The 283,704-nt window shown below is 46.6% G+C and overlaps 7 protein-coding genes, 1 long non-coding RNA gene and 1 other non-coding gene across 30 annotated transcripts; 5 read left to right on the top strand and 4 right to left on the bottom strand.

Moving 5' to 3' along the window:
- Positions 1-109,117: 109,117 nt before the first annotated feature.
- DUSP26 (dual specificity phosphatase 26) lies at positions 109,118-150,586 on the top strand. Of its 15 annotated transcripts, none has more exons than XM_055696208.1 (11): positions 109,118-109,274; positions 113,810-114,045; positions 121,657-121,730; positions 140,729-140,928; positions 143,654-143,756; positions 144,223-144,291; positions 144,976-145,162; positions 146,282-146,440; positions 148,528-148,800; positions 149,185-149,393; positions 149,805-150,586. In XM_055696208.1, exons 9-11 carry the CDS (start codon positions 148,622-148,624, stop codon positions 150,002-150,004), a joined length of 588 nt encoding a protein of 195 aa, XP_055552183.1. In that variant the 5' UTR covers positions 109,118-109,274; positions 113,810-114,045; positions 121,657-121,730; positions 140,729-140,928; positions 143,654-143,756; positions 144,223-144,291; positions 144,976-145,162; positions 146,282-146,440; positions 148,528-148,621; the 3' UTR covers positions 150,005-150,586. The 15 variants fall into 15 exon arrangements, with proteins under 15 accessions (XP_055552183.1, XP_027659548.1, XP_027659540.1 ...); XM_027803747.2 differs by lacking the exon at positions 113,810-114,045 and adding an exon at positions 148,312-148,431; XM_027803739.2 differs by lacking the exon at positions 113,810-114,045 and having other exon boundaries at positions 140,726-140,928.
- A 2,280-nt stretch (positions 150,587-152,866) lies between these two features.
- Positions 152,867-160,799, top strand: RNF122 (ring finger protein 122). 5 transcript variants are annotated; one of them, XM_055696212.1, is made up of 6 exons: positions 152,867-152,999; positions 158,294-158,450; positions 159,413-159,458; positions 159,702-159,743; positions 160,112-160,194; positions 160,284-160,799. In XM_055696212.1, the coding sequence occupies exons 1-6, from the start codon at positions 152,975-152,977 to the stop codon at positions 160,396-160,398; spliced, it is 468 nt and encodes a 155-aa protein (XP_055552187.1). In that variant the 5' UTR covers positions 152,867-152,974; the 3' UTR covers positions 160,399-160,799. The 5 variants fall into 5 exon arrangements, with proteins under 5 accessions (XP_055552187.1, XP_055552188.1, XP_055552190.1 ...); XM_055696213.1 differs by having other exon boundaries at positions 160,115-160,194; XM_027803736.2 differs by lacking the exon at positions 152,867-152,999 and adding an exon at positions 153,606-154,148.
- Positions 160,800-161,487: 688 nt separating this feature from the next.
- Positions 161,488-161,582, bottom strand: LOC114015566 (small nucleolar RNA U13). Its single transcript, XR_003559572.1, has one exon. It is a non-coding gene; the product is annotated as a small nucleolar RNA U13 (small nucleolar RNA).
- A 262-nt stretch (positions 161,583-161,844) lies between these two features.
- TTI2 (TELO2 interacting protein 2) lies at positions 161,845-165,632 on the top strand. The gene is made up of 7 exons (XM_055696109.1): positions 161,845-162,679; positions 162,940-163,126; positions 163,607-163,699; positions 164,084-164,268; positions 164,357-164,500; positions 165,060-165,222; positions 165,493-165,632. Exons 1-7 carry the CDS (start codon positions 162,027-162,029, stop codon positions 165,571-165,573), a joined length of 1,506 nt encoding a protein of 501 aa, XP_055552084.1. The 5' UTR covers positions 161,845-162,026; the 3' UTR covers positions 165,574-165,632.
- On the bottom strand, positions 165,582-169,388 carry MAK16 (MAK16 homolog). The gene is made up of 10 exons (XM_055696110.1): positions 169,284-169,388; positions 168,594-168,643; positions 168,271-168,380; positions 168,058-168,122; positions 167,773-167,924; positions 167,425-167,479; positions 167,259-167,333; positions 166,784-166,894; positions 166,490-166,546; positions 165,582-166,220 (listed from the first exon to the last, which is right to left on the bottom strand). Exons 1-10 carry the CDS (start codon positions 169,296-169,298, stop codon positions 166,044-166,046), a joined length of 867 nt encoding a protein of 288 aa, XP_055552085.1. The 5' UTR covers positions 169,299-169,388; the 3' UTR covers positions 165,582-166,043.
- Positions 169,389-171,643: 2,255 nt separating this feature from the next.
- On the bottom strand, positions 171,644-180,379 carry SLC18A1 (solute carrier family 18 member A1). 3 transcript variants are annotated; one of them, XM_055696107.1, is made up of 16 exons: positions 180,244-180,375; positions 179,044-179,237; positions 178,449-178,806; positions 177,736-177,794; positions 177,387-177,470; positions 177,025-177,117; positions 176,621-176,710; positions 175,592-175,635; positions 175,370-175,430; positions 175,135-175,230; positions 173,228-173,306; positions 173,052-173,103; positions 172,774-172,837; positions 172,551-172,670; positions 172,216-172,349; positions 171,644-171,899 (listed from the first exon to the last, which is right to left on the bottom strand). In XM_055696107.1, exons 2-16 carry the CDS (start codon positions 179,165-179,167, stop codon positions 171,786-171,788), a joined length of 1,572 nt encoding a protein of 523 aa, XP_055552082.1. In that variant the 5' UTR covers positions 179,168-179,237; positions 180,244-180,375; the 3' UTR covers positions 171,644-171,785. The 3 variants fall into 3 exon arrangements, 2 of the variants coding, with proteins under 2 accessions (XP_055552082.1, XP_027659491.1); XM_027803690.1 differs by lacking the exon at positions 171,644-171,899 and having other exon boundaries at positions 172,238-172,349; positions 172,520-172,670; positions 180,244-180,379; XR_003559562.2 differs by lacking the exon at positions 171,644-171,899 and having other exon boundaries at positions 172,238-172,349; positions 172,520-172,837; positions 180,244-180,376.
- A 4,270-nt stretch (positions 180,380-184,649) lies between these two features.
- On the top strand, positions 184,650-193,550 carry ATP6V1B2 (ATPase H+ transporting V1 subunit B2). The gene is made up of 14 exons (XM_055696108.1): positions 184,650-184,782; positions 187,300-187,355; positions 188,058-188,156; positions 188,806-188,899; positions 189,000-189,077; positions 189,592-189,731; positions 189,867-189,968; positions 190,339-190,436; positions 190,687-190,810; positions 191,233-191,383; positions 191,756-191,838; positions 191,930-192,034; positions 192,254-192,383; positions 192,486-193,550. Exons 1-14 carry the CDS (start codon positions 184,674-184,676, stop codon positions 192,626-192,628), a joined length of 1,512 nt encoding a protein of 503 aa, XP_055552083.1. The 5' UTR covers positions 184,650-184,673; the 3' UTR covers positions 192,629-193,550.
- A 1,946-nt stretch (positions 193,551-195,496) lies between these two features.
- On the top strand, positions 195,497-214,836 carry LOC114015559 (uncharacterized). Its single transcript, XR_008729839.1, has 2 exons — positions 195,497-195,687; positions 211,901-214,836. It is a non-coding gene; the product is annotated as an uncharacterized LOC114015559 (long non-coding RNA).
- LZTS1 (leucine zipper tumor suppressor 1) lies at positions 199,483-219,465 on the bottom strand. 2 transcript variants are annotated; one of them, XM_055696350.1, is made up of 4 exons: positions 219,326-219,465; positions 204,939-205,426; positions 203,697-204,518; positions 199,483-202,415 (listed from the first exon to the last, which is right to left on the bottom strand). In XM_055696350.1, the coding sequence occupies exons 2-4, from the start codon at positions 205,287-205,289 to the stop codon at positions 201,750-201,752; spliced, it is 1,839 nt and encodes a 612-aa protein (XP_055552325.1). In that variant the 5' UTR covers positions 205,290-205,426; positions 219,326-219,465; the 3' UTR covers positions 199,483-201,749. The 2 variants fall into 2 exon arrangements, with proteins under 2 accessions (XP_055552325.1, XP_055552324.1); XM_055696349.1 differs by lacking the exon at positions 219,326-219,465 and adding an exon at positions 219,010-219,304.
- Between the last annotated feature and the right edge of the window lie 64,239 nt (positions 219,466-283,704).

Consider the following 283,704-nt stretch of genomic DNA (forward strand, 5'->3'; position numbering starts at 1 on the left):
CACAAGTTTAACAAAGAACTGCACTGTCCAAATTGCTTTCAGCTTGTGGTCTGTGGACTATTTATAAGAAGTCTGGGAAAGCTGGCTTGGGAACATGAGCCTAATTTGATAGGTTTATATTCACTATACACTGCAGAATGTTTTAATTGTCTGCCAATCAATGCAACTTGCTAAAGACCCTGACAGCAGAAAAGGTATGCAAAAAAACCCAAGCTGAAGTCATTACAATTAAAATAAAAAACAAATTCAACTTTTTAACACAGAATAAGTGATCAATGGAACAGATTATAAGAAGTGGTAAACTGCATGATTTTGAGATTTTTTTTTAGATCAAGAACATACGTCCTCCTAAAACACACATTCAAATCCTACCAGAAGCTGCTGAATAAGAGACAGGGATCTGAGATGATACTTTCTGGTTTGCGCTTCACACAAAGTCAGAATAAATGATAACATAACCTTATGGGCTTATGATCTTTAAATTTATTCAGAACAAGAAATCTGCAGGACTGTCTAGACAAAAGATAACTGGTGTTTGTTTTACCTCCAATACCTGTGATTACATGGTTCCCTCATGTAAAATAATGGCGGGGGGGGGGGGGGAAGGCGGGGCTGGCAGAGGGAAGTCAGAAGTGATCCTCTATTCTAAAACAAAAACAAGAATATTTTATAACAGATGTCAAAGATATCAAATCAAAGTGTCCTTCGAAATGCCTGAGCAGAGAACTATACCCGATTCCAGTTCAAAAGTGAAAATATTGCAGTGCATGCCAAACTATCTGATGTGACTGAATTTCAGCCCGAAATCCAGAGTCAAAGTGTAACACACCAAACCTCTGGAACTGTCCCAGGAGCAACTGGTGAGCAGATTTCATGGAGAAAGGAAAATGAGTCAGGTGATATATTGGAAAACATGCTTCTGTACCTGGCTTGTGAGGTACCTTACCTCATGTTTGCATCCCAGAAACGTATTCTTTCTGTTTAGAGGCTGAACTCTAATAGCTCACATCCCGATATTACACGGGGCAGGCTGGCTCAGTGTGAACACTGGAGCAAAATATCCCTTGTGTAAAGTAAGCATTGAACTTCCATGGAACCACAGTTGCTTCCAGCAGCCCTGGCTACAAGGTTATTGGAAAAGAGACCTCTGAAGACCAGACTTGTATGTGTGAATCCAACACTATCACAAAACTCCATACTGAAATGCCACAGTTTATGAGTAATATTTTTCCCCTAATAGTCAAGCTTAAATTAGCTTAATTGTATGAGATACAGCCTTAGCAATTTCCTTTTGTGATTTATAGGATTAAAACCTGTTTTCCTGCTGGCAGGCAACGCTGTTTACCAGCCTCTCATCTCCTGTTCCCATTTCATTTAGGCAGAGTGATCTGGCATTATTAAAATTGGATTGTTTCCTTATCCCCATTAAACAAAAGGTGATTTGATACCAAGTGTTAAAATATTATTGCTTTATGTTTCTCTCTGTCCATCAAAACTCCAGCCTGCACTCTGTGGCACAGCAGGAGCTAATCATACATTGAGATTCAGCAGTAGTGTAAACAAAAAAAAGTCATCCAGCCTTGTGCTGATTTGTCGTTAAATGTTAAGACTTTTTTTTTTTTTTTTCCTGCTATCTGGTGCTCTTCCTTAACAATACAGGACAGCAGAGGGGTAGACTGTATGTCCTGTCCCAAGACTCCTACCTGCAAGGGAAGTGTGACAACTGAACAATCCTTTCCACCACTGAACAAATAGGTCAGACAACACTTGGGACATGACAAAGCCTTGTTTGTGTGATATTAAAAGGAGACAAGTCATAATCAAAAGACATACATGCAAGGCATGGTGAGACACAAGGAAACAAACTCTGCAACAGCCTTGCGGCCAGCACAGAGAGAAGGGGCATGGCAGTGCAGGAGGAAAGGAAAATCAATCTTCTGGTGTGACATGATATTCCTTTGATCAAACTAATCTTTTCATACTCCTCTTCCCTTTTGTTGTTGCTGTGAACATCTTTTGCCTTTGGGGGGAAAAAACGAAGAGACACAAATAGATAATATACTGGCATTTGAAATCAACCAACAAAGCACGAACTTGCTTAGGTGGCAATGGAAATAAGCAAGCATGAGTCTAACTCTGTATTGATTTGCCACTCCGTTCTGAAGCCTGCACTCATGAAACCACTTTGTGGAGACACCAGAAGAAAAATAGAAAGCTGTTTTAGGAGAGAGGAACGAAGCGGTGCAGAGTAGACTCTGTGCACTGATTCTCATTTCTTCCCTCCCACCGTGTGAATAGCCTCCAAGGAGGCCAATTCAGAGTCAGAAACTGCTGGTGAATACTGACAATTGCTTCATTTTTTTCCAGAAAGATCCAGAGGTCAGATTTAGGTGAAGCAAATTACATTTCTAAGGTCCTGAAAAGACGTGTCAGCATGCTTACCCTTTTGAGGAACTGGCACCTGATTTAACAAACCCCTTACAAAACATGCATTACAACTTCCAAAACTCCTAAACTCCATCTTCAAAGACTCAATTAGGAACTGTACCCATGCTTTGTTTATATCGAATGCTTAAATCCTACTGAATATATTTGTAAATAAGGAGCAATTAGTAAGATTTCTGTGAACATAACATACAAATTACAACAGAGGGGAAACATCATACTAAGTATTTAAAATGCGAAGTTCTCTAGATTTCATTAAGTTCATGGAATACTTTCCCATGGGGAGTTGCTGAGGTTCTTTCACTAGATGCACTCAAGAGAAAATTCAATTTAAAGGTGAATTGCAAAGGTTTGCTGAAAAAATAGAAATTCACTCATAAGATCCCAGGAAGGGAAAACAGACTATAGTTGCTCTTTAAATAGGTCACTAGGGGTGAATTCTATTGTCTAAGACAGGTATCCATTTCAGGTTTAAGAACAGAGTCCAGTTCTCATTTCCACCACTGAAGTGACACTACAAATTAACGTGAGAGATCTTACTTGGTTTTAGCCTCTTGGAAGCCCTTGAATAAAACATGTTAAGAATGATTTTACCATTTCTCATCCTTGACTAATTGGTTAGCTAAACCATGACAAACATCAGTACAGGTGCTATTTCTTCCTTTTTGTCAAAGTGTCCTATCACAAAAAAATGCACTATTGACTACTTCAGGTGTTGTATCCTCCACAAGCTATAGCACAATGATGGGGCCACCCTGACCTTTTCAATATTCTGTATTGTGACTTGCTACAGTCATTTTACTCATTTCACTTTTTTACAGCTCCAGTGAGAGACAGAGCAGGGTGGAATGGCCATCCCAATCAAAATATGAAATGATGAAAGGTCAGGATAGTAAAGCACCCTACAATATTTCAGGGAATACATCTAGCCATTAAAATTTAGATGCAGTCTCTGTGCCAAAGCCTGTAATGAGAAAAGAAAATGGTAGCCTATGGATTCACCTCTTGTGGGAGCCAGAAATTATTTTTTGTGCAGACAGCTAAGCACATAATTAAGGCAAATGCATAGACATGACACAAACTTTAATAGATGCCTGCAAAAAACATGCAAGTATGTCTACTCATGCAAATCATGAAACAATGGAGTTTATGAAATAAACTACAAAATAACTGAATGTGATAGGTAGGATGGCTGAATTTTGGGTTTGTTTTTTTGTTGTTTTTTTTTTTGTGGTGGTGTTGGTTTTGTGGTTTGTTTGGTTGGGCTTTTTAATGTTTTTAATGCGATGAAGACAATAGCCCTTGTCACCCAGTTGGTCACCATCAGCATGACTAGCCCAAATTTAGTGAAGATACACTGATTTGTACTGACTGAGTAGCTGGCTCCCAGTAACCACAGAAATTTACTTCAGCCTTTTTTTTGCCATAAGCCTCAAAGTTGTCCTAAACCCTTGAAATTCCTGCAGACCTCTTTGGCTACCCACAGCAGCCCACACTGTCTGCAGAGGAATCAGGAAAAGAAGTTACACTAGTATAACGCCATTGATTTAAACACCAATACTCCCGATTTACATCAACATAATTGAGATTAAAGTTCACAGGCTCTAGATTTGACTCAGTGTAACTTACAGAAAAAACACTCAGACTGATTAGTAGTACAATAACGAAAAACAGCCATGAAAAATTGTTGGAAAACAAAAAATGAGTGAGGATGGAGACTTACCTCATGTTTAGGGCATGGTCAGATCAAGTTTTAATTCTGCCACAGATTGTTTCATTCCCCACATAAAATGGGAGTAAAAATAACTATACTTTTTCCCTGCCACCTTTTGTTTATCATTGCTATTTAAACTGTTTGTTCTTCAGACTAGGAGAGCTGCATATCACCTTTATGTACATGCCTCCATTTAGGCTTCCAGGTACTGTTGTTCTGCAAATTAATAACAAGGGAACTGATATTTATGTACCTAAAGTGTTCTTCAATAACTTAAGCAAGGTAATACCAGAGCTCAAGATGAGCTTGTGAACTGATGCATAAAAGAATCTAATCTTGGCAAATTAGATAATAAAGAGCAGTATTAACTATGTTTCAGATATCCTGTTTGATAATCTGCATTAAAACCAACTTTTTTAGCCTGATACATCTGCACCAAGTTTGCCTTATTACAAATTTTCCTGCTGAAACAATCACAAGTGAGAGTAAATAACTAGTAAGGCAACTTTGATAAGAATTTTACTGATTTACTTTTCACTTATGTGAAGCTGGTGTTGATGCAAATATTTATATGTAAGGTTAATTTTAAAAATCTTTTTGCCAAGCAGGTTCAAGTTTCTTACAATTCCTGCAAATTTAGTTTCAGAATTAGGAATGTTGTTGATACCAGAATATCTTATTAGCAATAAAAGTATATTACCTATAATTGAATAGTTTCTCAATTAGCAAGTTGGAGAGCCAGCAAAAACAACCAATTCCATCTGATGCATCCCCAGCAGGAGGCATCTGAATTACCAGTGAGTCAATTAGCATACTTCTACCCAAATAATAAATAAGTACATAAAATGCGCAAGACTGAAATAAGCAAATATTAGCTCCATGTAAAATGAATGCAGGAGAAGTTTAACACTATGGAAAAAAGTACTTTTCAATATATAGTTTATATCTGAAATACAACCAAAATAGATTGTAGATTCAAAAGGAGAAGACACAGGCATTACTCTGTAATACTTCTAAGTCTAATCGTGTTCGGACCGTACAAAGGATGCAGTGTGCAGCAGTGACAGAGAGGAACTGATGATCTTCCCTAGCTCAATCCCTGGTCAGCAGCAAGGGGTCGGATCATCTCAATCCATTTGAGCTAACCGACCACCTTGTCTTTGTTTTCCAGCATACCTTCATCAAATGAAATTCTGTCATAGGGAATTTGCACTGGAATTAATAACAACAGTGTCGTTTAAGCACAGGGAGTGAGATCCTGAGATACTTGTGTTTTCTTTATACAGACTCCTTTCATGATATTAACTCCTAAACATTTATTATTTGAAGAAATAGATCTCTGGCATTTAAAAAGTCAGCTTTCATCTGTTGGAGCTAAATATGCATGGTGTTTTCATGAGTGGTGTGTAATTGGGTAATTCTAATTGCAAATAAAAATCTTTTCCTTCTTGAAAAACAGGTTTAAGTTTGTGCAAGGTAATGAAGCAGGGGTCTGAAGATCAGTCATGGAACAAATTGCATTAAGTGAAATCAGGCAGTTGTCTATTCTGATTTCTTCCCTTGAAAAAGCTTTATGCCACCCAGTCCCCATTGCTGATGGACTGTTATTACCCATCTTGTTCTATGAAGAGACAAAAATTAAGCGATTAAGGAAAAATATTACAATCAACTTCCATTCATTCATCTCTCAAAAACCGATGGTACTTCATCCCAATTTTTAAGTCCCTTTCGATAAATAACATGGAAACAGAAATGGGAAGGTTGTTGCTATGTAACTTACAGTATTGAAATGTATGAGGCACGGTGACCTTTGCCTCTGGAGATGATATGCAAACTATTTATATGCACAGCTGTACAAATTGCCAGAGTTTAATGTTGAATTCCATGGAAAATCATCTGTGCTGTTCTGCTTTTGAGGAAAGGACAGGGTTTAAATATTTAATAGGCTTTCTCACTGTGCAAGCGTATTCGTTATTGCGTAAGTGAGCAGCACAGAGATCTCTTTCAAGGCTCTGGCTTCAAGCATCTGGCAAGCTCTCCTATGAGAATGAACATGATAGAGGTTCATCAAATCATAAGCAGCAAGAGGCAACAAAGAACATTTAGAAGGTGCAGAAAAATTCCTTTCTATCACATGCTTTTTGTAGGACAACTTCCAGCAGTGTGCCCTCCTCCTGCTACCTGCTCCAAGTGGCTGCTGGATCCTCAGTGGTGTTTACATCCCCCCCCCCCCCCCCCCCATAATATGCAGGTAGCTGATAATTACATTTTCAGTTTTGCAGAAAAGCCTTCTGAACTTCCACGTCACGTTCCCAGTATGCTGATAAGCTGACAGTCTCTTCTCACCATGCAGGCCTGCTCAGCACCAAGCAGTGCCCACGCGTGGCTAATCCCCTGCTCACCGCCACCAGCTAAAACTGACAGGAAGTTTTTACTTTGGACTGCGACTGAGAGTTAACAATCTTTCCAGATAAGGGCCACATAAGTGAAATAAGAATTTATAGTCCTATAGAGCTCCATGTGTTTCACCGAGGAGTTGAAGGCTTTTTTTTTTAAAAAAAAAAACCAACCTATTTTATAGACAGAACAGCAGAGGCATGGAGAGGTAAAGCAAGCTGAACAACAAACCAGCAGCAGAGTGTGGAATTAGGCCCAGAATGTACGAGGTTTTATTCCATGACTTTCCCATTGCAAAACTCTCTCCTAGGATGCAAAATACAAAGGCAGGATCCAGCAGCAGTCAGTCTTTACTCTGGGCAAAGGCATTCTGACTGAAAGACCAAAGATGTACAAGAATATTCTCTCTGGCCCAGCAGCCCAGTCCTGTGTGTTTTAACAAAATTAAACGCCCTGACACTTCAACTTCTGGTTTCTCAACTCTGCGGGAACCACATCAACAACTATTAAAGGACTATCACAGCCTATAAGCATTCCATGCAGCAAGTGTACTGGAGTTATGCATAAACACTCACACATTTAATTTCTTTTCTTTGGGGCCTTTTGATGTATATCACAAAATACATTGAATGTACTACTTCATTATGGTCCGCAAAGTCAACAGAACACAAGCTGAGGCAATATTCAGTAAACTAAGATAATGGCTTTTGCTCGAGACTTAAGACAAGAACATGGGGAAAAATGAGAAAATTAGCTACAGGGTTAACAAGCATGCTTCCTGCAGGCTGTGTAGCTCTAGCATTTCAGTAGGAAGCACTGTATGTAAGTGCAATAATAAAAAATACTAAAAAGATAAAAATAATAAAACTCTGTAATAAGATCTGTGTCTTCCTTTTGTTGTTTTGTCTTCAACTGAGACAGTGCTGTGGAGTTTGGAAGATGTGAAAATTGCCTATGCATTGGGTGTGGAAATATGCATTGCATCTCAGTCCCTGAGCCAAAGTCAAGTAATAGGGTTTAGGAAAGAGAAGGGGGTTGGTTTTAGGTGTTTTTTGGGGTTTTTGGTTTTTTGTTGGTTTGTTGGTTTTTTTTAAGGTTTAAAAGGTTTTCTTACTTTTTAGAAATTAGAAAAAGAGATATGTTTAAATCTGGTTTTAAAATGTTACCAGTTTTTACAGACTGAGAATTCTATTCCCCTTCATTCCAGGATGAAAGAAATAACTTATTGCAATACTGCGCGTGAGCAGTGGTCAGACTGAATTATTGTGATTTGGCTGCTGATTCAGAGTCCCCAGGAGCCCTGACAGTCTTTGAGGTGCAGCTTTTCCTTTCCCTGCGAAGCAAAACAGTAAATTCTTTGTGGTACCTTCTGGACTAGAGACAAAAAAACCCCCAAACAATTTGCCTTTTTTTGCCCTCACATCTTACAATCCAAGAGAAATTGTATTAGATCAGCACTACTCCCAAGAAAGCCTGAGGCTGCAGGAAGCAGTATGGGTGAACCTGTTGGAGACAATTCTACTTTTGAGTCAGCACTATATCAATTATCAAACATGATTTTATGGTTTGATGGACCATAAGGCTTCAGGCAACAAATGCGGGGTATGATCTTGATCATATGAGGTCATTAAAGATCCCATAGCACTACTTGTTTGCATCAGGCTATTCATCTTGTTGTCTTGGATCAATTTTAGTTCAGCTCTCTCAAGGTAAAATTCCCCTATGCAATTTCTGACACTGTATTCTCCACCTCCTGTATTCAGCTCTTGTGTGGGAGCGTTATGTTGTTTAAAACACCGCAATGTCACCCCAAAGGTAGCTTTCCTCCACTGGCTTGCAAAGTACTGTAAATTCTTATTAATCTCCATAATAAAGGAATATTTAACCTAGAAAACTGATTATTTGGGGTTTATGATGTAAGAAATAAAAATAAATATTCACGTTAATTTCTTTTAATTTTTAAAAGGCCCTTTTCTGCACGAGTTTCCAAAAGCCACTTCCTGCTGACAAAGTTTTGAACAAAAATCTCAGGCAGCTAGAATTAAAACTACAACACCCTCAGTATATTACAGAACTTTGTATGCTATTGAAGCCTTCTAGCAGACTGGAAAACAGACCCTAAATTATACATAATTCTTTGTGTAGGTCCTTGAAATTGGACGTTGATTTATACCAGCTGAAAATTTGACCTGAGACAGCATTCTTGAAAAACAGAGGGAGGTTTAATGCTTGAATAAACAAGGATACCACAAAAACTACATTATTTGATTATTGTGAAGCTGGTCTAAATAAGAAGTAGTTAGACAACCATGCACACCAGAAAGAGGGAAAGACAACACAAAAACTTGCTTTTAATTTGCATATCCAGAGATACTCCATATATGAAACAAATAATTCAATGCTACAGGCACTGAACAGAGTACTTCATAGAAGAAAGGTTATTTATTACTAGTGCTGAAGGATATAAAGTTATTTGAAAGGTATAGACTTCATTTTTTTTTCAGACAATAAGGATTTATATTGCTTTTATATCTCATACTCTGGACAGATGAATCATTCTTGGGAAAAAAATTTTAAATGATTCAGCATCATTGGTTCTAATGGTATAGTGAAAAGGAGTTGTGGGATTTCACCCAACACTGTTAGAAACATATGGGAATATAATGAGTAGCAAAGTGCTTCAGATTTTTTTTTTGTAATCACATACATTTTCTGGCTGTTATACCTCAGGATTGGATAAACAATACATTTTTTGAAGAGTAGTGGCTGCATTATGAGCAGTAAGTTCAATTTTCAAAAGCCGATGGGCATTTAAGAATATACGTCCTGCTGATTTTTAGCAAGATTTAAACTATCAAATCACATAAACACTTTTGAAATTCCCACACTTAAGCCCCTGAGTGCGTATCTTACAACTTAGGCTTTCATGAGCCAGATATTTTTATTGCATTTAGACAATTAGAGACACAGACAGTCACTAATGGAATTTTCAAAAGTTTTTAAGTACACTAATTTGTCTTGAAGCAATAAGCATTAAATTCTAGAATGCAGAGAAAACCCTGTAGCTGCCCATATGTGTTTTTTTTAGCGGATGTGGTTTTTAATCTTACCTTATTTAAGCAAAGCTGTGGCTACCTCAAATATAAGCATATACCTTCACTTCTGCATGTTCAGAGAGCAAGTCATTCGCCTCCCGAAAGCTGTATGAGACACTCATATCTTACACGTGCCAGGGAGATGCCAAGTTCTGCCTGTTGTCTGTAGAGGGAACCTGCTAATCCACTTGTATAGAATAATCTAACTTTCCTATGGCTGACATCAGCTGGGAAGGATCCCACCTTAGATAAGATATTTCTGCAACTAATTCTACCAATCCTGCAAATAATTAGACACACCAAACCCCTCGGTGCTTTTGAAAACATGACTTGAAAACCTAATGCTATTATTCCTCCTGCTGTTTAACTGTGGCAGCAGAGAAAGGATGCTGATCAAGGAGCCCCCCATTGAACTAGGACTTGCTCATACAGAAAAACAAAGTCCATCCTCCAAAGACAGTACAATCTGATAGCACGATAAGAGAAAAATCAAAGCCTAGTTCTCTCAAAGGCAAAACCCATCTGGGCAGAGATCACTCCTGTGTCAAAACAAAAAAGGCTTTTTACATGTTAGATCTTTGCAAATAGCGTTCTCAGTCTTCTGTGGAAGTCGCTTGTGCGTCTGAACACTGCAGAGGAATGCGGAAGGAGGGATGCTCCTAACAGACACACAGCGTTAGTCTGGCACTTGTGCCCAGCCTTCCCCTGCTTTAAGCGCTTCACAAGTATCTCTGTTTTCCACTCCAGTCCCCCAACTCGTGTCAGCAGTAAAGAGCTCCCTGTTCTTTTATTTTTTAATACTGCTTTCAATTTACCAAGGGCCTTAATTTCCCTGTCAGTGATGGTGTTTTAAGCACATCGAACTAGACTCCTCACTTCTATCTGACATAGGTCAGCATTAAACAGCTCAAGAAAAACGCTAACATGATTCCCAAAAGCAAAACAAAACAAACAACAAAACAAACAAAAAAAAGGAAGAAAAAAAAAGAAAAAATATGAAAACCCAAACCCACCAGGAGAAATGGGAAACAATGTGATAACAAGAGCTAGAGAGATGAAAGCAAATTCTTCCCTGTGAGGATGGCGAGGCGCTGGCCCGGGCTGCCCAGAGCAGCTGTGGGTGCCCCATCCCTGGCAGTGCCCAGGACCAGGCTGGTCGGGGCTGGGAGCACCCTGGGTTGCTGGGAGGGGTCCCTGCCTGTGGTGGGGAGTGGAATTGGGTGGTCTCTAAGGTCCCTTCCAGCCCAAACCATTTTATGATTCTATGAAATGACAGCAGTAAAACCAAAATCACTTTCCAACCATGCTACACATGCATCTGTCCTTCCTGTTTCTTTGTAATTTGAGTGCAAACTGAATACCTACACCTTCACAAAACAAGTGCAAACAAATGAAACCCCAGTCTGTTACAGCAAATACACACTAAGGGGCTGCAGAAGGGGAATCCTAGTTCTGTGCATCTCAAACACACTGTAATATAGTAAGTCAAAAAAAGAGTTAGTTTGACAAATACAGAGCTTCAACTTTCATATCCATTATATCACATAGGAAAAAAAAGTTTTGTCAAAATTGATCCCCTTTTACACAGGGGGAAAGTGGGAACCAAAAGAAAATAAAGTAAAAAGCATTTCATGGAATCAACAATTTCCTGACTGGTTTCAACAAAAAAGATCTGACTGAATCTACTTAGAGCTGCTCATGTCTTCTTCCACAGAGTTTCATTTATTTCAAACGGAAAAGCACTACTGATTCTCAGCACAGCTACCACTGCTGTCACCCTCAAATCAGTAAGATTCCTCATACACAGCATGGCAGAATTTGGCTGGCAAAACTCTTCATGCTAGGAAGACTTTACAAGGATTTGAGCGATTCACTATCACTGATGCACATCATCCAAGACACCCATAATCAGCATTCCTGATCATATGGATTTTCAGGACCATTATACCTCAATCTGATCAAGTAGTTATGATTATACTCCATTGTTATCATTCTGGATCTGATGGCTGATACTAGAACTACATCCTTAGCTATAAACAAAATCAGAAAGGTTTACTGAACTGCAGAGTAGCTTCCTCAGTGACATGACATCTGCAGCAATTTTTCATAGTAATATCTCAACTGGAGAAAGCTGCACATTTTGTGCATCGGAATGCTTGTGGAAATGGACAAAGTTTAGTCCATTAGTTGTGATTATGCCTTTTATGAAACTTGTAGTCTCAGGTGAGGTATCAGCAGACTTCAATCAACCTGATGAACCAGATGGTGGTGTGGGAAAATGAACCATTACTAAATTAGGACAACGTATAGCCCAACATAGATCCACTTTTGTCTCAGATATTCCAAACCAAATGACATTTCCAGTGTGGGGAATTTGATGCTGGGCTCTCCACCACTTAATCACATATCTTTTCACAACCTACTTACAATGACGACTCACCTTATATTGAACATAACTTAATGCTATTATATTCCAAGGACCAAGTGCAGCTGAAACACTAACTTCATTAGTTCTGTGACGTTGCCCATCAGGTATACTGGCTGCCACCCAACGTGAGGTGGCCATGTGTGAAGGAACAAGGTTAAAAATCAACCACAGCATGGAAGGAAGTTGCAGAAGCCAGAAGTGATTCTGTACACACAAGATAAAAGCAGGCATTGCTAGTTTGCATGTGTCAGGGTTTATACAAGCTTTTCTACTCCAGGCAAACAGATAGAAAAAAAAAAGCATACCTTGCGAGTGCTTCGTGGAAACTGCATTCTAGCACAAAAGCAAGAGCAGAAGGGAGCAGACCTTCCTGACCCTGACAACAAAGATCCACAGCTAATAACATTTTTGCAACACTTTGACAAGTTGATCAGAAATGTTGTGTTTGTGAAAGGTTATAAAAAGGCCTGCTGGGCCCAAAGCTATCACACAATGCCAAGGTCTAATCAGATTAATCTTCTTGCTATAAGGCATCAACCTTGTAGGCCTGATTCCTCTCATGTTTTGCACTGATTCTCACAGTGCAGTTATTCCTGGTTTTATGGAACAGACTCAAACCCGACCTATTCAAACAACTCTGTCCAGATGAAATCTCTTCATAACTACTAGATTCTTCACAGATCACAGCCCCTCATAAAAATTTTGAATACAGCAGAACTGTTTTTGTGCAGGTTGAAAGGGATGAATAGGCGTGAGATTGCAAAGTGGTTCTGTTCAAATTATTGAAGATACTGCCCAGCTGCAATTCCTGCATGCCACAAGGAAATTTTTATTTTCCCTTGCACAATTTCAAGAGCAGTCATGGCCAGAGGGTTGAATGAAAGTAATACAACTTCTGAGGAAGTACTATACCTAATAAAATCTAACCATAGAGAAAGGAATTACAAGGAAATACGCTGATAATCAGTTAGGTTAATACATACTTTTCTTGCAGTGTCTTCAGAACAAAATGTTTTTCACCAATCTTTAATGGTTTCAATAACATTATTGCTTAGGAAAAGTCAGATGAGAGCTACTAACAGACTTGCCCACTTCATACTGAGATGTTCCATTTTCAGTCCCTCTCCCTTTTGCTTCCCATTAGTCAACAAGTCCTTAGTCTACATTGATTATTACTAGCCTTACCAAAAAAAAAAAAAAAAAAAAAAAAAAAAAAAAAAAAAAAAAAAGGAGAAGCAAAGAATCAGTCTAGTTCTAAGAGTCAATTCATGGTCATATTTTATCTCAGCAATATTCCTGGAACATAACAGTCCCATCTGTGAAAAATACAGGCAGTGCAAATAAACGCAAGCTGTGATCCTACAGTACTTTGGGTCCTGTCTCTACAAAGCTATTGCAGCACAGGGAAAAAGATCTACAATAAATTTGTATATGCAAATCAGGATTTTAAAACTGACATCAAGGCCCTAGTTCAGAAAAATTTCTTTATTCAAGAAAGTACATGAGTGTTCTTAATTTAAACCACACATGTATGTTATATAAGCAAACGACAAGATTACAGTCTCTTTTTAAAGAAAGCATCTTTTATGGTTTGTTTTTCTTTGTACCTTCCAAGTATTGGGCAAAGTTAGCCTTATTATACAAACGCTCTTACTTTTTCCATCAGAACTTCTTGTTTGATCCTTTCTGGCTCCTATTCAGCAAACATGCCAGATGTTGTAATTTGCACCTGTTTGGTTAGTGTTTGAAAAGCCTAGTTATTTTTAGGTTAACATAAGGAAACACATCTTTAGGTGCCTTTGATGTATTTCATGAACTTTTCCCACCTATTAACTCTTCCAAGCTGGTTGTTACCAAGACGCAGAAATCCATCAATGACATGGAGTAGGTCAAATCAAAAGCAGTAAATGTTGTAGCAAAATGGTGTTTAGCCAGTTTATACTGGCTGAGTATTTGGTACACTCTGAATTTGCCATCTTAATGCTCGTACAATCCTTATACCTGCTGTCACCTCACAGACCAGGACTAGAAAATAGAAAATGACACATGGCTTTCATTAAACATTTTCACTTTCTCTCTCTCAACGCGCAAATGAAGTCCTTTCCTCAAGCAACAGCCATAGCTGAGAAAACAGGTCTTTTTCTTTTGACTACAGCAGCAGAGAGACTAAAATAAACCTTTTTCCTGAGGGAGGAGCTCCTTACAATTGCTTCACTGTTCTGGAAGGTGGGGTGGTACAGATGAACTGGTATAATTACTCCCCTTCCTCAAAGCAGAGAAGACGCTTTGAGCAGATGAGTTAGAAGATTTATCATACCTCTACCCAGGTTAGCAGCTCACAATCTAACCTCCTTTGCTCCGTTGCTTTGCTGAGCCAATGAAAAAAAATTCCTTTGAGATATGGCTAAAAGTCACGAAGTAGAAATACAAGACGTACGTAAGGAGCTGGATAATTTATTGGAAACAAATAGCTAAATGACCTTGGGCTGGAACCGTCATGGGTATAACAGCCCACGGCATTACTACTTTCCTCCCTGGGCATTTAAACTCTGCCACATACATCTGTTTTCAAGTTGTCTTTTCCTCTTTTTCACACCAGCAAAAATGAACTGGAACAAGTTATCACATGGGTGTGGTGAAATCAATCAAACACTAACAACTGCCACTATATTACTTAAATAGAAGACAAGAATTCAGAAGCTATCTCACAAGGAGAAAGCAAAGTAAGAGGCTGTCTTAGGCTTATAGAAATGCTCATAGCCAAAGCCTTTCTTCAAAGCTGCCCAGTTTTCTAATGATCTTTACTTTTGATTCATCCTACAGCACTCACATTTGTAGTTGGCTGGCTGTGTGTTCTCAGGGATGGGACCTTGCCTTTTCTGGGATTCAGAAGTGGTTAGTTTGTTTGGTTTTTTTAATGTGCAGAGATGGTAACTTCAAGGTGGTGGGAGTGTTGGTCCTATGGCATTTGCCTGGCTAGTAAAGAGATTAAGAGGAGAAAGAGAGAGAGAAAATGAATCTGCTGCTGCCGTCTGAATAGGAAATGATCTGTGAGTAAATTGAACAAGCTGAGATGCAGTAAATAGGCAATTAACACTCCTTTTGGTGAATCTGCACCTGTAAGAGCTGAAATGCTAAAAAAAAAAAAAAAGGAAACAAGGGAAACATCAAACACCTCTTAAACGAGGTCAGAGACAAAGAGGACCCATTGTAATCGTATGCTCCTCTTACTGACTTTATCAGTCTTCTGACTGCAAACAAGAATTATTATTTATGGAGGCTTGCAAACGTACCCATTATGTAAAATCTGTGGGAGATGTTAAAATAGAAAACAAGCCTGGTCTCCATATACTGCTTCTGAACTTGACTCTGGTGAGTTTTCCCTAAGATTACATTGAATTACGTTACCAAAATAGCACCAAATTCAAAGTCTGGCAGTCCTGTTTTTCATGAGTTATTTCAAGGGATGATTGACAGAACATCTGAACTTCTGCAAATTCTGCTGACCTCTCTCACAGCTTAGATGAACATGAAAGCTTTCCTCACAGCCTGTACACATTAGAAATGCAAAGCCTAATTATGACTGAAAGACTGCTGCCATCAGTTCCTATACACTTTGCATCAGGTCTGCAACTGTAAACAAGGAAACTATTAACATAATAAATGCCTTGTAGTGAGAGCTACTCTCAAAAACAGGAATTCTAAGCTGTTCATCAGCAAAAGACTTTTTTTTCCTGATTTCCTTAATAATAAATATATCTCAAAATAAAGCCAGGGGGAGGGAAGCGGGGGACGAGCAGAAACACTGTGAATGGTTTAAGGTAATTTTCACATGCCAAAAGACTTCAGAAGAGAACCTGCTCTGTTTCAAGTTCTTGCATTCCCATAAATAGTGTACAGTTTTAGTGACATACAGAAAGCCTGGCCAAGTTGGGCTTTTACCTTTCTTCTGCACAATTTGAGCACAAGAGGAAAATTTTGCAGCCACTTGAAATGCACAGCTTCTTGGATCCAAACAGTGGCGTAGATTAACGGCAATGATCTTGTGTCTGTATAGCAAAAAATTATAAGTTAGGAAGGAAAATGGATTGGATTGGTCTTGAAATATCTGGAAAAAAGAAGAGTATTTACTTGTTTGTTTGTGTTACTCCGAAGCACAGAACTGCCAGTATAGCATGGGGATATAATCAGACCCTGCATCACTTACAAATCTGTCTTATTTCTAAAGGTAACCAACTCTGTCAAAGACAAGAATGTTCAGTTTACCTCCTTTGACCGGGATGAGAGAAGTTGAGCAATAAGAAATTAAAGCGGCAAGAAAACTTAAGTGGAACAGGAAAGCTCAAAGGAGTCTAGTGGGGAGGGAGGGAAAGCAAAACACAGAATGTCGTGATCATGACCTGTGTTCATTCAGTGTTTTCCAATTAAAGTGATTTCCTTAGAAGAAAGCCTTCTCTGTGGAACACATTCATTTCTTCTCAGTATTCCGTGAAAAGTTGAAAGCCTGCACAGTAAAATTTTACTTCATGGTAAAATTACAATCAATTTTTCCCCCACAAAAATAACAAAACAGTCACCACCAGTTTACAAATCAATTTTCCTTTCACTTTTACTGAGATAAGTAGCAAAGTTTTCATGATTTGAAATGGGGGGTGGGGGGTTGTTCCCACCAAAGATTTCTACTTAACCCTGACCAGCTCCTCTCTGAATGATCATATAATTTCTGTTTCTCAGTAGTAGGAATGAAATCCTTTATGAATCCTTTATTATCCACTATTTGTCAGATACAATGGATAAACTCAGGGCTTCCTAAAGGCTTACTTAGAACAAAATCCTGCTTTAAGACCATACTCCGTGCATTTCACACAGGTTCTCCTGCAGGAAGGTGAATTTTCTCCTTACCTTGTATCTACCAGTCTCATGATCATTCACGTCGCAAACACAAAGAAATGAGTTAAAGCAAAGAGAAAACTGGTGCATTTACAAGACTGTCTTGCCTTTTCACAGCTAGTTACCTCTCCTCTTCCCCTGCGCTTGGGTATTAAGTCTGTTAACTGTGAAAGGAAATTTTCTTGAATTAGTGTGAATCATTCTGTCACAGAATAGTGTAACTACCAGTAATTTTCAGATCAATTTACATGACATTCTACTTATTTTGTGCAGTGCCATGTTGCTGTTCCACTTGACTGCATTCATTACATATGTCCTTAAAACTGAAAGTTTTCATCTCTGTGAAGCTCCTATTTCCTGTGGTTACATACTGCAATATCTCCTTCTCATCAGCTGCTTTAACCGTTCATTTGCATCAGATTCTTAGCTACCACAAAGACTTTCCTAAAATAAAACATCTGATGGATCCTGGAAGCCAGCCTCTTTTGGCAGTAGTAGCTTATAGATGTCTTTCCAGGTGTTATCAGGACTTTTAAAACCATAACATCTGTGTATTTCCCAGTTACAATTGTCATGATCACAGCTGCACAGAATAAAGAGAAGCTAGAAAAATTAAATCCATGTTTCTTGCATTCTGGCCCACTTTCTTAGCCATTAGCCCACCTTTTCCATCCCTTCCACTGCACCATACTCCCACTCCCTGCAGATGAATTAATGTTTCCAAGGCTACAGAGCAAATCAAAGACTGAAACTGAATTAGAGCCTGCGATTACTAGTTTGCACTTGAAAGTCTTAGTTCCTGGATCATGCAAATGGCTTTCAAATGGAAGCTTGACCAATACCACGTAGAAACTTAATTAACTGACAGGATCCATCTATTGGCTAGACATCCGAGTGCCAGCATTTCTGCTGCTAAGTCATTGGAGGTGTAAAATTCCAGCTGGTAAACTTCAAAAGGAGTGTAAAGCTGCAAAAAGCCTTTGCCATGAGTGTTTCTCAACTTACATTTTCACTGACTGAATTCAGGGACATGTCAATCTAGTCTATTTACATGCTCAAATAGCCCTTTCACTGCAGAATCTGGGAACTTTCTACCCAGCACAATTCATGGGTGCCAGCAAGCCTAACTGCCTTGGGAACTCCAGTTTAGCATAAGCATCTTGCTGCTTTTCCTAACCTGTTACTAGCACTGACGCATACTGCTCACCCACTGCATTGTTCTTACCAAAAGACAGTTGGCCTGAAAAGGTGCAGAGTTGAATACGACACAGTTTGCAAGCCTATGTTTACCTATAACTCATTAGCATTAATCAGAAACTAGCAGGAAATAAAAACCTCTTCTCGGGGTCATGCTTGAGGCTCGCTCTTGCATTGCAAGTCAAAAATAGGCCCACGCTAGCTGCCAGCCTGCGTGTGCCCAGCCCACCCTAACTGTGAAGAAAGTACACTTGCTTGAAACTACTTTCAATTCTGAACTAACTTCCATTATGTTATGACAGAGGAAGGCCCAGAGCATGGCTGTGGACCAACTAGTCCATAAACCAGGGTGCTTTGATCATGCCGGACACTATTTCAGCTGACATCAGCAGACTCAAGACGAAGCATTTAGTTGTTTGGGCAGCAATCTGTGTGAGCATATGCCTTCTTTCTCCCTTAAGGAAAGAGTGGGAGGCCAGATGCCTATATGCAATGGGCCATGCTGTCTTGAGCCAACGCGATATGTGAGCTTTTTCTAATGACTTTTGCATTTAGAATGCATTTCTGCATTTCTACAGACCCCTACAGCCAGAAGGCATATGCTTTATCTGTCTTTACTGAAAATATCCCCCAACTCCAGCAAAAGCCCACATATATATGTTCAAAAATACAGATTTTAATCTAGCCCGGAGACCTTTACACAAATTGAGTTTCCTAGCAGGATAAGAAACAGGTCAGCATTATAATTCAGATTGAGATACAGAAGCAAAGAAGCTAAGGGACTTGTTTGCATTTACAAACCCCCAGACATCATCAATGGCAATTCTGAGAATACCAACTAAGTCTCCAGGTCCGCTATCACAAGGTATAGGTAAAAGAATGGAAAGAACTGTTGCAGCAGTCTCCAAACTATCAAGCTGCAACTAGGTCTTTTACCATCTTATACCAGCATACTCTCCATGCCAGGCCCTCTGCTACCTTCTTCTCATCCCGCCTCATCCAGGGCATGTGTTCTCTCTCTGCTTCTTCCTCGGCTGCTCTCTCTTCATTGGCTCTCAACCACTTAACTTAACCAGCCACACCTGCACCTTATCTACACCGGCCAACCCACCACCCCTGAAGCCAACCCACAGCTGTATATTATCCATGCTAATTAACCCAGCTTCATTCCACTACAAGAACATGTGCTCTTTTCCATGCACACTTTACAGTGGTATAAACTTCAATGAGTGAAATGGAGTTACTCTCAGATGCTATAACTGAGAAAAGATTAGAGCTTGATTCATACACATTGAAGCAGAAATTAATTAGTTTTCCCATGTCAGGTACTATTAAAAATTGAAATAAACTACTAAAGTCACAGGGGAATTCTCCATCTCTTGATGCTGTTAGTCTAGATCAGATACCTTCCCTGGGAGACATTAAGTCAAACACGGGCTACTGGAACTTAATAGAAGCATTAAGTACCTGAAAAATACTGACAATGGTATACTAAAGAAGACAGACGACAAATATCCTCTACACCTTCCAGATCTATAAAGGTAAAAAAACCCATGAAACCGACCTAAATAACAGTGACTGTATATACACTCTTCCCACAGTGGTATTAAGAAGGAGCAGAAGAAAGGTATTTTGCTCATTCATTGTTTGCAAGTGAACTGTTCATCCAGAAAAATCAAAATTCTGCCAAATCCAAATGGTTTTCCTGGTAGAAAGCACCATGCACAACAGTCACCTGGCATCACAGACTTCTCAAGTCTGCAGACAGGGGACAAGACATAGTAAGGATGTCAGGAAGAGAGAATAAAATTAGCACAGGAAAAACAAACAGGAGTTACTCATTACAAATTGTTAACAGCCTGTTTATTGCCAGACCTGTCTCAGAAAACAGGAGTGTGCCTGCTAAGTCAGTAATTTATTTCAGGCCATAGAATTTGAAAGACAGTTAAGTTATAATGGGAAAATGAAAATATGGTTGAATTTGTGATGCTAGTGGCAATTTATATGGGAGGGTTCTGCAATAATGAACAAGAAAAAAAATATCTACACAACCCTAGAAGAGCCAGCAGGCAAAGACTATGGGCAAACCGTCCTTTAATAAGGGGTGAGAGAATTCAGAGTAATCCGAACATGCTGCCAAGAGTCCTGGCTAGAGCTATGTCATTGAAGCAATTCAAACAAATAATATTTTAAGTATCACTTAGGTCCCAAGTTACAGACTTCATAACTCAATTTATTTTTGGTAACGTATTTGTAGAGGTACAAATAAACCCCTAGTGTTTGGAGAGCTGAAGAGGGAATTTATCTTACAAACTACTGTCAGAATCTTTCTCTTCGCCTCTACCTGAACTTAGAAAGCAAATATTTACTTGGAAGCAATCAGCTTCAAGAGACACAGGAGTTGCTTTCTGTCACTGAATTTTGAAGGGAGAAAGGTATAGGGACAAATGTTTACAGAAAGCCAGCTCAGTAAGCAGCAGGGTGGAGGGCCGGGGGGGTGCTGTGAAAGGTGCTGCAAGACTCCAGTGGGAGTCGGAAACCTCAGTTCTGCCTGTAATTGGATCCTCAACTGTCAAATTTAAACTTTACATTGATTTAGTTTAGGGATTTAGTAAGTGTGAAATATGCACCTGAGGTTCATTCTCCATATGAAGCCTGAACCGTCTGCGCCTCGTACTTTTGAAAATTCAGCAAGGGCAGGACTGTGTTCTCCACGGGGAGTCTGCTCCCAGCTGGCCCGCACACCATCCCAGGGGAAGGAGGCAAATCACGTTTCTAAAGGCAAATCTCAGCAGTGCGAGTGGTTTGAGCTTGGACCCTGGATATAAAACTACCTTCACAGCAGCAGTGCTTCAGCACACATTTCAAGTGACATCAGAAAATATTTTTTGCTTGATCTTACAGTGTAATTCCTTTAGTGACATCATACGCAAAACCACAAATGAGCCAGGAGTGGGACTGAGACACAGCTAGTTGCAATATTGCATTCACTTAAAAAAGGTGGAAACATCTACGTAACGCTACTTCCTTTTTTTAACCTTTAAAATTCTTAAAGCATTGCCAGTGTAGGTATTCATGCAAAGCATTCAGTATACCACTTCATTTACGTGTCACTCATGTGACATGTGCATGCATTTATATAACATACTTTGAGCAAATTGCGTGTATAAAGTGTGCATATTATAGACTTGATCTATAGATTAACTTGTACATATACTTAGTGTATAGTGGTTCCATGTCAGATACCCTTTTACACGAAGCTTTCAGCTGTCTGCAACATGTGGCATTCAAAACTTCAGCAATATTATGAATGTCAGAACTGTCAGGATGATTAACAATAGGTATTTGAAAAGAAAACAGCAGGTAGTTAAGACCTGTTCTTGGAACGTGATTTATGGAGGATTTTCATGACAGAACCATGACTTTGAGGGAAAACCAGCATACATTCAGAAATCTGAAACAAGTGGGCGTTCAGCCAATCAGATTGATTTTTACTACAAGAATCTGTGCCTTTCTTTTGCAATGTTGATTAAAGTCAATAAGGAACAATAAAGAGTACTGTACTCTTAAACACAAGCAACAAGGGGAATACAGTTTTCAGAGAGAGTCCTAGCAAGGAGTCAGCTGCTGCCAGGAATGCAATATAAATATATCCTTACATATGTTCTGTTTTAAGAGAACTTTGAAAGACAGAAGTGGATACACTTTTACATGTCAGTTTGTGAGGTTGTTCTTTTTTGCTACTTAAAGTAGCAAACCTTTGGCTCTTATTCTCAGCCAAACAAAGACTAGTTCATGTTAACAGCTTGACTTCATTTATTCTGCTGAAATTAAACAGATATGAGAGTCTCTGACAAAGAATCTTTTAGTTTCATTCCTTCTGGCAATTAACTTTTAACAGAGATGTAACTACAGGTACCAAACCAAACAATTCTTACAGTAATTTGATTAGGAAGATTTCATTTCAACAAGTTTTTCCCCTGTTTTATCACAGAAACAGCAAGTAGATCAGACCAGTCATTAGATACAGAAGTATTTTCACAGGACATTTCTATGGGTTATTGAAGTTAACATTACTTTCTTAGATTCAACAGAATATCATGCTCCGTGAGATCGCTGGAAATGCCTAGGTTGCACCAGTCTGGTTGAGAACGAGCAAACATGGCAAGCAAGTACCAGGGATCAAACAAGTGAGTTCAGAACAGCAGTCCTGCAGTGCCTTTTTTGGCTATTACTGAACTATGGTGCAATTGCCAAATCAGGGAGGAAGGGTGTACTTCTTAAGAGAAATTCAGATATTTTACTTTGGGCATCGCTCAGACTCTTCAAAACTTCTGTGCCACCCATCATTTCTCACACAAACAGCTACATAACAATAATATTTGATAATGGTGTAGAGCTACGCTTTTCTTAAGGGGACTCGAAGGACAGCCGTACGATCAGCAACTCAATGACTTGCCAAAGTTCTCAACAAACTTATAGCCCAGGTAAGGTTTACACCTATGGGAATAATTTCCTTCTTAATTGCCCAGATACAAATAAGTGGATTCTTAAAAAAAAACAAACAACAACAACAAAAACAAACAAAAATCACACAACAAAAGCTACTTTAGGTGTAAAAGTAGTTAGTGAGATCAGAATCAGCTCCTAACATCTGTTCTATTGATCTAAACCATGAACAACACTTCTCTTCCTGTACAAGCAAAACCACATTTTTCCTCTTTAGAAGTGTCACATCAGGTCACAGCCAAACTAAGTTTTTTACTTCATCCACATTCATTCAGGAATTTTCTCAAACCAAACTGTTTTGTGATATCAGAGAGACTGCAGAAAAGTTAGTTCTGACTCATTGCTAAAGTTAAAATTTTTACATTGTACAGACTTTTACATGTCTGTGTACAGCCTTCCTGGACATAACTCCTTAATTTAAGGAACATCATTGCACAAGAATTGATTCAAAGTGGCTTTGTTGCCTTCATGCAACACCTTGAGACTCCAGCAAAACAGGCCGCTTACCTCAGTCCTTTCTAAGGTGTAATTTCTATTGATTGCCAAAGAATGGCTGAAGACATCCCCTTGAACAAGTACGCACTGCAAGATGTTTCTGGATCTAGCGTTAACTCTTAACTATTATTTTCTTTATTATACACTTCCACCACTGTTTCTACTTGCCAAAATCACTGGGATATCCAGGATGTCATTTACACCCTAATGTGAGGCACAAAAAAAGGAAAGCAATAATAAAGAGGATTGTGTTGCTCGCAAATGCTGTTCCCCAACTGAGACATAACTACCCCATGGTAGTCAAAGGGCCACATATGTTGAACAGAACCAGACGACAGTTGTTTGGGAGATTTTCCTGATTTTTGTTTTGTTAAACATTAAAAAAGGATGAATGAAAGGAAGAAGCCTCTGTGCTTAAAACCCCAGGGGAGTTAAGGAAATTGTCTGATGCAATTGTCTAAAACAGCTGTGAAAACATTTACCCTTATTCACATTTACATTCCCTTATTCCTTGCTCTTTGTAGCTTCCACCCCAAAGCATTATTTTACAGGTTTTTTGCAGACATTTGTGTTCCAGGAAGTAAGCCCAATTTACTGAGCTTAAATTGCTCTTAAATGCAACATTTGTGAGTAGATTTCTAAGCAATTCGAGCATCTCTTCATTCTGAAAAAGCAATCAGTTACATTTGGCAAGTAAATATTCTCATTTCAGATCAACAGATAGCAAGTCACTGGATCTGGGTGCAAAGCAACTTGCTCAGGTCACAAAGAGCTCAAGGGGGAACAGCAACTGCCATTCCGATTGCCTCAGCATTAGCATGCTGACCACAAGTTAAGAAGACCAAACACCAAAGAACTTCGGTGCATCTACATGGGGTGAAGCAAGGCAGAGGGACACAGAACAGCATTCAACAAGCGGCATTCTAGAAGTGCCATCATAGCACTGTGCCTAACCTAATTGTTCCTGTTTACAGCATCCTAGCGGTACGACTGAACAACACCCTCACTGAGAGTGGGGGTCTTTTGCGGTACATTTGGTTGAACTGCATAGATGTTACTTTGGCCTCATTTGAAAGAGGCTCAGTTTGCTAGAGATTTTTGCTTTTGTTGACAGAGACCAAAAGCACATCCCATTTCAGTGATTTTCCCCCAGTTAACACAAGGAATCACTCAAGCTTCCTTCCTCATGCCATTCTCCTGCATATTTTTGCTTCATACACTAGCTGCAGTCACCAGCCTTTAGCCCCAGATGTTCTGACCCAAGTTCTCTGCTCTTCTCCATTTCCTGCATCTCTCCATCCTTTATTACTTAGTGCTGAAACATAATGCACATTGTACAGTCTTTCTCAGTCTCCCTCTCCTGCTTTCCATTCTTCTGCCCCCTTCCACACCATCCTTCTCTTCTTCCTGAACTTGTCATGTCTGCATCAGGAGTGAAATTGGAAAGGAGATCTCAGAGGAGCTACCTGTCAGATATGTCTACTTGGAGATCAGCTCTGCTGCTTAAATGTGGAAAGGAATGATTCCTGGGAGGAAATACTGCTATATTGCTGTTAAGCATAGTAACTTTATCCAGCTGGTGAATATGACAGAGATCTATCAAAATAAATAAGAAATAAATATTAAGCCATCAAACCTTACTAGACCACTTGGGTAGCAAGAGAGAATAAGGCTCAGAATATAAAGGAGATTTATTTTTTAACAGAGAGCATCTATGTGCAAAAAGCTCAAAGAAATTTTCACATATTGGTCTTGAAATACCATGTTCTTAAGGCACCTCCAGGTAAAAGGCATATAGAAATTAATATGCATTTTAACTATAGCTGAAATATAATTACAGTTTTAGGTCATTAAGTGATAGAGATGGATATCACAATATTACACCCTGGAGTATCCAGAATAAAAAAAAAAAAAAAAAAAAAAGTCATCTGCACTTGCTATCATTTAAATGTACAGTCTTGACAAATGACAGTTTACTGCCTTGTTTATATACAGTAGCCTAGCCAGATCTCAGCAATTACTATACATTTTAACTCCCAGTAGAGAGATCAGCTTTCCTGTGAGCTCATTTGACCTACACTCTTTGGACAAATACCTACTGGTAGCTCCAGAGAATCAGAAAATCCATTAGGTAGTGCAGCATTTAACAAAGGAAACTTAAAAGGTGAACTTGCAAATGAACACTAGACAATTTTTCAGCAAGTTTCCTATAGTATAGTACTATTTGAAAAGTAATGGCTGATATCTCTACTCTTCTTCTGTACTACAAAGCATGGTCCAGCCCACATGCCCTTGTCTTTTGGAGCTCTGTGCAAGAGATTTTTGCAGAGAGGTACAGAGATGCTGTGGATGTTCATCTGCAGCGTATCTGACTTTAGAAGCTAACCAACCAGCCAGCCAGATACCCGTAAGAGAAAGATGAAAAAGAAACAAGTGTTTGATCCTTCAAGTGGATAAAATGTCACTTCCTGCACCAAGAATGTGAGAAAAAAAAGCAACAACCCATAAGACAAAAACAAGCTGAAGAATAGGGAGAATGGAAAAATCTTTCATTGGTCAGTAAACAAACCTAGAGAGAATAGGTTTTCACTGTGTTGACAATGTTCTGGCAGTTCATTAATCCCAGCAAAATCTCTCCAAAGTTACTGATGCATGGATTCCATTTTCAAATTTCTCATTAGTTCCTCTTTATGGATTAAATGCTGATGTTCACGAATGAATGCACACAGCTTCAGCTGATGGATGTAATTGGGTTGTAATGGATTTTAGCTGCTGTTCCTTCTGATCTAGCCAATTTGAAATGCAGTATCAATGTATTCTCCCCATCCCTCTGTAGGGAATGAGAAATTGAAACCTACAAGATGAAATTTATCAACTTCCATAAAGTTCGCTCCAACCATCATAAAACTGTTAAACTTCTCATTATCATTCTACCACAGCTATTTCCCGAACTCTGGTCAGGCAGTCAAAATATTAAAGTGCATTTGAAATAAGTAGTGTTGATCCTTCAATATTCTGTGTGTCCTCAACATTGATTTAGGTGCTGTAAATACTACCAACCCAGGATGACATTAACATAGAAAAAGCTCAACAGCAGGAACATAAAGTGATATGATAGGATTTAAAGGTTGCAAAACCGCCTTCCAATTTTTAATATATCTGTATCTCAATAAATAGATAATGTACTATCACTATGGGACCAGTGTGCAAAACACAGTTTTACACTTCCTCTGCCCTCCATAAACAGCATCTGCCTCTCTCTCAGCTTCCACTGATTTAACCCAGCCTTGGCTAACTAAAGGCGTATGGAATGGCAAAAGTACATGTGTGTTCCATAAGGGAATGTGGAACACCAAGTGCATAGAAAGGATCTGTAAGGAAGTTTTACAAAAAAAAAAAGTAAATGGACATCTGAAGGTGAGGGGAGAAATTGGCTAGTGATGCTTCAAGAAATCTCAGTCCAACTGGTATAGATGGAATGTAAATTTTGAGTCAGATTCCTATAGTCACGTAGCAGCTATAGGCCAGCAAACTGGCAATAGACTTTGTTCCTAGAAGACAGTAATTCAGATTCTTCTATTGGTTTTTAGCCACCAACAGTTTAACAAAAGGCTGAAGAGAAAGAAAGCCACAGGGAAAAAATTCTTTCCAACCACCTAAAGGTGGTCCCTGCAATATTGCAGACAGACTGGAAGGAAATTCACCCTGACATACTGAGGATTTTCAAAGACACTGAACTCACTGGCATGAATTTTCAGGAATCTTGAAAGCCACAGTAACCCTAGGCATGAAGGGGCTCCAAGAAGTTGGACACTGGGATGTCAGTCCTCATCAGTGCAACAAATCATTTAGTGAAACACATAGCTTCATAATTACGTGCTTGGGGGAAGGGAACAAGGAGAAAGAAGAATTTAAGTTGGGTCAGCACTAGTCAATGAAAGCAACTGTCAGTCATCTAATTCAAGGCTTTTTTGAAATCTCACTTCTCAAAGTGTTTTTACTTGCTAGATCTCTTGCATCTTCATCTACCCAGAGAGACACATCTTGAACAGTGTCAGCCACTGCCTTTTACCATGTCTAGCCTGATAGTCAACTGCAAGGAAGCCAAAGGCCAAGGCCAACCAAACCTGGTAAGAGGATTCAGGCAAGCTGTCCTGCTGAAAGTTTTCCCTAATAAGCCTCATGCATGACTGAAGAATCTCTCATTGTAGTGTAATTTCTCTAAAAGCTGAAGGTGTATGTTTCTCAAAAACAGACTCAGATTTTAGCTTCCAGAAACCCCGCAACTATAGGCATCCAGTTTTGAAAGCACCACACTCTTTGCACATAGAACTACATCGCTCTGCTCTGTATGGGAGCACTTTTGCAGAATAGCTTAGGAATGGTTTTTCAAAGTTTGGCCAGCAGCATGATCTGAGCTGCCTTGAAAATCTCATTACTGTACAAAATCATAAGCCTCTGCATATACAACCAGGTCCGCACAACATTTGCATGCTCCTAAATTTGATATTAGTAGCAAAACCTGTGAGCAAGATCAAGCATGACAGAACCCCCAGCCCCTGAATCAAAGCTGTTTCATTTTTATTGACTTCAATTGCCTTTGCATCAGGCCCGATCAGCTGAACTCATTACAGCTTTTCAACTTGCCAACTATCTTCCCTATCAGCTGCTGCTCTGACTGAATCCATCCTATTTGCATCATTCTCTTTCCCTTTCAGATTCCAGGCCAAATTCAATAATGGTTGTAAGTGAAAACTTAATTATTTACTTCAGTGGAGTTGCTCATGCTTAGAACAGGGTTGAATTTGACCTGCTCTGCCTATTACTAGCCACATAATCCCAAACTAATTATAAAAGCCCAGTAAAACAGATTTTAAATTTCTTAGTTTTACTACTATTGTTATTGGACCGTTCAATTCCATTCTACAAGGTATTTAAAGACTGGCATCTCAAACTAAATTATACATCTAGGGCATGTTAGAATAAACTCCCCTTACTCTGCCAGCTAATATTCATCTGTCACTTTCTTGCATAGAGGTAGTGTACCTGCCTGCTGTGCTAAGTTAAAACAAACTTCCTAACTGATTAAAATTTTAGTGTGACCATCTACAAAAATGCTTTTTCAGGCACCAAATCATTCTTGCATTTGTTTATTCTGGCCAGAAATTAAAATAAAGGGGTTTATGCCCTGGACAAGATGAAAAGTGGGATCAAACAGGTTGTCCTGTCAGAACTTCATTTTATTATTTTAATCACTTTTCGATGTCTCCATCTGTACAAGCATTAATCATTAGCACTGCAATTAATGTACACCATACAGATGCATTTATAGAGCAGGCTAAACAGCCCTAACACTAACAGGGACTTACACCCAGCCTCTCCTGACAGGAATGAGCTTCAAGCTCTGTCAGTGGCACAACAGTTTGTATCTAAATCAGTATCACTTTATTTTCATATGCACAACTTAAACCTATAAGCTCTCCACCACAATGAATATTATGAAAGGGAAAGTAACAGAATGCTGAATATAATCCCTAAATACTATGCCAATAAAGATGGGAAATGGATCAGTAATATTTCCTCTATCCTCAGAGAAAAACAGAGATGAAACAGAGAGCTTGTGCATTTGAGAAACCTGAGATACATGGCTTTGGTTTATCCATTTCTGTTCCTACAAAATATTTCAGAGTTTCTCTGTGTATTTGCACCTGCAACTGGGCACATGCGACCATCAACTTGACACAGACTTTGTGTTTTCTGGCTCCATTTCCCTCTGAAGTGGGCACGTTCCTATCAGATAGATGTTTTCCACTGCGTATGACTCAGTCTCGCCCATCACCTTGGAGGCAGCAGCCACCTGTCCCTCTTCAGATGAGTAGAGTGTCAGAGCAGGGTGGGGAGGAGAAAGGAGAGAGCTATCTAAGATTAGTAGTAGAAGCTCTATACTATAGACACTCAGGAAGTAAGAATTGCTCAAGTGGCTGTGGCCAGTCTCCAGACACCACTCCTCAGAAGAGGGGATGTGATTTTCCTGCACAGGAGCTACTTTGTTAACACCTGACTGGATTGAAAACTACTGTGATAGACTCAGCAAAAGGCTCGCCTTGCTGAACCACAAAGCCAGACTCCTCACTGTCCCTAGCAGCAGGCAATATCATACGTCTGAGGCAGCTTGACGGGCTCTGAGCCTTCGTCTAACTGATGTGGAGTGCACAGGCTGTCACATTCAACTGGAGGTCAGGCTCCCAGCACCCTCCTTCCCTCAGCATTCCTTAAAGAGAGGATTGCGGCAAAAGTGTGATAATGGCAAAATAATCAATGCAGTTCACCTATTCAAATAAACAGCTTATACACCTGCCTCTTCAGAAGATCATGGCACAAATTAACTCTGTTCCTAAACATATGCTATCGGAGCGGCAGTGTCACGTTTGAACTTTCTCTGAAGTGGTAAAACCTCACTAGTGATGGTGGTTTGGGCAGGACTAAAGCGAAGCTCTGCAAGAAACCATCCACTTCCTTGACTGGGTATTTGAATACAACGGCCTTCTCATTTATTATCACTAATACTTGCTTTCTTCCAAAAACTCCTATATACTCTTAATTGAATTATTGCAGTCCTTTTGTAGATTATGTATAAATCTTCATTTGTTTTCTTTATTAGCATTTGATCTGGTTTTGTTAATTGCATAAATGTTCCCCTCAGGCAGGAAAGCAATATAGTTCAAATGAAGCAGGGTTTTTTGTTAAGGATAGTCAATTTGATTAACATCACTGTCAATATGATGAATGAAAATTCTCTCAAATGAGTCGCCCAATACCTTAAAATCGTTGCTGGAATATTCATGCCATTAGGACATAGATGATAAATTCAATTTGGAATCATGTTGGCCTGCCCAAAGTTTCCCTTAATCCTGGGAAATATAGATGCTTTGTCTTCAATACTTCTTAATCAAGATTTCAAACCCTTTTATTTCCCTGTCTGATACACAAATCTTAATATTCCTGTCTCAGATTTGCCAAAATAATTTGCCTCAGTTTCCATCAAATTGCTGTCATGAATAAAGAGAGCTTTTAAGGCTTCTGTGCTTGTCCTTCCACTCAATTCAGGAACGAATACTTGCATTATGAGTAGGAACAAAACAATTATTTTTTTTTTTTATTCCACATGAAGCATATTCCAAATTAGGTCTTCAGGCACTTTAGTGAATAAGTATCAAAAAGGAGGTAGAACAACAGGTCAAGTTTAGAACAGAAAATGGCTTCCAGAAGCTTTAGATATTCATTTAAATGTTCAACTACTGCCACTTTGTAAGAGCAAAAACAAAAAGACTGAGAAAAGACAAAGTAGGTGTGTCGTGAAAGGCGATTCCTGCACTTTCTGAGAGCAACGTTGCATTGCTTTCAATAAGACACTGCATATAATTAATAACTAAATAAAGAGATCTTCCTCCCTTTTTCTTTTCCTTTTGTCTTTTTAATTAAATTATCTCCCAGTCTTAGTGATACTGCCATTATTTTACACAATGTGTGCTCATTAGAAATGCATTTACACTTATCATATCTTGATTTATCAGCTCTTCCCCTCATTTCCATACCCTAGATTAATATGCCTTGTGACAGAACATATTGGACAAGTTCAGAAAATCCTGTGAAAGAAGACAACATTAATTATCCCAAATAGAATCTATCAAAGAGAGTATGTGTGCATTTGTATAATACATACGTATATAAACATACACAGCAAAGCTGAATGAAATCCTAGGCAGTGGATTGGACTCAAATTACATATTAACCAGTCTTGCAAACAATAAAACCTTCTCTAAACAAGTAGTCAGTACAGTACTAATTATTCACCTATAGTTTTTCTGCCCCTCACAGCACGCAGTCTATTATTAATACAAAACATGCCTTCCCCTTATCGGTATCAAGCCTACAGAGCCAGAGGCTGGTTCTGTTTCTTTCCTATAGGCTCCACATCACCCAGCCCACTACTCTGTCCTTACTGGAGTCATTTTATACCAGCTTCACAGTTAAGAGAACCAAGCCACTTCAGGGAACCAGTAACCAGTCAGAATAGCATACCAGGTAGATACAAGACATTAGTAGAAAAGTAATTACTTTTAAGCCTTAGAGGTTGCACCTGTTATCAGAATCCAAGTTGTTGCCTTTTGTCTGTATCCAACCCTTTGCTGGGTTTTTCTAGAAGTTATCATGCACTCCCAGTACAGGTTTCCATGGGCAGTTAATCAGATATTTCAATTTTATCATTTTCTGATGTTGAGATTAGCAGATGATCTGCACTATCCCATGTTTTCTGAGAACACACCGAAGTGAACTACCAAACAGAATGCAACCTGCGAGCTCTTACTGAAAAAAACTGGCAGTTTACCTTTTTCAGGTATCTGAAGTCTAAACAGCATTTTCTGTAGAGTAATTTAATTCTATAGTGTAATTTAAGAGGGTTTTTGCTGTTACTAAGCTGTAGTCTGACATCAAATTGCAGATGATACAACCCAAGAACTAACATAACTAACTCTTCAGTGGGAAACAGAAGTTAAAATTCCATCAGGTCACTGACACGTAGACAAATCAGAACTTCTAAATCCAGAGCAAGCAAAGAGGCTCCTATACCAAAATAGATGTTTTTGTTTCCCAAATTAAATGCAAATTTACAGTTCAGAAGTAGAATTTTATTAGACCAGGATAGGATGGCATTTTCCTTTTCATAGGATAATCTGCAAGACGTTTTTCCATTTTAAGGTGAAACATCTGGAGTAACATAATCACAATGGAACCTCCTAACACCACAAAAATTTTGAACCCTCCAGAGGTCTCACTCCACATCTGGAGATGTTTAACATCTCTATCTAAAGCTCTTTCTGGCTATTAACTTGGTTTTGCTGAGGGCAAATGACTGCTGGACCTCATATATAGGTCTACAGCAGAAATCTCACCATGTACAAAGACATTTGCATGGTGAATATTTGGCAGATAGAGCTTTACATAGGCTTTACATACTCTCCAAACATAGTAAGGTTTCAGTGGAGAATGGACAGAGGATTTCAATAGTCTTTTAGCCTGCCTAGAAGCAGAGCTGTAAGAAATTAGTATTAGGCAGGGGCGTGGGGAAGACCATGAACATCTGGTTTGGAAATGAGTGTGATGTGGAACTGCCAGGTCCTCTACAAAACCTTATCACAGGCAGGCTCCCTGCACCCTTGCACTGTGCATTCAGTTGACAAGGGTATGCAGCCTTGAAATCAATTGACAGAGCAGGGATGAACATTATTAGGCATCTGCAACCTCCAGACACTCTGCAGCGACAAGATTTGTTGGAGGGCAGAAATGACAGCTATGTAACAACAGTATCTTATTGATATGGGCTTCCTGAGCAGTGATGGAAGAAAGGGTGAATGCTTCTGACAGCAAGTGACTACAGCATATGTTAGAGGCTTGATGGAGCAAGCAAGGCTACAAATGAAGTGGTACAGGAAGAGACGTGGACATGGCACATCGCAGATAAAGACGTAAGTAGGTCAAGCATCACTATCTCAGGATGGTAGTGACATTTTGGCCTGTACAAAGCAAGAGTCATTTGTTATTATTTTGTTTAAGCTCATTAAGCACACTGGCTGCCTACTAGCAAAGTCATTTGTATTAAAATCATAGTGATGATTCCATTGATGAATGCTGCATTTGCTCTACAAGGTTATTAATTATGCAACCAAATTGACAAAGATAATAACATTCACCTGGCTGCAAGAGTATTAGAAGACTGTAGAGTTACTAAGCCACAGCTGCTTATGTTAGAAAGATCACACACACTGGGGCAATTTGTTTTAAATAGGTGAACAACAAGCACATAAAAACATACACAAGAGTGAACAGCACAGGAAGAAACCAGATAGTGCACTTCTAGGTACCTTTCCACAAAATACAACAGAGGATGTTAAAAAGCAAATTAAGAAATGCAATTAGCATGTGAAATCATAGCTACAGTGTGTTAAAATACAGACACTAAGTAAAGGTGATTGTGTTCACACAGCCAGTGAAAACTTGCTGCAATGATTGCAATATGTTAGATAAACCCATAACGTTTAGCAAGTTTTTCAAAAATATCTACCACATAACAAGATCACTTCTGGTTTCAGCCTTTGCAGGGGGTCAGAACATCAGCAGTGAATGGAAACCTGTCTCACTGCGATCACTGATAAAGGATGCCTATGTTTCTTTAAAAAAAAATATCTACTAGCAAACAGATAAGATTAGGAATGGTACATGGCTATGTAGCACCCTTTTGAAGTCTACAGAACTTTGACACGCTTTAAAGGACACATGACTATGACAGACTAGAATAAATACTGTTTGCTTTTGAAAGTAGGTCCAATATTTCAACACTTACATTGTTATTAGCATCACTAAAGCTATTGATAAACCAAGCCAAATTCAAAACAAATGACCAAAGGTTATTACATTATTACTTCTAAACCAAAAGCCTCTTTTTAGACGTGCTTTATTTATTTGGAGTCCAAAGTTCGTATAACTTGGGTATTGATTTCATTCTAAAGAGATGTAATACTTTTCTACACAGAAATGCTGATATGACTTGAATAAATCAATCAAGAATATTTTTTCCGCATGTCATAAAACAGTTTTGCATTCCATACAGTCCCAGAGTGTTTCTGTCCAAATGGATTACTCTTTTCATTAGTCTTCCACCAAAACTGGACAAACGAGCTGATTGTTTTTCCCAAGAAAGTAAAATGCTTAAAATAGCCATTGGTAGAAATGTTAATTCAAACCCTATTGTCTTCACTAAGTAGCATAATAAAGAAAATCAGCTAGAAGAAAATATCAATTTATTATGAAAAAAGAACCTTACATCTTCCTTAGTGTTATGTATTTCAGGGTTAAAGTATCTAGATGCCTGAATGCCCTGAAGACACTGACTTCAAGGCAAATGGACTATGTAAACAACAACAGAGATCTAGCATCATAATGCTAAATGGGCTGTTTCAGTAAGCGTGCAGTTTATTTATTAAGTTTTGGCATGATACCCACACATCAATATACCCTAAATAAAACAGCTATTTAAACTAACACTGAAAACTTCCAAGGATTAAGCAGTTTCCTTCTCGATGGGTCAAATCCAGTATCTAAGAAATTGTAAACTTACATTTCCAGTTGTCTTCCGCTGTCTTCTGTCCCATCACTGTCCTTTCCATAAACGTACACGAGTTGCTTTCCATCTGTAGGTTTATTTAGCAAAAGCCATTTACTTTTGCCTGTAGTTCTTTGAACCAATCTGCTGCTGACAGTACAGATCTGCAATGAATAAAGCGAGATGCTCTGAATTCCCAGAATCACATAAGGATATTCATGTCGGGCATTAAGTTGAATGCTTTTGAGTAGCCAGTGAAATGCACAACGATAAGCAAAGTCTGTTTGGAAAGTGCAAAGAATGTACATCTTTTCTATATTTGTTTGGAATTTTGTATCCAGAAAGTAAAAGCCACATGGATGTCTATTTTTATATATTTAAGTGTTCTACTAACATCGAATGGAAATTTTAAGCAGCTCCCTGCAGCTGAATAAAGTTAGACCACAGGGCTGTATCCTCAGCTACTATAAATCTGCAGGCTTCCATGAAATCAGTGAAGCTTTATTTGCATCAATTGATGTGGCCTTGCATTTCTACTCAACATTAAATACATGACTGAAAGTCATTTATACTGATTTGCAGAGTTCCATATGACAAATGCAATGATGAATCAGAGTGCATTAATAGAAGACCCCAAGTGCTTTGAAAGCGAGGTTAAGCTTTGCTCTTTAGCAAGGTTATTTTGATATTACCACATTCAGGTTCCACAAACCATTGCAAAGGACCATTGCATTAGTGATGGCATCAACAGCATTAACAAATTCTATTTGCCAGCCATATTCCTCCTCAGACCTTTATTACTCGCTCGGGGCAATGGAGCTGGGGATCTAAAGCACTGTTGATTTAATCCAGCCACTATGATTTAAACCATATCCATTTAATCAACAGTTATTTTTTCCAAACAATGTGCTGTTTTATAATGAATACATACAGCATACACGCAACTAAGCCCCCTCCTTACCAAAGCCACAATCATCAGATTCTGGAAATCAAATTTATATAAAACCTCTCCCTTCATAACATTCCTTTTCCCTCTGCCGCATATGCCTAAAAAATAGGTGGTCCTTTTGCTAATAAAAATAATGTTGAAAGGAACTGGCACTATGACAACAAAGCTTTTATCAATGGAAGTTTAAATAGTGACTGAAATCATTCCAAAAGCAGATTGTTCAGAATTGAAAGGACAGGGACAACATTCGCCCATCAAAAATGTGGGCCCTGTTACCAGTAAGTAGTAATAACAACGTGCACAAGAAGAAATAATATGTCTGGAAAGAGACATCTTTTTGCTGTTATCTAAGGGTGTCATTACAACCACCACACAGTTCAGTAAGTTAATGAAAGCAAGCATTTTACCTTTCTATTAGAAACTTGAGAGTTAGAGTTCATGAAGAAACCATTCTCTATTTTTAAACAGTCACCAGTTTGAAGCAGTGTTATTTAAAAGTTGATTATTCAATTGAAGTTGATTTCAGAGTGACCTCATTGTAATCTGAAAAGATTTACAGTGCAGCTCTGCACAATCACTGGGGAACTGATGACTTCATAGAACTGCACATATCAATTTTCTTATGTTCAAAAAAACCTCTCCAAAATCCCTCTGCCCCCTCTATGTGAAACAGGACCCCATCTATTAAAACCAAACATGCATGATTGCTGTAACTACAGGAAAAGATTACTATGGGGTACCATTTGTTTCAGAGAAAAAGCAGGAATTAATGGTTTTACTCCAACATGAGCAAACCCAAGATCTGGCTCCATGACATTTCATCAGCATTTCTTTTCTAGCATGACAGAGACAGATGGGCTTTTTTGGAAAAGGATTTTTAGAGAAAGAAGAGAAAAATACACTTGACCCAAGTTTTACAACAAAATGTCAAAAAAGATGGGGGAGGAGAAAGATAAACATGTATAAAAAGGAATCTTTTCTTAGCCGAGGCTACTTGTCAGATTGAGAGCTTCAACTTACAGATCTCAGTAGTAGGTGAAAGTCCACCCTGAGCTATGGTGAGTGTTCAGGGGAAGATGCCTGTGCTTTGGCTAGAAGTTCTACTGTGTCTATGCATAAAGATGTGTTTTATATCCGAAGACAGAATGCTGCCAGTATCTGTTACCTGTCAAAAATACAGCTCATCTGCAACAGGATTTTTGTTCAGCTTTGGAGTGGCTATAGCTGCCTCGAAACCGCAGCCTTCCCTGCCGTACCGACACAGTGACAGGGTGACATTTCGGACCACAGATAGGTCACTGACCACTGGACTATGATTTGCCAGCTCTGTGTTGTTCAGTCTGTGCTGTAATCGTCCCCTCGGCTAAATCCCTTGCCTCTCAATTCCCCTCAGGAACATCAATATGATCATTACCAATTATGTAACATCAAAGAAAAACAAATTAATAATTTAGACTTAAGATATCATCAAGATTTATCACCTTGTATGTATTGTCTCCAGACAGCATTGGGAAGCTGTCACTGTGAGACACCAAGAGGTGAAAACTAGAGCTTTGTACTGATTACAGAACAGTTGTTCTTTATCAACAAGTGAGAACAACTTATGCTTGGAAATACATCCAGATGTATGTCATTAACAAAGCAGCCTCCAAATGCACAGACATGAGCCATTTATTAAATTACTTCTTGGGCCTTTCAAAAGCCGCTTGCTGACCCCAGAAGGGTCAAAAATACCATATACCTGCAACAACATTCCCAAGGAAGATCTCTCCTCAAGGCTAGAGCAGATGCTCAGCTAGCCAGAAACTAAAGACCAAGATCGAACATCTAAGCAGCACAGAAAAGGAAACCTGCATTGCCTATCCCAGCAACTGGCGAAGGATTGCAGTGCGTAGGGCTTTTGATCTAAAACCTTAACTCTTCACCTCATTTTGGGAGAGAATGATAAACGTGAGATTAGACAAAAGAATTAGGGTAAATTAATATTTTAATGGCTCACAGCAGAACTAAACAACAGCACATTCAGCTCAAAGATTCATATACCGAAACAGCTTTAATAAGCTATTATGCCACTGGAAGTGAAGGGTAAAGAGAAAAGCTATCAAGAAAATGCCACGAGGTTTTTTCACAGCATACCACTTCCATGTGCAAGGGATATCTGGAAAGAGGCAGAATGATCCCAATACACAGGATAAAGGGGTTTGATACATCTTTGCTATTCATATCTGAGCTTGGTCCTTCCTGACCCTCACTATGGCTGTTGCTGCTGCCAACAGCATAACCAATGATGGGTGCTGTAATATGCATTTCACAGGAGAGAATATTCCCTTCACAGTATAATTTGGGGAGGGAAGATGCATCATTACTTTTTCATACATGTACACATCATGCCCTAAGGCAGGGAGAGAACCCAGATGTCCTGCCTTAGTACAATCAGGCTGTATTTGGACCAGAACTACACTACGCTCTCATTAGACCTGGTCCCCATTCCACAAGTGCTAACACACTTGACCAAAACTGTTTTCGCCCAAGGAATGGGGTTTTACCATAAATTCACATAATTCCAATTTGGGATAATTTTTAAGGGCCCTTAAACCCAAGGGCAGTTACTGGTTTCATCCCTATGGGCAACAATTCTAAAAAGGAACATATTTTTTGGTACATCTTAGGTAACCTCCACCAGACAAACTGACAACAATCAAACACCCTGAATTGCAACTGCACTTTTTATACACTAGCATCCTCCTTACACTCAGCCACCAATAAGCTCTGTATATATTACCCATGGAAAAAACCAGCACATTTCTGTATATTTTCCTTGCAACGCTGATAAGCTTATTTAACACACAATCCAAAGATTCTATAACCTTGCTGAAAACGGCTCCTTCTATAGCTGTAAAAGAAAACCCTTTCCAGCTGTACTACAAACTTCTATTTTAAACATATTTAGCATTAGAAGTCATATGTTATTCAAGGCTTATTTATAGAGAGTGGCTTCAAGGAAACAGCTTTGATTAGTTGGCAAGACACTTGCTTGGAAGGAAAATTCAAAATTTGTACTTTAAATTCCACTCTGTGCATGATGCTTTGAAGGAAATGAACTCACACACTGCATCTCTGATTCAGGCAGTAAGTGGGATTAGGAATCTTCATTCTTGAAGATGAATGGGATTCTGTTTACCAGCTAAGGACTTTGGATCAAGCTCCTTATTGCCTAGGGTGTCCATGATGGGGGATTCTTTCTGCAGTCTCACTTGTTCAAATAACCTTGCCTTATGCAGTGAAACTTCCAGTTCTCTAACCAGCCTGCCAGGCCCTATTAGAAGCCTCATTTCCTAGTCTCTGCATCCCCAGCCTTCAGTTCAGTTTCTCATTTTGTTGCACAATTTTCTGATAGGAGAGAGTAAAGATGACTGAGCCAGATTTCTCAGCAGTGGACAGTGACAGCGCAAGAGGCAGCTGGCACAACCTGAAATTCTGAAATACAAGGAATTCCACTTAAACATAAGAAAAAAAAAATATTTTTTTTTTAAACGTGAGGGTGATCATGCACTGGACAGATTACCCTGAGAGGTTACAGAGTCTCCATTGTTGGAGATATTCAAGGCTTGACTGGCCATAGCTGAGCACAAGCTGCTCTCGCTGGTCCTATTTTGAGCATGGGGTTAGATTAGATGGTCTCCAGAGACCCCTCCAAATTCAGCTCCTCTGTGATTGTATGTTGCGATTGACAGGAGTTGTCTAATCAAGTACACCACTATTGTGTCTGTGGAGGGAGAGAAAGACCTCAATTATACCATCCAGATACAGTAAAAAATTAAACCAGTTTTGCTTTGAATGTATTTGTGTACTACTCTTTAAACAAAAGATTTTGGCCTAAATAAACTAACTTCCACTACTGCTCTCAAATGTTAAGATATGAATCTTGAAGAACTCTAGTTTCTCAGTGGTTTGACTTCTTGGGAATATATATTGATCCAAAATAACATTAAGGGATGAATTAATTTGACAATGACTTTCTTTAAAGTCTAATTAAAGGCTGGATGAACTACTGAAGGATGAATTCATGTCGAGGGTAGCATTCGTTGAATATTTCATTAATCTTACCTAGAATAAATATAGACCATAATGAAAAAGACAGCTTGCTTCAAAAATAATTATTTTTATCTACATAAAATGCCTTTCTGCCCTTTATTCCCATTTGTGGCTTTAACATGTTAAGAACAAAATTGCAGAGAGAATTATTGTGACCATTTTAAGGCCATTTCAGCTCGCTGACACACCAGGGTCCATTCAATAGCATTGTGCTGCCAAACCACTTAACACATGTAGCTACTTCAGACTCCCACAGCATTGTTAAATGGAAGGGGGCAGATCCTGGATGAGATTGAGGCAGTGTTCCCGTGCTGATTTATGCTATTTAAAATTGTGAATTTCATGCACTGCAAAAACTTACGTGAAAATTAAGCATTTGGAAGGCAGGTTTAACTCATAGGTGTAGTCCAGCCTTGTCAATAAAAGTCACTGTTTTTCACTAAAATAAGGAATTATTATTAATAACCTTGTTAATAAGGTTAACAAGAAGTCATGATCTCTTTATACACTAACTTATCTTCAATTGCTCTGGCCTTCCTCACAGCAGTTTAAACAGAGTAGCATCCTGAATATATGAAAACTGCTCTATTTCCAGTAATTAGAGAAACTAATGAATCCAAACACCACAAAAGGTCCAAATTTATCAGTCTGTCTGCTTCCAATTTGTACCGCACACTATGTTCACAAAGACACTAAAGACTAAATTGCGTAATTAGGAGAAGGTTAGAGCTTTCTGAAACAAGTTTATAGAAAGCAATGACTAACACCTGACAGCAGGCTCCCCCCTCTTATGTCACCTTTTTTTTCCAACTTGACACAGAGCAGTTTAGTCAAAAGGCTCTGAGTCACCATCTCACAACTGCAGCTCCTTTTTGCCCATCTGCACTCTCTGCTTCGGGTTACTGAAATCTAACAGGAAAGGCTACGAGGAACATACATCCTCTCCCTTTGCTACTGCAGTTTATAGCCCGGAGTATAAATGCAAAACACCTCTGACTGAAGTTAACACCATTACACCAGGCTGTGATCTGCAGAAGAATCATGCTGCTATGAAATACCTCATCTGAAAGAGAAGGTACCTCAGGAAGCCCTCCAAGCCTTGTGTCCTACATAAACTGTACATCACCTCTTCACCTAATGCAGCATACCAGTACTTCAACCACGTAATGCCATGAAATACGTGCTGGATAAAGATGACATTTGGGGACCAAATTCATAATGGACCAGTCTAAGACACCTACACCAGTTCAGTCCACAAAACGGATTAAGTTCTACAAAATGGTGATCTTTTGAGCCTTTTTTAAGGAAAGCATCAAGAAACACGCTGTGAGGTTGAACAGATTATGTACCTGCTTGGAGTTAACCCTAGCATTCAACATGTGGCCAAGTAAGTGCCAAGCACTGTATCTGCGAGGGTATCAAAGAGGAAAAAAACGGGGTATGAGTGTTTATCTCCTTGCAACAATCCACACAGAACCGAAAAAGACTGAGGGAGGCACAAGGTAGCACCTCAATAAAAATTACTTTGGTTTGGGTTTTATGTTATGCTATTGGCCAGAGTGTATCAGGAAAGCATAACAAACCCCTTCAGCCAGGGACAAATCCTGCCTAGGAAGGGTTACATGATTTTTCTGATGATGATGTGCTCTCAGAACAAACTCCTACTGTACCATCTCAGCCCAGCTAACTCTGTATCTCTACCAGCAACCACTAACAGATGCTTAGGAAGGATGCAAGAACCATAACAAGTGTAGCACACGCCACCTCCTAATTCACCCTACTGCTCCTGGCAGCAAGAATGTTTCACATTCACTCTGGTAAACATCTACTAAATAATTTCTAAGATCCTTTTCTAAAAGTTTATCAAGCTCAAGTAGTAAAAAAGCCGACAGGGTGCTGAGGCAATATTCTAGTTGCAAGGCAAACTTTTTTCCCAGATTTGAAGCCTCGTGTTGGAAAGGGAAAGGACATAGTTCCATTCCTCTGACATAACTAACTTTTCCAGCATTTTATGTCAAAGGGATGTTTAATTTACAATTTGGTTTAATTATTCATTGCATCTAATACACTTAACATTTCAATAATTAACTTCTACAGCAACAGGGGGAAAAATCTGATTTATCTGTTTACTGCCATCTTTAGCTCTTTAATTAGCCGTACATTATACTCTGCTCCATAATCTCTTTGTGTGGACAAAAAAATTGAGACCATTACAGGAACAAATGCTGTTCTTCGAAGAGCACATAGGCCTGAGAGAAAAAGCCTGCTGCCAGGGCAGAGACAAGGTGATTTTCCAGAGTACAGTTTCACCTGTTTTCCAGAGAACCATCCTATACTGCCAGTTGCTGGGAACACCATGGCCTTCTGTGCACGCCCAAGGAAAGACCTGAACAGAGTTCTAAAAATTTGAGCTGCTCCTTCTGAAAAAAATCTAGTTCATTGACTGACATGATCTAGAATTACTGTACAGCTCTTCCTATCATCGAAACCTGATCTTTAATTTCTCTAGAGGTGCCATTTGTTTTATGATTTTCAGAATCAGAGCTAGTTCATACCATTTTTTAATAGCCAAAGTCCATGTTCTGTGTAAACAAGCTGAAGAGTTTTATCCATTTAGCTTTTATAAAAGACATGGGTGTGCACCCATCATGAATTCACGCAAATGTCACACTTGCGACAACTCGCTTGCAGCAACTGAATCTTGTTCTTGCTCACCACATGCAAAGTCATCTCCCGCTCCCTGTGCATCCCACTGTATACAGGGCAGTAAGTAGAATAGCTGCGTGTTATTAAAATCCTATATTGGGGAAATAATCTATTCATAGTTCATTCTTCCCCTCCTCCCTTACCATTCCCTTAGAAACAGCTCTTATCCACAGTAAATAAAGTTAGAAAGCCTTATCATTAATTCTATTTAGGCCTAATATGTCATAAAGCAAGGAAAGCAGGCCATTTTCCTCTCTGCTGGGGCACAAAAACACGTATTAACTATTCCAACCAGAGCTGTGAATGATTTATTAATTCAATTTTGGAGTGTGTGACTGTCAGATCATATAAGTTCGTTATAAAAGGAGTCTCTCTGAGGACTCTTTTACTCTTTTTAAACCAACTGACTGACATTTCACATGCTTCACAACTGTAGCCATCTATCTCCTCGCTGCTTGCTCTCAGTATCACACAGAGGTTACGCAATTTCTCCTGTCCGCATTATTCCTATTTATAAATAAAATCTTGTTCCTATGCATGTGAAAAAATAAGCAATGTGTGTAACCAGCATTTCTCCTGGTTACTAACAAGGCCAAGTTTTAACACGGATCCTTTTAATGTTTACTTCAGATTTTCATTTGTTAATGTATAAGCTATTAGGGTATTTGCTATATATCAATAAAAATAGAAGACAGTTTAAACAAACAAACAAACAAAAAACCCACCTTCTACAAGGAGTTTCTTAGTTAAGAAAATTTCAGATCTAGCATACCAGCGTATCCAGCTAAGAACTGACAACTTATAATCAGAAAAACAAGACAGACATCCTTAAAGATCATATTACCAGGGAGAAACGCAATTAATTTAGTTTGATCTCTTGCATTTAACACAGACCGTTACATTTTATTCATCTACTTTTGGAACAAACATAATTTTGACTACACCATGCTTCCAAAAAGGAGTCCTATATTAGTTTGAAGACATCACTTCCCCTTGGTAGTGTGTTCCACTGGCAACCAACCATACCATTACATCTGATTTGCATCGATCTTGCTTGAGCTTATTCCACTAATTCTTGCTATACCTTTATTTACTAGATTAAGGAACCCTTTAATCCCCACTGTGAAGCAAGAATAGGAGCATACTCTCAATTACCCCTGAAACCATATGTTGTTTCATTTTTAGATCTAAGAATTCAATCTCATTTCAAAATAAAAATAAATAAAAACCATTCTAAAGGATAGAAACATGAATAGTAAAGTAAATGCTCATTCTCATTTGCAGTAATAGCTGTGAAATGGTACTTTGGGACTGGAAAGTATCTCAATTCTGTAATTACACGTTCATCATCTCTGTTCCATTTTCAGTCCCTTAGGCAGTATTTTACAGCTACAGCCCTCCAAGGCAGCCATACTTTTCTGTAATCGGTCATATATTTTCAATGCAGACGACAGGGTCAGTTCTTTTATAGGGCTCTGGCTCCAGCCAGCCTGACACTTCACTGGATTACAGTTGTATAAAGGTCCAGGAATAAAAGCATTGAGGATATGAATCACTTCAACTCATTTGTACAGGCTAGGTAGAAAGGAGTCTGCACGATGTCTGTGCCACTGATTTACCATTCACAACCTCCTGGGCAACTGAAAAATGAGGTCTGGAGGGCACGGGTGCAACGGGAAGAGATTCTTCTATAATCTTGCCTAGGCTTTCAAGATACTGAAAGCCGCCGCTGCCTCCTCTTCAGAGATCAGTGGTTGTGGGGTTTGTGGGGTTAGTGATAGAGGCGTCATGGGACGTTAGGTTATCTAGTAAGAATTTTTTGTGGTGTGGCCCTTCTCCTCCTGAAATACCCAGCCAAAAAAGAGATAGCAGAAAGAACTCTGTAATGTAAACCACAAAAATAAAGATTAGATTTTCCTTCACTAGTGGTTTATGTAACAGCGCTCTACAGCAGCTGAGGCAAAAGCACAGGTTCCCTGCTATAGACTCTGCCACTACCAAAACTGGGGGGAGAGGGATATGGGGGGGAAATGACTTAAACTCCTGCAACAACATTTGCTAGAGCTCTTCTTTCAAAGCATTTATTCTGCCGCAAAAGGTAAGTCTTGCCACGCTTGTTTTATGCTTTACAGTTTCCTACAAATCAGGGTGGTCCTAGTAACCAAAAGAGGACGTGCTCCCTTCCATCCTGCAGATGAGAGCTAGATAATTAAATTAATGTTTCTAATACAATGCCCTATTTATAGTAGTTTGTATATGGTGAATTACTGCTGTATCTCCACAGATTCCCTTCTGAACAAAGGAACAGCAAAAAGAAATTGATTTGTATCTGGTTATATTGTACACGGATCTAAGTTACAGTGTTTACCTCTGAATTATACAATATCACATTAGGAATGGAATGCTACGTAGCTTCAAAAAAAAAATGCAGCAGTTTATTCCTACTACGCAAAGGCAAAAAATGAATGCAGGTGGTTTTTAAAACGGATTTTGCAGAGTAAAGGGAACTTAGAAGCGTGAGCAAGCAGTTGCCATATTGCGAGAATATAAAAGTGATTTACCAATGATAAAAACACTCCTAGCTTTGACTACACAGCACACTTCACACCAACTGAGCTATTCCAACAGCCTCTCGTTACTGCTGGTCCACAGCACATACAAGGGTTGCAGCTTAACTGAACACACTGTCCTAGGGAATTATTTTACATCTGTCACAGGCTAAAAGCGGACACTATTATTGCAGGCCAACTGATGTGTGCTTTAATACTACATGCATCTTCTTGTGTCATTGCAGCTTCCTCACATTTGAGTTTTACATGTCTAATCAAAGTAGAAAAGTACTGCCCCTCTTGTCTTTCACACTGTATAATCGTTCGAGTTATTTTGAACTACAGCCTCAAGTACAGAAAAGGAGAGGGAATGGTATTTGCAGTGGGATTATATTTTGGGTTCTTGCTTGCCACCAAGTCCTAAGGGTTCTGACCTGCCCTCTCAAAAGTCCTTCTCCCAACCCCATCTATACAGAGGCCGGCAGAGACCAGCTTTCCGGCCTTAAACACCCCAAGATAGGCAGGCTTGAGACATTTTCTGTCTATTTTTACCATACTTGCGCAGGTAGGGATAAGACTGCTTAAGACAGTGGAAAATCTGGGACTTTCATTTAAACTGCTTTTCCCTTGGATAAAGCTCTAGCAAGACTGCAGGCAGTCCTGGTTTACAGTTGAGTAAAGGTGATTTTGCCTTTTGTTCAGAGCTTCTTGTCATTTACAAATTTCACCATAGCATAATTGTTTCAAATGTTATTTCCCCCAGCAAAATAACAAATGTGTAATTAGTATAATTGGTTCCTTGCATAGGCACTACAGAAATAAGCAGATAAGCAGGTACAGTGCATGTCTTACCACTGTCCTTACAAGGAAGCACTGCCAGATGGCTGAAGGCCAGTACCATGATATGCTCCGATATGTGGATCACCATTAACATTTGCAAAACAAGGAACTGCAAAATCATAGCAACTGATTTCTAAAGTTAAGAACAAAAATTGTCATCTGTCAAACTATGTCATGAAATCAACTCTGTCCTCCCAAGCTGAGCATTTCTCCCCTTGCAGGTCAGCCTTTCTCCTAGATCTTCAATTTAAAGCTTTTCCCATTGTCTTGAATCTAATGCCCTCATTTAGGTGAGGTAGAAACTCAGAGTTCAGACAGTACAAGCAGAAGTTCTCTTATCTACCTCATACACACTCTTGCGTTCTCAGAAACTTTGTCTTCAATGGTTGTAAGAACCACCAGAGGCAGGCAAAGTCATCAGAGACTGACTACTAAGGACTCAGAAGTAGATTTGTCAATGTAAGTCACCAATTATCTGTCAAAAGACCTCTCAGCAGCAGATGAACAAGAGAGAGTTATTTGTCACGTTCCTTTCCTTGCAAGAAAAATTGAACTTAATAAACATAATGGTCACAGCATCTAGGGGAAAATGATACTCTTACTGCACACTCAAATAATTTACTTTACTGTTATGCACCTTGCAATAAAGTAACCTCTCCAGAAAGTGTTTATTGCATTTGGCCATGCAGCACACAGCTGCTGGTTGCCTTAGGCTGGTATCATGGAAATAAGAACTTCACTTATACGCAGGCCTTCCCTCCCCTTCCTTATCCCTTCATTTCAGGTTTTCTAGCAGAAAGCTATTTTTTATTTTGTAGGCTACATTCCTGTTGATGATCCACGTGAAGCATGGCACACCAAGGTCCCACTGAGAGCTTGGGTTTTGCCCTTAACTGGTGTGCTAGGCTCACACTGCTGGGCTCCACTTGTTCTTGAAAGTGCAAAACCAAATAGTTCATCATTCCATACTTGCTTCTGTGCTAAAAAAAAAAAAAAAATAAAATACTATAGAGACTTTACAGTTGAGATGATACACCCTCCCTAATGTTACTTCCAGAGACTATTTGCATATGCAACTGATCATGAGGTAACCATGGCAAACAATAGGTCTTAGGCAAGAGATTTTGACCTTAACTATTCATTTGCCATTCAAGGTCATATAATGGCAACTTCACAGCAGTGGGTGCTACGGCCGTGTGAGGTTCAACGGTAAATACAGGAGAACCAGAGGAAAAGAAGGGATCAGAAGACAGACAGATAAAGAAATTACAGTGGCATATAATTTGTTTTGTTCTCACATTTATTCCCTCAGATTCAAAATACAGTAAGTTAAGTATCAAGAGTGCCAAAATACAAAAAGTTGTGAAAGACAGGCTAATTATAGCCACCATTTAACAGATGGAAGAACTGAGACCATGACAGACCAGCAAGTATAAAACAGGGCTCTATAAAGACCAGGGGAGAGTTGTATCAGTGCATCTTGTCAGTCTTCTTTCTCATTTAGCTTTAAAGCACAACCAATTCATGCTTTCAAAGTTTTGCCTACAAGTAAAAACAATTTAGTCTGCTAAAAATAATGGAAAGATAGGAAGTGATAGAAGTCTAAAATATCTCATATTCATACTGAGAACCCCAGCTGCCTTAGCAAATCCCCCAGATATGCTACATTGTTCCAGAAGGCTTGGATACCAGCCTGTTTTCAGACTGAAAAAAAAACACAAACCCACCAATTACCTTAAAAAATATTAACAATGAAAAACTGGATCTTTAGTAAAACGAGTTGTTTTCCAAAAACTTTCCAAAGCTGTTTTCTGTAAAAGTCTTCATACGAATCTTAAGAGTTGACTGAAAATTCCCAAACACTATTCTGCTTTGGTTTTTAATTTGGAAGGACTGATCTCAAAAGACAAGTCTCCAGCAACTGGACTTTGCTCGTGTCTGTGAGAATAGGCCTCAAGCCTTCTTTTGCTAAAAACCACTTTGGGATGAGCACCCCAGAGACCTCACTCTCGGTTTTTAAGCAGAATGAACCAGGCACATTGACAGAGTCAGTCCATCTCCCCCTTCTGCCACAGCTTGAGGATTCCGTTTATGAGGTGCTTACACTGTCTTGTAGTGCTAGAGATAATCACGTTACAAATCCAGCTCCCTGATGATCAGGTTCTCTAGTGCTACTGATGTCAGAAGCCAAATTATTCTACACCAGGAAAGGGGCAGAGTCCTAATATTCTTTAGATCAGTAACATATATAAAACCAAACAGAACAGTCCATTTATACTGATTTTGTTTCTGCTTCATAGTAGTAACTAACTAGGTAACAAACAGACAAGACCCCATCAGATCCTCAGATTTTCTGTGTTACTTAAGGGAAACGGGTCAGAAACAGTATTTTGAGTTATTTGGAAGGTTACTTTAAGGGGAAAGATGAGAAAATTTGACCAAATGCTTGGTATTCTTGATTAAGTATGCTGAAGACAAACCCACATGCATCTTAGGAAACAGACAGGCTTGTTTTGGCTTGATTGTCACCAAAAAGCTTTTTTATTTATTTTTAAACCCCGAACAGTAGGTATTTCTCCCAAGTACCTAATTCTCAGCATGAAGAGAAGGGAAAAGTGTAAAGCAGAGGAAGGCACCTCCTGAGTCTAGGAAGTGAGACACACACAAGAGGAAAAATAGATGGAGGCAGGTTGCCTATGAGCATTCCTTTATCTATTTATATCCATATGGCTCCAGAAAAGAAACCTGAGGAGCAAAAAGGTATTGCGACCCACGTGTGCTGCCAGTGGTGCCAGGGAATACACTAACCCACTGGCTGGGCATGGGTCCATAGGGTGACATCAGCTCGGGGGGGGGGGGGGGGAGGTGAAAAAGATAAAAAAAAAGAAGTGGGTTCATTGAGTCTGCTTAGGAAACAAGTCAGATTTGTGTTTACCTCAGTTTACTTTCCTGGGCTTTACTTGCTCATGATAATAATGAGAGTTCCCATTGTTATTGAATGAGACTACTGAATCACTACTCAGCTCAGCAGCAAAAAGAATTAAAAATTTCTCCTTTCCCTATTGTTCCCTAATTTATTAGCTTCCCTACTTAGCTTACTGAACGGCAGACTATACTGAAAAGCAGCAGCAAATAAATCCCCCTCATTAGGAAGTTAACTGTTAGACTAACCCAAGCTTGACTTTGTCAAGTGAAAGTGACTTCTCTTCCTGTTTTTAAAAAGGCAGAAAATATACACTGTACCACCAAGATGTCAAACTGGATTTCAGCAGTAGGACATGGTAAGCTGGGGGGGAAAAACCAAACCAACAAACAGCCACAGCTCAGGATTAGATTTGGTTTGCTCTCTGCTCCTCAACCTTTGACACAAACACTTATGTCATCTAAACATCAGCTAAATCTCAGGCATTTATTGAAATCCAAAGGGAGGCTGGAATTTCTCTTAGTCCCTGGCTGCCTGCAGCTTGTCAGCTCTCCGTGTCCCCTGTGACAAGTGCAGTACACCCTTGAGGGGGAGCACGGGAGAGGATCCAGCAGCAAAACAAGCAGGTGTGCACAATGTGGGAGGCAGAAACACGCAAGGGCAGCAGCAGGATTTAGATGTTCAAGTTGTCCTTACGATGCAGCAAAGGGACAAGTTTACAACGTGGCCAAGCAATGCCCCCCGCCCCCTTCCACTGCAGAATATGGAGGGGTTGAAAAGGCAAGAGTCGAGTTTTGCTAAACCTGTTTGCGGGAGGGCAGCTCCTGTGAGGGGACTGAAGCAAACAGCGTTGCAGATCCACCAGCTAGCAGGAGAACTTTTACTGCTGCTCCCCACCATGCTTTTAAGCACAGTTGTACTGATGAGACATGTAGAAGAAAAAGCATCACATGGTTACTTTGTGCTATCAGAATGGTATGAAGTGTGCCCTAAATGCAAACCAGAACCTTGATCAAACCTTCAGCTGCAAGCATTGAGCCAGGCTACATCTTAAGAGCAAGAGCATCCTGTCCCTGTGGTTGATGTTTTTAGAATGAAACCTTAGTGTGCCTCAATTTTCTTTTTGTAAGGCAAGCATAGTATCTCTCTCCTCTTGCAGGCATATTGTGAAGGGGTGCATGAAATACAGAAAGCAGTTCTGGCTGCTGTGTAACTGCATTATGAAAATGACTAATGACCCCAGCCGAGACCAGGGAAATCCACAGGAAGAATGTGGGTTGGAAGGGAAACAGGAATGGCAGTTAAATTGGTCCTGCAGATAACAAGCGCTGCTAGGCACTGCACGAATCCATAGCAACAGTCCCAGCCACCTATTTGGTCTGTAAGCTCTTCCAGCTGACAAAAGCAGTGTCAGGGAGCAGAGGTAGGCAGGGCTCCTAAAAGCAGCAGAAGAGGAGAACACAAGAGGGATCATTCTGGTCTTGCAGGTAAGTTCCTCCCATGCACATTGCAGTAGCTGACAAGATGTGGAATCATCTTTGTCCACCAAGTTTGGTCCATTTACCCTTTGCACTGCCAATGGAAAACCAATATTCTGTATCCTGCAGCATATTTGGGGGATTTCTAAGTAGCTATATGTGTGCAGGAGACTAGCTTTCTGGAACTTGAAAAAGACCATTTCATCCTTGTTAAATACATTGTCCATTTCATTTGAAGACAGATACAAGTGACATTTTTACACTTTTTTCATTATAATGCAGATTGACATTTAAGTCTTTCATAGAAATCAAAAATTGCAAAGTGTCAAGAGTGATTTCAAATACCTTGTTTCATTTCACTAACATTAGATTATGTATATTTACATATACTATATTAAATATCTTCTGTGATGTTTCAAAACTGTAAAAAAATAGTCTTTGATGGCTCATAACACATTTTGTATCAACATATAATCTGGCAAAAGAATTTAAATTCCATTTTGTATTCTATTTCAAGAAATTGCATTTCTGACAGATCAAGATTTCTCACATGTTGAAAATACTATTTTTCTACCCTGACCTATTTTAAATTGACTTAGAGACAGGTACTCTAGCTATTAAACAAACTTAGCCAAAGTCAGCTGTGAGTATTTCTGCATATCTTATTTGCATTGCGCTTGTGCCAGCTTGCTAAACAAAAATCTCTTCCCGACAGAGAACATTCAAGGAGAGGTTTTCTTTAAGCAAAGAGACAGTTTGTACATAAAGTAACTTAGGTGAAAGTCTCTAAGTGAACTATTCCAGTAGAGAAGATACTACCAGGAGGTTGAAAGGAAAACATTTGAAAAAGCAGCTTAGTCTAAGTTATAATGTACATTATTTTAACACTGAATACAGAAGTGACAAGTTTTGAGATACCAACGTGTCCAGTGAAGTCAGCACAATGTGTTCTGTTATCTTCACAACCTTTCCAGTCTGTCTGGTGACAACCCTTAAGGTGTCTGACCCTCAGAGTTGACATTGAGGGTAGAATTCAGTAACTGCTTTCCAAGGACACCATCAACATAAAGAAGTCCTTTTTGTTCTTTACACATTTATTAGATGCTGAAGACCAGTCTGGAACACAGCACTTTAGCAGCTATGCTGGATCCCAGTTCAGAAAAGCATTTAAGGAAGTACCTAAATCCCTCTCAGAAGACCGGGTCATTAAATATGTACTTGCTGTGCTGAACTGAGGACAGCAAAAGTATGCAAGAGGTTAGGTACAAAGAATGACCAGACCATGTAATGGTTATTTTTTAAAGATTAATTTCAGCATTGTAATCAGTTCCTTGTTTTATCAGGGTGTCTCCTTTTCCTTGAAAACTTTCTTATTCTCATTATGCAGTAGTGCACTGCATTTAACCACAAGCTGAGAAAACCCCTTCCTCTCTCCCCTTTCTTAGTCCTTGAATCTCAGGCTTTTAAAATCTAATTTGAGATGCCAGGGATTCATGTTTAGCTGCCATCCCTGAAGATGGAGTACAGGCAATAGAAGACACCCAGCCCATTAGACAACGTTGTACTTAGCTCCCTGAAGACTGTGCTCAAAAAAAAGAAAGAATAGATTTTTAAGGCTAATTGCTTCCAAAATATAGTCCCCATTCTCTCTCATTATAGTCCCTCTAGGGATAAATTCAGTGAAATAACTAGTGATATTTAGGTAGCTTACGTTTAGCAGACTATGCAGTGAGAATGTGGAAAATAGTCCCCAGGCATTTTTATCACCCAGCTGTTAGAATGTTTAAGTTCCATAAAAATACAGCTCCCTGGCAGCCTCTCAGTCAGTCTTTGTCCTCTCAAGTTTCAGGTTGACCCATTTCTGGACCTGTATTCACTTACCTCTACCACAGAAAACTCACTCACAAGCCGTTTCCTCTAACATTTATTAATCTACCAGATAACACATTCAGAAATCCAGATCTTGGCATTTTTTGAACTCTAGTTCAAGGATTCCCATTACCCGCTGCACAGGCTCCAGCTCCATAACTGATGCAGAGCTGAAAAATCAGTACTATTTTAGGGAAAAAGCTTTGATAAATAAACAAGGTATTTTAAACCAAAGATGAGATTCTAGGCTGGAGAGACAGACAACTTACCCAATAACTGGCAATAGCCAGCACTGCCCTGGAAAATGGTTCCTAATATAGCACTGTCAAATCTACTGGCTATGTGGGATCTATGATAATTAAAGTTCTACTTATAGTCCAAACTCACAGCTTGTGACAGAAAATTTTGTACAAGGCTAAGTTCACAAAAGCTGGGTGTTTCAGTTAAAAGACAGCTAAAACAAAAATCAAGGTTTCCTAATAGTGGAGAACAGCTTGCCAGTAGACAACTACATGAAAGAAACAACAATTTTTCTACCCCCTCAAAATTTATTTACAAAAATCTGCATTTCTTCCTGCAGTACCATGACTGTTTTGAGACGACTGATTTTAAATGTCTTTGGCCAGGCAAGATGTTTTCTGTACCACTGCTGTTAATTTGACAGCCTTGCTTCCCTTGTCTGAAGAAACGTGCCTGACCACTCTCGCTTTTGCTGCTTTTAGTCTGTTAAACTCTGAGATAGCGGTAATAGCATGCTGATCTGAGTATTCTGGCTGTGTTTTAGTACAGCAGAGAGGGAGGGAGAGAGGGGCATTTTAAGTAGAGACATGGTGTTTTAAGACTTTGTTTGCACACATTAATTGGGATTAGCTTAACATTTATTCTACTTATGGCTCAAAGCCTATTGTTAAGGAACACATGTCAAGTTCTTCTGGAAAAACAACTAGGCTAGGAGTTTAATTACTTGCACTTCTTGCCTGGAAAAACTTATATTTGGAAGCCAAACCCCTCACGTTTACGACATGATTGTCCTACAAGAAAATAGAGCTAAGAAGTTTGTTATGGGGACCAGACGTTTTAAAGGACAGGCTGATCAAAGGACAACGTGCTGTTGTAATAGTATGACAGTGCAGAGAAGCAGGGGGAGGTCTGTGTAGTCCCTCAAAATAAAAGCAGTGTGGTGTAGTACATCAGTACACATTTAAGTAAGTTCAAGAGCAGACATTATTCTTTTATTTCAGTGATGAATATTCTGGTGGTGTTTGCTGAATTTTTAAAGTAAAAAAGTGTCAAGACATTTTATTGGGCTTTGCCTACTGTATGCCTTGTGAGTACAGTCCATTGGCACTGCACTATCCAGTATCTTCATATTTTTTATTCCATACCTTACAAGGCACCTGACATTCCCAGGAGCTTTGCTTTCTAGGGAAGGGAGCTTTCAGTTCTCTAACTGGCTATACCATATCTATTAGCCTGAAAACTGCCTCACCTGTCTTCAGTGCGACTAACATGGCTTTAAATACAGTTTTCCCAGACCTGCTACCTTTGACAGGGCTAATTACTTCTCTTACTGTTTGTCATGTTTCAGATGGCACTGAGAGCATTTTATTTAAAAATAAATGGCCACAACACCAAAGAAGTCAACCTAAATGGGAAGGCAGTAACTTGTAAGTTCACTGGCATATCCTAATAAAGCTTTGGGGCCCTTATACAATGAATCTAATGAGATTTTCTTATTTTCTATCAGAAGTATCACCCTCCTTCCCTTAGCTGACGCTTTCAAAGCATGAAAGGATGCTGCAGAAATCTGAGCAATGCAGTTCCTCAAAAGGACAGGTGCTGGCCTAAGGCTGTTTCTACTGTACCAAACACTGTTGCCTCCAAGGCTGGAGCCTACAAAAACATTGGAGTTGCAGAGGAAAAAGGAGTGTTTGGGAATGTGAGCAAACACACGCCTACGCTAGTCACTTCTCCCGACCACTTCAGAAAGAGAAGATTAAGGCAGACATGCAGAGGTACCAATCCAAAGGTCAGCATTACTAATCTGCAAACAAAAAGCCCAGACAAGTTCTCAAACAGCTGTTGTAATTGTCTGCACAACCCTGTGTAGGTTTTTCTTGTCTGCATCCTGCTCCCCCTTACCTCCTGCCCTACAGAGGGTACATCTGCACTTCCATACATAGGTGGGCTTTCTAAAGGGTGTGACAATCTACAATGCAGACACTAGTGATAGTTTTCCCAACTCTTTCTGGGGGCCATTCTGCACAATATAGTACTAAGGATGGCAAAATCCACCAGTAGCATGCCTTTTGCAATCCCCTGTTCTTTTTAAGCTACACTGAAAATGCCATTTGCAATTTTTCACAACTCACAATGAATCATGTACTTCTCAAAGAAAGATCATGAAGATCCCGTGTCAAGATATTGCATAACTAGTATTTCGCACAATGATACCCCTGCAGTGCTGACCTATTTGCTTGGTGGAGACTGAGGATGCTACCCCTGACAACTGGGTCTTGCCATTTAAGTGTAATCAATAATGACATTATTAGGAGCATGAAGCCTAAGTGTCATTAATTGTTAATGAGGGAAGTTTAGCTATCGGGTGCTGTAGCTAGCAAGCAAAAATATCTTGGAGCAGCTATTTGCTGTATGTGTCAAATTATATGTTATTGGAAAAAGCACCAACAAGGCTTTGAAGCCCCCAAAACATGTCCTAATTTACTTTTTTATAAAATAGTAAAGGGAAAAAAAAAACCCAAACAAAAAACCCTCCAGCTTTTAAAAAATAGCGTAGGAATATACTGCCAGAGAAAAATCAAAGGATAAACTCAAGGTAGCCTGAAAATCCTGCAAAAGCAGTTCTGCACTCCCTCAGCTGGCTGACTTGCAGTACTTAACCAGCAAACACCAGGTATATTTCTTACCTGACTGCTTAAACTCTTCAGTGAGGTTGAATGTAGCAAGCACAGCTCACCTGGTAATTCCCTTTAGAAATCACTATGTTATCATCATCCTTATTTTGAAAATGCATTAACATCTACTCGTAGCATGTCAACACTAATGCATCAGCAAGCAGAGTACTTGTGAGAGACCGACCCTTCCCCAAACAACTTATATAAGCAAATAATACGTGAAGTCAAAGACAAACCATGAAGTCCACAGTTACACAGCTTGCAGCAAAACTAAGAGTCAGTTCAGCTGAAGTTTCCATGAAGTGCCTAAATAAGAAATCTTCATTTCTAATGCCCAAGAAAAATGGAAGGATGAATGGCAAAACTTAGAAGGAACATTTTTGTTTCTGCACTTTGGAGTTCGTGTCCAAGACTCAGCAAGTAAAGACTGGGCTTGACGACACAGCTTCTAGTCTCCTCTTTGTTGGTGGTTTCCAGGAACAATAAAGTTAATTTAGTACTCAGACCCTCCCTGAGGGTCCTTGCAGATTAACAGAAGAAACAGCAACTATTTTTATTAAATTCTCCTGTGAGGCTTGATAAGAAGAATGCAGTTTGATACCACGATGGTAAAACGCTCACCTTTCTGCCTGATACGCTGCTGTAGCAAATCCTGCTACATGGACAAGTGCATCCAGAGGGGACAGGCTAAACTGTTTCTCATCCTTCGTATCAACCAGTTTAGCAACATTTTGGTTATACGTTGGTGTCAACCATACTGTAACATTTTTGTCTCCCAGCTTTGTGAGGAAATAAGAACATCTTCCCCATCTACCACTCTCCATCATGGGGAATAAACCTTGTGAAGGACAAAAGAACAGAACCAGAACACCAAAGATGACACCAGTGCAAGTGCTGTGCAATAGAAGAGCAAGATTTCCAGTGTCCAAATTTTAATCTAGATGTTTATCTAAACATCTAGTATGTAGGGAATTTCTACTGAGTCTAAATAACTTGGGGTGGTTCTAGCATAGTTTGATACTTTAATGGGGCCCATATAAGCTATAAAAAAAGGATTTAATTTCTTTCTTCAGCCTTACAAACTCTCCACAAGGTTTTTATTTTTCAGGCTCCAGCCTGAGTCCTCAGACAACTACTGCCAGTAAAGATGAAGAAACACGTTTTTGCTTTTTGTTTGTCTCAAAGCAGCAGATGATTATGAATCACAGTCACATTTTGCAAAGCTAATGAGTGTAACTGATACATGTCGGTCCTCTTTCAGATGGCAGAAATTGTGGGAGGAGAAAGAGCATTCAATATGAGGTACAAAGCAAATTGTCATGCCAGCTGAATCCAGACAGACTGAATGCAGGACTTAAATAACTTGCATATATGTCAGATGCTCCTGTTCAGCTGGTTAATGCTTTGGAGCAGGCATGCTATTTTTAAACCACAAAGACATCATGTGTGACATGTACCATGTCTGCCACACAGTCCAACTTATTAGCTCAAACATCAGTTTGAGATCATTTAACCTGGCAGGTGAAAAGATGAACTGCACAGGCATAACTAATTCTGACAGGAAAAGGGCACGTCCTCAGTTCCAGGTGAGTTTTACCAAACTAGCAATTAAATATATGTAAAAACATATCATACAGCATTTCCTTAAGCTGTCCCTTAGACCATGGAAGACCTGAAATGTATCTGAACTGAGAACTTAAATTTAACCAGGTTATTTGCTTTGATTCTACCATTCCTGTAGCTCCTCATCATATGTCTCCCTATACTGAAAGAAATCTCTGCAAAGTTACAGCATGACTACATGCCAAATTATTTTGCAAGAATGTTTTTTTGTCTATAGACCTTTGTAATTCCTTTTCTGCTTGGGTCATCTGATAAGGACAGACAGTTTTCTAATATCTGTCCTTCCAGACACTGAAAGGATGCAACATCTACACAATCCATCTTTTCTGCTTTAATCTGAATGTTCTCACATCAATATTAAGTGGCCAAACCCAAGCTCCAATCAAGCTCATGTCTCCAGATTGTTTGTATCTCAGTTCAGCATTATATTAAGTTGCTATCCTGAGGCTCTGTGGCATAATCCTTGTTATTTACTTTCTGATTTCCTTCTCAGATCCAGACTTATTTTCCTCTTACAAGTTACTGGCTTTTTTTTTAATTTTGCAATTCATTCTCAACAGCTGCAAAAGATTGCCCTGAATATAAAGTAACTGACTCTAAAATTATCCACAAATCCATAAACATCTTAGCTAGGATGCAAATAACTAGGCTTCCTAGCTGCATCTTGTTTAGAGAGAAATGTCAGGTTGAGGTCGCAGCCATTTTTCCTCCAGCAACAAGAAGTGTGTGTTTCTGTGTGCCAGGGCAGGGGAAAGACTACATGGGACAAAGTCCAGCTGTAGGGCAGTATTTACCATGCAGACTTTGCACATTTTTCATTCTGTACCAGACACTTGACCCAGCGTCCTCTAGAACCACCTTTGCTGACTTCAGCAGGTTCTGGCTTGGGTCCCAGGAGCACCAGTGCCAGGAACCTAAAGAGAATAAACTCCATTCTTGCAAATTTGAAGGCTGATTTGCAAGCTCAGGAGGTGTGGCTATTTTAGATTGGCTTTGGAAGAGGAATTGAACATTATCTGAACTAAACCCGAGATAACAAAAGCATTAAGCAGGATTAGAAGCAAAGCATGGGCCTTAGGAATTGCAACAGTTTAAAGACAAGTGCAAACCATCCAAATACAGATTGGCCTGAGGCAGAAGTCTATATCTGAAAACAGCTGCAGGGAAGCCCGGTACCAATACAGACTTCACATTATACCAAGTGAAACAAAATAACCCTTCCCACCACCCCACCCCCAACTGTCTCTGAATGTTCATATTGAAAAATATGTGCCTGATGCTCTTTTCCTAAATGCTATCTGATCTGCCCCCTTAAGATGGGCTTGTCTCTCTTAGCACTTGATGGATACTAAAGATTTAACATTGTGATACTTAAAGAAAAGAGGGAAAAAAAAAAACCCAAAAAAACAGGGAGGGCTAGACTCTCCAGATTTCCAAAATGGTTGCTAGGTATGAGCAGACTGCAGAAGTCTGTCATAAAAAGGCCAAAAGTCCAAAGACATTGGTCATGAAAGGCATCCAAATTATATGACCTAAATATTAAAGAACTTCGTAACCTTAAAAACTTGAGCTATTGGTTGATGGTCTCTTTTACGAGCCTGCCCCCAAATTCTGCTTTGGACACCTGCTAGAGAACCTCACTGATGGGCATCACATCACAGTTCCAGCAGGATCTGTGTGCATGTATGAGCACACAGTGATATATGAGACTGAGGCACATAATCGGAGCAACAGTTTAGTCTGTTGATATATTAGCGTAATACTCTGGATGATGCAGGAGTATCAGAACAGGCCCATCTGATAACATGTACAAGTAATTCATCACCAGAATGAGTTGCTTCACTGATGTATTACTCAGGAAAAAAGAACACACCATCTAAAGGGGGAAACAGGTTCAGCAAAAGAGGAAGCTGTTTATTTCTAGGGTGAAATATTCACAGAACCTAAAGGACTTCCTTGTCATCAAAACATTTGGCACTGTGCAAAAATAGATGATGTACATCCCCTCTCTTCATTCCCACCCCCAGGTACAAATCTAGTTAGTTGACCACTGGGAACAAAAGAAACTTCATTTCGTATGCACTAGAACCACAAACCTGAGTGCTGCATTCGAAATTCATATTGAGAATCCCCTCGGATTTCTTCAGAGTGTGGGATCTGCAGTTTAAGCACTTTACAACTTTGCAGATTAAAATAAATTCAATGAAGTGATTTTTAATTTCTTATTCTGTATTGATTTGCTTCTTTCTTTTGGCTTTTTGAGCCTATTTAATATAGTCCAAACTAATCCAGTTGGCTAGTGGGAGGAACGGAAGGGAGGGGAGAAGAGCCTCTTTCCTAATAAATCCGGAGTGGCTTACATTCTCTAATATCTGCTGTATATAAGTTCTTTGTATCCGCAGCAATGACAGTACAGTGTAATGAGAAATGATTTTGAAGTAGTAATTTAAAGCCTATACAATAATGACACCAAGAGATAAATAATTAATGTTTTGCATTTTTTCAGTACTTTTCATCTCAAGGAGTCTCCAAACTCCTTGCAGTCTTTATAATTGACAAGAATCAATTCACTCAGTGTTCACACTTATCCATCTAAACAGAACACAGACCCTGCTAAAGAACATGCTAAGCACAGCAGAAAAAGCTTGGACTGTAAGTAAAGAATGTTTCACAGCAGAGGAGGCTTCAGGGACAAACACACAGGAGACTGTTGGCCAAACTGGAATTTGGCTAGAATTCTGGTTTTCTCTTTTTCACATTTGCAAAAGGTACCACTGAGTGGTTTAAAACCCCTCAGGTTTGTCTTACTGCTCACCTGATGTAGGTAGGCTGATACATCGAGATGCATCTCTAAACTGTTAGTCAGAAGGCCAAACGGGGTGAATCTAACATCACTTGCTGGTATTCAAAGCAATGAAAAAAGATACTACTCTCAAACTCTAGGAGCTGAGCAGTTGCTGCTCTTAAACTACAGGCTAGAACCAACAGTCACCACTGTGGCAATTCATAATTTAATACTACTTGTCGTCTTTAAGCTATCCTTCTAGTTCAGAAATGCAAGACCCTCTTCTGAAATAAGGCCACCTTACAGTGTATTCACCACCAACTACTAATCAAAAGTAAGCCTGCTGATTTTGTAAGCCTGACATGGTATATACAGCTACAGAAAAGCTCAGCTACTGCAGTAGCATTAGCAATCATTCCCTTTATGAACCAGTGCACAAGAAAGGAACGTACCAAGTTACACATACTACAAAGAAGTAAAAAGAGACTTGTTTTTGAAGTGATTGCCATAAAATTTATGCTTCTCCCCACCACCACCACCTTTTTTTCATGCTTGGAGAAGCAATAATTTCATTAAGTGATTAAGTGCTTTTATTCCTCTGACTCATAGTTCATAAGACATACGAGCATGAATTTCAATTAGTGTTTCTCACAGAGAAAATGGGATAAGGAAAACATTCCTGAGCAATGTAGAAAGAGTGAGCTAAACTGTCCTTAGTACCCCTGGTGTAAATCAGCAGCAACTCTACTGAACCAGCTGGAATATGTGGATGTCAAACTAGTACGATACCAGAACACAACTCAGCATGTCCAACCTCCTATTGCTCAAGTGGCTTTACTAAAAGCCAAAGTTCTGTATCTGTCAGAACAACAACCTTCACTTTAAGTGAGTTTTAGTGCATAAGTGTAACTACGTGCTTAATTCTGAAGGAAGCAGTCCAGATGATCTAAGCAGGACCCTAACCTCTGTAGCTGGACTCTTTGCTCCTATGGCCTTTGCACTGACACTACCTCAGGGTGCTTTTTAGAAACATCCCCTTTCCATTAAGGGCAAAAAAAACCCAGCTCTTAAGAGCAATAATCATGCAGCTATGAGAACAGTGAGAAGCCCAGCTTCTCCAAAAATACCCTTCTTTCCACTGAGTACTCTCCTATCTTACCCCACCACTGGCTGCTCAGAGTGTGCTTGCATAAAATAGTTAATCTTACCTTCTCTTCATACCCTTTTACCATCAGCGCAGTTTTTTTGTTCTCTGCTTCAAAAGTTACACTAGCATCCTCAAAGTTAAATATGTACCTCATATCTACTATATTTCTCTAAAAACACTCAGTCTGAGCTTAAAATTTTGGTACCACTCTCCTCTTTTGGGTGAAGGTGGCAATGTGACAATGGAGACCAAGGCTACCATGAACTAGAAGATTATTGCCGTAATGTAGTGCCGGAGATAAACTTTCACAATAATAGTTCATCGGTTTACCTCTACTTCCATGAAATAAAATGGAACCAACCAGTTATCTCTCTGTAAAATATACAACTTTTAGGAAATATACAACAGCCAGTCTCTGAATTGAGGGGAAAAAAAAAAATTAAAGAAAAAGCATGTCCTTGTTTTGTATAATTCAGAACAGGGAGCTGAACGAAAGGCTAAAAGTCTAGTACCACAGCCAGGAGGCTGCCACTGAAGTTTTGGTTGACTTGGATGTGTTTACCAGGCAAACTTTTAGACAGAATAAGTTGGAGTCCCCAAAGGCTACTTTCTGTTTTCACCTTTCTTATTAGCCAGATGTTCAGCCAGTGCTAACCAAATATTCATAGCTTCACATGGAGGGTTAAGACAAAGCTGACCACTCCATTAGTTAAGATAATAGGAAAGGGAAGGAAGGGATAGTACAAGAGCTGTGCAACTCCTGAAGTTTGAGCTAGCTGGCTAAGCACAGTTGATATGTTTCTGTTTAACGCTTCTTTGGATAACAGCATTGCAAACAGATAGACACACAATCCTGTCTTTCTCCTTCAATACTAAACTATGGGAGGTTCAAGTTTGTTCTCCTTGGCTAGAAAGTATAACTCTCCATACATCCTAACAGCTGTAACAGCAGTAAAATCTTTTATCAACAATAGAGCGCTCTGCCTGGGTTTACATAGGTTTGTAACCTAAACATTTGCTTTGCCTTTAATTGCCAGGTTATTGATGCAAAAGATTCCTCATTCTGAAGTGTAAAATGGAAACCTTACAACTTCCTGATTCTAACTGAAATGTTACATTCATTCTTGGCTGCAATCATTTTAATCAGCTTTATACCAAGCCAGGATAGTACAACTAAAGTTTTGTAGGAGTTTTAAGTTGTTAGAAAAAATTTAAGCTTAGCTAGCGTTTGGGGTTTTTTAGTGTGAAAAACCCTGATTTAAAATTAAGTCATGTGTAATAGTTTGGAAATTCAATGTCTCAGTTGCTTTTGCTTCAAGAAAACAAATAGCAAAAGGGAGCAGCTGAACAGATAGGAGTTTGATTTTTCTGTTATAGAGATGTTGCAAGGGAAGAACTAAAATAGGTCCTTAGGAAAAGCAGGTTTTCTGTCTGAGTCCCACAAGTATTGCCTTGGTCTGTACCAAACCCTCCCTGCTTTCTCTCCCTAGGAGATAATAATTTCAATTTCAAAGGCTGCCATTCAATTACAAAGTAGAAAGTTTTAATTACCACCTCATTTTGTGTTTTCCTTGATTAATTTATGTGCCATCACCAGTTACTGGACATGGATGTGCACAGTGGGCTTTTCTCTTGGGCTTAATATCTATCATCTAGATCAAACAGTTCAAGAAGGTTAAAGGAGGAGGGGTTAAGTGCTCAGAGACATCAGCTAAACACCATATACCCTATTTGTGCTGTCTTGCTTGCCTCCAAGTCAAGGCCTTTGGGGATGTAGCTGTAATAAATAAGCAACATCTATTTCATTCTCTAAAATGCCTGTCCAATTTCTGGAAGAAACCCTCCCTCAGTGGAACTAAAGCTCTTCTACTAGGCACAAAGAAATAAGCCCTCAGCTTTGGCTGCCAGAGCCCCACAGGTGTCAGAGGAAATATTCCAGTTATGTTCCTGAAGATCTGGCTCCAAATGACAAAGCAGCATGGGAGTTGCAGTTTCATTTAAGTCCATAGTTAAATGAGAATCAGCTCATAGGTACTGACAGAAGCAAGACCTGACCGTAGATTTTCCTGTCACCATACCAGACTATGGTCTTAACTATTAGACCATCCTCTGGTGAAAGGTCCTATAATAAGTGAGGAGAAAAACAGTTTGAGAGAACACATGCTGTAGGAAAAAAGATTCAGAAAAGGACACTTCTGTCAGAGGAGAGCCAGAAAAGAGACTACACTCCCGCAGCACTGATAAGCTCCTGAAGATGCCTGTTTCTTTTGTGTCTACAAGCAGAAAGAGATGCAAAGAGGAAAAATAAACCCACACAGACCCATTGACCCATTGCTCTAGTAGTTTTTCAAGTACAGTATGGATGGAGTCAGACAAGCTTCCTGAGTGACAAGCAGAGAAAGTTTGGCTTAAAATATTTGTCAGATGATTTGAAGTAGCTCCATTAACTGCTGAACACAGGGGACCTTCAACAAGATACATCCAATGAAACAAACATTTTTGCCTCCTTGCTGTTGTCCCAGCACTAACTCAGGTCTATTTTCAAAGGTCAGACTGGTAGAAAACGTAAGCCTGGCCAAGAGTTCCCTCAAATCAAATTAACTTTTTTCCATATTTCAGTAAGCTTTGAGCTAGGAACTGCAAAACACACTGGAGAAGGTTTAATGCTCTCTAACAGAGTGCTGCTGGCAACAGACACTGACCTGCTTTCCTACTTGCAGTATAGTAGTATACAGTCAATTACAGCATCTCAGTTAAGAATCAGCGATTCCTGACCATTGACAGAAAACTCCAAGTACACCCTTTGACAATAGGTTTTACATAATGTAGATAAAAGATGAGCTTTACTAAATCCTACAGAGGAGCAGATTATACCCTCTCAACACTAAGACTAGCCTTGTGGTAGATCTACACGATTATACCTTCCAGTAAGGCTCACCTTCAAGTTCTTTTGGGACAGAGAAATGAGTCAGACGATAATTGTATATCCAGCAGGAGATACCCATTCCTCAGTTTGATCTGTTGTCTGTTCACTTTTCCTTTTATCACTTGTGAATGAGAACAGCATGGGTGATGGCCACTGCTATCAAGTGCCACTGGTTCATTTTCATCCCTGTGTTGATTTCATATTGATCAGTGAGCCGAAACGGAGTTATTCAATTCTGTTCCAGCAGAACTATCCCTAACGCTTCTGTTCTGATGTTTTAAAAGAATGCAGATCTCTTATTTTCTCTTTTGATTTCTTTGCACTGCCCAAAAAAGTTATTATGTCATAAGACTGATCCAGACCCTTTTCCAAGAGCCCTGTTGTGCCACTGTACAAAAACAGTAGCAGCAATGGAGTTCAGAATGAAAGCCATGGTCTAACAAAATAAATATTAACTCGGAAGTCAGATTTAGGAAGTTATCCCTATCTTGCATATACAGGATTTCAGGATGGGCAGATTAAGGTTCTTAGCCTTTTTGCATTGGTAAGGAGATGTCAAATTCCAGAATTAAACCCTAATACCTAGTCCAGTGTCTTGAATGAAAGAAACTTCTATTTACACAGGTGCGCAGCGTACACAATCTCTTGAAGACTCTGCCCAGAAAGATTGTTATGGTGGCTTGATGCCAGCAGTTTGGTTAAAAAAAAAAAAACAACCAAAAACACTTCCCTGCCCTTCCTTTCCTAGGCAGAACCAATGTGAGCTACTGTTTGGACCTTCATCTGCCAGGAGTGACAATTCTTCTCTGCCAGGGCACTGGCAGTGGGAGTTAGCTGTTTTCTGACTAAGTCATGAGTTGAATGTGCCCTAATAAATATTCCTCTGTTTTCCAGAGTAACTATTTGTGATAAAGGCCAAATATATGATTCTGATCAGGATGTCCTTACAAGTCAGGGTAAATGCCCTTCTACATTTTCATACTTCAAGCTGACCTAAAAAGTCAAGTAATTATCAGAGGAATTAGCTTGGATAACTATTGATAATGACCCTGATCACTGGACCGACCTTTCTCTATCCACAGCACCGCTTAACAGTTCTTTTTGGGGTTTCTCCAATGAAAGTGAAGGTAGGGTTAACTCCAGAGACTGCGGTAAATACACAAGCTGAGGTCAGCTCAGCACAAGACATGTGCTGAGGCCTACCTGCGGCTCCAGTAAAAGGAGCATTAGAAAAATAAAGTATAGGAACTTTTGAATACAGCTCTCATGAAAGCACCAGAATGCCAGTCCAGAGACAGATGGCCTTGGTTTATTCTCAGAATTGCAACAGCACAAGCTCTGGCAATGAATCCCTCTACCCCTACCACCTCTCCTTCTCAAAACACACCCCTCCAGCACAATCCAACCCTGCATGTCCTAGCCACAGCTGAAAGGAAACAAATAACGCAGCAGGCTTTTTGGTATACTGATACATTTCTGCTATGCTGGTGGTTTTAATGATGTGGACAACCTTCAAATCAAAGAAGGTCTTGATAACTACCAAAATGATTCACATCAATCAGAAAACAATTGTCATAAGGAAACCACACTTAGTCTTTACTGACCTGGGCTAAACTGACAACAGCACAAAGTCCATTTTGCAGTAGCACAGCATGAGCCAAGAACAGCAGGAGGGAAAAATAGTATTTCCTTCTCTTTCTAGAAAAGAGTTTAATGTAATATTACCCATGCCTGTTTATTACCCGCAGTCTGTTATACCAGCAATAATTCAAAGTAATATAGCTAGGACCTTTTATTATGCAGTCTGTTGAGCAGCCAACAGTTCAGAGTTAACAGGTTATGTACCTGTATCTGTTTATTATGCAGTCTGTTGTACTACAGATTAAATTGCTTTTTCTTTCTATGTACAAAAGGACTGGGATTTTACATCATCAGGCCCCATACCACATGTTGCATCTCCTCCTGGGCCACCCCATTTTTCCAACACTGTCATTCTTTACACCAGACATGCCTGTCTAACTGCTTCTTCTCAAGAGAAAGCTCCATGTAGCTGTGGTCTCCTTCCTGACAGTTCTATGGTTTTGCTGGCTTAAAGCAACATCATGTCTTCTTGTATCACACTATCACAATCAAAATGCAGACATGGAATGAATATTTGATGCTATGAGGCAGCAAAGGATCAGCACCACAAAGCTCCTTGTTTCAAAGAAAGCATCTTTGTGCAAAGCGTGTTTCAGCTACAGCTCCTTTCCTCCTGCTCCGTGTTGTTGTGGGTTTCTCTCTCAACTTTCTGTCTGGAAGTCCAGTGCAATAGTGGAATGAACTAAACATATGAGAATAATACACTGGAAAGAAATCTGAGGACCTGGCATATCCCAGCAAGAAACAGAAATAAATCTTCAGCAAACCTGTCTTCATATTCACCTGCTGGATTTGACACATTCAGAGACCTATCCGAAACATTAAGTCTCAAATCACAACTGCTCTGCACAGTTACCTACCAGAAAGGGACAAGCTCACACATAACACCCAGTAACAAAAATATCAAATACAAGCATGGGAGCCTTGTACTGTGCCCCTGTTGCAACCTAGGGACTACAACTCTTGCTTTTCTATAGATTTAGACATACAGAATTGAAAGGGAATATAAAGTCAGTAAGTCCACTGTGTTAATAACCCCTACACAAAAAAATAAAGTTGCCTCAAGCCGTTTTGAAGGTTTAGATAGGACTTCAAAGGTATTTATTTATTTATCTATTTATTCAAAAAGGTAAGGTTTGCTTCTCAGGGTGAGAGATGGGAACATCACTACTCACCAATACGTACCCTTAAATTTCAGCTGAATCCACCCTTAGACTCTAGGGGTATCTCTCTAATAGTAACTTCCATTCAAAGCCAGCTCATTCCAGCAACATCAAATATGTGCAAAACTACTACAAGAAGGAAAGGAGAAAAATCAATTTGAAGTAATTCTACTTTTACATGATTGTACTTAATATTTTTCTACCTGTTATTGCATATTCAATTCAAAGTTTTCACAGCCATAAAGAAACTGGTGCTGGAAGGGATTAGCTTCTCCTTGTTCTGCTAATAAAACAATTTTCCACTTGCCACTAAAAATCTCAAGGTAGGAGGTATTTGTAGCAAGGGTTACATATGAGGAAATGGGATTTGGTGCAGGCTGCCGGACGTAGTATTTATCTCCATATGCTATAATGTCACAAAAGAGCTTTCACCTTTGTTTTACAGACAAAAGACCCTGTAGTAAAGCAATTCACTTAGAGGTCTCCCACTATGCAAGAGATGGAACAAAACTTGGAAAGTCCCAGTTATCATGCCAACTGGAAACCACAACTTTCAGTGAGATGAGAGGAGTAGCTCCACTGGGTAGGGTGGGCTAACCCAGAAGTTTTTCACTTTCACTCCCAGAAAGAGGTGCTACTCCTCTCCCTTCTGTTCTTGCTGCTTACACCCACCAGCCCCAAACTCAGCTGACTTCTCTGTAAGTCAATTTCACTGGTCTCAGAAGACTGAGCCCAGAGAAGGAAAAGGAACAAGCAGCCAGATAGGCTTTTGCCTGAGCCTCAGCAAGAGAGAATGAATGAATGAAACCCCATGCCTAGAAGCAGAGGAAAAAAAAGCAAGGCCTCTCACTGTCCCCTAGCTGTTACAAAAGGGTCAACATGCTCCAAAATTACAGTTCTGTATGTTAATATGCCATACAGCAGGCCCAGTATTTGCACTACTGTCAACCACACATTAGAAAAGCCCACAATTTTTTTCAGACTATATAGTATTGAACAGTTTTGGAAGGTAGCATTTTTTTAAATTATTTTTTTTTTAAGGTGGAAGATCAATTTCTCTCCCTTGGCAGCACCTGCTTGTCTGTTATGCAAGGATAAACATTCTTGGCTTGCTCAAAGCATATTATGGAATCCTCTTAGGGCTTTATGAGGCTGAAAAACTACAGCTCTGCCTCAGTCTCCTCTGAAACAGGATAGCAGCATCCTTTCTTTCACATGTCCCTTCACTCATCAAAAGGTAGGGCCTAGTAAAATGGTGGTTTTATTTCAGACGATGACTACAGTCATTAGTCTAATACAAACAAAACTCTGTACAATTACAGACCAACATCTGGTAGACTCATTCTAGATACCCTGGCCTGTGTTGCAGCTAGTCCTTTAAAAACAGTCAGCCCTGGTGAACTCCTTTGCCTCCTCAGGAACGCAGGAGGGTTATAAGAGAGCAGTTCTATCTATATGGAAATGCAGATTTCAAATATATCCATCCTAGTAATCAAATCCAGAGGAAACAATCCCCTAATATGGAGCTAATAAAAGTTGATTTTAAGTCAGCCTGAAGCTGTAAGCAATAAGAAGCAGATTTATAATGGCAGCTTTCATTATGGCTGGTTTTGTTCTTTACAGTCTACATCAGCATAAAGCTATTGGTCAGCTTGCTACTGAATTTACCTGTATTCCCTTACCTCACTTAGTTCAAACTGTCTTTCTTTTTCCATTCATATGACTCTAAATCTGTCTGCCTACACACAGGCTGGGTAAATCACAGTAGCTTAACTTACTTCCATAATTAGACCGATAAGAAGGAAGGGATCAAGCCTTTTTCTACCCACATCTTCTTGCCCTCACATGCTTGCAAACACACACACACACAATACTGTTAGAAGAGGACAGTGATGCCCCTAGAATTATTGATCAGTCATTGAAATACTGTTTCAGGTAGTGATGAGCCTGTTAACTTCAGGGTGAAAAACAGCCTATGTAATTAAAAGAAACAAAACCATGAAAAGTCCTGTGACTTAACATGGTCAAGGGAGATTCCCCCGCCCCCCGCCCTTCTTCACATGGACCTTGATCTATAAAAAGTAGTGAAAAGGATCTAGATTTCATTAGAAATTAAGCAAATCAATGTCCTCGGTGGTGCAAGGAGATGCTTCCACAAAAACAGAAGACAACACTCAGTGAAACAGGCTTGATGGCTGGCAAAGCCAAGCAGCTTACCAATCACAAGCAGAAGCCAGCTGAGGAACACAGTACATATTTTTAAAAAAATATATGGAGAAATCAATCCAAATCACCCCCAGTGGAATCAGTCTGGCAGAGTATGCAAGAAACAAGCATCCTTCCACCTCAGTAATCTCCAGAGGATTAAGTCATCTTTATTAAATCCTTTTTGGGCCAGTTTTATCAATGGTAAACACACCATTTAAAATAAAAGTCACCACAAATTATTTTGACCTTTTATGAAAACGACATCACTACCACAATATGACTGCTGTATGACTACACTTTAATATCTGCACCTACCATTTATTCAGATAAGCATTATACATAAAATTCACTACATGACTGAAAACAATTAGTGTCAATCATTAGTACGCTTGGATTCCAACAGAATCTTTTTCAAGACCAGAAAGCACAAGTCAGTATGTCAGTTAAGCTTCTAGCTATATAAATTAACAATATTCTCCTGTAGCTAAAACAAAACTATGGACACAACTATAAGCTTATTTTAATCAAGACAAATCACCTCCTGAGACCCTAAATATCAAACCAGTCCATCCAACCAGGACCTTCCTCATTTCAATCAGCTAGTGGCAGTGAAGAGCAGTGAAGCATTTCTGCAGAGCTTAAACGAATTTACCATTGGAGAGACATTCATGAGAGTCTCAAAAATCTCTAGGGCTTGTTCATCATGTCTTTGGGCGGCCAAAGTTAAAAACAGATCCTTCCATTTTAACCCTCCATCACACAGTTACCTGGGATTGCAGAGGACCAGATCTTTTATATCCAAGCCTATCTGGATCATTCATTTCTGCTAGAGCACCGGCAGTTACCTGACAGGCGGGAGCTTGAACGTATATACCATAGGTGTATCCCCAGAGAAGCTTAGGACCAGTTCAGAAATATTAGGGTTGCACTTATTGCAGCAGCAGCAAAATTAGACCCTCTGTCTCCCAAGACTGTCAGTCAATTTTCTTTCATTGCCATTAAATGAACTTAAAGGGAACTCCCTGGAAGAGGTTAGACTATCTAAAGTTTCAGCCTGCTTTAACATAAAAGCAGGCTGCAATGAGTAACACATCAGACATGGCTTTCCACAAGTTATCTTCCCTTTTACCAACAGCATAACCAGAACAAAACACCACTTTGGCACAAAGCTGAAGTGCAGAACTCCCAAAACTTAGAGCAAGTCGTTCACAATTACCAAGTAGTCCAGCAGCTGGCAATCAATACATTATGTTGTCTGAACATAAAGATATAAAACTAAAAACCTTAGTGAAATTTCATTTTTTTTTTTCCTGCTAAATGAAAATCCGTTCCTCTGTTTGTCAGCTGTGGCTGTAGCAATCTTTCACTGATATTATGAAGTACAAAAATAGGAGAGGCCATATCCTGCATTGTAATTGGCAATTTAAGAAAAATAAAGTTGTGATTTCAAGGCTTACATTGTAATACTAGTGATTAGAGGAGATTGGATAGGAACCCAAGACTATCAGCAGCAAGCGAGAGAACTCCTCCCTTGATTTCCAAGAACAACTCAAAATGCAAATTAGACATGTAAGAGGATGGGAGTCAGGCCTAGCCTGTCCAGTTAATTAGGACAGCTTCAAGCAAGTTTTCCTTTTTCTCATTTGGATCTGATCACGAGTTAGGAATAAATCAGGGCTACAATGAAGGGTAATAATTTGGTGGCATTCTAAAAGACTGTCTTTTAGGAGCTGTTTAGAGGCAGAATAAAGAGGTCTTCATTGGTTCCTAGCTGTATCAAAGGGCTGAATGTCTGATCTCCCACATGGACCTGTTGGGATACTCTGTTCAAAACACTGGGCTTTTTCAGTGGCTACTTCTATTAGAAAGGTTCACTGACATGGTTTTAAAAAGGTCTTTTTAGGGAAAAAAGGAAAGCAAAACTTTAAGTGTTATTATTCCGTTTTAACACACAAAAAGCTTTTATTTAAAAAAGAAATTACCATTACAAAGTTCACTTCAGAATTGAAGTCAAAGCATTTCAAATTCACCTAAAATTTTAGGACTGATTGAGATCTGAAGCAGCTTTAGGTCTGTGCAGTTTTGCCTTTTTCATCCCCAAAGCTGTTTTGCAAAATAAACCAAGATTGTCATCCCAGTTTCAGGAGGCTAGGACAGAACATAGCCCTACTCTCAAGAGGTTTTGCTGTCCAGTGCACAGATCTTTCATCTGTCCAAAGCATGTTCCTTTAGACCTTATTTTGTGCAGGTCTGAGCAACGCCATCACACACAAAGCAGCAGGGAACAGCCCCAAATAACCTGTCCAAGTTGGAGTGCACAGATATGCCTATGATGAGGCCCTTACCTGACAGCATTCAGGGCTACTGCACCCAACAAAAGTCCTCTGTATTCAGTAGAGCCACACACCTTAACTTCCCACTCAGCTGTAGATTCCTACAGATAGAAGTCTAGCCTGACACCATTTAACTTCTTACCAACTCAGCATTTGACTTAAAAGTCTGTTAAATTTCCCCTAATTATGTTTCAAAACACTATATATACACAAAATTATGCCAGGCATATAAAGGACAGGTGTATTTTTAATCTCTGGATAGACAGGAAGTTATTCCTATTTAGCCTAAAGTTATTTTATACCACTCTAGATGTATTAAGAGCCTTGAATTGACTGTAAGACATTTTTTCCTCAGACTAATATAGTGAATGTAACTAATCAAAGTGAGAACCAGGATCTATAATTCAGTTTGGGCTTTTCACATCCTGATAAAGCTCAGTGCTGTGCTGGAGCCAAGCTTTATAGGTAACAATACCAAACTGATTGCAGGCAGACTCAAGTCTAGTCTATATAACAATTAGTACAAGTCTTCTGTGGAACATTTTATAACAGATTTTCATATGACAAAAGTGTAATGTGTTATTAATTATAAGACTGGGTTGCGAATAACCCAGACTCTTGACATTATTTCCAGCACTGGGCTCTTAAGGTAGGTCTAGCTGCCCTTGCAAATGCTTTTACCATAGTAGCAAAATGCTCCTGTACCAAGTGGCTCAAACACCTTCGGTATGTGAATTGTGAGAAAATTGTGCATCTCTGACACTTCTTGTAAAAGTATTTATAGGAGGATCGTTGGTTCACTTAAGCTTTTCAGTGTTGCATGTACATCCTGAACATGGCTTCCAGACACCAGGCACAGCCCTTCCCTGACGACCTACAGTTATAATATAGGCCTTGGGATTCTTCTCCCTTGCAGCTCTTTCCCTAACAGAGGAAGCAACAGGTTTACAGTGATGTTGTTCTGTACATCCTGTATGTATCATTCCTGGATTGTACAGAGCTAGTGGTAGATTCTCTGAAGCTTGTGTTGAGTAGAAACGTACTGTATCTACTTCTAATATTTCTGGATGCTGCACAACTCTGCAGGATTTCCCTTTGGGAACAGAACAGCTAGATACATTTCAGAAACATCAGGGTCCCCAGGGGAAAAGCATCTCTCTGGCAAATATTAAACAGTATTTTCTTTTGGCAGCAGTGCAAACATCCACAGTATTAACAGGTGAGCTTTTCTGCGTGACTCCTATGTGATGCTCTAAAACAGACACAGGACAAGAAGTTCCTGTGATTACCGATGCTAACAACAGCTATGATTTTTCAGAGGGATAAGGCAAACAAGATTAAACCAGCCATTTATTTTTAAATAGAGAGCAGTTGTCCAAAGCCCTAGGTACTGTTATTTCAGAGTAAGAGTCTACCATGCAGAAAAGGGAACAGCAGAATTCAGATTAAGCTTTCAGCCAACACCTCTTATCAAGTATTCACTCTAGACACCTGCTGGGAATGTTTTTAATCTTACCTTCTCCCTATAAGGACTACTTACTCCCCAGACACATACACACATTGTTAGAGAGCGGTAGAAACCAACCCGTAAATTTTTGTTTACCGGGCTTTGGTCTCCAGTGCTTGAAAGGATAAAATTGCCTGTAATAATAACTATCAAGAAAGCTCTCTGGGTAATTAACAAAGCTGACATGACAAACAAACCCAAAGAGGTAATTCCCCCAGCTCCAACATGAAATTAATGTATTATTTCTGCCTTTTCAACATTGCAGTCAGAAAAATCCTGTAAGTCAGGGCAGTAAGGTCACCTCCATGACTTCATTGCGGGCAGATCATCAATAAACTATTTGCTGCACAAGGTATGCTTATTTTTTCAATGTGCTGGTTCCTGTTTTGCCAAGAAGTTTCCAGTCAATACCAAACCATTGAGACTTCCAAGCTGCTTTAACCTCATGATTATTTCTGTCTTGTAGCAAAAAAATGTCAGTGGAATTAAACTGCTAGACCATCCTCTCTCGTCTGAACCGGATAAATATAAAGGAGGTGGAGGAAGTCTCTTTAAAGCTAAGATCTGGCACATCCAAGAGCACTATCTTTGGTATCTTTACCACTCAACACAAACTCCTTCTGTAGCTGTCATCTTCAGTGTCCAACATTCTTAAAGCTGCTCACAACTCAAGAAGCCTTGGGAACTTTGCATGCCAGTTGCAAGACATATTCTAGTATTGAGGGCTACCCCAGAAGTAAATGCAGGCTAGATAAACAGGATATAGTTACTTAAACCACAATTCAGCTTTAACTTCTGCCAAATCTCGGAGTAAGGACGAGGCCCTCCTATCAATACAGGTACCTACATTTCTGATAGCACAATTAAGTGCATTGAGTTCTCCCAGTGTACAGAAGAGCCACTTGTTCCTCTGAGTCTGGGAGTCTTGAGTGCTAAATTCTGTTGGAACAAGTGTCCTTTTCTGTCCTCTTCAACATTTAAATCACCAGTTTTTCAGGGTGGCAGCTATAGTTAGGCTGCTTTCTTTTCTAGGCTCCTATTTTTTAGAACAGGACTTTTGTTCCACTTACAAGGACTAAGGTCCCCTTATAGTCCCTTACCATGCATCTTTAAAGCACTTGACAACAGGCAAAACCTGACTTTGGGTATAAACACTGCAAACAGATTCATATTCTCTAACTGCTTTTTTAAGACAGGGTAATAAAAGCTTGTTGACTTCAAGCAAGGCAAGCCATACTTCACTGGAAGGGGAAGAAAAAAATAAAAGTCACACTTCCTTTATTATTCTTCATTAGAGATACAAGTTGTTTTAAAAACCCCAAAGCTTTCAGTCAAAGAGGTTGGCAGGATTAGTAAATAAGGTTTACATTTTAGTAGGGGAGTTGTCAGCGTGACCCCTTCTTTTACAAACTAGATGTGACAAAAGACTGCATTCTCCCCACCCCTGATTGTGTTTCTAGTACATTTCAGAAGAGGAGTGATTGCTTCCCAAACCCTAAACTGACATGGCTTCATATAAATCAATCTCCTATCACAGCCAGGAGAGAAGGAATTAGAAAGAAAATCTCCTCAGCATCTCTAATATCAACACCTAGCCTGATTGCTTGTATACTCATTTAAGATAAGGTTTCCTAGCAACCTCAGGGATTTGTAATTAACATTGGGCTTTGAGAAAGACTGCTTTTTACATCCCCTGGTTCTACCTCTAAGGTGTAAGTGTGAACTAACACGTAGTTATAAAACTGGCTTTAGTTAAAGTCAAACATCTTGGAAGAAGTTAGACATTTTAATATTACAGACACTCCTTCAAGTGGCAAACCTGACTCATAAAAATGAGATTCTAAAATTCTTCAGCTCTTTTTGCTCTCGCATCACGGTAAAACCTTGATGGGCTGTTTCATATACAGCAGTTTGATTTAGATAGGTCAGGAAGATCTGAACAGTATAAATCTCATATACCAATGCAGTTTCAGCACTATAATAGTCAAAATTAGATCCTTTTTTCTGTGATAGCTAGAACATCTAAGACAGACAAGATATTCCTCTTTCCATAGACTCAAGTATTACATATTTTGTTGTTCACTGTTTTTCACTACTAATAACAATGAAGTAAAATATTCATGTGCTGTCATTATTCTAATACCTACAAGAATAGGAGACACAGTTACTAGCCATCATACTGCTTGAAGGAGCCAAAAGTTATCAGCATCGTTACCCAGCTTAGTTTTACGATTATTGACATTGGTAGCATTAAATCCTAACTAGTCAGCTACAAAACCTATGGTGAAAAGCATGAAACACCCATAAGCGTCATCCCAGAGGTAAATCTATGTTACATGTACAGAACTAAAACCTTACTAAATAAGACAAACGGCCCCAGCAGCATCTGAACAGCTAACTGCATTAAGGAAATATAAAACTGTCTCTAACCATGACAAATTCCTCACACAGCTTCAGTTGCACAGCTGGAGCCCCCGCCTTCCTCGCTCCCTTTCCTGGCCAACAGTGAAAGGAATGAGCCAGTTGCAATACCAGGACAAGTCAAAAGCTGATCACAGACGGAAAGAAGGAAAGTGATATATTGGCTAAGAGAAAACACAGAAGAAAATCTCAGCTTAACAGAGCATGCTTCTCAAAAGAAATTGAAGACAATGCTTCTATTTACAAGCCTGCAGGAGACCCTCTGTGCAACAGCTTTGTTCCTCTTGGACAGACAGTCACAACCTTAGATTAGAGGAGATGCAGCATAAGTTCACAACAGATTGGAGACAACTGTCCAAATGTGAGGCACCCATTGCTGGCAGGCACAGAACAGGGAGGCCTGTGACAACCGAAAAGTATGTTATCTGCATCATGTCTTGCAACAGGAAAGTATTTCTAACTGCAGTCATACGATTGGACGAAAGTATATGGTAAAGGTAGCAGCATTAGATAAGCTTTAATCTATTATTACCACTAAAGTTGCAGCAATGGTTTATGGTTGTTTGGTTGGGTTTTTTTTAATTAATAAATTAGACACAAAGAAAGCCTCTACAGTCTGACCCTTTGCTCCTGTATGCCAAGCACATCCCCTCCCCTCCGCATGTGTTTCTACTGACACCATACCCTCTACCGCATGCTTTATGCTTTGGTCGCAGGTCCATCCCTTCAAACAAGATAATTACTTGCCATCTTCACCCAAGTCATTCACAACTAATCCATACTCCCTTGCATCCAAGCTTCCGCTAGCTCATTGGAAACTCATGTGCCATGAACAAGACATGCACCTATTCAGTGCAAATAAGAAGAAACAAAAAAACATATTCTGCATTAATGTCAAGTTACGCATTAATGTCAAGTTAAGGAGTTACTTCGAGCCACAGCTCTATTCTTTCCATCCTCTACACTGGCAGTGCTGTGGTGATATGAGTGTTGACTGGAAACAGGTGAAAAGTGTTTCACATCAGACCATTTCACCTGCTCAGGCAGAACTAAATGCTAAAGGAATGAGTTACCGTGCCTTAAAACATTTACGGTTTGATACTAAGTTCTGAAAATCCTGTGAACAGTTTTGGAACATTACACTGATATTGACATTCAAGCCAAGCCTGTATCCAAAGTGCTCTTATTGAAATAAAAATATTGTGATTTAACCAGAAAAAAAAAACACATTAAGTGGTTTTCCTCGTAAGAACTTTGAGGTGAACTTTCACTTTCAAGTGAACTAAAAACCAGCATAAAGGAAACTGCAGATAAAAAACATATAAATAGTAGTTACATTCAGGTCTTCTTTCACTTTAAGTATTTTGGGGTTCTTACTTCAGAGTTCCCCTCCCATTAAACCAGCAGATTCCCACAACGACAAAAGTCTTTCCCCAGCCAACTCTGCTGCAGATTTTGCTGCTTGAAATCACTTCTCCATAGGCTGAAATGGCAAAACCCAGCAATAATCAAACATTTCTTTTCTCCTTTCAAGAACTGCTATAGACAGTGGGTCAATTAGGACTAGAAAAACAAAAGAGACAGGTAAAAATCAAAGTAACAAAGTCAAGCTTGGAGCTATATTAAAGCATAAAATAAAACTCAGATGTGACATACTTTTTTGACTAAATAACCTGCTCATCTGAGAACTCTTCCACATCTTTAGCTTGATCTTTCCTGTTCATATAGAGTAGGCTGCAAAGGTCAGGAAATATCAGATAGAGAAATGAGCTCTTACAATCTTTATATTCCCAGGACACAGGGAAAAGTAAGCATCTTTCCGCAGTCTTTGGCACAACAAGCTTTTCAATAGTCAGCTTAGACATTTGAGTAACTCTAAATCCCTGTTGCCTAGCCTTTGAGTTGCATAACCTTTGTATTGACAGTAGATTTTCAAGGTTGTTCTGAGGAGTTTTATTCCCTCTCCCCTCCACGCAAGCCTCCTGCATCGCTTTATTGCTAAAAGGTTGCCAATAGTACTCAGTTTTAGAAATTGAGACAGCAAAGCCTACTGCTTTTTTTCAGAATAAGAGCAGGGAGGAATTATTCTTTTCCTCAGAAGGAAGAAAATAAGAATTTTGAACAAGCCTCATCACTCAAACAGAGCCCCCTTGGCCTCATTTAGTACCCTGAGAACTCCAGGATTAAACATGCCCTGGAGCCACACTACACAGTACCTCAGCCATAACACAGAACATTCATAATCTCTATTTTAACAGTATCTAGATGCTGTATTTTTTAAGCAGGAACCAATTTTTAAGCCAGCAGAGATCCCTCAGTTCCCAAAGCCATTATTTTTGTCACTACTAGAACCATCCAGAAGTTTGAGCAGGAACAGAGCCAAGTGTTTCCAAACCACACCAACGCCCTTCTCCACCCAGAAGCTGCTTCTTGACCCTCTGTTGACCAGGCAAACCTCCAGCAACTGGCACCTTTTAAGTTGCACTAGAAGTAGCAGCTTTTCTGCTTTAACACTTCCTTCCCAACGCTTGAATTACTCCCCCTTTTTCAGGGTGCAGCTCTGAAACAGCACTGGAGATACCTATGGAGTTATTTGTCAGGGGCTGCAGGCCCAGAGCAGACCCCAGGCTCGTTGCTCGCCAAAATGCCATTTCTGTACTGGACAAAAGCTGTTCCTGCACAGTCCCAACACTATAGTAGCACCGTGTACCAGATATATCACCTAATTAAAAAAAAAAAAACAAAACTCACTTTGGCAGGCACAAATCTCCTCACAGAAGCTGCCCTCGGCAGCCAGCTCGCCTCACAGAATCAGCCCGCCACAGCTCCCCTCACCCCCACGATGCTGTTACTTACCTGAGAGGCAGCACCTCCTCAGGCAGCTAGAACCAACACCAGAGCAGCATACCATACCCCACTACTCTCACACAAAACGGTATTTTTTATTAGGTTTTTTTTTGTCCTTTCCTGTTCAAAATACCCGCCTTCCTCCACAGATGGGGCTGGGGAGAGCAGCCCCTCCTGGCACTGCCCTCAGCTGAGCACCAGCAGCTGCAGCCCAACACAGCCCACCTGGGCCAACAGAGCCCACGCAGCACCGCTACAAAAACCCTCCCAGAAAGGCCTTGCTTCTTTTTGAGGTAACTGCTGTTTCCTTCTCCTCAAAATGGTTGCTGTTTCCTTCTTACCTTGGCTGTACACAGTACTGTCACGGTGTTCACTGTTCCTCCTCGGCTATAGGTACCTGTAGCCTTGCTCACCTGAACAGTGGGTTCACTGCACCCCTTTGTTTCCTTCTTATCTGATGTGTTTGGCTTTAAGCAATGTTTATTTTTGTTGGGGGTCTGTAGCTAGGTCGTGCTTTGCGTGAGGGTTTGGTTAAGCTGTGTGGGCAGAGGATATGCCTGGGCCGGTTCCCCTGAGGGGGGTAAGCACAGACCTTGGGCCCTGGGGTAATGCACAGGAGCTTGAAGGAGACTCTGAATTTTTGCCCTTTGTCATACTTAAGCCTGGCAATATATAGTCTAGATCTGGTTTTTAGTCCTTAGCTGACCCTAGCTGCTCCCATGTAGCAGGAGGAATCTGGGTGAGGAACAAAACTTGACAGTTTAGGCTCATTTCAGGCTGTGCTCTCTGGCTTCCCTCAGGTGCCGAGAGGCCACAGAGAAGGGAGGGGGAAATCCCTCTGGCTTTGAAAAGTGTTGTTTTCTTGCCCTTTGAGCCCTTGTAATGTATCATTTTATCTGATTTGCTGTTTTTATCATGCTGTAACCTGGCATGCTTCTCAGCATCGAAGAACATTGCTTTATTGTGACATTTTCAAATGAAAACTACATGGCAGTAATAGTTTTCCAAAGAGCGTTCATTTAGCTTGGCAACGTTTACGTCTGGCAGGGAGAAGAAGAAGGGAGGGGGGGGAAAAACCCCAACTCTACATAAAACTGGTGCTTTGAGCAAAACTCTATGATGATTATTTAGCAAACAAGCTCCTCTATTAGAATGGCAGAGAGGAAGATTGCATATCCAGACTAAATTACACTTTACAGGGAGATGGCACAGAATGGCTTTCTGCTGAGGTTATGCTTAAATTATAGCTGTTGCTAAAGCAAACAGCTCACAGTTTATATGTGAATTTGAATTATGCATCCAGCAGGCAGTATGTTTATGAAAAAAAAATGAAGTCAAGTCAATAGATTGCTAAATTGCAAGCACATTTGTAAAGGACAAAAATAACCATGGTAGTAGGGCATCAAAAATGAACCACAAACATGCATTATTCACTGTTGTCCAGCACTCTTAAGAGGAACAGTTTAGCTCTTGAACACCGCAGGCATCATTGCCAGTGATAAAAATGTAAGGTAACTAGGTAAGTTTCTGACTTTTGTGAGTGTTTAATGTTTCATTTGGGACCTCCAAGGCCTTAAGTTGCCCAGTGCTTTGGAGAAATATGTTCAAAAATGTATAAATTTTTGTGGTGGTTGGTTTAGGATATCTTCTGGAGGTGTTACTGTAGTAAAAAGACTTGATCGTTTGAATCAAGTCGTGTAAGTAACCAGTGTTTGGAGGTAGATGTGAACTTGTTACCTGTATTGCGTACTCTGGAGACGGTGTTTTTCAGAATGGGTTGGCCAATTTGAAAACATGGGTCCATGGAGTGCTGTGGGGCACCTCAGGCTCCTAATGCACATCTTGCTCTGTTACTAAAATGCTCTTTAGATTTCCAGCACTGAGAGCACATGCTCATCAATGCTTCATTAGGTTTGTGATGCTTAAGTGTTACAGTGGACATAAATGTAAACCTCAACAGTGTTATCTCTTTTATTTGAAACTGTTTGATTGTTTGCCAGTACTGTTTTTCTTGCTGTCTTTTAAAAAGCTGAGCTATTTTTTTCCTGTTCCTGGAAAACTTATTTTTTTCCCCATTGTTTTTAATGCAAGTAGAGCATATGAAGTCTCTAACAGAGAGCAAAGTAGTATTGTTCTAGTTGTTTTATCATTACAAAGGGAGAGGTGTAAAAGGTAAGACAGGCTTTCTCTGCCTGGAGTGAAATTGTGCTGAATGGAGTCCTAGAAGAGACCATGGGTGTTCGTGTACTGCATATTTACTATGCGCTGTCTGATTGCTTTTAAGTGGAAGTACAATCCTTAAATTTGTGATCCAATAACTGTAATGGTAGGATTGCCAGGGCATTCTTCTTCTCAGCCTTGTTATTGGAACTGAAGTAAAAAGATAATGCAAGATTTGGTCAAGCATTTTCTCTGTCACATTTCAAACTGTTACTTAAAATGTACAAACATTCCTGATCAAAGGAGACTTTTTTCCTACTCCAACCATTTTATTCTTTTGTGATAACTCCCCTAATAGTACCTTTGACAGCTGATCATGTTTTCTGACTTGTGATCAAAACTGCCAGAGAACTCAGTCAGTTCCTCCCCTTGTCTTGCCCTTCCCCTTTCTTGTGCAATGCTGGCCCTGTGAAAGTCAAATCTAATGCTCCCACTAGAAGACACTGGCTATCACATAATTACTTATTTATGCTTTCATTTAATTAATGCTTTATTACTGCAGGAATAACCTGGGGGGAAGAGTGATTGAAATGTATAGGAAAACTGTAACCTGCAAACCAAAATGTGAAGCAATGGGAATATAACCGGTGTAGAAAGGAAGCAGTGACACATACTGCAAGGCTGCAGAGCTTCTCAATAGTTAAAAATGTGAGAAGGTGCATCTTGATGCTTTAAAATGCTCACTTTAAAGCCAGACTGTTTTTAAAGGACTTTAGAATGGGACATTAAGAATGGTTAAATAGATCTTCAGTCTTGCACATGAAGCTTTCAGTGTTAAAGCCTTGCAAGTAAAGGGAAGAAATGGAAAGCGGAGGCTGTCATATATTTTCTTCTTCTGAACTGTAACAAGGTAACTTGGAAGTCTCAGGGAGGCGTGTTAATATGATGCACTAGGTATTTTTTCTTTTCTGTAAGGACCAGCTTCATATAAAGTGTATAAGAGAGTGGAATTGCAGCTGTTCAGCAAATACATATGGAAAATTGAGGCAAATGCTCACAAATGGAGAACCAAGAACCAGAGGCAGGAGAAAGAAAATGGAAAATTGAAAGTATATGTAAAATGTAAATGGTATAATGGTAGCAACTGAAATGCATTAGGTATCTCAAGCATGTAGATGTGTAAGATACTTCCAAAAATACTAGAGTACTCATCATTAAAAAGTGATGAAGAGAAGCTAAATAAAAAAAGAAAAAGGGGGATGAGGGGGTGTGGATGAGTAATAGCTAATGCTGCTGTACCTGAAGGAAGCCTTTTTCCCTCCAGCTTAGACAGACATTATTTACATCCTTATGAAGCCAGAAGGTCTTCCTGATTTGTTGCAGTATGAATCCAAATGATATAAATTAAAATCCATGTAGCATCTCCTGGTAGCTGTGACATCTTGTGTGCTGAGAGGATCTGTTACCTGCCTTTCTAAAGAAAGAGGTAGGAATAAGAGGAGCTTGTATTCAGCTTCACTAAGGCTCCTCCAAAGAACTGGAGTGTGAGAACATTTGCCCACAAGCTGTACCAGAGTGATGTTTCGTGAGCTCTTACATCTTAATTGGCTTAGGATATAACAACAGAGAATAGGTCAGAGGGACAGAGCTATTTGTCAGACTTATTACTAACACTGGGCAGGTTTAGTGTGTAGTCCTCTTGGGGAGGAAACATGTTCTGTATTGAGTGTGGGAGAGAGCAAATAGATGGAGTTGGGCAGTAAATCTAGAGATAAATGACTCATGAAGATGGAAGCAGCCCATAACTTGTCCATGCATAACGGAGAAAGGTTGAGATAAATAAGGGGATATTTTTTCCAGGAAAAGAAGTAGAAACTGAGAGAAATAGGTGGAGGTGTAGGATAGCATCTCAGCAGGCTGTGACAAAAGGGTAGTTAGTGCAACTAAGCATTAACAATGACTAGAAGTAAAAATTAAACCTCTGGCATTTGCTGGTGTGCTGAGCTATAGACAGCTAAATGAGATACAAGAGTCTGTGTTTGGAGGTAAGCTTACATTCATGGAATACTTAGTTTGTGGAAATGGATCTTGGGCTGATATTCAGGAGGACTGGGTGTAGTTCTTGGTTTTCCCACAGATCTGGGTCAGCTGGGGAGAAACACAGAAGCACTGTATCCATGGTTTCCCTACCTGCAAACAGATTTCTGTCCTTAGGCAGGTTTCCTGAAAGAACAAAAATTCAGCAGTCACGCTGCATGTATGTCTGTCACGATGCCTTCAAGATTGGGACTGTTCCTTACCACGTTACAACAGAGCGTCTAGAGCAATGGGGTCTGACTTCTTGGGGAGATACTAGTTCTTCATGAAACACAAGAAAATATAGGTGGATTGGTCTCAGTGGGGAATAGGGTATAAACAGTATCTTACAATGAAAAGCACTTGGGATTGTGGCAGTAGTGTTTGTGAAGAATTAAATTCTCAGCTCCTTAATTTTTTTTGTTTTAGTTAAGAACTTGCCTGTCATTGCATTACCAGTGAAGAATTAACTCTAAGGTGCTTATTGTATAAGCAAATATGATGTTTCAAGGTGCAGTTGTGTTATGATTCATAATCTCTTGGTCCCAGATGTTGTGGAATAACTGATAGACTGTCATGAAACAAATATGCAGATGTGTATCGTACTGAACAAGCCATAAGCAAATATAGTCATCTTTTTATGTATACATGAATTGAAGTGCTATTGGAAACTGCCAAAAAAGGTTGCATTAAGATACAAATTTTAAATATTTTTTCCAGAAAGGTCTCCTAGAGAACTTCCTTCAAAATGTTAAAAAATTAGTTTAGAGTAGTAATCAATCAGTTTTGAGGTACAGCACCAAACACATGAAGGCAAAAAACCTCTTTGGCCTTTGTAGATTCTACTAGAGTACAAACAATAAAAACCAGTAATCTAATTAATTTCTTTCCTTTCCTTTTTGAGATATAAATATATCAACATGAAGGGGGGGATGGGGGTTAGGAAAGACCTGTAATTGTTTTACAGAAGCTATTAAAATGTGCTATTAAAATAAGCTTAATGAATATATATTAATAACTGGTTAGGGCTGCTCTGACCTCCTGTCTTACAGGTCCCATTTATGTCTTGTTTGATGAAAGTTCTCCAAGACTGCAAAGCAAAAGGGCAAACTGATTTATGAACAAGACTTATTGTTGCACTGGCAGATTTGTATAATGAGAAATATATTAAATCTAATGAAGGGAAAGCGTGCCTTTCCAAGGCAGTAACTTTCCACCATGATGAAGTGATTCAATATCCCTCAGTGGATTAATTTAGACAATGCAGTAAGCATGCAGCCACTGTTGCAGCCTCTTGCACTAATGACAAACATTAAGCAATGTTGAGTATTTGTTTTCTGTGTTAAGTTGTGGCGATAGCTAGAAGAGGTTCACTAAGTGATGAGTTAACAAGTCCCCCAGTGGCAGTGTCCCTGATGATTGTGTTGGAAGAAGATGCATCAGAGCCTCTGTCACTTTATAGAGGAGAATGTCACGGCTTATTCCATTTGACAAGAATTGACTGTAGGCTGTATTTTTTCAGCCACCAGCCTCTGCAGATTAAAACAGTGCCTTCAGCCTGTTAGTCATGTGTTCATAGTCCTTAATGTTTAGGTTTAGGGTGGGAGGGCAGGGTGAGAGCTGTGGCTGGCAGTACATTATGGTAAGAAATGTGCAAGAAGCAACATTGTGAACAGAATTCAGAGCCAGTGTTCTCAGAGTGGATGTTTCCTTATGCTGGAACAACTCCCCTAAGGCTGGAGACGCGTCACTTTCTAAACAGGAGTGTGTACAACCTTATCTCTGCATGCTCTATAAATCAGTGTAGCTCCATTACCCTCAGTTTAAATCTAGTGGTACATTGGCTTGAGGTCTGTACTGCCTAAGCTTGCCTGACTTAATCCAGAAGTCTGTGCCTGAAAACATAGCGCATGTAAAGGACCTGCTGCTCTAAATTGAGAAGATAGGTGGAAAGGATGAAGGTGCCTTAATGTATATGGCCAGCATCAAAAGCGCCTGTCTTCATTAAAGGCTTGGACTTCTCAGTATTGATGTTCTGGGTTGGTCAAGTACCTGGGACTGTGCCTAAACTAATGTTAGCTGCCTTTGTGCTGTAAGAAACGGCTATGCTCATTGGAGGTATGCCCTTAGTATTAAAAGCTTGAACTTGAAACCTTGATTGCCACTTCACGATGAGAGGACGAGCACCATTTAGGCAGCAGAGGTTGCAAGTATATCCCTGACTTCCTCTGCTTTGAAATACTGAAGAACAGATTTGTCAAGAGAAAAAAATGACAAGCAGGATACAGGGGAAAAAATTTCCCCTCTCACTCCACTAAAAATACTGATTAAACAAAGAAAAGCCTGGGAAAGATGGTGGAAGACAAGGCCAAAGAAGCCAAACATTGATAAACTTAATTAAATTTCTAATGAAAACAGAGGCAGCCTGTGGTGATTACTCTGTGTAACTGAGACTAATACGCCAATTAGGCTAATTCATCCCCTGGTGTTCTAAACACAGTTATATACTTAATCCATACTACTTCTCGCATGTCAACAATTGATTTCTTTCGTTTTGGAAGCTCCTGGTTTGGACATGGAAAGCAACAGATACTTGTTCACTAGGGAGATGCTCTACAAGAGCAGATAATGTCCCACTGGCTGTATGTTGTCCTCTAGGGATTCTCTTTTCTTTCTTAATCTTTCACAGAACCCTAATCTGCACTGAACACTTAATGAGAGTAATTCAAGATATTATTAATTAGTGAATTCAGCAGTTGAAAAACATTATCTATGCTGGAACAAATGCACAGTGGATGGAGAAATTCCTTATGTCTTTGGCATGAGTGAAACCTCCTGCACGAGGCAAAGCTCAAAACATTTCTGTTGGTCTTACATTTTTGGTCTTGATGTTGCAAACCTGACCAAAGCATCGGGATCATACAAAGTGATTTCCGCCAGAACTGGATTAGTTTCTTCCTAATGTATGATAGAAAACAATGGAGGACTGAAATGATCTGACTCCTGCTTTATTTATATAATGGCTTTGCATAGCAGTTACTGAACCCCAACTGCTTAAAAAGACGCAGAGGTTCAGAACCACAAAGAACATGTTTGTGTGTTTTTGGCTATGTCAGGGTGCAGGCCTGTGTACTGGATTAATCCCTTTTTGTGATCTTGCAGAAGTTGTGTCTAAGCTTTTGACATCTCTGTACCCAGATAAATTCTGTTGCATATGGGAATTAGACAGTAGAAAGGTTGGAGACTGCCTGATGCCTGTTCTGTGTATCCTGGAAACAAATCCTGAGCAAAATGGAAGGAAGAACAAACATTTAGCAACTTCAGCTCAGTTGCCTGTCAATAATCTAAACTTAGATTAGCTAGTTAGATACAGTGGCTGTGCCAAATAAATACTATCTCTGGCAATTAGCAATACTTAAATTTGAAAATGAGCTAATATAATCAATTATGTTTTTTAATTTGCCAGACAGTATTTTACAGGGTTTAATTTTCTGCTACTACACCTTTCAAATTATCTTCAGGTGCTGTTTTGAATGTCATCATTGATGCATATTCTAATATTGTTAGCCCTGAATGTGCCCCCACACACACACACACATACAGCCTCCTCCAACCACCCACAAAATATGTTGGTGATCCATGGGATAGAAGATGTATTGGCCCATAATAGGATCCAACCTTTTTGTCATCAAAACTTTTTGGTTTCTAGATCAATGGGTGTGAATCTGTTCTGCTGCTCTACGAAGCACGTGTCTGGCATGTTTTATTTTATCTCAACCTGCTGAAGGATAACACTATTTCAGGAGGTTTTACATGAGTAGATTAGAATTATTACCAGCAGGAGGATATGCAGTATGCAGATTGTGAATGGCATAAAGAGTGTGTGTATGCATGTGTGTGTTTCCTTCCCTCTCTCTGAATCAGATAAGCTGTGTGGAGCTGCCTTGGGTTTGCACAGAATTTGGAATCAAAAGTTTAAAGAGAAAGCTCAAATTAAGAAGCTGCTTTTCAGATAGGAATTGCGTACTCGGATAAACTATTGACCTGCTAGTCTAATATTTTATTCATAGCTGTGGCTAGTAATAGATGGTAAATGCTAGTCATAGCTTTCTCTGTGTTCCCCCAAGCAAATGCAGCATTCTGGTAATTCAGCAGAAGGGAGGGATGGAGAATGGCTGAGTTTTAATGGTGATCCAGCTGGGGAGAGGTGTTGTGCATCCAGGCTCTGCATTTTTGGTTGCAGCTGATGAATCTTAATGGAGTAGGGAAATTCCAAGCTTGTATAGTACTGCTGATGTGCTCAGGGTTTAAGTGATCACTTGCTAGCGGGTATGAATTCTCTGCTAAGTAAGATCCAGGGGGGTGAAGGGGGCAGTTGTTCTCCAGCATAGAGTACAGGCTGTTTCTTAGGATGATCCCTATTTTGTCATCTGATGAAATTCCCTGCTCTTGCAGAGACAAAGGGCTTCTGCGCTTGATTTCTTACTCTTTCTTGTCTCCAGTGCAGCCTTCCTGGCACATTGTCATGCTGTCTGGTGTTCTGCAGTAGGTGTGTTTAGAGACAGGCAGGACTTGGGGTATGCCACCTACTCTGCAAACATCTCTTGAGAATAGATTATCTTTGAATTTATTGGAAAAAGTTGTTAAAGTTATGTTTCTCAGTTAGTGGAAAGGTGGTAAAGAAGCTGCCTCCCTGTCTAGAGGGACAGACCATGGCTCAGTGGTCTTATATCTATCATACACAGTATCCAGTTCCTCTTCTGTGTATTTCCTTACTAAGTTGCTAGTTGTCATGTTTGACATGACAAAACCATGTCACTGTCATGAAACAGGACAGTCTTTTATTCATTCTTATCCAGTTTGGGCTTGAGAAATACATAGCACTGTCTTTGGTGGTTCTTCTCTCACCAGAAGGCTTTGTTCGTGCCAGGCTTAGGCAGAAAAAATGCATTTAAATCAAAGCAGTCATAGAATGGGTTGGGTTGGAAGGGACCTTAAACATTAACTAGTTCCAGCCCCACTGCCACAGGCAGGGACACCTTTCACCAGCCCAGGTTGCTCCCAGCCCTGTCCAGCCTGGCCCTGGGCACTGCCAGGGATGGGGCAGCCTGTGCCAGCGCTTGACCACCCTCACAGTGCAGTAGTGCGAATATACCACAAATATACAGAATGTGTTTCATTTGTTATTTGCATTGAGTGCTATGCTTGCAAAAAAGCCATGGTTCAATAAAAGGCCAGTAGGCATTGCCAGCATTTGATTTGCTCCTCTTGAAAGGAAAACATGCTTTAAAGCAATGTGGTCAAGTTATGGCCATATATGTGAAGTCATATCATTGAGGAGCTTCTCCATTTCCTCTTTCAATCGGCTGTGCTCAGCAGGAGACCCAAGCGTCAATCCAGAGTCAACAGCAAACTTGCTCTGTGTTTGTGAGCTGCTTGTATTGCGAAGTGGTAGCAGCCGTGCCGAGCAATCTGTAGTTACTCAGGTCTGTCTAGTAGCATGCAAACCTTTCTTCAGAAACTTTTAAAACATACATAAATCCACAGCTATTCAGGTAGTCCCATCCCAACTTTGAGCTACTTCACAAGCAACTGCCGAATTCAGAAGCCCAGATTTGAATGTAAGAATAATTTTTGTCAATTTACAGAAATAATGTGATTTCCTAAAATATAGGAACTGGCAAGCCAAGCACAGAGAATTAAAATTGCCCAGAGGCTCAGATGCTCTGAAAGAATTCAGTAAAACTCCATCTAAAGTTAGAAAAAACCAGAACATAGCATCTATTTTTATTATGACATCCTTAAGGTCAAACCAGCAATGGGGAGGGGAAGAAATTAAAAGGTAGTTTCTCTGAAGACACTATTTTACAACACTTTTTGCTTGTAGCTTGTTAATTTTCACAGCAGAGTTGCCTTGCGATGTGAATTAAAGAAACAGATGAAAAAAAGTCTTGTGCCTCTAACTGTACCAAAGGCCCTGTGCATACTCCTGTGCCTTTGATGAGAAACATTAAACATTTTTAATTTAGCACATCAATTTGAAAATCTAATTTTTTTAATGCTTTGTAGCAGCAGACGCTTTTCACGGTGCTGTCACTACCATAGAAGAATTATGAGAAACTTGAACCGCGAAAAGTAAATTAGAAAAATCTCATTTCAGTTACTCTAAAAAGAGGGGAAATTAGATTTTGATTAAAATCACTCACACATACAATTTTAGGTAAACTAATTTAGCAAGACTGACTATGTAGGTTTTTTTGCTTGCCTCTGCGTGCTTTTAATAGCAGCTGCAATGGCCTTGTACTGGCATCTTCTCTAATGGCCACTAGGACAGGAAGAGCAGTTAAGTGTGGTCTTTTCCTTGACCAGTTGTAAGGCTACAGGGAAGAGCTACTTGCTTAATTTGTCAATGAAAAGTCAATGATTAAAGTACTTAGAATTTGTCATTGAAATGTGCTATATTGGATATTTTATTTTTCGTATCAATTTGCTTAATTAACTATAAGAACAATCACAGTTAATTTGAGCTGCTCGAAATTCTGGTAGCATTGGAAGTTTAACATTTTGACTTTATGGGCAAGGAAGTGATTTCCAGAAGGCATTCGTTCTATCAGCTTTTTTTCTAGTTCATGTTGATTCACAAATTCTTGGTGAATAGAGTATGATTCTTCTGAAATATTTGTCAGGTTAAGCTATTGACTGTATAATGACAGCATCTAATTTTTGACCTAACATTTTTATGAAAGGTGCTTATTGAGAGCTGTATTTGATTTTAAGTGCATTCTGCGTTTTTAGTTTTGATATAGGATATCAATTGTATAGCCTCATTTTACCTTCCCTTGTGCTGATAGTCATTAAAAGACAGGTTTACAGTGCAACTATTCACAATGTTTGTAAAAAGCTTTTATATTGTTGTTTTATAGTTTTTGTTCTATTTGTACTGTTCCCACACTACTTGGTGGTTAATCTTCATAAGTACTTTATAAAATAGATAATTGACTTATAAAAGGATGTGAGAGTAGAGAAAGGTATTAAAGCTCTGAATCTGTACCACAGATCTCTGCAACAGAGGATGAGAACACTGGAATCCCAAACCCTGTGCCTTTTGTAACTCTTCTATCATGTGTTTAAGGAACTGCCTGTCTGCTATTGCGGTTTCACATGCAAGAAAAGTTGAGACATGAATCCATCATTGGCCTTAGGTGTACAGTGTTTATGGAACATCTTTTAGTAATTTCAGCTCCATTTTTTGAGGTTGCAGACAGCCTGATGTGATAGTGTGACTATGCACTTCTGCATTTCAGGCTGGTAGAAGCAATAAATGTTCAACTGAAAAAACAAGATTCAGTATTTTACACTTGGCAGTAGTTTGCATTTGACAACAATTTTGTGTGCTGTCAGTAGTTTCCTAAGGTATTATCTTTATCACCTGAACAGGTCTTAGTGGGAGCAAAGTGATATGTTACACTGGACTATTGCACAGGGATTAATTGCACCCATGTAGTCATGTAGAGCATTCTACTTTCAGTGTTCTGTTTCCCTTAATCAGTAACCCAGATGGAATGATACAATATGTACTTTTTCCCTGGATGAGTGGATCAGCTAAGGTCAGCTGACTTTATCTCTTTTGCTTTGATTTAATTTGAATACCTTTATAGCAGAAAGGCCATGATCAAAGATGAAATGCATAAAGTGCTAAATGAATTGTTTGGTCCTATATGTATGAGCTGTTTGTATGTTAACTTCAGACCTGAACTTTGCAAGAATATACAAATGACATTTTTTTTAAATTTATTTTAAGGTCCTGAGGAGAGACATGTCCCTGAGGGGAATTTGAGATGAAATATCATGCCTCAGTGTGTGGGGAGCTGAACTACATACACCACTGCAAAGAGAGTGAAGTTGGAACAACTCACAGCGGTAAGATTGCATGCCCTCTGCATTGGCATGCACAATTACACCAAATAAAGCAGTGTCAGGACCAAGCAATACCATAAGGCATCACAGGAGGGAGAAGTGATTGATATGCTGAACAAAAAAATCATAAAGATGATGCAGGACAAGCTTTTCTACAAAAACATAACCTTAAAGATGACAAGGCCAATTGACTCTGTATCCCAAGATAGTTTCTGTCATCATCCTAAGCTTCTGATCTGTGCAGAAATATGAGAAATGTTAGTCTGTCTTTTTTAATCACTTGTATTAAATTGTGCTTTGTTCACTTATGTCTGAGGGAGCAGCACATTCTCCCTGCGGGTAAATTTTCAGCTGGTTCAGCTCTGCTTAGCACCAGGAGCTTCAACAGAAGTACGTAATTTGTACCCATGGTGAACCTGCCCCATAAGTGTGATGCCCAAGACTTTTTATTGCTCTAGCTTTTGAACTCTAGATTGCCGGTGTTGTTTTTCCCCTCCTTCACAATATGCTTCTTTTTTATTAGCTTGTTCTAGCCTTTTTAGTATATGATTAAACTATTTGGTAGTTTTATTGCCAGATCCATAAAATAAGTAATTTACTAAGAACCTTAAAATCAGTTTTATTTCAATAATAACTATTTCCAGTGTAATGGTTCTGGTATAATTGTGAGTCAAGTGAGAAAACTGACCTCTCTGTATCAAGAATACCCTTGATACTTGAGCCAATTTTTGCTATGGCTAAGTGAATGACCTGAGCACATTGACAATGGCTGAAATGTTGATAGTTAAATAATTTCTTCAAGTTGGCTACACGGATCTGATCTCTCATTCTATTTTTCTGTGAAGGAAGATATGAACACCTTCTCAGACATTTGTGTGGCAAAAATCAAGTGCTTAGCTTTAAGCTGGTGTTCTAGTTGACCACATACATCCAGAGTTTGAATCTGTAATTACTGGCAAGTACCTGTTAATATATATTGTTAAATTAGGGCCAAAAGTAGGAAGAGGCTTACATATCTCTTAAGTACTGTCTAGGTCCTCAAGACAGAGAAGGATGAAATTTCAACTAGCATGTAAGGCTTTGTACAGGTCTTCTGTGCTAGGAAAAAGATCACCTATCTGTATTGCGCTCTCAGATTTAACTGATGTTGTGTTCCCAATTTCCAGCCGTAACTGGGCATGAGATTCACTTGGTTGCCGAAGGGACCAGGTGATAACTGCAGAGTGGGCTGTACTGATCAAAAGAAAAGACAGCAAAGGTAGCTGGTGTTTTGTCTCTAATGAAAGCTAACTGGTGGACTGCTGAGCTGAACACTGGAGTTTCTTCCTGCTGTTAGGAGTGGGCTGGTAGCCAGTGCACACCTGCCCTTGTGACACCAAGGGTCACTTTCATTACAGCAGGAGGTCCCTGGTACAGCCATAGGGGAAGAACACATGTCAAAAAGTTTGCAGGAGGAAATAAAAGTTGGAAGGTGCCTGTGCGTAAGCCAACAAAAGAGGTACCATCTAGACTGATGGGTAAATGATTGCTCTGTGTGGCCTTAAAGCTGCAATAGCTACTTGCTGATGCTGGAAAGAGAAAGCTGTGATTTAGTGTTAAGGCCGAAGTCTGGAGATCTGGCATCCTTAGTTCAGTATATTGCTGTTGCTTTTCTATATGTTCCCAGGGAGAAATCACCAAGTTCTAGCAAATACTGTGCACTGGAGAAGGTCAGAAGAATTATAGTTGTAATGTGGGAAATAACTTAAAGGGAATAACTAGTTTTCTATTTTTCCTATGGGAATTTTCTCTGGAAGAAAAATATTATTTCTCTTTTATACCTTTCATTTGTTTTTCATCTTTTATTTTTATAAATGAAAAAAGGGAAAGGACAGTTGACTCAGTGGAAAATATGAAGCTTTCTTTTTCTATAGACACTCTTCTGTAGAGGAAAAAGTGGGTGTCAACAAGTTAAAATGGGAGGGGATATTATTAAAAAATGCTTTGTTTTCCCAGAAAAAGTACTCCTAGTAGGTTTGCCAGGGTTTTTTTCAGTGTTTTGGTGACTTTGCTGTCTAAGTATAAAGTATCTTAAGCAAGTCATGTTTTCATATGGAAAAAATCCTGTGGTCTCTTGCCTGATGCATTGTCTCCTCTAGGCATTGGAAAACACTGGACGAAATGTTGCTTTAATTTTTGTTTACATTAAAATGATTTCTTAAGCTTCCTACATCTATAAGAGTATTTTTTCCAGAGCATGACTCTTACACCAGTGGTAAAGTCATGCATTGTGCTGCAGGGTGGGTTTGGGGCACAGCCCCGCTGCATGCCTGGCTCTGGAACTGTTCCAGTGCTTAGTTTGAAGCAAAGGTTGTGACTGTTCCCTCACTGCAGTGGAGCAGGCGCTGGTTGGGCAGTACCTTCTGATTGTGTGATGCAGGACACTGATGAAAGATTCTCCATCAGTTTTTTACACTGTCTCAGTAGTTTTCTTTCACTGGCATGTCCTGAGGATATAAATGATAAATTAATCTGAATACCATACACAGTGAGTCTTTCTCCCTAAGCAAATGTTGGCAGTTGGAGACCATCAGTGTCCCATTATTACATGAGGATGATCTGAGCTATCCATGGGTTTGCCAGGGCTGATATTTATTTCCTTCCGTGTGTGTGTGCTTGGCTAGCAGTGCATAGAAGCCAGTGCCCTTTTCTTTCTGCCCTGCAACCATTTTCCAGAGCAGTGAATCACACTCACATGGGGGTGCAGCCAAGCACATGTCTAGAAGTCATGTGTTTGGCAGCTCCTTTTTATGGAGACAGGAGCTTATTAATGCCAGTTGAATCCATGGTGATAGGAAGTGAATGTGGCAATGCTACCCATGGAAGCAGCAGAGCTGCTTACTGTTGCTGCATCCTGCTCACAGGTGCTTGAGAGTTCACTGGAAATCTAAGGAGAGACTCTACCTGCCTCCCAGCATCGCATTTAAATGTAGGTCCTAAACATGGAATAAGAAATTTAAGTAATTAGTGAAAAGAAAATTAAACTGCCAGATGTCTTTATTATATAGCTGACTGATAGGAGGTAATAGGCTTTAATAGTAGTCATTTATCTTAGCTTTGCTCCCACGTACACCTTCCTAAATCTGGAGTAAGTCTGCTTCATTCAATGAGATCCAGAAAGCATTAAAAGGAATTGGAGCCAGCGGTCTGTTGCCCTCTCAAGGAATGACCAGCACACCACATCTTTTTGCTGCACAGGAACATAAATGCAGCTTCTTGACATTGTAACTGCAAGCAGACTGTCTGCTCTCAGGGGACCTGAGGAAGGTATCGGTTCTGCTGTGTCCCTGCAGAGGAACAGAGGAATATTTCAATGATATAGTTGGGGAGCAAGGCACCAACACGGTGAATAAATCTGTGCAGCCAGATTCTAGTCACCCCACAGGGATGGGTTAGGTGTTGAACACAGCAAGGATGCCTTATGTACATGCATTGCCCAGTCTAAGTGAAAAGGTGGATTATAGTTTGTGCTTCACTATTGGGCAGAGAGTAGAAGAGCAAAGGTTTATAAAGCTAGGTAATACTGTGTCCCTCTCACTTCTTCCTTTCCTACTTGCCCATTCTCTGTTTCTAGTTGGACAGACTCCAAGGTAAGGAGGAATGTGTGTGTCGCTTAACATCTTTTCATGAGGATGTCATCTAGGCCACCTTCTTTTTCGGGTGGGGTTGCTGAAATATAGGTACAAAATGCCTGTTTGGCCAATCACTATCCTGCAGAAGATCATTCTCCTCAGATCAGATTGTTTTGTTTGATTCAAAATCAGAGTGTTTAAATGCCCTATACATGATTTTATATATATCCACATAATAGACAGATATATGTGTACTTTAATATCTGAGCCAAACCAGTCCAAGCTGAAATTTTGGTCCTAATTTAAATCAATATCAAAAGTGCTAATCGGTGAGTCAGATTTTTATCTGTCATCTTTTCAGTCTTTGAATTAAAATCTCTCCGGACTCTGATCGTTCTCTCCACTGGTCTCTTAACACCTATTTCTCTATTGCATAGTGAGGTTCCATCTCTGATCTCAGCTTGAGATGCTCCAAACCTGCCACAGGTTCACTGGCACACAGGACTGGAAATGTTCTCTACAAATTCATTTCCTCCATAGTCTTGGGTTTGAAACATAATCAGCAAAAATTAATTTGCAACAATTTATAGCAATAGGTCAGTGGCAACTTTTTACCAGGAATAGACTAGCAGGAATCTGGAAATGATTGTACAGGAATATCCAGACAGGCTGTTTGATACCAAAACAAATATTTGAAAATGTATTGGATTACTATTAGCTGAATAGCAATTAGTCATTTTAGATTTAAGGTTTTTCATGACAGCTACCCATACGGCTATCAGCACTGCTAATCTAGCTATGAAATCCTTCAATTGTTATCTGGAGTTATAAACCATTGGTCTGTTATGGTCAACACTGATTGGGGCAGGCTGTGACTGAATCTGTTTCTGGACTCTTGTGCTCTTCCTCAGAGATAATGTTTGAAGTGTAACACAAGGAGTGGCAGCTGGATTCAGACACAGATGTGGGGGGCAGTGAGTCGGTGAAACTGCTGTGATTAGTGTGATAAGCAGCAATCACAGCACACCAGCTGCCTTGTCACTTCCAAGGTTTTTGCAAGATGGTGTAGCTTCTGCAAAGTCTCAGGCTAGGAAGGTCCCCAACATCTGTGTGCAGAGCTCAGACTTCTCCAGCAGGACCACTTCACCTGTGTGGAGCATTAGTTGTTCTACAGTGAGCCCTACAGTTACTGCCTGCCAACCAGAGATACTTACAGCTTCCCTTCTGTGAAGTGAATGCAGTCCAGAGCTTTATTAGCACTGATGGCATCCTGAGACCCCTTCTCAGTCCCAGGTGATCCATTTCTCCGCTGCTCTTGAACTCTAGGCTGACCTGTATGCTGACGCATCATTTCAGTGTAGAGGCAGATGCCATTTTCCCCTCACTGCCAGATTCTTATAATGTTCTAATGTGACCTGATGAAAGCGTCAGCAGAATGTGTTAAATGTCCATGTAATTGCAGGCCAGGGAAGGATGGTGGTTGAGAGCCTCAAGTCTTTCAGCACACTTAAAGATCTCTTTCCTACTGCAGCAGCTGGGGCAAGCAAAAATGGTGTTTGCATATATTTGATGTTTAACCTGAGACCCCTCATGGCTGCCACTTAGCGGGTGTGTGTTCACTGAGGGTCAGAAGGCTGCAGAGCAAATCAACTTACAACTTCTCTCCTTAGAGCAGTTCCTTGCACTGGGGCTCCTCAATCTGCTGTGAATGCCAGCTGGATAGATATAAACACAGGAGGTTTTTTGTGTACGGGAAAATGTATCAGGAGAGGAAGGGGGATGTGCAATCTTCCCTACAGGGACTGGCATAAATTATCTGTTGAAGAGCTAGACTGTGGCCATCACCATTACCTGAATTATAGGTCTTTAGTCTGAATGGCTTCAAAGCAAGCTATGTTTTTGTATAATATCCCTTCATCCTTTTATATTTGGAAGATGAAAGGGATGATTTCAAGCACTGGCGAGGAACTTAAGCAGGAACAGAACATTCTGTTACTGTATAGACGGAGGATATATCTTAATTACAGTAGAAACTATGAGCACAACTACATAGAAATACTCATTTCTAATGGCTTCTGGGATATGCTTGAGAATACAATTTACTTGTGTGTTCTGACCAATTCAGGCCAAAAGCAGGACACATTGAGAAGGCCTGGGGTCCTAAATTTTTCAGCTCAGTTCTTGATCTGTTGGGCAAGTCTCAAGTCAAAGCTACTGAAAGCCAGCTAAAAACAATGGGTGAATTTGGGTTTTAATTTGTAATTATTAATGAAATTATTACTCTTGATTTTGCAGAAGAAAATACTAGTAACAATAGCAACAGATCTCCATTTGGGGAGCTTTCTGGTAGACCAGAAAGCAGCTTTTGTGAGGCATAACAACTGTGTATGATGCCAAGGAGAAATGAGAGCTAATAAAATGCAGAATATACATCACCCATTTACATTTATTGCACATTAAACCTCGGCACACACACAGAAGATAATGACAGATGCAAATTGAGAGCACTCAAACAGTGTGTATGTCGATGGGGAATGGGCACAGAGCCAAAGACCCACATTTTCAACAACCACGTTTTGAGGGAGGGTCAGGGAGGAACCAAGCTGCAATACAGGGTCTATTAGACTGTGGATTAACCTCACCAGGGAGGTATGCTAGCACCTTTCCTTCTGTTTTGCATCCAGATTCACCGTAATCTGTTATTTATTTGCAGAGGTGGGACTGAAGCCAAAGCCAAAATACCACCTTCACAAGCTTAGAGTTCTGATCCAGACAGCCTATGTTGGGCTTGTCTGGCTGCTGGTTTGCATTAGGGCAGCAGCTAGGGACCCCATCTGAGGTCGTTGTCCTCTTGTCCAAATGTATAAAAGGCAGTCCCTAGCTGGAAGAATTTGATATAAATAGACAGTTCAGACAAAAGTTAGCACCCCTTTCGCTCAGGTGGGGTGATACTGAACTTTGACAGACACGCACAGGATTCCAGATGGAGTATATGGTAGAGCTGGAACAGCCTTCTGATGTGCTGTCCTTATGCCAGTGTATTAATTACAAGACAGACTTTTTAATCTGCTCTAGGAAGGAGCTGGCTAGTTTGTTCTTTTTTTATTATTCTTTGTATTAAAGCTGTTTACTCTTTTTATAGATTGCTTTTCTTTAGTCAATCACCACAAGAGTCTGCACCTCTAATGCAGACACTCCCCTTTTAGATGAGAACAGCAGAGCAAGATGCAAGTTTCTGCACAGCTGGAGCATAGCTATAGTACTAGAGAAACATCTGGCTAGAACACGAAGCACTTAATATTACAAGCAAGTTGACAAGTCTCTATCAAAAGTCACCTGGACAATTACCTAGAGATCTGATCTTTGTTCAAGTATTTTCAAGGAACAATGCTGGCACTGAAGACTGAATATGTTTGTCTTCAGCCTTTGTCTCTCCCCCTCCTCCTGTGAGTGAATTGCTACAAGAACATTTTGCTGCTTCCTTTGCTTCTGCTGTGCCAAAGATAAACAGCCCGTCAGCGCAATGCTGAAAAGGAACAGAGAAAGGGGGCTGGAAGTAGTTTAATTACCAAGAGTACTTGTTTTGTGTACGGTGTGATTGCTTCCTATGATACAGTAACTTCTCTTTCCCTATGCAAGCGTGGTGTTTCTATTTATCAGGATGAAAATGAAGCAGCAAATTACAGAGGGAGAAGGAGCAACTGTATTGCTCTATTTGTAAGCAAAACTGGCAGTGTGTGTGAAAAGCATCAGTTCCTGTTGGAAGCCTATTACGGATTTTTTCGTTGCAGAATTCCAGCTGCTTTGGCCCTTCCTTGCATTTCCTGTTCTTAATTCGATTTTAAGATTGCCCAAGTTCTTCCACATTTGAAAGAGTTGGATATTATTCCCATTTTACGGAGGGGAAAACTAAGACACAGAGCAACTTTTATCTCTGAACATCGGTAGCTACTATTTTTAATACGGAAAATGTGTGGAAGCTGAAAAATCAGATATAGTGGATAGCAAAGCTGGCTCTGCTGTGGCCTGACTCCTTGCTTGCAGGGAGCTGCCTCAGTTGGGCCCAGAGCTGTTCAGGCCTTGATGTCAAGGGCTGTGTACCAGGACACCTGACTCAGTGCAGCAATTGTAACAGACTGGAAAGATGCAGTCTAGCCAGTGGGTTCATCTGCAGATTCATGTGCGGCATCAGGGTCTCTGATGGCAGTGGAGGGAAGGGTTCTGTTTACATTAGGTAACATTTCTTTAATCACCTTTTCTGTTTAATTTTCTGTGCTTTGTGCTGCCTGCTAGGGATCGTTAAGCAATACTCTAGTTATCGCTGCATATCACTTAGTGTGCTTTGCTCTAATAAGCTTTTGTAAATAAAACCCGGAGAGATGAAAAGGCCAATGCCTGATTACGAGCTACCAATTTTGTCTCATTAAGTTCTTATAAGGGGAAAAAAGTAAATAGAATCTTTATCAGTTTCATACACTTAAAGCGTTGAAGAGAGCTTTCCACATTCATTAAAGAGGATGCTGAGACTAGAGATGTGTTTCCAGGCGGTTTTGGCTTATGAAGCTGTTAAGGGATGTTTTACTGATGATCAGCTTTTACTTCAATCAAAAGATGAGAAGGTAAAGACGGAACCAAAGGAATCATAAAATATTTATATGCAGAGATTAGAAGGGGCCAGTACACAATGGTATGCCATTTTCACTCTTCAAATGCATACATTGGCAGTGTTATGGATACTAAAAGAGAATAGCTCTCCTGCTGGAGCTTTCTGCATTTCCATGTTGGTACCAGTTTACATAGGATTATCAACAAATGTGGAAAAATATTATACAGGAATCATACATAATTAGGTTAGCCTCTCTGCTGATCAAAAGGAACTTACCTGCCATTTTGTATTTCTCTTCTGCATCTACAATTTAAAAAAAAAACAACAAACACAAACTTTAATGTCATTTATCTGTTTCTGTCTTTCATCATCCATACTTTGAGTCTGTTAGCCATAAGTTTAAAGACAAATTACTATTGTGGTCATTTGTGACTATTTCAGTAAAAACACCCACAAAATTCATTAAGCAAAACTTAAACCCTACTTCAGCTCTTACTAGATAGATACCTTTACATGGAAAGCCTTTGTGTTGCAGGTATTTCCCTAAAATTTAGGGTGTTAGCCCAAGGTCTGCAATTGGAAAATGTTAGCAAACTACAAGCAGGCCCTGGAATTTTTTTTGGCAATTTGAAATTTGGATTCTTTTCAAGAGCAAGGCTAGTAGCCTGCATGTGTATGTTTGCTTTGTTAGTTTTGCATTGTTATAGTCTTTTAATACACTGAATACATAAAAGCCCTCATTCTTCTCCATTTTCCATTATATAGTCCCCTTTTATCTTCTTGCATTTTCATACTTCATTTCCACTGTCCTTGTTTTCTTCCTTCATGACGACAAGCAATTCATTCATCAGACAAATTCATGAAATAGATGAGTAGACAGCTTAGTCAGCTAATGTCTTGTGGGTGTCAAGCACAAGTAGATGATCTAAAAATTATAATAGCATTTTCTTTTGGAGGAGATAGTTTGGAATGTTTTTTTTCACTTGTCATGTTTCTCAGGTTCTGTTTAGTCTTTTTACCTAGTCTTCACAGCTTTGACCTCTTATAATTTCTGATGATTCCTCCTTTCATCCTGTTCAGGAACAAGAGCAATCTTCCCTGTGGGGTACAATGGCAAGGAGCTTAACCTTTGCACCTTCCTTTAAATACTGAACAGGAATCATTTATTAACATTAGTGGAATGAAACCTGCACTCCCTAAAACTGCTTGGCATTATTATATTGACATTCCTGACCTCTGTTGATATTTGAAGCCTGGCCATTTTTCTGGGGTGCTGTTCTCTGAAAAACACTCTGACGCACTGCATATGAAGTGATCTTTAGTCCTAGGCTGCTCAGGAGATGCAGAAGTCAGAGAGGCATTAAGTAACCATCTGGTTTGAAAATTGGGCAATTTGCTTAGTTGTGGTGGTGGTTGGGTTGTGTTTCCTGCATTTGGCGATTATGGAATCACAGCCCAACTGTCTGCCTGCTTCTTGCAGTACATGCTTTCGTTTTAACTGCAGCCTCTTCTCACTGTACCCACTTTTCTCCTCTTTGGGCTGTGGGGTACTATTTTTGTTCTTTTCATAGGCTTGGATGGTGCCAAGATGCGGTCTCAGCCACTGCGGACCATGTCAAGCCGTAGTCTCCAATGCACGAAGCTGCTGCTGCAGGAGCCTGGAAAAGGGGTTTTGCGAACAAATGCAGCTGTAGGTGGTTCTGTGACAGGTGGCTACTCGGGGTCTGAGAGCGGGCCTGGAGGGCCTGTCCTTCCAGTATGATTTCTGTTAAAACATCCCCAAGACTGCTGAACCAGGGACGCCACACACCAAATACCTCTGGCTAAAAGCGAGCTCAGCAGCAGCAGGAATACAGATGCACCAGACGTGTTAATGGCGAAGTCATACATGCAGGTGTCAGACTTAAATATGGCTTGTGAAGTTAAACAATACACAGTTTTAATCTACAGGCGGCTTGATTTAACGTTTTCTTTAATGAAAAAAGTGTATTTGCCGAAGTATACTGCCCTTAACAGTAAATGCAACAGCACCACCTTTGGGTCCTGGAAGAAAACGCGCATAGAGCCGCAGCTACTTTCCCCGTTTTCTGTGTAGCTGACTTATCTGCTGCATTGATGAAGATTTAATATGAATAGTAAAACTGGGGAGGGGGGGAGGGACTGCTGCAGTACTGAAGTAGCCTATCACAGGGTAGAAGCAATGGCAGGTCCTTAGCTATCGTATACATGATGTCTTGATGCTGATAGTCAGATGGTAAGAACAGAATTCAGGGACAAACTCAAGACTTTGTACGCAATACTAGGACCCAGAGTCAAGCTAGAGTGGATTTTCCCACCTCTAGTTCTTATTTTTCATCTGGCAATAATTCATGCTAACATTATGCATTTGACCAGAAGCATTTTAATTAGAACGCTTAGCTCTGAATAGCAAGCCAGGTATTTTTTTCCTCTGGAATGAAGGTTTTGAACCTTTCACTCTTGCTTATAGAATGTGAATGTCTGCCTGAGACTGCATCAGATGGGTGCACGTGGCTGTGCAAATGGGCAAGCATGCTTACATGGTGGTTGTGCTGATAAGCACGGCTGAGCGCATGCACTGAGTTTCTGTATATGCCTGTGTGTCCATGGGCAGTCAAATATCTGCGTAAGCAAGTGGTTGTATGAACATACATTCATGTTGCTTTCATACTGGTGTCGTGTGTGTTTGTATGTTCCCATTGATAAGACATGTCTTCTTGTGTTCATACGAATATATCTATGGATGGTGCCTGTGTGTGCACAGAGTTATTACGCTTACTTAAGAGTCTAATCCCTACTTAACTTTTGAGTTTGTGTGCATGTGGGATTGTTTGAACAAATACCAGTGAAGTTAAATTCCAGTAGAAGTAATTGGATACATTTTTTATTGTCAGTGCATTCAGAAAGTGAGGTTCCTGACCAGAAAAACTTTTCCCTGCTAAGAAACAAAAAAGCCTCAAACAACCAAGTAAATGAAGTAAAAATGCTGTCACTTTTATATGTGGAAACCGAAGTCTAAACCTTGTTAGCCCTTGCTCTTTCACATGGTCTAAGAGACTGGAAACTTGCTAATCACAAGGAGATAAACCAGAGAAGTGTTGCTAACAAGCCTTCAAACTGACAGCAGGATTTGGCAGGGTTGCTGTACTGTTGTGTTGAAGGTCTTTAAACTTTAGGGGTTTTTATCCTCTGACCCTGGAAAAAACTCCACCAGATATCCACACACACTGGCTGCACAGTTCTCACTCCTAATTAGACATACAAGTGTGCTGAGGAGCATCTGACATGGCTTGATGGACGATCCGCATAGTTTTCACATGTCTCTACTTTGCGCCTTTACAGAGCAGGAGAACAGCTTGCACTGTCTGTCCGAGATGGTCATCAGCCTCGCACCAAACTGTGGATGCCAGTCAAAAAGCTCCCCTGGGCTCCAGGAGGCTTTCCGCCAGACCTGGCCAAATCCTCTGCTTGTGTAGGTATTTGTGTGAGTGTAAATATGACCCCAACCTTGATCCTCTGTACTTAATGTTCGTAGGACCTGCAGAGATTAGCAAACCCACAAAAACCTCTTTGCATTTCATGCTCACATCCAGTCCTATGAATTGGTCCCTTTACGTTCAGGCTTGACAATCCTGGGAGTGCAGTCCTTCAGCACTATTATCCTTCAGTCTACTTAGCTTTCAGCAAGGTCATTTCCTCAGCTTTCTTATGTCCTTTGTCATTCCTTCTTCCTATACTTGCTTTGATGCAATTGATTTCATTGCTGTTTCTCAACTCCCGAAAGGGTTTTTCTCAGATCCTGCCAAACACGCTGCAGTCATGCACCTCTTAGCCATTTCTAGCTAGGCTCTTGTTAAGAACCCTTAATTGAAAAGGCTCCTAAGATGTTGCGCTGTATGCACGTCATTTGAAGTATCTGTATTTTTCCTCATAGTTCACTTGCATATAATGTTCAAAGGAATGAAATTAGTGAAATGGGATTTGGCCTGTTCTACCTCCTGCTTCTCATTCCCCCTCCCATCTCTGAAGCCCTGGTAAGAAAAGTGAGAATCTGCCCATCCACAGCCACAAAAGATCCGCTCCCAGGGGTGGAAAGCATAAACCTCAGATTTGTATTGGTTCATCTTGTGCCACTGCTGCTCCGTTCGCTTCCCATGGGTCCCGACACTGGACGACTGAGCACAGCGCTGATTCCAAAAGAACTTGTCTGATCTGCACTGTGGTCTCATCCACATGTCGTCAGTCCCCTCTGAGTGTCTTTCTGAGGCCTACAGAGTGCTTTTAACCACATGCAGCTCTTCTTGGAACAAGCTGCAAATGCAGAGCAGTGTTTGAGATCAGCCCCCTGAGATCACTCACTGCGTGTATCTTGTTCTCCTCATGAAGGTCTCTGGGGCCACAGGCTCTTAGGGGTTGGGGTAAGCGATGTGTTTTTACAGATGAGCGCAAAGCACCATGCAGATTTATAGCACTGCACAGATGTTTTTAAGTCCCTGTGAAAAATAATTGATAGCAGCATTGACACACAACCTGATCCTGTCAGGTGCCATGGCTTCCCTGGGGAATGCGATGCTGCCAACTTTCTCTGACCTTGGTGCTTGAGGTAGTGTTGTGCCCTTGGGGAGCCATCCAGGTGAGCAGGCCCTTCATTAGCAGTACTTTCAGATCATATCCATTAGAACCAATTATTGGCTGAATTATCAATAAAGGGCAGCTTGGTGACAGCAATGGGTGACCACATGAACTTACAAGCAGGCGTATCTTGAGAGTTCCCTCATAGGAAGGGGAAGGAGGAAGGAGCAAGCAATGTTGCTGCTTCCACAACATTTCCTTAGGGGAGAAAAGAAAGCAAATGAAGTGGAATAAAAGCTGCAAAATAGAACACCCCTGACGGTTTGCTACTGAATGTAGTTTTTCATTTAGAACCAAGAGGGTGGTTCATAACAGGAGCAGAGTGAGGGGTACACAAGAGTAGTGCCATCCCAGGGAGATTTCAAAGAATATCTTGAATTGAAGAATTTGTGTGATTAACTGGAATTACACAAAGATGCACAAACAACCTTGGCAAAATGGCATGAGCAAAAAGAAAAAAAAAATAATCCAGTGCTTCACACTGTCTGATGCTATTCTGTCTTTTGATGTTTGTTTTCTGCACAGTGCCAGCAATTTCTGTCATTTCTGGTGCATGTTGCCAAGTCTATTATTCGGGATGATGCCTGCTTTAAATATTTTTAGCAGCAGCGGATCTTTAATCATGGGGAAATTGTTCTCAGGAATGATTATTTCATGTGCATCCCAAAGCAAATCTGAAGGTCTAGTCCAGAAGCATTTGTGATCATCTTGTAGCCGAGGGACGAAGTAGGAAGGATGGGGCAAACTCAAAGGCCATTAAGGAGAAAGATGTTTCATTTGGATGAAACAACTGATCTCTGCCCTCTGCTGAATCTGTAGGGTGCTTTTGACTGGTAATGATAAATTCAATCTCTGACCAGAGACAGCAGTACACCTTCTGATATCTATAATGATGGAAATTAAGTATTTATCTGCAGCATGTTTGTGATGAGCTAAGTAAATCATAACTGTATAGAAAAGACTTTTTAGTGCTCCAGTATATCCATTGTTCTTTTTAAAAGAAGCAATGATTTTTGATGCTTGAGAGTTAGATACCCAGCTGGTGTATCTCTATATAATTCCATTTACTTCACCAAGGAAACAGCAAACTGGAAAGCAGAAATGTAAAGTCAAGCTTGTTTTTTTATTATTTCATTCCTAAGATCCTGGAATGAAACAGTCAGATTTTGAAAAGTCCTGTTAAGAATTTAAGAAATGTGGCTTTGGAGCTAAGTGAGACATTGACCTTGAATTTGTTCCCCCTGTGAGGTAAATCTCACTCAGGATACACTGGTATTTGAGTACAAAGCTTCCATGAATTTTACTGCCGCATTTCTGTGCGTGTGTGCTAAATACCTTTAACAATGTTACCTCAGTATCAGAGGCTTGAATGTTCAGATAAGCACATAAAATCTCAGATGATTATCTGAATCAATTTTGGAATGTAAAATTAATATGAAAACATCACAAGAGCACAGCCTTTCTAACAGCCTATCTACATGACTCCTATTGATTATTATTTGTATTAAGGAAGCACCTGTAGTTGTCTACTGAAATTAATGGCAGGCATTTTTCATACTTGTGCTTAACATAGCCAGGGCTTGCAAACTCAACAGTGTGCACACAGTATGCATTCATAGGGATTTCTGTGCTACTGCTGAACCAACAAAGACATTAGGAGCTTGTTTGTACAGGTAGACATAGAAAAACTAATGCAAACTAGTTTTCAGAATAATTAATTGCATGACCTTAAATTGTGGCGTAGGCAACCTCAGTCAAAACTAAAGGAAATGTAGTTCAGGTAGTGAGGATGTAGGACTGGGAAAGGCTGAGCTTCACAGCTTTCCGAGCTACCACCTGTCAGCTGCATTGCAGTAACTGACTGTGCACAAACTCTTACCCTGGCCCGATTGTAAAGCAAAATCCCAGGGAAGCTGGTGTTTTACTCTGCTGCCAGGATGGGCTAAGAGCGCACACAGGCAGTTCCTGTCTGATATGAAGTAAGTTATTAAGTCATGGTAACTTGATTGCTTTTGACAATACCCATTCTCTCTAGATGGAATTAAAGTTGCTTCAGTTATGAATGTGTGTGTCCCCATGAGGCCAAATGTGTTTTAACTAAATCATTCTAAATTCACATCAGTAGTTAATTAGGATCAACTTCCCTCAGTATCTCAGTATTGTAAAGGAAAAGTAGGACAGAACAAGGGGACACATTAACCAGCTCATTTATTAGCCAAGACTGTCTTCTCTGTCATTGCAACTAGGTGTTTTTCCACAGTATATTTTAGTATTTTGCTGTTGGTCCTTCTCTGAGCCTACTGATAGGAACAGAATATGAAATTAGGAAATAAAGAGAAAAAAACCCGTAGAGTAATTGGGCCCTTCCACACAAAGCTGTGGTTCAAGGTCTGGTCTGAGCCTCGGATAGACACAATAGCTGGTTCTTATTTTAGCCTGGTATCTATGGTCCACCTCTGGATTCTGATGCTTGCTGTCTAGGCTGTATCATTGAGCACAGCTGTATTTATGACTTTCCCAGAGCTGTCACCTCTGCAGAGCACTGCCTCTCAGCCCCAAGCTATTTGGCACTGGGATGCTGCCAGTCCCCTTATGCCTGGTGCGTGTGGAGCTCTCTCAGTAATGGTAATTTAGGCAACGTGTGATCCACTGCTATGACAATCCAGGGAGTAATCTCAGAGCTGCCCCTCTCTAACAGGAGCTAATCTTTCCCAGCTAGAACACCGTCTGCTCAGAGCTGGTGGTTTTACCTCAATAGAAAATTACAACAACTGACAGGACCACATTAGTTACAGTAAATTAGCTTTGGTAACACTCGTAGAGAAACAAGCATGCAAACAGTCTCTAAAGGAGTTTAGCTGCTGCTTGCTGACTAAATCAAGATGGGATGGTGTGTGGATTCCCATCCTTTAGTAGGGTAAGAAAGAGCCTTGCTTTAACTTGGGGCAGCAGCCTGCACTGCAGTGCTCAGGCTGAGCCAGTAAGAGGCGTTACTTGGAATGGAAATTTACAGTGCAATCAGTCTGGTAATTTTTGAAGAAAAGAAATTGAAAACCAGAAGAGTAATTCCTTGTCTCTTTTGCAGAAATATGTAGGAGTCGGTTCATTCTGAGTTATTACAGTGTGTGCCAGTCAAAAGCAGCGTGTGGAACAGGCTAAAATGAGGCATATTACATTTCTGTTACTGGTATTGTTGCGGTCTAGCATTCATTAACCAGTGCCTCAATGGCATAGACATACCTACCTCGGGAAATTAATAAGAGTGTGATTGAGACCATCTTCTGGGTAATGTGGGTTCCAATCAATTCTAAGTCAAAATTACATGTACCAGGGAGAGTTTAAACTTAAATCTTATAACCTGGGTGGTTCCAAACACATGCTTAGAAATAACATTTACAAAAGCGGATTCAGTTCATATAAGCATCTGGGGGCAAGGTCTGTCATTTTCCTTTGTCTTCATAGGATAGTTTTCTCATTAGACCTGTAGGCACTGCCGTAATAAATGCAATGGCGTAAGTACATGCAGAGCTGGAGTGTAGGGGCTGCCTAGGGTCAGCACTGAGGTGCAACAGAAGAGCTAGGAAGGAGAAGAAGAACTGGTGCATATTTGTTACTTAGCTCTGCAGAGAATCAGTATGTGAAATATTTGTACTATTGGGCCAAAACAAATATATTTCAAGCTGATGCTAAATGCAAAACAATCTCATACTGAAAATCTAAGGTGTTGTCTACACGTGTCAAAAGACATGACTAATGAAGTTGGCCCCAGGAGCATAATTCAGTACTCGTTAGCCTCCTTGCTTTCATGATTATACTAATCCAAAGAAGGAGATGAGGAGGAGATGGCTGAGGTAATCCTACAAGTGATCTTTAAAAAGAAAGTTTCTTTTAACCTCTTTCATAATTTTGGGCTGCAAAGCAGAAACCCAGGCATTAAATACAATGAACAATCCCAAAGCAAACCAGAAACAAATCAAAATGTTTCTTTTTTTAGTTCTTGCATCCTTTTTCCTTTCCTTAATGTAGCAGTTTCTCTGTGGCAGTGTAAATGCAAACAAATGAGAAGGGCCCCAAAAAGGGACTACATTGTTTACATATGAGTTTATACAATGCAGTCCGTGACTTGGCTGATCCCTTGGCACTCCAGTAACAGAGCCAGTTAAGTATGGTAATTATACAGTCCAATCAAGGGGTCAAGGACTGATCTGGCTGCTTTACCAGATGGGGCTGTGATATGTACGAAAGATTTTGTGGCCATCAGCTGATCATGGAAACTCAGATAACTCGCATCAGTTTTGCAGCAGGAAGAATTCGTGGGCCAGACAGTTCATGCTGCAGTTTGTGATGTGGCAAGGGGCCCTACTGCAGGAGAAACCTGGAGCTGGCAGATGTCCTGCAACCCTGTTGCAGAATCCAGCTTCCTTTGTTATGCTGCTGTTGCAAATCGGTGCTTTCACAGAAACCTGAGGTAGTCTGCTTCTGTGGGAGTGCCACATACCATTTGCTTTTTATTCTTTGTTTAAATCATTTTAGACTTCTAGTTAGGAAACAGGCCTATAAGACTTACAGCAACCAATCTCCCACCACCAAGAGCAGATAGCTATGTAAAATTTACTGAGCGAATACTTCTTGGATTGCAAGCTTTTAAGGATAGGCAGCAGATACTCAAAGTCTCCGAAGGGATTTATAATGTTGCTAGTTTTGGTGATTCTATCAGTACAAGTCTCTCAATATTTACTGTTTGTTCTTAAGGCTGCATTTGTTGCAGAGATGTGATTACATGTGAATCTCAGCATTATACGCTTGTTTCTTTATGAAAAGTAATGTTTCTAACTTTTGTAGATTTAAAGGAAAAATGGGAGATGTGCTTTGCCTATACCCTGGGGCAAATAGAAAGAAATCTAAGCTGAAACTTTAAAGATATTCCATAAATTTAATCAGACTTTTACTGTATTTTGAGCTCTGCCTTTGACACACAATAGCCTTAGATGAGCTGTATGCTGCCTCTGTATCTCAGTTTCCCTGTCTTGATCGTGCCTGAGGCAGATTGCTGTCTTGATAGTACTGTGACCACTGCAGCGGAAAAGTTTTCTGTTTGTTATTAAAAGTCACTCAGATGTAAATTCCAAATTCCTAATGCTTTATGTATGTTTTAAAATCTGTACTGGGGGAATATGATTCCGAATCTCCCAGACTTGCTGTTTACCTCTGAGCTGTGATGGGACAGGGATGCAGCAGTGCCGTTTCAGCCATTTCCTCTCCTGCCAGAGCCAGAACTGCGTGTGTGTGCAGAAGCCGTTTCAGATATGTGCTCCCTTCGTTCATATTTCTGCTGCCTTACAGCCAAAGCAGGTCCACCTCCCGGCTGCTACTACCCAGCCTAGTAGTGCACTAAGCCACAGATCTTCTTTTACCCTCTGGCAGTCTAACTATCTTCTCTAATGTAATTAAAATGATAATTATTCCCTGTCCAGAACATTTCTCTTACTTATAGTCTGTGGAAGTATTAAAGTTGATTAAACACATATGCTGCTGGTAGATAGCTCCTCCAATCACATATGGAGTGATAAAGGGTTAGGTAAGGGAGGGCAAAATATAATGCAATACTCTGCTAATGCAAAAGAAAGGGCAACCGAAAAAAGCAGAGTCTGTAACAGTGGGAAAGCCTGCATTGAACAAAAAGACCTCTTTGCATAAGGTAGGGCTAGGGCAGTAGGGAGAACAAGCTATAGAAGTTTTGAGAGAGCTGGGAGAGCATTTCTTACCTCTTTACCTGGTACAGGTCAAATCTCTGCACCGCCAAAACTGATCGTTCAGCCAGGAGACAACCCTAATACTCTGCTCTCACCAGGTATTTGTGCAATTACTTTGCTTGTCTTCAGTTTGTGTGAGGTGCTCGTGCTTAGTTTTGAGTGAAGTGCAAATGCAGAGAGGTGGCATACATAGGCGTATGCCAGATAGATCTGATCTGTCCATCTGTCCATATTTGTCTATGTATCCATATGCCTAGCCATGTATTTATTCCTATAATTATTTGCTTTTCCTTTACATATGTCTTCTCTCAATCTTAATAGAACAAATGGAATCAGAGAAGCAATATTATTAACAATTATTTCCTGGTGTGTTTTCCTGCACACTGAAATCAATTAAGCAAGGTCTGAGGTGTGTGGAGATATATGTATATAAAAATAAAAATACCACCTGAACCAATAGGTGGCTTAGGGCTGAGAGCAGTTGGTGTTGGCACCAAGGGGCCCTGATGCTATGATATTTTTCCCCTTAGGAGTACCTGCGTGGGCACTGGTACGGGAGCAATGCACCCATCTCAGGCGCTGCACTGTCCCAAGCACCCATATGCTATGAGTAAGCGACCGTGGAAACCCATGGCAGTTTGGGGCCTGAAAAACACTATGGAGGAAAGCTTGCAGGCTTTTATGGATAAAAAGAAATTCGGTTTCCAAGGCTTTCAAAGAATTTTAACTACTGTGAAAACTAATACAAAGCAAAGCTCATTCCCTGATTTCAGACTAGACACAAACTGCTGAAGGTGGCCATCTTCCTCACCACAAACAAGTGTATCTTTACCTTAAAAGTATTAGTAAGACTGCGAGGAGAAAGGGACAGAAATAGCACTTGCTTTCACAGTGTAATTGCCTATATTCCATCTGGGGAAGATGTGTACGTTTTCTAATTTGCAGAAGTCACAAGCTAAAAAGCTTTAAAATGTACTTCCCCCACCCTCCCCATTTTCCTCCCATGGAAAAAATGCTGAGGTAGACTTTTCTTTCTCTGTAAACAGGATGCATTTTATCATTGTGGTAGGTACACTGCAAACCATTACAAAGAAAAGAGAGTGGAAGTCAGAGGGGGAGAGAGAGAGAATGACAAAAGCTTCACAGATTGAATTTGCTCCCCTGTATACTGGAGAGAAAGAATAGGACCATGTTGGTATGGAATGAGGTCTTTGATCACATGAAAAAGTGGAGGAAGCTGCAGAGGTAGGGGCAATTTTTGAATAACTAAAAATTTTTTCTGGTGCATACTCTTTGCTGATTTTATTCCTTTCTAATCACTGTCTCTGACTATTCACTTTGCTGCTGCTGTCAGCAAAGTTTTGTGGAAGGAACCCAGGATCCTTTTCTTGCTTCTTCAGTGACAAAGGTGCGTTATTTGGGCTGCGTTATTTTGTAAGACTTTTTGTAATTTTGTAATTTCATAAGACTTATTTTTATAAGACTTCAGCTGCTGAAGGCAAAGGTTTACATTCACCCACTTTCTTGACACACACATTTTCTGCCTGCATAGCCTTCTGTTAACCTGGCTGTACCTCAGGTCTGTTCACTTTTTAATATACACCTGCGTGATACCCTAGTACAAGGGTTAGGTTCAGAGTCTATAGCTGCAGCTGTAAATAACAGAAATATCTGGCTCTTACTGCCAGAAAATATTCTACCATGAGGATTCCCTTTTGCAGGGCTTCTTTTCCCTTTATTTAGGTTATGCCTTGACCACACATCCATGCCACAGAAAAAGCCATAGAGGATTTTTCCCCTAAGGGAGGCCATGGCTATCCATGAGAAACTCAAATCTAAGGATCCAGCCTATAACTTATTTGTACATCCAAGATGTCCAAGCCTGGGATGTAGTTCATGTGATCCTACCTTTGAACCAGTTCTGTGTGCTCCTGCCCGCTCCAGTACTTTGCCCACTGGTGGTAGTGTCCCTCAATGCCTAAGACAGAGCCTTGCAGGGCATGTAGTATGGCTTTCTGACTCAGCCTTTGGATAAATTGAAAGCTCTTCATGACCATTTATCTTGCTCTGGTGCACGAATGGATGATGAGTAGACCCTGTTCTAGTTTGTCCTCTGCCCATCCATCATCCGCCCTGCCACCTGCTATCCTCTTAATGAAGGGAACAGAGACAGATGAGAGCTAGACAGACAAATGGACGAAGACTGACAAAGGGATGTGCTCCTGCGTTTCACTGCTCTCAGCACCATGTGAATAAGGGATACACGGAGCTAACTGAACTACTTCCCCGTGATGGAAACTGTTCCAATTGGATTTTTTCTGTATTTTATTCTCTTGGGGATTTGCAGATAACACAGTTAAGTTGGGAACAGCATCTGTGCAGACAGACACAGCTGTAGGTAAAGCAGAAATCATTAACTAAGAGAATATTGGTGGGAACAACTGCTTCCATAGAACACTACCGTACTTTTGTGATATAACCTGCTACAACATGGCGCACACAAAGGGAAAAGGTGATGTCTCTGCACAAGTAGGAGAACCCTTTGGCTTCCTGCCACACTAATGTTTTATGAGGAACCCAACACAAAGGTGATCGATATCTGGGCAAGACTGCAGTGGCCTTTGGGTGAGGCTTATATTCACAGAGTAAGATATCTACAGCATTAATTGTACTTGGGACTTTTATGGCAAGTAGAACTTAAAGCAGTTTGCAAAAGCAGGCACTCTCTAGTATGCTATCCCTTGTGCTGCGTTGGTATGTCACCCTGTGCCTGCCAGTCATGCAATGGAGATAATAAAAAATTTATCTCTGGCAACTTTCTCATTTATGATCTTAGATTAACACTGCCTACAAGGAGGAACTCTACCCTTATATTTGACTGTTGTCAGAGAAACAGTGACGGAGTACTGGTTTCCTGACAGCCGCCTCTCTCCCAGAGAAACCACTACAGAGTTTCTTCTAAACCCAGAGAAGATTTGCTCCTATGCCAAGAGAACATATAAAAGGATGTGTAAGGGCACCATCTAGAGCCCCTGCTACAGTGGCATTAGCAAAGACATCCAACTGAAATGAATTGTAATGGAATTGCCATTTGTTTTAAGGAGGGAAAATGGAAATTCATTATCCTGCAGGAGGGTGAGGGGATACAAGCATATTCTTGCCCCAGATGCCAGTTTCAGCAAGCAGTGACACAAGCTGGGAGTAGAAGTTCCCAAACATTTACACGGATCCAGAAAGTTGCCTGGTTTGTCTCCATCCTGTAGTGACTGGCTTTCTTTTCTCCTAAGCTCATGCTCAGAGTTCCCTGCTAAAAACTACTGCTGCCCTCACCATTGCTAATGCATATTGACATCCTAGAGACTCTCCACCCTCGTTTAACTTGTCAGAAAATATTACTGTTGTAAGTACTGTTGATGCCATAAGTTATGTCTTATGTCACCTTTCGAGGGGTGAGAAAGGATGGAGGTGCAGTCTCTGAAGTTTCTTTGTTCAATGAGTTTTTGAACAAGGCAGAAGAAAATTGTTGGTGTCGTGTGTGTCCGTCCCCCCCCCCCCCCCCCCGCCTTTTTAAGCAAGTGTTTTGGTTACAGGAAACAAAATAATAGGTGCATAGCTTTTTGGTGTATACCCATTTCCTGGAAATACGTTGGATTTAAAAACCCTTGTTGCAACGTCACCAGGAGTTTTCATGCCCCTCCACATAACCTGAGGAGATACTGTGCCAGCTGCATGCAGGACTACCTTGTGTTTATCTTCCTGAGGTTAGTACCAAAAGGATATAGTAACTAGCATGGATGCTCAGGGATTTGAGAGAATGACCTGGTAAGAAGGCAGACGGCGTTACTGTGGTGCACATACAACTCAGCTGCAGAATACCAGTGCGCTGCTTCCCAGCAAACAGCCCATTGCCACTGGCAGTTTGCTCTGTGGCATGGATGTGTGGTCAAGGCATAACCTAAAAGCAGTAAAAATTTGTTGCAACCTGCTGAGCCACCTGCAGATTGCAAAGCGTGCCTGCTTACATAAAAACCCAGACCTGATGAGAAGCTACTGCATCCAAGTTGTACTGGGTCTATTACAGACAGGTAGCTGACTCCCCCGGTAGAAGCAAAACACCCGATTACCTCTGGCACGGTGTTTGGCATATTCGCAGAGCCCCAGGAAACAAAAGAAAGACAGAGGGATGCACGATCAATAATTAATTGCCATACTCAGTGTTTTACTGAGACATGATTACACTGTCCTAAAACTGCCTTTTCTTTTTCTCTTCTTGTTCAAGCTTTTTCAAGCTTTCTGTCCACCAAATCCTTTTTGGAGTGAGCATCATGGCCATGACTGTTTTCAGTCCTGACTGGGTACCAACGCTGTAATAAACACAAATATCTTCCAGGCCTCTGAGCACATCCAGTACAAAAGCCACATGAACACTAATTGTGTCCCTGTGTACTACTTCTGGATGCTGTACACAGGCAGCGATGAACTTACCAGCTTGTTTGGCACCATCCAGATGAAGCCAGTGTAGCGCCAGTTATGCCTCTGTACCTCCTTTGCCAGCAGATAATTAGACCAAGGTGTTCCTGGTAAACAATGTGATACTCACCTGATTTAGCAGGAGATACGAGTTATGTTCTTTGCAAGATTTGTGAACTTTTCAACCCACACAGATTCTCCCTCCACTTACATGAGGATAATGTCTGAACATCTCACCAGCATGAATGCTTTATGCTACTGATGCTGCCACCAGCTAAACAAGAATTATTCCCATTTTGTAGGAAGAACTGAATCACAGATGGATCAAATGACTGATCACAGGGAGTAGATGGTAGCACCAGGAAATGAATGTCATTCAGATGCCTATCAACTATTTTGATTAATCTCTCTGAATCTGGCTCTACACGTGGTTATTGGTGAGCTTTTAGGGGCTTTGCCTCAAAATCAAGAGAAGCTGGCAATTTTTCAGTGTTTCAGGGTAAAATCAGATGCCATTTGTCATTGGGTCCCTTTGTTTAATCACACAATAGGACTTTTTCAGCATTTAAGGACAGTAAATTCCTTTCACATTGTGTCCCACAAGCACAGAGGATAGAAAGAGGCAAATCTGCTATTGCCTTGAAGTGAATCTCTAGCCTACCCATCTTGCAGCACCAGAATATTTGAAGAGAACTGAAAGCTTGTTAAGATCAATGAAAACCAAGCACAGACAGGGGTAGGGAAGGCTGCAGTGATTTTAATATCATGTTATGAAGGAAAGAGAAAGGTGCCTTTCTGCTTCAGCTGGAGGCAGAATGGGAAAAGACAGCTCTCTCTCCTTCCCTAAACAAACCCATCTGCAACACTTCCAATTTGAATCCAAATAATATCTGAGGTTTGGGATTCAGCAGCAAACTAGCTTTGAGTCCTTAATCCCAGCGCCTGATGTTTGGGGGTGCTGGGATTTGGAGCTAATTAATTCAGCCACCTGTAATTTTTGTTCAGATGTGCTGTCTGCCTTTTCCTTAGATATATCATATGGTTTGGAAGGCAAACAACAGGCAATGCTGGCCTGAATCCTAATCCCCCTGTACTGCCCCCACCCCCACCCCCTTTTTTTAATCTTTCCCTTATTCTTTTTTTTTTTTTACACTTTTTCCTGTTTCTTCTTCTTTTCTTCCATCTTTCTCCTGCTGCTCTCTCCGTCTTCTGGGTCCTTACTCAAAAGAAGCCCAGCCGAAAAAAAAAAATATCTGACATTCAGTAAGTGATTCGGCTCCGCATGAACGGAACGGTCTTGTTCCCTACAGGGCTGTCTGCAGAATGTTGCTCCCAGTGCCCATCCCAGTCTCCCTGGCTGGTTACATCTAAGCACAGAAGATTCAGTGCTGAGTGTTCCTGTTGGGAGCAAGGCTTCAGGTGATAAATATTGCAAGATCTAGAAAACCCAGAAGTCCTGTCCTGGTTTCTTCCCCTTGGCAGCAAAAGGATGGAAGAAGAACAAAAAGATAATTAGTTTGGAGTTTTCAGAAATGAAATGGAAAAGGTTAGTTCATTCCCTTCTAATGCCAAGTGAAAGCTTGGGCTTAAACTATCCAAGCTGCAAGGTTCTGCCGCCAGTGAATGTGTCTGCTTGCTTGTTCACAAAACACCCTCTGCTTTTTTGTTCCTGTAAAAATAATGCCTTGCAATAACTAAAGCTGGAGTCAGTTTTCCCACATCTGTAGAGCCTGGAGCTGTGATTTTTTATGACTGCTTTTCATATTACATTAGCGCCAAGTGAGCCTGGGAGCCTCATTCTACTGGGTGCTGCACACACAGGCAGCAGGGAGGCAGCTGCAGCCCGAGCAGCTTGCAGCCCGAGGCCTCCGGCCAGAAACGAGCTCTCTGCAGCAGTTCTGGGCATTCATGCAGAGGCTTAATGGCTTCAGTGGGAGCGCCATACTGAGGAAAGGTGTCTCTTCAGATCTTATGCAGGCCCGGAGGCTAACGGGTACATGAAAAAATGAAGAGGGATGGAAGATGGCAGAGCAACAGGAAGAAGGTAGTGTTGTTGTATTGCTTACCTTTACATCCAGCTTTTAGGTGCCTAATAGAGATGCACTAAACCAATCAACAGTTTTAAGGCTCACCTCATCCTCTGCCTGGCCAGTATGAGCAGGATTGTGAGTTTCTGAGCTAGTCTGTTTGTATTTCCAAATCCCCACCAGATTTACCTTGATTTTAGAAGGGAAAATGATCAGTCTTTGCAGGATTTCCTAGTTCAATCCTTGTTTTCCCAGGCTTTTAAGGATGGCTGGTAATAAAACTTCCCCTAAACCATGTTTGTCATTTCACTTTACATAAATCGGTAGCAAACTAGAGAAAATCCTACAACTGCAAGCCCTTTCACATGGTTTGGAGGTCTCTCTTGCAAATATGTCCTATTGCTCCTGCCTGATCTTAGGTGTGCCTGGTAGACTCAGGTGTATGAAAACCCTTCTTTGTCTCCTGCTACCTTAGCAAGCATCCGCTTATATTCTTGTCTCATGCAATTAGGCAGCAGAGCTGTAGTTTCTGGTGCTGGCAGCTGTTCATTAACATTGTCATCCATGCTTGGGTCTGTCTTGAGGACTCGGGTTGAAGCACTTTGATACTGGTATAGTCAGACTGCTAATGCATGCTACCACTGTTTCTCTTGCAGAAATCCTTCTTTTGAAGGTACAGAGAGGCCACCCAGGTTGTTTCGATTGAAGGTCAGGGGACATCTGCAAGTGGTAGCAACAAATAGGCCAAAAGGACCCTGGAGCTCACAGGCCATTGCTGTTTGAATGAGATAAAGTTATAACTATTTAACATTCCTGGGTGTGAAATTAGAATGATCACATAATCTCCTTAGTCTCTGACTACAGGTCCAGCATGGGAATATGAAACTTAATTGGTATTTTCTTATCAATACACTCAAGTTGAGGGATTAAGGATAAGACTTTTAATACAACCTGAATTTTTGGAAGATGCTTCTGATTTTAGTGTGATCAAAGACGCATCACTGGTGCAGAGGGAGCCTGAAGAGAACATGTGCAGGAACATGAACATCAGTTCTCAGGGTGCACATACTCCGTACACATGATCCTACCCGTGCTGTTCTTCACCCACACACCTAAGGTACAGGCTGTGCAAAATGTCTCAATCAGTAACACAGACAGGTAGGAAATGCAAATGCGTTGTTGGTTGGTCTCTAGGTAGTTTTTTAGGTATTTTTATTGGTATAACAGTGCTTTAAATGATGTTCCATAAAAAAGAGCTGTGACCATGTGAATATATACACAAAGGACTCCTGTTGATTGCTCTGGTTTTATTTGCTGTATAAAGTTAAGGGCATGGTTAAAAACTTTGCTGAACAGTGATGATAAGATGAATCCCCTTAATGCATGCCAAAAGATGCATTACAACCACACAGCGCATCTCCTCTGTTGTCTCCTAAATACAGCGTCGTGAGTTACCGTGTTAATGCAAAACTCTTGCTGCCCTAACAAATAAAGAGTGGCAGGTATAATATACCATCAACCCAGTCCCAGAGCACCAGCTGCTGGCTTTGTCAGGGTGACCTGGAGCAACAACAGGATGTGTGAATTGGTGTATTTTCCTCCGATTAAGTGCAAGCTCAGGGCTCCTTGGAGTACATTAGTGTGCAGGAATGCCCTCTGTGTGAGACTGCCTGCCAGCACACATCCATGTCCGTCTTCATTTACAGTGAAAGGCAGAGGTTTGTACCTTCTGTGGTAGTAAATGGGCAAATAGGACTGCAATAACCAAATCTGCAGTTCTTTTCTGTTATGGGAGCTCTTCCTATTTGTTCCCTCCCTGTCAGCTCCAAGCTGCATTTCTCTCTTCATTATGTCAGCTATAACTATATATCTCAACCCTCCTTCCTGGCTCCCCCTTGTTCCCTAGAGCTTTTCTTGTGAAGTTCTTGTATTTCATTCTTTCTTAACTGCAGTGATGTCCTCTGCCTGACCATCAACCTTAGAAGTTGAATGGATATAAGGAAATACTGCTATATAGGGGGATATTTCCATCACCTTGCTCTCTAAAATGTCTGGGTTCAAAGCACGTCTCCATAGACTCATAGTTGCAAGACAAATTCCTCTCGTGAGCAATTCAGAGCCAGACCTAGCTTAGGAGCAGAAGCAGCTTGGAGTGAGGAGGAGCCGACCATATCAGTTTAATAATTATCCCTGTGTGAATGAGAACTTCTGTGCAGGCACCCCTGAGTGCAGAGATGATAAGACAATTGTATCGTAGCATATATACTCACTGGGCTGTGTCTTCTCTTTAAAACATTCAGTGTTGAAGGCAGTTTGAGACTGACAGAGCCATAGTCCAGATGGTGACCTAATCCAGCCTGTGAATTTCAGTGGGTCCTGCATTAGCATGAATTGGGCCTGATTTTCCTCTCACAGCACTGTATATCAGAAGTATTTACAGTTTTGTATTCCCACATTGTAACCAGCAGAAGAGCTGTACTTTATATTCTCGGCTTCAGTGGCTGAAAGGGTAGAAAGCGAAGAGGGTGTTTTATTCCTAGAACTCAAAGCATTTACCATTTTCTTCATTTTACAGATGGAGGTGGGGACACACGGAGGGGCATGACTGCATATTTTAAGGGTGTCATATATGAAGTCAGTAGTAATCTGGGAAGATTCTCATAAATCCCAAGACCAAGCAGTATTAGAGAGACCAGAGGAAACGCCTTGCAGAGAACTGCAAACACCTCCTTTCCATGGAGCCAGAATCCCATCAAACTCAGACAGCCACCAGTACTGTTCTTGGCACCATGGTGCCAAGTCTCCTGAAATTGCCATGCTGCTTAATCCTTCGTGCCTAGCATAACAAGATGCTTAATTAAATGTACCGTTTCCTCTTCCAAGTAACGTTTCAGGAGTAAATGGAACCCTTGGCCTCGATGAACAGGCCATTTTGTGTGTAGTTATTAGAGTCAGTTTGTGAAATGAGCTTGCTGTGCTGCAGAGATGGTTACGGCAATGCAGCTGTCAAAGACAGCGCTGGGATCGCAGAGGGCAGAGGTGAGGCCGCCCAGGGCAGCCTCCCTGCTCCGACAAGGTGCAGCCTGGAAAACCTCCAGTCCCGGGATGCAATAGTGTCCCAGTCCAGCCCCGGTCACTCCGGTTGGTGCCTGACAAAGCAGGACTTTGTTACTCATGAGACCAGTAACAGGACATGTCACATCACTGTGCAGGGCTGCATGAGCCCACCCAGGCTGTGCTGTCATCAGCCTCCTTTAAATTAACTTTCCTTCTCTGTGTGGGATAGCATCAAACTCCTGAAATTAGGAGCCTGGTGATACCTGGCTCCTTGGGGGGTGATACCTGTTTTTAGAGGTGAAGTGTACAACTGGTGAAAACTAAACCTGTGTGGGAAAACAACACCACGTCTCTGCACGGTGCAGAGCTGTCAGGTTATGCCTACAGCTGTAAGCGTGCTTTGCCCACGCTCGGGGCCAGCTGGATGTGAGCCAGGCCTCAAGTGGAAACCGTACAGAGGTACTGGTGCAGTGCCAGCACCGGGCTAGTAAACTCTTCTGAGAGGCTGGGAATTTTACGCTGGGCTCAGCATCGCTCTAAAACTGGTCCACCTCGTTTGGACTGGAGCTGGCTCACACCTGCCTGTAGCTGACCCTGTAGATACTCCTTTAAATCCATCATTTGCATGCTAGTTCTCTGCATAACGATGCATCTCACCCAGCATAATTACTGTCCAACTCGGTCCTTAAGGTCAGAAGCTGGTTCCGAGGAGTTAAAAGTATATCCGGGAAACTCTGGGTGAGCTGGTACGCACAGGCTCAGGCGCTGTCTGGAATAGTTCAGTTCAGGAGGCTGCACTTAATTAAAACTGCAAAATGGAACAATTAGCTGAGACTTGAAGATTTCCTACAGCCTCAGCTGAGTGTAACGGGTGTTTTCTAATCTCTCTATTTATCTTATTGTTAATCTGTAGCTATCAATTAAAATAATTCTCCAAACTTTGATGGGTACATTTGGAAACTACTCAGATAACAACAGAATCATTTAACTTTTTGTTTGTGAAGCTTAATTTGCCTTTACTTTTTCCAGTGCTTGCCATTTTTAAAGGGAGTTTGTGCTTTGATCTCAGACCTGGTATGTTACGGAGGATGCAGCTGGGGTACCAATGCTGGCTAGGCTGGCAGAAAAGGCAGAAGTATAATTTATGGCAGTTTTCAGAAGCTGTAGTAACTGCCAGTCATGCTGATAGTTTTAGTCAGTTGTGGAAAACCATGCAGCAGAGTCTTGGGCCAGGAAAAAGCAGTTGAGGTATGGAGCCTTTGAAGTCTGAAAATTGATTTTCTTCAAAAGGAAAGAAGCTTCCTATCAGCTCACAGCTACAGTCATGGGCAGTGGTGGCTTTTTCCTGTAGTCACAGTTCAAATCCAGACTAAGAGTTAAAGAATAAATAGTGTGTAATGCTTAGTCAGTTACAAGGCATTACTTTAGGTCCATTTTCTGCTTGTCAGGCAGGGGGCATCTAATTGAATTGGCACTGGTGGGAAACTATATTGCCAGTTCAGGGTGTCACAAACTTCTGCTGATGCAAGGAAGCACAGCTCAGTAATTTTGCTAACATGTCACCCTGTCAGCGCATCCCAGGCCACCTTGCAGGGAGGCTCTCTGGGCCCGGGGAAGATTTAAGTCATGCCGTTCTGTCCTGGATCGCCCTGTTTGCCTTGTAACAGGGCTGGCAGTTCTGGTGCATGTGCATTTTGTTTTAATTCAATGTAGACACTGTTCTTTCAGGCCATTTCATGCAAATTGCTGGGCAGGCAGAAATAATCTGTATTGTCTGCTGGCCTCAGGCAGTGCTCAGAGCTGTAGCGCAGGGACAACAGCTCTCCCTCCCTGCCCCCTCTCAGTGGAGCCCTCCAGTTCCACCGTAGCATTTGATTCAATAATCATGAATATACTGTGGGAAGAGTTGACCTTTGCAGCGACCCTTCACGCACAAAGCTTGTGTTCTAGCTGAGAGCTGCATTTTTGTTTTTAGCATGAGTTTTAAGCACTCTAATTAAATCAGGGACCTGGTTTAATAATCCTAGTTGGCTCAGGCAGCTGAGACAATTCGTTCACAGTTGCTTTATTAATGCAGCAGTAATCTCCAGGTTGGGAGTTCACCTCTTTATTCATTCATCCAATTCTTTGGGAATGGGGAATGATTTTCAAAGCACCACATGCTCTGGCTGGGAAGGCCCAGCCTGCAGCCCAGTGCACAGAATTAAAGCACTTGCCCAAAGAGGGCAGAGAAGGATGGAGCAAGGAAACTGCACTGACAATTTTCCATCAGGCTTTCACATTTTGTATTTCCACATCACCCAGCATAGTTCAGGTCCATTAAGTCCTGAATCTAAGCTCCTGGGCACCCACTACAATTAATAAATCTATTGCCACCTGTCACCATGGTTTAGAGGCAAGCCTAGCAAAACACTGACCAGTTTTTGAGCTGAAAATCATATTGTTCTCTAAGTCGTAAGTATGTAGCTTGGACTACTGAGCTTCCTGTATGTGGCTTGGGTTAGAATTTATTCTAGTATCCTCCCTGTAAAACTGTATATTCATCCGATGTCTGACGCAGTTTGCACACACTAGGGTGTAAACCAGGAGCTGCTCAATTCAGATTGACAGCTACGCCACATAAAAATTGACATGAGCAAAAGGAGAATCAGTCCCCTGTGTATTTTCAAGGTGTAGAATGAAAAGCCTTTCAAAATGCTGCATAATATACAACATAGCAAGTATACAGGATGGTTTGATTTTTCTTGGTTCTCCAAAATATATAAGAGGATAGAGGTATAAAAAGAAAAAATATGCATTGCTCAATACATGGAAACTATATCATAGAGTGGTTCTAAGGCAGATATATTTTCCTAGATGACACTATTTTCTTAGTAAAATATCTGACATCTCAAGTGCTATAAATCATCATTGCTGTGTTGACACAAGTGAAGCTGCATTGATTTACACCAGCCAACGATCTGGCCTTTATTCATTATTGTGGCCTCAAATTAATCCCTCTGGAGAAAAACAGAGAAGTTTGGGAAGTTGGGCTAGTTTGTTGTGTATGTGTTTTCAGTCAAGACAACTTCCAGAAACTCAGATAAAGAAAAACATTCAAATGAGGCAAAGATGAGTAATTGACGATCACAACTGTGATTATAAGGTATAATTACAATTAGCTGCACAAGAGTGTTAATCATGAAAATAATTACATGTCAGCTGTTTCCAAAAGAAAAGAGAATGTAATTAAGTGGCTCAAATGGGTGACAAAAACATAGCACAGGAGTGACAGAGATGGTGTTGGCAGAAGGGGAACAGGAGTGTGCTTTGAGGCAAAGTCCACTGGATATTTGCTATTGCCTCTCAAGCCTTTCCAAAGAAAGAAAAGCAGGGAGTCAAGCTCATAGCTCTAATAATGGGCTGTTTAGGTTGATTGAGCCAATTTTAATGCCACTAGAAAGGGGGAGAAAAGGAATCTCAGCATTACAGCTACTGGATTTCTCATCTCTGTTAGGTTAGGGCTGTCTTTTATTTCTTCTGCAGTGGAATTAAGATCAGGCCAGTCCTCAAGCCACCTCTCCTCTACTAGATGCTACTACCAAATGAAGCTTCTTGTTTTGTCCCACAAAATCAGGCTTGAGGCAGCCATGCAATTGCCATACAGCAAGTCTTTTTTACTTTTCATGGGGTTGTTTTAGCTGGCTGTACTGGGAGCTTGCTTTTGGTCCTTTCCCTCTTTTTTGCTTAGACAGGCTACTTCTTGTTCTAACTGGTGTTGGGTGAATCAAATATTACAGCCTCCAGAGCAGGTCATTGTGCCACAGGATATCTGTCAGAAAACCCAACCGTCCATTCCCTTACACACACATCGTGAATTATAGAAAGCTCTCTTCAGGGAGTGAGGGTGGCAGGGTCCTGTAATTTATCTTGCATGAAATGAGCTTGTTTGAATGGACTGGAAAAGCCAAGCCATTAATTTAGAATAGCTTCTGGACTCTGCAGTGCAATTCCATTCTACATATCCACTACCATAAAAGTTATGAGATTTTAATACCCTTTCCTTTTTTTTTTTTTATTTTGTCCTCCTGCAGAGCCAGTGCTAGCTGCTTCAGTTGCATGCTTCTGAACGCTTCCTTCACCTCACCAGTCGCGTGTGAACAATTGAGTAAGTTTACTTAGTGTAAATCCTCTTCTTTAAACTCATTAAAGTGTGCCAAGCCTCTCCAAGAGTCATTTGACGAACTCCCCTGAGTAGCAAAGTAGTGTTTCTTATGATTATTATTGCTATTATTATTTTTCTCTCAGCTCCATCTGTAATGTAAACACTATTATGTTTTAATTATCTGTTTGAAAAGGAGATTTAAAAGTGAATCCCGCAGGAACCTGGCCAGCATACACAATAGAAACCCTCTCGAGAGTCACTCGGTAGGTGAAATCTCACATGGGAGGCACCAAAGATGCACTGGAAGGAACAGAGCTGAATGTCACGGCCATCCCATACCCACAGTCTTTTGTCCCATAGAAGTGCGACTGAAAGCTGATGGATCGCTCCCCCCAAGAGGGTGTTTTTCCAGGTCTGTTCTCAGGTGTGTGTTAGGGGAAGGAAGGTGCTGACAAAAGGATGTTTCTCGACATTTGGTAAAGGGATTGTCACCCATTCAGCAGAGAAGGGACTCGGGAACTAAAGGAACATCATCGTAAAGACGAGGGAATGAAAATGTGTTGGTTGCCATGGTGCCTTGTCTCAGACAAGATGATAATAGCAAGTATGAGATCATGCAGACAGTGTACCTCTGCAGACCCCATACAGATCACCAGCTGGAGATCTGGTGTTCATGGCCAGCTTTTCAGATCCCTTTTTCCTCCCTTGCTCTTAAGCCAGCTCTGTCCTCTCCCCTGTTGTGCCCTACCTACAAAGGGAACTGGGAGTTGCTGCTCTTTGCTGGTTTTCCTCCCCTTTCTCATGCTTAGGACTGTGGTTTAGTGTGCAGGATCTGGCAGGAGGCACTTGGACTTACCCAAGTAAAGGAAATAGGAAGGATAAGTCATTAGGACAGGTGACCAAAGGGCGTGCAAATGTATTCATGAATTAAAAATGCTGCCAAAAGGAAAGGCACACCGAGGGAGTGAAGTCAGATCAAACCCAAGACAGGAATGAATTGTTGCAAAACCTGAAAAACATCTCTCACTTTTTAAGCTTGAAGTAAACTCAGCTTTGTGACCCCTTTTCACACCCCTTCATTGGTACGAATCTTTCTGCCAGTCCTCCTCCGCAATGTAATCACTCCACTGTTTAATGTTCTGCATTTTCCATTATCGCTAATCTCCTCAAATGAAAGGCAGGAACCCAGGCTGCTCCTCTGCCCGTGCCAGAGCCAATGTGCTAATTGCAGCCCTCCTGCCTGCCAGGACTGGGGGAGGTGGGTTCCCTCCCACACAGCAGTCTCCTCCTGACCACCCCCTGTGCTGACCACAGTGAAAGCACCTGTAGGGAGGACGGATAGCAATGCATAACAGTCTTCTGGACTGCAAAGCTCTTCTTCCCCTTCCCGTGCTCCAGAGAGGTCAGCAGCCCCCGAGAAGGTCCTGTAACATTATGACTTACGTGTGACCAGAACACCTTAAAACTAAAGGGTTCCCAGAAACTCGGAAGAGGCCCTCCTGCATCTGGCAAATCCACAAAGCTTTGAATTCCTCTGGGAGGAATGACACTGTGAAGATGTGAGATGAGAATATTAACACCCCCAAGGTTACCAAATAAAAAAAATTGATTTTTAATAACTCTAACCATCTCTTCAGCTTTCATTAGTCTCCTCTTTGGCTTTATAGTGCTGGGCATGAAGAATATGAGGATTTGAAGAATTAACTGAATTAATGAGGGCTGATTATTAATGTTCAGAGCTCAATAAAAAAGGGAGAGAGAGAAATAAAGCACAAAAAAATGAGCTGAAAATAAGGATAATCTTTCATTTCCCCCAAAATGAGGTACATTGAATTATTGCTATACTTAAAACTGAAGCACCAAAGGAATGGAAATAAATACCTCCCATTAGCTATTGGAGGACCTGTGAAATTTCCTGCAAGCAAATGTCCAAGTCAGGGGAAGAGGATGATAATGAGGAAACGGTATTGAAGACTGCCAGTGAGGCTTTGGGCAACTCCTTCTGGACCAGACTTTGAAAACCACTCGGCACTGTGGCCAGATCACCAGAGAACCCAGTGCCACTTCTGCCCCGCCCGCCGATTGTAGGGGATCCTGGAGTTGCGAGAACCTGGTCCATAATCACAATCTGTTTGGATGTTCAACTCCTCCAAAGGTTTTAGCATTCCATGTTGTAGAAGGCCTGCTCCTTTGCCACCTGTGAGTATCTGACCAGTAATTCATCTGCAATGAGAGTTGTACGGACAGAACTGTTAGTGCTCCGATGTGTTTAGGTTGCAAAATCTTCAAGAGGGGGATTGTTTCTGGAAGTCTGAACTCAGTCCAGGCCTACAGTCACAACTGTAGCACAGATATTGCTAACAGTAATCCCTGCCTTCCCTCTATCCCAAAGTCCTAACCAGCTTTGCCTTTACAAGCAAAGCAAAGCACTTAATTATCTGCATAGAAAGAAAGACAGAATTGACTGCCATTGCTCCTTCTCCATGGGTGGGATCGTCCAGGATTGTCAGGGCTAATGGTAATTGATGTTTCCTTTCACACCTGCTCTCTTTCCTGCTTTATTAAGCCTCTGCAAACACTGTGGTCTCTGGGGAAACAGTGGGAGTGGAGGAGGAAGCCTGTGGAAGAGAACAATTCCGGTTGTTCAGCACAGCGCTTTGCTAAATTGCATTCAGCCTCTTTTGCAGAGTAATAAAGTGTTGTCTGAAAGGCAGCATGGAGTTTTAATTTTCTCATTGTCAATGGATGCTGTAATCACGTAATTAACAAAGTGCGGGAGATAGTCATTTAAAGCAAGCCGAGAAAGCCAGGACATGAAGCAGATGCTTGGGGGAGTAGAACAACTTTTATTTGAGCTCTTCTAGACCTGGAGACCTTTTTAGTACTTGAAAGATGGAGGAATCGCATTTGGAAAACAGCAGTAGTTAAAAGGAGTGTGTGCTTCAGTCTGCTATTTTATCCCTGTACTAACTTAAAAATACAAGGGTTAAGCTTTCCCTGCATTGCCCCGATCTGAGAGTCTGGGGTACGCAGTGAGGGGTAGATCCTAACATCCAGCACTGGCTGCAGGGGACGCTGATCGCTATGGTCCTACAGCCTTAAATCTCGTGCTGTTTTTACTCCTGCAACTTCAAGGTTTCTCCCTACCCCAGCAGTCTTCACCATCTCTATTTTTCACAGCCACTGCACTTCTACCAACGTTTATGACGGGTTGGACAGAGCCCTGACTGCTTTATATTACAATGACACCAGTGTTTCTTCTGCTGTGGTTTTGTGTTTTTTCTCAGAAGCAAGCAAAGGGCTTTTTGGACCAAATAGCAGCAGTGCCTCCCGCTCCTGACAGAGCTGTGAGGGTGTCGGGTTTGTCATGGCACCGGCACAGCCACAGCCACTACGTGTCATATCAGAGTAATCAACAATCTTTGGAGAGACAGCAGGCAGTGATGCGTAACCAGTAACTTCTCATACTCTCCGATTAGCAGTAGGCAGCTGATGACTTTTTCAAAGTAACTCTAATAACCCAGTGCCCAGACCGTAGGCACAAACGTGGCAGCTGCAGGCAGGCAGGTCCCGCTCGCGGCCCTGGAGCCGTCTGACAGAGGGCAATGGCTCCTGTGCCTCAGCCTTGGCCTGGGGGCAGAATTTCTAGAGCTGAAGTGAGTGCAGTGGTCTCTCCTCCGTCCCGCACCGACTCACCTCATGGCTTCGGCAAGTGCCAAGACCACTCGAATGTTTCACCGCAGAGCTGCCTGCCTGCCTGCCTGCTGCCTAAACACCCTTGGGCTGCCGCAGCGCCCGGTGCCTGCTCGGCTGTGTGGATGCCGAGCGTGGACCAGGTCTTGCAGCTGCTGAAGACGAGACCAATTCTGTCACTGCGTCTCTGCTCTGCAGTGCCCTTCCTCGGGTGGGCTGAGGGCTGGAGAGGATCAGCGCATGCTGTGCCCGGCAGCCTCCATAAAGCACCCTCTTCCTATCCTCCCTCTTTCTATTAATTTGTAGATATTTTAGGGTGAGGAAATGTAATCTGTCTGCACGGAAAACTTTCTTCCTCAGTGGCTGCTGACCAAAGAAAGAGACTGTCTGGAGGAAGCAGGGAGGTACTATTTTTTATGCAGGAAATGCCTCCCTAAGTCTGGGAACCCAGTAAACAATCACAGCAATGGAAGGATCCTGGAGATTTAGAGATGCAAGAGTGCTGACAGAGGCTAAGCTTGACCCATTTATCTCTCAGCCCCTCTCAGCATATTTAGCAGCAGCTAAGAAGCACCTCGCAAAATTGAAACCAGTGAATTTAAATGATAGCCTCTTCTGTTCTGGCTTTTTAATTTCACATCCCTTGGATACTCCCCTCCCCACTTTGAAATGCGGAGTCCTCTTTGTCTCCAGTGATATACTAGGTGTCCATCCCCACCTCCACACCGCTGAACTGGAAATTGTTTACAAAGTGGACATTACAGGTCTGCTGACTTTAATTAGGAGGAGATACCAGGTTACAGGTCGCAGGCAGGGAGTGCAGACTTTGGGAGGAAGTGTGGCTTGAGGGCTTGGTTTATGGACCAAAGTGAGCTCAAGGAAACATTGCAGATAATCAAAGGGCACAGTGTTCCTCCAGATGTTTGCTGCTGTGAAGCTCCTTTAACTATCAGACCCCTTTTAAAGTACTTGTTTGCTTTATACCTCATTAACTGCTAGAGAAATCACCCAACAGAGCTCATAATTTTGTGCTCCTGACCTGTGGATGCTCTGTACTTATATGGCTTTGAAGAAACTGTCAGGATTGTGGTAGTATTTATAGTATGACTGTGTTTACAGACCCCAGCTGAGAACAAGACCTCAGTATGAGGCCTCATACTGTGGAAAATGTGTGAGGTATGAGCTTACGGGCTTAAAAGCTGAAGGGGCAAACAGGATTGCATAGGAGGTCGGTTCTGGAGAGTGATCCGGGTTTGACACCTTGGTAACAGGGCAACACATTGGTGACTGTCCATAAGCATCAGAATAGAATTGAATGGAGCTGTGCAGAATTCCAGTATCTTATCAAGGCTTCAAGGTGTACCAGGATTTAATCATAGAATGGGTTGGGCTGGAAGGGACCTTAAACATCATCTAGTTCTAACCCCACTGCCACAGGCAGGGACCCCTCCCACCAGCCCAGGGTGCCCCCAGCCCCATCCAGCCGAGCCCTGGGCACTGCCAGGGATGGGGCACACACAGCTGCTCCGGACAGCCTGTGCCAGCGCCTCACCACTCTCATAGTGAAGAATTTCTTCGTTATACCTAATCTAAATCTACCTCTTTCAGTTTAAAGCCATTACCCCTTGTTCTAGCACTACATCCCTTGTAAAATTCCCTTTCCACCTTTTTGTAGGCCCCTGTAGGTACTGGGAGGCTGGTCTAAGGTCCCCCCAGAGCCTCCTCCAGGCTGAACAACCCCAGCTCTTGCAGCCTGTCCTCATAGCAGAGGTGCTCCAGCCCTCCCATCGTCTTCACGGCCCTCCTCTGGACTTGCTCCAACAGGTCCATGTCCTCCTTATGTTGGGGGCCCAGAGCTGAACACAGAACTGCAGGTGGGGTCTCACCAGAGCAGAGGGGGAGAATCCCCTCCCTCAACTGCTGGCCGCGCTTCTTTTGATGCAGCCCAGGATACAATTGGCTTTCTGGGCTGCAAGTGCACATTGCTGGATCATGTTGGGTTTCTCATCAGCCAGAGCCCCCAAGTCCTCCTCAGGGCTGCTGTCAGTGCATTCTCTGCCCAGCCTGTGTTTGTGCCTGGGACTGCATCCAGATTATATACAGGTTTGAGACAGAGACCGCTAATGGAACTGCCCCTACAGTTAGCGGAGGGAAGTAGTTGCAATTCTTGCATAAATCACCTCTAGCAGACGACGTTACTACCTACTTGATATTACACCCCTAAATAGTATGTGATGTGCATGCCTCACTGCTGTCTTGAACTTGGCCATCATAGTTGGTGGTTCACCTCTCAGTGCCGCATTTAGCGTTTTGGGTGTAGGGCCAGGATCCAGACAAAGACCTCCAACACCTCATTTTTACCCATAACATCACCACATCTCTGCAAAATTGATGCTAGATTTGTACACAAGCACAAATGCACTGGCTTGGTGGAGTGACTCCCAGTTTGCGGGGAGTAAATAAAAGGAACATTATGTCTGTGCATGCTGCATGCAGTCCCTGTTAAGATTTTTTTAAGGACTGTCACTGTCTGCAGTCGTCCTTCCAGATGGGGGAATAGGAGACCTTGCTGGTAGCTACAGTGCTAGCAGCAGTGCAGAGCTTGTCTCATCTGCAAGTCACTGCCTGCACAGCCCGCAGCCACCCACAACAGTAATTATTCACAGCTCTTTAAATTCCTTTTGTACTGCTCCACTGCAATTTTAAATCACTCCATCAGTTGTGACAGTTTATGAGAGCTGATGTGGCTCATCCTCTGGAACAGACAAGCGTGCATAGAAGCAATTATTCCATAAACTCCATTTTATTTTTCACCCAGTGTCTTCCCTGATCCTTAAGCCATTAAATATCAGCTGCTTTTCCTTTTTTTCTTTTGCGTTTCCCTTGAGCAACTCCTGTCAGGAGGGCTGGAGCCCAAGTTATTTTTTTCATAACACCCCAGTGTGTTCACAGCTCCACCACTTCCTGACAAATGACAGGCTCCATATTGTGCCAGGGAAAGGTAAATTGTTAAGTGCATTTACTTCTGTTAACGCACTAGTCGACACAGTGCAGTCTCCTGTTTGAGCTGCCAGGCATCTGTATGATTTTTAAGCAGCTGTCACTTGGGTACCTTGGAAGGAAGAACGGCACTCTGAAAATTCAGAGATGCGGGGAAAGGTGTTTGCTTATGTAGCTCCTGTAAAATGATGAGCCCTATTAATTAATCACTCCTTTTTCGGAATAGGTGTCGGAATCAGACAAGAGCCAATCAGTAAACATGGGAGCAGGAGTATGGTTCAGGAGCAGTGCTGGAGGCAGCAGCAGGAAAACAGGACGAGGTGGAGAAGGAGCTGTGCTGGGATGATGGGATCACCCCCGCTGGGTGCGTTAGATTGCAGGATAAGCTGTCCCAGAGCTGAGCAAGGCCTTACAGGGGAGCTGTACCGACTCTCCTTAGCTTACCCGCAGCAATGTGTAACAGGAATAGCCCTACTGCAAGTTAACAGGCTATCCCAATGTAAAAATCACTGAAGCCTAGAATTGTAAAATTAATTTAGGTGCCTAACAGGCATTGAAATCAACGGCAGTTAGATGCTGAAAATCCTTTAAAAATAACAGATCTTACTGAAAGCCAGTGAAGTCAGCGGAAGGATTCCTGCTGATTGCAACAGATACTCATCTAAGATGGAAATGTAAGACAGAATCAGAGAACGGTTTGATGTGGCCCTGTTGGTTTCTCTAATGTTACCCTACAGGTGGTCCCAGTCTCATGGCACGTCTGCACGAGCCAGGGCTCTTCTTCAAACAAAGGGGCATGTTCAGATGTAAAACTTGAGCAATAAATTGTTTCCAAATGCACAGCTAGGTCAAGGGAAAGAGTCAGCAATCCCTAGGCAGTTTTACGATCTAATTTAATTTCTCAAGTGTATCAGTCTGTGGTTCGTATAGCTCCTGACATATGTACTTGGCTAAAACCTAGGAATAGGAATATGTGCTTGGCAGAATAACTCTGGACGCGACAGGAATATAGACTTTTATCAGCAGAATGAAATCATCAACCCTTTATTGGTTTGAATTGCTCACCTTCTCTCCTACGGAGTCAGATCTCCAGCTGATATCTATCAGCTAAGGACCTTCCTCATGGCACCATTATCAGCAGAGAGTAAAAAATCTCTGTGCATTAATTGTCTAGGAGGAAGCATTTGCATCTGTGTGCACACTTGAATTTTGCCTGTAGGTGTGTCAGTTTTGTCTCCATTTAAAAAAGTCGCTGTATCAGCACAGCCAAAAGCAGAATTTGTGCCAGCAGCGTGGTTTGGAGCAGCAAACCAGACCAAGGTGTAAACATGGCCAGGGCTTTCTGTTCTCACATTCGTTTACAAAACTGTCCAAGGCGAGCCTGCATTTTGTTTGATATCCTCACTGCATTCAGAAACAGAGAGAATTATTTCAGGCTTTGTGTTGAGGGCTATTGTCCTCTTCTACTCCAGAAAACAGCTGTAATAGGCCACCCAAGTATCTGAGGAGAGGAATTAAGCTGCAAGGTGGCTGTTGAGGTCATGTAACACCATGAAAGCTGTAATTTCCCTGGGATTTATTTCCTACAGACAACTTGTGGTCTATGTGCAGTGAAAGCTAATTTAAACAAGAAGGATGAGTCTTACCAACACACCTTGATTGGCAATTGTGATAAATTCCTGCAATTACTATTAACTTCACATAAGGTTTTTGTTTGTTAAAGACGTTGCTGAAATGACAGCCCAGCAATGGAATAAAACAGGTGAAAGGGGAAGTTGCATGAAATGTTTGTCTTTGCAGAGTTCCCTGAGTAGATCTACAATGAACAGGAGTCTTCCTTCTCTCTCCTACCAGCATCTCACTTCTCATAGTCAGATAATGCACAGTGAAGTTGTTTTGTTCTGTTTTCTGGTGAGGTAGTTTCCAACACGGTCATTTATTATTCAGTCCTTGTACTAGAACATGGAGCAATGTGTGCTTGAATCACATGGGTTTTAGTCATAGGAATAAAATATTTACAAATGTGAACTATTTCACAAGTCTCTATGGTCTCTACCAAGCATTGAGAAATTATGAGTGTCTTCCAGAAATATTTTGATCTCTTTTTAAAAAGTTACAAGTTTAACGATGCTATAATACATGTGGCAGCTTCATCTTCTAATTTCTGATTCTGCAAGTTGCTCTTGCTTCACGTTTTCAAGCTTTTGTCATTCTCTGTCTCCTTTTTTAAGAAAAATGGAAATTGTGATGTTCTTGCCATGATTCAACTGCTAAAATTGTAAGAAAAAATCAGAGCTGAGACCCACAATAAAATAACAAAACCAGACAATGTTACTTTACGCACACACACACGCAGAAATTTATCAGGAGGTTTGCAGAGCCCTCATCTCTAAGGAATCTTTCCAGATCTGTTTGAAAGTTGCTCCTGCCTCAAAGCTTCCAGGACAAGAAGAACAAGGGGAAATGAAAACTGCAGATGGACTCTGTGTTAAATCAGCAGTGGCTAAAAGGAGTCCTGGGCTCTGATGCATTGTCTTCAGTGGGATTAAGGAGGAGCCCCAAAAGGAGAGAGCTCCAGAGCTGGTTTGCTTCCATTAAGGAACAGAAGTATGAGACCAGGTCACTCAAGAGCTCGTGTTGGATACCGAGCTCTTTTAACAAGTAGATCACACATCCGCTAAATTCATTATTCCCTTCCCTGCTCTTTGGAGACAGCCCCAGAGCCCACGCTGTTTTGTAACCTCACAGATTAGGAAACAGGCCTGAAGAGCTGCAAAGAATGCCAGTCTGCATGACCAAACCCAAAGAGGTCAGATATTTTTCCTCTGAAAAAAAAATGACACGTTTACATCTGCTGTTTGTTTCCTAAAGAAAAACAGTTCATAAACGACAGACAAGACAGAGGCCTCACCTTCTATGTGAAACGCTCAAAAGCAAGCAGGAATCGTGCTGGCCACACATAAACCTGCCTGTCTGCATTGTAAATGTTCATACCTTAAATTTGGCCAATTGTGTGGGTGTGGAAAGCTCAGCCAGAAGTCGTGTTTCTTGCAGCGAGGAAGTGAGTGAACACAAAGCAACAGAAAGGGAAAAGAACAGCAGGTGAAATGAGTGCCTTGTAGGAGTTCGCCACTCATTACTGCAATGATGATTTGACTCATGCACTTTTGGTTTTGGGCTTTTTTCCTCCTTGGAGACAGAACACTTAATGATAAAATACCACCTTTGTTAAAGCAGAACTAATATTTAACAGCCGCAAAGCAACCAGTTCACACTGGAATCAGCTTCTTCAGCAGAGAAGGAAGGAAGAAATGTCAAGGGCACAGCAGGTGCTGCCGTCTCCTCCCACCCTGCTTGCATCTGTGTTTAAAGTGGGTTTATAGATTGCTCATGTGCAGGTCCATAGGCAAACTGCAGATCCAGCACTACACACGTGGCTGGATCTGTGATGTGCAACTCTGTGAACACGCTTGGCTGCCTGTAAGATATGGTGTTACCTCTGTCTTCACCTAGCAGAGCTGGAGCTGGAGCAGATGTGCCCCCATCACCCTCCGTATACGTAAGTGCCACCAGATACATGTAGTAACACAGACACACGCTACTACACACAGCAGCATGCCACTACACAAACTCACACATGACTGCAGCCACCTCGGGAGCGGCTCACAGCCACAGAGAGGTCTGACCTTTCCTTCCCATCCCGAAGAAGCTGAGAGCTGTGAACAGCTAAAACCGCACCAGCTGCAGTCTGTCCGGCCTCTCCAAGGCCTTGTGAAAGAAGCTGACAGAGACCACTCACAGGTGAACTTCTTCGTGGGGAGCGAACCCCGAGATCCCGGCTTAGCCCTGTGTACCAGCTGCAGCCCCTGGGATATTTGCACTGCAGGAGGACAGAACAAGCTGCGTGCACACACAGCAGATTGCTGAGCCAACAGCGGAAAGGAAAATGCAAGCGCTTCCTGCAGAAATATGTGACAAGACACTTGAAAGATTTCAAGCGGAAAAGTCACTGTAGTTTTGTGTTCTGTAAGAACTTTGTGGGCAGAGAAAGAGTGAACTTCTGGACATTTCTGAATCAGCTCTTCCAGCGACTGCTGAGACTGTGCTGGAGAGCTTAGCACACGAATTTCACAGACTGAGCCTTCCTCGTGACTGGGTTACTATTCTCAGTGTGGTTCTGCATTCAACTTTAAGACCTTTCTGCTGAAAAGGAGAGGGAAACTCCCTTTATCTCCTGAAATCTATGTTTGAAGGCCCAGTTGTCTCCATTAGATTCTCACTGGGTTTAGTGGGAATCTGGCACACACAAGGGAAGCACCGACAAAGGAAGAGACAGGCTGTGTTCCTTACCCCACCTTTCAGAAAGTCATCTTGACTATGTCTTGCCAAGATGAGACTCTATTTTCAGTAGGGAAGCTGCCGAGCCCACCAGAACGCCTCAGAACTAACCCCACAGAAAGCTCAGATACACACATCTGTTGCGGTGCAAGAGTAAGTGGGAAACTGAGTCCTGCATCTGCGATGGGGAAAGACAGATCTCAAAAGATTAGTTTCTTCACCTATAGTTTGCCATTATTTCTTGTTAACTGCACCGCGTGAGCTCAGCCCCTTTCCACTTCTTTCTTAACCACCTCCTCGCAAACACAGCCCTACGATTCCCAGCAGAGTGACTTTATAGATATGCTGTTTAGTGAATGGCAGAATTTGGCCTGTCTTGTTGCTGACATGATAATTTCCTATCATTCCCACCATTCCTAGGTAATTACAATAGCTCTGTATTATTGTAAGACATACATTATTGGCTTAATTCTCCTCCTCCTCTGGAATTCCAGGAGTATGTAGACATATTTCAGATATATTCTGCATTCTAGCCAAAGCTTGGCAAGTGCAATATGTGTATCACACCAGTTACAACTATAGCATGAGTAATTTGGGGGAGGAGGGAGGTGAGCGAGCAGAAAAAGAGCTTCTCCAAATCCTTCAGCTCTTCACTTGGACACTGTGAATGAGATATTTAAATACGTTGCTGTGGAAACAATCAAAGAGGGGGTCTTTGTGTGTGTGTGAGTGTGTGTGTTTTAGTAATCCCAAAGGGGGTATTTAATTGGAATCAACCACAGCTTTTTAACTGTGTTTTAAATTGGAGAGAAATAAAAAGAAGAAGCTGCCAGAAAAGGAACATTAAATAAAAGGGGGAGAAAAAAAAAAAAGCCCACATGAAACAAGATGGGGGGAGAAAGGGAAATCAAAAGAATAAATTTACTGTAACCGGCAAAGGATTCATTAGGGTTACAACAAAGCTCAGTTCAATTTCCCTCCTATTGACATTAACGAGTTTGAGGTAGGTCCAGCCTGAAAGGCAGCGAGAACGTATTTCTCCCCCTTTTCCGCCTGGTCCCAGGGAACCGAGCAGCTGTCTGTAAATTGCTCCACACAGGGGAATGAGGTTTCTTTCCTTTCCTCCTTGCATTTTTCTTTGTCCAACTGCACCCGCATTGAGCAGTGCCCTAGGAGCTTGCCTCGCCGCTTTCCGCTCATTGCAGCATCTCTGCTCCCTCCTGGACTCTCTGACTGGGACAAGCCATTTTATTCCTGATAAACCTGAGATGTTATTTATTACTGTCCTGCAGCTTGAATACATTGAGCTTACCAGGGTTATTTTTGGTCCCAGCAACAGCCCCTCTAGGCTCGTAATTAACTGTTATTGTTGTTAATGTTAGCATGGAAGTTGCTATTTAAGCTAGAGGACACTGTTAGTATAAGAGCAACTTCACTGTGGGTAAACTTACAATGGAAATTAGAGAGACTCCTACACATTGGAAGGACTGATCCTGGACTAAGGGCAGTGGGAGAGGAAGTCTGACAGTTTTGAGAGAAAATTTGGTAGGGTATGAATGAGATTGTATCTCAAAGAGCTGAACTTCACGGTCCAGAAAGTCTTTTCCAATGTCTTGCTCCTATGTTTTACACTTTTTGTATTAAAATGAGACGTCAAAGGGTCTGAATTACAATGCAGTGTGTATTCAGTCACATACACACAGAGTAGGAGCCAGTTCCCGGCGCTCGTGTAAAAAGACAAGATTACATTTGAGATTAATTCTGCATGGACAGAGGCGCCAGTGTGTGCACATTAAGGAAGGGGCATTGATCCCAGATGCCAGGATCAGGCTCTGACGTTCTGCTGCAGAGAGAGCCAGCACAAAATTAGCACACAAGATAGACAGTAGCTGGGAAGAGTCCAGAGACACAGCAAAAGGAAGGGACGTATTCAAGGTCCAGTTTTAGTGTTATTTTTAGATACAGCACATTTTCACCATTCTCTGGAGAGGAAATGGGAGAACGCTGCTTGGTCCTGCTGCCTTTCTAAAGGACTTGGAGCTCAGGTGACAGAAGTAGGCTTTTTTTCATTATTAATAATCACCTATTGGACTCATAAATGCGGTTTTTAGAAACTGGGACTGTCCAGGGAGGTGAAGAAATCAAAGCCTGAGCAGGACAAAGCTAATTCAGCCTCAGCCTTGTGTAACCTTGCAGACTGGCTTTGTTGTCCTGAGAGATCGTGTGGAGAGGCCGTGAGCGTGAAGGAAGCGCTCTGCGCTTGGTGCTGTCCCAAGGCACACAGAAAAGAAGAGCAGTCTGTCAGGGATCAGCCTCAGAGACCCTGGCGCACCGTCAGAAGCAGCATGAGGTAAACCTCATGGACCAGAAATTAGGACACACTGAGCTCTCATCAGCTGGAATCATTATGTTTTGGCAATATTGTCCCTTCCCACTTGGCCATGCCTTGACTGGCTCTTCCAGTTTTCAACCGTGACAGCTCCAAGCCCTAGCTCAAGCGCAGAAACCTCTGCTTGCTTCTTCCTCCTTTTCACCATAAACCAAACTCCTCCTGCCAGCCTTTCCCCCTCACCCCCCGCCCCCACTTTGCAACTGGCACCTTCCTTGAAGAAGAACAGCAAGAAAGAAGATGTATAGCTGTAATAGATTTTTCCCCACTGGAGTGTACATTAAATTTAAGGCTTTGCTCTGGACACTGAATGGTTGGTCATTAACGCACCTCGAACCAGCAGCATAAAACAATCCTCATAAGTGCTACCATGAAAAATGGTGGCAGAGATCAGAAGTGATCAGAATGCAGACGGGAGCTGCAGCTCTTGGCGTAAAAATGATTAATGAAAAATCCCCAGCATCCTTTCTTCTCTTTGCAAGGGAGGAAGCAAGCAAGCTTGACAAGAACAACGGCTCCTCATGTGAGGAGGATAATAGCAGGAATGATATGTCTCCAGGAGATTCCCAAGGCCTTGTGCGCACATAATAAATTGCCCTTGTCACTTTTGGGAAACTTATGAAGAAAGATCGCCAAAGCCAGCAGAAGCAGTGAGGGAAAAGAACAAAAGATTCAACCCAAAAGAGCCCAGCCTTGCCTGGGAGACGCACCAGCTCTGCTCACCCCTTGCCTCTGTTTGCTCAACAAAGTGATTTTGAAGTGAACAGAAGGAGTTGGGTCCCCAGGCTCGTAAAGTATCTGTCAGCATATGATGGCAGTAAAGCCAAAAAAGGGACTGCATGATGCAGAGCTGCAGCTCTTAAACCCTGTGTTAGAGAAGAGGATGCCACTGGCACGCTGGCCTGTGCTGCCACAGCAGGTGCTTGCAGTCAGGTGTCCAGGTGACTGACAAGGATGTCATGGTAGGTAAGGGCTTTGGCTTAGGAGAGCTTACTTTTTTTCCTGAATTGAGTCAATTTTCTTACACAAATGGTGCAAGTCGGCTAATCTCTTCCTGCCTCAGCTCTCTACCTGTAAAACAGACATGTTTCCTTTCTATTCTCCTTTGGCTACTTATGTGCAAATTCTTTGAAGCAGGCACTGTCTGCCCCCGTGCATGTGTATCTCATAGCTCGGAGATGTGATCCTGCAAATACCAGAGCTGGTTGTCATACAAATACAGCCCAGCCTTTTGATACTGCTCCGGTTCTCCTTCAGCCATGCAGTGCCACACCGGCCGAGATTTGCCCCGGTGAGTTTGTGTAAGCCCGCTGGTGAGGCGAGGTGAGGAGGGATTCGGAGAAAGGGATCACACTGGGAAATCTGCTTTAATTTCCTGCTCTGCCTCAAGCTTCCATGTGACATTGTATATCAGTGAAAGCAAGAAACGTGAAGATAGATGGACTTTGCAATGCTTGGCTGGTACTGCCCAAAGCGCACAGGGGCCATCTAACAGAGTGCAATCAACACCGCTATTTGTGCATATGCAGGAAAGGCAATTAACAGAGATGGGGTCCTTCAGGCAGTGACTCAAGAGTGAGATAGTTTCCCTTTGTGAGTCGCCTGGTAAGACTTAGGACCTTGCAAAAGATCTTTGTGGGTTTTTCCTTTAGTGTCTCTGTGTCCCACTTTCTGCATTTTAATGATGGGTATGGCAGCACTTGCTGTTACGCTTCTCTCCCATGGGCATTCATTTGAACACCGGCTGCAGGTGGCTCATCCTCCCTTGCTAAAGCGCTGTCAACCTCAGCTGTGAGAATATTTCCATGAATGCCTGCCAGGTGCATGCAGAAGATAAAGGTAGGTCCTGCGCTGATGGCCGCTCTTTGGATTTCTGCCATAGCTCCAGGACTGGCTGTGAAAGGAGGACTGGATGGTGGAAAACGTACCCCTTGGCAGAACAGGGATGACCGTGATCAAACAGATGCCACTAATTCTGCATTTGCTATTGCGCTGAGAAGAGGGAGGAACGGCTTTTGCTCGAGCACTGGCTCTCCCAGGTCTGTGTGGGGAGATAACAGCCCATTGAGACCAGGTTAGCACTGTTGTGGCTGAGAAACAAGTTGTGGAGTTGGAGGAAGAGCTTCATTCCACCTGCTACCTCTGGGCAGCATAAGTCAGCCAAGAGCCACTGCACAGCAGAGACTCCCCTCTCCAGGACGGCCTCACCTGGACACGCTTGTTTACCTGCTGTCATTGCCTGTTAGTCCAAGTGCTTTCTGCAAGGCAGGCTCTGGCCCCCCAGGCTCAGCCAAGTGCCTTCCTCTGTGTAGCGCTGGAATAATAGCGGCCAGTAGCAGGGTCATTTATTTGGCCTTTCATCCTTCAGCGTGATGGATGAGGAGACTGATAAATAGCTGCCTCTATGAGAAGGTCTATTTTTGGTCCTTGTTCTCTTATGTGGCTGTATGAATGGTCTTCCTGCTCACCGGCTTCGTGAACAGCTGTTACCGACCTCTGGATCTTCGAATGCTGTGCTCAGGGTTAACGCTGGCCCTTATGGTGAGGGCTGGGGATTTTCTGCTCCCTTACTGTAAATAAAAGCAAGTTTCTTTCCTGCTTACAGTCAGATCTCTCCCATGGGGCAGCGTCTCTATGGAAGCCACACCGACGCCCCTGGGGCCGCATCAAATCTTCATGGATTTCACAGCCTGTTAAGTGTCCGATCCCTTGGCATTTCCCAGCTCCGAAGGCCCTCGGTTCCCGAGTGACTGAGAGCTGCCGAAGCTTCCGAGTCAAGTCATCACAGCTGCATATCCCTCAGGAGAAGGGCAGAGGGGGAACAGGGAAACATGCTCATCAGTTACAGAAGAGTTAGAAAGAGGAAAGCTGTGGCGTTGGAGGTGTGCAGGAGGCTCAGGTTCAGGGCTGGTTTTGCTTCAGCTCCCTGCATGACTTTGCAGCAGTCACTGTGCAGAAGTGTATGCTTTAATTTTCTCTCCTGTTTCTAAGCATATTTTCTATTATTTTCTGTCTTGTCTATGCAAGACAGAACTCAGGATAGATTTAGATACCTGCATTCTGTGACTGTACATTTCCTAGTGCCATGGGACACTGATTTCATTTGGATTTCTAATTTATTTCACAATACTGTGGAATAATCAGAATTATTAAAGCCAAAATGTTCTTTGCTGCCTGTTTCTATTAGGCAAAGCAGCTCAGACTGTCAGGTCTTTGGGGAGGAAGGAGAAGGTTTGTTTTTTACCACCTCCCAATCTTTTGTCCTTCATGACCTTTACTTCTTTTGCTAAAATTATCATTCGTGCAAAAAAGAGAGGTGGAAAATTGGTCCCTCTTCCCATTGCACCAAACATTCCTGCAGAGGAAAGGTTATTCTTTTCATAGCCGTGCTATAGGGCATACCAGACGATAGGATCTGCCCTTTCTGAGGCTAAATCATCAGCTCTAATATGTTTTCCTTCTTACATTATTACTATCCTCTCCTTGGAACATGAGTACTTTCCATGTTGACTGTAACATTACTGTCTCTGCTAGCAGCAGATGGAAAGCCAAGCTGGAGGTACAAGTCATGTTACCATTAAGAGCCAGCAGCGAAATGCAATGGTTTCTAATGTAACCCTTCAAGTTGTTGACAGAGCTGTTTCTCAAAATAATAATAATAATAAAAAAAAAAAAAAAAAGAGAGAGAAAAAAACCAATAACCCTGAGGCACAGCTAAGTGTGCTGGTAAAATCCTGTCTTTAAGATGTTGAGAGTTTTACAACTGGCTTTGATGGAACTGGGAATTTTTAGCTTTTTATTGGAATAAATCAATCAATCAAGTGAGAGCTTTCCTGGGGATAAGCAAGAACAAACTCCCATACTATGAAATCAAGCAGCCAAATTTTCAAAAGGAGGGCTATTCCTGACAATCTAATTTGAAGTATCAGTTTGGGGTCTAATCAGCTGCAGCAAATCAGACCCACATAAACCTGACTGCCTGCAATGAAAATCAGAATTTCTGTCTACTGGGGAGAGCCAATGTGCCTGCATTTGTCCTAAGAAAATGAACTAGTTAAGAAATGGCAAAACATTTTGTTGCAGTTAGTTAACTTAAATTGTTCATTCTGGGTTGACCCAGTGCAATTTTTCCCCCCTGCTGACATTTTTCATTTCATAATGAGCTGAATATCCTATGCAGATATGAAGTTCACATGTGGATTCTGGTCTCATTTGGGCTGGTTTCACGCTGGTGCTGAGACACGGACTTCAGGGGTGTCCTGCTTGTTAACTTGGATAAGCAACGCAAAGGTTGTAGCTGCATCGTTCTCATACAGCCAAGGCAGGAGGGTGGTTAAGGGTTCCTGCTGGAGATCCGGGCGGCTTTGTTTGAAGTGGGCACTAGAGGCACATCTCCTTGCCACTGCGTGGAGGGCAGCTGGCCATCGGGGCTAGGGAGTGCTGGAGGGGCTGAGTGTGAGTGGAGCCGTGCCACTCTCCTGGATCCTTGGGTATTGGAGTTTGCGTCCCTCAACTGTTGGCTTGCCGAGGCCTCTACAAGCTTTCTAGAGCGTCATTGCTGGGATTGTTCTTTCCCAGTTTAGCGATCCTTCCCTTCCTCACTTCCCAATCCCGTCCAGCCAGCTGCTGTTCGAGAGCAAGCCCTGAACTCAGAAGGAAAGAGAGGAGCTGATTTTGATTCATTTCACTTGCAAATTTAGTGCCTTGCCATTGTTACATCTTTAGAAGCCCTATAGCCAGTATAGGATTTTAAAAGCTTTCTGTATTAGCCGTGTTTCCCTTACCCCATGCCCCGCTCCCCCACCCGCCGAGCCTTCTCATTCCCTATTCAAGGAGCCTGGGTGAGCCTTTGTGCTCCGCACGCCCAGCAGTCACCATTGCGTCTCCGTTCATCAACAAAGAGAAACCTTATCTTCTGATGGACACATACAGCACATTCTGTGTGACATTTAAATCTCCCTTTGTAGCCAACTCAGATATTTTTGCTGTTAAAAGAAGACCATACAGCCGGGTGATTTCATTACTGCAAATGTTATTACAGTGAAAGCCTGTTTAAGACATAATGTCACTGAAGGGAAAATAGGATCTAGCAGCAAGTGTGGCCTGATGGAGGGTGCTGGGATTCATCACAGGCTGAAAGAAACCTCTCAAACATCAGACCTGCTAATGGAGCAGCTTTTTTCTTCATCAAATCAAACCAACCACTTCCTCAAAGCCCTAAGGCTAGGAATTAGAAAGAAGATTGAAATGAATTAGGTGCCCAACTCTCACTGACTTTATATTTGAGCTCCTAAGCTGTTCTTGCTGCTTCAGAAATTGTAGCCGGGCTGCTGCAGTTCTTAGTACCACAGACACAGTGAATAGAAATGCCTTGTGTTAACAGCAGCCACAGGCCTGAAAAAGACAGTGCTGCTGCGTGTCCACGTTCATAATGACTAGCTCTTGGTCCAAGAACACTCGAGAAGAGACATAATCACAGACAAGTCCCAGCCTCCCTGAATGAAGTCAGTGTGAATTTCCTAGGGACTTGGCCCCAATTTCCACCCTGACGTAAATATAATTCCTTTTTTCTCCCAAGCAGATTTCCCTAAGGATTTTGGATTTGCAAGAGCAAAACTTGAGCTTCTAGAGTCAGAGGTGTCATGCAGACTGATCAGCACTCCGTGCTGGGAGCGTGCAGCTTTGCACACATGGATTTGAGCTGCACTGTGCAGATACGTTGGCGTGTCACTGAGCCGTCCAGACAGACATGTGCCATGCTCCCAACCCTCTGCCTTTGAGGTACTGGTTTCTAGCGTTGATTGGCTCTATTTTGAAGATCGCTTTGCTATGCAAGACAGATATGACCTTTCATCTTAGCCTTCAAAAAGTGTAGCTCAAACTCCTTGCTAATGGGGATCGTGAATGTCTCGGCTGTGCTCCTTTCTGGGGGGATGCGGGTAGTTCTCTTCCATTTGACGTCTTTCCGAGCGTTGAAACACAATGAGTATCAGGTCAACAGCAAACCTCCCACCAGCTTCAAGAAGGCTTGGACTGTGCCCCAGCCTGCTCTGCTAACAAGATGTGACAAGCTGAAGGGAACAGTTAAACAGAAAGCATTAGGATTTCACAGCGTATTTTGCCAGCAACTTACTGTTTTTCAGCTGGGTTTTTTTTCTTTGATTTTTTTTTTCTTCCTTCTTGTGCTGTACCAACTCAAATCTATCCCAGGCTGCTTCTGACATTAACAAGACAGTGGATGACAGGCAAAATGCGTCCACGAGCAATTCAGAGTCTCCCCGCTAAGTAATCATAAACACTGCAAGTTTGCAACAAAACAAGCAGCTGTCTTTCTCCCTCTGGACAAGGGCTGCTTCCTCGCAAATTGAGGCTCTGCAGGTTTTACAGCTGTCGGACAATGAGTCTGGTGCCTGTTATTTCCTCCTCCTCTTTTTTCCTTTTTCTTTCTTTTAATGGAAAATATCTCAGCATTGCCAGAACTCAAGTGGCCCCCTCCAGCACCGAATCAATACAGCCAAGTGACGAGGCTTTAACTTTCTGGCTGACGCTACTAGAATGGGCACAGAGGGTTTGTGTTACTTGCACATCCTCTCTTCCAAGGGTTTATTACCTTCGATCACATTTCTTACAGGGAAGCAGATATTTATTTGGGGGCTGGGAAATGATTCAACAGCACACAAGTTCTGTCACAGAGGTGCTGAGGGTGAATAGGCTGGGGAGGGTGGGCTGGATGTGGGGAGAGTCCCCAGCAGGGTGGTCACCTTGAGCTTTGCAATTTCTTTCCAGACTGCTACAGTATGTAAGGAGCCCCAAAAGAAATCTTTATCCCTGACGTAAAGGTAGGCAAGTAGAGAGTGAAGATTACTCTTTATTACTTCATTACTTTGATAGAGAATTGATCCTACCCTGGACTGACTGGCCACATGACCTTAGCCTTTTCAGATAAATTTTCGGTGATATTTTCCGAGGCAGCCTGCAGTGGACGCCGCCTCTACAATGCCTCCTTCATGGTGCAGTCAGAGAAAAGCCTGTGCCACGGTGTGGGTGGTGGATTTACCTCCCACGGCTGGTAGTTATTGCCCCCTCAGCCGAGCGCCCAATCCCTCCTGGGCCGTTTCAGTGCCAAGCAAACCCCATTTGTTCCAACCCTCTTAACTACGTGGCTGTAATGCTGCTCTGCCGTCCTGCACTACCCTTCTCAACAACAACACCTTCTTACCCTGTTAACTTACAGTAGGCTTAATTCTACCTTGTAACGCTGCAGCTGTCTGTGCCCTTTGCACTCCCTCCGCCTGCCACCCTCCTTTGCAGTGGGTCCATCAAATAACACGTCGGATGAAGTACGTACATTCTTTCTGCTTATGGCTGAGTATAATAGTCTGGCTCCTGTGCCTTCCAGGTGGCTTTTGGACATGCAGCATTTAGTGCGTGGAGTTATCGATCTCTGATATTTAAAACAGAGCTGTGAAGACCGTGGTGAATTTGCATGCATGGGGAGTCTAAAGCCAGGAAATAGCAGCTCTGAAACTCTCTCACCCCTGCCCTTTACTTCCCCGTGTTGGGTTTTCCATGTCTGACGATGCGCATGGTGGTGATTTATGTATAACCAGAGCAGCCTCCAGTGGTTGGATCTGTGAACTTTTCCAAGCAGCCCTTTATCGTAGCTCGCTTGTGGGTTTTGCAGACCCCAACCCTGATTCCTCCCTGCTCCAAGCTCAACCTTGGAGGAGGGGGGAGAGCTGGGAGCAGCGGGTGCCCCGCTTGCTCTGCTGGGAGCTGATTTTGGCTTTAATTGAGCTGAAAACAGCTGCTCTACCCTCACTGCTGCGGGCCTGCTGTGCACAGCAGTTTTTGACAATAGCTGGGATGTAGGGATATCATAGCTGCCAGCATCCCACCCCTGTGGTAACAGCAGCCCCCCCGCCCCCCCCCCAGCAGACAAGTGTGCCAGTCAGGGGATACAGGAAATCTCGGCCAGTGCTGTCCTTAAACCACCCAGCCCTACAGGGACTCTGCAGTGGTGCCCGTGCCTGCGGGAAGCCAGACCCATCTCTCTGTGTCTCCGCAGCCGTGCTCCCGCACAATCTTTATCTGCCAAGGACCAGATGATCCTTCTCAGCTAGTGAGCATCATGGAGCAATAAAGCTTGCAGGGAAGTGAGGTTGCAGGACGCCTTTGTGTCCCGTCCTGCAGCTGGATGCTTCCCAGAGGGAACAGCTTTTGAGAGAATCGCTGCCAGGAGGAAGAGAGAGTTTGGGGGTTTGTCTTTTAAATTCTCTCCTTGTGCCTTGGTGATTAATTCTCAGAGCGGTTTTTGCTTCTCAGGGCTCTTCCAGGGCAAAACAGGTGAGAGACAGGGCTCTGACCTGGGGGTGATTAGAAGGAGCTGGGGAAACTGAGCAAGATGTATGTGAAAGTCACAACAAAGCCCGCACGGTGTTTGTGCCCATGCTGAGCCTGCAGACCACTTCCAGTGCTCTGAGTGGCCTCTTGTCTTCAAGGACAGGAGCTTCAGAAACAATGTACTGAGCTGATAAATCCTGCCGGGGAGCAAGGAGCAACTCGGTCTCTGCTACAGCCCTGACGTTTATGGAAAACAAGGAGAGGAGGTGAGGCAAAGAGGTCTGGTTTGTGTCTAAGAAACTTCCCTTATAAAAAGATAGATTGCTGACACTTTCCCTTGATGCAGCTGCCCAGGCATTTCAAGGCATCTGAGATTTCATTATCTAAGAAGCAGTCACTGGCTTTGTTGGGGACTTCTGGCTGCTTTACAAAGCAATTCCAGTATTATTATTGGAATAAAAACATAACAACTACTAATCCTCTGTTTAAATGACCAGTAAGTTCCCTGCAGGCAGTGCTCTGCCAAAACATTTATCCACCTAATTTTATTTCATGTCGTTTTTTCAAATTCAGATTTAACCTTTTGTGATGGGGGTTGTAGGCACTTCTGTTTAGAAGCACATTTTACAGACTACTGGGAATGCGATTCCTTGGTGCAGGGAGGGACATGGCTTCTGCTTGTGCACATTAAAGGTGTCTCGTAGAGCTGTGAAAATGCAAATTTCCTTTTAGGTCACTTCAACCCCTGCTTTCCTGGAGGAGCGCTGCCGGGCAAAAGTGAAGAGCTCAACCTTTCTGCAGGTAAGTGGAATCAACCCCCTTATTCAGGGCACAGGACAGGCTCTTCCCAGGCTGGCAGCATGACACAGCAGTGAAGTACCGCTAGCGCAGTGAGGACAGCAAAGCCAGCCCGCACCCAGAACCTCCTGGGGTCTGTCCCTCACTGTCACCTCTGTGCCCCTGGCAGTCTGGGCATGGAGGAACTGATGCGGACCATAAAGGAAGGGGATAAATCAGGTTCCTGGGTGCTGCTTCTCATGTGTTGCACAGAAGCCACTTCCCCTTGCTGCCTGCTGCCCCGAGCAGACGCAGCATTCCCTGGGGGCAGGAGCCTTTGGAGGCCATCCAGGAGAGGTGGAGGCTGCTCCTGGCCACCCTGCCGGGCTGTACCTAGTAGCTCTGCCTCTCTGCCTGCAACTGGTGGCAGTGTAGCTACCTGACATGTCACACCTGCTGTCCCAGCGTGGCTGGTGGACATGGAGCCAGTCAGCCCTGGGTGCAGGCAGCCTGGGGGTGTTTGCCCAGCAGAGCTGATTGCTAAGGAGCGTTTGGGATGGATGGAGCTGGAGCCCCTGTTTCATGAGGATCAGGTGAGTGTAGCTGGCAGGAGGGCTTATGGGGACCCCTGGATCTGCAGCTCTGAGAACTCCGAGTCTTGCATGGGGGTCTCTCCTGGGACTTAGCACCAGCTGAATATTTCTGCAGGCGCAAAGGAACCGGAACACAAAAAGTCCATCGTCCCGGATACCCAGCTCCTACAGCGGCCAGCAGTTACTGCCTGGGGAAAGCAGTTAAGAGCCGGCTATATCCCAAATACCTTCCTGAGCATGTCTTCCAGATTCTGGGGCTTTATCAACACCCAAGGCTGAAGCTGTATCCAGAACTTCATGGGGTAAGGCTGAAAAATCTGAAATCCAGGTGTGTCCAAAGTCTTTTTGAAGCCACCTACACTGTTAGCCTCCAGCACAGCCCCAGACAACCCTATCACTTAGTTATACGCGATGGGGGGAAAACCCAGGCCCGCAGTGTACTGAAAGGCGCGTTCTGCTTGGAGGCTGCACTCCTGGGACCTTGCTGTCTGTGATGGATGCTGAAAAAGCCCAGCTAAGCCTCACTGCATGCACATACTCAAGTGTAGGTGGGACAGGATGGGTGTCTGGTGATGCTGAATTTATCCCTGAAGCTTCTGAGATTGTATCGTGGGATAAACACAAGTTCAGCTGAAAACAAAACGGGAAATATTCCTGGGGTTTAATCAAATAGGAGTGGGGGAGGGAGCACCGTAAATCTTAGGATGTGTCATTTGGCCTGGAACAGCAAGTTTCAGCTCTTCCTCAGGTTGTTTTTCCAACCACACTCCTACTTTCTGGTTTGAGTCGAACTTTTAAATTGAAAGCCAGCACTTCAAAGGGAAAAGGAGAATATTCTTCCTGGAAAATGTTTAACTGAAATATTGCAGCACTTCTGAAATGAAGGCTATCATTTAGAAAATGTCAAAACAAAAAGCTTCAGTCTTTGAGTTTCCTCTTTTTTTTTTCTTTTTTCACCCTCAGAAAAAGTATTCCCTGACTTTGACATAAATTTGTAAGTAGTTTATCATCTCACTACATACGTCCTCCCCCCTGGCTTATTTTCTTAGCAAATGAAGAAAATGTCACCAAGCCCTGGCTCTGCCAAAGGGACCCTAGCAAGGGGGGAGGACAAGGTCAACTGTAAAAAAATTATGAAGAAGCATCCCCTGGAGACGGTTACAGATTTATGATATGGGTAATCATGTCATCAGCAGCACTTTATCAGCATTTTCTTCTCTCCTTCTCTGCACGCCTGTGGCATTTGGTGTTCTGGAGGAGGAGTGAGAGAAAAGCTGGCAGGAGAATTTTGATATGTTATTGTTGCTGTTGTTTTTATCTGCGTAGTAATGGGCACTTATGTGTATGGCTGTGCATGCTTGCATGTGATCTCTGCATTTGTGCCTGTCTCCCTCATTCCTCCTTTATCCATCCATGCACAGCATGATATAAACAAACCTGCCTCTGGACATGTCATGGCTTAAAATAGATGTTCATACATCAGCCTTTCTACAGCAGCGGCGGCAGCAGCAGGAAGACATGGCCGACTGGATCTGACTACAACACTCGCTTTGAGCCGAGAAATCACAGCCCTTACAAAGGTAGAGTAACGGGGTGGGCGTCTCCTTCCTCCTGTGTGTCTGTCTGTCTGTCTGCAGAGTGTGCAGGGCTGAGCAGCCCGCGCTCGTTCAGCGATGCCTCTTCAGAGCTTGCTCTGTGCATCCAGGCAGGCTCCGGCTGTTTCTCCCCTCCCTCCGAGCATGGCACGACTGGCAGAGGGGCTCCAGAGGCAGCCATGAGCGTGCTTGGGCAAGCGGGGTACAAGCCTTGGGGCTTGGCTTCCGAAAGGGGGGGCACAGCCAATGCCTGTGAGGGTTTTGGGTGCCAGGAGTGCTTTGGGGTCTATTCTGAGCTCTTGGATGTGGGGCAGTTTCTCTTCCCCTGAAGCACTTCGGGGGTGCTGGCCTGGTGGTGTGTTGGGGGTGGGATGCTGGAAGCCAGCTTTGGGCCTGAGGTTTCTGGAGCTGCATCCCAGGATAGGTGTGGATTGTGATTTTCCCAGCCAGCTGTAGCAATGAGAGGGTCTGCTATTTGGCTAGTTACAGCCTTATACTGATGATTCAGTTGCTTTTTTCAGACCCTTCTGCTGTTTGCTTCTTAACGCTGCCCGGGGCTGGTGGCATGTGGCTGTGCTGCAGCCAAGGTCACACAAGGTTTAAGGGCCCCGGCACATGGCCATGCCGAGTGCCTTTCCCAGGTGGGGTCTGCCAAGTCTGGATTCCCAGTGTGACGGAGTCCTAAATTCATCGGGGCAGGGGAGGTATGTCAGGGCGAGAGCGGGCCCGTACCCCGTGCTGGGGGAGCGTGGGGTGCTGGGTGCCAGGGACGAGCAGCGCGAGCAGGGATGACCTGTCCTGTGCAGTGCCCCAGGACACCAGGCAGGGTCTGAACTGCCACCCTGGAACACGGAGCAGGGATGGAGACATCCGTGAGTCTCTCTGGGCTCCTGCTGAGCTCCCCCATGCCCTTGCAATGTTTTCCTCCTCTGCCCATTGCCAAGAAATGGCTGGAAGCTTCTTGCTTCTGCACCGTTGGCCGCTGGCCGGCACCTTAGGCGAGATGTCAAGGCGGACAGGCGGGCTCTGACCCAGCCTGGCCAGCCCGAGGTCGCTGCGTTTCCTCCCCCGGGCCCCAGAGACAAGCGGCCAGCGCTGAGCTGCTGCGGGGGGGCTGTGGTGGGATGCTCTCCGCACACCTTCCAGCACAGCTCAGGGCAGCGGCAGTGATGGTGGGAAAGAGAATCCTGTTCTCATGTTGGGGGTGCCGGTCTGTCACTGGGGCAGCAGCAAACAAGCAAAAAAAAGCAGCTGTGCTGAACATCTGGCTGCGGGGACTGCTGACTGCTCCACGTGGGTAAGGCTGTCCAGGGAGGTTTCTTGCAGATGTGTGACAAGTATCGGCGTGATCTAAAGGTTTGAGAGCAGAGATATGTCCTAGAGGATCTGCTCAGTAAAATGAGCTTTCTCATCCCCTGAAATTAACTCTTCCCACCCCAAACCAGTCCCGAATGTTCAAACGCAGCAGCAGGACTGCTGTATTTGGAGGGGTTAATCCTGCCTCTCTCTCCCTGCAAGTTTTTGTGCCTGGTCCATAGGAGTCTGGGTCCTGGCCAGACTCTGTGCGGTGCCATATGGAATCCTCCACCTGTTTGGGGGCTTTTCCTCCCCAGTCCTGGTGGCTTGCCCAGACCTGGCCGCCTTTCGTTGCTTCTGATCGCAGGTTGGCAGCATCAGTTCTCGAGCTGGCATTGTCCCGCTGGCAGGCAAAGCCCCAGAGCCAGCTCGGAAGGAAGGTGGTCCTGTGTAGAACATCTCCTGCCAATGTGGCCTCGACCCAAAGTCATGGGGCTGGAGCAAAACCTCTGTCTGTGGAGAGTCAGCAATCTGGCTGCCTTTCTGGCTTCCCTCTCCAGCCCTGGCATCATCAACTTCTCCCCAGCGGTATTGCTTCTTGGAAGGGAGTGCAGGTGATGCTCTGTCTCACACTGGGAACCACTGGGTAGCTGACTTGACACAGCCCTCTCACCTGGAAGGTGAGAACTGGCTGCTTTGGGCCAGTATTTCTGCAAAAGGGGTGGAGTGAGAGGTCCCCAGTTCTTCTAATGGCATCTCCACTGCTTCCATGACAGGACCGTGGGTGGCAGCAGCAGCAGAAGTGACCTCCAGGCCACTCTCCGGCCTTCACGAACCCACAGGTATGCCTTGTGGGTCTCGGCAGCCCCAATGGCTTTCCTGTCCAGGTTCTCCAGGAATGGCACCAGGTCACCAAGCCGTGGCTCACGGGAAGAGCGCAACAACCACCCCATCCTCAGCGTCTTTGAGCTTGAAAGGTTGCTGTACACGGGAAAGACAGCCTGTAATCATGCTGATGAGGTCTGGCCGGGACTCTACCTGGGCGATCAGTATGTATTGGAAGGGGGCAGGAACTGGGGGGTTCAGGGGTATTTTTGTGAAATGGGGAAATCTGGGAGGGAGAGGCTGGGAAATGTGGGGGAGAGGAGGACATGGTGGTTGTGATACGAAGGAGGAGGAAGGTCATAAGCACGGCGGTGTGGAGCGTTCAGAGCATTGCTGTGGTGCGGCAGGCGGAGGTGGAGTGCCCGTGGAGTCGGGGACTGTGAGACTGACTTAAAGTTCAGGAATATTACCAGTCTGGCACTCTTCCTTTGCACCCAGCTTTCTCAAATGTAACTGTTTGGCTCTGTTCTTATCCTCCATCCCTTACACTGTCCTTGGAAACTTTAACTAAGCTTGTGCACCTCCGCACTGTTTCTTATTCTCTGCAGAGATATAGCAGCCAACCGGCGCGAGCTGGCTCACCTGCGCATCACCCACATCCTCAACGCTTCGCACAGCAAGTGGAGGGGGGGTGCCGAGTACTATGAGGGCACGGGCATCCGCTACCTGGGCATCGAGGCCCATGACTCGCCTTCCTTCGACATGAGCCCCTACTTTTATCCTGCAGCTGACTTCATCCACCAAGCGCTGAACGAAGGTTGGTGGTAAAGATTTCTGGGAGAGAAGTGGGGAGCTGGGATGGGAAGAAACTGCCTCGGGGAGATGGGAAGCTGGACTGGCATCCTATTGCTAAGCATCCTAGAAAACAGAAGTATTTCTAGCCTGGCATGGTGTCTCCAAAGAGGGAGCAGGCTAGGTGAGAGCACTGCCCCCCCAGTGCTGGTCCTATTTGGTCTGTTTGGGGAGATCACGATACACTGGAACCCTTTGCCAGGAGGGGGACCCCAGTGCAGCGCAGCCCTGCTGTAACAGAGGCCCTGCACCCGAGCCCGGAGGCTGCGCGGCTGAGCCACCATGGGCTCCAGGATGCACCATGGCAAATCTCTGGGTCCTCGCTCCTTTGGGATATTTGGTCTGCTGTGACACAGCCCCTGTGTTTCACCCCCAGGAAGGATCCTTGTGCACTGTGCTGTCGGGGTGAGCAGGTCGGCCACCTTGGTCCTCGCCTACCTCATGATCCGCCACCACATGCCCCTTGTAGAAGCCATAAAGACCGTCAAGGACCACCGCGGTATCATCCCCAACCGGGGTTTCTTGCGCCAGCTGGTCGCCCTGGACAATGCCCTGAGGCTGAAGAGGAGCGCGTGAAGGAGGACAAGAGGAGCTGTGTGGTGGGAGCATCGTGTGTGCGGTGCTCACTTGACCCTGATGCCCGCTGAGTGGCAGAGAGGGGGCTTTCCTCCCGGCGCAGACGCTTGGCAGCTAATGGGTCACACGCAGCTAGCCCCTGGGCCTCCCCCTCAGCTAAGGGGGTCCCAGACATGCGAGCTATTCCTAGTGGTAAAGCATAGGCCCTCAACCTGCAGTCTGGCCACCTAGGTGGGCCTAACGTATAGCCTCCTTCCCAGCCTCTACTCGCTCCGAGATGCCTCCGGAGGGACTCAGCCCCATGTTACAGGTTACTCTACCCCTGTTGGCTCCGGGAAGCCTTCAAGGCTTCATTCTCCCGCGTGGTGGATGCATTTGCCTAGCCAGTCCTGTCCCACCTTCCCAGGAGACTGAAGCTCTGCGTGTCCCTTGTCTTGTTTCCCATTCATTTTTGGTCTGTGTAGCCATGTGAAATCGGTCTGGTGTGTGAGCTCGGGCGAACAGGCCTTTTGTCGTAGTGTTTGGATGTCCTCCATGCCTAGTGTTAACCTGTACGAATAAAGACAGCGCTAAGGAAAAAGCCTGGCCGCTCCATGTGTGCTTTGGGACAGCCTTTACGTGTTCGGGCTGGGATCTGTCTCCAGAGGCGGTGGGAGAGCGACACCCCAGGTGCGCCGGGCTGAGATGGACCTGAGCCCTCCCAGTCTCTCAGCCCAGGAGCTGGATCTGTCAGACCCCGCTGGTGGCCAGTGCCTGTGCCGGACCTCCCTGCCGCGTTTCTTTTCCAGCACTGGGGACAGAAAGGGGGGCTCCCGGTGAAAAGCAGGGCTGGGCTGGTGGTCACCAGGGTTGCCATCCATCACAAGGTGGCGATGTCGGTCTCCCAAAGGCAAGCAGGCACCAGGCTAGCTAGCCACCCAGGCGTGCCGGAGGGCCGGCTGTCCGCTGGGAGCAGCACCCCTGCGGCTTGCAGAGGGGATGGGCGAGCCGAGCCCCAGGAGGGTGGCCAGGACCAGGAGCCATTGTCCATGGTGGCACCAGCCACATGGGTGCTGGGTGGCCCCGCGGGTGCTGGGCCGCCTCTGCACGCTGCCAGCGCCCATTGTCTGCCTGCTCTTATTATAGCCCCATTCTTCCTCCGCTTCCTGAGAGCACGTGAAGCAGCGCTCGGCTGCAGCTGTATGTTGTGCCGAGACCTCGTAAACACGTTGTGAGAGGGGCCCGATGGCCATGCAGGGTGAGCTGCTGGGCTTGGGGCGCGCCAAGGCCCGTGCTGGAGCACCCCGTCACTGCTGCCTGGTGGCCCGCGCCATCCTGCTCCGCGGAACGGCTGCCTGTAGCTCAGGTGCAATAGGGAGAGCAAACTCATTTGCAGCAGCTGTGCACTCAGTGTGTGTTGCCCAGCTCCTGGGCGGGGGTCTCTGTCTTACAGGCCCCTGAGGTGCCACGGGGGTGCTCAGGGCACAGCATCATCCCAGAAAGGCGCTGGCAGACAGAACAGATCGACGGACGGCAGCGGGGCTAAGGTTACGCCGAGCAAGGGCTGCAGACACCGAGGCAAGGAGGAACTGGTGTTGGGCAATGCACAGGGGCTGGTCGTGCTCTGCAGCGACGCTGGGTGCTGCCGGCACTGTCGGGTGTGCCAGAAGGTTTGGTGGTGAGGATTGCAGCTTGACAAGGGCCTGGGGGGTGTGAAATGCCTCCTGTCGGATTTTGCAATTCTGCTTTGTGCTCCTTGCTGCTGCGCAGCTCCCTTTCTGCAGCCTGCTGCCAGTCGGCCCCTGAATGCAGAGCGTGGCCGTTGTTTGACAAAGCTGGGATCAGGGAGGCTCTGAGCACGCGGGGGGGGTTGTGTTTGGAGGATCAGCAAACTAATCCAGTGAGCAAAATCACTGACGGAGCCAGCGGTGTGCCGTACCTCACTGTGTGCCTGCAGCGGTCAGGCACGTGTGTTGGGAGATCAAAGCATGGTGTGGGAACGTTCCCTGGTTTCAGGAGGGCTGGCAGCACAGCCCCAGCCACTGGCAGCAGAAACCTGCCCAATCCTTGGAGCTGTTGCTGGCGAGGACATGTGGAGCCCACGATGCTGTCATCCCTGACATGGGGCATGCGGGGGCACGGGGAGCCATTTTGCAGCACCACGCTGCCCTCGTGGTCACTGGTCACCTGCAGGGTCCACAGCTTGGGTGGAGATGGTGACCGTGTCCCAAACCATCCCTGCACAAGGTGGCTCGGTGCCTCCTGGGAGGCTCCCCCAGAGGGCTGGTGCGTCCACAGGGACGGGCTGGGCTCCCGCCAGGCGGCCCGTGCGGCCCGTCATCCAAACCTGGGCCAGGGCAGAGCGGTTCTGCCGGGCCATGGGGCTGCGCTGGAGCACGGCCCATTGCCTGCGTGCGTTTCACGGGCACACGCATGGCAGGAGGGTGCCTCGCGGGTGCACGCACCCCTGGGGGTGCGGGCGGCAGGACTGAGGATCACGAAAATGTGCAGGGTTGGAAGCTAGGTGGAATGATAGAACAGTTTGGGTTGGCAGGGACCTCATTTAGAGGCCGTCTGGTCCAACCCCCCGCAGCGAGCTGGGACATCTTGGACTCCATCAGGTTGTCAGAGCCCCATCCAACCTGACCTGGAACGTTTCCAGGGATGGGGCATCGACCACCCCCATGGGCAACCTGCGCCCGTGTCCCGCCGCCCCCCGCGCACAGAATTTCTTCTGTCGCCTCTAAACCACCCGTGTGCGACCCTCCCAGCCGGGACATGCCCCCCCCTCCCGGGCCGGCCCGAGGTGCCGGGCGCTGCGCCCGCCGCGGGGGCGGCCCCGGGGGCGGCTGCGGGGGGGCCGGGGCGGGGTTTGCGGGCAGGGCCGCTCCCGGCCGCCCGGCCCAGCCCAGCCCGGCCCAGCCCCGCTCCCGGCCATGGCCCCGCGCCCTGCACGGCGGAGCCGGCCCGGCCCCGCGGAGCGGCTCCCGGATGCCCCCCTTCCAGTGGTGCAACGGTGAGCGCGGGCGGGGGCGGCCGGGGGCTGCGGGGGGGCTGGGGGGGCGATGGGGGGTCCCGCTCCCCTCCCTCTGCCCGGGGCGGGGGGCGCTGCGGGGCCGTGGGGCGGGGGGAGCGGGCGCTCCCGCCGCCCCGTGCGGCTCGGGGGGATCTCGCCTCCCGGGTGGTCCCTGCTCGCCCCACCCCGGTCCCCGCTCCCAGCGGTGCGGGGCGCGTCGGGGTCCCCGGCCCCTGGCCCCCACCCGGGGGCTGCCGGCGCGGGGCTGAGCCGGGGAAGCGCTTCTGCTGCCAGAGCAGCCAGCCCTGCTCAGTGCCCAGCAATAAAGCCGAGGGCCGAATGGCTTTGCCATGCTCTCGCGTCGGCTGCTGATTGCAATGAAAAACAAACCCCCAAAACCCCCCAACCCTCTTTCATGTGTCCGCAGAAGTGGAATAAACTTATTTTTAAGGACCCCAGACGAGGCCCTGGCTCCTCACTCTCGTGTTCGCTGTAGGAAACTCTCAGGAACGTGGAACTGAGTTTGCACATGTTGAGGGGGTTTTGGTTTAAATGAGAAGTGGTTTATTTTTATGGCTAAGTAGTTGAGAAGCTGCGCTGGGAATTCCACCATCAAAGCCCTGCCTGAGCAACAAAGGCTGGGTTATTTTAATTTATGAAAGGGTTACAGCCTTTGAAGCTAAATATAATGCAACCAGTGGCTTCCTCCGCTGTAACACATACCTTGTGTGCTCTTGTGCAGCTTGGGGGATAAGGAGCTGCCGGTCCCGCAGGCGGTTAGCCCTGGCCATGTGGTGAGGGTATGGGTTTCCATTAAACGGGGTGCAAGGAAAAGCTCCGCAGCAGAAAATGCAAACTTGGCTGTGCTGAAGAAACATCCTAAATAAGAGGGACTTGGCTTGTAGAGGCTCTGAGCAGCCGCAGCGCTCGCCAGCTTCCCAAGGCACGGGCTTTGGGAAACACGGAGAACAGAGCCCACCCTTGTTCCAAGGCCGAGGCGTGGGTTTGGGAGACCAGCCGTGGGCATCTGACTTGTACTTTTTGGCTTTAAGCCCCAAGCTCACAAATATTTAAAATCAGCAGAGTCCAGCAAAATTGCCTGTCTGTGCGCCGCTAAGGACCTGTGCAGGACTGAGGCCGTCGATGTAAGTAAGTCTGAGACCCAGTAAGGAAATCACATTTTCAACCTAAGTAGGTGTATTCAGAATGTCTCAGTAGACGGTGTATACTGTGCTGCCTTGGCGTTTCGGCTCCTCTTCTGCATCACGGTTTTTCCTCCTGTTGCTGCGCAGTGGCTCGGGGGATTCTGCAGCCACGGGGCACGAGCCAGGTAACTGGGGGGAGCCAGGGAGCCCCCACAGAGAGCTGCTTGGCTTTGGGGCAGCTGTTGCAGGAAGCCTATTCCAGCATCACAGCAAAAATTATATGGAAGCTGCGTTCAGTTTTCTGATGCAAAGCCCACAGCTTTTGTGTGGGAGTAGAAAGAATGGTTTTATTTAATGACCTGCTGAGTTTTCCATTTGTTTTATTGAACAAGAATTGGGGTGAGGGAGAAGCTCTGCTCAGCAAAAATCCCGTGCCTGCACAGTGCGGGCTGAAACTTGTGTCTGTCCTGACTTGAAATACTGCAAAATACTGCAAACTGTTGTGTCCGGAGGGGCAGACCACGCGGCATCGCTGGAGCACGAGGGGCTGCGCTCACAGAGGTGTCAGCCGGTTGTTAGCGGGGTTGTGACGGTTGAAGTCGTGTTGCGGGGTTTGGCATGGGGGGAGGGAGCAGGGCTGGGGTCACCCTGTCAGCCACCGCAACTGGAGGCGCTGCACAGCCTCCCCGCAGCTTGCAGCAGGGGTACTGAGGCCAGCTCAGCGCTTAAATCTGCCAGCGAGCTGTGCGTGCGGGGAGGAGGAGGAGGAGCTGCAACCCACAGCGTCAACAGGTCAAACTGCGTCTTTGCCGCTTCTGCTTACAAAGGGGAGGTTTCACAGTCCGCATGAAGAACGCTTTGCTGGCAAAATGAACCCCCTTTCCGAGCATCCTTCTGGTAGTGAGAGTCCAGAAAGGCAGCGTGGTCTGTGGGCACTTTCCCAGCTCTCTAGTGATCCCTCTTTTCTCGTTTTTCAACTAAATAACTGTTGCAGCACACTGCCTTCAGCGATTCCGGTTTCAGGTACAAAACTGGTAGATTTAAGCTGGGAAATGGGTTATTTTGGTTTGGGTTTGGTGCCCATCAGATCTTCATTTCGTGTTGGTTAAACCCAGATTTGATCCATTTCCCTTGAACTAAAAATACGAATGCCTTTGTCGAGCGAAGGGGGTTGCGCTAATCAAAACCATCGCTCAGCCAATGCACCCACCATGTTGATGAGCGCTGGTGGGGAGGAGTGGGAGGGGAAGGGGCTGGCTGGGGTGGGGAGGACCTTGCTTTTGGGGGAGGCTGGGCTCAGGAGCTGCACTGCCTGGCTGAGACCCACGGCTCGAGGGCTTGCCCTGGCAGGACCTTCTTATCTCAGCTGAGCCGATGGCTGCTCCCTGGCCAGCAAAGGGCGCTTCCCCGGAGCCACACTCACTTTTCGGCACCGCAGCCTGGAGCTCATGAATTCTTGAAAGCCTGTTTGACAGGAATGACCCTTGCTAAGCTGGTGAGTCTAAAATTAGCCTTGCCAGCTGTGTTGTGGCTGGCAGGGACATAGACTGGCTCCTCTCTGCTTCGTCTGGTACAGGGCTGCAAGTTACAGCATCTCTTCTTCCACCTGTTTTTTCCCTGCTGCTGGTTTGACTGCCTGTCTCTCCGCACCCATGTGGCCTTTACACTCAGGTGTTGCCACCTGTGGGGAACTGGGGTGTCTAACAAGGAGCAGTGCTCAGTAAGCACCTTGCGGGGTCAGGGAATATGATTTCTGCCCCATGGGATGGGGTGCAGCTGGGCAGAGCGTGGGGACCGTAGGGACAACTCCACGCAGAGGAGTGATGTCTGGGTGTGATGTTCAGGAGTTCGTACGCTGGGGTTTGAGCCCCTTAAGATGAGCGCAGAAGGATTTGCTGGGGAGGTTAACATGGGATTGGCAGGGTTTGTCTCCCTTGGGGCTCTCCTTCCCAGCCCATCTCCTGGAAAACCTCTGGGATGCACATCCCAGCCTTTCCCTGCTCTCTGCAGAGCTGGTTCTCCTCCTGCTACCCTCAGACAAGGGCTTTTCCATCTTGTCAGGGGTGGTCCACGTCATCCCAGGCTGGCTGGCAATGAGCTGCAGGATACACAGAGCAAATGCTCGCTGTGGGGGGCAGCAGCCCTTCGGGCCCCTCTCCCCTCACCTCTCATGGGGCTGTAGCTCAGGTTTGGGCTGTTTCTGTCACCGCAGCTCTGGTGGCACAGAGGGGAATGGCTGGTGCTTTTCAGCAGATTCTTGGAATAGCTCTCAGTTTGAAATACACGTAGGCAGCGTTATTGTTTCTCTTGTGACCCGTTATTGTTACCACAACTCGCCGCGTGTTGTTTGGCCAGCATTGAATGAGGCTTCGTCCGTCCCATCAACAGCTGCTCTGCAGCCTGTGTCCCACCACCCTGTGCCCCAGCATTACATCATTTAGTTGCTTGGTGGTTTTTTTCAGAGCCAATATACTTGTTGGTGGATTTTCTTTGGAGCATTTCTCAATCATTTCCAGCAGGGAAATGGAAAAAAAAAAACCCCAAACGTTTCCTATTGTCTTTTCCTGCACCTGGTGGTCTCAAAAGCAGAAGGCTGGGAGAAGAGGACAAAGAAATCCTCCCTTTCTTGCTCCGTAGATGAGGTGACTGATGAATTGTCTCCGGTGATTACATGAGGCAAAGATCAGCAAGTGTCTCAGCCCTCTGCAGCAGGAAAATCCCGTTTCCCGTGGTCCAGACTCTCGCCTAGTGCCTGCTCCAGCTACCAGCAGCAAACCGAGTGCTTCTCTGGCCACGGTGGCTTTGGCCATTGCATCAATGTGGCACATACACTCAAAGCGCACCGCAAAGCAGTGGATAGTCGGGAACTGAGCGTCCCAGGGCAGGATGTCACCCCAGGAGCGCTGCCTGCCCACCCTGCCTGGGCTCCCCTTGCTGCCCAGCTGTCCCAGGCCTCTCCAGCAGCTGTAACGGAGCCCGTGCTGGTGCCGTCTCTGCCCGTCGCAGCAGGGAGGAATCCAGACAGACCGAACCTGGGTTCTCACTGCTTGTGCTGAGGTTTCTGCAGCCTGCTCTCTTCCTGTCTCTGGTCTCTGTGGTGGAGAGCAAATTTCATCCTCTCATGAGAAACAGGCAGAGGATTTTAGTGGGCTCTAATTAAACCCAGAAGTGTTTCTGTAGGAGCTTTTTGATGAGATTGCGCAGCGTGGGAACAGGGGGTGCTGAGCGGAAGGGGTGGGGGGAGATGCTCCGTGGAGCACAGATGGGGCTTGGGGGTTGCTCTCCTTTAAAGTCCTGTCTGAGTGAGATCTGATGAGAAATCAAAGCTCTGGCTCTTGGGGGGTCAGCATGATTTTGAGACATAAAAAGTGGTGCTTATTTAGTGCCGGAGCCTGACTTTGCATCAGCTCCCAGCAGAGGCAGTGTCAGTGGGTCTGGTATTCCCGTGCTTTCTCCCTCACTCAGATGGGGACCCTTCTGGGGTGGCCACGCTGTCACCGGCTCTGCGTGACATCCTCCTCTGCGTTTCCCCTGTGGTGCCAGACTCACAGCGAGTGGCCCAGGCAGCGCCGCGTGGCTGGTGTGTGCTGGCGCCCGTGGTTTTATTCAGAAAGGGGTTTCAGTCAGTGTGGTGCTGAATGTGCTCCTGGCACCAGGCTGCAGGGCCCCGGCAGTTCTCAGAGCACCGAGGATGAACCAGCCACTTGCTCTTTCTGGCTCCCACAGAGCAATGACAGATGCCAACTGTTCTTGTTTTTCAAGATCTTTTTTTGCTCTGTCCTTCCCTAAATCCCCTTCCAGCCTCCATGTAGTTCTCTGGAGATGAAAGCATGGGGCCTTCTTTTCTCCCAGATGCCTGCATTCTGCCTGGGGTACGTTTGTGCTGCTGGAGAAGGGTTCGTGACTGTAGAAATGCAGTGATGTCTGCTGTCTGTGCCGCACTGAGTGGCTCTACGGGGCTGCTGCTCTTCCTGGGGAGATCTCCAACTCACAGGCCACGAGACGATGTCTTGGCATTGGTTTCTGCCCGCTCTGCGGACTCCGGAGGGGACAGAGTCAGCCCAGCTCTTTCTGCTCGCACAGCACACCTGCTTCACCTCTTTTTCCCCTTTTCCATCCTAAACGCTGACTTTTCTCTTCCCCCCAAAGGGTGCTCCTGCAGTTTGGGGCTGATTTACACCAGTAAACCCTGCGCGATGCCTCCCATCACGTTCCAGGACCTGCCACTGAACATCTACATGGTCATTTTTGGCACCGGCATCTTTGTCTTCGTGCTCAGTCTCATCTTCTGCTGCTACTTCATCAGGTGAGCTGGGGGGCTGTGGTGGTGGGTCGGTGTCCCCGGGGCATCCCCAGCCCTTCCCAGCACCCTGTTCTTTTGTCCCGTAAGATGGGAGCCACTCGCTGTAAGGATCTGCCCTGAGGAGCGGGGCCGGCCACCCGCCGTGCTCAGGCCAGGCGCAGTCGTGGTCCCCGCAGTCCCCTGCGGCCCCAGCAGGGCAGGAAATGCAGGAAGGGGCTCTTGTTTTTCAGGGGACCACGCAGAGGGATGCATTGTGTCGGGCAGGGAAGGAGTGGTGCTGCATGGGAGAGGATGTGTCTTTACATTACAGTCCCTGTTCAGGGAGGGCTATTTTTAAATCCAAAGCCGAGGCAGCAGCTGGTGTTTCTGCAGGGCCCAGGGTGGCTCAGTCCTTCCCTGCGGGATGTCCTGGCTCCAGCAATGTCCTGTGCATCTCTCAGTGATTTTTGGGACTGTGGAAGCCGGTCTCTGTGCCTCAGCTGGAGGAGAAGCTCTGCTACAAGCGTCCCCTTGTCCTTGGGTCTTGCTGGGTTTCTCTGCCAGACGGTTTTCCCCAGCGCCCTCGCCCCAGCCAAGGTCACAGCAGGGCTGGGAGCTGCCGGTGGGCAAGCGCTGGAAATACATCGTTTCCTGCACCGCAAATGACTTCCTAAGGCAAACAATCGGGCATGCTGGCTGCCGGCCCTTATCGCTCCCTGCTGCCGATTCCTGCTGGTGCTGGGGGCAGCACGGGACGCCCAGGGCTGCGGGAGCAGCTTTGCCCAGGGCATGGCTTCAGGCTGGTCCTGCTCGTGGCCATGCTGCTCCTGCAGCACAAGCTGCTCTGCTTATCCCCAAATCCCACTTGGGAAGGTGCGTTTGTTGCCATGATTCCAAGTGCCACCTGATATTTTTGGCAGTGCTGTTCAGACATGACCCTTGAGGATGCTGTAAAACTCATAGTGCCTTTTTCTCCCCCTCTCCAGCAAACTGCGGCACCAGGCTCAGAGCGAGCGGTTTGGGTACAAGGAGGTAAAGTCAATGGTTATTTTCTGCACATACCCGCGGTGATTCAGGGCCAAGCGGGACGTGGGTGCAGGCAGGTGGGGATGCCGCGGAGACCGATGCTGCTCATCCCAGCTGGGTGCATTCAAAAGCGGTGTGATGGCACACGCTGCGCCTGGGCTCGAGCTGCCCGGCTCGGTTCAGCTCCTGTGGGGCTTCAGGCAAAAATTCCTCCTGGTTTTAAATCCTCTGCCTCCTTTTCTCCTTCAGGTGGTTTTGAAAGGTGATGCCCGGAGGCTGAACGTGCATGGGGTGAGCAGTACCTCGTCTGGGTTGGGATGGAATTGGAGCTAATGAGGATGATGCTCTGGGGCATGTCCCCTCTGCTGCATGGGGTTGAAGGCAGCTCACAAGCAGAGCAAGGCCGGGATGGGGATGTGCTGGCACTACACAGCTGGGGAGCAACAGTGCTGGGCTGGGAATTGGGAGGGAAACCCCCTCCCCGGGGGCGGTTTGGGAACCAGACTCAACTCCCGGCTGGAAATACCCGGGAAGAGGCACCACAGCAGCGGGATTTCCCCAGCCACAGCATTTCTAGTGGGAGCAGTGCCACGCGTGGGCATCATGCTGGGTCCCATGTGTTCGCACCCCCCTTTCACCCTCCCTCTTGCCTCCTACAGCAGACCTGCGCCGTCTGCCTGGAAGATTTTAAGGTGAAGGAGGAGCTGGGGGTGCTGCCGTGCCAGCACGCCTTCCACAGAAAGTGAGTACGGCCGCGGCAGCCAGTGGAGCGGTGCCGGGAGGGGAGATTTCGGGTGGGGGGTTGCATCCTCCCATGTTTCTGCCCTGCAGGTGCCTGGTCAAGTGGCTGGAGGTGCGCTGTGTTTGCCCCATGTGCAACAAGCCCATGGCGGGTCCGGCACAGCCCCGCGCTGGCATCGGCACCCTCCTGGACGAGCTGGTGTGAGCAGCCCCGCTCCTTGCTGGCCAAATTCTGCGGGACCATGGCTCCCACGCGTGGCATCGCCCAGCCCTGCGCATCCCAGGGGTCCCACAGGTCATCCCGAAGGATCTGGGATTTCCAAGTTGGGATTTTTAACTTGCAGGTCATTGCTTTGTTGTTGGGGTTTTTTTGCAGGGGCAGGGGTGGGGAGGGAGGGTGTTTGGTTTTTATATGTCACCACAGTTGTGCTCCATGTGGAGCCATGACCCCCTGGGTGGGCTGCTGGGGGGCTGCCCCCCACTCCCATTCCCCCGCTGCTCCAGGGGGCGTTTTTGTACCTGGTCCCTTCTGGACTCTTGGCTCCCCGCACCACGGCGGCGGGATGTAGTTTTGTGTAAAATGGTGAATAAATGGATCGTTTCTCAGCTGGTCTGAGGCGTGTGCACTTGCGGGGCTGCGGTAAGGAGCCACTGCGGCGCAGGGAGCTGGGGGCGGCCAGGCCCCCCCTCCACAGTCTGGGGAGTTACCAAAAAGGCCTGAAATAGCCCCAAAACAGGCCCTGCTGCTCCCCAGGGAGTTACCAAAAAGACCCCAAATAGACCCATAATGGGCCCCACTGCACCCTGGGGGGACAGACACCTTGGGGAGCATTACCAAAAAGGCCTGAAATAGCCCCAAAACAGGCCTTACTGCACTCCAAGGAACAAACGCTGTGGCGATTTACCAAAAAGCTGTGAAATAGGCCGGGGTATTAACAATAAGGTGTGAACTAGCGCCAAAATGGGCCCCACTGCAGCCCGGGAATTACTGGAAAAGTGTAAAAGCCCCAAAACGGGCCCGGCCGCAGACGCCGGAGATAGCGGAAAAGGTGTGAAATAGCCCCAAAAAGCCCCGCCGCAGCTCAGGGAAAGTAGCGCCCAGGCCTGAAACAGCCCCAAAATGGCCGCTGCTGGGGGCAGGCGCGTTCCCGAATCGGCGCCAAACCGCCCTGCAACAGAACCCGCCGGGACCGAAAGTACCCGAAGCGCCTCGGGAGCCGCGCCAGCCCGCTGCTCCGCCCTCCCCGCGATGCCAGGTCTACCCGGGCGGCCACACCCCGCGGACCCCACCGGCGCTCAGAAGGGACTGTGCCACGTCGTAACGCAGGGCGCACACGTCACGCAGCCGCGTGCCACTCCCATTCATCATTCGCTATGAACCGGAAGGATCGACCCAAATTTGTCCCCGGCCCTGACCCCACTGCCGCGCCACTGCCCCTCAGCCCAGGGCGAGGGATCCCCGCCCGATGGCCCCGCGACTGCGCGTCCCCCTGCCCCAATCGCCCTCGCGCTTACGGTCCCTTTACTGCCCTTCTGGGGCCGCACAGCCGCGCTTCCCCGCACTTCGGGGCTTCATTATTCATGCTAATGTATTCATATGTTGCCACGCCTCCCCCGGCCACCACCTTTACGGCAAGGATGGGATTTTGCGACCAGACTGCCGCAGTTTGCGGCGCCTGTTGGGTAAGGCAGTAGCTCTGTGCTCGGACGGGCCTGGCGCCGTGCTGGGGGTTTCTCTCCCCGCAGAGCGCTGCTGCCCACCGGCAGTACGGGGGAGTGTGTTTAAAGGGGCTTTAAAAGCGAGGGAGAAGGTGCTTTGGCGTGGGTCGGGCTATGGAGCTCAGCGGCTTGCTGCGAGCCCTGAGGCTGGAGGGGCCGCGGGATGGGGCGCAGCCGCCCCCCGCTGTTCCGCCGGCCGAGCAGGTCCTGCTCCAGATCGGGCTGCTCTGCTCCGAGGGGCCCGGCGGGGCCCACAGGGCCAGCGTGGTCAGAGACCTGGGGGCGCTTGTCGAGGCTGCCGACTGCCAGTGGCTGCTGGCAGGTGTGAGCCCTGCCACGCTGGGCGAGCTGGTGGCTGCGCTCAGTGGCTACGCAGCACCCCCAAAGCAGGAGCAGGAGGCTGCAGATCTCCCCAGTAAGGACAGCGCGTACACAGCTGCAGCTGAGAGAGCGGCAGACGTGGGCGCAGTGTTTGTACACCTCCTTGTGAAGCTGGAAGCTGCCAAGACCCAGGAGGCTCTGGGTGTCCCCATGGTGGGCCCAATCCTACGCCGTGTGGTGGGACCCATCTACATCTTTGCTGCAACACATGTCGTGGAGAGGCCCTGGACAAATGTGAGGTCTCGGTCAGCAGCACAGAAGCTGCTGGTGTTGCTGGTTCAAGCCGCAGGCTGCGAGTCGGTGGCAGAATTCCTTCAGGGAAAGAATGAAGATGAGGAAGGAAGATTTGCAGCAGTGATGGGGCTCCTGAAACAGGAGTTGACCAAGTAAGTAGAAAGAGGAGGGCAGTGATGTGTTTGGCTGGTCTCTGTGTAGGAAATACTGGAAGCTTTTGCGAAACTCTTGAACTCTGCCCCATATTTATCATCGAGTGTCTTGTCATGCCCAAGAGCTTCACAAATACCCACTAGTGGAAGGTGTTTGGGGGCAGAATTGGTCAGCTCTTACTGTCAGCTGAGAGGCACAAATGCTTAGGAAATGAGCATTTGTTAGTTCTAGTGTTCACTAAGTTTGTTTGTATTTCCAGAGACACTTGGAAGTGTAACCCTGCCACAAAGTTTGTGTTCTCCTGGACATTGCCTCATGTCACCCGGCCCTGGCTTAGCCGTTACCTGGAGTGTGTCCTCCCACCGTCACTGCTCATCTCAGACGACTACCGGGAGGAGAATAAAATCCTTGGTGTGCGCTGCCTGCATCATATCATTCTTAACGTGGTAAGGATTTGAGAAATTAGATCCCTTTCTAGGTGCTGGACACCTGTTAAGGTTCCTGACTTCTTTTCCTGGTTCTGCTGTTTACCTAGCAATTCTACTCCATCCCCCATACCGTCCCTGTCTGTTTAAGTATGGGTAATTCTTACATCTGTTAACACAGCCAAAAGGTGGCAAAACAATTTGTTAGCTCAGCTGATTCACATATTGGCCTGATGGCCAGTTTTCAGGGCAGGGTATTAAAAGTAATGCCAATGGAACTGCAAAACAGCAGCTGAGGAGGTGGAAGAAAGTGGCTGCTCCTGCGCATGGCAGGGTTTAACCTGCAGTTATTACAGTATGGTACCTGCTCCCACTTGCTTGTAAGCAGTGCTCCTGAGATGCAGTATGTGTGAGGGTTTGTGAAGGCCCTTCTCTTTTATTGGGTTAAGCAGGTGCTGAATGTGATGCGCAGGACTAATGTTCTGTTCTGTGTTGTTGCAGCCAGGTGCCGATCTGTGCCAGTTCAACAGGGCTCAGGTTGTGTACCATGCCCTTTACAACCACCTCTACTCACGAGAGGCCCCTCTCATCCAGGTAGGACAGTAGAAATTTGTTTGAATCTGCCTTGTGTATTGTGTATCAGCCCTGTGAGGGATAACCAGCTTAAGGCATTGGGAGGCAGAACCTGTTTCCTGACAGGCAGTCCAGTCAGGCTGTTAGGAACCGATGCCTGTGGCCAAGAGACAAAGTAACTCAGTGGATTTCAGGAAAATACCCAAGTAGAGGGCAAACCTCTTGCCTCCTGTCCCCTCCCAAGTGGCAGCCTTGCTGAAGAGGGCCAGTAACAGGTAGTAGAAATAGTCGGGTCTGTTGGGTGAACTGCAGCAGCTGTGGGTGGTCAGTGGGTCTGGAAGTTACTGGTGTTTTGTAGAGAACATATGCAGGATTGTACAGATGTACTGTCTCTCACCGAACCAGGCAGTACTGCTGTGCCTGCTGGATTTGCTGCCAATCCTGGAGAGAGCCCAGCGGCAGCAGAAGCAGGCCAGACCGACCGCGCTCTATGATGAGGTGCTGCAGCTGGTTCTGACCCACATGGAGGCAGAGCATCGCCTTGCGCTGCGGCGGGTGTATGCCAGGGCCCTGCCTGCCTTTGTGCGGAGGTGAGAGCGGTAACCGCAGACCTACAGGGACTTGCTCTGGCCTTGGTAGGTATCTCCCTTTTCAGTGTGTGTTTCTTTGTGTTGGCAGACTTGGCATCCTGATAGCACGGCACCTGAAGAGGCTGGAGCGAGTTATCTTGGGGTATCTGGAAGTCTGTGATGGCCCTGAGGAAGAAGCCCGACTGGGAATACTGGAGACATTGCAGTGCACCATTGAGCACGCTTGGCCCAGGTACCTGTCTGGGGGTGAAAGCCACTGGAGAACGCATATCCTGAATGCTACCGCTCTTTCAGAGCCAATGTCGCTGTTGCTTGAGGAAAAGGCCCCAATATATTAAGGAAGAATCTGTCACAGGGAGGAATTGCTGGCATTACTGCCTGGCTAAAAAAACTGGCCCAAAAAATAAGCTGGGGCCTCATTTTGAGATGATTTCTGCCTGTTCAAGAAGCATCAGCTTGGCTAAAAACTACATCTGTGCTCTCTGCCTGGTGGCTCAGAGTGCTGTGAATTAGGCTGCCCGAAGACAGGCAGCCCCAATACACCACCCCAGGGTTCCCCCTGCGTTCAGGGCCTGTGTCTTCCCTCTGGCGGGTGTGCTGAATGAGGCAGCTTCTTCAGCCCCAGCGCTGAAGCAGTTACTCATCTTAGCTGGCTACAACCCTGCTCCACATGTAAATAGCAACTAGCAGCTCCTGCCTGAAGTGTCTGGGAACTGCTAAGCAAGGCTGTGCTTTCCCCTGGCTTGTGAAAAGGACTTACAGTAAGGTGCAGCTGCTGCTTCCCTTTGCAGAATGCCGTGCAGACTGCCTGTGCTCCTCAAAGCCCTGCTGAAGATGATCTGGGACGTACACACTGACCAGAGTTCAACACCAGAGCCAGTAAAGGCTGCCTTGCTCCAAGGGGCCACTGAATGCCTCATCCTGCTGGATCGCTGCTCTGAAGGGCAAGTGAAGGTGAGCCAGGGACCCAGCACTGCTTTATCTCTGACCCTTTTCCCCTTAAAGGAGCAGAATGGTGCATGCAAGAGCCCACTTGTTTCCTCGATCCAACGGTATTTTCAAAGCATCAGTTCCCACCCACCTCAACATTAGCTCTTGATGCGTCGACAGCCGTCTATGTATGCTTTGTGTAATTCTCTTTGAACAGATAGCTGGGGGAGGGTTGATAACACCATAAACCTGAGCGTGCCAAGGCACTGGAAACTGATGCTTTTCTTGTTTCAGGTTCTGCTGGCAGGTGTCTACAGCAGCTGTGAGGAGAACCGCGTACGGGAATGCATCAGAAAAGTGCAAGAGAACACATGAGGCGTGGCTGATCAATGCACAGCCTGCTTTTTGTACAGTAAATTATTTTTATTTATTTAGTTACTGTCTTTCTCATCCCACTCCTGTTAGCCCTGTACCTCCCCCAAACAAGATACACTTGTGTGCTTGCCTAGCTGCATGTGGGCTTCTCCAGCTTCAGAACAAAGCAGCAGCACCCTGCAGACCAGGTTCCTTCCCGGAGCACGGCCCAAGCTGAGCCTTGGGTGACTGTAGAAAAGGTGAGGAGTCTTCTTGCTTAAAACTGCACTTCATGCAGGAGTTGTACAAACCTGCTGTAGTTCCCTGGGATAGGGACAGAAACCCTTCTCTTAAAGAAAATTATGAGTCTAGACTATGAAAAAAGCAGTAATATATTGAGGGTCCTGCACAGAGTGGCAAAAGCTGGAAGGAGTTCTCATGGCAGATCTGGAATCCTGTCATTCAGTACAAAATGTGGGTTCAGGAAGGAGTCAGGCTGCTTTTGTTTTAGTGGCTGGCTCTGTTTCTTCTTCGTATTCTATTTCAATATAGGGACGTTTTCTTCTGGCTGGTCCTTTCAGGGGGGTTTTCCCTTTAGATTTGGAGTGAGAGGCTTTCTTCTCTACTTCCTGCTCCTCTTCACTACTTGTGTCCAACTTATCCATGTCCTGAGGGAGAAAGGAGTGATGTCAAAGCACGGTGTGTAACTAAACCTCTTTCTGCAAAATTACCTCATATACCAGATTCTGGGTTATAATTCCTGGCTCCCAGTTGTCTAGTCAGAGGAGCTGGGCCGTAGTGGATACAGTGCAGTCTGACTGTATCCGTGTGTACCACAAATCTGATTTTGCTGGCTCTTAGCCCATCACCAGAGACAGCGAGAGGCTAGAGGTCACTTTCAAACAGCCTAACAGTTTATATCTGGTGCTTCACCTACCTCAAAGTCACTGAGGTCACTGTCATCTGCTTCCACAAACTCTCTTTTATCCATGTCCTGCAAGAAATAAGTCAAAAGCTAGTACGTGCACACTGAGCACAATGCAATGTTGTGACTTGCAACAGCAGAGCAATCAAGGCCACCGCTTGCACACACATGCTTTTTCAGAGTTCACCTCTCCTAGTCTCTTCCCACCCTGCCGTTCACGCTACAGTGCCCAGCCTGTAGGTGAATCAGAGGTGCTGCCCCAGGTCAGGGAAGGATGAACTGTGGTGCTGTGGCTGAAAGCATTACCTCGTCATCATCTTCTTCCTTCTCTGCATCGGACTCGCTCTCGCTTTCTGCATCTTGCTGTTGTAGAGCTTTGTCAAAGGCGTGAATGGGGAAGTTGTAAATATCTCCATACTGAAAAGGAAAATGTGGATTTTCTGTAAATCACAGGAGGAGGGCAGCCGTTGGCAGTAGGGTCGCCTGAAGCCTGTGGCTTGCACAGAGGCAGTTTCAAACTAGTGTAAACCTGGGGTTCAGCACCTTCCCTAATTCTGAAGTATGCAACCCGTACAGAAAACAAGGGGTTCTGCGTTGTGGGGAAACAAGTCCTCCAGCCCATTATAAATTCACCCAAGAAGCAGGGGGGCAGTCATCCCCTACCCCTCCTATGTGGCTGGTGCTTCTCTTTCATACCAAGGCTCCATCCCTCCCTGGAGAACCAGGACAGAGGGCAGCAGGAGCAGTTTTACTGCTGTGCTTGGAAGGCAGTGATCCTTACGGTATCCTGTTTCAGTCTTTCCAGTAGTTCCTTCTCAATGGCGTTATCCAGCTGAGCAGCAATCAGGGCTTTCTCCTGATGGAGCAAAGAGGAGCTGTATCAGGTGTTTGAAAGACAAGTGGAACAGAAGCGATAGACAGGAGATCACATGAAAGAGTGGCATTACCTCTCTTCTCTTCTCTCGCCTTTCAATCTTTCTGCGTAAAGGAACAAGTTTCCTCCTGCAGGTAACAACAAGCGCTAGTTAGCAACTCCGTCAGCCTCTTGTGTAGCTGATGAGCAAATGCTCATTCAGGGCAACAGCCAGCAGTTATATCATTAGAACTGTGGCTACAACTAGTTTACGTGCTTTTTATATACTTGGGACTAGACTGCAGTTAAATCCCTCTTAAGCCAGGTTCATTTACAAGCCTGCCAGAACCTCAGGAAAACAGCTAAATGCGCTAACGCTCTGCACAGGGCCGGTGGCAGCGGCTCAATAAGCCAAACTGTGGCTGCTCTTAGTGTCACTCACTGTCGCTTGAGCGTCAGCTTCCGGATGCGGATGAGGTACTGCGTGATCTTAGTAAATCGCTGCTTGCATTTGTGTCGGATGAAGCGGGGCCAGTAGATGAGGTTCTCGTCTATCTCTTCCAGTGCTTTCTCATAGTTCTTGCTTAGCAGGACCTGGGGTGGCGGAAAGGGAAAAGGTTGAGCTACAGTGCAGCAACAAAGCAGGGATGTATCTGCTCTTGGGAGGAGTCCCATCGCTCACTGCCCTCTGCTGCACTCGGCCAGCAGCCTGCCCTCATTAACTCACCCGCTCCCAGAGTCGACGAGGAAAAGCTGCCCGCTCTATCGTCTTCATGTACAGGTAACAGCGACCTGGAGAAAAGCAAAACATGATCCCAGGAGAGAGACTGAGCATGTCGCTGACAGCAGGAGAGTGCTTGGAGCTGGAGTGCTCTCTGGCAGGCGGTATTTACCCCCTGCCCACCCAAGGGGTTGTTCATTGCTGCTGCTGGACCCCCACCTTTCTCCTCCCTGATGGTCGCATACTGGCTGTTCGCCAGTGGGCAGGAGGAACGGTTGCACAGACCGGTCAGGTTGTACTCATTGCGGCAAAAGTTCTGGGTCTTTGTCCTGGAAAGGAGAGAGGTGAGGTGGAAGGGGATGGGCGGGAGCACCCCACTGCATGCCCTGCTCCTTGCAGCCACCACCCCATCCTCTGGTGGTGGTGGTGGCACAGGGGTGAGGGGAACACACTGGGGCCCCAGGGACACCCAGCTTTGTCCCTGCTGACACACACACACCCCCCAGTGGGGGGAGCACAACCCTATCCCCTCAAAAACTCACGTTATCTTGTAGGAGCAGAACTGCCTGTTCCCCAGCGTGTCCCAGACAACCTGCGAGGACAAACAGCGGGTGACACACGCTGCCACCCCTCACCCAGCACCCTGTGCACCCCCGGGGAGGATTTAACGGTGGGGGGGGGGGGGCATGGGGGTTGACACACGACCCCACAAAGACTGCTGCCCCCTCCCTGCAGCCCGGGCAGAGGCACAGGGACAGCACAGCTGCTGCTGCCACGATGCTGGTCGCAGCCCCCTGGCCCGGGCACGGGACCCCCGACAGCGGCCTGGGGATGGGACACCGACTCCCTCCTACTCCCGGCCCGGGAACAGGATACCCCGACCCCCCCCAGCCCAGGGATAGGACCCGCAATCCCCCTGTAACACCAGCCTGAGACACCCGACCACCTCCCCTCCAACCCCGGCGCGGGGACGGGACACCCTGACCCCCCCCCCCCCCTTCCAGCCGCGGCCCGGGACCCCCGACCCCCTCCAACCCCGGCGCGGGGACGGGACGCTCCGACCCCTCATTCCAGCCGCGGCCCGGGAATGGGACACTCTGACCCGCGCCACCCGGCCCGGGACCCCCGACCCCCCCAGCCGGGGCTGGGACCCCCCGGCCACGTGGTGGGTGCGATGAGGCGGGCGCTGATTGGCTGCGGGGCGGCGGGAACGGGTGAACCGGCGGACTCACGTCGTCCGAGTGCATGGTGCTGTCGCCGGGCCGGAAGAGCGGGGCTCCGCCAGCTCTCGCGAGAGCGGCGGGGAAGGGCGGGGCCACGCTGTCGTAGCGACGCCGCGGCGGTTTCCGGGCAGGGCCGCAGCGCCGTCCGCGGCGGGGGGCGGGGCGGGCGCGCCGGTGGCGCCGGAGCCCGAGGGGATGCGCAGCCGCGGGACGGGCCCTGTGCAGCGCGTTGTCAGCAGGAAGCCCCCTCCCCCCTCCGGGGCCTGGTCGGGGCCAGTCGTGCTTGAGGGGGCGGGGGGGGCCCGGCCTCAGGCCCGTCTGCCCTGTCGTTCCTCCTCCCCGCTCCCGGCAGAGATGGCGGCCGCCTCGCGACGGGGGGTCTGCCAGCGCCCCGCGCTGCCGTTTCCCGCTGCAGAGCCGTGAGGGAAACGTTTATCGGTGACCTGGGCCCGAGGGCGCAAAACTTCACAGCTGCAGCCCCCCTGACGTGGTGTCCCCCCGCCGCAGAGCCAGCAAGGCCTGTGCATATCACACTGCTAACGCCTTGAGAATTCAATGCTTTTTCTTTTTTCAGCAGGGCGAGTAAAAAAAAGAGGTGGTTTGATGCAGGGATTACGACCTAATGACTCAGAACAGAGAAACTCCAGTGCTCGTGGCACCGCCGCTAAATTGATGAATTAAAAAGCCAGAGCTGCCAAGGCCGAAGGCAGGAGGGTGGCCTGTTGCAGCGGGGCTGGGGGGGCTTGGGGGGGGGGGGGGCTGGGGGAGTCTGGGGGGGGCTGGCTGGCTGGGGGGGGCTGGCTGGCGGGGAGCCCACCTGGCAGAATCAGAGGGAGCGAGTTTCCAGAGCAACACACAGAGATCAGACAGGATTAAATATTTAACTGGGAGGTGCGCTGTGGAGGTGTCGATAGAACCCCAAATGGAATGGCGTACTTTTTTGCTTTCCGTCACAGAAAGCAAACATGTTTTTCCTTTTATTCTTGGCAAAGCAGGGGAACAGGTGGAAGATAAAAATAACCGGTTTTTTGAGAGCAAGCTTAGCGTTAGTCATTTCCAGTCAGCCTAAGAAATATAATTTCATCTTCTATGTGCAAAGCAAGGGGCAATGGGCCCGCTGTGGATGTGGGATTGCCTGACAATAGCCATTTATGACCTTTGATAATGAGTCATAAGGTACCAAATCTTGATGAATTGTTATTATCCTCCTGTTTCCCTGCTGGCAAGTGCATCTGCATTGTGCCGCTCAGGCTCCCGAGCAGTGATTCATCTGTTCTTTCTGGCAAGTGAAATGGCTGTGCATTATACAACTGCTCATTCAAGACAGAAATGAGTTTTATATAAACTGCCAACAGTGGAACCAGAGAAGCTGTAAGTTTGAGGTTTCACTGGAAAAAATGAGATCACGGGAATTTCTCTGATACTTATAAAATTAATTTGGTACCTCTATTACTTCACTCTCTCTTACTTAATTGTAACTTTACAGACCATTATGCTCAATAATTATTGTTAACAGTGCAGCTGCTCTCTTTCTAAACTTGTGGCTGGGAAATTGCAAAGGGGCGATTAAATCTATTGTACTTCTCATTGTGATGGGTTAGGATCACAAATACAGCCCGTTACCTCATCTCAGCTGAGAGGAAGGGATTTTAAAAAATGCTGTATTACTCACTTGTAATCACAGGCGATCTAACTAGCTTTGTTGGCTGAGTCTATGTTTAAGAGTCTGAAACTGCTTTCAGCCTTATTTCGACCTGAATTTCTTAGAGTTCTTCAAATAAATGGATTTAATAGCTGTTGGTAAGGACACACAGGCAGCTATAAGTAGCACATAAACAGCGCAACACATAAAATTATACTGAGATGGCAATAAACAATTTTTTTTAACTGTCTTCAGCAGAGCGTGGAACACATTAGCAGCACAGTGACATCTTTATTGACGGACTGGCAGTGACACAGATGGATAGTGCTTTGTTGTTACAGAAAGGTTTCATGCTGGCAATTATAGTAGAATTCTGGAGAAAGAAATCTCCCAAAGCTGATAGCATTGATTTAATTTTCGGCTTTTTTTCCAGTGCTTTTTTTTCAAGAACATTAAGTGCTTTAAAGTTATTAACAAATGCCACTGGACTCATGTGGGAGAGATGTTGATATTATCCCTTACTGCATGGGTAGGCTGTGCCTGGGATGATACTGGTCTGTGGGACAGGCTGGTACGATTCTCCTCATCTTTGTAACTTATTTTTACAGGTGAGATGTGGTGAGTTTGGGCAGCTTGCCTAGAAGTCCCACAGCAAACGAGTGGCTTAACTAATGGATAGAACCTCCAGATCCTGGCTCTCTGCTCCCTGCTGTGGATTGCATGGCCGAGGGAACAGGTCAACGAGACAGCCTGTGTCCATCCTGTGTCCGCAAGTCTTGGGGGAGGCTCAGTTATTCTTGGGTGCTAATACATCCACGTTCTGTAAATATAATAGTAGCTTCAAAACAGGGTGTGCATCCTTGTACTTGCTATTCCGCATTTTCTGCCTCCACATCGCTGTCATCTGTGAGAGGGAAGTCGCGCAGGGTTTTCTGAGTGGTGTAGTTTTTGGGTTGCATGGGGCATTCCTGGCTTAGGATTGCCTGGGTAAAGGAGAGAAGAAGTCATGCTTTAGTAAAAACGGTGATTAATTTGAACAGTTATCGGGAGTATTAGCACTTCAGAGAAAGCCAAAGTAGCCAAGAACTTTCACCCAGGGAATACAAGCTGTGAGTTAAGGGGAGGATCGTAGCTCTAAATGTTTCTGGTTTTATTGTCTTGAGTTTTTCGGCCCTTTTCTGAGGGCAGAGTAGAGCCCAAAAGGGAAGGCACAAACCCTGGCAAGTTTATTATCTCCCCCAAAATCTCTGGATTATCAATCCCCTATACTTTAAGGGAATAAAGACTACTTAAACTCACAATCTTCTCCTCTTTAGCGGGAGGGTTGCGCAGGTACCAACAGAGAGGAGCATAAGTGATATTGATAACTCCAATGATGACCATCAGCCAGGGAAACCCAATAGCTCGTACAATTGCACCGCCCGTGGATGGACCTGCAAATTTAAAAGTTAAAGAAGGCTAAGATAAGAGAGAACAAAAGGTGCCTTTCCAGTTTGGAGGGGATCTGTGAATCTACGGTGACTGGGTTGCAGACTCCCTGCCAGTTGCTTGCAGTGGACGCTGGGTGGAGGAAAGGGAGTGATAAACTTATGGAGATACACACTGAGTACATCATCCCATGAGTTCTTCCATACCAATAGCAAAGCCCATGCAGAAGGCGACATCAGCTATGGCATAGACATTGCCGTAGACGGAGGTGTGGCGAAGATCCACAAGGTAACCCATGATGGGCATCATTGAGGAGTCCACCATTCCTGCCGAGAGCAAGAAGGACCCGATCAGTCCTTGCCTTGTCTGAGGGCGGTGGCGAGAGCTGCGTTTGAGCTGTGCTGCAGACCCTGACCACCAACAGCTTACCTATGGCAAAGCCAAGCCCACCGTTTGGGCCAATCAGCCCATAAATATTTTTGGCCAGAGGTACCTTTGAGAGGAGAGAGAGAAGATTCGTGAGTGAGGCCAGAAGAGCTGGATGAGGTGTGAAGGTGTAATATAGCTGTGAATGAAACGCGCGTGCAACCACTGAACTGGCTGTCATCTGCTGTCTGCCAGGCACGTAACCCCATCGCCGTACTGTCGCCCACTGCCCCTGCTGATTCTTCTACAGAAAGGTCTCAGAATTGTCTTGCGCTACTTACACAAAGGAGACTAATCCCCACCACAGCCATGCCAATCAGGGAGCACAACCACCTGCAACGAGGCCGCAGTTAGGAGAGGGCAGATGTCCTCAGTGTGCACAACACCACGAGTGTCATTCATGCTGAAAGCACAGGACTGGGCTGGGTTGCACTGAAATCTCTTATATTCCACTTACCGGCCCATTTTGTTAGCCAGAATCCCAAACAGGTTGGTGCCGATGAGGTAGGATATGCTGGCAGGGAGAAATGCCATCCCTGAGAGAGAAGGGGAGAGAAAGAATAAAAAAAATAAAAAAATAAAAAAAAAAAGATTGTGTAATCCCTGAGCAAATATAGGGGATTTGCAAAAATGTTCACTAACTGCCTCTCTCGTTTGGAGAATATCACGAGCCAGGCAAGACAAGGTAACGTCCCGCGCCCACTCTGTGGGTGCCCAGCTGTGCACTGGTTGTTTCTCTGTGTCCCCCACTGCCATTGCTCCATGTCACGGCTGCGCTGGCTGCCCCGCTGCTCCGTGCCCTGTAGAAGCGGGGGGGGGGGGGGGGGGGCAGGGGTCCCTCTGTGAAAACAGAGGGAAGCGTGGAAAATGTTTGCTTTTGATGCAGGGAGACACGCAGTGGTGCAGTGATTCACCCACAAGATCTGTGAGACAGAAGCTAAATGCAGAACATTTTTGTCCCCACTTCAATGAGCTCGTCCTTCTTTCCCGTCATAGTTTCTTCCTCTTCCACCTTTCTACCCTTGCCTTCTGCTTTTCATTTACTAAATAAAGAGGGGTAAAATAACTGTTTAAGTCAAAGGCCGTGGGGGTCATTATGTAGACAAAATTAAATATTTGCACTGCTTGTTGATTTACCAGTTGTTTATTTTTAATATGCTCTCCCACTGACTATAAATAAAACTGATCAGCTCCATTTCAATAAGACAACTTCCTTATTGGAACACGCCTATGGTTAATTTTCTTTCCTCTCACTAACAACTACAGAACATGGTTAATCCTGCAGATGTAGTCCAAGTTGTTTTGTTGGGTTTTTTTTTTCAGTGGGCAAACTGAAGCATACAAATAAAGAAGCCCCTTACGTTCATAACGGCTTGTGAGACAGGTGGCTTGTGGTTGGACTGTGTCTAAATCCAAATCACTCTCAAATCTCAGGTACCTGAAAACCTAGTGTATATTTGGGATTTTCTTTGATATCTGCTGACCTCTGGGTACTGCTAAGTCACCTCAAAGCTTCCCCTTGAGTTCAGTGGTGACGGGGACAGCCTGGAGAGCTTTTCTCAGCCTGTGACATTTGTGGTTACCAGGCAGCTATGCTGTCCCTTCTCCTCACTGCCAGAATCCTTGGGATGCTGCTTTACCCTTGTCCATCCTTGCTCAATCGCTTGCTCCTGAGAAGCATCGTAGGCTCTTATCGGGATGGATGCTCCTGCCTGACCAGAGGATAACTCGATTAGGAGCTCTCAGCCCCCCTGCTCCTGGGCTGCAATTCAATTTGGGATCTGAGTGTAGCCTGGGGCACCCCTCGGGTCATTCCACAGCCAGTTGGGGTTTATAACGATTCGTTTTTATTTTTGTAGCAAACACAGACAATGTTATCTCCACATCACATTTTCTAGGCAGCTGGTAATTAGCACGTATCATCCTGTCCTGCCTGGGACTCTGTAAATGGCCTTGTTTTACTCAGAGCTGCCTCTGCAAAACCCATCTGGCTGCCACGATTTCAGCCCAGCACGATACCATTATCTGCCCTGCAGAAGACGGGATTCGACAGGCTTCCTGTGCACGAAACAGCCTTTCTTCCACTGTTACTGCTCTTGTGGGGAGCCTGATTCTATACAATTTTTTCAGTAATAGAGAAAAGCACATTGTATAGCTACCACTAAGGACATTTCCAGCTGAAATTGGAGCAACACGCAGCCTGGGATCACTTGCTCTATGCGGGTGAGGGCATATGTTTTCTTCTTTTCTAGAATGATCTAAGAGATTATTCAATCCACCTTGCAGGGCCGAAGCAGGACCGGTTCTAGCTAAACTGTGTCAAGCAGCTGTTTGGGAGTAGAGGCTGCAAAGCACACCACCTACCTAGCTGCCATTTCGGGGAGCACATGGTTTGCATCATCCAGATGGGCAAGGTGGGCTCCAGCATGGCCACCCCCATGTTGGAGAAGCAGAGGGCACCTGACAGGGAGAGAGGGGAGAAATGCTCCTGTTTAGCCACCTTTTGCTGCAGTTTCAAGCAGGCATGAGTGAATCTCTTCAATCAGCAGACGCAGTTTGCACAAAGAGGAGCACGGTGCGTGCTGACGTCCGCCCTTACCTGCAGCCACCAGGATGTAGGGGTCTCGCAGCAGGGTGAACACTGGCGTGCCTTTGGTGCTCTGCGGGATGGCAAAGGGGGGTTATGTGGCTGAGAGCCACGGGTGCCTTCGCACCCATCCTGGGCTGGGTGCCTGCACAGCCCTCCTCCTCGGGGAACACCTGCCTGCTTCATTCACGCTGCCTGGCGCCGGCTCACGTGCACGCAGGCATCTGTACTCACCTCGGGGGAGACCTTGGAGGGCTGCAGTATGCAGAGCTGCAAAGCTGGGAAGAAAAACCTGACATTAGCTTACTCCTGGCAACAGCATCACTTCGATCTGCATTTCCCTCTGGCTTTTCCTTCAGCCTGACCCCTTTCATCAGCAGAACCCCCGGGCAAGCAGAAACTGTCTGGGGACATTGTTCAAGCGGGCAGGGGCAGAGGGGGCTCCCTCCTGTGAGAGGGAGCAGCCAAACTCCCTGGAGTGAGCTGCGTTAGAATTGTTTTGTCAAGCCACGAAGCAGTCAAATGTGCAAGTGCTCTCCGTCAGGCTGCCAGCTGCCTGCTGGGGAGCCACAGCTAGAGCATGACAGAAATTAGATCTGGAAAAGAACAGGATTAAAAAAGAAAGTTTCATATGGATGGGACCTGCGTTTCATTTTCCAAAAGCTCTTACACGCTTCATTAAAGATATCTTGCATTACATCTAGGCAAAGATGGTAACTGTGACTATAATTTAATTAGCTTAATACTTCCCACTAAAAATGCACGTTTCTGCTGTCTATAACTTTGCGGTTACGCTCTGAAGGCTCTCGTGGCCTGCATCTGTAATGCAGCGATCAGAGAAAGAACAAGGATCACCATTTATGCTGGCAAAGCCTAATTCCTTCATGGCTGGTGAAGAGGCTGCAGACAAGTGTGCCTTTCACAAAGAATTCGCAGTTCAAAGAGCTTTACTGAATGTGCTATTCAAGCCATTAAAGCAATCAGGGGGTTTATTAAGTAATGAGGCACTAATTCTTACTCTATTGCTATGCCAGTCATCTGGTGGTAGAAAACATATGATTTAGCAATAACAGAATAACCGGTGCTGATCATATCACCCATGTTGTATTAATGTGCTTCTTCCCTCACACAAGCCCTGCGCGATTCTCCCCGAAATGTCCACGTTTATATCTTTTTACATGTTTTTTTGTTGTGGGTTTGGTTTTTTGGGGGGGGGTTTGTTTTGCTTTTTTTTTTGTATGATTAAACCGTTTAGCTTCTCACCTCCATCCAAGAGGGCGAGGAATGCCAGGACCAGGAAGGGAGATGCTTTCCCCACGAATTCGTACATCACGCTCCCAAAAGGGGCCCCGACTGCAAGGGAAGGGCTGCGTCACACAGCAGCAGTGCCACCGTCCCCAGCGCCCGGGCAGCAGCGCTTGGCTCCTGCCGGCGGGGTTTCCTCTGAATCCCCCGGCGGGTGTTTGGTGGAGGTGGTGGGAAGGTGTCAGGTCCCGTGGGCAGTGGCTGCGGAGGGTGAGCAGAAGGAGGGAGGAGGACAGGTGGCCGTGCCATGGGATGCTGCCGGGGAAGGGGTGCAGCCCGGCAGGTGGAAGCCATAGGTGGTGGCCAGCAAAGCTCTGGAGATGCTGTTGCTGTAAACTCCGTTGGGAGGAAGGTTTCCTTACTCAGCACACCCAAGGCCAAGCCTCCAAGAGCGATCCCCATTGCGTTGCCCCTCTCGAAGTCATCTGTGTACACGCTGGCCAGCATGCCCAAGCCTGGGAGCAGAGAGAAAGCAGAAGCCACATGAGGCTGGCTGGTACCATGGTGGTGGTGGCCCTCTCTGAAAGCAGCCTGGGCTTTTGGGGGGATTTATCTGCTTGCCGCTGGGCTGTGTGGGTGCGCTGTCTGTGCCAGCCCAGCAGGCATGGCGAGGAGGACTTTGAAGGCCCTTGGTGTGTCTGTGCTGCTCATCATTCCTGAGACAGTAATTGAACCCGGAGAAGGGGAGCTGACGTAGGGACTGAGGTGTAGTGAAAACACTTACCTGCAACTGATGAGAACGATGATCCAACGCCTTGGAGGGCTCGGGCGATGAACAACAAGGTGTAGGTGCCCGAGAAAGCAAACACTGTGGAGGAAGGGGAGAGACAGCATCAGGCAGAACCATGGACTGAGCGTTAAAACCCTGCAGAGGGTTAGAGCAGCCTCAGCTTGCACCAGTTTGGGTGCTGGAGGGGCAGAGGGCCACTCGTACTTTCTTGTCACCAGTTTCTGAGACCGGTTGCTCTGCTCTCACTCCTTTCTCCTGCATGGGGACAGCAGTGCAGGCACAGACCAAAGGATTTTCTCCTGTGACACTGTGCATGAAGGGCAGATGGAAGGGAAATACTCACTGACTGTGGAAAGGAACATGATGATGAATCCAATGAACATGGGGATGTGGTATCCTATCCTGGAAAGGGAACAAAGAGGCACCGTCTCAGGGAGGGTTCTTCATTTCAGCTTGAGATCTGGTCTTGCTGCCCAGTCTTAACACAGACGTCTCTGTGGGGCTGGTAAGCATCTCCTGAACGTGTGGAGGCGCCCAAGGAAGCATCCAGTGTCTAAGTGCCCCCAGATAACACTGTAAAGCCCACCCAGGGACATGGCTCTGTTTTACCAACTCATCTGCCCACCCAGACCACGCGGAGATGAGCCCAGCACAGCTCACACAGGTCTGCTAGAGACAAAGGCAAAGAAAAACTCTGGGGCAGAAAATCTGAAAACAACATTATATCCGCAGTGAGGTGGGAGTCTTTATTTGTTTGATGGTTATTGGTATTAAATAGCATGTCTGCACCTGAGGAGAGCATTAGTGAAGCTTATGTTGTAATATGAACACGCAAGCCATTTGTAAGCTTTTAGAAAAGGTAAGATTTATGCTGATTTTGATGCATATATTCTCCCGCTTGCTGTTCTCCCCCCGGTTCCTGTCACTCCGTGGTTGCAGTGGTCGCACATGCAGCCCAGCCCTTTGCTGCTCAGCTGATGGCAATCGCCTTTGCAGGCAGGAGCTGCCTGTCCCCGCAGGGCTCCATCCCGGCATGAACCCAGGTCTCTGACCTACCTGTTGGTCAGAAGGCCCACGGATGGGTTGACCACCAGCTGTACGAGAGCCTTGGAGGCAAACAGCAGCCCCACACGGACATTTTCCTTGGCGAGGAACTCCTCGCCTTCCAGGCAGCTGCTCGGCAGCGGTGGGCTGCTGGTGGGGGGCTGTGGCGGGCGGCTGCTCTCTGTCCCATTCACCAGCTCCACGGCGCTGGTGGAGCCCGAGACAGTCACCGTGGTGTTGTCAAAATAGAACATGGAGGAGAAGAGAGAAGCCTTTGAGGCTGGAGGAGCCGGCTCAGTCTGGGCTGAGTCGACAGAGCTGTTGCTGCCTTCATATTCTGTTGTATAAAGGAAGGTGGGGACAATCGGTACTGGAAAAAAAAAAAAAAAAAACAAAAACCCAGGGAAGGGATTAATTAGTAATTTTACTCCATTTTCTGGCTCAGCACACAGCTGAACTGAGTGGTGCTGGCCAGGTGTCGGTGTCCTGGAAGCTCCCAGCACCCAGCCCTCCCCACAGCTTTCCCTGCCGGCACTGACTGGAGAGCGACCGAGGAGCCAACACGCCGAGGTGGCACCCAAAGCACAGCAAGAACCCCACGCCGTACCCACGACTGTCAGCAGCATGTTGTCGAGCAGCAGCGCGACGAACACCACCACCAGCACCAGCCTCCGCGACACCCTGCCCGCTGCCAGCCAGCGCCAGGGCACACCTTCGGCAGCCGGGGGCATGGCTGGGAGCCTGGAGCTCAGCCTGGGTCCTGCTGGCTCCTGGTCCTCAGGGCTGATGGTCTCCTGTCACCTTTAAAGAAAAGGCTCTGGGTTACAACCTCCCGCAGCTCATGGCTTCTCCCTTGAGAACACAAATCTTGAGGTCACTTGGCACCTGTGTCCTCCAAGAGCTGGGTGCTGTTCCCCAGGAGCTGGGACCACCAGCTTTGCTATCAAAGACCATGGTTTTATCGAGCTTGCATTTAAAGTTGCAGATGGAGTACGCTCTAACCCGTTTCCACTCTCCTGAGACATCTTGTACCTGCTTCAAGGCATCGTTTAAGTCTTCTTCCAAAGACTGAAAGCACGGATCAAGCCGGTAGCTTATCTATGGTAATCTCTACATCTTTTATTCCGTGTTTGTTCTTTGGAGATTAAATTCAGTCTCAAAGGAAATTCATTTACCATGCATGTCTTTTCATTTGACCTAATTGAAATGTCATGGCAAGAATCAGGACTTAAAAGCCTAACATACGTCATGTAAGATCAGGGCTTCAGAGGAGCTGAGAGAAGATTGCTTGCTTGGTCACACTGAAAATATCAATCAGAAATTTGCACTAAACCAACCAAACAATTAGCTAATTACGTTCTTACAGCTCTTAGGCACTTCAGAGTCTAAGTGGCAAAATGAATGGAGCTGAGTCCAAACGGTCACCCTTCCCAATAATCTTGTGGTTTCCTGAAATCCCAGGCAATGATATGTATCAATTTTTAATTAAAAAAACCCAAATTCAAACCCTCTATCATCTATCTTCAAACCCTCTATCATCAAATATGAATGCCACACAGGTCACTAAGTTGGGAAGCAGGGATGGTTTCTCACTGTACCTCCAAGTGCTAGTAAATACCAAATAATAGAATTAATGCGAGAGAAGATATATATATATATAAAAAGTACAAGAGAGAGAGAGAAAGGGTAAGGAAGCATAGACAATAAAGACATGTAGACTAATGTAGCCCTCACGTCTCAAGCCACAAACCCTGTCCCCTTCTCAAAGCAAACCTGTTGTGTGGAGCAGAGGAAACCAAACTCTTACCCTGGAGCCCATTTTGGTGCGAGGAGCCGGCTGCTGCTGCAGGAGGTAGTGTGGTCTGCAGCTGCTGCTCCCGGAGGATTTATGATTACCTTTTATCAGAAGAGGATATGAGTGTCCCTCTTCCATGGAGATTTAATTGGAACCTCAAACAAGTTTCATTCAGCCCTGCAGCTCCTTCTGCGTCAGAGCAGGACGGTGGGGTGGGCTGAGGGGGACTGGGAGGAGAGAGGCAGGAGTGTTTATCTGCAGCAGAGACACCTGCTTTCCAGGCTTTCATCAATGCTTATCTGTCTCTTAAGAGTCACCTTAACTCTTGCCTGGATCTGAGCACACCGAACACACTGCCCAGGGACTGCACAGCCCTCCCTTCTGTGGGGGTTGTGGGGGGCAGAGAACGGATTCATCACTGGGGGCCAAGGCTGGCATCGTTAAATGGCCCTGAGAAATGCATTTGTAAATAGTCTAGGTCTTGGGCTGGTCTCCAGTGACTGATGGCCGTTCTCTTGCTGCCCAACGCTGCTTGTCCTTTGTACAGCTGCTCTTGTTGCAACCACGGCTCCGTGTTACACATCCTGGAGTAAAACCAGGCAAATCTCACCACCAAGACCCGCAGCACGCCAGGGATTTTTGGCTAACTGCAGAACTCAGGGAGCACAATTTGATGAAAGAGGGATATCACACGAGTTGCTCTTCCCTGCTCCCTCTGCACATGTTTGCACATCACCACAGGCTGTACGTGTGTGTTTAATGGGTCAAGCCTGTGAATGTTGGCAGTGGGTGCGGGTCCGTGGGCTGGGTGCGTGAGTGTCGCTGCTGCCGTGTGCAGCGGGCATCAGCCAGCAAGTGGGGAAGGGCTTGCTGGGTGGGTGGGAGAGGCTCCTGCAGGATACACAGCCGAAAAGGCAGCAGCTGGGGGGTTTGCTAAAGGGTCTGTGTGGAGGCTTTGCAGGGACACCTGCATCGCTTTGCAGCCTGCAAAGGGAGGGAAAGGAGCTGCACATCCAACAGTCCCGCAGCAGGCAGTACCAGAGTTGCTGCTTCACCTGTGGGATGTGGTACAAGGAGCTGCCTCCAAAGCATCCCTTCCCAGGCAGGTTTTTCCTTGATGTGCTGAATGTTTTTAGCATTAGAGGGCAAATAAACTGAAAGAGAGATCTTCCTCAAAAGGAAAAGAGAAATACTTAGGCCACTGCATCTCATGCTGTGGGCTGGTCCATAGGATGCTGAGAAGCTGCCTTTGCCTAGTGCGCAACGTAGATCAGCTTTTCAGGATTTCCAAAACTATGTGTGACGATAAGCGTTCATAGTGGATGTAAATACTTTTAAGGCCAGAATGCACTGATCTGACCTCTGATTTCTGAGAGGTGTGAGGGAACCTCACCTCTCCCCTGGGTATCAACAGGTTGTGGTCCCTCCACAGCTGAGTTCTGCCTTTGCCTCCTTCCTGCAGAAGGATGCTGGTGGTGGGGTGCCTGTCCACAGCCTTTCCCTACACCATTATGCTGTCTGCTTTGTCTCAAGGAGATATTTCTTGGCTTAACAAGGCCGGTTTCTCCTAAGTAAAGCTGGGTGGGAAATCATAGCCGTGCATGGGTGAGCAATGCAGGCATGAATGGCAATGGCATGTCATTTACAGTGTGATCTCTTTTCTTTCATCATTCCTGTTTTCTTAAAGTTTTGACACTTGGCTCTGTGATTTCTTTTTAAAACCAAAACTGATACCATCGTACATTCAGGATACAGAGATTTACTGCGGAGAAAGAAAATGCATCCTAAACATATTCACCTTTTCTCTGCTGGCATGTAGATCTGCCACTGAGGCCATTTATCTGGCTTCTGCATGGCCGAAAACTATTGCCAGTAACGTGAGATGAGTACATCCTCCCGAGGAATTCCCTGGGTGTGCGTTAGAGCAGAAGTTGAAGCCTTTAAATATATTTCATGAGCTGAGAGTGGAAAGTCTAGGCCTGGAAATGACTTTCTGAATAGCTGCAAAGCAGACAGGATGAGCAGTGCAGCACCACCATCTACTGAGGGAGCTCAGAAGTGCTCAGCTGTTCGTGGGCTCTGGATAGAAAATGATTCAGCTTCTTTCGGTGAGGAGGGGCACGCGGAGACAGTTATTGTTGTTATTGTTATCTTTTTTTCTTTTTTTTTTTTTTTTTTTGCAGGCCCTGAGGTCAGGACACATGTTGTTTGGCAGCCCTAAGCCGCTGCAGGGGATTGCGGTGTCATGTCACTTGTTTTGCAGAGATGATGGGAAGCTTACTCAGATGTGCTCTGGAGGCATTTCCATGTGTCTGTCGGATTTTTCCAGGCAGTTCTCTTGGAGACGTGTTTTTTTTTTAACCATTATAAATGTTTGCCATGAATTTTTCTTTCAATAACCCTACCAGGGGAAAAAAAATATGACTACAATTTTCTTCCTGGCCAGACTGAGATAGTAAAATATGGTGAATGTTTCTTATGTAATAAAAAGTATAAAAGAATTTATGGGCTGTCTCGGGGCCCGGAGTAGGATGTGGGTCTGAAAAATCACTGCTAGTGGACCTCACACCGGCTCTGCCTGCTGACCGCGGTGCCGGGGGCTTCAGCCGGCAGCAGGCTGGAACAGCGAGGTCTGGGTGCTGCTGGCACCCCAAGGTGCGCTGGAGCACCCCTGGCAGTGGGGGCTGCCCCTCCGCTATGGGCCACTTGCTGTCCCTTCTCCTGAGCAATTGTTTGAGGGTTGTTTTTTTCCAACGGGCTCATCCAGTCCTTGGTACCTTGTTGCTCTACAAACAAGCATGGCATTGCCGGTATCTCATTGAAAACATGTTCCCCCAAGGTATTTCCAGTTGTAATGGAGAAGGCGGTATAATATTGGTTTGTAACACCAAACAGTTCTCTCTCACTGCTAGGTGGGGAGGAGAACAAGCAGCCACTATTAAAATTTATCCTGTATGAAGAGATGCACAGCCCGTGAGGAAACAGAAGGCTGACAGACTAATGGTTTCCTGGAAAAAGGTGTTTACAAACAACCTGCTATCTTTTTTAATTAAAAAAAGCGGCCAGCACCTGGTGGCTCTCCCGTGTCTTCCCAGCCACTCACCCCTGCTGGCTTCCTTGTCTTTCTTTCTCTCTTTCCTTCTTTCCTACCTTCTTTCTTTTTTCTCTTTCTTCCTGTTCCCTTTTTCTTCCTTGTCCTTTTTCTTCCTTGTCCTTTTTCTCGTTTCTATTTTCTTTTTATCTTCCCTTTTTTATTCTTTTTCCTTTTGCCATTCCCATTCCCTTTTCCTTTTTTCCTTTTCTTTTTCGTTTTCTCTTTTGCTTTCCCTTTCCCTTTTGCTTTCTAATTCTCTTTTTCTTTCTCTCTTTTTCTCTTGCCTTTTCCCTGTTCTCTTTCCTTCTCCCTTTCCCATTCCCTTTTCCTTTTTTCTTTTTCCTTTTCCCCTTTCCCTTTTTTCCTTTCGCTTTTGCTTTCCAATTCTCTTTTTCTTTCTCCTTTCTTTTTTTATTTTTTTTCTCTTTTTCTCTTGACTTTTCCCTGTTCCCTTTCCTGTTCCCTTTTCCTTTTGCTTTCCCTTTCCCTTTCGCTTTTGCTTTCACTTTCCAATTATCTTTTTCTTTTTTCTCTTTTTCTTTTTCTCTTTTTTCTTTCTCTTTTCCCTGTTTCCTTTTCCTTTTCCGTTTTGCTTTCCCTTTCCCTTTTGCTTTTGCTTTCCAATTATCTTTTTCTTTTTTCTCTTTTTCTTTTTCTCTTTCTTCTTTCTCTTTTCCCTGTTTCCTGTTCCTTTTCTGTTTTGCTTTCCCTTTTGCTTTTGCTTTCCAATTATCTTTTTCTTTTTTCTCTTTTTCTTTTTCTCTTTCTTCTTTCTCTTTGCCCTGTTTCCTTTTCCTTTTCCGTTTTGCTTTCCCTTTTGCTTTTGCTTTCCAATTATCTTTTTCTTTTTTCTCTTTTTCTTTTTCTCTTTTTTCTTTCTCTTTTCCCTGTTTCCTTTTCCTTTTCCCGTTTGCTTTCCCTTTCCCTTTTGCTTTTGCTTTCCAATTATCTTTTTCTTTTTTCTCTTTTTCTTTTTCTCTTTTTTCTTTCTCTTTGCCCTGTTTCCTTTTCCCTTTTGCTTTTGCTTTCCAATTATCTTTTTCTTTTTTCTCTTTTTCTTTTTCTCTTTTTTCTTTCTCTTTTCCCTGTTTCCTTTTCCTTTTCCCTTTTGCTTTCCCTTTCCCTTTTGCTTTTGCTTTCCAATTATCTTTTTCTTTTTTCTCTTTTTCTTTTTCTCCTTTTCCTTTTCCCTTTCTCTTTTCCTCTTTTTCTCTCGTTCCCTCTCCCCCTCCCCGCCCCCGCCCCCCAGCACCAGGGCCAGCTCCCCGCTCCCCGCGGGCGGGGCGCGCGCGGCGCCGCTATATCTGCGCGTGCGCGGCGGGGCGGGGCGGGGCGAGTGTCGGGGAAGATGGCGGCGGTGCGGGCGGTGCGCGGGCTGGTGAACGGCGCCGGGCCCGGCGGGCCGCGGGAGCAGGTGGCGGCCCTCACCCGCGACTACCTCTCCCAGCCGCGCCTCAGTGAGTGCGGGGGGCCTTGGCCCGGGGCCTGGCGGGGGGCGGGGGGCGGTGGGGCCTGGCGGGGGGCGGTGGGGCCTGGGCCTGGCGGTGGGCGGTGGGGCCTGGCGGGGGGCCTTGGCCCGGGGCCTGGCGGGGGGCGATGGGCGGTGGGGCCTGGCGGGGGGCGGTGGGGCCTGGCGGGGGGCCTTGGCCCGGGGCCTGGCGGGGGGCGGTGGGGCCTGGGCCTGGCGGGGGGCGGCACGACAGGGGCTGCACCCCGGGGCACGACGGCTCTGTGGGCGCCTGTGGGCTGCGGGGGGGGGGGCAGGTTCTGTTCCCTTACAGCGAGGCTGGGCCGTCTGCTGAAAAAGGGGAAATGCAGGAGCCTCAGCACACCCCCTGACCGTGCTGTGGCGGGGGGGCAGCGTTGTCTGGGGGGGGGTCTGGCCTTTTTTTGGTGTAGGCAGTAATTACGCAGGTGGCTGTACCTGTGTGCGTACCCATGGGGCGAGGGGGGGGCAGGGGCTTCTTTGGAACGGCTGCCTGGCTTGTGGGCCACATCCATCATCACAGCCTCAGCCCCCCAAGCCTCCTGCCCCAGAGTGGAGCGGAGGCTCCAGCCCAGCGTGGAGCCAAGGTGCCTTCCTGCTCCGCTCGCATCTTTCCGTGTCAGTTTTGTTTTTTCCCCAAACTGCCACCACTTGCAAGCTGGGTACAGAAAACATTCCGGTTGTTTCTGATTTGTCATTGAACTGGTGGTTGATCTTAATGGGGACACGAGTTCTGGGCTGGTGAGCTGCTTTCAAGGGGAAATGGTGCTGGACGATGTCAAGGAAATGTTTTCTTGTGGCCGAGGCAAGCTGGCATAAGCCGTTTCACATGGATTGAGGAAGAAGTGCTCATGAGACAGTCATGAGATGGAACGCGCAAGAAAATGTTTTCCATTTCTTGCGGACAGTGGGCTGCAAACTCTTGCAGTCCAAGCAGAGCCTTTTTGTAGTGTGAGGTCCATGTAATTCTCCTGGCTGAGGTGAAAGGAGCAGACCAGCTTGTGCTTTTCGTGAAGACTAGTTCAGGGACACGTGTCCTGTCTCAGGGGGTTTTGCAGGATTTTGACAAGAGTAAAACTGTCAAATAGGAGAAATAAGTGTTCTGGCCTTAGACTGCTTTATACACCCAGTGACCCTCAAACCTTATCTAATGCAGTTTTGGTTATTGCCGATTAAGAGATTACATTGCAACAGTTCAAACCATTTAAGTGTAAATACTGTGTTGGTGACAGTCTAAACAACACGTAAGTGTGCCAGAGCTGGGCAGTCTGAAGTGGCTAAGCCAGGTGATTCCCCGTGGCCTGGTGCTGGTGGAATTTGTGATCTGTCCTAGTACCACGAGTGCCTGTTTCCTCTGCCTTGCAGTGTGACCAAGAAGAGGTGCTGGTGTCTCTCTTGTTCCGCAAATGGCTCCACTTGCTCATTTTTCCTTCCCGGGAATAAGTGACTAACAGTCACTCACTTGGTCACGGCTCCATGTGACCCTGATAAAGCTTTAACTCAATTTGACTTTTATCTGTGGATCAAGTGATGCTGGGCTCTAGCTGGGATACTGGTGTGTTCTCAGAGCAATGCAGGAGGACTGTTTACTAAATTTTTCACAGCTTTTCCATTGGATTGCCAGCCGAGGGATGAATTCTGGGCGCGCAGTACCTCAGACAGTTGTATGTAATGCTAATACTTGAGCTGCTGATGTTTAAGACATGAGTGTTCTGATGAGCTGGCTAGCTGTGGCCTTCTATCAGGTGTTGATCCTTAAGTTAAACCAGGATAACCCCAGAGTAGGAGCAGTTTGGCTAAGGTGGAATTCAACCTTTTACGGTGTAGTGCATTGACTTTTTCTCAGAAGACAGGAATGGTGTTATAAAAGGTTGTCTCTTAGTGTGTCGAAAGACACAGCTCACTGTAGAACCTCTGCTGATCAGCTTCTGAGTGCAAGACCTGCTTGCTTTGCTAAGTACAGGCTTTCATTCACATGGGCTGTTTCAGTGTCATGGAGCAGGATGCTTCTGTGGTTAAAAAGAAAAAAAACTGGGAGCTGAGTATTGATATTAAGGTCTCCTTACCAATTTGTTAGACATAAATTTCAGTGGCACTTTCTTTATCACGAGCTACAGATGTTATCCCTGCAACTGTGTAATTTTCTTCACTTAAAAATGTCAACTCTACATCATATTGGTGTTTCTGGTGGTGATCAACTTGTCCCTGGATGTAGACTTAAAGTGAATTTCTGTGACAGACAAGAAAATGGCAGTATCATATCTTGACGCTACCTCGGGTGCTTTGCAAGTAGCAGCAAAAAATGCTGGTAGTGGAATTTTTACCTAACCCTTCCTGTAGAGTTTAGGATAAACATCGAAGCCATGCAGAGCTGGGTCCAAAATCTGCAAACCTGAGGCTGGTGATAGGAATGAAACTTTGAAAACTTTATGTAGGATGTTCCTGATGTTCTGAGGAAGCACCTGACTTGTGGCTTGCTTTCTTTCAGCTTATAAAACTGTATCAGGTGTGAACGGCCCCCTGGTTATTCTGGATCAAGTTAAGGTAAAGATTCAGATTCTTAATACAGCTTTTTGAGGGAGGGTTTACATGAAAAGCTGTGACAAGTTAAATCCAGACTGCTATGTTGGGTTCTTTGAGCAATTTTAATGCAAGATATGTTTCTGACTTGAGATAAATGAGAATATGCAAGTTCCTGTAAAGCCAAGAAGAGTTGTCCAGGTCCTGGAAGAAAGGGAGAGTTGTTGAAACTGTTGGGAGAAAGAATGGAAACAGTGTTTCAGTTTCACCAAAATCCCCAGAATGTTTTCTAAACATGAATGTGGAAACATACCAATTGGCTTTGTTGTTGACCTTTTTGTTACCAGAGCATAAGTGCTTTGTGAAAGGAAACTGTAAACAGTTCTGGCTTGTTCTCAAATTACTGGTAAGCTGCTGTTGAAGGCAGGGGACTGATGCTGCATCATGGATTTCCATTAGTATTTCAGGACTACTAGGGCTATTAGAATGGCTTCTGCCAGGTCTGTCCACAGCCTGCAACACTGAGCAAACGTTGTATGGCCCCTGTAAAAATAGCTTTATTCTGATAAATTTTAATTACTTTGGAATGAGGGTTTTTTTGGTGATAAAATTATTCTTAAAAATAATTGAGTAGTTGCTAAGCTCAAGCTTGCTTGAAACAGTGAATTTGTTTCGTGACTGATCTGGATTTTAATACTTTCCACGATCTTTCTTGCTCATCCGCAGTTTCCTAGGTATGCAGAGATTGTCCACTTGACTCTTCCCGATGGCACAAGAAGAAGCGGGCAGGTTCTGGAAGTTAGTGGCTCCAAAGCTGTGGTTCAGGTATGACTAGGGACAGGAGTGTCTCTTGGTGCAACAGAAAAATATTTTTATTAGCCAGCATGTGTCTGAGCCATGTCAAATCCATCTTGCGATACGTTCTTCTGGTACTGTAAATTAAAAAAATCACCTACTTATTCCAGGTGCAAGTGGCATGAATAATTTTAGAAGATTGAAAACTGGAATACAGTGACACATTTTATTTGCATCCCCCCCCATTGATTTCTTTGCTTCTGGATTAAAGGAATCTTTCTGTAATTGTTTAGTATCAGATTAAAGATCACCTTCTATGCTATGTGGATGCAGGTATTTCTTCTAAGCAGCTGTTTCTTGCTAATATTCATTCTTATCTGAAGAACTTTACCCTGTTGGCAAAGGGAAATGCTTGAGATCAAAGGAATGGCACTGGGTTTGTTGGTTGCTGCTGATACACTTCATGAATTTAATTTAAAGTAGGTTGTTATGTGCTGTTTTGTACTAGCAAGCTGCTCTTGAAATCCTTTGCTTGCAGAGAACTGCCTTGCTTTTCTGCCCTTTGGCTGATCAAGTTCTCAAGCTGTGAAGCAGCATTCTAGTGTTTTTTTGTAAAGCACAATACCTATTCCTTTTTCCTGTCTTGTGGTGTTTTTTTTTCCTTCTGCTATATTTACAGGTATTTGAAGGAACTTCAGGTATTGATGCTAAGAAAACATCTTGTGAGTTTACCGGGGATATTCTTCGAACCCCTGTGTCTGAGGATATGCTTGGTAAGTCCTTGCATATTGCTTTGAAGAATGAACAGACTTACCACATGCAAACTTATTTTCACAGTAATCTACATTTTGATTTTATTCCTGTTTCTTGTAGGCAGAGTGTTTAATGGATCAGGCAAACCTATAGACAGAGGCCCCATTGTTTTAGCTGAAGATTTCCTTGACATAATGGGTATGTTCTTAATCCATTTCTGGTATGAAGTTAAGCAAATCTGGTGTTTCTGGTTTCTGAATGTTACGATAGATCTGGTTTTGAACATAGGATCTAGCTGTTGGGGGGCATTTAATCTTCTTTTTAAGTATGTGTGTGGCATCAAACTCAGATTTACACAGGTGCAGGAAGATGGGTAGCAGAAAATAACTGTTTTCTGTAATGCTTGGAAGCTGTTCTTTGAAGTGTTTGTAGACTATCTTAATTATACAGCCTCCAAAGATAAAAAGCTAATAACCTGGCAGGCTTTTCTGGAAAGCATTCTTACCACTTATGTGACTACGGAATGCCAGAGTCCTGGGTTCTGCAAAAGGCTCAGGCTTCACCAGGCACATCTAAAGATTTGTAGGGCTAACGGTGGGGTTTGTGCTTTTTGACATGAGCCCTAGGTCAGTGCTCAGAGTCACTGGTGGTTTGATCAAGCTTCAAACATGTACATGGAATAATGTGTTCTCTTGAAAAAAAAATACAACAGGTCAGCCAATCAATCCCCAGTGTCGTATCTATCCAGAAGAAATGATTCAGACTGGCATTTCTGCTATAGATGGCATGAACAGTATTGCCAGGGGGCAGAAAATCCCCATATTCTCAGCTGCTGGCTTACCCCATAATGAGGTGAGTACTCAAGGCTGCTCTCTACACTGTTAGTGGCTTGTGTTTCACTGGGGTTAAAAAGTAAACAAAGTTAAGTTCTGGTCTGTATAATAGCATCAAGTACACAGACTGTATTTTCCATTTTTTTCTCTTTAGATTGCAGCTCAGATATGTCGCCAAGCTGGCTTGGTGAAGAAATCCAAAGATGTGATGGACTACAGTGAAGAAAACTTTGCCATTGTGTTTGCTGCTATGGGTGTAAGTCAATATCATTGAAGGAAAATGGTGCTTGAGTAATAAATAAGACTACGCTGAGAGTAGTTGTAGTATTCTGTCTTAAATATGTAACTAAACAGTGCTAAATTCTTGGCTGAATGGCTGAAAATGCCAAATGACCAGAAGTATTGTGACAAAGTGTGTCTGATCAGGATAGAGTATCTTGAATTCTAGGCTGGAGATTTAAGTTAATTTTTAGAAGTAACTCATTCTGTTGGGAATGTAGGGGAGTCTGCATGATAAGGCAACCTTTGCTTTTGGATTATTATTGAGATGTTTAGACCTTGACATGATGCAAAATGTAGTGTTGTGAAGCCTGGTCTGGAACTGAAGCCTTAATATTGTGACTTAGGTGAACATGGAAACTGCTCGGTTCTTCAAATCAGACTTTGAGGAAAACGGGTCCATGGATAATGTGTGTCTGTTCCTGAACCTGGCCAATGATCCAACGTAAGTAGTTACACCGTGTTGGCTGGGAAAAGCTGAGAAGAACGAGTAAATTGGAAGATGAAGCCTTAGTGGTGTCCTGCCAGATGTTACTTACGCCAGCATATTGCAGCAGAGTTGGATATGAAATGCTGGTACTCCACTTGGTGCATGTAGCAGATTTTCAGAGGGTTTAAAAGTGTCTGTAACTTAAACTGTTACCTTGCAGCCTTAAAGCACTTGTCATAAATAGTGCCATACTGTTCTATTTCAGCATTGAACGTATTATCACACCTCGTCTGGCTCTAACAACAGCAGAGTTCTTGGCATATCAGTGTGAGAAGCATGTGTTGGTCATTCTGACTGATATGAGCTCCTATGCTGAAGCTCTGCGAGAGGTATGCATTTATTAACTCTCACCCTGGGTGTTGGCAGAGAGTTTGTAGTATAAAGTGAGAATGTGAACTTCTGCTCAAGCTGTTATGATTAGTATTTGTTACACTGGTCTTAAATAGCCAGCGAGGCTTTTAGTTGTTGTTTGATTGTCTAGGACTATGTCCAGCAGTCGAACAGCTATTGCTTCTGTGATAGACTTACTTCCCTGGTGGCATTCAGCAGTTGGGTATTATAGTTTGGGATTTGCCTTGTTGTTTTGTCCCACGTGTTGCGGTGACATGCTTCTCTTAGCAGGGGTTTTTTATTTTTGGTATTGCCCACAGGAAGAGGTATTGTTAAGTTGCTAGTGTAGCTTAATTAGGGGAGACAGCAGGTCTGTACGAGTGATCTGACTTGTTGGAAACATTTTTCTGGATTGCCTCAGGTTTCAGCAGCTAGAGAGGAAGTGCCTGGCCGTCGTGGTTTCCCAGGTTACATGTACACTGACTTGGCTACTATATATGAGCGCGCTGGGCGTGTGGAAGGCAGAAATGGTTCCATTACTCAGATTCCTATTCTTACCATGCCCAACGATGGTGAGTTATTTTCAAGTGTTTTTAATAAAGAGCACTTCAAAGGACTCCTTTGGAGCAACCTGCTTTATTTTGGACACAGCAAGATAGGATGTCCTGTGGCTGTTAGGTTTCCATTTGAATATTGCAGTTCTTAGCTGCCTTCTCTGTATTGCTAATAGAAATGCTTTGCCCGTTTCAGACTGCTGCACTCCTCTCTGGCCCTCTGTCAGGAGTGCTTACAGCTGTAATCCTTGCATAAGTGTGCTTGGTGACATACGGGGGTTACTAACTGATGGCATATTACTTCAGGAGTCAAAAAGCTGCTGTGTCAGTGCTAGGTTGGATATAAAAGGTCTGAGAACTGTCAAACCATTTCCCCGCTTCTCCCCACAGACATTACTCATCCTATCCCTGACTTGACTGGATACATCACTGAGGGACAAATCTATGTGGATAGGCAGCTGCATAACAGACAGGTGTGTACTGCACTGGTTAGAACATTTAAAATTACTCTGTACTACTTGAAGTAAGTATTAATGCTGAAATTCTTGGATGTCTTCCCTTCAGGTTTACCCGCCTATTAATGTCTTGCCCTCCTTGTCTCGACTGATGAAGTCAGCGATTGGGGAGGGTATGACCAGGAAGGATCATGCAGATGTGTCCAACCAGCTGGTATGTAAAAACCTCTTCCAAGAAGCAGAGGCATATTTCAAATACACCTTTTGTTAAAGGGCCTGTAAAGGGCATGCCAGACAGTTGCAATCCAGAACACTCCCTGAAGCTGCTTTAAAGCATTGACTGAGTGTTTTGTGAGACCCTTTGCTTGAGTTTGAGCAGAAATGGTTACTTGGATGATCAGGGTGAAAGCACTGCTGTTCCTATCCCTTCTAGTATGCCTGCTATGCTATCGGAAAGGACGTACAGGCTATGAAGGCTGTAGTTGGTGAGGAAGCTCTTACCTCAGATGATCTTCTTTATCTGGAGTTTCTGCAGAAGTTTGAGAAGAACTTCATTGCTCAGGGTAGGTGTTTCAGGAGCACCGCAGTGCGCATTAACACCTGGAAGGTCTTGTTCTCAGATCCATCTGGTGATGAGGCACTCAGTTTGTGGTTGCTTTCTGCAGGTCCTTATGAAAATCGTACTGTTTATGAGACCTTGGACATTGGCTGGCAGCTTTTGCGAATCTTCCCCAAGGAGATGCTGAAGAGAATTCCTCAGACAACGCTGGCTGAGTTCTATCCTCGAGATTCGACTGCAAAACACTAGCCACAGCTTCATCTCTAACTCCTTGCTCTGTGAAATGCTGTTTGTTTTCTTTTTTTCATGTGTTGGTGTTTACTTGTCGCCCTTACAATTAAGACCAAGAATAGGTGACACTTGTGCCAGTGTTCCAATGTAAAAACTGGTAGCAGTGTAAAATATCCCTTCTTCCAAAGCCTGGATCTTCAGGGAAATGTTTAGGCCAGCTCTTATAAATGTGCAATAGCTATCACAAAGCTTATTCTTGGTGGTTTTTTTTCTTTGAACTGGACCTATGGTAGACATTTCGAGAGAATGTCTGAGGCTTACCAGAAATTGCAAATCTTTACTTTCAAGCCAGGAGCACGTGGGTTAGAAAACATCAAAGAGCAAATGTGACTTCCTTTGTCCAAAGCATCTGCTTGATCTGGTTGTACGCAGTTGCTGCACTGCTGGCGGAACAGATGGCACTCTGCTGTCCTGCTGTTGTGCCTGAAGACCAGGCTAATGTGTGGAAAGCGTGGCGTATGACAATGTACCACTCTGAAAAATGCAAGTCACTGGTTTTTAACTGTGGCTTAAGATTGTTAAAGGTATGCATGAAGTGAAAAGCACCTAGCATGCCTATTGGTGCTCTCCGCTAGCAAAGGGTCTCTTTGGAGGCTGCAGGCCAGAGCGTTGCTACCTGAAGGTAGTATGATAAGGCTTAGTTGCTAATGCAGAGGTTTTAAATTGAAGTTTGCCGAATAAGCTTCCTAATTACCTTTTTCTTTTTTTTTTCCCCTTTGAATTCTGGAAATGGCAGAGACAAAACAATAGCTAAAGCATTCCGAGATTAGTAGTTTCCCAGTGGGCAAAACTATTGGTAGTTCAAGGCTTTGCGCTGCTACTGAAGGAGATTGAGATGTAAAAAAAAAAAAAAAAACCAAAACCCAAAACAAAACAAAAACCCCCAAATCAACCTTTTATACCTGACACAGTTGTGCTGGTGGGAGCTTTTAAATATTGCAATTGGAGAAAGCAACTTAATGTGTGAATGGATATTTTGAATTCTGTTACAAAGCATGCTCTAGGTGGCATTGGGTCCTGAGTCATGTTTGAAACTGTTGTGGTTTGCACTCTAGGCACAGATAGATGAGGCTCCAAGCCCAGTGCTGGCAGGCTTTCTTGCTTTTTTCCAGGCTTAATGTACTCTGAGCTCTGGTCTAGCTAACCAAAGCATGTTGCACCTCTCTGGACACCTTCAGCGCTTGTCTAGGAAGGTGCTAACATGACGTGAATGATAGATTCTAATTCCAGCTTTCCCTGGCGTCTCCTAGTGCAGTTCTCTCTATAGTTTGTTCAGTGTTCTCTGTAACTTGGATGCAATAGCAACTTCATTCCAGTGCATTCCACCCTAAAGCTATGTCAAGTCTATTTTTCTTGAGGTAGGGATGGGAGGTCGGAAGTGTTGGCATGAGAATACCTTAATGTAAAGAATATCTAAATAAATATGGAAAGTGTTGAACAAAATGGAAGCTTTTGTGATTCTGTGCGTGAAAACAACTTTAGGACCCCCAGCGGCTCAAGGACATCCTAGCCACTGCTGGAAAACCTGTTTACCTGAATGAAACTACTTCATAATGTGCTGAAAACACTTCACTTCCATTTCTGTGTGCAGCAAGGTTCCACTTGAGCCACCCCCACCTTATTATCACTAGAGCTGGCTGATTCTGATGATCAGGATTTGGCCTTTAGCTTCAAGACTAGACCTTTTTTCACTCACTGGAGGAGTGGGTGGGTGGTGCAGTCACGGGCAAAGGCTTTGCAGGAATGTGTTGGGGGTAGTTTGCACTGGAGGAGGCTAGGAAACCTTAAAAGGCTTTCTGAAAATGAGCTTAGGCATCTGATAGGTTTAAATTTTCTGTGTGAGCAGTACTACTAAAAGGGTGAGGGGGGCCTCGGTGGGTTTAGTCAGCCTGGGGCACGACTCTGCCTGAACTCCTGGTGTCTGTCCCTCTCCATGAATTAGCTGTTAGAGGCTGCCTGGCTTTGGGGGTGCAGCGTGGCTGGGGGGGGTGTGAGAGGCAGTGGTGTGAAACGGGGAGAGCCAGGGTTCTTCCGGAGGTACTGCAGAGAGCAGCAGCGAACCAAACGCACCTCCCTCTGCTGAACAACCTGCACAGTGAAACCAGTCAGTTAATGAGGGAGGAAAGCACCTTTCTGCTGATGTTGTGGTTCATCTTTGAAGAGCTCTGCCCTCATGTGCTGAGCTGCACCGACACCCTCCCTGTAAACAGTTTGTTTGACCGATAAAAGCCTGAGGCTGTCTCAGGTCTTCTCCTATTAAATGTTGTACTATGCTATAATTCAAGCTGTTTCTTGTACAGCAGTACAAGTCCTTGAGGTAGTAAAGACATTAGCTCATTTTTTTAAGAAACTCATTTAAGTGTCCAAGCCGGTTGCTGCAGTATGTTTCTCACCAGGAGAGACACTTAAGTTACAAATCCCATATCCTCAGTATTAATAATAGCTATGATTGTCCCACAGAGCTTGAAAGGCTGTTCACTTTGTGTGGTGGAGGAAGAGGAAGGAGGATCTAGTATGCCAAAAACATGTCTGATGGCTTGAAAAAAGTTGGGACAGGTGCTTTTGATTTTTTTTCTACCTTTTTTACCCCCTCAGTTACAGTCCTTTTATCCTGAGGGGGGGGCTGTGCTTAGGGCAGGGGAATAACTCCATGAGCAGATGGCAGCTGTCAGCACTCAGTAATGCAGGTTTTGAAAACATGAGTAAGAGGAGAAGTTCCAGAGTCCAGTGAATTCCTGAAATCCTTCAGCAGGTGACAGGTTTTGGGGACAAAGGTTGAACAAGCATTCCTGAGGGTGTGTGAGCGCTGCGAGCCAGCGAGGCAGCTGCCTGCCACCAGATACCTGCGATGTCTGCATATGGATAACATGGCTCCTGAAGCGTGCATATGTTACAGAGCAAAGCGAAAGGAATTCTGCAATTAGAAGAATATTCATGGAAATTAAGCTCTTCTAATTTGCAGCTGATGGGAGCAAAGGGAAAAGAATGAGATTGATTCCGTGGCTCGATGCAGGCTGGTGAGCAGCTCCCACGCACCGGCAATCCATCAGTGATAGTCTGGCTCATCCGGGCCAGGCAAAGGTTTGGGATGAATATAAATAGCGAGGGTGGCTTTGTGCCGGGGATAAAATAGCTGTTGTCTGCAGCACGTGGGGGCTGCGTGCTCTGCCTGCGCTGCGTGAGGCCAGCCGGGCTGCAGCGAGCACGGTGCTGGATGGAGCTCAGCAGCCACGCAGCGGCACTGCGCGCCCGGCCAGGGGCAAGCGAAGGGATGGAGCAAGCTGCTGCTTGTCAGTTCCCCGGTCAGGCGTGTTGCTTCCAGAAGGACAGGGCCATTTCAGGTCCTGTATCACCTGGAAATAACTTTTTTTTTTTTTTTTCCAATTCAATATTTAGACAGAAGTGCAAGAACTGCTTCAGAAATGATCAGACCTGCTGGAAGCAGCGGCCCGTGCACAGACACTTCTTAGCTTGCTTGGATGCCATGGATTGCAAGTGCGCTGAGCTTTTTAGCAGTGCTCGCGGAGACCAGGGGTAGGGGCTGGCTCTGGTTCACTTGGCTTTGTAAGGTCAGGGGAGGAGGTCGTGCTTGTGGGCACAAAACCAGCGTGCTGAGGCTCTTCAGCTTTTATCTAGGGGACTTAATTCAGGCTTGCTTGCTGTTTAAACCCCTAGGACCGCTGGTTTAATGAGGCACGTATGTCCGGCAGAGATTTGGTGCCAACATCCAGCTCTGACCTGTCCCCTCTGCTCCCTGGACTTGTGCACAGGAGCGGCTGGGCTGCAGCGGCTGCGCTGCCCGTGCCACGCTGCTCCTCGCTCACAGTGGCTCCCGCCAGCACGCCTGAGCCTGAGCTCCTCCGGCTCCGGAGGCTCGAAGCGGGGCAGAAACCTCTGTGTTCCTCCTGGCTGCTGGAGGAAACTCATGTGCCACCCCAGGCAGAGCATCGCCACCCCCCTGCCCGCAGGCAGGTCCCTGGGTTACAGCAGACCCTGTGCTACAGACAGGGAGCCAACAGCCCGAGCTGGCGCAGGGCTCTGCAGGAGAGGAATGACACAAACAGCTTTAGTTCCCATCAGCCGGAGGCCTCAGGAGCAGGCTGGGGCTTGCAGCACAGCTATTCCAGCACTGAGCTGGGAACGTAGCCCTTTGCCGGGAAGAGCGGTGGGAAGGCGATGGGCACCCGTGGCCAGCAGGAAGGGGTGCCCCTCTGCGTGGCGTCGGGCCGGGCTGCGCCGTGAGTCCTCCCTGGGCTCTGTGTCCCTGCCCGGCCAGGAGCCAGCAGCTCCGAACACGGCGCTTGGCCGGGTGTTAAACAAACAGCCCAATATTTCACGGCGTAGAGACAGCAGGTACCATGCTAAATGGGACGTGCTGATCTCCCAGCTGCTGCCTTAGCGCATTTACACGCTGTTTTTTCTTTTTTCTTCTTTTTTTTTTTTTTTTTTTTTGTAATGACTAATGAGGACTGCCTGGGGGTCTTATCCCCCTTTGCCAACTGATGTCAGCCAGTCGGGTCCCTCGGAGAAGCACACGCCAGCTGTCGGCTCATTTAGGAGGGGAGGAGAGCAAACATTGGACACGTTTCCCCCACCCTGCCCCTTGGGTTTTCGGTTGGGACTGGCAGATGTAAGGCAGGGGAGCAGGCTGGTGGGGAGAGCCGCTGCAGGTTATTTGCACATCAAAAGCAGCTTTGCCTCCGACCCTCTATCACCCTGTGAGCATGAGGTGGCTCGATTTAATTGCTCTTTCAAAGGCAGCCCTGGTCTTGTCTCTGCTGAGATTTTAGGTCTGACTTTGCCCCCCATAGCCAGAAACTGGTGCAGTGGCACCAGGGTGTTAAAAGAAGATGCAAATCAGCTTTTCTCTGTCTTTAAGCTTATTTGCATCCGCTGATTAGTTCAGCAACTGATTCAAACTCCTTCTGTTTGAGGACGGTTGGTGCTCGGGCAGCTGGAGCAGAGCTACCCAGAGCATAGGCGAAGGGGGAACCCCAGTGACTGTGGGGGAGATGCACGAGCGGGTGCTGTGTCTCCCCTTTTGCCCCCAACACCTGAGCTAACCGTGCCCCTCGTGCTCTGACGCTTCCTCAGCTCGGGAGCCCTGGCACGCACCGATGCCATCCCATTCATGTTTAACCTCCACAGGGCAAGCACTGGGCATCAGAGGGAACGGCTTTGCCCCAATATTATCAGGGCTTTCTGCTCCTTCCCGAATGTGCCTGCTCTTGGGCGTGAAGCAGTGGGGTTGCAGCAGGGATCGGGCTGTCCTCTGCTGCTCAGCTTTCCTTGTGAGCAAGGGAGCCGTGCTTCTGTCCGTGCATCAGCCCTACGAGGGCCAGGCAGTGCCCACTAGCCTGATTTCTGCTGCTGCCTGAGGCAGAGGATGCTCTGAGCCCTCGCTGTGGGAAAGACACAGCTTTTTCTCATCAGTAGCTTCATTAGGGTTTTGGTGGAGAAGGGGTGGGACCCTCACCTGATTTAATGGAAGAAGCAGCCCAGGGTCCCCAGGTCTGGGGATTTGGCTTCCCAGTGTATTGCTAAGAAGCTATTCTTATGGCATATGTGCCCTTGGGGATGCTGCGCTTGCTCCTGGACCTGCCCTGACTCCTGCTGCTGTTCAGCCCTGGTAAATCTCTGCTCTGCTGCACTGCATCATTTGCAGTTTGGTTGCAACCTTTGTGGGACAGGGATATCTGCTGGGGTAATGTGGGATAGCTCAGGGGTCTCTCCTTGCTGCTCTCTTGGCCCAGATACATGGACAAGCCTGGGAAGGGCTCGGCCAAGCCGGCAGCACCCAGCAGCCAGGGCAGGCGATGGTCAGAGGTGATGTGTAACAGAAGGTGCTGCTCAGGAGAGAGAGAGAGAGCCCTTGCACGTGGTTTTCTATCTCCTTCCTCCTCAGCAGTTTTCAAAGGCTCTAAAAATAAACTTCCCTCATGCCTCGGGCAGCGTGAGCGAAGCCAAGGTTTCCCTGGAAAGCGTCAGTGGGAGCTGGGTGCTGGGGCCAGGTGCCCTTTCGGGGGGCACGGAGCAGCTCATGAGTGGCTCAGGGTCCCCACCTTGCTCTGGAGGGGTGAGTGTCCCCTGGAAGCAGCCAGAGGAGTCAGGACAAATGGCAGTGTTTTCTACAATTTGAGTGCTTCCCGCTATTTTCTGTCTCCCCAACCTCCCCCTTTACCTCCCCCTGTGCTGTTTAGACCTGTGAAACCACCAGATCCGTGCAAGGCAAATCGGCTCTGAGCTGATTTGGAGGAAAACAGCTTCAATAGTCAAAACATGTCCTTGGTTTCATTAAGGCATTTGTGCTGTATCTCTCCCTCTGGAGCTGTGTTCTCTGGCTCCCCTTGGGAGATGGACCAGCCCACGCCGGTGGGGCCGCTGGGGCTGGGGGCTTTGGGCTGCGCAGGGTCTGGATGAAAATCAGTTTCACCTTCAGAGCAGGAGGGCGAAGGCTGCGGGGTGTGAGCTGGGAGCTGGGCCAGGCGGATTATCTCCTCTTCTCCCATATCCCTGTGTTTGCCGGAGGCAAGTTGCTGCTTTTCCATGCATGGGTTATCCCAGCTGCACGGCGGAGATAACGCCGCTCACCCATGCGGCAAAGCGCTCGCGGGGCTGGAAACAAACAGGGCCAGGTGGAAGGATGTCCCCAAAGGGGACCTTGGAGTGTTGTGATAAATGATTTGTGGCTTGAGGGGGGTGTGTGTGATGTGCCCCGGAGAGGGGCATGGCAAAGCACCATCCTGCATTGCTGCTGGCTGGTGGTGAAAACCCTCCAAACGCTGCCAAGCCAGGCACTCAGAGAGGCTAAATAAGTTTTAAAAAATTTATTTATAAATAAAACCATAAAATTACCAGTAGTTTACATCAGTCACCAGAAATAACATCCAAAAAAACCTGCAGAAAAATAATTATATGTACAGGCTGAGGCCGGCCAGCCGCAGAGCGGGCAGGGCGGCCGTGGCTCACACCGGCAGCGACACACCTGCGATGCGGACGGTCACACACAGCGTTGTGCAAAGGCAGCACATCGATGCCTCCGGGCAATCACATCATACAGCGCTGGCTGGCGAGGACACGCAGCTGGGGCAACGGGGACCTGGGACGGGGCCACCGAGGCCAGCGGGAGCGGGAACAAGGCTGGGCATTGCCAGGACATGGGCTGCGGGATGGGGCAGCCGGGAGAGCTCGGCACTCCTCGGCACCCGTGTGTTTGGCACTGGAAAGCTCCTGGTCACTGCGCTCTGGCTCCGATGCGGGACACGGAAGGGCTGCAGAGCCCTTGGTGCAGGGCTATGGCTTGGATGATGCAGAAAATCCCGTCCGGCCCCACGAGCCAGAGCGGAGCTGGGTGCCGTCCTTCATCCCTCATCTTTCAGCTCTCCAAAGCATCCTTCAGCGGGTCTGGGCAAAGGCTGGCTGACCCAGCGTGGCCCTGACCCACAGCCGCGGGGCTGGAACCGGGATTCGAGGCTGGCTTTTTTCCAGCAGACCATGGCTATGGATCGGCTGGTGCTATGTGCGTGTGCCAGGACGGGCCAGGGTGCCCTGGGGGGGGCTCGGGGGCAGGTGCGGAAGGCACAGACTGGTTTCTGTGAGTCGCCCTTACAGGCTGGCTGGAGCAGGGTGAGGGATGCTGAATTTTGCTGCTTGCACACAGCTTTGAGCCCTTGGCCAAATTTGCGGCATGGGATTGTGCAAGACCCCCCGCCCGCAGCCCTGGGATGGAGCCTCCTGGGCTGGTGCCCACCTCGCTAGTGGGTAAACAAACATATTGCGGTAAAAATACCATTGCACTAGCACAAAGTGGTCCCGGCTGGAGACCTCCACCCTGGCAAGCTGGATGCTGGCTGACTCCCTCTTGGCCATGCTGAGCTGTGGCAGGACGGGAGAGTCACTGCTGGCGATGCGCAGTGGAGCCTGGCTATCTGCTTGCTGGTGGCAGGAGAAAATTTTAAGAGCTGGAGTAGAAAACAAAATGGAAGTGGTTGGCTGATTGGGTTTTTTTAACCAGCTCCTGTTGATGGGATCCCGTGGGTGTAAGGGCACAAGTGGAGATAAGGCAGCCGGGGTTCCCAGGAGGGATGGTCACAGCGAGCAAGTGAGAGCACATGGGGTCATGGGGCAAACACAACCGATTTCCACCCCCTGATTCCTTGGGTCAGACTGTGGCTTGGGAATTTCTGTTCTTTTTTAAATCCAGTTGCCCATCTGGCAGCTGGAGGAAAGGGACACTGGGTCCTTGTCCATCAGAGTGGGAATGCTGGGTTTGCTGTGGCTGTGCAGGTCCAGGGAGGAGGGATGTGCAGGTGCGGCCATGGCCAAGGGACAGGATGGGTGCTGGGTGCGCTGTGCCCGTCAGTGAAAGGTGATTTTGGTGGGGGTGTTGGCTGTAACAAGGTGAAGGGTGCGTGTGTGTGTGGGTAGGGTCCTTCCTGAGGCACTGCAGCAGCCAAGGGACGGGAGAAGTGGATGTGCAGCCTGCGCCGGCGGCAGCTCCTCGGTCCTGTGGCACCCGGGGTTTGGCACTGACCGGAGGAAGGTTCAGGAGGTGTGAGAGCAGCGGCGCTTCCTCCAGCCTGTGGGAAGGGACCGGCTGGAAACGTGCCAAGGCTGATTCCTCTCAAAGAAGGTGGGAAGGGCTGTGGCATCCCTCTCCCCAGAGCTGTGCTGTCATGGGACCCCGCCCCGAGCATGGAGCAGAGCATCCCCTGGGAGTTTTGCATCATCTCGTTACCCGACGGGAGATTATTTGCTGAAGTCCTGTTCCCTGACCACCCCCGTCGCTGGCTTCTCAGTCCTACAAGGGGGCAGAAGGGGGGCGAGGGGGAACTGCTGGCACGTCACCATTGGCACTAGTTGCTTGTTCACCTCTGTAACACGACAGGTGGCGGAGGGCACCGCCGCAGTGCGATGCAGGGAGGGGAGAAGGGCTGGCGAGCTGGCCAGGCCACCAGCTCCGCTAATAAATACATGGCTCATCTGAACTGTACAAGGCGTGGGGCAAGCTGCAGGGCAGCGCTTCTACCTGGGAGAGACTGCCACCCCTAAGCTGCAAGGAGGATTAGGCAGACCTGGCTCAGATCTCAGTGGCGATGATGTCCTCGTAGGGGACATCGGCACCGGGTATGTCCAGCTCGATGGGCTCCTTGCCATCTTCCCCTGCAGCGAGCTGCTGGAGCATCTTCTCCAGATTCTGGTTCCTCTTGTACATGTGCAGGTAGCTCTGCTGCAGCTGCTTCTGGTAGTGAATCACCTTCTCCTTCTCCTCCTTCCATGTCTGCCGCTCGTGCTGGAAGCCGGAGGTCATCTGCTCATTGTTGTCCCGCTCAGCCTTCAGCTCTGCCCTCAGCCTCTCCACCTCTCCCTGCAGTGCTTGAGCATCGTCCACCACAGCGCAGGGCCTGGCCACCTCCCGGGCTTCGCTCAGCTGCTCCTTGAGGATGGCGAGCTCCGTCCGCAGGTCCACGATCTCCTGCTCTAGCAGATTCACCTTCTCCCTCAGCAGCTCGGACTCGTTCTTCTTGCGCTGGAGCTCATTCTCACACACCTCCAGCTCCATGGCTTTGGTGCGCAGGGAGCCCTCCAGGTCCTGGGTCTTCATCTCCAGCCCTTCCATCTTCACCCTCACCTCCTTCAGCTGAGCCTTCAGGCTGAGGATCTCAGTGGTCTTGGTGTTGAGCTCTGTCTGGGACTCCTTCAGCTGCTGCTTCAGGAGGGAGATCTCCCCCGACTTCTGGCACACCTGTGGGGAGGGATGCAGCACCCCAGTTAGGGCTGTACCTTGGAGATGGGCAGCACCCACAGTACCCCATGCAAGCCACGCTGGGCTCAGCTGGGGTTCAGCATGTGGAGACCCCAGCCACAAAATCCCACCCGGGGAGATGCCCAGCACGGAGAGCCATGCCTGGGCCCTCCAGGGGGCTGGAGGGGACCTCACTCCCTCCATGCATCAACACCCTGGCTGACATGGAGGGCTGCTGGTGACCAGCTGTGAGGATTTAAGGAGCCGACACCCTCAGCGGAGGTGTGGAAATGGGGTGTCAAGGAAGTGCTCAAGTCTCAATACCCCGTCCAACATGTTTGCCGAAACCACCGCTGATGGCTCACGCGGTCAGTTAAACTTGCTGAGCTTGTTTTGCAAGCAGACACCCAACTGCACCCCACAAAATTGCATGTAAATCCCAGTGGAGCATCCCGCTGGAGCCTGGAGCGTGGCTGGTACAGCTGCTGGGGGCTCGGCATCCAGCTGCACCCGGGGGGACCCTGCGGCCGCAAGGCCGGTGGGGCTTGCGGAGAGCCTGGCAGGGCGGCTGGCAAGCGCAAATAAACCAGAGACACCGGACGCGATATGAGCAATCCTCGCGTGCGAGGGAGCGAAGCTGAGCACTGCGCTCCTCCAGGCTTGCTGGGCAGTAGCTACGCTTCTCCCTGCGTGCAGCGAGCGGTATCGGTGGGTGTTATTCCGGCGGGCCTGAATTTTCAGCAGTTTAACAGCCTTTGTTCAGCGCTACCCAATCAGTGGGAAAATTAAGTCTAAGCAGAGAGTGGAAGGTTTTACTGCTCTCTAATAAATGGCCATGGCAAGTCCAAGCAGTTCCTATTTACTCGCAGGAAGGTGGCTTTACTGCTCCTTTGGGGCAGGCAGTCTGAAAAACCCTCTGCTGGAGGTTGGAAACGCAAAGTTATTTTAATGACTGGGGTTTTTTTTATGCAGTAGTTGTTTCCTTATATGATGTGAAGTGCTGAGGGGTTAAGAGGGGCAGTGAGTCAATTATAACTTGCAGAGCCTCCACGTGACAGACTAGGGCTCTCCTTGGCTTTAATATCTATCTCCTAAGCCTGGGCTTAGCGTGTGCACCACCTGCTCTGCTCAGCCCCTCCGTAGTGCTGCTGGATGAGGGCACAGAAGTGGAGCAGAGCTGTGTGGCTTATTGCTGGTGCTGGAGCCATCGCCTTCCACCCACATTCTTTGCTTTTGCAATTGGCAGCCCGAGATGCTGCTCGGTGCTCCCGTGCCACTTACCTCCCACTGGGTCTCCTCCAGCGCCGGGGCGAAGCTGGTCTTCTCTTTCTCGTAGGACCTCAGCTTGGTCTCCAGAAGGTTTTGCTCCTTCATGAGGTTCTCCAGCTCCTCCCGGAGCTGCTGCTTCTCCTGCTGCAGCTGAAACACCTGGAGGTGAAGGACCTGCTGCGTCCGCTGGGTTTTCTGCGAGGTTTGCTTGAGCTTGCTGTTGCATTTCTGCTTGAGACCCTCGAGCTCTTCCTTGCAGCGCCGCTGCTTCTCTTCGTATGCCTGGCAGGAGCTGACTTCTTTCTCCTCAAAGCTTGACTGAAGCTCCTGCAACTCTCCCTCCCTCTCTAGCAGCTTCTGCTCCAGCTCCTGGATGGTGGACTCATCCGTGGAGATGGGCGAACGGATGCAAGTGGTCTTCTCGGCGGCATGGTGGTGGGGGGCTTTGCCAGGGTTGAGGATCTTGTTGCCCCCGTCGGAGAAGGACATGGCCTTGAGGCTCATCATGTTGCTATCCTGGATGATGGCACACTGCAAGATGTTGTGGGCTGAGCCCCCGAAGCGGCTGATGGGTCCCATGGGCGTGACGAGGGGGTCGAGCTGGTAGCTGCTGCTGGTGCTATGGGTGGGGAGGCTGGACATGGAGTTCCTGCCAGAGTCGGACAGCCCCCCCGAGCACAGCACCGGCTTCAGCTCCTGCTCCTTGGCTTTGTCTGGGGCGTGCAGCTGCTGGGAGAGGTGTCCCCCATTCTCAGGGGAGGAGTGGAGGATGGCGCCGGAGCGGGGCAGCACTGGCTTGAAGGCGGTGGGTCGTGCAGCTGGCTTCTCCGCACCCTGGGGAGAAGAGAGAGCCTGTCAGCACAGACTGACCCCGCATCGTCTGTTCTCCCCCATCCCTTCTTCCCCCAAGGACAAGACCCCCACAGTGGGAATGGCTCGGGTCTCCATCAAGGGCCAAAAGCTCGGGAGGGTGCTGATGGCTAAAACTGCCTCTGGTGGGAGGCTAACAGCATGTTTGGGAATGAGAGGACAGAACGTATTGCTGATCCAAGTTCCCAAAAGCAGAGGGTGGCAGAGTGCCCCCAGCACCTCCCTCCTGCCCCTCTCCTCCCACCTCCTTGGAGCAAACTATGCTCTCAGAGCCTTCTCTTACACGAGGACAACCCCACGGTGGGACCTGCACCCACTTTGAGGGCAGATGCTGTCCAGTGGGACCCCCCCCACGCTTCTGGGGCCACCGCCTCCCCTACTAACCACCTCCAGCTGGCTAGGAAATGGCATCAGTTTCTGCGGCGTGGGCGTCCCGAAGTCCATGCTGCTCGTCCCAGCTTGGCTGCCCAGCTCCCCGCTGGCAAGCGCGGTATAGTCTGCTCGGTGGGAGCCGTGAGATTTCTGGCTGACCTTGATGTAAAAGAAGTCCTCATTCTTGCTGCTTTTGGAGCTGGACTTGTGGCTGGAGTCCTGGGAGAAGCCAAAGCGGAGCAGCCCGTCTGAGTACCTGTTGAGCTTTTTCAGGTGGGATGACTTGCGGAGCTTGTACTGGGAGGCTCGGCAGTGCTTGCTGTGGAAGCTGTGGCCGGAGATGAGGCTACTGACGCTGCCCATGCTGCTCCCGGGCTGGGGGCATGCAGTGGGGTGAGCGGAGCCCAGCTGAGCCGTGTGCCGAGGGGTCCGGGCAGCAGGTAGAGACGGCTGCTGCTGCAATCATAGCAAAGACCTTGCTGCGCCTGGGAGCTGCGAGCCTGGGGGAGGCAAAGAGAGCAGGGTGAGGAAAAGCAGTTTGGGAGGCGGGCGCGATGCTGCGCCCATAGCCTGGGCATCGGCAGGAGCGGGGCGGTTTCTGATGGTGTGAGTGGGTAAATGCACGCCTTGCACACATGTTTGGGTACAAGCTGTTATCGGCATGTGAAAGGCTTTGTGCAAAGGGCACGTGCGTGCCTTAGTGTGCGTGTTTCCCCCTGTGTGTTGGGCTGGGGGAGTGTGTGCAGGCGAGCTGGTCGTTCCTCGGGTGTGCAAAGGGAGAGGGATGCTTGCTGGGGCTGGTACCCTGCGGCCAGCCCAGGGCTGCTCTTCCTCATCCCTCCGCAGAAGCCCAGAGTGAAGGAGAGCAGCAGATGAGGAAGATGGGGAAGAGCAGGGCTTTCCCCTGTGCCTGGGGATGGCTCCAGGAGCCTCCCACGAACTGCTTGCATCCTCCAGGCTGGCTGGCACCCTCTGTGGCACAGCTCCCAGCTGGCTGGGTGCATCCCACCCTGCACCCGGGGACTCGTGGGGAGCTGCTGGGTATGGTGCAGCCGGATGAGGCCTTAGGAGACACAGGAGTCTTTAAAAATAAAGAGAGGAGGAAAAGACATTTGTAGTGATTTTTAGGTGCCTAACAGGCACTGATTTCAACAAGCATCTGTGCCTCCTGCTTATTCCACGCTGGATGGATCCCATCTCCTGACAGCTGCGTTCGACTCTGTGAGCTGCAGTCACAACCTTTTCTGCATCAGCCTGTCGCTCCCTGATTTCTCGACAATTTTCTGTGCTCCTCTTAACCTACCTGAAAAGGGATGCTGTGAGGCTTAATTATGCTTAATGTCTGTGCAGCACTTAAGGAGACGAGAGGCATTATGTGTGTGCAAAGTATTGTGATTACGGTTCAGAGGTATGCGGGGCTCTGCATTAATTCACTTTGCTATGGGGGAAAAATGTAAAATAAAATCCCAGCTCCTGGTGGCCTTTGCGATGCTTGGCTCCCAGTGCCAGGGCTATAATGGAGATGCATCTTCCATCTAGATCATTAAAGGGTGAGGCGGGGAGAAGAGGGAAGAGCTGCTCGTAGGCACAAGTTAGTGTGTAATCAAAATGAGCTAAATCCTATTTGCAGAGGGTGATGAAAGAAGAAGCGTTTCTGCTCTCCGCTGCATGCAGAACAGCCCAACGCGCCCGCTCTCCAGTGGGTCTTCTCCACTGGTGCCCCATGCCAGTCTTCCATCGCCTGAGCAGACATCCTGGGGGGTAAAATGCCCCCTGGCAGTAGGAGGGGGGTGCAGGCATGGCGTGCCAGGGCATCCTCGCTGCCTCATCCTCAAAGTCTAGAGAGTTGCTCCTATGTTTTTCCCATTCTTCATTACGTTCTGCCTCACGCCTGGTCCGGTGCAGGCTCCTCTGCATCCTGAACAGGGTAACACAAACCTGTGCTCATCCCTCAGCTTTATTTGTTTTCTTTTTCTCTGCGCCCTGAGGACCCAGATTGATTAAGTGTCAGAGAAAAGTCCCAGAAAGACAGAATATCCGCTTTAATCCCTAAATCCATTTTTAGGAGATTAAGAGAAGTAAGTAAGAACCAAGATCTGAACTGCTGCCTGGATGCTGATATGCTAAAAGCGATCGATGGCTTTGGCTTCATTCATTTTTATAGGGTAAGAGGCATAATGTGCATGGAGGGGGACACGTCGCTGCGGGGAACGGGATAACTGGCGCAGGAGGCTGCTCTGCCTGCGAGTCCCTGACACCACACTTGAGTGTCTGTGCCTGCAGAGGAGGAAAGGCAGTGTCACAGCTGCCAGCTATGGCAACAGCATCCCAGAGACAGCGCTCAATGTGTGCGAGCGCGCGGGAAGGGGGAAGCAGCCGCTATATGTAAACATATATATATATGTAAACACCTATGGCAGAGGTGTCAGGGATGTTTGATTCCTTAAAGCACAGAGTGTTGCATGAGGCTGGTGCTCCAGGGTTGCTAGGCTCACTGTCCCTGTGGCCAGATCACCCATCCTCTTGGATAGATGCGCCCTTAGTTTTTTGGGTGCCTGCAGAAGACAAGAGAAACGTGGGGAGGGAGACCTGGGACTTTCCAGCCTCTTGGCAGGAGGTGTTTCAATCAATCCCAGCCCTCCTACACATGCCTGAGAGGGCTGGGCACGTCTTTTTCTTCTTCTTCCCTCTTTCCATTTAGAAGTGAACACTTTGAAAGCTGTGGAGGAGTTGGCATTCGCGCACGATGTGAGCAGAAAGAGAAAGGCTCTGGAGACAGCACAGCTGGGAGCACACAGGGCGAGCGGAGGGCGCAGGCTTCTGCCCCAGCACCTCCAAAAGGGGGGACCAGACTTGTCCCCCTCCCTCGTTCAGCCTCTGTGGCACATGCATCTTTCCCTGCATCAAATCTAGTGACCGTGTGATTACAGGGAGCCAGATCAGTTTGCTGAGCCAAACAAAAACTAGTCACTATGTACATGCATATATATTTAGACGCATGTATATATGTATATTTTAAGGGGGTTTGCATGCTTGGCAACAGCCACAATTCAGTTAGGTTGGGCATATTGCAAAGTGTAAAAGGGGGTTGGGAAGAGAAAAAAAAACAAACGTGAGGGTGCTGGGTCTGAAAATGCCCCAGCAACGGTGGATGCCCCAGCCTGTAGGGCTGCGGGGGGCGGCTGTTGGAGGTGGGGGGCATGCCTGGGTGAGCGGGGGTGCGTGGCACCCCGGCTGTAGGCACGAGTGGGGAGCTCATGCTGCAGTGGGGCAGCCTGCAGGGGCATGAAGGTGTATTGGGGCCGGACCTGTGCGTGCCTGTGGGGTGCACGCTGTCTGCTGTGGGTCCGTGCGTGGCTGCCAGCGCGTGATGGCAATGCCACCCTACCAGATGCCCATCCTACCAGATGCCACCTGCCAGATGCCCATCCTACCAGATGCCACCTGTCAGATGCCACCTACCAGCCCGGCTCTGCCCCTGAAGCCAAACCCTGCAGCCCCCCACCCGCTCAGCTCCTGGCCTCGCCTGGCTCTCGTGCTAAATGTGATTACTTTGGAACGTGGTTTGCCCTGTCACTCACCAATTAACGAGGACAGAAAGCCAGAAAAGACACAAGCCTTTCCCTCTCGCTCTGCTGCCTCCAGCAAATGAGCCCTTCAAAGCTCTTTTGTCGGCGCCGTGGTGGGGAGGGGGCCGGGGCGACAGCACGAGGCTTGTGTTGGTGGGACCCCCGAGGTGATGCTGTGCCCAGGGGCAGTGCCTGGGCTCCACGACCCTTCACGGGGCTGCCAACAAAACCCGCTGAGGCGGAGTGGTGAGCCAGGAGGTGCGGGGGTCTGGCGGTGGGCGCCTATGGGACAGACACCCAGTAAACACCCGGAGAGCGTGGTCTAAACCCCCGGGATCAGGGGCTGAGTGCCCAGATGCACCCACTCCTATTTTTGCAGAAATAGAGGGGAAAAAATGAATAGCATCTCGCATTCACTGCAGTCGTGCCTGCCCCACAGTTGCACATGGGAGAACTCTCCCCATCGCCTCCTTTCTGAATGGGCTGCAGGAATTTAATCTTATCCCCTTACAGCAGTTTCTTTGAAGCCTTTTCCTCTCCCCTGCAGAGTTTTCACAGGCAGTAGCTTTCTCTCTGCCTTCCTCAGACAGGCCACCTTCGTAAGAGCCTTCATTTCCTTCCAGGCTTCGCAGTGCTATTCCCTCCCTGCTGATCCTGTTCCTCTCCCCTCGGAATGTGAAAGCTTCCTTCTCCCCTGCACTCTCTCGCCTACTCTTTTTCCCTCTTGGATTATTATTCATCATTTCTGTGCAGATGCACCCACGCATTTGGGTGTTTGTTGGGAGATGCACAGATAATACAGAAGCAGCAGCAGCTGCCAAGAGCCTGGATCCAGGAGCAGCCTCCTTCCACTTTCCCTCGATCAATGCCAGTTGATGTGCCCCTCTTTTACTCAGTGATTTGGGTCTTTGAGACACATGGAATGTGGCCCCCAGGGGAAAAATGTGGGCATTTCCATGGTAAAAAGCCATGCATGTGCTACAGGGACTTAAGTTTTAATGAAGAGAACGGTTTAATCCAAAACTTGGAACACAGCGATCTCATTGAGCTGGATTTGGGATCTGCAACCACAACCAGGTTCTGGCTTCAGGACCCTGAACACCGAGGAAGCCCAGGCTGATGAGACGGACCCGCGTGGGGCTGCGCGAGCATCTGCCTGTCCCTGCTCAGGCTTCCCAGCTCAGCCCGCTCTCCCCCGTGCCCAGCTGGAGCCAGGCTCTCCACAACCTGCTCATTTTGGTCTCCAAAGAAATGGCAGCAATAGGGCTTGGAGAGCCCCATCGGTGGAGCCGACCTTGCCCCCACCCTGTAATCTTCACCCTAATCGCGCTAATGGGGATGAATTCAAACACCGCCCAGGCAGACGCCATCCTTGTGGTGTTCAATTGTGGCTCGGTGCCGGCGAAGGGCCCCATTACAAGGCTTTCATTCACTCTAATTCATTGTCCCCCGCTCATTCATTGACATTCATTGGGATCATTCTGATCGGAGGCAGGGAGTGAATTGAGTCCAGGACTCACAAAGCGCGCACCATGTGTTCTGCCCTGATTTGCCATTAGTGAAGGGGGACACTCCAGATGAAGAATAACCAGCCTCAATTACATGTTACATCCACTCTAATAGCCCAGGAGTCCATCACACTTAATGTTATTTCAATGAACACTAAGAGAATTCACACCCACTGGCTGGTGCTTGTTAGAGGAGCCGGCGGTGGCTTTGGCAGGGAGCTGGGTGGGCTTCGTGCCAGCACAGCAGTAGTAGACTGGTGCCGTCTCTCTGCCAGTGTCCCCTGGCAGCTGGGCTCTTACGTTGCGACCAGTGATCCTGCTGCAGGCCCTGGTGGTGAAGGTGCAATTGCTCAACGGGGGGAAAAGCCACAAAAGGCAATCCGCATTCGTTTCGAAGCCCATGGGCAGGGCCGAGCACTTTGCACCCAGCTCCTGCGGGAGGGCAGCACAGGTCAAGGTCACTTATGCCACCCTTTCTCCTGCCAGCCCTGCTGGAAAAGCCAGAAATCAAAGCTGAATTCAGCGTCAGCTTTGGAAAGAGCTTGAAGGAGCTGTGTAAACCTCTCTTCCGTCCATCAAGCAATTAAGGCGCCAATCCTGACTGGGGGTGAGTCAACAAGTGGCTTTAGTGGGAGACCAGGGCAAAATCATCCATGTGATGATGCAGGCAGCATTGAGGCAAGTGGCTTGAGTTATGTTTGGGAAAGCCAGCACTAGAATAAGAGGAATTTCTCAAATTAACAATGAATCATATTGGCAGAACATGCTTTAGAGGATACCAGCTCGACACCTGCTGTGCTGTGCCTACTTCCATACTGTCTGGTCCCTCTGTGGGGAGACGGCACTGTTCCCCTGTGTGGGAGCCCTGGCTGAGCAGGGAGAGGCTTCTGTCCCTGCCTGGGGACGATTGCTCAACCCACAGAAAATTGGTATAAGTCAGCAAAGTCCCATGACTTTCAACGTCTGCGTTTCTGCACAGTCTCGTGCTTTCTCTCCAGCAAATGCTTACTGGACAGTTAGCTTGTGCACAAACTAATAGCACCAGCAAATATGTGGGCTAGAAAAAGTGATATATTATTCTCCCTGTCTCCCTGGCCTGAGAGGGACTTAGAAGTGAGCCAAACCTTGTTTATCTTCGTATTAGCCAGCAGCCCTTTATTCCCAGGAAAAGCTGGTGTTTGCCCTGGCAGCCTGGGGGAAGTAACAGCCCACAGGGAATTCAGGAGCTGAGCAAAGTGACCTGTCGGGAGGGGGCTGGGCTGAGGCTCAGAAGGTCACCGAATGATGCAGTGATGGGGGACAAAACATCACCTACTTAACCTGCTCCCACCTGCCAGCCTGGCCGGCGATGGGATGGTGTCATTATAAGAAGGCTGTGCCGGGGAGGTGATGCTCCCTGGGCAGCCCACGAGCATCGCTCATGCCGTCCTGGGCTGTTTGCAGAGCCAGCCTGCGTTTCTGTGCGCAGGGTGACGAGATTCCTGGTGTTGAAATGCTCCGGTTCTCCCCCGCACAGCTGCAGTTTTTACTAAATAGCTTCATACGCAAGCAAATCCGAAAAGCGTTACCAGGAGCTGGGCTTGAGACAGTCCTGGCCCCCCTCCTACTGTCCCTGTGCCCTGTCTGACCTGGGGAGGGGCTGTCCCACGAGAATCTGGTCTCGCATGATGCCCTACCCTTGCTGGATGCACGCACAGCAACAGCAGGGCATTGTGGGAATATCCCGGCACTGCTCTGGCAGCCTGATCCTCCATCTTATTACGCCCTGGGCTTGGTCTGTAGCTCTTCTTCGTGCCTCTGATACCCCACCTTTCTGCAAGTAACCCTCATCCTACCCGTGACGGGACCCCCAGCCCCACCCAGGCCAGAGCCCAAACGCTTTCTCACTCTGTTTTAGGTTAAATGCAACTCCAGGACCCTCCAGCTTCCAACCTTCACTCACCCACATGTGAAGAAAGCCCACCTGTGCCCTCCCGAAACCCCCAGCCCCCCTCACAGCTCTTCCCCACTCCCGCCAGCGGCCTTGCGCCGTACGGATTTCGGAGCCCATCGGTGATTCAGCAGCGGGCACAGCACCCACACAAGTCACATCAGTCATGCTCCCGGTACGAAGGAAATGCTCGTATGAGACATAGCTAAATATTCTTGGGGTGGAGAGAAAGATCTTTTCATCTTACTTAATTCCACACAGCATCTGGCTGTTTCCCACTAACGAGCAACTAATACTGCAATTAAAGCCCTGCTAATTGGAAACTCAGAAATGCTCGGGTCTTTGCTTTTGTCTTTCACAGGTTTGCAGGCTGGCTGGGGCTGCGGCGGGCACACCGGAGTGGTGATGCCAGCACCAGGAACTGCGACCTCCAGACTGGCAAATTCACTTCCCTGCTGCAACAGGCACCATGGCTCTGCGGGAAACAGCCGGCTCAGCGCCGAGACCCTGCCGTGCCACGGTACCCAGGCCACCAGCACCCACCCGGTCCCCACCGGCTGCTCACAGGACCCCTCTGTAAACGGGACAGACCTCGGGGAGGGGTCTGTGCAGCTGGGGGATGCTGCTGGGGAGAGGGGCTCCTGTTCCCAGGGAGGACCTTGCAGCAGGTACCATGCACAGTGGCCCGTCCCCACGAGGCTGGCAGGTGCAGAACTGCTCCGTCCCTGGGAGGAGGGTGAAGGGGCCCTCGCATCCCCACCGCGGGTTAGTTATTTTGGGAACCGTCTGGAGCTGGCAGCTGGTGCTGGGGTGGGTGACAGCTGAGCATGGCTTTCACTTGGGATCCGCGAGGCCCCTTCTCACGCATCTATTTCCGACCCTGTAAAACACAATCTGCCAGGGTGTGAGCTTGGGGGGGCACCCAAAAAAGCTGCTTGCAAGGGACCGGCTTGTGCTAGGCAGCTCAGGGTCCCCGTGCACCTTGGAGGTGCCTCCAAGCGTGGTTAGGAAGTTGCAGAGATGCTGTCCTTTAACTCCTGCCTGCGCAGCACCGACTCAGTGAGGTCTGTGCCTGGTGCTAACTGCCATAGCCCCTGTCAGCAGCCCGACCGGTGAGGTTTGGTGTCCTACACGTCTCCCACGCGCTTTCTCTGGGGTCTAATTGACGGAAAGTGTTTGCCTGTCCAGCTAAAAATAGCAAGAACTTCATGTAACTTGAGATGAGCCCTAAATACTTTTCCTCCCAGCTTTCCGCTTCCACAGGCTTTGCACGTGTCTTCCTCTGTTCCCCTAATTATGGATTAGAGAGTAATGAGAGACAGTGAGCCCATTTCCCCCAAGGTCTGACAGGATGGTAGTACCAAGGGCTCCTTCTACATGCCAATCCCTCACCAATCACCAGGAAATACCTGGACTAAGGCTTGTTCTGCTGCAAAATTCCCCCAAGAATATACAGGGGAAAAGCATCTTCTTCGTGTACAGGGAAAATTTAGAAGTGGAGCTGCAGGCTGCCATGGAGACAGGGCTCTGTTTGCAGTCCTCCTGCCTTTTATTGTCTCCTCGCCTCTCCCAGGTGGTTGAAAAGCAGCCAGGAGCATAGCCAGCATTGTCTCCTGTGCTCCTGCTGACCATGGCTGCCATGTAAGTGCTTAGGAGGCCCAGCTGGGTTTCCTCTCTGGTCCTTCACCTCCTCCTGCTTTTTGACACCCCCTTGCTATATCTGGGGATCATAAAGCAAATCTGTGCTGCTTCTCTCTCAGCCTCGTTGGGCTCATGTGCAACGTGAGTGCCATCAGGGTGTGGGGGTCCTCTGCTTGCTCTCCCTTGCTCTTTTCCCACTGGTGGTGGCCAGGTAGCCAAGGGCATGAGCAGCCAAGGCTGAGCCAGGGCTGCTTCTCCTGGGACATACCGTTATGGTCAGGCTGGAAACTGCCTGCTGCAGTGGGAAGCTCTGATGGAAGCTTCCTGAGAAGCAGGAGGGGAAATAACTGCCCCTGGCAGCAGCTGAAATGCCTCAGTCTCTGCCCTTAGCAGTAAGGCTGTGAGCATCAGAGGAAGCGTTTCTCTGAGGTAGGACCTAAAGATCTTCCAGCAAATTAAACTTCTCCATGTCAAGTCTGTGCTTGACTTCACAACACCTGAGCTCCAAAACTAAGCTGCGCATTATTTTTATGCTGTCCTTCCTTGTTTGTGATACCAGTTGTGTGGTGGTTTGTCTAAATGCTGGGTATTTCTGTGTGCTGCGTGATGCTCAGTCAAGTGGGAGCTGAGAAAAGGCAACTTCTGCATGTTGATAGAATGCCTGTTGCAGTCCTTGCTGTGAAAAGCATCTGCTGTGCTGCCGCTGTCTTCTCATCCTTCAACTCCCTCTCTGGCTTTCCAGAGTGTTACATGTCCCTGATCCTGCTCTGCTCTACCAGGCTTCAAGGCAGCAGCCACAGAAGAAAAAGAAAAGGCAAATTCAGTTTTCACTTCCTATGTTCCTCCTCCTCTTTTTTTTTTTTTTTTTTTTTTAAACTTGGCTCGTTGTGAAAACCACCCCTTTAATGCCTGGCTGCCAAATAGAGCAATTCTTTCAAAAGAGAAATGTACATCAAAGTTGCAAGGAATATTCAATTAACCTTTAAAGGAGATCATCCATAACTGGCTTACAGAGATGTCATTTCATTGTTTCAAAAAAATAAACACAGGCACTTGCCTTTCAGAGGAGCATGTCTGTTGAGACAGTTCTGGCTGATGTCTTGCTAAAAGGCAATTAAATATCTGAATGTTCCTTCCAGCTTGCATTCTGAGTTAGAACCTCTGACATAGCTGTCTTTGCTTAGGCAATATGGCAAGTAGCCAAATTTATCCCTTCTGCATTGAGGAAACCTGGATAAACTCCTCGGGGAAAATACCACTGATGGCAAATGGCTCCGTGTCGTTGTGTGACAGCGAGTCAAGATGGACCTTTCGGAGGCTTTTTCTTTTCCAGCAAGAGCGAGGCAAGCGCCCAGCTTCAGCCTTTCTGGCTCTCAGGCCTGAGCACTGCCCCGTGGGGGAGAGACCCTCGGTTCTCTGGAAGTCAGAGGCTCAGGAGATGAGGCTCCTTAACAAATCATTCAAAATCCTCTTATTTTAAGGAGAACATGCACATGCATTGCTACCCTCTGCTGGAAAGCACTGGCGGTCACAGAGGCCTTGTGCTGCTAAGGAGATAAATGGATATCTTTTAGCTCAGAAGGAAAACTTCTGCATGTGAGGAAGAGGAAGGTCTGAGCAGGAACGCTGCTGTTGAGAGGATGCAGTTGCAAAGCAAGGCAGGGATGACGTTTGCTCCTGCAGCTCTGGAGTAATCCCAGCACTGCTTGTGCCCCCCTTCCCCCGGATTTTGCTCTCCAGAACCAGGTAAGGGCCAAGTGCGCACACACCCAGGGCTTCCCAGGAACAAATTGTCGAGCCTTCCTGCTCAAGGCAGGGGGCTTTACTTAATTCAACGAGCAAGCACAAAACCCCAATAGTAGCAAACAATTTGTGTAGGAAAGACTTTGTGACCCACGTGCCAGATCTTTGTACATTCCCTGCTATTTTTAACTAATCCTTAATGGCAACAGTCCACTTAGGTCCTGCCCACTCCCGGCCGCACGCCTTCGTGCTGCTCGCCCCGACCCGGGTGCTCAGTCCCTGCTCTCTGCATCCTGCCCCTTCCCAGAGAGGAGCTTTCCATGCAGCTTTCTGCCTACAGGTCTCCTGGAAAAAAAACATGATAGCAAACCCAAGGGCAGCCATTAAATACACAACATCAAATGAACTAGGCAGGGGGAGATTTTTAAGACCTCCCAAAAGAAAGAATTATTAACACACGTGCAAGTCAGTGGTATGGGGGACTGGGGGGGGGGGGGGGGGGGAAGCCTCCAAGTTTCCAGTCAGTGCTAAGCTTTTTCTGAATGCTGGAGGATTAAGGTCCCATGTGTCAGGGTGCGGGGCATGGGCAGCCTGCGTGTTCCTTTATGGTCCTGTCTCTGCCAGTCTGTGCTGCTTTGAGGAGCAGTTACAGCATCACTTCCCTGTGATGGCTGCAATGATACTATTTTTTCACACTTGTCCACGCAGCACCTTGCACCACAGGCTCCAAGCTCTGCCGGGATGTCTGTGGGTGACTGAGCGTCCCGGGGAGCCAGCCTGGAGCTGAGCTCTCGCTGTCAGAGATGGGAGCGGGTTTTTGAATGGTCTCAAGGACAGCAGATAGGTGATCCAGCCCTCAACTGGGTTTTGCTCCCTGCTGCACCGAGAGCGGCTGCTCTGTGGCTGCCCACCTCTCTGCGTGCCGCAGATGCCTCACCTGAGTGTGTGCTGAGCATGACTGCACCTGCCCGCAGCAAAATAGAGGCTTTCAAAGAGGGGGGAAATGGTGATTTAAGGCTAAGGATATCATCAGAGCAAGGGCTGCGGGAGGCACGGGATGGGAGAGCAGCAGCAGCTCGCTGGGACAGCATCCCTGCCTCTGCCTGGCCCCACTCCGCAGCGGAGCATCTGCAAGTGCTGGGCTTCCCCCCCCTCTCCAGTGCCACAGCCCCCCTGCCCCGGCCAGGGGTAAGGGTCTGCCCCACATCCCCTCGGCACGGGAAGCCTGCCCTGGAAGTCCCTATACCTGCTTTGGTGGCTCGCTCTCAGGGGAGCTGGCTTTTCTTGAATTTTCATTTTCCTGCCTGAGTTTCACATTCATTCGCCTCCCACCGCTCCGCAATGCTGCCTGCCAGGGAAGAGTGACTAAGGGGTGGGTGGAAAGGAACGGCTCAAGACCAATTTCGCAGCCTGCGGTGCCAAGAGGAGGGGGTCACCCGGGGAGCAGGACGGGCACCGGCACAGCTGGGGGCTCCGAGGCCGAGGGAGCTGCCAGCAGCCCCTCGAGCAGCTGGAGGCCTGGCAGGGAGCTGAAAGCATCCCCCGTAGCGTGGGATTGTGTTCCTGAGTGCGCTTTTGCAGCTGCCATTAATTGCCCCCACTGCTGATTGCACTGATGATTTTGCACTTCCAATTCTTTGTCCCACTGATTAATGGCCCTGGTGATTAATTGCAGGAGTAATACCACAGAATGGCTAAAGAAGGGCTCTGTAGACCCTCCCAAAAGCCTGGCTGCAGGCATAGGTGAGAGCTGGGCAGGTTGGCGTGGCGTGACACGGAGGGGTCGGGGAGACGGAGTGTGACGGTGCACGGCCGTGACTGCAGGCTGGCGTGGGAGGCTGGGGCCAGGTGAGGAGCAGCCCGGCAGGCTCTGTCCTGGCAATGATTTCAAAGGGAAGTTAATCAGTGTCTGGAGCGATGCTATCAGGAGGACAGATAGCGAAGACTCATGAGGACTTTTTTCCTGCTCGTATCCCACTTGCTGCAGCCTTCAGTGAGGAAAGCAAGCTCTTGTCGGGAGGAATCTGGACAGCCATGGTAACTACTGTGGAAACGCAAGCCTGCTTGGAAAAATGGGCCAGGTGCTGGTCCCTCGTGAGCACACGAGTCACATATGTAAGGAGATCCCAGGCCTCAGCTCACTTGTGAACACAGGAGAGGGAGAGAGACCCCCTCAGCACTGCTCTGCTGGGGCAGCAGTGGCTCAGGAGGTGCCCAGGGCTTGGCCCTGCCGGGAGGGGCTGGTGAGGGTGCCGAGGGGGCGTTAGAGAAGGGGACAGCAGGAACCCAAATGCAAACTCCCCGGGGAGAGAGGGGTTCATAGCAGGGATGCAGTGGTACCGCCGCTGCAGTGGGATCGAGAGATGTGGGCACAGCTGTGCGGGGGAATAATCAGGGGTGGGGGTGGGTCTGAATGTGAGCTGTCAGGGCTCCCCCACGATCCTGGGCCAACATCTGTGTGGGGGTCCTTCCTGCCACACCGCTGGGAACCTGCACCCGAGGGCAGCTACTCCTGAACGGTGAGGAAAAGCGAGGTGCTCTGCGGAGCGCAGGCAGGCGTCCAGCCCCTTCGGTGAGGGCAAGGCACAACCCCCAGCCGTGCACCGCACCTGGGACTCAGCTCCGCCGTGTTCCCCACCGGAGCCGGCAGCTGCTGGGCTGTGCCCACCTGGCACCGAATGCAGAGCATCAGCGGGGTGAGAAGTGACAGCCCGGAGCTGGCTCCTGCCACGGCAGCCCTCCAGCGCTGCTTTTAAAGGCAGAGGTTAATCCCTGGCTTTCCAAGACCTGGGCGGACACCCCCGAGAGCTGCGCATCCTCCGGTGAGCAGTGACCTCCTGCCCACGCATTTACCTGGGTGCAAAAATAGGCACAAAGCCTGCAGCCTGCACACGCACCGAGCACAGCATCGACAGCTCTGCCTGGCCGTGCAGCTGCACACCCAAGGAAAGGCTCCAACGCTTCCAGCGATCGCGACAGCCGGCACGCTCGCACGCAACGATACCCGCATCCTGATACAATTAGTATTTGAAGACAGAGGTGCTCGATGCCCACGCAAAACAGAGCCTTCACGCTTGCTAATGCTCTTCCACCTCTTCCACCCACGCTGCCCACCCGCTTGCTGCCCATCCTACCGCACGCACACGGGCACGACCCGCAAATAATTTCTGCGGCGGGCTGGCAGCCCCTGTTTGCCCAGGATGCTGCTGACAACAGACCAAAGGCATCTGTCTGCTCCTTTCTTTCTCTTCCCGGAGAGTTTGGGGGCTGCGTAACCAGAAGCAGCCTGAACCAAGGTGCTGAACACGCAGAATTTTCTTGTTGCTTGAAAAGAAGTTTTCCAGACTTCAGGGGGAAGGGAAAAGACGGAGCGGAGCCCGGCCGGGGGTGTGCGGCCGGGGATGCCCCCGGTTAGAGCCGCGCTCCCGGGCTACGGCTCCGGCCCTTTGTGCCCCCCCCGGCACGGGGCTCGGCGCTGCGCTGAGCAGCCCCCAGCCATGCGCTGCGCTCGCAGCCCCCCCCCCCGCGCCAGGGGGGGGACCCCCGGCCGCGCTGCTCAGCTCACCCCCACCCCCCCTCGCGCCCCCCCCCCCCGCATCCCCCTGCACGCAGCTCGGGGGCAGCGGCACCCCGGTGGGCTGCAGCCCTCCCCCGCGTGTCCCCCCCCCGTCCTCCCCCTGTCCCCAGCCCACCTCGGGCGGCCGCTGCCTCCTCTGCACGGCGGCGCGGCGCTCCGCGGGGCTCCCGGTGCCCGCCCGGCAGCAGCATCCCCGGCGCGGCGGCGGAGGAGGAGCCTGGACCCCGCGCATCGGCCCGCCCCGGCGCAGCCCCCGGCCTTTGTGTCCCGGCCCCCCGGGTGTCCCGGCCCCCCCGCACCCCCCGCCGCGCAGCCCCTGCGGTGGGGAGCGGGGGGGCGCGGGGGATGCTCCGCGGTGCTGCGGGGAAGGCGGCTGGGCTTGGACCAGCCGTGCCTCCCGTCCTGCCCGGCGCTGGGATAAAGCCTGGTACCTTGGAAAACTCTTCGGGAAGGGAGCTGAGAGCCCGGGGAAAGCAGCCAGCGGCGGGGGAGCTCGCCCGGCCGGGAAAGCTCTGGGCTGAAGTTCCTGTTTTGCTTGATTTGGAGCAGGGACGTGAAGCAGAGTCTCCAATATCCCCCGTCCGTCGGGGCCGAGCAGCGGGCTGGGCCGGGGTGTGTCTGGCTCATGCCACAACTAGTCCTCACGGCACAAACAGGGACATGTTCCCCAAGGCCTCTGACCACGGGGGACCGTACGGCTGGGGCCGCAGCCAGAGCCGTCCCAGGTGCAGACGGGGAAACTGAGGCACGGGACCTGCTCCAGCGGGCGCAGAGCCAGCTGCACTGCCGGCTGTCGGCAGAGGAGTGTCAGGCTGATGCTCAGCGAAGTAGCTTTGGCTCCACAAACAAGCCACCCCCTTGGCTGCTCCGCTGCCAGTGCCTGTCAGCATGCCTTTATGGGCAGGGAGGCAGATAAAGGCAGGGCAAGGGGCAGCTGAGCTGCAGGGTGCTGCTCCTGCCCTGGCTCCAGCGCTGTCAAGCCTGGCAGGAGTTTGCCCTGTGTGCAGCCCTACCTTCAGGTACCAAAACCATCCCAAAAGCAGCAGGCTGATGTCAGCGCGGGCTGAGGACCACCTGTGAGGCTGGGAATTGCTGTGCCAAGGTGTGGACAAGGGGTGGACCAGCCTCTTGACCACTCCTGGCCTTGCCTTTAGTGCTGAGCAGTGGGGAGGGATGCTGTAAGGGAAAAACCCCTGAGCATCTCTGCTAAATCACCTTCCTGAAGCAACACAGGCTGAGGCCCTGGTACCGGTTTCTGTAGCCCAAGCAGACCCTACTTGCCCACAGGTAAGGGCCATCCTGCTTGTGTAGATGTGACTTTTTCCCAATATCAGGAGGAAGCTCTGTAGGTACCCACACGCCCTGTGACTCTCGAGCAGCGTTCAGTGGATCCCGCTGTTCCCCGGCAGGCTGGAGCTGGGTTGGAGGTGCAGTTATGTTCCCACATCCCTTCCCTCCCTGTACGTCTGCCCCTGGGGAAGTCTGTTTGCCTCCTTCTTCCTCGCCTAGTCGTTAATCTCTTCCTACACAGAGGCAGGTTTCCTGCCTGCGTGTGCTGAGCAGGCCTGTTTGCCATCGACAGCTGACGCAGCGCTCAGGAATTCGCTGGGTAGCTGGCAGCACATCTGGACTTGCCCCGTGCGAACGGTGCCGCGTGGCTGCATCCCAGTCAGGTATGCAGCGATGGAGGCTCCCCCCACTCCGGCACACACCTGTACCATGCCGGGGAGCAGCCGGTGGCTCCCCCGAGCCCCGTGTCAGCTCCTGCCCCTCTCAGTGCTGAGATGGAGTGGGGTCAGGGGAGACGGAGCCCCAGCGTGAGCTGGCACATCACAGCGTGTGTCTGGCTGGTGGGAGACCCGCTGCCATTCCTTTCCCAAAGCCAGCGTAGGAAACCACCGTGGGTACAGCGTTAATGTGCACATCCCTGTGCACATGCACAGAGCCCCAGCAGCAGCACAGGGAGAGGCAGGTGGGCCCAGCAGGACCCCCAGGAGTGAGAGGACCGTAGGTCCTAAATCAGTCTCAAACTGGTCGGTGCACCCACCAGCTGGGATTGGGCTTGTGTCCCATGGATGGTCACGCCGTGGTTGCCAGCCCTTGGCACAATCGGAGCACAGCGGCTGGGGCTCGGCGCCGGGGTTTGCTTTGCTGCCACTGCGGGAGCTGGGCTGGCGCCCCATGAACTGGAGCAGCGAGGGTGCTGCTGCTGCCCTGCCTTCCACCGGCGTGCATCCGAACCCCAGCCCTCTGCTCCCACTATCGGGGCATTTGACATCAAGCGAAAATAGTTACGCCAGGGTGGAGCACGGGAGAAGCAAGGTTTTAGCTCTGCACAAACCACAGGGCTTTGATTTATGGAGCTGGCGCTTGGCAGACGAGATCCACCCCCCTGCTTTTTTTAATATTGTTTCCTGGCAGCTTAGTTCGTTTCTCTGCTGATTTGAGCAACGCTCCCACAATCCTGTGGGTGCCTTGTTGCCTTGAAAGCAGTCAGCTGGAATTTGCTATTTTAGGACCTAAAAATTGAAGAGAGGAGGAAGGAGAAGAAGGAGAAGAAGGGGAAGAAGGAGAAAAGGAAAATGTATTCACGTGAGCACAGAGGAATGGTTTAGCAGGATTTCACTCATGGGGGAAAGGCACGAAAAAAAAAATCGTGATTCATTTTCAGTCGAGCGGAGCTTCGTGTTTCTATAGTAAGTCATAACAAAACAAGGCAGCAAAGCCAAGAAGTTATTTGTACCAGATGGGCCAGCGGTTGTATCTGCAGCTTTTCAGGAATCGTCCTGACTCAGGCAGATTTTGCAGCCAGGAGCTCAGGAGTTCAACCATCGTGGGGGGACAGGGTGGCAGGGGGGGCCACAGCCCTGCTGTGGCCCTTGGCTGTCCCTGCCTGGCTGTGGGGTCCCCAAGCCCCTCTCGCCGCCCCCTTGGCCGGGTGCTGGGGCGGCTCCTCCTGGGCTGAAACTCGTCCTCCCCGGCTCATCCATCCCGTTCATGTCAGCACTCGCCCTGTCTGCCGTGTCCTCGCCCCCACAAACGAGTCTGACTACGTGGTGTTGCCTCACCTCCCCGAGTCACCTGGAAGCTTCCCCAGGGCAAGGGAGCCCCAGAGAGTAACAGCACAGGGTCCTCACGGAGGTGTGAGCCATGGGTGAGGCGGGGGGTGACCACCCAGCCCCTGCCTGCCCATGGGGTGCTCGGGGGGCTTGGATTTCCCCGATGTGGGGAGCTGAGCCGTGGTGAATGATCTCCCTGCAAACATGCCCCCGTCTCCTGCCTTCATTAATGGAGAGATGATCGATCCCTCCAACAAAATCCAGGTGAAAAAAAAATATCTAAAACAATCCCATTTTTGCACCCGCAATGCAAACAGGTGATGAAATACCAGCGACTTGCTTCCTTGGGGGAAATTTGGGCAGAGAGTGGATGAAACGCTCACCCGCCTCACTCGAGTCCGGCACCTCCAGCTGCTGCTGGCAGTGCCAGGACCAGCGCAGGTAGTCACTGAATGAGTCAGTTGCTCATCCCTTCCACTTGATACTCGTCTTTCTTAATCACTTAGTGTAGTCATCCTGGATAGAACCCTAAGTGGATTTGCATGGATAGATTGAATAAGAGTCCCTTCTCCCTTATATTTTAGGATAAAGGATAAGCAGAAATGACAAAGACAGGATTTTTCCCTCTTTTATTTTTTTATGAACAGATTATTTACAAATCCATTGAAATTGGATATAACTTAGTTCATACTAATTTACTGCTCTGCAAGGGAATTACAAGATAATAAGATCAGTGATAAAAGAAAGAAGTAGGTGTGTTTAATGACTTTTTCCCCTACAGAGCTATGAAGCAATATTGGAAGAGTGAGGCAAGCCTGGGAAAGGGAAATGAACCCTCAAAATGCTCCAGAGGGTCGGAGGGCTCAGATGGTACCTGGAGGAACAGGATGAGGATGCCAGGATAATAAATAGTGCCTTTATTTTTGCACATGAATTTTAAATAGCAATACAAGCACTGGACATAGAGCCAAGCCAGGAAGAGCTGGCGGTGTGGGGAAGGGGCATCCCCATCATGTCATGGCCACCCTGATGCAGGGGGAAGAGGTGATGTGCCCGCACGTGCCCTGCTCTGCTTCCCAAAACCACACGGCCGGGGAGAAAACAGCAGCGGGTAAAGCCGGCAGTGGTTCAGCTTGTGTGTGAGTGTGCTGCTGGGGGGCTGCCCAAAGCCCTAGCCTTTCTATAGGTGACAGTGGGCACTCAGGGCTTCAGGGCTGGGGGACAACCTTGGGCATGCTGAGCCCTTGGGAGCATCAGTCCTCATCCCACTCAAAAACCAGCTCCTCGGCAAATTGTGATGTGCAAATGCATCCCCGCAGCAGCTCGCGCGCCCTGGACGCACACACGCTCCGCTGCGGGGAGGTGCTGTGCTTGGCCCTGCCCAGGGATTTGGAGATGAAATGCAGCAGAGAAGACTGAGTGTTCGGCGTTTGATCACTTCAGTTGGGCAGCTGGATTACAAATGACAATTAGCCTGTGAGCCTGCATGCCATAATTGTGGTGAGGCTGCAGGGACATGTGCGTGCTCACACGGGCTGCCGTGCAGAAAAGAAAAGACGCCGGCTCAGCCGTCCCGCCAGTGGGTAAATCCTGCTGCAGCGAGCTGCAAGGGAGTGAGATCGGAGCTTATGCATGCGGCCAAGGAGGATCTCGGCTGGTGCTGGTGGTGGCTACTTATGTCTCATGCGGGCTTTGCTGTAAGCTTGGCAAGGCTGTGTGCGGGGGGCGATGCATATTAATCAGCTCAGCCCGGCTGTGGCCAAGCCACCAGCTGATATCCCTGACGTGCCCGTGATATTGTCCTCATTGTGCTGCACAAAGCGATTTCCAGCCAGGGCCGGGGATATTCCTTGTTTTGGTTGAGGGGAGGATCCATCAGGCTCATTCCCTCCCACCGTACCCTTCCTGATGGGGTTTGAGGACCGAGCTAAGCGACGTGGCACGGACGCAAGACTTGTGAGCTCTCCTCTGTGCTGTGTCCTCGCACTCTGTAATTTTAGGTAAAATAAAACCAGTCAAAGCTGTAATGAAAAGCAAACTCCACATGGCTTTCCCAGCCTAGCAGCAGACTTCTGCTAGGAGAGTTCAAGTCTACTTAGACCGGACTTTGCTCTCAGCTCCCTTTCCTAGAGCCCTGACACGCAGCCAGCCGTGCTGCTTCCAATCCCAGCCAGTGCAGCGGCAAAAAACCCCCCAAAAGGTCATGAGAAAAGCGTATCACGTCCAAGCTTATAAAGGCAGACTGAAATTTCCTCTTCCACTTCTGGGATTCATCTGCTCCTTTCCCATCAAAATTAACGGTAAGAGCATATCTCAGCTCCTTGGTAGCTCTTCAGCCTCTTCCTTTGCTTGATGCTAAACCAGAGACAAGCCCAGACTATGTCCCTCGAGCCTCAGAGCAAAGTTTGCTTTCGCAGTTAAACAAAGCAGCTTCCTCTGCCTGCTGGAGTTGCAAAACAGCGATAAGGTGCTGCCTGGTTCTGGGTATTGATCTGCGATGCTAATCTGGGTATCTGTAGCTGGACATCCTGGTCACACCACAAAGTCCTGCTCATCCAGTCCAGATCTCATGCAACCAGGAATTCTTCTAAAGCATCATTCTGGTGTCATTTCATTATGTGAGCTCTGATAGTAAACAGTTTCTAGTCCTCAGGGCCAGAAAGAGAAGCTAGAAAATTTGGCTCCTCAGGGCATTCGAAACAAAAGGCAAATGTACACAGACCCTCAGATATATTATCTTTTAGAGCATCATGCACTCCAAACCCTGCTTATGATTTGCGGAAGGAGCTGATGGATGGTATCTCAGTGGGTGAAGGTGGAGAGAGCGAGCGGGTGATCCCAAGCCACAGGCAGGAGCTGGAGCCAGGCATTAGTTACATGTGGGGTCACAAACAGAAATCAGCTGCAAAACTGAAATATCCCAAACCCCTGAGCCATCCCGACCCCGGAGCTCAGGCAGGGTTTCCCACTGGGCAGAGAGGAGCAGAGGTTTTCCCTCTTGCAGCCTTTTCCTCCTGCTCCTCCCCTCCTCCTCCTCAGCATTACTCACTGGGTTATGCAATGCTTATCTCCCAGCCCTCCACACGCCAGTAACCAGTTGGGCAGCAAAAATATTCTGCTGGAAAAAGCAGTTTGTCTGACTCTGCCTGCCTGGCTCCTAGGACTCACCCTGAATATTGTACAAGCTGCTTTTCTGGCACTTACCAGGGGAAAAAGAGGAGGAAAAAGGTCCTGGCTTTCTCTTGGGGCTATTCAATGTGCAGCTCAGCTCAGTTTGCTTCTGCTTCATTGGCGTACAAATCCAAATCCTCCTAAATAATTCAGCAGAGCTGCTCCTCTACAGGTCTAAATAATTCATCCTGGATCTTTGAAGAGGGAAATGTGGTTACATCACCCTTCAGAGCAAAGCTTCTGGGGCTCTTCCACTCCCTTCCAGAGTAAAGTTTCCCTCTGATCAGGCCAAGATGCTTCTGTTGTCAGAGCTGTCGGGAAAAGCCGCCGTGCTGGGGGCTTTGAAGGAAGCTGGATCCCATGCAGCCACCGAGGGCTGGGGTCCCTTGCTGCATGTCCCCGAAGGTGGAGGTGGTCAGGGCAAAGCCTGGCCTCATCTGGGACTTCCCAGGAGAGGGGAGCAAAGGGACAGTGTGAGGGGCTGCTCCCGGGACCACCGGAGCCAGGGAGCACGCGGTGCCACTGTGGGGACCTGCACCCATGGGTGATGGCATCGCACGGGCTGCGCTTGGCGCTGGGACAGCGGGGACTGATGCTTCTCCTCTCCCTTCAGATGCTTGGGATCCTGCTGTGCGGGGAGGGCTGTGGCTGAGACAGCCTGGTCCTCAGCTGTGTGAGGGGAGCACATCGGGGAGGAGGAGGGAAGGAGCAGCCGGTGGCGGGGTCGGAGCTGTCGAGCAGCCGCATGTGAAACACTCGTGTTGTGTTTTCAAATCCCTTTCGCTGGAGATGACTGTCCCACGGGGAATCGTTGAGCAGCTCATGTCAGTAGCCAGCTGATTTCTCCATGAGCAGGCATATGTGCCTGCTTTTCCAAGGGGCTGTTTAAATTAAAAATTCCCCATCAGGGGCCAGGACAAAGCAGCCATCATTAACCCAGCCGGGGCCAGACTGGCTGCAGAGGGCATCTGTGGCTGCGGTACCCACGCAATTATCTCTATGTATTTCAGTTTCGGTGCTCGGTGTAAGTAGCGCACACAGTGCACATATCATGCTGAAAGCATTTTGCTTAAATATTTATGAAATCCTTCCAGGCCTGAAGTGCAGCCAGTTCTGGAGGTGTGCAGAGCTCCACAACTGATGCGAGGTGAGGGCTGGCTGGGCCAGCGCGGGGAGCTCCGGGGAGTGACTGTGTGCCAGGTCAGGCAACGAAGAGCTAGGTGGTTTTGTGGCTTAGAAATGCTAGAAAGAAGCAGGATGCTGACAGAAGCTTTTCCCTACTCTGCCAATGCAGCCCCAGCCTGTGTCCTGGACCCCAAACCCACCCTGGTCTGCATCCTGGACCCCAGCTGTGCCCTGGCTCAGGGAAGGAGAAATGCAGCCTGAAGTTCAGACTGGGCTGGTGGTGATGGCATTTTTCTTGCAGAAAATGGGTGTTTGAGTTTGAGCTTGAGCAAAGGCAAGGAAAAAACTGATTATGACCTTCCACTGGTCCGGTCTTCTCCATTTTCCTGACCAGCAATGCCCTGCTCTGCTACAAAAAATCACCTTAATTCCCAACTGGTCTCCTTATATTTCCCATCCCTTTCTCCTCTGCATCCCTGTGATAAAAAGCTGCCCTATGGCTCTTTCCCCACCATACTCTTCCTCCTCCTTGGTGTGAGGCTGGGCCTTGGCCTTATCTCTGCACAGACTAATTTGATTTTCACGAGGGTGGAAGCATTGGCAATTACCACAATAAAAGATTATATTTGCAGCCAAACCGATGAGCGTGAGGGCTGGGCCGACACCACCATCACCCTCCTCTGTAGCTCAGGGGTTCCCCAGCCTCCTGGGCGCCTGTGAACCACGTAACGGGGAATATCCCCCCACCAAAACGGGCAGGGAGGCATCTCCTCTTCTCTTCCTCCTGCTCTTTGCTCTGCACATGGGACTGCAGTGGGAGATGCTGCTCTCACTGTCCCCTGGGGATTGGGGCTGAGCTGAGCTTGCAGGAAGGGGGGTGCTGCTGCCCGGGGGCCCCTTCACCCCACACTGCGGCGTGAGGTCTGCAGCAGCAGAGGCAAAGGGTCTTGGACAACATCCCCATTTTTGGGTTCACCTGGTGTTGTTTGCTCCGCATCCCAACGGGGAAACGATGCCCCTCGCGCTGCCGCCTGGCCCGGCTGCTCTTCCCCAGGAGCGCTGCCGCTTGTGTTTATGGTGCCCGTAAAAACCAAATGTGCTTCGCAGTTTAGCTTTGTATGTTATAGACTGTAATCCAAACCCCGTAAAGGAGCAAGTCCTTTGCATAATGATCGCATACGTTTCTTTATGTGCTTTTATAGTGTGCCAGGGCTGTGGTTACAGCAGCTTTCCACCTCACAGATACGCAATTAGAGCAGCGGGAGAGGCCAGTCAGGGCTCGGTGGACCCGTCCCCTGCGGAGATGTCGGTCCCTCGGTGGGAGGATGAGGAGAACTGGGGGATCCGGCAGCCTGGGGGGGTCTGCTCTGTGAGGACACAGCTGGGCTGGGATGTGGGAGCTGCGCTACCACCGGGGAGAGAGGCTGTGCTGCACATGGCTGCCGCGGGGACCCTTCCCAGAAATGATGCTGCAGTGTGGCTCAGGCTGAGTTTTGGGTCAGGATTGGAGGATGTGGGATTATTTTGCTGCACGCTGGAGGGAATCATGGTGTTTGTGCAGGGCAGGAGGCCATGAAAAGATGCCAGGAAGTATTTTTAAGGAAGTGTTTGTTGTTTTTTTTTAAATCATGACTCAGCCCTTGTCTTGGCTCCAGCATGGTCAGGGTTCAGGAGTCCTCAGACCTGAGCAGAGATGAGGCAACAGCAGCCACTGTTGCAGGGGAACTGGTCATCTGTTCATTTGGTGCATGCCAGAAAGCCCCCGGTGTTTACCCTTGCCTGCACCCACTGCTCGACCTCGTGCCCTCGCTGGTCCCGAGGCTGCTGGGGAGCTCACAACACTATTTGGGCATCGGTTAACCCCAGCTCTCCATTCAGGGTGAAATATTTACCGTGTATCTGCTGCAACTAGACAGAAAACAGCCACCGCTGGGCTGAAAGGAGAGCTTTCTCATGAGGTTTTATCCCAACTCAAATACAGGATGTTTAAACTGGGTTAAAGGGGCCCACGGGGACACTTTGGGGGATGCAGCACAGCTCGGTGGGACAGCCTCCCGTGTTCCCTTTGGGGAGGAGCAGGAGTCGGTGCACATGGGGTCAGTTTCAGTGGGGTCTAAGAGCAAGGCTCCACGAGTTGTTTATTTATTTTGCCTTGGTGTGCAATACCGATTTGGCTACACTGTTGCAAGTTCAAATCCCCTAAATCAACTTAAATCACTTTTAAATGCAAACAGTAAATGAAAGCAGCAATCCAGGGATTTATTGAACCGAGGTCTGCATAAACACAGATATAAACCGGTTTCACTAAATCAGAGCAAAACCCGAAGCACCTATTCTTCTCTGCTTTTTCTCTAGAGTAGTTTAAACCAGTTTCAATTTGATTTAAGCCAAGCCTGGTTGGGGAGGGCAGGACACTTGCCACTTTCCCCATCTTCACTCCGGCAGCCAGGAGAGCTGCCTCTGCTACAGAGCACGGGGCGCCCCGTTAGCAGCTCTGCAGGCTCCTGCTCAGCTCAGTCCCGACATGCACCTCCTGGATTTGCACATCTGTCCAACCTAACCGTGCTCAGACACCACTCGCCAGGCCCAAGATCCTGTAAGAATATGCTGCTTTTTTTTTTTTTTTTTTTTTTTTTCCAGCAGGCACAGCAGCAATGGACCTCTCAAGCAAGGGCAGGAGGCTTGGGTGTGTAAAAGCTGCTTTTTGGGAGATGGGGGATGCCCACGTGCCATGAGGCCATCCCATGCAGAATCAAAAAGGTTAATCGGAAGCAGAGGGCAATTACAGAGTTCCTGGCACCTGGGCAGCAGGTGGTGCAAGTGGGTGGGATGAAGCCCATAAAAAGGTTCCTGGGGAGCACAGAGGATTTGGCTGCAGGTGGAAAAGCAAGAGGCCGAGGAGCTGCGGTAGAGGTTGGTGTGCGTGTGCCCGGGCTGTCTATGCTGCTGCTCTGGTGGTTACCCAGCTGGGTTAAAGCACTGGTGGGTAGGACCGTGTGCTTTGTTGTTGTTCCTTGTGGTGGGACAGAGTGGTTCCCAGGCACAGAGCCACCCTAGCATGTGGGTGTTGTTCTCTGGTTAGGAATTAACAGCCCAGAGGGAAAAATACAGCAGAAAGAGAGATACAACCCCTTTTGCTGGCTGTTCTCCAGAGCGAGGGGAAGGGGGATGTGGAACAACCTGGTTTGCAATCTGGCCTGTAGCCTGGTATCCTCCACCTTTTGGAGGAGGGGGAGAAATGGCAATTAGAAAAATGCCCTTGAGAAAAAAGGTCTGCTGTTTTTCCTGCTTGGGGGGACAGGTTTTTTTCTGAGGAGTATGAGGGGCTGTGATGCTTCTGGAGCAAGAAGGGTGGTGTGCCCTGTTTGCTTGCTCTGTACAGCTCTGCAGCCAGCTGGTTACTGGAGGGGAGACCCTGGGGGGGGAGGGGACAGACACAGAGCTGAGATTTTTTGCTAGAACCCACCAAATGGCTGGTACCTTGTGTGAGAAGAGGCTGATGGGGGATCACAATGGGGCCTGATGCTGTGCTGGCTGCAGCCCACTCTGCAGCATGTGCCAGGAGAGTGACTTTGGGATGGATGTCCCATCACTTCCTTTCCATAAAAACTCATGCCTTTCCATAAAAACTTCAATTATTGCTGGCTCCATGGTAAAGGTTTCTATTCTCTTGGGAGGGTCCACCTTACTTAAAAAGCTGTGTTAGGAAGCTGAAAAGATGGGGTTGCGGGGGTTGGGGGGCAGACAGGTTTTTGCTGGAGAGGGAGTGGGATTTCACAACTTTGTGCTTGCTGTGAGCCGAGAGGATTCTGCTGCTGGCTTTGGCACAGTTCTTAGGTTTGGATGGTCCTGGGCAAAATGTTTTCCCCTTTCTTTTTTACTTAGTCCTTAACGTACTTGTGGGCTGACTCCTATATCTATACTGTGTGTGTTAAGTGGAGGCAGGTTAAGGACAGTTTAAAGTAAATCCCAGGTGAGCCTGGAGCAGTTTCCTTGGCTGCGAAGGGAAGGTGAGAGCCAGCAGCAGAATTCCTTCCCGGTACCTTCTGTGTGGGAGCAGAGGCTGGATGTTTCCAACGTGGCACCTGGTCTGAGAGGTCCTTGTTGTGTGCTGTGAGATACAATCATGGCTGTGGCATGTCTGAGTGGGAGACACTGGAGGAGAAAACAGGATTGCTGCGAGATAAGGTCTGGCTTATCTGTGCAGAGTGTGACTTGGAGTCGGTGCTCAGCCTAGACAGTGCCATAGGTAGAGAAAGCTGATTTAATCGCTTAGTCACAAGTTAATTTTGTCAGGAGAAGCCCTTCTAGTGTAATGGCTTTTGCATGCGATTCCTGGCTGATTCCATCAGGTCTGTGCACCGAGCAGAGGGATGGTGCAGTCAGGTGCTGAGCTTGGCCTTAAAGGGTTTATCCAGGCAGGACCCCAGAGGTGAGCGGGGGCTGCTAGCATCCCACCGCCGCCTGTGCGTGTTGGTGGGCTGCTATACCTTGAAGGAGGGAGAGCTGAGGGCTTGACGGTGCTGCATTTCCTTACCCAAAGTGTTTCCCTGTTTGAGCGGGCAAGGAGGCAACTTGCACGGGTGCCCGCAGTCCAGGGTGCGCGGTTTGGGTGCTCGCAGCTGTAGGACTTGCCGTGCCCACCAGAGGCTGCTGGTGCTGTTTGCAATGTCCCTAAAGCCAGCTCTCCCCCCCCCCTTTTTTTTTTTCTTTCCACTTCTCTCAAAATAACAATAAAACAAGACCAGAACAGCAAGGAAGAAGTTGTTTCCCTTCCAGATGTGTGAGCAATTGGGTGCTTTCCGAATGAGCGGGGGTCACCCTGGGGATGGGTGCTGGGAGAGCCGAAGGGGAAAGCACTGCCAGCCCTGGGGAATAGGGGAAAAGTGGTCCTGTGCGAAGAACATGGGAATGGGCTGTGTGGTGGGTAAACAGGAGGTGCTGAGACCCTGTATGTCTGTGCCACCTGCGCCCTTCTGTTTTGCTCAGTTTTTGTAGGGTTTTGAGGATCTGGGACTTGTGCTCCCCCCCCGGGAATGCCCTGCTGCAGGGAAGGGAAGAGCAGTTCTGCTTCAGCCCGGGGGAAGGGGGGGTTGGTGTCCACAGCCGCTCGAGCTCAAGGGGGGAGCAGATACCTGGAAAGGCAGAGATGAGCTGTTGAGCATCTGCCGGCCGCGCTGTGAGGGGAGGCCTGGCCAGCCTCTCCTTCTGTCCTAGCCTCGTTCTTCAGCCCTTTTGGTCCTACTCCTCCTGCATACTAAAATGTGTTTACAGTGTGTGTTGTTTCACATCAACAAACCTTGTTGCATGCCAAGGGGCCTGCTGAGAGCCACCTGAGAACGAACCGCTAATAGATGGAGCTCATGCATTTTGCATGTGAGTAGTTTGGATGAGATGATTACAAAGCAGCAACACCCTGCGCTGGGCTTTGCTGTCTGGTTTTCTCCTGCCCATTGGTGGTGAGCAGCTCCTTGGATCTTGTCCTCCATGTTAGCTGAGAAGTGATGGCACAGAAAGGGGGAGCATCAATCCTAAAATCAGAGTGTAATTAAAAATACTTAATCTCTTTACTCCTGCAATCTGCTCTGGACATTAATCTTCACACTCTCCCAGTTCTGGTCCTAAAACCTGCGTCATCCTGTAATCGGTGGTCAGGCTGCTCAGTGCCTTCTCTGTCCTGCTCCATCTCATTTCATCCATGAAACCTGGTGTGGTTGGTCTGTAAAATCCCTGTGGATGTTTATCTTTTAAATCGTTGTGGATATGCCTGTGCATTCAAGCGAAGAGGGTACGGAGACAAACAGAATGAGCGTTCAAGGTTCAGCCTACCTTTTATGTGGTTATAAATGAAACACAAAGGCGATGCTGCAGACGATAATCCTTAGATGGTTCTTAGAAATGGCTAGCTGCTGCTGAGAGGCTTTCTTGAAAAAGCTTAGATGGCCTTTCAATTAAAAAAGACCGAGCTGCTGCACCAGAGCAGGTCACTCCCTGGTGCTTGTTGTGAAGCCCTGGACCCCTTTGCCCCACCACTGGGAGGCCAGCAGCACCCTTGGCACATCTCCCGTGCTGGGTCTGCAGAGTGGTGACTCCCTGAAACCCCCAAAGAGAGGAAAAATGTTCATGGTTTCCCAAGAGATTCCAGCACACAACAGGTAATTTAATTATTTTAATGAGAACAATCTAGGAAATTGATTCATAACTAGACTTAAATTTTGCAAACATCAAATGTCATTTTCTTTTTAATACTGATGCATATTAAAGTAATTAGGTTATTAACAAAAAACCTGGCTATTTCTGGGAAGACAAGCTTGATGGGGAGGAAACATCTCTGATGCTGGGGCAGGTTTTGCTTTCTGACCTCGGTGGAGCCTGCGGGCTGGCAGTGACCATGGGCAGCCTCTGCCTGTTTCACCGGACAGCCTGTGCTGCGCTCCGCTGCAGGTTCCTTGTGTGAACTTGGCAATGCCGTCTGCCTGCCTGTTCCTCCCTTTTCCAGCCTCAATCTTTGTTTGCCGTGTCAGCACTGTTTGCTCATGGGCTGAAGCCTGTACCTTTCTCCCCGTCAGGAGATGCCCCTCGTCTTTCTGGGGAGATGCACTGCTGCTCTGCCACTGTTGCCCTCTGCTAGGGAACCTCTGCAGTGCCCCTGGCTGGGAGGTGACTGTGGTGCTCAGAGCAGAAAGTTGTTTTTTTTCAGCTGTGTTACTTTGGTGGTGGAGGAGAAGCCAAAAGCAGGTTCAAACCATCTGCCCAAGTTCAGAGCTTCCCACCTGTGGGCGCAGTGTGGAGGGGAGCTTAAAGCCAGCCAGGTCCCCCAGCTCCTCCCTAGGAGCAGTGACTAAAAACCCATCTAATTTCCTTGCATCTCATTATGTATTGATGGTCAGGGATGTCGGGTAACCATGGCAACTCATTGATTAGCATCCAGCCCCTGTGAAACGAAGAACATGCAGCCATAAGAATTACAAATGATGCTGTATTGTCTGCTGCCAATAGGCTGATTACTGCCATTTTCTGCCAGGTAGACCAGCTTTTACAGGCAAGCCGGTGGTGTGTAATTACCCTGCTGTGATTGATGCATTGCTATAGTTACTATCTGCTGCGTTCCCTGACTAATAGTTTTTAAATTCCTCTTCAGATGGAAATGCATTGCCTGTAAATGTGAGAGGCAGAGGTCTACAGAGCTAGGAGATTCATCCAGAGAGGAGCCAGTCTGGGCGTGGAAAAGTGTTTTGTAATTTAAAATGTGGTGGTCAAGTGCGTGAGTCACTTGGCTCGAACCACTGATGAGGTTGGGTGAATGGGGGGAGAAACCAGGCTGGGGGTTGAGGGGGAAGCTGCGAGGGCACAGGCAGTTGAAATGTTTCTCCAAGCCTACCTGTTGATACCATGTGGTTGTCTTAAAAAAATAATAAAAAAATCAAACAACAAAACCAAAAAACCCCCAAACTTTGGAACTGAGCAGGATCAGGCACCCTGCAACACGAAAGCCTCCCGAAGCAGGGAGCAGGGACATTTTTTACCACCAAAAAGATGCAGCCCATGGGGTGGGCATTGAAAACCAAGTCTCAAAACATCGGTGGTGCTTACTGCTGCCACGAAAATCGGGAATAAGAAGACGAACAGTACCTGGTGACATGTCGGTCACCCCGCAGTGGGCAGAGTGGGTGGGCAAGGGCAGGGGTGGGTGGTCCACAGACACTGGTGTGTTGCCCTGGCACATGCAGACATGAAGCTGCCCCAGCTGCACGGAGCCAGCAGCGCTGGCTGCTGCTGAGTCAGTGACTGATGTTCAGACCTCGGTGCTCCAAGTCTGTCGTGGAAAGGGATCAGGTAGATCCTGGCTCTGATCTGGAGGACTCACAGATGGACTTTGCCTCTTGTGGGGTGAGGATGCCAAGCAGTGCTGCTGACCTCTCCCCACTGTGTGTTGCCTCTGGTGTTTAGACATCTGCATAACCTACGCAAAGTTAAAAGGGGTTTGTTTCTTTTCAGACTGAGTGCAGCCAGGGTAATTTAGTAGAAAAATGTCATGCTAATGCAATTCAAAGTTCAAATGATCTTTCCTTTTGAGGGAAAGGAGAATGTGTATGCAGTCAGAATGTTAAAACCCACAACTTGCCCTGCAATTCAAATAGAAATATGAGCTTTGGGGGATACATAAGTCACATGAAGTGCTGTGAGTGAAACACAAAATGAATAAAAATGATCCGGAAGCCATTATTAGCATTGCTGGGGGGCAGATCCAGCTCGAAACAAGTGTAGCGGCAGTCAGGAGCAGTGTTGGAAAGAAGTTTGCATGAAATTATAATAACACGGAAATAATGAGAAAAAGTTATCAGTAAGACGTTTTTCATATTAATATCTAAACGTTGCAGCCCAGGTGCTCCTGCCCCTTTCCCTTCCAATCCCCATCAACATTCAGGCGAGTGCTTAGCTGGAGAGGCACAGGGTGATGGAGCTCTGGTGGTTCTGCTGGGGCTGCACATGGGTGCCGGTGCTACAGCCATGCCAGGAGGGGCTCGGCTCGGTGACTGGGGGACGTTTTGGGTTTGCAGTCCCTGGCATCAGTGGTGGCCATCGCCTTGTGCTTGCTAAAGATGCTGAAGTCTCGGGGTGAAGGCTGCTGTGGAGGGTTGAGCCTTGTCTTCCCCAAAAGCGTGGAAGGAAGCACGCCTGTGCCTGGCAGGGGTCGGAACGGGTGGCTGAAACCAGGCAGAGCAGCTTCTGCAGGAAAAAGTGGGCTCCAGCAGGCAGTGGGCAGCTGTCCTCTGAAAAGGGGAAAGCATCCAGGTTTGGTGAAAATCTGCAACCTGCCCTCTCCCTTTCTCCTCTAAAGCAGAGGAAGGGGGGAGTTACGTGATGTTGGGGGAGACAGTTTCTAAGCGGGGCTGTTCAAGCACCTCCAGGAGGTAACAGCAGCACCTTCAATCCAGGAGGGCCCAGCAGAGCCTCCAGTGCTGCCTGTGGAGTTGACAGAGGGAGCTCCCAGAGGCAGAAGTCCTCCTGTCTCTCCTGGAAACTGCAGGCGAGCTCCCTGCCAGCTACAAAAAAAACCAGCTCCCAAAGTTCCCGTTGCCTTTATCCTCCCTTCGGTGTTGTCCTTTGAGTCTCCCCAGCTCTCCCTCCCTCCTCCTCCTCTCTGCAGCCACCCTCCCAGCGGCAAATATTTCCAGCTCCGTGGTTTTATTAGCACCGACAGAGGTTTGACACTCACATAAAGCTTTCAAGACCCATGATTAAAAGTCAATAGTGGAAGCGTTCACTGGCCTGCTCTGGGAAGGAGAAAATAAAAAGGGAAGATGGCAGGAAAAGCATCTCCAAAAAGAGGTGGTCTGGGAAACCTGGAGCCGAGGAGGCTCTAGCTCTGTGGAGCTTCATGTCCAAGGCTCAGGTGTGAGCCAAGCCCTCCTACCGAAGCAGAGGGGGATGGATGGGGAGGAACTGAAGCCTATTTTACAACAGCGAGGGACTCAGCCTGCTGTTTCAGATGGGTTCGGTGTTACTTACAGTAACCATCAGCAAAAGCCTCCTACCTGGCAATGCAGAGGAATTCCACCCGAGTTTGAGTTGTACTTAAACACGTCACTGCCAAAATCCTTAAGCAGAATTGTGTCTTTACCTAATGTAATTGTAACTGTATAATTTTTAATGCTTCTGAAACCGTTAAATGTGTGTGTCCAGAGAAAAGGTATTACTGAGGTAATTGGGCTATAAAATATTACAGACACACTAAGGGCTTCTGTCTGGCGATACCCTGGTAATCTGGAGAGCAAAATTTGATTTTTCTATAATCCTGGAATGTGTGCGTTGCTGAATTCAAAATTTTCTCAGTGGTATTGTACATATCTGAAAGGTAGTGTAATATTTTAACAAGAATTTTTTATTACAATCCCGCATTTAGTATAACTCTTCCCTGAGTCCTCTGGATGATTGTTTGCAAGTGTCTGATTGTTAGAAAGGTAATTGTGGAAAGAAAATGAGACTGAAGAAAACTGTTTTTGGAAGTTGAGCACAATTGTTTGCGTGGCAGCATGGCTGATTGCCTATAGCTGGTGGAAATCACCTGCATGTTCCCCTTTTTGATATTTGCTTCTTCCACCAGCATGTGAAACCATCCCAGATGTTTTTTTCTGGCCTGAAACACGAAAATTGATCCTCTAGGGATTTTTAGTCCCCTATTTTGTGTACATGTGTGTATAACTGTCCTACCTGAGTTGGGCTCTTGGTGTAAAACACCATGTCATTAAAGCAGATCCTTGTTCCAGCGGCTGACAAACTCTCTCAATTTAATACAGTAGCTCCAGTGCAGCTGCCACAGCCATTCCCCTCCCTGCGCTGCCAAAACGTGCTCAGCTCTTCCCCGCATCAGGGGGAGGTGGGATCCATCTCGGAGCTTGGGTGGTGCTTGGTACTTGGATTTGCCTTTGCAATAATTCAGTGGGGCAGGACTGTACGTAATGCAAGAAGACACAATTTCTGACCTACAGACCTTAGGATCAGCTTTGATAAAGGTATTTAGACAGCTGGCCCCTCCTGGAAGCAATGGGGGAAGACTCCTTGTGTTGCACCATCTGGATCTTATGGGTGAGCCAGATGAGGACTTTGCAGTTAGGAGGCAGATGAATGAAAAAAAATACATAATAATAACAATACTTGACAGCAGCAATGTAAATGGCTGTTGCAACCCACCGCTTGAGCCCATATTTCTTACGCTCTAAACCACAGAGCTGTACCCATGTGTGCTGGGGCGGGCTCTGGGAACATCTTCCTTGCAAAGCCTGTATTAGATTTTGTCACTTTTGGGGCTTGGCAAACCGCTTAAACACCTCTGGGACTGGCGCTCTCTCTTTCTGCAGGAGGAAGATAATATTTACCGATCCATCCTATCGTTCATCTTATTGTGGCTGGTATGATAGTGCTGTCATAAACATAAGTAATATAAACCGAGCTAAGACAGGGTGTTTTTTACCTGGTATTTCATATTACTGTTTTCTCTTTTCATCATCACAGAGCTTGTTATTATTATATCATGGGTTTTAAGTATAATATGGTCTTTTGTTTTTGATCTGCCTCAGAAAGAGACAGGAGGAGGAGGTTTTCTGCAGGCTCCCAGGGAGATCACAGCACTCGGCAGGGTGATGCTGTCCCATCCTATGGCTCACGGGCAGCTTTTGTAGTCAGGGGGAGATGCTTCTCTGGTGAAGCCAAAGGCAGGCATTCGTCTGAGGTTTGTAAAGGGCCTGCTGAGCCTTAGCTCGACTCTGCTGGAAATCCCTGCAAGCACCCAGCTGTGCCTGCAGACGTTTAAAGGAGGGCAGCATCTGAGAGACCTGGGCTGGAGCTCGCTGCAATCACTGCTGATGTACTGGCTGGTTGGGAAAATATCCCGGCACCAAAGTAGAGGCGTCTGAAGCCAGGGATGCTTAAATAAAATAGTGCTTTTTTCTTGCTAGGTATGAATTTTGTGGGAAAAAGTGTTGCTGTACACAACCAAACTGTTTCAGCCACTGGGGACATCTGCGCTGGCAGTGGAGCGGTGACTTCATGCACAATTCAGTGTGTCAGTGTGCTGGGGACAAGCAGTCTGCAACTGAGACTGACCTGTGGAGGTGCAGCCTGTCCTAAGCAGCTTCAGCAAAATGAACCCCCCCACCCCTCCACCCCGATGGAGAACTGAAGGAAAATGCCCAGTCTGGTTAAAAAGGAGGCTGTGGGAAGGAGGGCTGTGCTGGGAAGCACCCCCATGTGCCTGCCCACGTGTGAGGAGGGGAAGACGGGGGCAGATTTACAGTCTGTGTAGCAGCACTCATCACCAGGGACGTTTATTGGGTGTGAAACATGTTTGTTCCTTAGATAACACAAGCTGTTTAGTAGCAACTGACTTACGCCAGCAGCGCTGTCTATGCCATTAGTGCCCTCGGAGGATTAATTACAGGGATATATGCCCCTCTTTTCAGATGTCTCGAGCGGGGCATTTGTAAATCAAGTGTTTATTGTGGGCAAACTTCTCCAAAGGCTCTTTGCCAAAGGGAAGGGAAGAGAAAATACAGCATCAAAATGCAGGGGCTAACCTTTGTTGTGGGGGTGACCACAGTTCAAGGGGGGACAACTCACATGAGAGAGCGGGTCTGGGTCACCAGAGATATATCCGTTTCCAGCCCTGAATAAGTTGATGGAAAAAATTACTAATTTACTCCTTTTGCTGGAACTTACTGAAAAGTAGAACTTAATAGCTTAGCTCTGGTGGTTACACACTGCGTAGTGAGCACTGTGGATTCTGCGCTCATATCGCCCTAAATCCCGACTAACTCCTCTGGACTGTTGATTAGATCACCAGCTGCAGTGACAGGGCTGGCAATGCTTTAACCGGGGCTGGTAAAGTAGTTTGGCTGAAATCAAAGGCTTTGTGCAGGTAACTGTATTGATGACTTTCCAGTAGAAGTGATTGCTTAATGAAAAGATGACTTTGTTACAAAATTAACTTCCTCAAAGGTTTTGTCTCATTTTGACTTTTTGGCCAAAAGACTTAAGCATTTGAAATGAGATGATAATTTCCGACAGAAAAATTATCTCAGGTGCAAGATAAGACTTCAGAGATAAGGCTGCATGCAGACTTCAAATAAACCGTAAGGATGGCTAATACTGAGCGTATCGATACCTGAAGCCGTTTGTCATGGCTGTACAAAGTCATCCCTTCTCTCTGTTCCCACTGTCCTTCTTCCAGCCCCAGCATCCTGCATCCCCAAAGTGCCCTCCTGCTGCATGGGAAATACTTCCAGCCATGACAGGAAACATCTCCTGCTTTTAATATACAATAGTTTCTTTGTGGCGGGAGGGGTGATTCGTGTTAATGACAGGTTCCTCCCGCCTTTTGCTTCCTTCGCTCCCCATCCAGGTAGGCTGTGCATCAGTATTTCGCTTTTACTTAATGACTCTCGTCTATGGAGGAAGTTCCCAGGCAGAATTCACAAGCAGTGGTATTATGAGTTCCACCTGCCTGGCAATAACTTTTTATGAGGTTTTTATTCTTTAGATAATATATTAAAACCATATTTTTTTGCCAAGTTTGCTTCTGCTCGTTCCTTGCCCTTGAAATTTCCCCCCTTTCCCTCCCCCTTTTCACCTGAGTGGCATTTTCACTAGAGATGTTTAATACAGCTCTAATCCCCTGATTCCCCGAGGTACATAAAAGCAGCTTTACGAACCCATAAATCCAGAAAGATAAAGTGCATTTTTATTAGTCATGTTTCCATGAAAGTACAAAAAAATAGTCTAATATGAAACAGTCAATAACAAATTTGCCTAATAGTTCCACTTATCATAGTGAAAGTGCTTGGAGAAAGGCTCTGCCAGGGTGCTGGGTTGGGGGGGGGGGGGGTGATGCTGGGGTGGAGGTGAGCAGCCCTGAGGGCTGGCAGCATCACAGCTAGTGGGGTGCAGGGGGTGAGATCCCCCCCCTCTCCCAGCCCTGCAACTGTGGCTTCCCAGTACAGACCTTTCAGTCCAGGTGATGCATTTGCAGCTGAATGATGGATTTGCCGGGTTGTGCATGGGCTTGGGGTGAGTGGGGAGAGGGGAGCAGAGCCGCATGGCTCAAAGCCATGAGCTGGACCAGGGCTGTGGCTGCTCCTGCCCACAGCATGTGTGAGACCCTGCCTGCAACACCAGAGCCGTGCCAGTGTGAGCCTGCGAGGGCACAAAGCAGCGGTGCTGGGCAGCACAGAGCAGCCAGGGAGCTTTTCCCGCTCATGTGCAACCCCTGCAGCCCCAGCACGTGTAAGGGCTCCTCGTTCCTGGGGCTGCTGGTGCCTGGCTTTCCTCGGCACGTGTGCAGCCCCTGCATCAAGCACGCTGGCCAGGAGGTCAGATGGGCTGGTTCTGCAGGCATCAAACAAGCTGGCCGGGAGGTCAGCCAGGCTGGTTCTGTAGGCGGTGCAGCTTCTGCCTTTGAGCTGTGCCGGGCACCAAGGAGCAGCCACCAGAGAAGAGCCCTTGTTCTCCATCCCGCCTTACAGCATCGCCAAGCCCCTCTTCCTCTGACCTCTGCTCTCCCGGCTGACCCCCTTCAGGCTCTGCTTAGATGCTTTGCCCCAAAGCCCTGGCCTGTGTCATGACCTGTTGGAAAGAGCCATTTCCCCGGGTCCCTGGGGAGTTTTCACACTTGGCCTTTGCCCTGGCCCTGTGCTGGGGGGCCGGGGTTCGGGGGGAGCCCGGGCCGGCGAGCAGCACTAGATGGCAGGAGTCAGTCACGCAGAGGATGAGGGCTGGCTCCCTGGAAAATGCGCTTGAAGCTGCCGAGGTGGAAACCTGCCAACTCACTCGGAGCTGCCTGGACTAGGATGTGCTTAAGCGGTGAAAATCCCTTCTCCAGCCAGACTTTAGGACTCTGCCTCCCGTCTTTCCCACAATCCAGGAGCGCCCTGCTCGAGGATAGTGGGATTTGGCAGGGCTTTACACACTAGGCTTGTGTTTGCCCAGGGAATCTCAGCTTGGATTTAAGATGTACTCAGAGTGCGAGTTTGTGGATAGGGGGTGGCTGTGTGGTTTGGATGTCTCCGTGATTTCTTTGGGGGGATATTTTTGCGGAAAGCTGGGGCCAGGTACCACTGCTCACTGAGGAGCATCACCGGGGCAGTCCTGAGAGCCGAGCTGAAGTAACAGCAGGTTTTTACACACATCTTCATTTAGATGTTGTCTTTGGCTGCCCAACAAGCCTGACTTTGCTTAGACTCTTGTGATTCTGCTCCTTCAGCCCCACATCAGGGAGGAAAGCAAAGAGCCAGAGGAGCTGGGTGTCTGCTTGAGGCACTTGGCTGCATTTCCAGCCTGTGCCCATCCCTGCAGGTGCAGCACAGACGGGCAGCACCAGCTCTGCCGTTCAGCCAAACACCCGTTTAAGTGAGAGTCACGTGCAAATCCTGTATTGCTCGAAGTCTTGTTATAACTTTTATCTTGCTGAGGCTTTGCTTTTGGAGATGCTCTCGGTGGCTGGCAGCAGCTGTAGGCAGCAGCTGTCACATATCCCACTCCCTAATGGTGTTTCCTATCAAGCACGCGCTGGTGCTGCTGTAACCTTTCTGTAGTCTGTGCTGTGATATTATCAGACTAGAAATCTGAGTGAGAGACAGATGATGCAAAATCAATCTCTGGAGCACCTGAGAGAGAGAGAAGATTGCTACCAAATGTTGTAACAACAACAAAAGAAACAGTTCCTTCCACAAATTCTTTGCCTTGGAATTTCCTCCTGGGATGGAGCTGAAGAGCTGCTTTACCTCTTCTAGGCCGGAGGAAACTGGGAGAGGAATAGGACCAGCCTGTGCCTCTGCATGCCAGAATCTGATAGCAGGGTCGCTGCTGTGGGGTAAACACAACAAAGCTGGTCTGTGCTCCAGGGAGGCAAAGATCTGAGCGGAGAGCAGCCTGTCCCCTGCGGCTGGCACAGAGGAGGCATCAGGCATTGATTACTCCTTTCATCATGGCACAATTAGAGAGGATCGCTAATGATCTAATTGTTTCTCTCATCCCAGCCCTAAGAACTGCGGGGAGATAACCCACTGGTACTAATCCGGGCTTCAAAGACTTGCTCTGCCAAGTTATCCCCTCTAAATACTGTCTAATCTTTGTCAGCTGGTAACGGTGAAATAAGATGTTCCCAGTGCCCATTGGCATTGGCAGGAGGAAAGCATCCACCAGCCGAGACAGGGAACATCGCTCCAAACTATTCCAAAGTCTCAGGGCTTATACCAGGGCCTAAGCCATCACCTGGTACTTGCCCCATCCCATCCCTGCAGCCTCCTCAAAAACCTTCTCAGTGCTGATGCACCCACCCAAAAGCCACTGAAAAGCAAAGGCAGGGCCGTGTGGCAGGGTTTGTGGACTCCATCTCTGATGATGATGATGAGGCACACGTGGAGGGTACGTGGTAAGCCTGAGGGATAAGATAAAAGCTGATAGGAATCACAGTGCAGAATATGGGCTGGTACCTGCTGCTGCTGGCGATGTTCATTTTCAGTGAGGCACGTGTTTCCTCCAGGAAGGAATGAGCCCCAGCTCAAGCTCTAAACCTGATATTTCCCCATGAGGTTGGAAGCTCTGAGTACTGCTCTGGTTACAGGACTGGTGGTTACGCACATGGGGTACAGCTGTGCCCATTAAATTTTTTTACAGAACACTCATCTTGTAATAACCCACAGTAATTATAAAGGTCCTCCCTGATTAGAGGTTCCCAGACTTGAGGCTGAGTAAGGAGATTCCCTGCTGGGATGGGGAATCTGCTGCATCCCAGTTTTGGGCTGGCCCTTTGCCAGAGGGGACTGGCAAACATCTGGGCAGAGGTACATGTGCAGACAGCTGCTCTCTGCCTGAACGTCTGTTCCTGTCCCTAGAAGCATCCCCTCAGATCCAGAGATGCGCAGGCACAAATGCTACTTGTAGACAAGGATATTTTGAAGCTTTTTCCCCTTTCTGACTCCAGCTGGTGCCTGGGGATGCGTTGAAAGACCCTGAAATTGGGAAACATTATTGGCAGGTCATTATCCAGCTGGATTTTCATCTGTGCCCTGTAAGAGAGCAAGGTGGCAAAACAGTTTCTTTTATGATGGACGCAGCCTCGTTCTTCAAACCCATCTCCTGTCAGCAGCTGGGTTCAGCAGTCTCCTGGCAGCCTTGCACAGTTTTGGCAGGGCTGGAGCTGACCTTCTGTACAGAGAAGAATGCGAGAGGGGAAGCATCTCAGTCTCGCGCTCTCTGTTCCCTGAAGCAGGGGAAAGCAGACGCCTCTGCAGACCATCTCTGACTGAATGGGAGAGCCAAAGCCTGGTGTTAATCATCCAGGCTGGGCATTGACAGAGCATCTCTATGCATGTAAGAGCTCTTCAGGAGAAGCGTAATTTCTCTGTATGTGCACCACTCACAAGAACAAAACAGCTCCCTGGAGCTGGTTGCAATAACAGAATTGTCTTCTGAAGAGAAATCAGAAAGCCAGAGGGCTTTGGAAAGGGCAGTGCAGAAGCTTTTAATGTTGTTCTTCCTTCTAAAATAAGATGATGTTTACTACTTCCCTCCTTTTCCCTTGCCCATGCAAAACAGATGAGGCTGTGCAAAAGGCAACCTCACTGAACTAATTATGCTTCTATACCCGGTGAGACTGGGGGCACTGGGGAGGGGCAGCATCCCCAGGCGAAAGGGTACGGGCAGGCAGCTACCCCTGTGATGAAAGCGTGGGTGGGTGCTGCTGTGTTTGCAGGGACAGGGGCATGTGTGGGCTGGGGGAAGGTGGGAGGGCGGCAGAACATGGTGCCGTTGGGGTGAGGATGCGTGTGATGTTTATCACTCTGGATAATGTGCTAAGCTACTGCCAGGGTGAGTGAGCACCGGGGCACCTGAGTAATGTGGAAATAGCAGGGCTGTGGGCAGCACCCCCAGCTCTTCCCGCCTGGATCTATTACTGCGGCTCACCAAAGGGGCTGGGGAGACCTGGCGGGGGCTGCTAGGTGGAGGAGGCAAGGAAAGTGGAAATTAAGGATGAGGAAAAAAAAGCAAGGGGAAGAGATGAAGCAAGCAGCAGGGATGAAGGCAAGTGTTGCTAATGTTTGGCAAGGTCTCCAGGGTTATCCTGGGATTGGGGATGATTAATGTGCTGGAGGAGTCCTCTCTCTGTGGTCTGCTGGCCAGGCGATCCGTCACTGCCTTGTGATGGACTGTCTGGTTCCCACGCGTCGCCGTTTCAAGGTGGGTTATTGATGGCCCACCTTTACAAACCATTCTTTCTAATTACTTTTTGGCCCAGGAACTGGCTGTCAGAGCTGGCTGGAGGGAGGGTGAAGGGGTATGGCTGCAACAGAGGCTGTCAGGAGATGGCTAAAACCCACGGCCCAGCGAGTCTGTCCCCCCATCCCAGGGGCAGCAGCTCCAGACAGGCTGGGTTGCTTCGGAAGATGTTTAATCACTGTGTGGTAGCGCTGGCTGCTGACTGTGTAGTTTGATGCTCCTCATCAGATCAGGTGTAGAGGTGTCTGAATTTCTCCATCGTTATAAACCCGGTCTCAGCATACCGCACGGTCAGCTGGGGGTGGGCGGGGGGTGCCTTGCTGCCCTGCCCTGCCTTCCCTTGCTGCTGGCTGGTATTACCCGTGGCTGAACTTTCATCTGCAACAGGCAGAGATGCTGGAGGGTCCCGTTCTGCCCTTTCGCCCTCTATTTGCTTGCCTTGCACAGAGTTCAGATTAGCTGAGTAAAAGCTGCTGCTGGTTTGATTGACTCCCAGATCAATTAAAGCAGCATGCGGACAGATGGAGGGCTCAGATCCTGAGTTTTCCCCCAGTCTCCTTCTTTCTCGGTTCTCCAGGGGCCTTTCAGGTTAATTGCCCTGATCTCTCGCTGCCTTTTCCTGCTGGCCCCGGAGGCCTGTCTGGCTAATGTTGCCCTACATGGCCAATGCTGCGATGAATCCGAGCTGGGGAGGTGCTGAGGAAAAGGAGGGAGGGAATTGATTTGCTCCATCAGGCAGCAGCAGCAGTTGCTGCCACTGTTTAATTCTCAGTTCAAGCCCCATGGAGAATGCAAACGGCTCCACTTCTCAGCCAATTTACAGCTGCTGACAAGCTGCTAAACAACATCTTTGTTACGTGCACGTGCGAGTCCGTGGGCTCCTCTCCAGGTGACAGCATGATGCACAGGTAAGGAGTGCGGATGCTGTGGCTATTTCTAATGAGCGCTGCTTGCTGCCGGCCACCCCGAGAGCCGGCTGCCTTCTCCCAGCGCCTGGTGCAGCCCTTTCTGCATTCAGCGTTTGTCTTGTCAGCTCCAGCGGGTTTTTGGAAGAGGCTGACAGATGAAAGTTCACCTCAGATGGAGCTGGGGCCCTCAGCACGGCTGCGGTTGGATGGCTGTGATAAAGGAGGGCATCGATGGCCGAGCGCTGCCCTTCTGAGCGCGTGGATACGGGCTCCCACCACCTGCTCCATCCTGTGTGCAGCCTGAGCCTGCACAAGCCAAGTCAAGCAAAACTGTGCAAAATGTGGCGGATTTGGGTTGCTCTCCTTTGGGATTTAGTGTGTTGGAACGAGTGCCCTGAACCAACGCGGATGCTCCATTGCAAGGAAGATGCTTTTCAGCAGTGACCCAGGGGGTGAAGAGGGAGGAGGTGATGAACCGGCCCCGCTGGCATCTGGGTTTATTTAAGACAGCGTTTCATACCAGCATTTATTACGCAACACCCTCTTTGGTCCAAGGCTCACACCTTTCTCCAGCGTGCAGTCCTTGTTGGCCTGAGCGCATCCAGGGACCAAGACCTCCCTGAGCCCAGGCTAATCTTACCAGGCTGCACTAATCCGAGGCTGGAATTAGCTGGCCTTCTATTCAGTGGGGGTCTGCTATTGCATTTAAGTAAATTATCTCCCTAATAATGAAAAATCAATTACTGATGCTGCTTCCAAGGAGAATGCTTTGGTCTACCTTTTTCAAAAAGCAATAAAACCTGTATGTTCTCGCTGCCAAAAATTAGTTGCAGCAATGCAGCCAAAATAATAAGGAATAATCCAACCTTACAGACAGCAAGTTAATGAATTATCTCTTTCAGTCGGAGGTGCTCAAAAGCAGCACAGAACCGAAACATACCCAGAAACCTCGCTGGCTTTTATTAAGATATTCTACTTCTTTTTACATCCTTTTTTTCACCCCCCTTTTATTTGTGGTCATGATCCTTGCTGGGCAGTGAAGTTTGTGGCTGGGATAGGCCAGTTTCCACTGCACGGAGATGAGCTGCAAGCTGTGACATGGCTAATTGCAGCTGGGGACAGGTCTTCTGGGTGTCCCACGCCTTGGGTCCCCGCCGAGCTGGGGAGGGGGTGGGAGAGCACTGTGCCGATGTCTGTCTTGCTGGCAGAACATCCAGTCCCATCATCAGTCTAAAACCGGGTCCGTGGGGAAGCTGGGGAGGATCTGGAAGAAGTGCTGCCAAGTGCTTGATCGGCACCAGACGCTGCCGGTGACAGGCACGGTTTGGCACCAGCCGCGGTTTCACACCAGCCCGTGTCTTTTTCTGGTGTGGGGAGCTGGGAGCGGGGGGAGGAGAGGTCACCTCTTGCCCACCGCTCTGCCCCTGCACCTTTGCATCTGTTTGCTGGCTCTAATTAGCAGCCCTGCCATTCGGGTGGCATGTGGGCATCCATTATTTAGCGGCATTATTTGTGTTGACAGGATTGATGGGACATTTCATCAAGCAATTAGAAAAAAAAAACAGTCCAACTTGTTCCAAAATACAAAGGCAGCCGCCAGCATAAATTAATGTGTGTAGTTTTTAAGTGTTTACTACAGCACTGTTTTCTTCTGTCTTCCCATGGGAGATAATTAAGAAAGAGACTGTTTCTTTGCTACCATTAGGTATCAGGAGATGTTGCCATATCCCCTTAACTCCAGCGCACCTCCTTGAATCTGACAGATGATCAATTTAGAGTATTGAGAAGAAAAGACTTATTTCTTTTCCACTGTAAGTTTAGGCATTATTATTTCCCTGGGTGGATTGATTCATATTTGGTTGGCTTCATTAGCTGAAATATGCCATAGACCAAATTAGCACTGAGCTTTCAGTGATCAAGAAGGATGGAGCAGTTTGTTCTTATCAGTAATTGATCATGGAGCTATTAATGGATGCAAATGTATTTGTTCACTCTGCTTTGATAAATAATGGCTCTCTGCTCCCCTGTGATATGATTTGTGCTCTCATTTCCTCTCGCTGCTGTACCGTCCCCAGGCCACGGGCTGAAGCATCTGGCTAACAGGAGACAGATCTTGTGGCTGGGTTTTCTTTTGCTATCAGTTATTGATGGGCAAACTGCCCCAGCTGATTCATCTCGGTGGTTTGTTCCAACTTTCAGCACGCTGCTAAGGCTTTTGCGGTCAGAAAGCTGTTTCCTATTTTTGCAACGTGGGTTGATTTTCATTTTAGGATTAACCTTTAGTAGCTGCTCCCGCAAGCTGGAGGCACTTTAATGAGAACTGTGCTGTTGGGGCTCCTTGCTGGTGCCCTTTCCCTGCAAGGAGCTGTAACTAGCCCCGCATCCCCTGCTCCGGCTCATCCTGCAGCCATGCTGGGCATCCATGGGGTGCGGGTACCGATCAGACCCACAGTCTCTGCGTGTTTTCATTTCTTGGTGAAATTCTTGCTGGGGATTGACTAAAACAAGTGGTGCTCTGTATCCCTACCTATTTACTAGACGGTTTCTGAAACCCCTAGGAGATGTGAAGGACAGGGATCAGAAGCAGAGGCGATGCTTGGGGCTGGCAGCGGTCATGCCTGTGTTTATCTCAGCTCAGTGGTCTCGGGGATGAGCTGGAGAGCAGGGTGCTGCTGGAACATGGTACAATCTCTTTGCTCTTCCCCTGCAGCTGCCTTTTATCAGCTCTTGGCAGCAGCTTCTCCCTGGGAAGTGCCTGGGCAGCACTTGGCCCAGTGGGGCTTTGGTCTCTAATGGGGTGTCTGGCACCGCTCTGGTGTACGCAGGGGGGACACGGGGTAGGTGGTGTGTGAGGAAACCTTACCACCTTTTGCTAGAAATCGATCTTGGATTCTGGGGTTTCCCCCTCTTCGTTACGGTAACGGTGCCCACCCTGGGGGTGTTTAAAAGGCGTGTAGATGTGGCACCCAGAGCCAGGGGCTGCTGGTGGGTTGGCAGCACTGGGTTAATGGTTGGACTCAATGATCTTAAAGGTCTTCTCCAACCTCACCCATTCTGTGATTTTTGTGCATGGCAATTCTCAGACACAAATAGCACTAAATCACCTTCCTCTTCTATGGTAACTACACTAATATTATTAATACTCTGCATTCATAAAACAATTTTCTGCATCTCAGAGTGCTCTGCACACATTAATTTAGCCTTACAACCTTCCACCGGGAGAACTGCCAGTATGAGTCACATTTTATGGTGGGGGGCGGGGGTAGCATTGGAGAGGAGAACCAAGCTCTCTTCACATTTACACCAGCGCAGGCGCAGGATAAGTGCACTCAGGATGATGGCAGATGCACTTGTGAGCGTGTACAGGACTTGACTCATACTGGGGGGAAGGACTCTCCTCGAGGTCACTCTGAATCATTTGCAGAGCCAGAAATAGAGCCAGAAGAATCCTCAGCCCGCCTGACTCTGTGCATGAGGCATGTTCCCTGGCGAAGAAAAGGGCTGTGTTTATACCCTGGGTGAAAAATGAGAATCAGAATGATTTTAGGAAGCCAGAAGTTGCAGGGCATGAAGGCTGGGGGGTGCACGGGTTGGGGAAGGGGAGGAAAACACCTGATCTTCAGTCTTCTGCCCCAGCCTCCTCTTGATCTGAATTTGCAAGGGTCTGGGCTTCCCTGCAGGGCAGGATCCCTTTTTCCTCCGGTCCGCAGCTCAAGCACAACTTTATTTCCCTGCAGGGACACGTAGGGTGTGTTCCCCTTGAGTTAAGAGTATTTGCAGGCAACACCTATTGCTGGGGAGATAGCCTTTGAAGGGTTAAACCTTGAGGCATGATGGCTGAGGTATGGGATGAATGCAAAAAGCCAAGTGGTTCTCAGGGTTTTTTTTTTTTAATTACCATCTTCCACCACATTTTAATTTGAGGCATCAAAGACAAAAGACAAAGCGGCACAAATCTGGGCTGTACCTGCAGTGGAAGGCTGTCTGTCTGTCATCTCAGTCCCTTTGCTGGGGACAAACAAACCCTCTCAGCTTTGTTCTGTGGCAGTGTTTTGTTCCGTGCGTTAATTTCTTTTCTAAAATTAAAAAAAATAATCCCAGAGATTTGGCACATTACAGAAGGGAAAAATGCTGTTTAGGGGATTAAAAAGAAACTAACTCCTTTCTTTCAAATAAATTACAAAGCACTCTTGCTGCTTTGTACCTGAGAACCTGTAGGAAAATAGAAGTTTATTTTTAGTGCCAGATTGGATGGTGAGATGAAATGACTGAGCCTTCTTCAAAAGCCACCAATGAACCAGTGCCAAGGAAGTGAAGCTGCAAAGTGTTATTAATGTTTATTATTATTTTTTTTTTGTCTGGGTTGGTTTGACATTCAGCTTGTTTTATCCTTAGTCCTGGTCAGAGACTGAGAATATTGCACAACTCGGAGAGGAGGGAGCTTAGGCAAAGGGGCAGGATCAGCAAATTCATACCCAAAGAAAGGTGCTGAGCAACGTTTCTCTGCCAATGCCTGTGTCTGCAACCCTCGCTCCCTGGCCAAGCTTTGCCAGTGCCCTTGTCCCAAACCTGGGGACAACCCCCAGCAAAACCTGCCTCACTGGCCGGCCCCGAGCATCTCCCGTCCCCCCATGGGTTCCAGCATCTCCTCCGGGATGAGCTCAGTGGTGACAATTTCTTAAATAACCCAAGCAGCTGCTTGCCCAAATTTGACTCTGCTGAGATGCTGATGCCTCACGGCAGACTCATATCATCCTGTGGTTTTAATTGGGAAAAGTTAAGGCCTTTAGGGACGTATTTCCTACGCCGCCGCCCAGAGCAGAGCGAAGCCCGTGGGGTGACGTGTGCTGCTGTGACGTGGGGACTTTCCCACGGCGCTTTCCCCGTCTCCCACGTCTGGAACAAGATGTGCAGGTGGAGCTCTCTGAGCATTGGCATGTATCATCTTCTTTATTGCTGTCATGGTGCCTGTAACTACTTCCATCCATCACTCCCTCCCTACCGCCGTGCAATTAGCCCAGTGCCTACTGGAGCAGCGCACCGAGGTACCAGTCTCCCCCGAAAGCACTAAGCCATCCTCTGCTAAAAGTCCCTTCATTTTCCTCTCTTTTATTTTCTCCCTCCCCTTTTCTTTTTACTGCCGCATTAATAAGCTTTCATTTTCACAGTGGCACAATGAAGGCCATGGTCAATTATGCTAATTTACAGGTGTGAGAGGCACCGTGTCAGTTGTCCTCTTGGCCACGCAGCCGATGGCAAGGGCTCATTCGACGCCTGCACCATTAAGTGACCAAACAGCGCTTTCATCGCAGCGCCCAGGACCAATTTGGCAATAAAGAGGATTGCATCTGAAGTGGATGGGTCCATAAAACTCACTCCAGCAGCTGCTACGCGCCATCGCCGAGAGGTCCTTTGGGCCTCCGAATTGTGGGGAGGGAAGGGAGGATTTGAGCATCACGCGTGGGTTGTGCTCAAAACCTACGTGGGGATGTTTGTGCTGGCGAGGGGTGTGATTTCTTTGTTATTTTGAGCTGCTTTTCTATCCCAGCAGAGCTCCCTGTGTGAAGTGCTTCCGTGGGTGTATCTTAGTTTGTTCAAGGAAATGAATAAAGCAGCAGTGGTGGTAATGGATTTTTTTTTTCTTGGTAGAAATGTGTTAAGACTCTTCCTGGGATTTAAACCGCTGCCGAAAGGTTTGACTGCCAGAAAAAAAATTATATGAACTATCTGGACTTTTTTCAGCATTAAATTCATATCCAAAAAGGTCAGTTCCTTACCTGGCACTCCAACATCTGTCAATCTGGAGGCAATTGCTGCTCCGCGGAGCCTGCTCCCAGCCCTCCTTGTTGGCGATGTTACTGCCTGCTAGTCACACGGAATATTTTGGTCACACACAAACTGCGAAAACTTGGAATTGCGTCTCCTGTGACTGTGGGTGGACAATCTCCCATGCTAAGGGCTGCAAGTTCTCTGGTTGTCTTGCACGGCAGCGGATGGACCAGTTGGACCAGTGCAGGGAGCCCAGCTGGACAGGGATCCTCCATCTGGGGGCTGCACCAGCAGCACTGGGGGCTTTGGCTGTTGCTTAATGCTCTTGCTGAAGCTCTGAGTCAGCATCTCATCTTTGATTTTCTTGGTTTCTGCCTCTTTCCCCAGGAAATCCTGGTGTCACGGTATCATTTAAACAGATGCAAATTCACGTTTCAACTTCTCCCCGTGTATCTTTGCTCTGGGTAAGGTTCACCTTTAGTCTTCTGCGTTTACTCACCAGGCTTCCTGGTTTCGATGCTGGCAGACGCATCTCTTTCTTGTTTGATGAGCATTTGGTGGTTTTTTTTTTTTGAGGGCTGGTGTGTACGAAGCAGCTTCCTGTCACGGTGCCTGTGAGTTATTACAGATGCTAAATGCAGAGCATCTCCTGACAGCTGAACACCTCAGATCTCTTAGCCATCAAAATCACAATGTTACTTCTGACTGAACTTAATCATCTCACAATAAATGATGGAGAGGAAGGGGAAAAAAAAAAAAGAAGAATAAAAGTATGAAAATCATGCCTGTACCACAACACTGCTGCTTCAACCTTTCTTCTTTCATGTCTTGGCTGATTTGTTTTGATCACTCTGAGCATTCGCCGCTGAAGTTTGTTTGAATTCCATTCACAGGGAATTCATTGAAATAAGGATCCATTAACGAGTTGTACAACAGCTGGCAGAGGGGAGCAGCTCCCTGGGGCTTGGCCAGGGATGTGGGATGCTGCGGGGAGCCCAGACGTGCCTGTCACCCCAAAGTGGTGCCAATGGGACCTTCCTCCAACTCTTGTAAACACGGGCAGTGCCAAGGCTCAGCAGGTGGTGAAACAAGAGTTACGGAAAATCCCTTATACTGTGAGCAATGTATTGAAATAGCTTTTTTTTTCTTTTTGGAAAAAAAATAGTATTTAGTGTATTGATGCAGAATTGAGTGGATTTTTTTAATATCAGAGTTCTGATGAAAAACTGGTAGAAATACAATTTATATAACTATTGAGCCTGGTGAGGGTTTCAAGAGGGGCCAAGCAATTATTTTTATTTCTTTTGTTATAATAAAGCTTCAGCTAATTCCCAAGAAGGCCTCGTGGTGCTTATGTGTGGTATGCACATGCAAGGTGCCCTAAGTCTTCCAGGCAAGAAAAAGAACTCAACTCTTTTACAGAAAGATAAGTCAGCGCCTATCTCGGAGTGTATTTGATTTTTCTTTTTTTTTTTTCCCCAAAGGCACTGTCTAAAGTCTAATAGCTAGGAATTAAATTCACATTTTTGTCTCAGACCAGTGTTGTGGTTTTTTTATACAGATGCATCTTCACCCCTTTAGGGTTTTTCCCGCCCCCCCTTCCTGTTCTAAATAATTGCCAGGTTCCATGACTGTCAATACACTGAAATGGAAACAAAAGCTCTGATTTATACATGCTTACCTCAAATGATCCAGTTCTGAACAATCTTTTCCCAATGTTTGGTGTGGGGAGAAAAAAACCAGCCAGGGCATCTACCTCTGCTGAAGCGCACATTTTGGACTTGCCAAGACCGACTTGACAACCTTCTGTCCCAAAGTTGGGTTTGTTTTTTTTTTTTGCTGCAGATGTTTTCAATTTCTCACCAATTTGTTGTAATTGTTACGATAAGCATTTCTGCCAAAATGGTAGTAAAAACTCAATTTTCCCAAGGAAAATGAACAAAATACGTTCACATCTCATGCAACCTGTTTATTAAGTTGTAGCAGGAATTGACTGCAGCTGTGAAATAAGATATAATTAAAGTCTGGGGTCCTCTCCCAGATATCAGGTTTTCAAAATTTGCTATGCTGCGGATACAGGAATTATTGTGGCCAAACAGCCCAATCTGTCAACTGGGAGCACTTCCAGCAGCCGAGCGTGTGTCTGTACATACCTGGGGAGAGGTATATGTTGGCTGGTGTTTGTGTACATCATCAGATGTAATCAGTTCATCCCTAGAAAATGGAAAGGAAATGGTATTTCTTTTTCCCTGAGACATCAGCATCAATCTTTTATCTTTTTTTTTTTTTTTTTTTTAAGAATCTTAAAGCAAAGCTGTTACAGGACTTCTCCCACTCCTTTTTTTCCAAATGGGGACTACAGCCCCCCTCCCCGTTGGGCTGGGGAGGAGGCAGCAGCCCTGGTGACTCTGCAGCTGACTGATGCTGTTTGGGTACCTCAGCCCCGAGGATGTTGCCTGGCTCTGACCCTTCCCATTTGCACCCGTGGGGGTTCAGGACACAGGCAGAAAGTGCCGAAAGCGGCCGGCAGCCTGGGGAGGAGGCGGTGGGGGAGGCAGGCTGACCTTACAGCTCATCATCGCTCCTCTTTGAAGTCTCTGCAATTCATTCTCAGCTCTGTGTCACAGCTTCTGGACCTTTCAGGGTCACAGCTTGTTCTCTGCAATAAGCAAACAGGCTGGCACTGTATCCCTGACACTCAGATTTAATAAAGAGATATTTAACTCTGCCCTGCTGCAACCCTTTCACAAAGACAGGGATCTCCATGGCAGCTGGAAAGTCTTGCACTGGTCAAGAGGCAATTTTCTGATTAAACAGTTTTGCATGGTGTCTGGCAAGGTCTTTTATGTGCTCATTTAATCCTCTGATCCTGCGCTGCGCCGGAGCAGGGAGGAGAGGCTGGGAGGCGATGGCCGTGCTCAGCCGCTGACTCCCCATTCCTCCCTCCCTTTCACCGCTCATTCAGCTCCAGAGAGGAAGCCAAATTGTCAGCTAAAGGGTTATCAGGAACTACTGCTGTCCCCTTCGGTTGGTAGCTGCAGCTCCATGCGCTTCCCCTCTCCATTCCCACGTGTAAAATGGGGTGCAAATATCTCCTGAGGCTGAACATGCTTCGTGCTGCTTCTGCTGGTGGCACTGCCCGATCCATAGGGCATCACATGGCAGCTCTAGGCTTGAACTTCAGGATCAGGTTGTTTATTGCTGATGGAAATGCTGATTTTTTTTTTTGCCCCCCCCGTCCCCCGTAAAACACTGTGAGAGCTGCTGATGTGCTGGGGCCCTGGACTTCCAGCTGCATCTCCAGGGATCTGGTGCACAGGGAGCGTGAAAAGTGCGTTATAGGGGCTTGATATAACTGTTGTTCTGGCTGTGTCAGAAAAACATATTGGAAAAACTCTGGGCAAGTTGAAGAATTACTTGGAGAGTGCTTAGAAATCCTTGACCGAAGGAGCAGGAGTAAATCACCCTGGCTGTGCCGCTGGTTCTCCCAGTGCTCAGGGACAAAGGAGGTTTGCTGGATGCTCGCGTTGCAGCCAGAGCTGTCACTTGCTCAAGTTTTAGAGGTGTCACCTCCAGGCAGGTATGCAGAGCATCCCCAGGCTGGGACAGGTGCTGCACAGCAGGCTCTGAGCCTGCCAGACTGTATTTCTATATTTTGTACCATTCATCTTTTTTTTTTTTTCTTTTTTTTTTTTTTCCCCCAAAATATGAACCCTATAGGGAGGCGCCTGAGTGACAACAGGCGTCGATGGATGCCGTGAAAAGCACTAAGCACCGTAATTTTTTGTAATGACTCAAATTCAAAACGATAAGCCAGAGGCATGGCGTGCCAGCCGGCAGTGCCCGCTGCAGGCGGTGGGGTCGTTAATAGGAAACGAAGGTCTTGATTCGGTGACAGCGTGATTGCGCCGTGGATGGAGACTGGAGTGCCGGGCTTCCCGCGGGGGTAATTTGGGCCACTTTCCCTCCATTCGCTAAAGAGCCCTCAATTGATGGGGCCACTTTATTGCTGCTTTTCTTAAGGCTGGAAGTAAATCTCCCAGGGCTGGGAGCAGGATGGCAGCAGGGCAGTGGCAGATCCTGCTGTCTCCTGCAACAGGCTGCTTGAATTTCTCTTCCCCCCCACCTCGTCCGCTCCCCCAGGCTGTATTCCTCTGAGCACATCCCTCTGGGCAGCTTGGCAAAGGAAAAAGGCTTCGTGGTGGTTGCTGTCCTGCGAGTGGGCTGGAGGGGCAGTGGTGCTGGGCAGGTGCAGCAGCGGGGACGTTTCCTGGTCCCCTCCTTGGCACAAACCTTGCAGCAGTGATGTGTCACACAGCTGTCACCGCTGTGCCCAGCCCTGCTTTCCCCTCCCAGGAGATGCTGCTGCTTTGACTTGCTCCTTGCTACCAGGGACAGCCAAACCCAGCACAAGCTGCTCCTAGAAAAGTCAAAATTGGGAAGTAACTTGTGTCTAGCTTGCTTTTCTACTCCTAATTAACGCTGCTGCATGGCATCCCAAGCAGGGAGGGTGCTGTGCAATTAAATATTAACTTCTTAGTATGATGGCCTGATGCATGAGCAGCCAGAAATGAGGGCAAGAGGTGACCCCGTGGGAGTGAGTGGGGTTTTGGGAGCACCCAAGAAGTGGCCCATTGCTCCCAGCCGGGCAGGGGTCATGGCACACGTGTGGCTGTGAGGGGTGGGCTCGGGGGCACCCACGCCGTTTGGCTTTTCCCTACCAGCACCCAGCTCCACGTTCCCGCTGCACAGGGGTGGGGAGGTTGCACAGGCCAGGGGTGGGGGCTGAGAAGACACAACTGCTATTTTCCATTAAGGTCTCCAAACAGTCAATTAATTCAGATTTTACCAGACAGCTATTTGTTTGTTAAATTAAAACCAGCTGGTTATTGAAAGAAACATATTTATTGGGAATTAGCAGCCATGTGCTGGATGGATATTTACTACCTAGTTGTCAAAGCTCAGAGAATCTGTGTTTAATAATAATTTTTTTTTTCCTTTCAATTAACGCAGGGGGGAAAAAATCATCCCATTAATTTCAAATTAAGTGCACGTTTGGAAGACTTCAATTCTGAATGCTGCTGACATTGCAGTGTATTACAGCTGCATCAGGTCTGGCTCTGGCAAAGCTGTTCTGGAGCAGGGATTTGCCACCCCTTGCCCTGACCCAAACGTGGTTCAGGGGGGTCTGCTACCCCAGAACCTCAGCTCTGCCCTCCCTGAGCTGAACCAGGCACTTTGCTACTCTGTCCAGCCCCAGGGGTGTGGGGGTACCGAGTGCTGGGCAAAGGCAACCTGCGCCTCTCCTGCTTCCAACAAAACTTTTCAAATATCTCCATGGCTAGAAGAAAATGTTAAGTGGGTCTTCCTGGTATAAGCAGGGAGGGGGATGAATCATTTCGAGAGCGGTGGACGGCAGTCGGAGAGCTCTCCTGTGCCGTGCCCTGCCTTCCCTCCTGAGCTTGCTGTTTGCCGAGATATTTCTTGCCCATCCCAAGCAGTTTCCTTGGGTGCCCGGTGCCTATCCAGGCTGTGCTTGGCTTTTCCCAGCTCTGTGAGGGAATGCTTTTTATCTGTGGGGAATTACGAGTAGGGGGCAAAAATAGTTTCCCACTCAGACCTGGGATGTGAGAAGGCAGCGTCCCAGCCCTGCATCCCACGGTGATGCTTGGATGCGCTGGGACATCTGCTCTGGGTGTTTGGTAGGTGTGAGCAGTTTTGTGCCAGGGCACTGGGGTTGCAAGATATGGCTTTTTCTCTTGTACCCTTGGACCAGTCGCTCCCCTTGCTCGGAACCTCAGGTCCTCATCTGTAACAGGATCTGGCCCTTGTGTGTAAGGGCTTTGTCATCCAAGTGCGAGCTGCTTGCGGACGGAGGGCACCCTTTGAGATCAGCCCTCGGTGCCCTGGGGAAGGAAGTTTGTGTCTCATGCCTGGAGTTTAGCTCAGTGCTGGCATTTTTCATGCAAATCGAAGGTGTCTGTCTGCTCTCCCGGCGGGTGGTGGTGGGGGTGCGCAGCTAAACTGTGCAGATCCCCAGCCGTGGGCAAAGCTTAACCTTTGCCATCTCAATTTAATTGAAAGGAGTTGGGGCAGGGAGATGCTTGTCTAGAAAACAATTTGTGAAGACTGTCAGGATGGAGAGAACAAAATCCATCTGAGAGATTGCTTCCAACTCAGGGCTCCAACTTTTACGGCTGTGACGAGGGACAACGTTTCCCGGGGGCTGCACTGCCAGAGAGGGGACGTAGTGCAGGCGTTGCTGGATCCATCCCTACTCCAGCAGCCCCCTCCTTTCTCAGGCTGTAGGGATGTGACAGGCTGTAGGGATGTGATATAAACAGTGCAGAGGGCGGGTTCAAGGCGATGCATAGGATTTCTGAGGCGTTGCTGTAAATAATCATAAGCGATGCAACCCGCAGGGATGGAGAAGGCTGGCAGGGACCCCGCTAGATGGCAATGCGAAACTGTGCGGCGGCTCTGGTGCAGCCAGGAGCAGCTTTCGGGAATGTGCCTGGGTCTTTGCTCCCTGGCTGCTGCCCTGGGCTCATGTCCTGCCCTGGCAGGGCCCAGCACCCTGCACGGGAGGGCCAGGTCGGGGAAGGCATGAAGGAACCCCAAGGACAGGGATGGAGCTGTTCGCCTGGGGAGAGCTGCTTCTCCAGCTGATGTAATGAGTTGCTTTATATATCAAAGTGTCTGCGAGAATAAAGGAAACGTATTTTTTCAAACGCAACAGTGAGATCATGCGTGTGTATGCACATACACATGTAACACCTATTCCTTTGTGAACTCCGCTCTCCCACACTTCCCTCCGGCAGTGAGCTTCCCACGTGGAAGACGACAGCCTTGGGTGTCAGGGACAAGCAGGGGGCTGTGCAGATTTTTTTCCTACTCCTTTCCCCCCTGCCCTTCCAAGAGCTGCACGCTTGCTGCCTCAGTAGCACAGCATGCCGCCAGCATCCCGGCTGCGTGAGCCGGCAGGCAGAAGCACAAGCACCCAGTCCATGTCCCCCTCGCTCAGTGCATCGCCACCCCCCTCACCCGCCTCTCTTCTTCCAACCAAGAAGCCTCAGGTTTTTTTCTCTCCTCATTGGAAATCTTTTGTCACCTGCTCCCTTTCTTCTCTGGCAGACCAGTAGATAAACCAATTTTTCCCCTCCCAGGCATGTTGGCCACTAATTGTTTTCATGCCTTTGGCTGTTCCTTCTCTAGCCTCCCCCTCCCTGTGTCACCTGCTGTTGGCTCTGGATTTCAGTGCCATTGAAAATCTCCTGTGTGGTTCAAATCCAGCATCTTGTTGCTAGGAAGTGGCCGTGGCACCAAGCCTGTCAAGAGTTCAAGGTCTGCCTGGATGATGCTCTTAGTCATATGATTTGTTTTCAGGCAGTCCTGTGAGGAGCAGGGAGCTGGACTCGAAGGATTGGGTCCCTTCCAACCTGAGACATTGTATGATTCTATTTAGCCTGACTTCTTTCCCCTTTTAATTGCTTTCTTCCTTTCTTAGGGACTAGGTCTGCTGCCTTTGACATTTCTTAAGTAGCATCTGTGCTGAGATGAAGGATTTTAATTAGCTTGACCAGCACAAAGTCAGTGAGGCTGTGGGTGTGCTGCCAGGGCACCTTGAGCTGTGGCAGAGCTGGCTCTGGTTCGGGCATGGAGCCTCGTGCGGGTACCCGCGGGGGTGAGCCCACCAGCAGACAGGCGTGAGAAGCTTTATCCTAAATCAATCCCTGTAAATCCACGCAGTCCAACGTCCCACATCCAGCAAGTGAGCAAGGAGTGCCTGTGTCCTCCGGATTTATACAGCACCAGCATCCTGTGAGCCTGGCGATGCTGCAGCAGTTGCTGCCCACAGGAGGAATGATTCCTCTTGCCCCTTCCGTGCCCAGGGTTCCCACGACGTCTCTGCAAGTAGCAACCTATGAGTAAGGATTACCTGGGTGAAAAAGGACTTGCAGAATCAGGCCTGTGTTTAGCACATCAGGCATCAGCTGTTATCTCTAATACGGAGTACTGAGAGGTAAATACCAGGGCTGAGCTAATGCCACTCCGCGTCCTTCTGCTGTCCTCCGGCTGAGGACTTTCCTTCCTGCTCCCAGCCCCAAACCCTGCAATGCAAAACCATCTCCCAAGGGAGCGGAGCACCTGACGGCATTAGGGCCCATGGCCACGGAGGGATGCTTTGCGTGCTGATTGCCTTCCTCTCCTGGCATGCTTAGGCACGAAAAGCCGTAATCAAGGCAAGCAATTATATTTGAGAGCAACAACAGATAGAGATCAATAAGCAGACTGTGACGTCTGCTGGAGACATGATCTTTTGGCTGGATTATCCTGGCCAGCCAAGAAACAGAGTCATGTAAAGCAGTCCTGTGGACCAGGATCAATCATGATGCTGTGACTCTTCCCAAACCCTCGGCTAAGCTTCCCTCCACCCCTCATCCCTCCAGTGTTATTACAGCCCAATCTCTAAAGGAAAACATGGTCCTTGTTATCAAATTTTAAGGAAAGAAATTCACAGCTCTAAGGGTTTGATTGAAAGTCTCGCTTTGAAGGGGAGGGAAGCAGGTACCTCCCCATCCCCCCTGGCTGGTCCCTGCCCTTATCTCCAGATTTTATGGCATAATCTGCGGTGCTACCTGGCGTGCTCTCACCTCTGCTGGCTGGCTTGGCGTTAGATAAGGGAGAAGATAGCGAGGGAATATAAAGTTTAGAGCCTGTGGTGGGGACTCATTTTTCTCATTTCAGGCAAAGGGAAAGGATATAAAATGAAAAGCAAGCAATCAATACAAGAAGAAAGTTGTATTTCTTTGAAAGAAAAGCTCCAACACCCTACAACATGGCTGCCTGCACTTTTATCCGAGGCCTTAGCGCCAGGATAATGAACTGCAAACCCTATTTTAGCAGTTCAAAAGTCCTGAGACGGTGCTATGATCCCTTTTCTCTGCCCATTCTGAAAAAGATCCCAAGTGGGACAGATCCTTCCCTCTGTTATATCTGCATAAATCCAGGATAATGACGTTGCCCTCCGTAAGATTATTGCGTGTGGGCTGCAGCAAGGGGAGGGAAGGGATCAGCCCTGCTACCGTGTGAATCAGAGATACTCTAATGACCGAGACTGTGTGACTCTGCCTCCACCTTTCCCGGTGCCACCGTTCCTGTCCTGACCGGGGACACTATTCCTGATCTACGGCAGATTAAAGGAACAAAAATAATCAGTCCCCGCATGGCTGTTGGAGCAACAGAGAGGTCCAGGCTCAGGCTTTGCCGATAAAGCTCCAGGAGCAGCAGAACACTTCTTCATGGATGTGCTCTTCCACTCGCTCCTCTGCAGTTAACAAATAAAATAGATACGGAAATGTAAAAAATAAACCCATTCTTTTGTTAACGCCAGGGTGTACGATAGACCGGCCTGATTTAATAGCTGTACAGTCATTCAGTTGTTAACAAATCAATATTTTCCTAAGAAACTGCATGGCCTGCCATAAATATCTTCATACTTACGTGAACCTTATCCACATAATTTGTGAGCTGTGGATGCCATAATGAGTTAGATGATGGCTGCGTCAGGGGGGATATTTATTAGGAGCTGATAGTGTCTGGGTGGCCTGTAAAAGGTTAAAAAAAAATAAAAGGGAAACAGGAAAACCCACAGACCTGTTCATAATTCTTGTTTCTCACAGTACGCACTGCTTTAAAGCACACCTGCTCGTTATTGAGGACTAAATCAAATGGCTTTTGGGTAATACGTGGAATTTATTTGCACTTGCAACATATAATCTAATATATATAACTTATAACTAAATAGAAACACTCTTGAGCTCTTGAGTAGGATTGATGTGGTGAAGTGAGCAGGGTCCGCCAGCCCGGGAGAGGCTGGAAGCTCCATCACCTCCAGAAATCCCATTTAATTTGGGAGTGTTGGGTCTGGCCCCCCCCCCCCCCTCCCCCCAGACAGCATCTGGGCTGGTACCCAGCGGGGCAGAGCTGCCTGCTCCAGCTCCCGCCGGGAAATCGCTTGGGTTTAGGATGCTTGGAGCCTGACACCGGCTCAGATCTGATCCTGAATCTCTACCCCTGCCCTGGCTGGGCTGTGGGACCTTTCCTTTGGATATGGAGCGGTAACTGCATTGCTCCTCCATGGCCCGACCCAGCTCTCATCAGCCACTGCATGCCAAAGTCCTGCCCAGCCTGCTATTGCCATCGGGGGAAACCTTCCCTGAAAATGTGCTGAGAATATACTGTCTGGAGAGGAAATGAGCAATGCTCACATGGCAAGAAAACATCCCTATCATGCAATTATTTCTAAACATGTTATTTTATGATCCTTCAAAAAAACCCCTGCAGAATAAGAGAGGAGGAGGAAAAGTGAGCAATCAGGGAATCATTCTCAGTTTAAATTGCCCTCAGGAAACGAATGTGTCAGAGTAGATTGAAAGATGGTGTTATCCCAGGGGAGTGAAAGAGAGACAGAAACAAATAGAGACAGGGAAACTGTTGTACAAAGAGATGGAAAAGATCTGTAAGACCTGAGCAGATCACTGACAGCGATGTGCTCTGGATCCTCTGCACCGTGGTACAACTCTGCTAAGACCTAGTTGCACTTTATTAAGAACAGATTTATCAATAGCACATGGAGGGTATATAAATGACAAATAGATGTTTTAATAAATGGAGACTTAATTGCCAGAGAATCCAACAGCTCAATAAACCGCTGTTTTACTGTCTCCAGGGCTTTTTTATTTTTTCCTTTGCTACTGTAGACTGAGGCATAACAATTTCTGTCCTCCTAGCTCTGTGGCACACACATTGGTCATCATGCCTCCAACATGCCTGACATGTCTGTGAAGCAGTGATTTTGCCTTAAGAAATCATTTATAAATCAACCATCATCAAAACGAGCAATTGAGCTTCTGATTCAGGACTAGACTTGCCCATCTTCCTGGCAGCTCACACCAAAGCCCTTTCCAAGAACTGCTACTACGTAGAGGCTCCCGTTTCCTGATGCCCACTTGACAACAGGAATATCCTTTGGGTTTCCAATTTTCTCCTGAATTACCTGTGTCTGTAATTACACAGAGCCATAGCATCTGTGCCTCTGCCTTTGATTAGTACATAAAAACCACTTCAGGGAAAGTGCTCCTGGATTATACCCGTGTTCTGGTGGCTTTGCTCAGCGGACAGTTCCCCAGGTGGGTTCATGCTCCAAACAGATCTCTCCATCTAGTGGTCCAGGAGGGCTCCAGGGAGCCATGATCCTTCTCCACAGGCTTTATACAGCTAGCAGCATCTCAGCTCCACCTTCCTTCCTCTCTTAATGAGCACCGCCAGGCTTCAAGCGCTGTGAAGTAGCCAACAAGTATCAATTAAAGGGAGAAGTGTAGGCAGGAGATGAACCATAAGCTGTGGTGATGCTGCCTGCAGCCAGCCCTGGCTCCAACCTGCTCTCGTGCCTTGGTGAAGCCAGGGCAGAGCGGTCCCCAGGAGCCAGCCAGACCCGTCACTTTGTGCTTTTCCTTGGGACCCAACAGACCACAGCTCCAGGGCTTCTGGCATCTCACTTCTTTGTTGCTTCTGTTTTCCCTCTGTGCCTTTGCCTGCCTCAGCCATCCATGCGATATTGCTGTGGCATGGGAGTCCGAGGCACTGATTTTTTGCACAGCTATGAAAGCAATGCTCTGGGTGGCTGTCTCTTGGGGAAGGCAGAGGTGTTCTTTTCCTTTGACAGTCCTCCCACAGCTCTTTCCACCAAGGTTATAAGGCAGAAGGTCCTTGTGAGGGGGGCGCAGGCCCCCTGTGATCCCCTTGGCCATTGCGGCTGGCCGTTTTGGCGCAGGGTTGCTCGTGTTGCAGTCGGGGCTTGTGTGATCCCTCAACAGAATGTGCTTAGCAGTTTTCCTTTTGCTTACTTAAGAGATCCAGGGTTACAAAGTTGGGCTATGGAGTGGTTTAAACACTGCGGCTAGGGGAGATGGCAAAAGATGGTTTCATGCAAAATAATCTTTATGAACTACTGCTTTTGCAAAATACATTATACAAAAGATTGGAAATGGGGTGGATCAGACTTGCCTGTCAGCTGTGAAAATCAGGAGTATTACTTGTGACTTCAAAAATATTACACGGTCCTTTCTTTGGAGTAAAGAAAAGCAAAAATTTGGGCCATTGATCTCAATTGAGTTACCCTTCAATGGATTTACCCCGGTGTAATTCAGAGCAGAGATTTACCCATAATGATTTCACCCGTGACTGAATAACATTCCCTTCATCGTCTCTGCCCGTGCCAGAAGCACACTGGAGAAACCCAGCAATCAAATCACTCATGTGCACCGAAACAGTTCAGCCAGGTTCTCGATGAGCATCGCTCGTGCGCGTGCCAAGGAGCCATGTCAAGACAAGATGATTTAAGATGTGTGTTGGAGTTCTGCGCCATATTACATCTGTTTTATCTCCCTTCAGCCGAGATGAATAATCAAAGGGAGAGCATGCCAGGGTGATGGCGAGGGAAGAGGTGGAGGCTCCTGTTAGCACTGTGTTAAAACAAGCTGTGCAGCATCGTCTCCAGGTGAAACAAAACATTTTTGCTCTTTTTTCTCTTTCCTTTCTCCTCTTTAACTGCCTTTATGCTGGCAAGAGGAGCCCGTGGAGGGGATGCATGGATGGGTGCTGCGGTTCTGTCAGGGTGGGTGATAAAATCCCCCCAGCCCTGCCAGGTCCCCCCAGCCCTGCCACCCCCTGAGCATGGGGACGAGGCTCTGGATCCTTCCTGCTCTTTGCAAAGCGCAGGAGCTACCTTTAAAAAATAGCTGAGGTTTTCTTCTTGGGCTGGGATTGCTCCGTGAGAGCCAGTGCTGCTGATTTTAATGCTGCTGTTTGGACTAGCGCCTGGGATAGCATCAATCAGCACCCCTTCACGGATTTACACCAGCACAGCTCGTGGGTCGTATTTCCAAGACAAGTGGGGCAACACCGCTGGTGGATTTTGCCACAGGTGGGGACGAGCTTTGCCCAGGCTGCAGGACCCCAGGGGACTGGGGCAATGCTGGTGGGGGCTCAGGCTCGTGGGAAAGGTGGGATTCAGCTGGAATGCTGCCCGAGAGCCCCCCGCCGTGTGGGAGAGCGGGGAGCGAGGGTCAGAGCTGTGTGTGCTCCATCCCTGCTCTCTCCCTCGTGCCTCCCCACGGAGTGAGGCTGCTTGAGAGCTGGCGCAGAGCTTCGGCTCTGACCTCGGAGGTTGCTGACAAAGGATATTAATGATTTCCCTGAGGGCAATGTTCAGGCAAACAGGTTTGTCATTTATTTTGCAGATTTACTGGAGTATTATTAATTTACTAGGATAAACTCCATTAGGAGAAGGCATTCATTTCTGAAATATAACTTATTCACGGCGTCTAGACCCGCTCTTCAGACAGGGATTCCGCTAGTAAAGAATTATTCAAATATTGATCTGGACATTTCTAATTAACTTTGCCCATGCATTATTATGCATATGCACAAAAATTGATTTTTGCCAGCCCAATAATTAGATTTAATACCTGAGGTAACTTATATTTATGTGTTTAATTATTAGATTCATTAGCAATTTTAATAAATACTATCGTCTCAGGAATTAACCACCATACTTGACACTTGTTGACTTTCCCAGTCACCAGTGAAATAACTGTCTAATCAGAAAAGGAGAGACAAAAGACTTTCTTCAGACTGCTTTGGAAGTAATTATCACGTTGTGCTATATAATTATTAATACGTTCTTTCCGACTGCAGCGTGGTTAGTTTCTGAAACCAAGGCTATCTGTGATAAACATATAAATATCTAACAGGCTTTTCTCGCTGGGCGTTGCAGGGAATATAAAATACATGTGAGAAGAAGCAGGGAGATGCAATGGGAGAAGGACAGGGACTGACAGTGTTCAAGGATAAAACCTGGGGAGCTGGGAAAACTGGATCCTGGCTTCCCAGTGCAATATCAAGGCAGAGAAATGATGGGGCAATAGCAGCACGGGGATGGTGGCACAGTCTGGTGTGTGGTCCATGAGTTGCACCTCCAAACTGGTGTGGAGCAGAACATTGCAGATCCTTAAAGGCAACCACCCGTGCCATGGGGAGATGATAGTGCTTCAGGAATGCCTCCCCTCTCCTTCCCAAATGTCCGTGTTTTCCTGCAGGATCACACCTATCGGCACTCAGAGAAGCCATCTCCTGGAACTGGTGGAATCGAGCACTGTTGTTGTAGGTCTGCAACAGGCACCCCTCGATCCACCTTTTCTGGGTGCCGCAGGGCTCCCCAGAGGTGCCCAGCCTGGGGCAGAGCCCCCCCTGCTGCGGCAGAATTGGTTTTTAAGTGACCTGTACTAAAGCAACGTCGCTGTTATAGCGGGGGCCGAGCGATTGCCCCCATTTATATTGGGATCCATTTCTGTTTTGGCATCCCGGAGCCATGAATATCATGAAAAAAACCCCAACCAACCCTTTCCCAGCCATCCAGGAAGATTTATGGTGTCGTATCTGAGATGGTTCACAAAAACGTGCTCATCTTTACACCCTGAGGACTTGACGCCCGAGCTGTGGCTGGTAATAACTTACCAGCCCATTTCTGAAGGGTTTGTGTCCAGCTGCCACCATCACATCCCGCTCGCCTCCCCCTCCCTCCCCTGCCCACGGATGCCTGTGCAGCCGCACAGTATTACCGAGCATTCACTTGCAATTTGGTGCCGGGGCCATTGGGAAATTGCTGACAATTTGGATGAAAATGGTTGGAAAATTGCAGTGTTTAGGCCCATTTTGCGTGGCTGTGTGTGTGCAGAAATTGCAGAGGAAACACTGGAAGAGGCCAGCGGTTAGAAATAGGCGCTGTTGTTCCGCGGGTGGTGGGTGGCCCCCCTCCCGGTCATTATGTATTTGTAAACAAATGTGTAAATCGAGCAAAAGAAATTGCCCTTGAGGGAAGCAGAGGACAGATAAAAGCTCTGGGAGAGGAGAAATGCGACAAGGTGGAGCTGCCTCTGCTCTGCCAGGCTCCCAGCTAAAGCTCACCTCTGCTTCAGGACGTGGCTGTGCCCCAAGGCAGTTGTCACTTGGTGTTGATGAGGCATTTAAGAAGCATCTTTTTTGGAAACATACCATCAGTGAGGTGGCTTATGCGTTTGCTCACTGGTAGTTTACACTTCTCCTCCAGAAATTTGCCCCATAAACTTGCCTGTTAGCTGGAGTTATTTCCGTCCTGGCGCATGTCAGGGTGAGCAGGAAATTCCTGCTTTATTTTTCCCCCCCCTGCCCTTGCAGCCCCGTGCGAGCCATGGGATGGCTCCTTATCGATAAGGGCTTGGTGTTACCCTGGGCTGATCGATCCCTCTTTGTGGGCGCAGCACCGCAGAGGTGCTGGCACAACACACCTGCTCCCAGCAGCGTCTATTGATCTGTAAAGCCCTTGGAGCAGATCGACGTTTCTGCCCATCCTGTAAAGTTTTATTCACCTCCCCGCTGTCACAGCAGGAAAAATCCTCATTGGGAGAGGGATCCCAGGTCCCTCTCCCACAGCCTTTGCCCGGAGAGTTATCCCATGCCTGGATCCCAGCCCTGCTACCACGGGGTATGTCAGCTCAACTGGCACCACACCGGCACCACACCAGCACCACACCAGCACCAGGATGGGACCATCCCCACCCTCGTGCTTAATTTTCTGGGCTGCAAAACCCCTTCATTCACCAAAAGCAGCTCTAGCCCTGCTCTGCCAGGCTTTCTGGGGAGAGCTCACCAACAGCATCACTGCAGTAAGGAAATGGAAGGGAAAATCAGGGAAAAACTCACTTTTCCTTCTCCCCCTCTCAGCATCCCTCTTTCCCTCCTTTCAAGCACCAGAGCCCCACAAGATCCATGTTGCACGAGGCAGGTGACATTCAATCCAAAAACCTTGTTAAAGACCCAAGAAAGGGGGAAGGAAGGTGGGGGAGAGAGGAGTCAAACTGCTGATCAAATTAGACAAATTCTCCAAGCCCCATATACATGTCCGGAATGAGATGCTAATTAATGAACAGCAAAAAAGAAGCCGGGCTCAAATTTGCATAAATATGCATTGTCAGACTGTTAGGTAAACAAAAGGCAAGTAATGGCAGCACAAGCCAGATTCATTACGCAGCGATCCCAGTGAGGCTGTTCAGTGGGGATTACAGTCTCTGCAATTTTATTTATTTTTTTTTTTGCTTAATTTCTCTTTCTGTCTCCAGTTAGAATTCAATTCGACGTCTATAATCAGCTGCAGACAGAAAACCCTGATGTAAAGCCTTGACACAAATAATGACAAAAAGAAGCCTTTTCCTTTTGTGTTCCTTCCTTGTGCACACAAACGTGTACGTAGGGACCGTAAATAAAAAATTTGGGTTTTTAATAGGTGCATGTAAAAATGCATGTAGTGGATTCATTACAATCCTTCTTAATTACAGCTAATTGGGGTTGTCGATTGCTCTGAACATTGAGAGCTCGGGCAGGGAGGTCAGTCTGTTTGCTTGTTCAGAGGGTAATTACATCCACTGGAGTTAATGGGTCACTTGGGAGCTTCCTTCTACTCTGTCCAGTTGATGCATGGGAATGATGCTGGTGGGAATGAGCCAGGTCCCTCCCGAGGGGCATGGGGGGGCTGAGGGCTGGCAGCAGCAGGCATATGGCTCATTTCTTGGGAAATCTTTTAATCTGCTGGGTTTGCTTCCCCATCCTTGGGTCGGAGAGGTGTCATGAGAGCTTTTGGGAACAGAAAGAGCACTGCAATGCCCGTAAAATAATCATAAATATCCTTTTAACAGCTAATTGAGATTCCTCCTGCCTAACAGATAGTTAGATGGATGGACAGATAGAATTTGAGGAATTATGATGGTTTATTATTCACTCTTGGTACGTTTTCTTTGATGTTCTCTGGGCCATTTATTCTACGACATTAGCTGATTTTTATTTTGATATTGTAATTTTCATTTTGGTAAAAGCACCCACAGGAACTGAATGGGAACTCATCAGCATAAACTGAAAGGCAGAAATAACTTATATTAGACGTAATAATATTTTTCTTAAATAAGAGAAGAAACCAAAATGATGTAAAGATATGGACACACAACTGAATGCAATCAAGTTGCTGCAGCTTGCAGGCTTGAGCCAGGAAAACTCATCATTTCTGTGCTATTAACTCAAACTAGTTGCAAAATAAAAGGCTTTTCTCCGCGATGGCTGTCCCTTCTGCGCATGCGGGCAGCCGCGGAGGCTCGGGGGGTGGATGCCGGCCTGTGGGATCTCAGTAAGGGACTGAGCGTGGATGAAGTTGCCTTACCCTCAAGCATAGCAAAAATAAAGATATTCCTTCTTTTTCCCTTTGCCCCGCCAAAGAGGGAGCCGAACCCCAAACTAGGAGCCCTGCTAAGGGCAGGTCTCACTCCCTGCTCGCATTGCTGTGTGGAACCATGCTGCCCCATGCAGCCACCATGCTTCTCGGTGCTTTTTTTGCCCTCCCCAAACCTGATTTCAATATATCTCCGCTGTGCCCTGCAGAGAAACGTTCATGTGTGGAGCTTTCTGTTGGGGAAATGATGTCCATTCTCCATTTGAGAACCAGCGTGAGCTGGGAGGGCAGCAGGAGAACAATATATTAGTGCAAGTGCTGCAGCGGATGCTTTATGGGATCAATTACTGCAGCCAGGCTCGAGCGGCTGCGATACCTCCAGTCACGGGCAGAGCCGGGCAGGTCAGCACTATAAGCGTTTGCATTTTGGGGGGCTGCGGGAAGCTATAAAGCAAACCAGAACGTTTGTGTCCAACCTCTCCCCGTCTGCTGACCTTTCTTCTGGCTTCGCCAAAGGTTTTGAGCACAAAGTGTAAAACTAGAAAACCGAAAGGTTTTTTTTGCTGAATTGGAGGGAAAATGGGTATCAATTCCCTGGAAGGTTTCCTGACGCCAAGGAAATCATGTGGAAGATTGCATTCGCGTCCTTAGGTGTGCTGCTTTCATCCTGGGTTGGCAGTGGGCTGACACTAAAGAGGAGCTTTCAGCAGATGAGGCTTCCAGTTGGCTCTAGCTGACCACTCAAAGGCTTAAGGGCTTTGGTAATTTAGGGCTTTCCAGCAGTTCTTTTCAGGTTGCATGGTTATTATTTAGATTTTCTGGTGCTGTTTATTCTGTACAGATCTCCCGGCATTGTTGTTTTTTGGTTTTTTTTTCCACAAGGAGCTTACTATTACTCTTGATTTTTTATATGTATATATTTACACACACACACACAATGATTAAACATAAATAATTCTCCTTTGGTGCACACACTGATCTCTCCAGGTGTGATGCTGAGCACTGAGCTTTGCTCCCTTCAGGGCCATCCTGCAGACAGCCTTAGCTGGGGCCCTTTTCCAGGGCAGGCTCCATCCTTCCACCAGCACCCACCATGCTGCCCCTTCAGCTCCGCTGCGGGAGGATGCTGGGGGGCGGGGGGGGGGGGAATGTCAAACCACCACGTGCCCCAGGAGCCAGACCAAGCATCTGCCATCTCGCTATCGATCCATTCCCTCGCAGACGTGGGACCTGCCTGGGTCCAGGGAGCTCGTTGCGGTTTGGCAACGGTGCAGCGCTGAGCTGGGAGCCCCAGGGCTTTGCAATGGGACTGTTGTAAAGACGTTTAATTTCTTCATGTTCTCAGGGGCTCCGAGCCAATTCAGGGTTTAATGGGCCCAGGCAAAGCCAAGCTGTGGGAGAGACCAAGGGGATTTCGCCTCTGCGGGAGGAACTGGCTAGTGCTCTCATCCCTGGGGAAATCTGTCGGAAAAGGGAATTGAAGGCATCTCTGTTGAGTTCAGGTCCCAAAGAGTTAATCAGACTAGCAGAAAGGGGGGAAGAGTGATTAAAACCCATGAATCACATCTTCATATCATTCCTTGAAGGACTTCCGAAGGAATATGCGAAAGAAGGAATATGCGAAAGAGGGGGAGCGATGGACGGCTCCTCAAATGCTCTAATCCTCCCTCCTTCCCTTGGCAAAGATTTGTGAAGGAGGCAGATGAGAGATTTCCTGCTTGGCAGAGAGCGGGGAACGGGAGATTAAATCAACCTGCTCGTCTCCGCACTTCTAACACCGTTTGAAAGATGCTTAAATATTTATTTAAAAAGGAGTGGGGGAGAGAAATAGAAAGAGGGCGATACATAAAATTAAAATGTTCATTATCTCACAATTCATATTTAATAAGAGTCATCGTTACAGCTGGGTAATGGATTTCCTGCCATAAATGTCTTTCCCCTTTCTGGGGGCCTGGCCTTGGCTGGAAAGGGCTGGGGACACCGGGCAGGGGGAAAGGCACCGACGATGCTGGGAGGTGGGGATCAGGACATACCCCAAAATCCACCAGATTCTTGCTTTTCTCCAACTCTTTCACTGTATCCTGCTGGAGGGGAAGATGGAGGTGCTGGGGTTGAACTGCTGTGCTGCTGCTCCGCGTTTGGGGAATGCTCCGGTGTCTGTTTGGAGCAGAGGGAATGCCTGGGCGGTTGGCAGGCATGGCATGTGCACTTGGATGCCGGCTGGGTCCCTAGTCCCATTTTCCCCAGAATGTAGCCCTGGGGACTTGTGAGCTTTGCTCTGAAACAAAAACTCTTGTTGAGCAAAATCCCGGGTCCGTTGGCTTCAAGAAGATGCAGTGCAAGGGCTATTAAATATTAACATGCCAACAACATTAGGAAAATCCAATGGAACTTAAGTGACTTTGAATGCAAAACACTGATTAACTGCTGGAGGGGATTATCGAAGAGGTAAATGGAAAGTAACCCAGGGAATTGCCTGCTATGGATTGATCAGAGGCTCTCTTTGGACCAGGAAGGGCTTATTAGACACACCACCTGATGCTGCTGTTCAGAAGCAGGGTAGTCGAGCTACTTTGGCTCTTTCTTTCTATCAGCTTATTAGAAACCCCTAGGTAGTGAAATATCTCCAAATAGGATGAAGCTTTATTTACTAATCTGTGAGGATTAGCAGAAATAAAATTATTAAGATTCCTATCAGAGCCTATTGTGAAGTATGTGGCTGCTTTTGTTGGATCTCCATCCCAGGAAAGCTGCCTCAGTGGCCTCAGATGCCCCAGGTGGGTCCAGCCCAGGTAGAGGGATGCTGAGTTGCTGTCAGACTTCCCCCTGCCTCCCCAAAATTTTAGTCAAAGCCTCAAGAAGCTAGAAAAACTCCCCGAGAACAAGCGAAAGAGGGTAATGCACTTCTCTGCCTTTGCTCCAAGGTTTTGTGCATGTCAGGGCTGCATCTCTGGGTGCTCCCTGTGCCTTGTGTCCATCTCCCGTGGGATGCCTGTGCTGAAAGGGCTGCGACAGGCTGGGAGAAGGTTTGGGGTGAGATGCTCCACCCGTCCCGGGCCTTTTCTCTAGCCCAAGCTGAATCCAGGGCAGGGATGGAAGGGAAAGAATTGCACCAGCTTTATAATACATGTCTCTGGCAAGGATGGGTGGCTTTATGAACTCCATTTGTCTTCCGTGGCCACACAAATAGTGGCAATAAATCACCCAATCACCGACGTTAACAGACAGCTCACAGGGACAGCCTGGCCCTGATCCCTGCCCACCCGTGCTCCCCTCCAGGAGGGTGTAGCCCACAGAGCCCATCTTGGCTTTGCAAATTGGGGAAGATAGGTTTGCTGCCAGGAGTCAAGTGGCAAAAAACCCCCCACTAGTCCAAGATTTGTGTGAGTGGATGCAAAACATGGGTCCCTGGGGAACCTGAGGCATGGGGAGGGGGATGCTGTGGCTGGTAACACTGCGGCAAGAGATGACTGGCTGCAAAAAGTCGCCACTCTTATCTGCACCAGCAGCTTGTGCAGATGCAAGCTGATGACCACAGTGGCATGTCCTGGCCTTCAGATACCAATCCCTTTCCCACAGCAGCCAAGGCACATGCTCTGCCAGCTCGTCGGTGCTGAAAACACAGGTTAAAATCTGGAATGGGTCAGTGGCACTGCAGAGCCTTCTGGTGAAACGGCATGGGTGAGCTGTGGCCCAAAGTACTGGTGAATTCGGATTCCCAAAGGGGAACTTTGCCGGCGAGGTTTAGCCCTGTGCCACAGCGCTGTGGGCTTGGGATGCGCAGCCAGAGCCTCCGAGCAGGCACGCATGCAGCGCAGCTCTGTGCTACCACGCTGTTTTTCCCCTGCTTTCCCTGGCCATAGAAACTCCCCCTCCCACCTCAGAAATGTAGGTTTTTATGTTTGCTTTAATAGAAGAGGCTTGTCTTATTGATTTTAACCTGCATGCCGGTGTGGCCATGTGTAGCATCGGAAGGCAGAGCGATCGATCGATGGGGATCCCAGGGCGCAGCGCTGCTGCCGCCTGCACTTGTGCATTACTTTACCCCTTGCCATGGGGGGAAAGCTCATCCCCCTGGCTCCAAGCACCAACAATCCTGCCCATCTCATGCTCCCGAGGGCCCTCCTGGGGCATCTAATGTGTAAATCTGGCTGCTGTCCTCCTTCAGAGGTGGAGGAGCTGGTTTCCCAGCCCACATCCAAGACAAGAGGCAATCCATCCCAGCCAGCAAGATTCAAAGGCTCAAAGCTTGCTTCAACTTTATTGTGACAATTCACTCTCTTTCAACTTCTGTCTGCTGGAGAAATACAGGCTTGATAATGGATTGACTGTTCATATTTTTTATATATATATTAAATATTTTCCTCTTTCTGAAAACAGCCCAGCAGCAGAGTGGGGTTACTACCGCTGCCTTGGAAAATCTGATTTTGTTGTGAATGGGGATGGGAGTATAAACACCAGCATTTCCCAGGGAACAGCCACTTTGGTTTTCCATCACCCCAGCTTGCAGAGCACCCATTTTCTGCAAAATATCACTGCTCTCCCTTGGTTCAATGTGGAGCCAGAGAAAAACATGAAATATCAGTATTTCCTCTAGAGTGGAGATCTGTTCTTTCCCCAGCCTGCCAGGGCTCCTCACGCACAGCACAGCACGAAGCTGCCCCACAGATCTGCCCCTCGGATTTCTCCCCTCATCCTGGTCCTCAGCCTGTGAGCCAAAGCATGGGGTTCATGAGGGTGAGGACTGCAGGAGGAGCTCAGCTCCACCAGCCTTTAGGTGTGATGCCTCCGGCCGCCGATCTGCAGAAATTCTGCCTCTCGTGGCCCCGCGCCTGTTATTTAGTGCTGCTCTTGGGGTGATGGATCACAGGGAACAGCTGTGGAGCTGGCACACATCCCTAACTCTGCGGTGACCAGCCTCTGTGGGACCTAGGGAAAGGAGCAAAGGGAGGGAGACAGAGCAGGAACCTTATCTGTCTATTTATCTATCTGCTTTTTTGGCCAAGGAAACCCTGATTTAGGTGGCAAGGTTCCACCTTTTTAGATCTGGATGGATGAGACTTCAAGGGAGGATTATATTTCATCTGTATTTCTTTTATTACTTCACCATATCATACCCCTGTCCTTCTACAGCATTAATCATTCTTGTTCCTCCTCCAAGATCACTCGTCTTTCTAATTCCCTGATGTCTTTTTTTGGCTGCAGAGCTGTGAACATAGTGGGTATAATGCAGATCCAGGGACTTGGAGTGGGTTTTCTCTGCTCAGCTCTGCCTACTTCTGCCTTTGGTTGCAAATACCTTTCACTCCTGCCTGTGGTCCCCAGTTCCCAGTGCTGAGTAGCCACAAAGCAGAGGAGCTGCACGTGGATTTTCGGCGGCTGTCCCTTTTTTCAGTAAATGTGTCTGTGGAGTGCTCTGGGGACACTGGAGTGTCCTGATGGACATTGCTGGGTCCCTGCCCCTGGAAAGTGCAATCTGGATGTGGCCCCCATCCCTTAGGAGCTTTGATTCCTCAATTCAGGCAGTTTTGCATCCCGAGCTCAAGCTCAGCTTCGGCATGTCGGAGACACAGCAAGGATGTAACCTGGCTGGGACATCACAGGACAGCACAGCCCCTGTGCTAGCGTGTGATGTGAAGCATTAAACATCCCAGATAATTCCCCTTGGCCCCCCTCAGTCAGCAAATCCTCCCTGGTCAGAGCCAGCACAGGTATTTCTGCTATGCCTTTGGGTACCAGTGAACATCTCTTTTTTACATTTCTGTTGTAAAACACATGAAAAGAATTATTTTATGTAAAAACAAAGACCCTCCCAGCAGGTTTGGATGATATGGGGAGGGGATGCCGCGAGCCCTGCAGGGATGGCTCTTCTGAAAGGATCACACAGATGAATTGCATTGGGAACCGTGAGCACCGACAATGGGGTTTGTTTTACACTTGTTTTTATTAGCACCCATTCAGCTCCAGAGTTGAAGATCCCCTGGATGAAAGTGCATCTGTGAAAGCTTCAGCTCTTTCCCCCTAATTAAAGTTCAAGGCAGCGATCCATACGTCTGAGCCGTCCAAGGGCTCCTGCAGGAAAAGCAGCCTTGACATCCCCGATATTTCTAAGTTTAGAAATAAAACCTGTCATCTCCAAGAACTGCAACTTTTCCCTTAAACACAAACAAGCAAGAGGAGACAAAGATCTCTCAGACCTCATACGATATCAAAGAGCTGCTTAAACATCAGGGTCTTCAAAAGAGATTTCCTGGGCGGGCTGCCAGGAGCAGCAGAGGGAGGGCAGGATTCTCTGTGCCCACCGTCGAGGGGACCTGCTTCTCCCCTTCCCCTGGTCCCCCACCCTCATCCTGCTTTGCCCTCCCTGGCCCATCAGTTCCCACAGTGGAGTTGCATGGTTTTCCCTTCCATCCACACCTTTCCCACTTGGAATTGTTTTCTTATGAGAAGATAGATATTTTTTAATTTTTTTTTAAATTTTTTCCTTACTACCTTGGGAAGGTGAAAGACCACCCGTGAGACCCAGCCGCCCCTGTCCCTCGCCGCATGCGTGCAGGATGCCTCTCGTCCCCTGTGGCTCCGTCAGGCACTTGTCTCCCCTGTAATTTTTCTTTGAGCAATCATGCTTGAAAAACGTCTTACATGTAGATCTCTGTAGAATGGAAGAAAAAAAGTTGAGTGGGCGGATTCAGGGGGAAATAAAGGGGTTTATTCTCGGTGCCAGTTAATGAAATTAGAAAATGGAGAAGAGCTTGCCTAATATCATACAGGGAAAGATAAAATACATTTAAAAAAAATCACAATGCTGCAGCTCTCTCTAAATGTCAAAATATTACATTTTTTTGGATGATAAAGATGGAAGAAATAGCTGGGTTTCAATTTCAGGTGCCACATCATATCTCTTCCCCTCTATAATTTTTATTAAAATGTGAATGTTCTAGGAAGTCATTATGTCGTCTTTATTATGTTTGCATAGGAAGTAAAAAGTTTATTTGAGGAAAGTGCGTAGAAACAAGGTCTGCGTGTGTCATCCTTAGGGGAGAGCGGGGCAGGCGATGGCTGCTCTGCCACCCACCCCTCCCCTGCTGGGACCCTGGCCACTGTGGTGGCGGGTTCAGCACCCCCGGGGCCTCTGTGTGCTCTTGGGTGTGTGTTCAGTGTATGTCCGTGTGCCCCCCACTCGCGTCCCACGGGGAACAGTTGCAGGTGGGATGTGCAAAAGGCTCAGCAGTAAAACCTGGGGCTGCCCGTAGCTTCTTGTTGGTTGCAATGAATTTGTGCTTGAAATCCAACACAGCATCAAGAGCTCGTGCTCTGCATGGGGGTGTCTCAGCCGATGTAGAACAGGGTGCCTCCACCCAGTTTGGCCCAGCAACCTCCTTTGTGCCAGCAAAGAGCTGGGGCAGCATTGCCCTGAGAATCCCCCTCCCCTGTCAGACTCCCCTCTCCCTGCCTTAACACCGATCCTTTCCTCCCCCTGTGCGATTGCACCCCCGTTTTCCTTTCCCACCCCACATTGCTCTAAGGGGAAGTGCCAAAGAGAAGGAAAAGTGCTGTGGTTTTACCTTTTAACTTGTTTTCAATTTTTCTCTTTTTCTGTGGCTGCACTCATTTTATGTGTTTGGATGCATCTGTGGATGCCTCTTGGTTTTGCTGGTTTTTTTGGGGGGGAGTTGTTAGTAGGAAAAAAGCTCACTCAATGAAATTGCTTGACTTTTTCTATCTTGCTCAAGGCAAGGCGATGGGAAGCATGTTGTGTTCATGATAAGGATGCTCTCACACCCAGCCGGGTCCCTGCTGACCTCATAGGGTGCCTGCAGACGGCTCTGGGTGTTGGGAGCTTGCCTCTCCTTCTCCCTTTCCCTGACGGAGGTGTTAAGACCCGGAGGTTGCTTGACAAAGGGTGCTGGCAACGAGATATAAAGCTTTTAGCAGCAATGGCTGGAAGACACAGCCTGCCACATTCACATGAGAAGTTAGGTCCATTTGAGGTGTTTATTGCAGGGAGGGTGACGAATTGGTTCAACCCCCCTGGCAAACAGGAGTGTTTCCTCACATCAAGCTCTCCAGAAAGGTCAGTTTTGCCAAACGCACCCTATTAAGTTCAATTCTGGGGCAGCAGATGAGATTGAAGGATCTGTGATCTGGAGGAGGTCAGCCCTTGGGTGCTGATGTTCCCTTCTGGCTTGAAAGGAGACGAGTGGATGAACATCACAGGCGCTAATTTAGTGCAGATTCATAACGCCTGAGAGCCGGTGTGAGAGGAGGTAGATGGATTGCCAACCCACAGTCTCCAGTAACGCTCGTTTCCAGCCTCTTTCGACAGCTGTAGCAGAGGGGGCAAACAGCAGCCAGCCTTGCATGGCCCACGATGGCCACTTGCAACCACTTGCTTGCAATTAAAAGAGGCTCCAGACCCTGGAGAAAGTGATTTTTGCAGCTACTTCTGTGCACCTGACAGCTGGGATAGGAGGGAGAGGGAGATGCCCGCTGCAGGGAAAGGGATGCTCAGATGCAGCCCACCCCTGTCCTCCCGCTGCGCTGCAGCTTATGCATGCCGTTCCGTGGATCTCAAAGTAAAGTCTGGAAAGAAAAGCCTGGCTGCACAGCTGAGCATATTGGTGGGGATTTTGGAGCAGGAGCAAGGGCTGCTGAGCTTGTGCAAGGGCCTGATAAATACTTATATATTGTGTCATGTGTGTGAGTGCTGATGTGTAGCTGCCCTGCCCGGGGCAGGGGCTATGTGGCTTCTGCAGAGCCAAGTGCTGGCACGTTCCCAGGCAAAAAAACCCCACACTTGAAAATAAGTATTTTACTTCTCAGCCCCTCGCGTGATGCTGCAGTCATGCAGCCTTTCTGCTCCGTGCCATCGAGGGAGCGGATCTGCGTCGGGTTGGTATGGTGGGCAGAGGAATTAGTGCCTGGCAGAGTCCTGTTCTAGGGGATTGGAGCTCTTTGTACAGAGCTCAACTTGTAAATGCCATGCTGGGACCGTGGGCTGGGGGTTCCCAGGGCCCAGCTGGTCCAAAAAAGAATGAAAAACACCCTCCAAGCAAGCAGAAAGGGGCACGGGGTGAGGATGCTGGGGGTGGACATCCCATACCCGGCGCAACCCTAACTGCCTCTTCTGTTAAAGGTAAAATCCTGCGGTGGAGGGATCTGTGGGTTTTGGCCACAGCAACGCAAAGGGACAGCTCAGTGCTCCCCAACTACTGTATAAATTGTCGTGTCTGCCAGCTGTAATATTAGCTTTTAAATTTAATAGCATTTAGAAATGTCATATGTTTCTATGAGATTTACTTGCACAATTAGAAGCCTGGAGGGATTTTTCTTTTTTTTTTTTTACTAATCCAAAGCATTGTCATAAAAGCTTTTGGAAGAAAAGGGAGAAATAGCGACATTTTAACTCTTTTTAGTTCCTAAATAAAAGTCTTTAAACTGGATCATTTTGGAGTAAACTTTCCAATATACATTAAAGGAGCACAGCCACAGCTGGAGAAGTGACAGTATAAATATGTTATGCATTCATGCATATCTCCCTTTAATATTTTCTGGATTTATCTGCTGCAAAGAGAATAATTTTCTCTCTGCCCCTGACACAGACACAACCTGTGCTCCAGCCCCGCCGTGTCACACGTGATGGGCACTTGAGCTGGAGCTGTTCCCAGCCCCCGTGCTGGAAAATTAGCTGTAATTAGCTTTTCTGCAGCATGGCACCTACAGGGAGCAGAAATAATTTTGTGAAGGGAGGGAGCGCTGGCCTTGTTTTGCAGCAGGGTAAGCTGAGGCAGCATGCAGGGCTTGGGTAAGGACGAGAGAGCCTTAAGTTTAAGGTGAGCATCTATAAAAAAGGAAAGTCCCGAGGGCTCACTGCAAATACAGGCATGTTTCTATTGATGGGCCGAGTGCCATGAGCCTTTATCCCTCTCCATCCCACCCTCGTCCCTGCTGCTCCCCTCACTGCCTCACTAACGATAAGCTGAGCTGCCATTAAAGTGAGAAATCACCAGCAGCACGGGTTATTTTAAATCTTTAATAGACATATTACCTTACATTAAGGCTTCATCATCTCCCTCCCTGTGTAAGCACAAAGAGAGCATCCATCACAATTAGTGTAACATCCCAAAAGGCATAAAGAAGATGGACGTGAGCGCTGGAGGGAGGCACGGAGTGCTGTGCACCACCTTTCCGTGGGGCTCAGGTCTGGGCTGCTGGGGCAGAGGGCTGGCAGGTGGGTACCAGGCACTATAGGATTCTGCGCATGTGTGCCCACTGGTGTGTTCTCTGCCGTCTCAGCCTCTCCAGTGTTTTCTGTAAAGCCCTGCTCCTTGGAAGTGTTCAAAAAATGTGTAGATATGGTGCTTAGGGACGTGGCTTAGTGGTGGGCTCGGCAGTACTGGGTGAACGTCTGGACTTGATGCTCTTTAAAGGTCTTTTCTGACCTAAATGATTCAATGGTTCTGTGAGAATCTCAGCTTTCATTAAATGATAATAATAATTAACACAAAAAATAACAGTAACTTTCTAGCCCTTGTGATTCCCATTAAAAGCTAGAAATATGACCTGCATCTCCTAAACCGGGATGAAAAGAAAATGGAAAATGCAAATCACAGTTTATAATTGTTATAACAAGTCTTTAAGACCAAATTCATTGGTTTTGGGGGAGGGGGGGGCGAGGGAGGAGGCTGATCCTTCTCTTAGGGTCTCCTCCTTGCCCTGCACTTCTCGCTGCTCAGGGCTGGGCTTGTTTCTGTGTCGTGGATGCAGCCAGGACCCATCTGACCCCATAAGCATCCCCAACCCTGATCCCGAAACCACTCCCTGTGGTACGGGGAGGTGAGAGCAGGAGAGGAGTTCTGATGATTTCTGCAAGGCCTGACTTTTCAAGGGCTTCCTGAGCGGGAAAAGCTAAAAAATATCTCCCACAGATATCATATTTCGGTATTTTTATCCCAGGTTTACTCTAATGATGCTTCTCTCCTGATCCCGGGGTCTGTGGGAGGGTAGCAAGAGCAGCTTTTCAGAAGCAACGCTAAGCCCTGGATCCCGGGCAGGAATATGAAACATTAAGGAGCAGCTAACAAGAGGAGAATTGAAAGGAAGCTTTTTCCCAGTAGAGATGATTGGGCTTTAAAAAAAAAAAAAGCCCAGAGGCACTTAGGGAAGAAAGAGCAGCTGGGAGATGCGGATGGCAGGGGCACCAGTCCTTTGGTCCTTCCTCTGCCTCGCTGGCTCCTTCTTCTGCCTCACCAGCTCCCGGCAGCTGCCAGGGAAAGCCCAGGGGCTGCTGGCAGGGGACAGATTTGTGAGGGCATTGCAGAGGGGGACTCTGTGGCAGGGGCTCTGCTGGGTCCCCGGGGACCTCCACAGTGGACCCCTCTGCCTTCCTCAGCTGATGGGCTTGGGACCTGCACCTTCTTCATCAGAGGGATGGGGTCCTCAGCTTTGCAAACAAGAACTGAAGAAATAAATAACCTTTGTCTTGTTAATTTAGTATTTTGGTAAGCCAGGAACAGCCTTCAGCCGATCAGGGCTGTGGTATTATAACAGAGCATGTCATCATGTCCTTAAAGCTTAAATGAATAAAAAGCAATTAAAGTTCCCAAACCTGCTGATCTGTACATGGCCTCCTCCCCTCCCACTGTTTTTTGTGTAGGTCTGATCCATTAAAGAAACTAATTACTTTCTTTTTACGTCTGTAGAATAGCTGAGGTGGGATGTGAATGGGTAAGCCCTGACTCACTGACCCCTTTGACTTGATACCAGTGCAGACCAAAATTAGTTTTCTTAATGAGGCTTCCTCTTCTTGCCAAGCCGGTGAGAAGAAGGCCCTGATCAAATCAGCAAGAATTAAAAATACTCCTTCAACCCCTGCAAAATAAGCCCAGGTGAGGAACCTCAGGGGCAGGGCTGGGAGCAGCCGCCTGGCATGGGAGGGTAGGAGCATCTTCGGACTCGGGAGCCCGGGGAAGACAGAGGGGAGCTCTCATGCTGATAAATTTTTAATCAAAGGTGGCGTGACTGATGTCCCTGGGTTTGCAGCGCTCTTTTATCTCTGCTGAAATGAGTCGAGCTGGAAGGATCCCTTCTACCTGACCTGTATGATTTATACATCTGTAGGCAGGCAGCAGGCGAGGTGCAAAGCGCCGGTGGGGCTGGGATGGTTTCCCTCTGATTTTCAGCATCCCTGCTCTCACCCGTGCGTCGTGCTCCCACCACGGCTCTGCCCCAGCTGGGCTCGCTTGCCCCGCGTGCCCTGTAACCGATTTCCTTGGTTTTCCTCTTATTTGGAATCAATAGCTCTGGTACGGTCTGCTTGGCCGGGAAGCCCAGCCAGCGTAAGGGACTGAAGAGTGAGAAATCAGGACTTTATAACCCATGAAAACATTTGCATTAGCTTTTTTAGGCTCAAAACATTTTCAAATTGCTACATTTGAAAGTTTTCTGTGTTCCCTGCCTCCCCATATTTTCATGTTAAAGCAAACTTGGGCGTTTCTTGCAGGAAAAAATCCCACTTTGAAGAGAAAAATCCTAGATGCTCAAAAGCATCCTTAGGTCCTTGGTGGTCTCCTGAGCATCCCAGCCCCTGTGTCACACCCCCGGTGCCCTGCAAGCTGTGTCTGGTGAAAGCATCTCTCCGGCTGGCCTCTGGTCTGGGTGCATTCATGGTAGTTTGTTCCAATGTTTAATCTCCATCGCTTTAAAAAATGGGTGCTTTATTTCCTATTTGAATGTTTAGCTTTAGCTATTTGTTCTTGCCATGCCTTTCTCCGCTAGATTAAAAAGCCCTTTAGCACCCTGAATTTTTTTTTTTCCCTTGGAAAGGTCTTACATGCTCTAATCGAGTCACCTCATTCCTCTTTGGCTTAAGCTAGGCAAGCTGAGCTAATTCCTCCACCACAAAGTGTTTCCCCAGCTTTCAGGCGACTCGATGCCCCCCCTCTCCTGCTCCATCAACATTTCCAGCTTTACCTTTTGGCCTGAACCCCTGGAAAACCTGTGGCATGTTGGGGATGGAGCAGTGCCTGGTGTGGTGGGATGCAAACACAATCCTCCTCTCCCCAAGCCCTCTTGCACACCTCCAACCTGCTTATTCACTCCGCCAAAATGCCTCCTTTCCCCCCCAAAAAACCCAACCCCACCTCTGCGCCAAAATTGTTTATTGAGCTCTAAGATGGAGGCAAAGCCAAAGCCGTTGTTTGCTCCCTTCTTGCAAAGGCTTCATCGAAGGAAGACTGAGAAGCAGCTTGTATTGAATTTGGGTTTCCCCTTTAAAACTAGGGGTATTTTTTCCCGAGGAGGCGGACGCACACAGGCCAGCGTGCTCTGCCGGGGAGTGTATAAATAGCTGGGGCTGAGAGCAGAGCACAATAGCTGTCACTCGACCGCAGCAGAATGGGGACATGAGTGGTAGCAGATGAATTTCCTAAGCAACAAAGATCCTGTTTTCATGCAAATATCTCTTAGTAATAAAATCCAGGAGAAAAGAAAGAGAGATAATGTGTTATATAAGCAGAATTATCTTGGCACAGAATGCTTCTTTCAAGGGTTCGGGGCTTTTTTTTTTCTTTTTTGAGACATCAGCAGCCTTTCAGCAACTTGATTTGGGCTGCGAAGGAGAGCAGCGGTGAATGATGTACAGCAGAGAAAGTGCTTTAGTTGCCTACAAAGCGCTGTATGAATTTAACACGAGCAGCAGCTAATGCGAATAAAACTCAGAAAAAGATTCCTTGCCATGATAACACGGCCTCCCTTCCCCTTAGGATTTCTGAGCACTTTGCAAACATCCATTAATTAAGCCTCAGAGGAAATCCCGTCCCCAGTTTTACAGCCGAGGCAAGATGAAGTGTTCTGCTCTAGTGCGATGCCTGGGAAGGCACATGGCATTGGGATGCGCTGGGAGCTGAACCCCGCTGCTCTCCCCCCTTAGCCCCTCCATCTGCTGCAGACACAGCCAGAAGGACGAGGCATTTTTTTATCTTCACAGCTCTTGACCTTGGCAGGACAGTCTGAGATAGATGCCCCGTGTCCCTCTCAGGATGGTTCCATCTCTAGTGTCACCAAAAAGCTCCAGCATGGAAAGCAGCGTTGCCCGTTCATTCTTCCATGGAGACAGATCCATTCCCTCCGCTATTTCTCCTTCTGTTTTCTTTCTTTTTTTTTTTCTTTTTAAAGCTTTTATTGGGGGGGTCTGCAACAAAACACCCTGATTTGTAAATGTGCAGTCAGTACCCTCAGTTCGTGCACGGGTGTGCAGGCACCTCTGCAATGGCCCTTCCGTGGGGGAAGCAGGGGCAGCATCTGAAAACCAGGAATGCCAGTCAGTAGGTGGATGAAGAGGCCAGCCACGGAAAGCGAGAGAGAATGCAAGAGACCGGTGCCCTCACTTGCAGACTTAATGAAATCTATGCCCGGTGCATTGGCACATCCATACCTTGTGCCATCTGTCTGTATTTATCACAAAGTACTTGGTTTTCCTCACTCGTCCCCCTCATCCTGACACACGTTACAGCAACTTGCCTCAGCCTGTTACGATAATTAATGTAAAAACTGATGGAGGTGGTGGCTTTCAAATAGAGCGCAGCACAGGTCCAAAACTCAGGTCCAAAAAAACCCCAAATTTCAAACCCTGGACAGGCTTGAAATGCAAATCTGTTCCCAGATCTGAAGCCCAGGCCCATTTGTCTTTGAAATCTGATGTTTGGAAGCTGGACTTTGGTTTTTAAGTGGTGAGCATCCAAACGAAATTCAGCTGAAAGCACAGATCTCGCTTGAATTTCAGCCTCCCCCGAGCCCCCAGGAGCTGGGCAGCTAAAAGCACTCAGTCAGTCCTCCTGCTGTTTTTGCTTTGAAAGAGGGGTGTCACCCTCCCTTCCTCATTTCTGCTGTAATTAAGCTCTAGACATTCAGGCTGTGCAGATATTCCGCTGTTCCCTGGCTCTCCCTCGCATCCTGAGCTGTTGCACGTTTCCAACCAGTAACTCAGCTGCTCATGCTGTCTCCGAAGGAGTCAACGGGGAGCTTTCAGCTTTCCTGGTTTTGTTGGTCCCTTGGTTATTAGTGCACTTGGCTCCAGTGACATATGTTTCTTAAAGCCTGCAGGAACTTTTATGTAGCTAAAAGGTCTCTTGTGTTCGCCTTAAAAGTGTGCATCTCCATCCTGCTGCCTCCCTGAGCACGGGAGCCTCGGAGCGGCTGCCCGTCAGGAGGATGAAGTTGGGTGTTCACTGGAAGAAGAGTTACATTTTCCTTCCTAATGAATGCAAATTTGGGGCAGAACTGATGTTGTTCTTCCCCACTGATGGTGTCCTTGCACGTCTGTGTGGTGTCTGTCTGCAGGTGGAGGCTGCTCCCTCTCTCACTTTTTTTTTTTTTTTTTTTGGGTGTAAATTATCCAGTTGCTTGGAAAAGGTACGGATGCCCAGATACTCTGCTGCAGCAAACCCCATTTCGTGAGGGGCTAGGACCCATACATGATGGTGAGATATTCCAAAGCTGGGACGATGGGGTGAGAAGAAGGGGAAGATACTGTGATGGGAAAGATGTACCTGAAGCAGCACCCCCTTGGTGAGGGTGGGGGGATGGGCAAGCATGTGGAAGGTTGTTGGAGGAACTGGGAATGGACCAACTTACGTTGCAGACTGAATTTATTGCTGTTTGGAAACCAGAGCGGTCCCCATTTTTTC

The sequence above is a fragment of the Falco cherrug genome, chromosome 18 (assembly GCF_023634085.1).
Source record: "Falco cherrug isolate bFalChe1 chromosome 18, bFalChe1.pri, whole genome shotgun sequence".
Classification (NCBI taxonomy): Eukaryota; Metazoa; Chordata; class Aves; order Falconiformes; family Falconidae; genus Falco; species Falco cherrug.

Excerpts from the sequence above, each read along its gene's own strand:
- DUSP26 (XM_055696208.1), top strand. The coding sequence starts at position 148,622 with ATGGCTTTCCTGTCCAGGTTCTCCAGGAATGGCACCAGGTCACCAAGC. Across the intron at positions 148,801-149,184 it reads GGACTCTACCTGGGCGATCA|AGATATAGCAGCCAACCGGC; the intron begins GTATGTATTGGA and ends TATTCTCTGCAG. Across the intron at positions 149,394-149,804 it reads CCACCAAGCGCTGAACGAAG|GAAGGATCCTTGTGCACTGT; the intron begins GTTGGTGGTAAA and ends TTTCACCCCCAG.
- RNF122 (XM_055696212.1), top strand. The coding sequence starts at position 152,975 with ATGCCCCCCTTCCAGTGGTGCAACG. Across the intron at positions 159,744-160,111 it reads GGAGGCTGAACGTGCATGGG|CAGACCTGCGCCGTCTGCCT; the intron begins GTGAGCAGTACC and ends TGCCTCCTACAG. Across the intron at positions 160,195-160,283 it reads CAGCACGCCTTCCACAGAAA|GTGCCTGGTCAAGTGGCTGG; the intron begins GTGAGTACGGCC and ends TCTGCCCTGCAG.
- TTI2 (XM_055696109.1), top strand. The coding sequence starts at position 162,027 with ATGGAGCTCAGCGGCTTGCTGCGAGCCCTGAGGCTGGAGGGGCCGCGG. Across the intron at positions 163,127-163,606 it reads ATCATATCATTCTTAACGTG|CCAGGTGCCGATCTGTGCCA; the intron begins GTAAGGATTTGA and ends GTGTTGTTGCAG. Across the intron at positions 163,700-164,083 it reads GAGAGGCCCCTCTCATCCAG|GCAGTACTGCTGTGCCTGCT; the intron begins GTAGGACAGTAG and ends TCACCGAACCAG.
- MAK16 (XM_055696110.1), bottom strand. Across the intron at positions 168,381-168,593 it reads TTCTGCTCCTACAAGATAAC|GACAAAGACCCAGAACTTTT; the intron begins GTGAGTTTTTGA and ends TCTCCTTTCCAG. Across the intron at positions 167,925-168,057 it reads CTCGTCGACTCTGGGAGCGG|GTCCTGCTAAGCAAGAACTA; the intron begins GTGAGTTAATGA and ends CCGCCACCCCAG.
- SLC18A1 (XM_055696107.1), bottom strand. The coding sequence starts at position 179,167 with ATGCCCCCGGCTGCCGAAGGTGTGCCCTGGCGCTGGCTGGCAGCGGGC. Across the intron at positions 178,807-179,043 it reads CATGCTGCTGACAGTCGTGG|TACCGATTGTCCCCACCTTC; the intron begins GTACGGCGTGGG and ends TTTTTTTTCCAG. Across the intron at positions 177,118-177,386 it reads ATCGTTCTCATCAGTTGCAG|GCTTGGGCATGCTGGCCAGC; the intron begins GTAAGTGTTTTC and ends CTCTGCTCCCAG.
- ATP6V1B2 (XM_055696108.1), top strand. The coding sequence starts at position 184,674 with ATGGCGGCGGTGCGGGCGGTGCGCGGGCTGGTGAACGGCGCCGGGCCC. Across the intron at positions 184,783-187,299 it reads CCTCTCCCAGCCGCGCCTCA|CTTATAAAACTGTATCAGGT; the intron begins GTGAGTGCGGGG and ends GCTTTCTTTCAG. Across the intron at positions 192,384-192,485 it reads GAAGAACTTCATTGCTCAGG|GTCCTTATGAAAATCGTACT; the intron begins GTAGGTGTTTCA and ends TGCTTTCTGCAG.
- LZTS1 (XM_055696350.1), bottom strand. The coding sequence starts at position 205,289 with ATGGGCAGCGTCAGTAGCCTCATCTCCGGCCACAGCTTCCACAGCAAG. Across the intron at positions 204,519-204,938 it reads TTCCTAGCCAGCTGGAGGTG|GGTGCGGAGAAGCCAGCTGC; the intron begins GTTAGTAGGGGA and ends TCTTCTCCCCAG. Across the intron at positions 202,416-203,696 it reads TGGAGGAGACCCAGTGGGAG|GTGTGCCAGAAGTCGGGGGA; the intron begins GTAAGTGGCACG and ends CCCTCCCCACAG.